The sequence below is a fragment of the Balaenoptera ricei genome, chromosome 15 (genome assembly GCF_028023285.1).
Source record: "Balaenoptera ricei isolate mBalRic1 chromosome 15, mBalRic1.hap2, whole genome shotgun sequence".
Taxonomy (NCBI): Eukaryota; Metazoa; Chordata; class Mammalia; order Artiodactyla; family Balaenopteridae; genus Balaenoptera; species Balaenoptera ricei.
The window spans coordinates 30990212-31278569 of NC_082653.1; the positions used below are offsets into that span (position 1 = coordinate 30990212).

At 41.2% G+C, this 288358-nt stretch overlaps 4 protein-coding genes and 2 pseudogenes across 9 annotated transcripts; 4 read left to right on the top strand and 2 right to left on the bottom strand.

The window, feature by feature from the left end:
- Positions 1-1128: 1128 nt before the first annotated feature.
- AP5S1 (adaptor related protein complex 5 subunit sigma 1) lies at positions 1129-4895 on the top strand. The gene is made up of 3 exons (XM_059897271.1): positions 1129-1212; positions 2282-2470; positions 3767-4895. Exons 2-3 carry the CDS (start codon positions 2298-2300, stop codon positions 4191-4193), a joined length of 600 nt encoding a protein of 199 aa, XP_059753254.1. The 5' UTR covers positions 1129-1212; positions 2282-2297; the 3' UTR covers positions 4194-4895.
- Positions 1152-41591, top strand: MAVS (mitochondrial antiviral signaling protein). 4 transcript variants are annotated; one of them, XM_059897267.1, is made up of 9 exons: positions 1152-1212; positions 29278-29364; positions 29482-29539; positions 33546-33736; positions 34675-34849; positions 36154-36326; positions 37051-37207; positions 39106-39617; positions 40500-41591. In XM_059897267.1, the coding sequence occupies exons 4-9, from the start codon at positions 33620-33622 to the stop codon at positions 40947-40949; spliced, it is 1584 nt and encodes a 527-aa protein (XP_059753250.1). In that variant the 5' UTR covers positions 1152-1212; positions 29278-29364; positions 29482-29539; positions 33546-33619; the 3' UTR covers positions 40950-41591. The 4 variants fall into 4 exon arrangements, with proteins under 4 accessions (XP_059753250.1, XP_059753247.1, XP_059753246.1 ...); XM_059897264.1 differs by having other exon boundaries at positions 33566-33736; XM_059897263.1 differs by having other exon boundaries at positions 29278-29539; positions 33584-33736.
- LOC132348776 (protein transport protein Sec61 subunit alpha-like) lies at positions 20747-22113 on the bottom strand (annotated as a pseudogene).
- An 11412-nt stretch (positions 41592-53003) lies between the features above and the next one.
- PANK2 (pantothenate kinase 2) lies at positions 53004-81279 on the top strand. 3 transcript variants are annotated; one of them, XM_059897270.1, is made up of 8 exons: positions 53302-53376; positions 62937-63043; positions 65821-66173; positions 69336-69589; positions 70660-70836; positions 74076-74199; positions 76962-77087; positions 80817-81279. In XM_059897270.1, the coding sequence occupies exons 2-8, from the start codon at positions 63031-63033 to the stop codon at positions 80865-80867; spliced, it is 1098 nt and encodes a 365-aa protein (XP_059753253.1). In that variant the 5' UTR covers positions 53302-53376; positions 62937-63030; the 3' UTR covers positions 80868-81279. The 3 variants fall into 3 exon arrangements, with proteins under 3 accessions (XP_059753251.1, XP_059753252.1, XP_059753253.1); XM_059897268.1 differs by lacking the exons at positions 62937-63043; positions 76962-77087; positions 80817-81279 and adding an exon at positions 76462-76954 and having other exon boundaries at positions 53004-53376; XM_059897269.1 differs by lacking the exons at positions 62937-63043; positions 76962-77087 and having other exon boundaries at positions 53006-53376.
- A 2520-nt stretch (positions 81280-83799) lies between these two features.
- RNF24 (ring finger protein 24) lies at positions 83800-224077 on the bottom strand. Its single transcript, XM_059897273.1, has 6 exons — positions 223912-224077; positions 130911-131060; positions 111897-111939; positions 102630-102671; positions 90976-91055; positions 83800-90206 (listed from the first exon to the last, which is right to left on the bottom strand). Exons 2-6 carry the CDS (start codon positions 131051-131053, stop codon positions 90068-90070), a joined length of 447 nt encoding a protein of 148 aa, XP_059753256.1. The 5' UTR covers positions 131054-131060; positions 223912-224077; the 3' UTR covers positions 83800-90067.
- LOC132349327 (histone RNA hairpin-binding protein-like) lies at positions 148211-149023 on the top strand (annotated as a pseudogene).
- Positions 224078-288358: the final 64281 nt, after the last annotated feature.

Genomic DNA, 288358 nt, shown 5'->3' on the forward strand with positions numbered 1-288358 from the left:
CACTATCATGGCCTCTCTTGTTGCGGAGCACAGGCTCCAGATGCGCAGGCTCAGTAATTGTGGCTCACGGGCCTAGTTGCTCCGCGGCATGTGGGATCTTCCCAGACCAGGGCTTGAACCCGGGTCCCCTGCATTGGCAGGCAGATTCTCAACCACTGCGCCACCAGGGAAGCCCCTGAGCATCTTTTGAAGGGCTAATAAAGGGGAGGAAAGGGCAGGCCAGGCCGAGGAAACACCCAGTGTGGGGTTTTGGGCACAGAACACATCTGGGGAGGTTGCAGCAGTTCACATGCCAAAAAGTAAAAGGATTATGTGGGGAGGTGGGGGGCCGGGGTGCCCAGGGCAGGCAATGAGGCTCAGACAAGTCTTCCAGGGCCCCAAACACCTCTGGGCCAAGACTCCAACAGGGAAGGACCTGGCAGTGACCCTTTCAGGCTTAAGGTACAAGTCCTTTCCCTACACTTTTGATGGCCTCCCTCAAAGAGGGGACAAGGAAAGAGCTTGTTAGAGGTGGAAGTGTGAAAGGAAAAACTAATCAGCCTACCAAATCCTATGGGGCTTCACTGGGGCCCAGTAAAGTGACTGACCTGCCAGGGATGCATAGCTGGTGACCAGAGTTTTAATCTTTCCACTCCAAACCGAGCCCTAGTCTTAACCCACCGCAGGAACCCACAACCCATAAGCTCTCCCCACGAACTACGTAAATATGCATGTTTCCCCACAAGCCTTCTTTCCCGGAGCTAAAGCCCAGCAACCTGAATTTTAACAGGCGCCCCCGTGATTCCCACGCATATCGTCCAGTTGGAGACCTCTACCCTGCACCTTCAGACCCCGCCTCTCCCGGAAAGGCCACGCACCGGGTCGGGCGCCCCCTCGTGGCCGCCGGGGGAAGTGGCCTGGGGCTCGACTGGTCTAGGGCTTCGAGTGGGAACCCCGCGTACCCAGTCAGTGAGTGACCAGCGTGGGCCGCGCCGTGAACCCGGAGCAAGGGGATTTTGGTCCGACGGTGAAAGTCGCCTGGGCTGGAGGTCCAGGCGTCGGAAGACCACCCACGCCCCGCAGCCGGAGCACAGCTCGGGATATGAGGCCCCGCCCACCCTGAGCGCGTCACTCTCAGGCGCGCGCCTGCTACTGGCGTGCGCAACTGCCGTATCTCCCGTTTAGCCGAGTGAAGGGGCCTGTTCGTAGAAGTCCGTGGGCACGGAAGAAAAGGTGAGTGTCTCGCCTCGAGGACAGCGGCCCGGGGTTGCAGGGCACACTCAGTCCAGGGTGCCCCCTCCTTAGGCTTGGCTAGCTGGGGCAAGCAACTACAGTCCCCCAGAGGCACAGCGCCACAGGGTTGCCCCAAGTAGTGACGTAAGCGTCTTGGCTGCTACCATTTCTCTGTGGGGGGCGGGGGGGGGACGCGGTGGCGAAGGCTGATGACGGCTCTGATTGCGGGTAGAGGGTCGCGGGAGGTCAGTCGAGGTCTCCGAGCTACGGGTTTCAAAGCGCTGTCGCGAACCTTCTTGTTTAACCAGTTTAAACTCACGATCTATTTACCCTTAGCTACAGATATCTGCTTACCGTCTGCCCGCTGCCTTTCAACCCCGGGCTGGTCACTGAGCCAAACACCATTATTATTACTATTTCGTGGTCTTTATTTTGGCGTGATCTCAAGCTTACGGAAAATTTCAAGACTGTTCTTATAAAGAACTCCTGTATACTTAATTTTCCAATTAAGTTAGTTGCAGATATGATGCCCCTTTACCTCTATATTTAGAGGTACTTCAGTGTGTATTTTCTAAAAACAAGAACATTCTCCTACATTCAAAATCTGGTAACATCGATCAAGACTATTATCTAACCTGTAATCCGTATTTAAATGCTTCCAGTTGTCCTAGTAGTGCCCTATGTTGAAACTACCTTTTTCTCTGCCAGGGCTCCTATCTAGTACCGCAGGATGCATTCAGCTGTCTTGTCTCTTTGGCCTCCTTCAGTCTGGAGCAGCTCCCCAGTGTTCCTTGACTCTGATGACTGACATTTTTCAAGATTCCTGGCTGGTTGTTTGTAGATTTGGCTTTGGGGTTGTCTAAGATAGCTGCTAGACTCTTATGGACAGAGTTGGTGCTGACCACATACAGAGGCTGGGCGTGTGTCTTGGGTGACTGAGGAGGACCAGTGACTAGCCACACCAGCCTCCAGACACGCTCCCAGGCCTAGCTAGGCCAGACCCTTTCTGTGGTTGCCTCCCCTCTGGGGTTTTACACTCATCTCACTGAGGTCTCTGGCTTTCCTGTAGCATCCATCCCAGAGCCATGGTCCATGTCTTCCTCATCCACACCTTGCGGGCCACGAAGGCTGAGGAGGGCCTTTGCCGAGTGCTCTACTCCTGCTTCTTTGGTACCGAGAATTCACCCAACGACCCACAGCCACATGGTGCTGAGAGGGACAGGCTCCTCCGAAAGGAGCAGATTTTGGCCGTGGCCAGGTAACACAGTCCAACCCATTGAATACACACCGATTATGATAGGTTTTCTGGGGGGCACAGAGAAACAGGAGGACTAAGAAGCAGAGAGCAAGTTTTAGAGTAGTGCTTTCAAAGTCTTCCACAGTAGTCACAAGTATTATATGAAAAAGGGTTAAAGACATAATAATGCTATTATCATCATCATTATTATAGTTAGCATTTATGGTAATTTTTTTGTAGTTAGCATTTATTGAGCCTGTATGTACTAAGCATTTTATGTTCTGAGCATTTTGTGTATATGAACTCATTTTATCTTTGAAACAGTCTTTTGAGGTAGGTACATTATCCCCACCTTACAGATGAGTAAACTGAGCTACAGAGAGTTAAAGAAATTTAACCTGTCTAAGGTTATGCATCTAGAAAGTGAAAGAGTTGGGATTTGAGTGTAAGCAGTACAGATTAAATATGCTTTGCAGTACAGGACTTTTCAGGGCCCTTAGTGTGCCTTTAAGCTTTATGAATTTCTTAGGAGGAGAGAGAATGTGGTTTATGGGAATCTGTGTCAAGAGCCTCCCAAAAGCCCAGGATCCACAGGGTACAGTTGGGAAACAGTGTTCTAGATGTGATGGCTGACCTTGGACCTTCCCCTCACAGACCCAGTCTGAACCAGCAGGTGCCAGAATCTCCTGGCCCCTCTGTGTTTTGGGTGGGGGGATTAACACTCTGGGGCAACCCTGGGCCAGCCTCTTGTTTATCTCTTTGTTCTGCTGGGCCTCCTCCCCCTTATGTGGCACAGAAAACCAAACGTGTCTTTAAGAGCAGCCCGTACATGGCCCAAATTGGAAGGTGATTCATGAGAGATCAGAGAGTGATTTCAAAAGCCTGGATGTCCAAGTGCAAGGTTTTTCTTTTTTATTTGGAGAGGGCTGCAGGATGGGTTGAGGGTGGAGAGGTTGGACAGCCTGGGTTGGACATAGCTTTTACTCCGCTTCTCATCTCTTGTTGAGATGTTGAGGAGGCCTCTGTGAAGCAGGTAGGGGCAGGATCTTCATCCTCTGGTGCCTTTTCCCAGCCCAGGGAGCTGTGTTCAGAACCTGCCTTCTCTTGGCCACATGGAGTGAAATGGTTCAGAGCCTGGAGGCTGGAGCCTGGATTCCCATCTGGGCTCATCCTTCCTGCTCTGTGGCCCTGGGCAGGTCACTTCACTTAGTCTTTCTGGGGCTTAGTTTCTACATCTAGTTATGGGGATAATGGCAGCTCCCAGCTCCAGGGGTGGTCCTGAGGATGACAGGTCAGTGACCCACCTATTCTCCACAGGCAGGTGGAGTCCATGTGCCAACTGCAGCAGCAGGCGTGCGGCCGGCCTGCTGTGGACCTGCAGCCCCAGTCCTCAGATGACCCAGTGCGCCTGCATGAGTCCCCATGTGGGGCCTTCCGCCTGACGGCAGGGGACCCTTTCCAGGAGCCTCGGACGGTGGTGTGGCTAGGCGTGCTCTCATTAGGCTTCGCCCTGGTGCTGAATGCCCACGAGAACCTGCTGCTGGCAGAGGGCACGCTTCGGCTGCTGGCCCGCCTTCTCCTTGAGCACCTCCGGCTGCTGGTCCCCACTGCCAACCTCCTGCTACGGGCTGACTGCATCGAGGGCATCCTCGCCCGCTTCCTGCCCCATGGTCAGCTGCTATTCCTCAATGACCAGTTTGTCCAGGGTCTGGAGAAAGAATTCAGTGCTGCCTGGACCCGCTGACCCCTCAATGGGATGGAACTCCCTAAGAGGGCAAGGAGGGAGGATGGGGATGGACAGATATACAGCCAGGTAAAATTTGGCATCTGCCTCCTTCCCAGCCTCCTCCCAACTCTGGTGTGCTGCCACACCCAGGACAAATGGATGGGACAAGCTGGCAGAAAAGGGGGCCAGGGAGAGGGTAGAGAGGAGGAATCACAGAGCATCCTATACCTGGAGTGACCTCGTGACTTATTCAGACTGCTGCAGTGGTCCAGCCCCGCTTGTCCTTGACCCCACTTTCTCCCATCCCTGCCAGCCAGCCCCAAACAGTCCACCAGCCACTAGTGCTGGGGCAGTAAGGAACGGCTGCTTGGAACTCAGCCCACTTTCTTCCAAACCCATAGTCATTGCAGTGCAAAAGGAGTCTCTGAGATTTCGAGGGTCAGGGAGCTGGCTTCTGCCTTTGCACCTACTTAGGCACCATCATCAAGGATTTTGTTGGCGAGGGCCTGCTCAGTGTCCAGCCCCACCACAGTTCACAAAGGTGTGAGTTGTTCAGCAGAGAGGCTCCATAGCTCCTTTTGGGCCCAGCCTATGCCTACTGGCAGCCATGAGATAATCATGGGCTTACTTTGTCTGCAGGGAGAGAGGGTGGTGTCAGGTGAGAGAGATCTGATGTTGTCCTTCTCATTTTGAATTAAAAGCACCGAGTGTGTGATTTCACTCTCTGTTTCTGTGAGTTTGATTAATTCACGTCTTTTCCTGTGCCACTCTGAGCTGAGTGTCTGAGCCTTCGTGGTCAAGTATGTCCCCAAGAGACTTCTTGGGAGGTTCTCCACCTCTTGTCCCCCTCATCACTTCTGTCTCCTTAAATGCCTCCTTCGGATTGTAGCACTTGCTTCCTCTACCAAAATGTGGTGTGTTGGTGTGGATCCCTGAGAAGCAGAGCCTGAGACAAGGATTAGGTACAAGCAGTTTATGTTGGAGGTGATCCCAGAAAGCACTGGAAGGGGAGGCAGACCATACAGGTGTGTTATCAAGGGTAGGTAGGGAGCTAAGTGCACTAAGTGCCCCTGGGGGCCAGTGCACAGCAGTCACCTCTGAATGACCTCACCTAAGGGGTGAAGGACGGTGGATGTTTGTTTGGAGCCCCCTTCCATCTGATTGTGAGTTGGTCCCAAGGCAAATTCCCTGGCTCTTTCTGCCCTCACAAAAAGCCCTTGGGCCTGCCTGCACCATGGTCAGGCCCAAAAGGTTATGGATGGGGCACCCAACTGCTGTTCAGGAGTCTTTACTCAGTAGCTCCTAGTGATGGTTTAAAATGATTCAGTTGGATAAAACCTCAGTTATATCTATTTTCACGATCTACTTGTGACCTGTGAGGTATGGCTTTCTTTCATGGGCAGAACGGGCCTCCTCCTAGGTGGTCAGTGTGCAGGTGTGGGCCTTGTCTCATGTTTGCCAAGTATTAGTTGCCCTTCGGCACCCAGGAAGAACCCACCCACACTCACTTAGGAGGCAGCACCTGTGATTGGAGTTTTGCCCTTCCATTTCTGCAGTGAAGGCCATCAGCCATGCCATGCCTTCCATCACCACCGTCTCTCCTAGGACAAGGCCACCTTCTCCATCCTAGGGTGCCACAAATCACCCTCTGACCTTGAAGCACTAAAGGGACCTCAGTCTGTATTTGTGGCAAGCTGTGCCACTGGAAATGTCCCAGAGGCCCCCAATGGGACACCCCTGCCCTATAAAGTCTGCTTTCTTGGCCTGCTCCTCCCCTCACTCCAGGCTGGTGGTCCTTGCCGAGTGACTGTATTCTCACAAGAACAGGCCCCTCTGACTTCGGTTGAAGGGCTCAAGCTTGGCTGGTCTGAAACCTTTCTGAGGTTTGAAAAACCTATTTTTCAAACTGAGCTTGAGGAAGAGGGTGAGACCCTATTCCTCTAGAAGCTGTGGGAAATTGGGGTTAGGTGAGGCTTATGGTGAGGCTTGAGGTGAGGCTACTTCCTCCCATCAAGTAGAGGAAACATACACAGGGAATGGCAGAGAGTGAGATCCTTTCCCGAGGCCACTGAGCCCCTGGTTTCCATGGTTCCAGGTGCCCAGTTAGTACCTGGGTTTCTTTAATCATTCGAGTTTGCCCAGTGCCCTTTCTGTATATTCCCACTTTTGCCCCAGTACCTCTGAGCCGGGTTTCCACCACAACTTCTGACGCTTGCTTCACTTTCATCGAGCCTGCCTTGGCCCTGACACTCTGCTAGGTGCTATGCATGGTATAAGATGACTTGCTAGGATTTTGATTGGGAATGCGTTGAATAGATGAAGATGAAGTTGGGAAGAACTGACATCTTGACAATATTGAGTCTTCTATCCATGAACAGGGAATATCTCGCCACTTATTTAGTTCTTTGATTCTTTCATCAGAGTTTTGTAGTTTTCCTTAAGGAGATCTTGTACACATTTTGTTAGATTTATATCTAAGTATTTCATTTTTGGGGGTGTTAATATAAATAGTAATGTATTTTTTACTAGTCTTGAAGTATAGTTGATTTACAGTGTTGCATTAGTTTCTGGTGTACAGCAAAGTGGTTCATTTATACATATATATACATATTCGTTTCCATTATGGCTTATTACAGGATATTGAGTACAGTTCCCTGTGCTATACAATAGGACCTTGCTGTTTATCTATTTTATATATAGTTGTTTATACCTACTAATCTCAGAGTCCTAATTTATCCCTCCCCCACCCCCCTTCCCCTTGGCAACCACAAGTCTGTTCTCTATGTCTATGAGTCTATTTCTGTTTTGTAAATAAGTTCATTTGTGTCATATTTTAGATGCCACATATAAGTGATATCATATGGTACTTGTCTTTCTCTTTCTGACTTACTTCACTTAGTATGAGACTCTCTAGGCCCGTCCATGTTGCTGCAAATGGCATTATTTCCTTCTTTTTTATGGCTGAGTAGTATTCCATTGTATGTATATATACCACATCTTCTTTATCCATTCATCTGTTGATAGACATTTAGGTTGCGTCCATGTCTTGGCTATTATAAATAGTGCTGCTGGGGACTTCCCTGGTGGCGCAATGGTTAAGAATCCGCCTGCCCATGCAGGGGACATGGGTTCGAGCTCTGGTCCGGGAAGATCCCACATGCCGCGGAGCAAGTAAGCCTGTGCGCCACAACTACTGAGCCTGCGCTCTAGAGCCTGTGAGCCACAATTACTGAAGCCCGCATGCCTAGAGCCTGTGCTCCACAACAAGAGAAGCCACCGCAGTGAGAAGCACGTGCACCGCAACGAAGAGTAGCCCCCGTGCACCGCAACGAAGAGTAGCCACCGCTCGCCGCAACTAGAGAAAGCCCGCATGCAGAAACGAAGACCCAGTGCAGCCAAAAATAAATAAATAAAATAAAGTTAAAAAAAAATAATAAATAAATAGTGCTGCTATGAACGTTGGGGTGCATGTATCTTTTCAGATTACAGTTTTCTCTTTTCCGGATATATGCCCACGAGTGGGATTGCTGTATCATATGGCAACTCTGTTTTTAGTATTTGAGGAACCTCCATACTGTTTTCCATAGTGGCTGCAATGGTAATGTATTTTTAATTTCAAATTCCACGTGTTCATTGTTGATATAGAGGAAAGGGAATGACTTTTGCATATTAACCTTATATCCTACAACTTTGCTATGATCGTTAGTTCCAAGAGTTTTTTTGTTGATTCTTTCAGATTTTCTACATAGACAATCATGTCATCTGCTGACAGATGTGGTTTTATTTCTTCCTTCCCAATTTACTTACCTTTTATTTCTTTTTTCTTTTTTTGGTCTTATTGCATTAATTAGGACTTCAGTACAATTTGAAAAGGAGTGGTGAGATGAGATATCCTTGCTTTGTTCCTGATCTTAGTGGGAAATCTTCTCGTTTCTCACCACGAAGTATGATGTTTCCTGTAGGTTTTTGTAGATGTTCTTTATCAGGTTGAGGAAGTTCCCCTCTATTTCTAGTTTGCTGAGCGTTTTTATCATGAATGGATGTTGGATTTTGTAAAATACTTTTCCTGTATCTATTGGTATGATCATGTGATTATTCTTCCTCAGTCTGTTGATGTGATGCCATTAATTAATTTTCAGATGTTGAGCCAGCCTTGCATACCTGGGATAAATCCCACTTGGTCATGGTGTATAATTCTTTACATATTGTTGGATTCTATTTGCTAATATTTTGTTGAGCACTTTTGCATCTGTGTTCATGAATGATATTGGTCTGCAGTTTCCCTGTATGCCTTTGTCTGGTTTTGGTATTATGGTAATGCTGGCCTCATGGAATGAGAAAGTATTTCCTCTGCTTCTATATCTTCAGGAAAAGATTTTAGCAAATTGGTATATTTTCTTCCCTAAATGTTTGGCAGACTACCAGTGAGCCCATTTGGGCCAGCCTTGAATTTTTATTTATTTATTTTAAAACTTATTTATTTATTTATTTAAATCAATTTTTATTGGTGTATAGTTGCTTTACAATGTTGTGTTAATTTCTACTTGAATTTTTTAAATGGTTATTTTTTAAATTAAATTTCGTTTTCTAAACAGGTAACATGGTTTAGAAATCAAAATGATAAAAATGTTTTTACTGAAAAACTTGGTCCTGCCTCTGTCCTCATCTACCCTGTTTCCCCCTCTGCCCTAATGTATAATAGCCTTCTAGGTTTCCTACATATCTTTCTATCTCTCTTTATACAAATATAAGCAAATACGTACTTTTTTTGGCTGCGTTGGGTCTTTGTTGCTGCACGTGGGCTTTCTCTAGTTGCGGCAAGCAGGGGCTACTCTTCTCTGCAGTGCGCAGGCTTCTCGTTGCGGTGGCTTTTCTTGTTGCGGAGCATGGGCTCTAGGCGCATGGGCTTCAGTAGTTGTGGCACACGGCTCTCAGTAGTTACGGCGCATGGGCTTAGTTGCTCCACGGCATGTGTGATCTTCCCAGATCAGGGTGCAAACGCGTGTCCGCCTGCGTTGGCAGGCGGATTCTTAACCGCTGTGCCACCAGGGAAGTCCCGTACGTCTATTTTTATTCTACTTCCTGCTTGCACTGTTGGCAACAATAGGTTGCCTACTATATATAGGATTCTGCACTTGTTTGTTTGACTTAACAGTGTATCTTGGAGATCTTTTTATAGCAGTACATAGTATTATTATTATTTTTTTATTCTTATTCATTGTGTGGATATATTGTAGTTCATTTAGCAAACTAAAAATTACTGTGAAACAGTTCACATTTATAAAAAAAGTGCTTAGAATTATAAAATGAGCATCTAAGTACTAATTATTCAACTTTAAAAAAAATTTATTTATTTATTTTTGGCTGCATTGGGTCTTCGTTGCTGCACGCAGGTTTTCTCTAGTTGCGGCGAGTGGGGGCTAATCTTCGTTGCAGTGTGCGGGCTTCTCATTGCGGTGGCTTCTCTTGTTGCGGAGCAGGGCTCTAGGCGCACAGGCTTCAGTAGTTGTGGCGTGCAGGCTCAGTAGTTGTGGCTCACAGGCTCTAGAACGCAGGCTCAGTGGTTGCGGAACATGGGCTTAGTTGCTCTGCAGCATGTGGGATCTTCCCAGACCAGGGCTGGAACCTGTGTCCCCTGCATTGGTAGATGGATTCTTAACCACTGCGCCACCAGGGAAGTCCAACTCATTAATTTGTGCTTTTATTTTCATTAAGTCCTTCCTTCTGTTTTTATTTGGTTTATCTATAACTCTTTAAGGGTGCTTATTAATTCTTCTATTTTCAGTCTTTTTTACAAAATTGGTATTAGCGGACTTCCCCTGGCAGTCCAGTGATTAAGATTCAGTGGTTCCACTGCAGGGGGTGCAGGTTTGATCCATGGTTGGGGAACTAGGATCCCACATGCTGTGCAGCGTGGCCAAAAAAAAAAAATAATAAATTGGTATTAGTGTTTAAGTTATGAATTTTCCTCTGACTGCTGCTTTATCTGTATCCTACAGGGGTTTTGACATTTAGTATTTTCACTGTTGATATTTTCTAGAAAATCTAGTTTCATTTCTTTTTCCTCTCTGATTCCCTATTTCTGTACCATTTCCTAAGAACAATATTCCTGAGTTCTTATATGTTCAAAAACATTTTTTTTTGAGCCTTTATACTTGCTCTTTTTGCCTGGGTGCCCCAAAGATTCTTTGTTTTCTAGTGATATTACTAGACTATATCTATAGTATAAACATTGTTTTTTTCAAATGTAGATTGAAATCCTTTTTTATTTTAGAAACATTTTCCTGAATTATATTTTTATTTTTTTTAAATAAATTTATTTATTGATTGATTTATGGCTGTGTTGGGTCTTTGTTGCTGCACACAGGCTTTCTCTTGTTGCGGCAAGCGGGGGCTACTCTTCGTTGCAGTGCGTGGGCTTCTCATTGCGGTGGCTTCTCTTGTTGTGGAGCATGGGCTCTAGGCACGTGGGCTTCAGTAGTTGCGGTGCGCGGGCTTCAGTAGTTGTGGCTCGCGGGCTCCAGAGCACAGGCTCAGTAGTTGTGGTGCACGGGCTTAGTTGCTCCGCGGCATGTGGGATCCTCCCGGACCAGGGCTCGAACCCGTGTCTCCTGCATTGGCAGGCGGACTCCCAACCACTGTGCCACCAGGGAAGCCCTGAATTATATTTTTAAATAGCTCTTGTATTTCATTGTTTTTGTTCCTTTCAAGGATGCCAATTATGCACTACTTGGCTCTTCTTTGCCTGTCATCCATAGCTTTCTTTTTTCCCCCATAATCCTCTGAACGTGGCAGATCCCAGGAAGCAGGAAAAGAAAAAGCACGCCCTGAAGATGAATCTTGTATTTCAGTGAGGTAGGAACTGCATCACAATGGCACCCCTGGACTCAGTTTAGCTTAACCTAGGAGAGAGCCTGCAGGCTATGAAGTTCATGAGGCTCACCCATGTGATTCAGATCTCTGCCTTCTGGGTGGATTGAGGTCTTCCACCCCTGTGGAGCTGGCCCATCCTTCAGTATTCCAATACCAGTTGCTTGAGCCCTCATCCTGCCTGAAGTGGGATACTCGGTACTGCCCCAGCACATCATATGTGTCTCCTGGCCATCACTTGTGCTCATCTTCTGATTTTGCGGCATTGTCCTCCTCACTTGGGTCTCAGTGCATGTGGCTCCTCCCTTCTCTCTGCCCTGATGTGTCTGCTAAGAATACATGCTCTTTTATATTGTGTCTCTTGTTTTCTACATTATACTTAACACCTGGCACATAGCAGGCCCCCAAAGAATCAGGTATCTGGGTATAGCAGACTTTTACTAAAGTTTAGGTGGATAGAGGAGAGTTATCTTATAGAATCACAGAGCAAAAAACTTAAGATTGATTGTTAGACACTTGTGTTCCCTCAGTCTCTTGTCCATTCCCCGCAAGGGGGTCTTCTCACTCCTAGTTCCCCCTGGTCCTTGGCCTCCCATCAACTTCAGGTTGCTCCCTTCTGCTTTATTATTATTATTTCTTTTTTTACTAAAAACTGTTTTTCCTTCTTCTTTTTATTGTGAAATATACATAACATAAAATTGACCATTGTAACCATTTTTTAAATGTATAATTTAGTGGCATTAAGTACACTCACATTATTGTATCTTTTTTTTTTTTTTTTTGGCTGCACCGCGTGCCATGCAGGATCTTAGTTCCCTGACCGGGAATTGAACCTGTGCCCCCTGCAGTGGAAGCATGGGGTCTTAACGACTGGACTGCCAGGGAAGTTCCTGTACTAATTTTTAATAGCTTTCTTCACCCCACCCCCATTATATGTGTTTATTTGTGTGTTTTATAGTTTAATGTTTCTTTTTTCCATCAGATTATAACCTCCAAGAGGGTTTATATTGTCTCTTGTTTTCTACATTATACTTAACACCTGGCACATAGCAGGCCAGGTGAATGAATGAATTCATATTGAATGAATGAATGCATGAATGAATAGGTGGTTTATAGAAGCCCCTTGGGGCCAAGGATTCTGCAACATCACCATGTAACAACTTTTTCTTTCTCCTGGGAAGCAGATAGAAACAATAGACTGTGTTATCTCTCAAGGTAGGTGCTGCCCAGGATCACAAGTCCCTTTCCCAGGTGACAAGCTGCTTGTTGCAGAAAAGGAAACATCATGTAGCATCTGCAAGTTTCCTGCTGCAAGGCCCTCTGTGTTCAGAAGTTATGAGTTATCAGTATAACTCATAGCTTGCTTTCACATTTCTATTAATGAATAAGAATGATCTTTCCCCTCAGTGTTCTGAAAGAGGTTAGAGTTATGATTGGCTGTTACTACAGGCCTATGATTTCTGCCCCTAGGAAAGGTGAGTAAAAAAGTGGTCAGAACTCCTGCTCTTTCTGAAAGTCACCCGGAGGTGGCTTTGTCCACCCTAGTTATACAAACCACACAAGCTTGAGGGCCCAGAAGTCTTTGGACCAGCAGAGATTCCACCTTCAGCTAGAACTGGGAGCAGAGCATTTACTGTCTGGGCATTGTTTGTAATTGATACTTAATCAGAAGCAAAAGGACATTAAAACCCTTTGATAGGTCTCTGGCTCATGTGGCCCTGTAATATCCATGTGATAAAAACAAAGTAAGGGGCTTCCCTGGTGGCGCAGTGGTTAAGAATCCACCTGCCAGTGCAGGGGACACGGGTTCAAGCCCTGGTCCGGGAAGATCCCACATGCCGCGGAGCAACTAAGCCCGTGCACCACAACTACTGAGCCTGCACTCTAGAGCCCACGAGCCACAGCTACTGAAGCCTGTGCATCTAGAGCCCGTGCTCCGCAACAAGAGAAGCCACTGCAATGAGAAGCCCACGCAGTGCAACGAAGAGTAGCCCCCGCTTGCCACAACTAGAGAAAGCCCGCTCTCAGCAACGAAGACCCAACGCAGCCAAAAATAAATGATAATTAAAAAAAAAAATCGTAAAAAAACAAAGTAAGTCATGGGCAAGAGGAGCCTTCTCTGATCTGGAGAGGTCCTAAGGTAGGTTGTTGATAACAAAATGATCAGTAAAAATAACTTTCCTATGTCCATGAATAATGAGTTAGTACATGTAATGAAAGATAAGATCTCATTCAGGATAAAGACAAAAATACAAAATACCTAGGATCCGACATAATTAGAAATACATTGTGTCTATACAAAGATCTATGAACTCTACTGAGATGCTAAAACCAGTCAGTGAAAGATTGATGAGGAACAGGATTTTTATGTAGCCTTTCAGTGAATTAGTTATTAGTTACAAATGGGGAAATAGTAAATCTATGGTGGAGAAACTGGAGGGCACCCCATTTATCAAGTGATCGAAGTGAACATCCCCAGTAATGGGACAAATGGACATCCTGTGCTTCCTGATGTGCAGGAAGGACACAGTGTCACTTCTGAGTGTTAAAAATGTTTAACCTGAATCTGATCAGGAGGATGAGACCAAACAAACCCAAATAGAGGAAAATTCTGACCTGCAGTCTTCAAAAATACCAAGGCAGTGAAAGGCCAAGGAACTGCTTCAGATTAAAGGAGATCAAAGAACCATGACAACTCAAGGCAATGGGTGATCAAAGTTGGATCCTGAAATCAGCAAAAAATTGTTATTGTCTGGGAATTATTGGGACAATGATGGGACCTGGAAGCCACAGACTTTCAAGGGATTCATGGATAGAATTCATGGGATTCTGTAGTTCAGATGGGAGAAAAAATGCATCTTTTTCACTAATTACTATCTGAAATTAAGTTTTAATTGTTCTTTGTTCTACTTTATTATATAAAATGTATGAAATGCTGCTGAGACTTTGTAGTGTATTGTGAAGTACCTGCATGTTTTAAATTGATTGCATTTTCAATAATAGTGTTTTCTCTCCCCTCTGTGTTGGTGCATAAAGGTCTTTCTGTTGGTAGGATTTGTATTTCCCCAACATTACACATATTTAAAGTGTACAATTTGATGAGGTTTGACGTATGTATATACCCATGAAACAATCACCACAATCAAGATAATGAACACATCTATCACCTCTCTCCAAAAGCGTGCCTTTTGTAATTTCCTCCCTTTTAAAATGTTGGCTACAAGCGACAATGCTATTAGCAGGATCTGATACTTGGTCACCAAAAGAAATTATGGGTGTTTTAGTATCATGATAGAATTGATGCAGATACCTCAGATTATCATCTTTGCATGACACTATTTACATATTTATTTACTGAAACATTTGTTTAATACTTTAATGTATTTCAGTATTGGGTTTTGTTTTGTTTTGTTTCTTTGTAACCCTATTTATCTTTAAATGCCTTTAAAAACATTGTTCTGGCCTACGGACTTTACCAGACAGCCCAAGGAGTCACTGGCCTAAACCAAGTTAAGTGCTCATGTTCTAAAGAAACAGAACAGCCCCATGTGTGAGACCCTCATGTTCTGGCCTGTAGGGCTCTTCCACAGGCCAGTCCCCATATGGCCCTTTCAGAAGCAAGCCAACCAATGGATGTGCACAGAACTTCCTTCATGCTTTTTATTGCCTCACTCTTAATGTGAACAAAGTTCACCAGACATCTGGGGAAAGCCTACAACATAAAAGAGAACCTAAATAAACAGCAAGAACTGGTTTCAGAGGAAAACCATGCAGGGAACATAAAAGATTTTTTTTTTTTTTAAGAAGGCTTTCTAATTGCTCTTTTTAGTAATTAGCTTCGGAAAGATATCACATCCATAAAGCAAAACCAGGAAGAACAGATAACAAGAATGAGTTCTCAGTGTTATTCCTTACATTAAAAATTTAGAAGATTTAGAAAATAAAGTTAAGGAACCTAAGAAACAGGATAAAATAAAGGGACAGAAAAGGGAAGGTACAGGGAATCTTGTTGCTTTGCCCAAAAAAAGGATCTGAGTACTTGGGATTTGCTGGCTAGTTCCAGAAGTGGGAGGCATGGTGGGGGCTGTGGACTAGTGTGGTAGATTACCCTGACTTTTCAACCCACCGTTTAATCACACCCTTGCAGGGTGAATTTACCTCACCTTCTGGACGAGGTGGAGTCTATTTCCACTCCCCTTGAATCTGGGCTAGCCTTGTGACTTGCTTTGGTCAATAGAATGTGGCAGAAATGATGTACCATTTGGAGCCTAGGCCTAAAGAGCATTTTGCTCTCTCATGGAAACCTGCCCAGCCATCATGAAAACAAGCCTAGGCAGGCCTGCTGGCGGATGAGAGACCACATGGAGCAGAGATGATCTATCTCAGCTGAGCCCATCCTAGGCCAGTCAGTTCCAACAGAATTGGCAATTGACTTCAAAGTCATGAGTGAGCTCAGATAAGATGAGAACTACCTAGCTAAGCCCAGCCCCAAGTCACCAACCCACAGAATTGTGAGCTAAATAAGTGGTTGCTATTTTAGTCTGTTACATGTTGGGGTAGCTTTTTTACTCAGCAAAAGCCAACTGATACAACTGGCTCCCTCTGCCTCCTTCTAGAGTGTTTTCCTCTGTTGGGCAGAGGCTAGAAAGTAAGAAACTGCATTTCCCAGATTTTTTTTTTTTCGGCCACACTGTGCAGCATGTGGGATCTTAGTTCCCCGACCAGGGATCGAACTTGTGCCCCCTGCATTGGGAATGTGGAGTCTTAACCACTGAATTGCCAGGGAAGTCCCTCCTGGATTCTTTTGCAGCTAGAGTTATGAATATTAAGGTCTGACAATTAGATGCCCCACCAGAGATTGGGGGTGGGGGGCAGAGGCCATCTTCCTGCTGTCACTTATGCTGACAGCAAGGACACAGAGATGCAAGGGTCTAGAGCCAGTCTCAGTAGCCGGACTCAGCATATTCCTGCATCAACCAGATGTTGAGACAGAGCCATGTGGAGCTGAGGGTGGCAGCAGTGGCCTCCTCAGTTCTGACCATGGTTATGGTGATGTGCTGTTTAACTCAGTTACTCCAGTGGCAGCCTTCTAACTCCTGCTCCTCCATTCCCCCTCACCATTTTGCACCAACTAATTCCCTGTATGAAATTCCTTCCTGTGAAAAAACTGACTATGTCAAGTGTTGGTGAAGAAGAGGACTGTACTGCAGAACCTGGATCCATCGATATACTTGCTGGTGGTAGTTTAAAGTGGTGCAACCACCTTGGAGAATTGGTTGGAAGCTTCTAATAAAGCTAAACATACCCTACCCTCTTGTCCAGCAATTTTTAAATACATGCATAACTCCACAAAAAGACTTATATGTGAATGTTCATAGCAGCTTTATTCCTAATAGCCTAAACCCAGAAAAGGCTGAATATTTCACTAAAAGTAGAATAAATAAACAAATTATGATATATTCATATAATGGAATACTGCTCAGCAATGAAAGAGAACAAATTCCTGACACATGGAACAACGTAGGTGAATGTCAAAAATGTTGTGTAAAAGATGCCAGAGAGGGGCTTCCCTGGTGGCGCAGTGGTTGAGAATCTGCCTGCCAATGCAGGGGACACGGGTTCGAGCCCTGGTCTGGGAAGATCCCACATGCCGCGGAGCAACTAGGCCCGTGAGCCACAACTACTGAGCCTGCGCGTCTGGAGCTTGTGCTCCCCAACAAGTGAGGCCGCGACGGTGAGAGGCCTGCGCACCGCGATGAAGAGTGGCCCCCGCTCGCCACAACTAGAGAAAGCCCTCGCACAGAAACGAAGACCCAACACAGCCAAAAAAAAAAAAAAAAAAAGTAAATATATATTAAAAAAAAAAAAAGATGCCAGAGACAAAACAGTATGTATTATATGATTCCATTTATATTAAATTCAAGAACAGGCACAACTAAACTATGGTGATGGAATCAGAATAGTGACTGAGGATGGAGACTGAAAAAGGAGTACAAGGGAGCTTTCTGGGGAGATGGAAATATCCTAGATCTTGATCTAGGAGCTGGTTACACAGGTATTTACTTGGATAAAAAGTAATCAATTTGCACAGTTAAGATGGATGTATTTCACGAAATGTAAATCATGCTTCAAGAAACAAAAACCTTTCGTGCACATAATACCTACAGTGATTTCTGTTTTCTGTACTGAGCTCCAGATCCTGGGGGAGGGGCCCTAGGAAAAGAGACAGCAAGAGGGCCTGAAAGCAAGTCAGGCACCGAGAAGTGTGGCAGGAAGCTGGGGTCTTGGAGGGATGTGGCCAGGGAATGGCCTTCTGCGTTGGGAGAGGTGTGTGAATCTTAGGAGCTCCAATATCTAACTTTGAAGGCATGTCCTACCCATGCACTCATTTCCCTGTTTTTCCCCGAACTGCAAGTAAATGTCTGTTGCCAAGCAACTTATGTCAGTAGTTCTCAGAAAGGAAGGGCAGGATGGCAGCCCCTGAGTGGCAGGTAATGAGTAACACAATGTCTTGAGGTTGGTGAGGCCACACTGACCGTAGGGGGCTGGATAGCCCCAGAGGCGCTGGCTGCAGCAGGGAACTGACCCATGAGCTGACACAGACCAAGTCCCTTCCTTCTCCTGAGACCCCTGAGAGGTAAGGTGGACTCATACCAGACCAGACCCTTTTATGTCCTTCCCATGTGGCTGGGCGAGGCAAGGGTGATTCCAGGAAGCCAGAGGACTCAGAGATCCGGCACTGTAGAAGAGAAAATACTAGAAGAAAAGACACCAGAGTGTTTGTTACCAGTAGTTTTTTCTGGGTGGTGGATTATAAGTATGAGTTTTGGTTTTCTTCCTCAAACATTTCTCTTTTTACCCATACTAACTTTATAAGCATGTATTAATTTTTCATAATAAAGTTGACAGTATGAAAAAATAAAATAGTTTAAAAAATAACAATTTAAAAACTTACTTGAAATGAGGTTGTAAAGGCAGGGATTATATTTTGTTTTTCAGTTTGGAGAGTCCCCTGAAGGAACTTAGATATTTGAACATGTACCTTTTTGGGGGCCCTCTGGCACTATCTTTGGGCCTGACTTTGGTCTCTGGGGGGAAACATGAGCTGGTGGTTGCTGAGTCATAGCATGTGAGCCACAGCCTTCCTTGGAGCACTGGTCTGGAGACATGGGCCACCTGCCTGGGGATGAACTTTGCTGGCGAGGGGGCCTCCTAGGACCTCAATGGAGCAGGGGGCGACCTGTGGTATAGATCACTCTCTGGACTTGCCTTTCCCCTAATAAATGGACAATGATCAATAAATTTTATTCATGAAATAGGGTGGGATGCAATCAACAGTAAAAGATAATATAAATAGCTGGATAGAGTCAAAAGATGATTTTTAAATTTTATTTCACTTAAAAATTTTCATTTTCAAATAATTTCAAACTTACAAAACAGTTGCAAAAATAATACAAATGTTTACATCTTACGTAACAATGTACAAATGTACAATGTACAAATGTACAATGTACAATGTACAAATGTACAATGACCAAAACCAGAAAATTAACCGTAACAGAATATTAACTAATCCAAAGGCCTTAGTAAGAGTTCATCATTTGTCCCACTGATGTCCTTTTTCAGTTTCAGGGTCCAACCCAGAATCCCACATTGCTTTTAGTTGTTATGTTTCTTTATTCTCCTTTAATCTGGAGCAGTTCCTCAGTCTTTCCTTGTCTTTCATGGCCTTCCCATTTTTGGAGAGTTACTCTATAGATCAGTGCTGTCCAATACAACTTAAAAAAAAACTGGCCAATAGAACTTTCTGTGATGATAGAAATACTCTATATCTATGCTGTCCAATATGATAGTCATTAGCCACATGAAAATAGCATTTGAAATGTGGCTAGTGGGGCTGAGGAACTGAATTTCACATTTTATTTAATTTTAATTAAAATAGCTATATGTGGCAAGTGGCTACGGTATTGTATAAGACAGCTGTTGAATGTTCCTTATTTGGGGTTTCCTCAGATTATGAGTTTTAGCAAGAATACCATAGATGTGATGTTGTGCCCTCTTTTGGTTCCCTAAAAAAGGTGGCAGGAAACTACCTAGACCTGGATTTTTATTGTGGCAAAATATACATAATGTAAAATTTACCATTTTAACCAGTTTTAATCGTAAAGTTCTGGGGCATTAAATACATTTACATTGTGCATTCATCACCATCATCCATTCCAGAACTTTTTCCTCTTCCCCAGCTGAAACTCTCTACCCATTAGACACTAACTCTCCATTCTCCATTGCCTCAAGTCCCTGGCAATCACCATTCTACTTTCTACTCTGTGAACTTGACTACTCTAGATCCCTTATGTAAGTGGAGTCATACAGTTGTCCTTTTGTGACTGGCTTATTTCACTTAGTATAATGCTGTCAGAGTTCATCCATGTTATAGCATATGTTAGAATTTTCATCCTTTTTAAGGCTGAATCATATTCCATTGTATGTATATACTATATTTTGTTCTATCCACTCATCCATCAATAGACATTTGGGTTGCTTCTCCCTTGTGGCTATTGTGAATAATGCTGCTATGGACATGGGTGTACTGTTTGAGTCCCTGCTTTCATTTCTTTGGGTGTATATCTAGAAGTGGAATTCCTAGATCATAATGTAATTCTGTTTTTACTTTCTAAAAAATTTTTAAATTAAATTTTATTTTTTTTATTAAATAAAAATTTATTGTCTACTCTTTACACTCATGTTGCTGCTATAAAGTACGACAACATACACAGATTCCTAGCATGAATTACTCATTGCTCACCCCCACTGAACTACAGACATTGCTTGAGAATTAGATCTTTGCTTTAGGGATTTAAAAAAAAAAAAAAATTGGAGCATAGTATCTTGAAAAGTATTCTCAAGTGACGTGTTGGAATTCGAAGGCATAGCCAATACAGTAAAACAGCACCGACTGTGCTGTCCCTGGGAGGAAAGGCGAATGGAAAACAGGCAGAGTAATTATAAGCAGTTGTTTCTGGTGACAGATGTGACTCTGAAAGCTTGATTCTGCCCATCTGGGCTAAGTGGCTACTTTGAGGAGGAACAAATAAAACGGGGGAGGGTGGGAACGTGGATACTATGAGTTAAAAAAGTATAAAAAGTAATTAATTATATCTAAAATATAGATTAGATATAAATGATCCAGAACTCATTAAATAAGCTCAAAAATACTGTAAAGTGGCAATTTGAACTACATTTATTTTTAAACAAGTGGGGGGAATACTAAGTGTCTTGAATGTTGTGTGCAAAACTGATCCACATCACCATCTCACCGTCACAACTGGACATGGCAAGGCGGGTGCATTGGTTTCCAGCATCACAGGCAACACTGCATGTAGGTTTTTTAATGAATAATGTAAACTTCAGTGTTAAGGCAGCTGGTACTAACGCTGCACACAGGCTTAGCTCCGTGCCCATTTCAGGAATGAGACCGTCAGCACTTGAAAACAAACTGAGAGAAGAAAAGGGGAACCAACATTATCTGACAAAAACAATGTGTCAAAATATTTTCCCTTTCACACACACAAAAAGAAAAACACGTTTAGATAAACAAAGCACCCATCCCGCCAACTTCAGCCTGTTCCTTAACAAATATTTCAAAATACTGATCAATAATAGTGACTGCAGTATTTCAAAATACTGATCAATAATAGTGACTAAATTCCAGTGCCCGAGCCGATGGCCCCAAGGAAGTCAGCCAACACCGACAGGGTGCCGATGCACAAGCCCCCAAACGCAGCCACCGTGGGGATGTACCTATTAAGCTCATGAACCATAGAGGTATCCCTGTGGCCCCTCATTACCATTTGCTGTTTTTTAAGCTGTTTAGCTACATCTTTGGCTGAGGAACCAGACACCTCTATCCACATCTTAGAAAAGAATGCACATGATCCCAACATGAAGATGATACAAACAACCACATGGACAGGATCCTCAAATATGGCGCCCATGGACTCAGGAGGAGAAAGGTAGTAACAAAGGCCCCCCACTGGGTAAGAATGAGCAGGTCCTCCCCCACTGACATCAGCCCACTGTCCTAGTAAATTTACTAAAAAGTTGCCACTAAATCCAACTGACAGCATCTGGGAAATAACATACAGGTTGGACACCAGGGCCGACTGCAGGATGATGGGGATGTTGGAGGTGTAGAAGAGCTTGAAGGGGTAGCTGCTGTACTGCCCTTGGTACCGGGCCGACTTAATGGGCAGGTCCACACAAAATCCCTGAAAATATATAACAACAGCAAACACGAAAACTGTAGCAATGAGGTTCATGAGACTGGGTAAATTCTGACGATAGAAAGCCTCCCTTAGAGCTCAAACTTTGTCCTGGTGGCCAGTAAATGAAAGAGAACTATGACTGCACCCTCAAACTCGGTACCTCTGCCAGCGTTAATGGTAGTGGGACTAAAGGCCTTCCAGACAATGGTTTCACAGATGTTGGTGGCAATAAAGAGGGAAATCCCAGACCCCAAGCTGTAACCCTTCTGTAGCAGCTCATCTAACAGCAGCACAATCAAACCAGCAACAAACAACTGAATGATGATAAGGAGACAGATTCCAGCACCCCTTTCAGCAGGATTCCCGTACATGCCCGTCATGACATACACAATGGCTTGCCCAATGGTAATGATCATACCAAATAGTTTCTGGGCTCCATTGAATAGAGCTCTATCTTTGGGTGTATCTCCAACTTCAATGATTTTGGCTCCAGCTAACAACTGCATAATCAAACCAGATGTTACAATTGGGGAGATACCCAATTCCATTAACGTTCCTCTGTGGGATGCAAGAATAACTCTCATCCAGTAGAAAGGATCTGCAGAATCTGATTACATGATTCCAAATAGTGGTATCTGACAACATACTAAGAAGATGAAGAGGGTTATAGCAGTCCATAGTACCTTCTCTCCAAACTTGATTTTCCTTTCAGGTTTCTGAATTTCTGGTAGAACTGCACAGAAAGGTTTGATAACTTCTAAAAATTTGATGCCCATGGTGGCGGCTAGGGCGGCCGGGCTGGGCCCTGCTACCTTGGCGTGGCCTTCGCTCGGATCCCGTGGCTCGGGCCTCAGGGCCCACTCCCGACACGCTCCAGCCTGTCCCGCCTATTTTTACTTTTTTGAGGAACTGCCGTACTGTTTTCCATAGCAGCTGCACCATTTCACATTCCCACCAGAAATGTATAAAGCTTCCAATTTCTCCATATCCTTGCTGACACCTCATTTCGTTTGTTTGTTCTATAATAGCTGGTTGATATTTGCTCTAGACTGAATGTTCTTGTCCACTCCACCTCCCATTGATATATTGAAAACTTATCCCCAATGTGATGGTATTTGGAGGTGGGGTCTTTGGGAGGTGATTAGATCATAAGGGTGAAGCCCTCATGAATAGAATTAGCGGTTTTTTTTTTGAATTTTATTTATTTTTTATACAGCAGGTTTATTAGTCATCCACTTTATACACATCAGTGTATACATGTCAATCCCAATCTCCCAGTTCATCACACCACCCCCTCCCCACCCCCTCCCCACCCCCCACCGCTTTCCCCCCATGGTGTCCATACGTTTGTTCCCTACATCTGTGTCGCAATTTCTGCCCTGCAAACCAGTTCATCTGTACCATTTTTCTAGGTTCCACATATATGCGTTAATATACGATATTTGTTTTTCCCTTTCTGACTTACTTCACTCTGTATGACAGTCTCTAGATCCATCCACATCTCTGCAAATGACCCAATTTCGTTCCTTTTATGGCTGAGTAATATTCCACTGTATATATGTACCACATCTTCTTTATCCAGTCATCTGTCGATGGGCATTTAGGTTGCTTCCATGACCTGGCTATTGTTAATAGTGCTGCAATGAACATTGGGGTGCATGTGTCTTTTTGAATTATGGTTTTCTCTGGGTATATGCCCAGTAGTGGGATTGCTGGATCATATGGTAATTCTATTTTTAGTTTTTTAAGGAACCTCTATACTGTTCTCCATAGTTGCTGTATCAATTTACATTCCCACCAACAGTGCAAGAGGGTTCCCTTTTCTCCACACCCTCTCCAGCATTTGTTGTTTGTAGATTTTCTGATGATGCCCATTCTAACCGGTGTGAGGTGATACCTCATTGTAGTTTTAATTTGCATTTCTCTAATCATTAGTGATGTTGAGCAGCTTTTCATGTGCTTCTTGGCCATCTGTATATCTTCTTTGGAGAAATGTCTATTTAGGTCTTCTGCCCATTTTTGGATTGGGTTGTTTTTTTGTTTGTTTGTTTTTTTGTTTGTTTTTTTAATATTGAGCTGCATGAGGTGTTTATATATTTTGGAGATGAATCCTTTGTCCGTTGATTCGTTTGTGAATATTTTCTCCCATTCTGAGGGTTGTCTTTCCGTCTTGTTTATGGTTTCCTTTGCTGTGCAAAAGCTTTTAAGTTTCATTAGGTCCCATTTGTTTATTTTTGTTTTTATTTCCATTACTCTAGGAGGTGGATCAAAAAAGATCTTGCTGTGATTTATGCCAAAGAGTGTTCTGCGTATGTTTTCCTCTAAGAGTTTTATAGTATCCACTCTTACATTTAGGTTTTTAATCCATTTTGAGTTTATTTTTGTGTATGGTGTTTGGGAGTGTTCTAATTTCATTCTTTTACATGTAGCTGCCCAGTTTTCCCAGCACCACTTATTGAAGAGACTGTCTTTTCTCCATTGTATATCCTTGCCTCCTTTGTCATGGATTAGTTGACCATAGGTGCATGGATTTATCTCTGGGCTTTCTATCTTGTTCCATTGATCTATATTTCTGTTTTTGTGCCAGTACCATATTGTCTTGATTACTGTAGCTTTGTAGCATAGTCTGAAGTCAGGGAGTCTGATTCCTCCAGCTCTGCTTTTTTCCCTCAAGGCTGCTTTGGCTATTCGGGGTCTTTTGTGTCTCTATACAAATTTTAAGATTTTTTGTTCTAGTTCTGTAAAAAATGCCATTGGTAATTTGATAGGGATTGCATTGAATCTGTAGATTGCTTTGGGTAATGTAGTCATTTTCACAATATTGATTCTTCCAGTCCAAGAACATGGTATATCTCTCCATCTGTTGGTATCATCTTTAATTTCTTTCATCAGTGTCTTATAGTTTTCTGCATACAGGTCTTTTGTCTCCCTAGGTAGGTTTATTCCTAGGTATTTTATTCTTTTTGTTGCAATGGTAAATGGGAGTGTTTCCTTAATTTCTCTTTCAGATTTTTCATCATTAGTATATAGGAATGCAAGAGATTTCTGTGCATTAATTTTGTATCCTGCTACTTTACCAAATTCATTGATTAGCTCTAGTAGTTTTCTGGTGGCATCTTTAGGATTCTCTATGTATAGTATCATGTCAGCTGCAAACAGTGACAGTTTTACTTCTTCTTTTCCAATTTGTATTCCTTTTATTTCTTTTTCTTCTCTGATTGCCATGGCTAGGACTTCCAAAACTATGTTGAATAATAGTGGTGAGAGTGGACATCCTTGTCTTGTTCTTGATCTTAGAGGAAATGCTTTCAGTTTTTCGCCATTGAGAATGATGTTTGCTGTGGGTTTGTCATATACGGCCTTTATTATGTTGAGGTAGGTTCCCTGTATGCCCACTTTCTGGAGAGTTTTTATCATAAATGGGTGTTGAATTTTGTCAAAAGCTTTTTCTGCATCTATTGAGATGATCATATGGTTTTTCTCCTTATTTTTGACTGCACTGGGTCTTCATTGCTGCGCATGGACGTTCTTTAGTTGCAGCGAGTGGGGGCCACTCTTCGTTGCAGTGTGCGGGCTTCTCACTGTGGTGGCTTCTCTTGTTGCAGAGCATGGGCTCTAGGCGCGCGGGCTTCAGTAGTTCTGGCATGTGGGCTCAGTAGTTGTGGCTTGCAGGCTTAGTTCCTCCATGGCATGTAGGATCTTCCCGGACCAGGGCTCGAACCCATGTCCCCTGCATTGGCAGGTGGATTCTTTTTTTTAAACATCTTTATTGGAGTATAGTTGCTTTACAATGGTGTGTTAGTTTCTGCTGTATAACAAAGTGAATCAGCTATACATATACATATATCCCCATATCTCCTCCCTCTTGCATCTCCCTCCCACCCTTTCTATCCCACCCCTCTAGGTGGACACAGGGCACCGGGCTGATCTCCCTGTGCTATGTGGCTGCTTCCCACTAGCTATTTTACATTTGGTAGTGTATATGTGTCCATGCCACTGTCTCACTTCGTCCCAGCTTACCCTTCCCCCTCCCTGTGTCCTCAAGTCCATTCTCTATGTCTGCATCTTTATTCCTGTCCTGCCCCTAGGTTCTTCGGAACCTTTTTTTTTTTTTTTTAGCTTCCATATATATGTGCTAATATACGGTATTTTTTTCTCTTTCTGACTTACTGCACTCTGTATGACAGTCTCTAGGTCCATCCACCTCACTATAAATAACTCAATTTCATTTCTTTTTATGGCTGAGTTATATTCCATTGTATATATGTGCCACATCTTCTTTCCCCATTCATCTGTCGATGGACACTTAGGTTGCTTCCATGTCCTGGCTATTGTAAATAGAGCTGCAATGAACATTGTGGTACATGACTCTTTTTGAATTATGGTTTTCTCAGGGTATATGCCCAGTACTGGGATTGTTTGGTCGTATGGTAGTTCTATTTTTAGTTTTTTGAGGATCCTCCATACTGTTCTCCATAGTGGCTGTATCAATTTACATTCCCACCAGCAGTGCAAGAGGGTTCCCTTTTCTCCACACCCTCTCCAGCATTTATTGTTTGTAGATTTTTTGATGATGGCCATTCTGACCAGTGTGAGGTGATACCTCATTGTAATTTTGATTTGCATTTCTCTAATGATTAGTGATGTTGAGCATCCTTTCATGTGTTTGTTGGCAATCTGTGTATCTTCTTTGGAGAAATGTCTATTTAGGTCTTCTGCCCATTTTTGCATTGGGTTTTTTTTTTTTTAAATTATTATTTATTTATTTATTGGCTGTGTTGGGTCTTCGTTGCTGTGCATGGGCCTTCTCTAGTTGCGGTGAGTGGGGGCTACTTTTCCTTGCAGTGTGTGGACTTCCGATTGTCGTGGCTTCTCTTGTTGCAGAGCACGGGCTCTAGGCGCGCGGGCTTCAGTAGTTGTGGCTCGCGGGCTCTAGAGTGCAGGCTCAGTAGTTGTGGTGCATGGGCTTAGTTGCTCTGCGGCATGTGAGATCTTCCCAGGCCAGGGCTCGAACCCGTGTCTCCTACATTGGCAGGCGGATTCTTAACCACTGTGCCACCAGGGAAGCCCTGTTTGTTTTTTTGATATTGAGCTGCATGAGCTGCTTGTATATTTTGGATATTAATCCTTTGTCAGTTGCTTCGTTTGCAAATATTTTCTCCCTTTCTGAGGGTTGTCTTTTCATCTTGTTTATGGTTTCCTTCGCTGTGCAAAAGCTTTTAAGTTTCATTAGGTCCCATTTATTTATTTTTGTTTTTATTTCCATTTCTCTAGGAGGTGGGTCTAAAAGGATCTTTCTGTGAGTTATGTCATGGAGTGTTCTGCCTATGTTTTCCTCTAAGAGTTTTATAGTGTCTGGCCTTACATTTAGGTCTTTAATCCATTTTGAGTTTATTTTTGTGTATGGTGTTAGGGAGTGTTCTAATTTCATTCTTTTACATGTAGCTGTCCAGTTTTCCCAGCACCACTTACTGAAGAGGCTGCCTTTTCTCCATTGTATATTCTTGCCTCCTTTATCAAAGATAAGGTGACCATATGTGCGTGGGTTTGTCTATGTCAGGCGGATTCTTAAGGACTGCGTCACCAGGGAAGTCCCTAGAATTAGTGCTTTTTTAAGAGAGCTCCCTTGCTCCTTCTGCCTTCTGAGGACACAGTGAGAAGACTGAGTCTGTGAACAAGGAACACAGCCCTTACCAGACGCCTAATCTGTTGGCACCTTGATCTTGGACTTCCCAGCCTCCAGAACTGAGAAATAAATGTTTGTTGTGTAAGCCACCCTGCCTGTGGTATTTTTGTTAGATCAGCCCAAATGCAGTAAGTTAGTATCTCATTGTTTTTTTCAGGAAGCTGTATTTTTTAAAGCCCTGCAAGGTCCAGCAAAGACAGAGGGGGACAACTGCATTTGGAAGTCAGTCACCATACTCCCAATGGTCTTCCTGCAAGAATTAGATACGAGGTCACTGAATTTGGGGTGGGTAGCAAGCAGGAGTAAATTCTCAAACTAATCAACATTCACCCTGTCTTGGCTGAGCTGGCTTTATCACAGTTGAGTTCAGGTGTGATGTTAACAACATTTTGTAAATGCTGAATGTTGTGAAATATCCACAGGGTTACTACATAAAGTAATAAAATCTCATCTGAAAGGTGTTCAGGCATCTTTCTACGATTCAGTTTGGGACCACTGATTTTGGAGACAGGTGTGTGCTCAGGCATTTGCAAGTGATCTCAGCCAAACCTGTTAGCCCTCAGTTGTCTGTCTTTTTTTTTTTTACTTTTTAAAATTTAAAAAATTTTTAATTATTTTTTTAAAATTTATTATTTATTTATTTATTTTTGGCTGTGTTGGGTCTTCGTTGCCACGCACTGGCTTTCTCTAGTTGCGGCGAGCGGGGGCTACTCTTCGTTGAGGTGCCCAGGTTTCTCATTGCAGTGGCTTCTCTTGTTGCGGAGCACGGGATCTAGGCGCGTGGGCTTCAGTAGTTGTGGTACGGGGATTCAGTAGTTGTGGCTCGTGGATTCGAGAGTGCAGGCTCAGTAGTTGTGGTACAGGGGCTTAGTTGCTCCGTGGCATGTGGGATCTTTCAGGACCAGGGCTTGAACCCGTGTCCCCTGCATTGGCAGGCGGATTCTTAACCACTGCACCACCAGGGAAGCCCTGTCTTTCTTTTCAAAGTTGCAGTATAAAGTGTAACAACCCTTTTTTTAAAAGAAATTTTTTTGATGTGACCTTTTTTTTTTTTAAGTCTTTATTGAACTTGTCACAACATTGCTTCTGTTCTATGTTTTGGCCTTTTTTTGGCCACGAGGCATGTGGGATCTTAGCTCCCCGACCAGGGATCGAACCCGCACCCCCTGCATTGGAAGGCGAAGTCTTCACCACTGGACCGCCAGGGAAGTCCCTATAAAGTGTAACAATCTTAAGTGTACAGATGATGTATTTTTACATATGTGCAAGCCCAGGTACCCACCACTCACATCAAGATATTGAACATTTCCATCACTCCAGAAGGCTCTCTTGTACCCACTCCTCAACATTCCCCAGAGGTAACCAGTGATATGATTTCTGTTTATGTAGACGAGTTTTGCCTGTTTTTGAACCTTATCATACCTTGTGGCTGGGAACAGACAGCATGTACTTTTTGTGCTGGGCTTGGTTAGCCATGGTGCCCATTCATCCTGGTAAGATTCTTGCATGTTGTATTGATAGTTTTTCACCTTTGTTGTTTTTCACTACTGTGTACACCACAGTTTGTCTCTCCATTCTATTGATGGACATTTGGGTTGTTTCCAGAGTTTGCCTATTGTCAATACAGCCACTATGAACATTATCTATTGTGCATGTTTCCAGGTGGACTCGTAGGTCAACCAGGAGTGGTTGCTGGGTGATAGGGTTGGCATATGTTTAACTTAAGAACTGCCAAACGTTTTTCCAAATCTTTTAATCTCTCTTTAAAATAGGAAAAAATAAACCTCTACCTGGTTATTTTGCGGATACTTAATGGGCCCTAAGGTATTAAGTCTGTACCTGGAACACAGTGGGCACTCAGTAATTGCTGGCCTCTGGCCCAGCAGAGGAAGGGCGAGGCGGTCGGCGAGCACTGCCGTGAGGTACCGCCCAAATGCCCTAAATCATTGAGCGGAGAGGCCTTTCCCACGCAGCACTCAAGGCCCACACCCTGCGAGCCGGGCGAGCCAACCTTGGCGCCCCTGCCCTGCATACAGCTACATGCCCCGATCCTGCCTCCTCAGGTCCAGAATGAGTGTCGCCTGGCTGGGCACTCATACCCTTGTGAACTCTGCGTGACACCGGACATTTATTGAGCACTGACTGTGTGCTTAGGCCCTGGGCGTCCAGGAGCGAACTACATAAAGACCCTCACCCCTCAAATTACTCGGCGGAAGGAGGGGGTAGCCTCGCGTGGGAAGCGTCGGGATCGAGCCCACCACGGTTTCTACTTGGTTTCTAGTCAGACCCTGGGCTTCCCCTGGAAGTTGCTCGAGACGACGAAGGAAAGAAGATCATCTGCTCTTCCGCGCATGCAGTAGGAACCCAGGTCTGTCCCGAGCGCGCGTCCAGAGCCTCGAGGCCCCGCAAACCAAGGCCAAGTGCCCGCCCCCGCTGTCTGCCCAATGGCCGCGCGGCCCTACCCCCAGCCCTTCCCTCCCTGCAGGGGAGGGTTCCCGGCTGTCCGCGACTGGAGGCAGGTCGCCGGGTCGTGGCTACCCAAGGTAAGATCGCCACCTTGGGAGCTCGGTCCTCTGGACTCAGGGCGCACAGATGCCTTTCGGGGAGGTGGTCCGCGGCGCAGGAGCCGAGTGGGACTAGGAGTCCGCTGGGGCGCACGGGGCTTGGGGCGCGCGGGGAGCCGGGAAGAGCAGGTACTAACACACAGGGTGTTCCGGGCAGCGAGAGCTCCGCGCACCGCATCCAGCACCGGGGGCTCGGGAGGTGGGTGGCGCGGGCGCCTGCTCGGGCTGGAGGGGAGGTTGGGCCGGAAGGAGAAGGGCGCTGGCTACTGAGCTCCTCCAGTTGCCCACAGGCCCAGGGTAACTCCCAGGCGAGGCCTAGCCCGGGTGCGCCAATCTCTGGCGGCCGCGCTTTTGGGGGTCGCGGACTGCCGCCCTCCCTTGGATCTTGGCTATTTTCGGTGGTGACACCTGTTCAGAACAGCCTCCCGGTCCTCCGCGGACCTGGGTCTGGCCCAGGAATTCAGGAATAGGAGCTGAGACTGTGAGGCCTCGCCCCTTCCGGGAGGGTGGAGCGCTCTGAACTCAGCTTCTGGTGCAGTCGGGTCAGAATTCTCCTAGACGCGACGGTCAGGAACTCTCCGGCCCACATCTTACCTGAGACCGGAAGGAGGTGCCTGGAAAACACTGGAAAAAACAAAACCGACATTCTCCGTTTGGAGGCTCTCAAAAACATCTGGAAGGACATCTGGAAGGACCTGAGAACCCGGCTGTTGTGGAGGGCAGGGTTAGAACGTCCTCAGACGTGTCCGAAAGATTTCCATATCTCGCAAGAGAAGGGACTAAATAGTGCACCTTCCCAGGCACACTCTCACTTAGCGACCCCCCTCACCCAGGCAGTGGCCTTGGCCCCTCCCGGGGCTTGAAGGCAGGGGGCTGTGTGAGCCTCACTGGCCGCAGGGGTCTCTAAGCCCTGCAAGGTGTATGGTGAGCTGCAATGAGGCAGCAAGTCCTGGGTTCAAATCCTGTTAGGCCACTGGTCAGCTGTGCAACTTGGCATCGCTTGTCCTCTTGGGATTGTGGCAAGAATTAAATGAAAGAAACTTAGGATGTGCCTGCCTATAGTGGACCCTCAATAAATGTGAACAAATATGGGCTTCCTTTCTTTTTGGTTGGACCATTACATACACCCATACTCCCCAAACTCTTTGCCTCAAAGACTGAGGCTGGGATACAGAATGTATCACCTGACTCTCTCTTGGTACTTCCCTGGATCCCATGGGAGGGAAGGAGGGATCTGTTCACCACCACAGAGTTGTTCTTTGCTCATCTTCTGAAGGCTCAGAGGAACCCCGCCCCACCTCTCTGATCCTCTTGATTTCTGTCATTGGTACTCGCCCCACCAGGAATGTAGCACCTGGTGGTTGGTAAAGCAGGTCATGCAGCATGTGGCTATGAGGCTGGTGGGCTGCAGGTAGGCAGGACTACTGCTCCATTTCCCATGTGGCAGGGGACTGGTGGCCTCAACAGCTTCTGGGCACTCTCTACTCTGCAGCACTATCTCTTAGAGGTCCCACCCAAGCTTGACATCCAAGTTTCTACTCCAGCCTGCCCCTCTCTCCTCTGCCCACTTCCCTCCCTGAAAACCACTTTGGACATCCAATAGCATCTCAAGCTTCACTTGTTCAAAATGGAACTCTGGAGTCCTCTCTGCACCACTGCTTCTCCCCCAGACTCTCTGGCTTGCTAAGTGGCACCCTCCATCCACCTAGTGCCTTGATTCTTCTCTCTCCTTCACCTCCCATATCCACAAAATACCAGGAATCCAGCCACCTCTTGTCACCTTCATGGTTACCATCCTGGCCATACCCATCATGTATTCCCTGCTGTGGCCTCCTGACTTGTCTCCCTGCTTCCATCCTGCCCCCTCCCCAGTCCAGGATCCTCACAACCACCACAGAGGTCTTTAACATAAATCAAATAAGTCAAATCAAATAAAATCCTCTCCCTTTCCTGCTCAGAGCCCTCCAGTGGCTCCCTGTTTCACTCCAAATAAAACCCAAAGTCCCTTCTTATAATGCCCTACGTTATTGGCCCTTCTCAACCTCCTTGACTTGAACTCTGCCCCTCCCCCTAGCTTTCTAAACCTGGACAACGCCAATCTACTTTCTATTCTTCAAACATGCCAAGCTTGTTCCACCTTAGGACTTCTTACTTGCTGTGCCCTCTGCCCAAAACACTGATCTTCTTACATTCGAGTTCAGCTCAAATGTCAGTTCAGAAAAGCTTCCCTCCCCATCCCAGTTCAAGCAGCATGCCCTTCTTCAGGGGCTCTGTCTCACCATCTGCTTTATTTTCTCTGTAACCTTTATTACTGTCTGGAATTCTTATTTATGTATATGTTTTCTGATTTGTTATCTGTCCTATTCCAGTGGAATGTAAATTGGATGGTGGCAGAGATCTTGTCTGTCTTATTCCCTGCAGCTCTCTCCCATGAGAAAGGCAAATAAGAAACAAGCAAACAAACAGATCTATAATTGAAAATTGTGTTAAGTGCTACATAAGCAACCTGTGGCAATTGATTGTATTGGGGGTACTTTTAAATTTCAGGCTTATAAGGCTGAACTACTGTATTGTCAAAACAACCTCTCTGAGCCATTTTAGGGGTGAGGACAAGCCTGGAAAAGGCTGATAACTTGCCTGAAGTCACACCCAGAAGTGGAACTCAGCCTCCTACCGAAAAAATATGTATGTAGGGCTTCTCTGGTGGTGCAGTGGTTAAGAATCTGCCTGCCAATGTAGGGGACATGGGTTCGAGCCCTGGTCCGGAAAGATCCCACATGCCGCGCAGCAACTAAGCCCATGCACCACAACTACTGAGCCTGAGCTCTAGAGCCTGTGAGCCACAACTACTGAACCCGCGTGCTACAACTACTGAAGCCCATGCGCCTAGAGCCCGTGATCTGCAACAAGAGGAGCCACCACAATGAGAAGCCTGTGCACCTCAATGAAGAGTAGCCCCCGCTCGCTGCAACTAGAGAAAGCCCGTGTGCAGCAACGAAGACCCACCACAGCCAAAAATAAATAAGATAAATAAATTTTTTTTTTTTAATAAATTTTACGCTTTATTTATTTATTTATGGCTGTGTTGGGTCTTCGTTTCTGTGCGAGGGCTTTCTCCAGTTGCGGCGAGCGGGGGCCCCTCTTCATCGCAGTGCGCGGGCCTCTCACTGTCGCGGCCTCTCTTGTTGCGGAGCACAGGCTCCAGACGCGCAGGCTCAGCAATTGTGGCTCATGGGCCTAGTTGCTCCGCGGCATGTGGGATCTTCCCGGACCAGGGCTCGAACCCATGTCCCCTGCATTGGCAGGCAGACTCTCAACCACTGCGCCACCAGGGAAGCCCAATAAATAAATTTTTAAAAAATTAAAAAAAAATGTGTGTAGCAAGCTTTAATGTAATGGTGGGCCTGCAGTCATGTTCTGGGAAGAACCTGATCCCAGATCCTGAAGACCTCAGTTCTTTGCTCTTCTGCTCACTAGCAAGTCCCCTTAATTCCTTGGTACTTCATTTTCTTCACGGTAAGAATAGGATAGATCCTATTATTATGTTGGGTGCCTTCTCCTCTTCCCCATCCTCTCCCTCCTACCCCTCATCCTCCCTCCCTTTTCTCCTCCTCCTCCTCCCTCTCCTCCCCTTCCCCCTCAGTATACTCCAAAGGAGCAGCACTTCTAGGTGGTGCCCTTTTGCTATCAGAAGCTAGGGGCACATTCAGACCTGGGGATGATGGGGCAGGAGCCAGAGCTCTCCCCAACACTGACCAACCTGCAGGGCAGAAATGGGCCCTAGGTCTTCTAGATCTGATTTTTTTTTTTTTCACCAATTTGTTTTTAGGCAAATTCATTGAGGGCCTCTGAGACTTAGGCAGTAAAATAGGATGATTAAAGAAAAAAGCAAAAATTCCAAAAGAGTTGAAAAAGAAAGAGAGAATTGCCTTTTGTCCAACTCCACTCCCAACTCTGTTGCCATGCGTGGTCTGTTTTCTTCCAGTGTTTTTTCCTCTCTCTCAGTCCATCCACCCTTCATAGGCCAGAGCCCTCTGCCACTTCAGAACCCGGACAGCGATGACGTTTGCTGAGGACAAGACTTATCAGTATATCCGCAACCATCACGGCAATTTTTGCAATATTCATGTTCTGGAGATTCTGCCTTACCTGTCCTGCCTCACAGCAAGTGACCAGGTGAGCCAGGGCGTGACAACCAGGCATGGACTGGGGGCAGGGCTGTGGAATTCAGAGCTTCTCCCAAGCCAGGACCAACTCCTTCCTTCTCTGTTGTCTGTATCTTGCTTCCCATCCTTGACAGTTTTCTAACTTTCAGAATGAAGTGTGGCTCAGGGTGTCCTTTCCAACCTCACTGAGCTCCCTCTTGTGTCATTTTGGTATAGTGCTCCAAAATATGGCACTGAGATTTCTGGGCTTGGGACCCCTCACCCACTTTCATCGGAACCTTCTTTTTCTTTATCTCTTTTGTCCTTGTTCCTGTTTAGTTTCAATTGCAGTCTCCTAGTCATGGGACCCATCCTGGCAGAGAGCTTGTGGCTCAACTTTGAGAGTCTTTGGGAGCCAGACTGTGCTAGCTCCCTCAGCACTTGCTGTGGGCCCCTCGTGAAGTGAGCCCGGCCCCTCCCAGTTTTAGCTGTCCCCACATTGAACCCTGAGGCCTCCCTCTGCTTCCTCCATGCAGATACCGGTGGTGTGTGAGTTTGTGGCTGGTAGGGTTTGGCTCCTCCCTCTTGTATTTTGGTGTTTGTGGGAATACCTTGCCATTTAGTTCTGCAGTAATGTTTTCTGTGGGTTTTTGTTTCTGCTATCTGGTTGCTTGTTTGCATGTGCTAAGCCTCAGTTTCCTCATCAGTAGAGTAAGGGTAATAATAGCATTAAATAAGATAATTCACGCAAAGCCCTGAGCAGAGAGCCTGGGACACACTAAGGCCTATTTCCTGGGCCTTTAAACTTGGGCTCAAACTCTGGCCTTGTCCTGGGCTCTGACTCAGTTTCAGATGGTTGCTTCCATCTTGTAGCTTTCTAGGTACCTCCATCTGCAGCTGTCCCCTCCAGAGTGGGGAGGGGGTCAGGGCTACCAGGCTTGAGCTTGGTGGCGGGGCTGTGTCTTTCAGGACCGACTGCGGGCCTCCTATGAGCGCTGGGGGAACCAGGGCACTCTCTGGGACCTCTTCAACAGCCTTCGGCGGAGGAACGGCTGGGTGCCTTCCTTCATTGGGGCACTGAGGGCCTGTGAACTGTCTAGTCTCGCTGATGAAGTGGACCGAGTCTACCAGAGCAACCTGCTACGTGAGCCTCCCACCTTGGCCCTTCTTCTGGAACTCCTATCTGATTCCCTGGCCTCCACTCTCCCTCTCCTCTCACCCCATACCTACTGTCTTCATCTCTCACCCTCCCTCCCATCACTCCTGGGCAGTGGACAAACCTGAGTGTAGATCCCTGCTTTGCCACTTATTAATCTTTATTAGCCCTTTGGCCAAGCCCCTTCATTCCCTAAGTCTCAGTCTTCTTTGTAAAATGGGGCTAATGGCAACATTTACCTTGTAGGGCTGCAGTGGATACCATGGGATGATGGCATGTTGAGTGCTTAGCTGGGGCTGGGCACCTTCCATGTGCTCAGCAAATGGAGCCTCCTCTAATTTTTGTGGCTGTGACGTTTGCCTTCCACGCTTTTCTCATTTCCTCCTGTCTACTCTCCCTCAGTTCGCCTTTCCTCTCTCAGCTCATCTCTTCTCTCCCCCTCCCTTCACTGTCTCTTCTTTCTTCCTCATGGGCTCCTTCCTTCCTTTCCCCTCATCTCTTCCCCTCCCACTGGTTTCCCCTAGAGCCTCCTTAGCTGCCTCCCACCCCACCAGCTGCCCAGTTATCCCTCAAAGCCCTCTCAATGCTCCCTGCCAGGCCAAGTACTCAGAGGGGGTCTGCTGAGGCCAGGGTCTCAGGGGCTGAGGCAGGAAGAAAATTCACACCAGCCCTATATATATTTCAGACTAGAGACAATTCCTGAGACACTGCTCAGATTTACAGCCTTAAAATATCCCCATGTTTGCCTTTCTTTCTTTTCCTCCCCCTCCCTTCCTCCCTCCCCTCCTTCCTTTCTAACTCATCTCTTCATTTGTGGAGATTACCAGTGATTCCCCCAGATGAAAACAGCTGTGGTAGGGCCAGGCGTGGATGGTGGGGGCAAAGGGGAGGGGCTGAGGAGGAAGCTTTAGGTCAGGGGTCAGTTAGTGGTGAAAGCCACCCACGAGGAGGAGAAGAAAGCCACTGTGTCCCAGAATGCCTGGGGACAGAGAAGTGGTGACTGCTGACACAGTCTGGGTGGTGAGAGGCCTGCGAGGTGCCCCCAACACTCTCCCTTCCCCCACTGCTCCTCCTACCTCTCCTTGTCCTCTCCATCTCCACTCTCCCTCCGATACCTGCCTCCTGCTTTGTGAAGCTGGTCTCCTCTGAGGAGTACTGCCCACGTCAGGATAGAGTTTGATGCTGTGGGGGACTGAGAGCCATGGACCTGGAGTTCTAGGAGCACCCAGGCCTCTCTTGTCACTGAGAGCACCCCAATTCCTCCTTGACATCACAATATCTTTGTCCTTCAGGGAATCCGAACCACTCCCCATCCCCACTGGAGCGGCCATCAGTTTCTGCTGGGGTTCCAGGGCCCTCCACACCTGCTGTGGCCCCCAGCATCCCCTGCAATGGCTACAGAGAGGACGAGCCAAGTTACCCTATGCCTGTCCAGGACACCCAGCCACCAGAGTCCCTGGGAGAGGTGCGTCCTCACGATCTACCTTGAGCCTCCTGCTTTTGTGTTCCTGTCTGCCCACTTCTGCTCACCCAGCCTTCCGGCAGTCCCCCACAAATCATGCCTAATCTCTGCTCAGAACCCCAGGGCTCCCCCAATGTGGATCTTCCCCAGCTCCCAGACTGCCAACCAGGTCTTCACTATGTGGCAGCCCCCACCCCTCTGTCATCAGCCAGCTGTGAGGTCACAATTCTGAGGTCTTTGCAGTGGTCCATGTGAGATGTTGAGCTGGGTCAAGGGATCAGGGGATGACCAGATGAGGGAGAGTGAGGGAGCAGGAGGTGATGGGGTAAGGGGTAGATGGTTGGAGCTGTAATCATTGCCAGTAAAGTTTGGGGGTTAAGATGACTGATTCTATTGGGATAGGATGAGTGGGCAGTGAGGTGTCCAGGAGACACCACTTGGACTTGAAGCCTAAGAAAGGGGTCTGTGCAGTGGCCCCAAAGATGGGGACCTTTCTTTAGGGCCAGACAGATGAATAGGGACCCCCCATGGGATGATTTTCTATGAGGTGGCTTCAAAGTCACCTGCAGATAGAAGTTCTGGCAATGACCAAAGCCGAGGCAAGGGCTTCCTTGGTCCTGTGCTTCATGGCATGGGCTGTGGCCTGTAGGAGCCGTCCCAAGCATAAGCTGCCCTTTGCCAGCTCCTGGGAGAAGCAACTGCCTTATTCATATATTCCTTCGTGCAGAGTTCGAAGAAAGCCCCACAGCCACCCAGCTCTGGGGCTGTCCTCAAGAGGCTGGGTGGCCCCCTGCAGCCCTCGTCTGACATGGTGGCCCTCAGCCCTCTGACCTGCAGTGGACATCAGGAGCAAGACACAGAACTGGGCACTACCCACACAGCAGGTATGCATGGACTCTCGAGTTATAGGGCCTTTCTGACCTCCCAGTGAGGGTAAGGGTTAGAGTTGCCCCTCTGGTTTTCTTGGACAGGAGGCAAAGGTGGTATTCCCCAGGGAAATGAGTTCACCCCAGGGAACAACCCAGTTCCTCAGAGGGCATATTGGTTAGTATTTGCTTGGTAACATACAATCCCAAAATTTAGTAGCTCAAAATACGACTATTTACTTAGCTCATGATTGTGTGGGTCAGCAATTTGGGCTGGCTCAGATGGGCTGAATTCCCTCTTATATACACATCAGTGTACACATAAGCTGTTTACAGCTGTTGGCTGGGGCACCTCAGTTCTCTTCTATGAGTCTCTTACCTTCTAGCAGTCAAGCCCATTTCATATACCTGAGCAGAGTTCTGAGAGAGGGAGAGAGGGCTTCTGGGGCATAGGCTCAAAACTGGCACAGTTTTCCTCCTGCCTCTTTCTGTGGGACAAAGCAAGTTACAAGGCCAGCCCAGCATCAAGGAGTAGAAAGATAGACTCCATCCCTACATGAGAGGACTGACAAGGTCACATTGCAGAGGGCGTGGATACAGGTAGAAGTGAATTAGGGCCATGCCTGCACTATACCAAAGGGACTATGTAGGGATCTGCCAGGACCTGGAGGACAGTGCAAAAGAGTACAGGGCTGGGCCAGCTGTTGTCAGGGAGCACTGCCCTACCCTAAAGGGGTCTCTAGCTCCCAGTGAATCACTAAAACTTTTCAGCCCCCAGAAGAAGTATGTTCTTCATCAGCCAAGGGCCTGGACCCTCACATCAGACATCTCAGGAATATAGTGCTATCTACTCTGATCTCTTGGGCTGGCATCTCTGCACCACTATTTCCCAAACTGTGTTCCACATGACAGTGATGCCCAGCCAGCCCGCAGTGCCCACGGAACAGCCACAAGACACAGGAGCTCAGAGAAGCCACCTTAGTGTTCCATGCTCCTGTCACACCAAACTCTAACCCAAGTATCCTTTTGCACTTTGCATTGTCAGCTTGCTGTGGAACATCTTTTCAAGAAATGCTGCTGTGGACCAGGGAGGCAGAGGGCACTTTGATTTCAGTATGAATATGGACATAGGTCCCATGAGATTCTGTGGTGTTAGCTTTGGGACGGGGGGTGGTGGACATCAGAATCACTCCCGACCTTTGTCAGCTGTAGGGCCAGGCATGTGTGTTCTCAAGAGTTCCATGGTGAATCCTTATGTAGCTGCCTTTATGGACCATCACCACCTACACCCTCCTGCTTCCCCCAGTTCAGACTCTCCTCCCAGGGGTGGCTTTGTCCCTGTACCCCCAAGCCCTTGGGCCTTCTAGAAGATTTGCACACACTGGGGGCTGACAGGGCCTCTGGTGCCACATGACTGGTGTGAGCTCTTCTAAGCAGAGCCATCCTGCTCCTCTTGCCCTGGCCTAGGATTGTTCCTGCTGAGAGGAAAGATGGCAGTGGGAGAAACATCCAGGATTCCACTTGTCTAAGGAGAGGATGGAAGAGGCAGACACAAGAGGAAAGGGGGGTGTCCTAGGCAGGAGAAGAAAAAGCAGAGAGGAAAATTAATAATGATTTTCAAGCTCCTAGACCCTGTTAAAGGGAGGGATCATTTTGCTCTTGTGAGAGAACACGTCAAGGACTGAGGAGGGACAGGACCAAGGATTTATCTGCAACCATTGGGCCTTCAGCCCTGGGAACCAAAGAGACTGTGGAGACTCCTCCATGGGTAGGAGGTTGGGAGGCTTGGATGCAATAGGGATGGTGTGAGCTGGGGCAGAGAGACCCTTCTCCAGCCCTCTGATCCCAAGGCCACTGTGATTTTAGGATAACACTCCCGTGGGTTTGTGTTTCTCATTTTGTTTTGCCACCTGCAGGTGTGGTGTCCAGTTTCACATCATCCTATGGGCCTGTGTCTCCGACTGTCTCCTTCCAGCCCTTGGTCCGTTCTACCCCCAGGGCAAGCCGCTTGCCTGGACCCCCAGTGTCAGCTCCATCTATTGGCACCTCCTCCTCCACTGGCTTGGCATCTGCAGGAGGTGCTGCTGACCAGGCTGAAGATACCATCTGCTCCAGCGGGGCAGGGGTGCCCACCAACTCTTCGACTGCCAGCACAGTGCCCTCCAAGGTGCCCACCAACTCAGCATTTGGCAGCACAGTGTCTTCCAAGTTGTCCACCAGCTTGAAGCCCCCTGGTGCAATGCCCACTAATGTGCTCACCAGTTTAGCACCATCCAAATTGCCCATCAACTCAGTGCGTTCTGGCATGGTGCCACCCAAAGTGCCTACTGGCTTGGTGCCTGACCACAGGAAACATATGTGCACGGTGCCCAGAAAGCTGCCTGCCAACACAGGGCCCACCATCAGGAACAGCAACAGACTCGTGGAGGTGAGTCCTCGCCCCTCCTAGCAGTGATCCAGGCCTCTTCCTTGGACCCTTTCCAGTCTCCATTCTGTCTCCAGCCTAGGCTGGTCCAAGGCTTCTTCTGAGGGCATAGGGACAGCTGAGACCTAGCCTCATCCAGACCTAACACCATGTCCTTTAGAGTAATAATAATCATTAGAGCTCTTAAGTATGAATGCTTCAGGAGGGTCAGGCTTGCTGGGTCACCTCCACTGGTCACATGCATTAACCCATTTAGAGCTCACAGCTCCCTTTTAAGCTCATCAATACTATTTTGCAGGTGAGGAAACATTGAGGGGTAGAGCAGGGTCGCCTGTTTGCCTCGATGCCTTGCTCTTCACTGGGATATCTGGCCTGCCCCACCATGACCAGGGTTTTACAAACTGCAGTCCCAGCCCATCCATCTCTGACCCTAGCAGCCTCCACAGTTGCCTGCTCGGAGCCTGCACGTCTAACCCTACTGCTGCTGTATGTCTGGAAGAACCAAATCCATGGGGCCCCTTGGGTGCATGGCCCAGCCTCTGACCCTGTGGCTGCTTCATGGCCATCAAGCCCAGGCATAATGTCAAAGTAGATGGGGCCACACATGACCAAGTGCTCCCTGGGGTGGGAGTGAGCTCACAGGCAGGCCAGTGAGTAGAGCTTTCAGCCCTGGAGGAGCTCACCACTGATGCTCCTGCAGGGCCTTAGTCCCCTCCTCCCCCACTGTCCTCCTGTACCATCAGTGAGTTGAGTCCCCAAGAGAGGGTTGCCTCACAGCACTATGGGTTGGGAACTGAGGGGTTGGCCTGTTCTGGGAATGGGGCCACCCAACCTGGCTTGTCCCCCACCATCCTCAGTCCCTCCAGTCCCTCCTTTCTTTCCCAGGAGACTCCAGCATCTCCAGGGCCCACAGGTACTGCCACTGGAGGCACCTCGCCATGGCCAGATAGCAGCTCTGACTGCTGGGGATCAGAGCTGGAGCTGAGCAAGCCTGGCAGGCTGATATCCAGAATGGACAGCCAACCATTCTCGGGCTGCTCCGCAGACCTCGCCATCAGCTACAGTAACTCCCTGGGCGTGGGGCCTGACAACGCTCCGGAGGAGAACGAGTACGAGTCGGAGGACACCATTAGGATCCACGGGGGCCCCAGTACCCCCATCCTGGGGGACAGCCCTGGGACACACGCCACCCCAGGATTCCGGGAGGAGGAAGAGTTGGAGGAGTTGCTGGTGGTCAGGACCTTGCCCTGGGCTCCGTGGCTCGGGGTGGCTGTGGCTGGGGTGCTCCTAGCTGCACTCCTGGCCACACTGCACCGGCGGCGTCTACTCCAGTGAAACTCCTGGGCCCTCCCTATCACGCATCTGCTCCCTTTCCCATGGTACATCTGCCTGAGCCACTGAGTTGAGCTGTCCCACCATCCTTGACCCTATCTTGGGGCTGGCAGAGGCTGGGTCAGAGGCAAGGCAGCATTTCCGTCCCAGCTCGTGCCCTTGGTGGCTCCCCCACCATCCTTGGCTTTCTGGGCCCTGGGCTGCCCTGAGTGCTCCAGACCTCGCCCCCCTGGCCATCTGGTTGTTGCCCTTATCCTCTGGAGGAGGTACCCCCGTCTAGGCCTTATCCTTCTTTACCCAAGTGCAAGGATCAGGAGGTGCTGCTGGAGACCGCAGGGGGTCGGAAACATCCCCCATCCTGCCCTGGTCCCTGGCAGCCAATGGGGGGGGGGTAGGGGACCCCATAGAACATCACTCCAGACCCCAGTGGCCCAGCCTCAGGCTATTGCCCCAGGAGCAGTGGAGTGGCCCATCTTCAAGGACTTAGTCCCCTGCCTCTCTGGTTCCCCTCCCCTGCCACACAAGGTTGGGGAGGAGGTCTGGAGATTCCCATGGACCCCTGGGAAGCCTGATCAGGTGCTAGGCCTGAGGACCACCTAAGTGCCCCTCTCCAGCCTTCTCATCCTGGTCTCTGTTCTCTTCAGCTCCGTATGGGAGTTGGAGAGGGAGCACGTGCAGGGCAGAGCTCAGGCCAAGGTTTGGATTTCAGCTCCACCCCTTCTTGGGCTGTGTGGCCTTGGCAGATAATCAGCCTTCTCTGGGCTTGCTTACTCATGTGGACTGTGAGGATCATGGCTCATCCTTCACTGGGTTCTCCTGAGATTGGAGCATACACGTCTTTGTCAAGTGCCTGGTCCAGAGCAGGTGGCCACTAAATGCTTCTCTCACCTCTCCCTGCCCAGCCTGGTAGAGATGAGGGCATGAGAGGCAGAGTGCCCAGTGGGTAAGCGTGCACTCCTGCAGTGTAGGATGGCCTAAGCCTGCATCCCATCTTACTAACTCTGTGCTCTTGGGCAAGCAGTTAACCTCTCTGTGCCTCCGTTTTCTCATCTGTAAAATGGGGATGAATAGTAAAATTTTATGTATAGATATACATGTCCTAGTGTTGTGAGGATTAAATGAATTTATCTATATAAATCTTAGAATGGTTCCTGACATTTCATTTACTAGGGGTGGATACATGTTGTTATTATCTCTATTCAAATGTGGAGGGACTGGAGCACTTGGCCACGCCTTTAGAAGCAGACCCAAACCCTACTGCCTATGCCCCTTTTATATTTGTCCCTTACTTTATTCCATGCATTGGGGAATTGTTGGGGAGTGAGGAGGGAGGCATGTCCACTGGGGCACCTGTGCAGGGTGGGGGCTAGGGTGCCCCCCAGCAGACAGACAGATTGAGGGATATCCTTGTGGGTTCTTTCCCAGCAGCCATTGCTGGACAAGGGCCAGGCACAGGAGCCTCAGGAGCTACCTTCATTTCTGGGCTCTGCAAGGGACAGGAACTAGAGTCCTGGGGAGACATAAGGGGTAGGGCTCACTGTGGCTCACCCCCAAACTGTCAGTCTGCAGGGTCCTGCATCCTGCTCTGGCTGCTACAGCCTTTCTTTACACTGCCCTCGGGGACTTCAGCAACCTAATGACCTCTACTTCTATCTCTGAGCTTCTCTTCAACCCTCTCTCCAAATGCAACCACCTGTACTCTGAAGCCAGGAGTGGTCCCTACCCAAGCTGTCTGCAACCACACCCCATCACCCTTGCTCTTAACCCTCTGTGCTCCTTCCTCCCTCCCAGGTACCCAGGTCAGTGAACAGTTCATGAACACGTACTGGTTTTAATGTGTTACCCTCCCAAGGTAGCTTTGGAAAAAAGCATCTCAAGAAAGCAGTTTGTAGACCCAAAGAATGCTACTTAAATGGTAGAATTTCAAGCACAGTGACCAGCCATGTGGGAGATACCTTTGGGTAAGGTGTGTAGGAAACATTTAGGGACCATCTTGGCACTTTTCAAATTATGCTGCTCAGAAGCCCTGACTTGGCCTGCACTGAACAGCATTCCTATTTTGGCTGTTGTCAATAAAATGCCAACTTCAAGCAGGATTGGGAATTGGCCTGTGGCCAGGCGAGGGCTTGGGGTAGTTGATAAGAGAGATGGGGAAGCACCCTTCACCTCGGGGTAAAGGCTGGGGTGGGGCCAGAGGGCCTAGTGCCATCCTAAGCGCTTAAGGGCAGACTCAGCAGTAGCCAAGGTACCTGCATATAAATCCCTCTCCATCTTTTCTCTCTCCTGTTGAAACATTTCCTTCAAAGCCCAAGAGCTACCACTGCTTCTCTTTCCCTGGGAAACACCTGCCGGTTCTACTTGATGACCCACTGAAGCCAGACTAATACCACACTCTCACCTTGTTTCCCTGGTTGGATGTGCTCAGATTTAATTGACTTGGGGGAATTTCTAGTCAAAGATCAGCAAGATGCCCTTTACTCTTTCAGGCCGTGGATTATTCATAGCTTCTTGTAAGAAACTTTTTTTTTTTTTTTTTATGGAAAGCTTTTAAGCACACACAGAAGTACAGAAACTAGAATAATTACCTCTCCCCTCCACGTGCCCATTACACACCTTCAATAATTATGGACTCATGGACAGTCTTGTTCATCCCTGCCTGATTCCCCCTCTTCTGTACAGGTTCTTTTTGTAAGTCAGAAAGTGAAGAGTTCAGAAAGTCAAGGGAAAGACTTGGGACAGGAGGATTTTGTGGCAAAGGCCCTCTTTTTCCTTCCAAGGCATTCCCCTCTTGGTTTCTTGGCCTCAGTGGGTGACATCCCTCTTGAACCAGTTCAAAGAGTGAGTAGCACTGGTTCCCTGTCTTAGGAGGAGAGAACCAGAGGAGGTTCCTTCACTGACAAGCTCCTTGGAAGTATCTGGCTACTGCTTCTGTCCCAGAGAGGTGATGATTGACGGGTGTGTCCAGTGGCAGTTTGCCCCATTGCACGAGGGGTCTCCTTTAGGCTCTGACAAAGCCCTTCCAGCAGGCAGAATTCCCATTCTTGGCCAGATTCAAACTTCACAGCATGTGTCCTGTTCTTATAGGAGTCTCCTAGAAGTGGAGTCATTCAAGCCTTGAGGTCCCTTGCTTTCTACCAATGCACTATCGTGAAGCTGATGGCCAAGGAACACCTCTGCCCCCACCTTCAGGGAGAGTAGTGTTCAGGGTCCCTGGGCTAGTCTGTGCTGGAAGTGATAACTCTTCATGGATGAAAATCACATGCTCCCCTTTCTGCTCTTTTCCATGTAGCCCAGGGCCATGAAGTTCACACTTGGTGCAGGGCATGGTTACTCAGCATTCCTCATCCCTGCTGCTGCTGCTGTTAATAACAGCAATAATAAAAAGCGCTACCACTTACCCCATACCTTGTTGCATACCAGGTTCTGGGCTAGGTGCCTTACATGTATTAACTTGTTTAATCCTCACAATGACCCTATGAAAGGGGTACAAGTATGACCCAATTTACAGCTGATCTGCAAGACTGGGAGGGATGAAGGACCAGAGGGGACAATGCAAGGGAAGACTCTGGCCCGTGGGCCCCAGAGTTGGATGTTCTCCATGCCCATGACCCACAGCTGATCAGGTGTCTGGAGCCTGGGACCCCATTTAAAGTGAGATTTCACACCATCACATCTCTGCCCAGTGTGCCAAGATCTGCCACCTGCTATAATAGTGGAATGATGTGCAATATATAATTAATATAGTCTCAGGGATGTTGTGACAATATGAATATAATCATCTTGTGTGTGCCCAGGCTCAATGGCCTGAGGCTGCATGAGGTGAGGCAGCTGGAGGTCAGTTTGGTGTAGCAGATATTGTTTGTTAAAGGATTCCCCTGTGCCAGGTCTAAGGTCTAAAATGAGTAAGATACCTGCATACCCTCCAGTGGTCGGGAATGACAAAGTATGGTGGAGACATATAGGCTTTCATGTCATTTTTTTCATGTATTTATACAACAGATACTTATTTTGCTCCTACTGAGAGCAGCGTATGGGGACAGGCCTTGGAGAGACACAATAATAATGCAAAGAGCCCACCTTAAGTGCCCCCTTCTGTCACCCACTGTCTCCAATATAATTGTGAGTGGTCTAAAGGAGTGTCTAAAAGCAAGGGCAGGGGTGGGGGGGAGGAGAGAAAAGTGTTGTTTTGATCAGTCATGTACTATTAACAATTATAACAATGAAATCCAGGAAAACAGTAAAACTTAGAGCCTCTAGGGAACAAGAAAAATATTAAGTATAAATTTACAAAGACACCTATCAGAACAGCTAAAATGAAAGTGTCGGACGAGATCAAATGTTGATGGAAATATAGAGCAACTGAAACTCTCAAACTTTAGGGGTAATGTAAGTTAGTAAAACCCTGTTGGAAAATAGGCAGTATCTACTAAAGCTGAACACATGCATAACCTATGACCCAGCAATTCCACTCCTGGGTATGTACGTCACAGAAACAAGAGCTCATGTCTACCAAGATATGTGCAAGAATATTTCTAACTGCACTGTTCAAAATAGCCCCAAACTGGAATCAACCCAAAGGTCTATCCATAGTAGAATGGATAGAATGTATGTATGTATGTGTATATATATATATATATATATATATATTATAAAAGTTGGGGTAAAGTCATACAGTAGGATACTAGTGCACAACAATGAATACGAATGAAAATATTGCTACACTCAATGTGGATATATCGCACAGACATGATGTTGAGAAAAAGAAGTCAGTACACACACAAAAATGCTGACTGTGTGATTCCATTCATATAAAAATACAGAAATAAGCAAAACTGATCTATGGCATTGAAAGTCGGCATGGTTACCTTTGATTTGGGTGTTGGTTTCATGAGTACGTTCAGTTTGTGTCCAGAATCGCTTTAGAGATATGGAGATAAACCAAGGTCACCCAAATGAGAACAAACATAGGCTGTTCATTCTGAGCTTGTAAGAGCAGCCACTGTCACTTGCATTTGGCCGGGAGGGTATCAAAGGCAGGCAGGGACTGGGAAAACACTGTGGTGAATAAAAGAAAGGGAAGGCTTCAGATGTGCTGTGACTGGAGGTTGTTTGCCTGGGACACTGGAGGCTGGCTAACTAGAAGAGGGGCACCTTATGTGATTGGTTGGGGAACATATTTGACTTTTTCTGGTTGGTCCTGAGATGGAAGAGAGGGAAGAGGTGGTTGGGGATTGGGAAGAAGCTGGCACACATTAACCAAGACCTGATCATTCTGGATGACGGTTGCAGAGGTTGTGGTTTGGTTTTCCAGGCTGGTTACTGCAGAGTTCTATCATCATATATGGTCTGGCCACTGTCCTTTTGTATATTCAGTCTCTCAGAGGGAAGGATATGGGCTCTGAGAGGGGCCTCCACTGCCGGAATGGGATGGGAGTGGGCACATACATGCTTCATCCAGCTCCCTATCCTTCCCTGGGGTCAGTGGTGCTGCCTGTAAGGATAAGGCCAATGGCTAGAGGGCTCTGCTGCAAGTCATGGCTTAGCTACTGCACCCACTAAAGTTTTTTTCTTTAAGGCCTGGCTTAAAGCCCAGCTCCTTTTGGAAGCTTTCTTTGAATAGATCCCTCTCACTTATTAGCCTTCCTAATTTCTCATGGCTTACCTCAAATTCTTCAGAGTAAGTTCTCACCTTCCTGCCTGCATTTTAAAAACTTACACTGGGGGCTTCCCTGGTGGCGTAGTGGTTAAGAATCCACCTGCCAATGCAGGGGACATGGGTTCGAGCCCTAGTCCGGGAAGATCTCACATGCCGGGGAGCAACTAAGCCCATGTGCCACAACTACTGAGCCTGCGCTCTAGAGCCCGCAAGCCACAACTACGGAAGCCCATACGCCACAGCTACTGAAGCCTGTGAGCTGAGCCTGTGCTCCGCAACAAGAGAAGCCACCGCAATGAGAAGCCCACACACTGCAACAAAGAGTAGCCCCCACTCGCCGCAAATAGAGAAAGGCTGCGTGCAGCAACGAAGACTCAACAGCCAAAAATAATAAATAAAAAAAAAAACACACAAAAAACTTACACTGAATATCTTCCTTCTACTTACTCAATGCTGTTTCTATAAAAACAGCAATAAAAGAAAAATACCCCCTCAACCCCACAGCTTTTTATTGAAGTAAAATATACATGCTGAAAAGGGTACTTCAAAGACAGAAGAGACGTGGGGGTACAGGGTGGGCAGCAGCCAGAAAGGTGGAGGTGGGGAGAGAAAATGGGAACGGTGAGAAAGATGAAGAAGGGAAGGAGCCCTGGGTTCTAGTCCTGGGTCCACAGCCAGCTCCTGGAGTCCCTTTCCTTCCTGGACCCATAAACCATGAGGCTGGACCAGGTGATGTCAAATCCTTTCTCCTCCAGAGCTCAGTCCTATCAGCCCTTGAGTGTCCTTGGCACGGACTGGCTGTACCAGCTTCCTCCCCTCCTCTGTCCTCCTTCCCCATCCCCAAGTGCCACTGCCATACTGTCTGAATTGCTGATTTCCTAGCAGTCAGATGCTGTCTCCTATTTGATCAGTTTGCTTGTATTTAACATAAGATGAAAGAAAAATCCTTTCATTATCACATGCAGCTGGAAATCAGCTTCCTGCAGGAGCCCTGTCCAAAGGAATCGGGAAAGAGAGAAACTGTGGTAACTGCTGAAAGAATTGCTTTTTTCGCTACTTGCTATCAGGACGATGTCCTTAGAATTGTGAGCCCATGGACTCACGTTGCCAGTAATTCTATTATTACTTCTAGAACTTAAGATCCTTTAACATTTCTTTTATTCACCCCACAGTTCTGAGGATCTACCCTGGCCAGATATCTGCTTGAAGTGAGGCTCCTGCAGTGAATGTAAATAGAACTTTCAATCTAGGGGGCTTGTTCAGGACCCCTCCCCCTTTTTCCTCCCACCTTCACTTTCAGGAGTCTCTACTCAGAGACAAGCTCCTCAGTTCACCACATGTGGCTGGCTGTCACTTTCTGGCCTGGCTCAGTGGACTCCTTCCTTCCCACCCAGTCCAGGGGGTCAGTCTCCCCTCAGAATTTTCACCTTCCTTATAATCTAGTCTCTTTAAATCATCTTTTAATTACACAGGTAATACACGAATATGTGCTTGCTGTAAAAAGTTAAAATTCCACCAGGAGTTCCCTGGTGGTCTAGTGGTTAGGATCCCGGGCTTTCACAGCCATGGCCTGGGTTCAGTCCCTGGTTAGGGAACTGAGATCCTACAAGCTGCACAGCGAGGCCCCCCCAAAAAAAAAAATATATATATATATATATAAATTTTACAAAAGAAGAAATAAATAAAATACCACAACTAGAGATTATCATACTAAGTGAAGTCAGAAGGAGAAGAACAACTACCATATGATATCACTTATATGTCGAATCTAAAATAAGGCACAAACGAAACTATATATGAAACAGACTCAAGAGAATAGACTTGTGGTTGCCAAGGGGGAGGGCAGGTGGCAGAGGGGTGGACTGGGAGTTTGGGGTTAGTAGATGCAAACTATTACATATAGAATGGATAAACAACAAGGTCGTACTGTATAGCACGGGGAACTATATTCAATATCCTGGGATAAACCATAATGGAAAAGAATATAAAAAAGAATGTATGTATAACTGAGTCACTTTGCTGTACAGCAGAAATTAACACAACATTGTAAATCAAGTATATTTCAATAAAAAAGTGAAATTAAAAAAAAATTCCAAACTATACAGAGTTATATAGTCCAGAGTGTCTCAAACTTCAGTAGAGATACAAATCCTCTTGGGGATCTTGTTAAAAGCAGGTGCTGACTCATTGAGTCTCTGCATTTTTTTTTTTTTTTTTTTTTAATGTATATATGAGTTCTGAGGTGTGTGTGTGTTTGGGTGTACAGTTTTGCTTCCACGGCACATAGAGAGGTGTAAATATCATCCCTACTAACTCAGGGGTATCTTTTTTTTTTTTTTAAACTTTGGGTTATTTATTTATTTATTTATTTATTTATTTATTTATTTATGGCTGTGTTGGGTCTTCGTTTCTGTGCGAGGGCTTTCTCTAGTTGCGGCAAGTGGGGGCCACTCTTCATCGCGGTGCACGGGCCTCTCATTATCGCGGCCTCTCTTGTTGCGGAGCACAGGCTCCAGATGCGCAGGCTCAGCAATTGTGGCTCACGGGCCTAGTTGCTCCGCGGCACGTGGGATCTTCCCAGACCAGGGCTCGAACCCGTGTCCCCTGCATGGGCAGGCAGATTCTCAACCACTGCGCCACCAGGGAAGCCCGAGTCACTGCATTTTTAAGGAGACTTTTTGACTAAAGAGAAAGAGCAACAATTGATAATGTCGTTTAATCCCTTGCAATCCTGTTTCCTTTTTAGGGGGGTTGATAGACATCATTCCTTGCCTCTCTCTATGTACTTCTGTGCCATTTGATAGCCCTGACTTAATCCCATCCTTGGCCTGGGGCTGGGGATGCTCTCTGAGGTCCATTTCATAGCAGTGGGGTGCAGGGCCTTCTCTACAGCTCCCTGTATTGGTCCACAAACTATTGTTGCCAAGCTTAATGGGTCTTTGTTGAATTGAATTTAGTTTATGCAACAATCCAAACAATTTGGTCATTGTTTCAGTTGGTTGAGGACCCTCTGGTTCTGGATTTTTCCCCACCATGTGCAGGATGAGCCACCAAATCACTAATGAAATGGAGAACAGGGCAAAGCCAGAGCCCCACACAGTTCTACTCAAGACCATTGGTCAACTGATTGCATCAGTTGACCTCATCATTAATTGATTACTCAGCATTCTACTTTCCCTGCATTCACTGAACAGTTAAGAGTATATATAACACAGCCCCTATGGAGGTGTATCCATTAACTAATGCTGCATGAGAAATTATTCCAAAACTTAATAGCTTAAAACAACACATTTAGTATCTCAGTTTCTGTGGGTTAAGATTTCAGGTGCAGGTTTGCTGCGTCCTCTGGCTCAGGGTCTCTCACAAGGCTGCAATCAAGGTGTTGGCCAGGGCTGCAGTTTGGGGAGGATTCACTTCCAAGCTCACTCACGTGGTTCTTGCAGGATTTAGTTCCTCATTTTTTAAAAAATTTATTTGGCTTTGTCAGGTTTTAGTTGCGGCACGTGGCATCTTCATTGCTGCGTGTGGGATCTTTAGTGCAGCATGCGGGCTCTTCGTTGTGGCATGTGGGATCTAGTTCCCTGACCAGGGATTGAACGTGGGCCCCCTGCATTGGGAGTGCAGAGTCTTAACCACTGCATAACCAGGGAAGTCCCAGTTCCTCATTGAATTGTTGCTCTGCGGGCTGCACTTCCTTGTTGGCTGTTGGCCAGAGGCTGCCTTCAGTCCCTTGCCACATGGGTTGCTCCATAGGGCGGCACACAACATGGTAGCTTCTTTCATTAGAGAGAGCAAGAAAAAATTTAAATCTCTAAAAATTGAATCAAAATGGAAAAAAAAATGGACTTAATTCTGTATTGAGGTGTTGGCTGAACTACACAGAAAGAAATTATTTCAAATGACTTTAAAGCACAATTTTATTTTTCATCCCTAGTGCAACACATCCTAAGGACAAATAGAACTGCAGAAAAATCTTAAACAGTATTTAATAATCACATCACTGGTAATATTGATATTTTTATTCTGAAACTATTATCTATATATTTAATGATAATGCAAATAAGTAGTGAACGTTGTGAAGCCCTTAGATTTTCAGGTTAAGATAAAAGAAGCTAAGTAAAAACTCTGTAACCTTAAAAATGAATGGAAATTAGTATAAATCCATGATACATTTTTCTCTTTAAAAATTTATTTTCTGGGCTTCCCTGGTGGCGCAATTGTTAAGAATCCGCCTGCCAATGCAGGGGACATGGGTTCGAGCCCCGGTCTGGGAAGATCCCATATGCCGTGGAGCAACTAAGCCCGTGTGCCACAACCACTGAGCCTGCGCTCTAGAGCCCGCGAGCCACAACTCCTGAAGCCCGCGCACCTACAGCCTGTGCTCCGCAACAAGAGAAGCCACCGCACTGAGAAGCCCGCGCACTGCGACAAAGAGTAGACCCCGCTCGCCGCAATTAGAGAAAGCCCGCGTGCAGCAACGAAGACCCAACGCAGCCAAAAATAAATAAGTAAATAAATTTAAAAAAGAAAAAAGACACTATACACAGTAAAGAAAGAAAAGCTACACACGCTTCAAGTGTTGTTTTGATGCTGGGATTCGTCTTGGCAGTCTCAGGTGATGATGATTCTTGATTCTTCAGGATGATCTATTGCAGCTCACAGACCTGGATGGAAGTTTCCTCAGGTCAAGGAGAACTGTTTTTTTTTTGTTGGGGGAGGCAGAAACGTAGGCAATGCTGGGCACTGAGATTTAGAAGAGTAGCTATAGGTTTTCTTGGTTTTTGTAGGATCCCTCTGGGGTGGCTTCCTGCAGGAGACGGAATTTCCAGAGTTAGGAAATAGGGTTTCCAGAGGTAATCCTACAATGAGGGGAGCTATTTTTTTTTAAAAAATTTATTTATTTATTTATATTTATTTTTGGCTGTGTTGGGTCTTCGTTCCTGTGCGCGGGCTTTCTCTAGTTGCGGTGAGAGGGGGCTACTCTTCGTTGCAGTGCACGGGCTTCTCAGTGCGGTGGCTTCTCTTGTTGCGGAGCATGGGCTCTAGGTGTGTGGGCTTCACTAGTTGTGGCTCGCGGGCTCTAGAGCGCAGGCTCAGTAGTTGTGGCGCACAGGCTGAGTTACTCCGAGACATGTGGCATCTTCCCGGACCAGGCATCGAACCTGTGTGCCCTGCATTTGCAGGTGGATTCCTAACCACTGTGCCACGAGGGAAGTCCCAGGGAGCTCGTTCTGAGTGAGCATGGCAATTCTATTCAATAAGCAAGAGAGAAGCTCATATTTCTTGTTCAGCCTGCTACTAGCAGTCATTACAGGAAAAATGAAGAACATAAGGGGCATTACAGTCTCTCAGGGGAGGCACTTATGAAATAATTTGCTAGCAAGATAAACCCACAATCCCGTTCAACTTGACAGAATGAGGGAGTGCCTTGGGGGTACAGAGCCATGGATCATTCCAGGCATGGGCAACCTATGGGAGAAGAGACGCTTGGATGGACCTTTGGTCAGTATCTCAGGGCTGGAGGTGACCATGTTCTCACCCCCAAAAAGAAGGTGATAAAATGATTTAAAAAACAAAAAACCAATCAGACAAAATCCCCAACAACCCAGGCCCCGAGGCGGCCACCAAATCCTATGTCCTCCACTGCACCACACAGAAAGGGGGTCCAGACTCTCCTTTCAAGAGCCAACCCTACTTCCTGGCTCCCACACCCCCCTCCTTCACTACAGGAGGGTGGCAAAGGATTTATAACCCACCTCTTTCTTCCAGTTGCCATGGAGACCAACCCCAGTCCTTTCATTAGTTCTGGTACTGGAAACATTTCTCTAACGCAGGAGGAATGAAGGGGGCTTAGCCTAAACACGCCAGTGGCAGTACTGGGGAAGGGGGTGGCGGTCAAACAGAGCGCGGAGGACTGGTGGCCTTGACGGCAGCAGTGGAATCAGGTCGAGGGACAAAGGCTAAATTCAGCCCCGGTTCAAGCCCTTCTGTTTGCCAACGACTGGCGACCAGACCCTGCGGCACACCGCTGGGCTGAAGAAGGGCGCAAACCGGGAGGCGACGGGACGCAGCAGCAGGGCGGGGCTCGGGGGCGCGAGGCGGCTCCCGGGAGAGTTCTGGGGCCCGGAGCGCCTACCTGTGTACCCCGGTGGAGGGGGCGCGGACCCCTCCACCAACGCGTCCATTGGGCGGCGCCGCCATCACTCTCTGCTCAGCAACACCGCCTTCTCCTCCGCCCAGCCCGGATCCCCACCCTCGCCGTCCTTCGCCCCGCCCCGAGCCTTTCATTGGACGGAGGCGCGGTCGATCCGCCCCGAATGAGACAGCCGATTGGATACGAGGCCTTCGGGCCGCCCCCATCTTGTTTGGATTGGCTTGCTGCGCGTTGGCGCAACGGAAGAGGCGGCCTGCCGAGGATGTTCTTCTGCTCTGGCTGGATTGCCGCGGAGGAGGCGACGAGGGCACCGGCTCTGGGGGGCTGGCTCGGTCGGCAGCGGTTCCTGCTGCGGATGGGAGCGGGCCGGCTCGGCGAGCCCATGGAGCGCCACTGCGGTGTCGCCGCCACCTCCGCCTCGTCGGTCCGGGAGCCGACGCCCGGCGGCCCCGATGGGCGGCGCCGGGAGCCACTGCGGCGCCGGGCGAACAGCGCGTCGGCCCCCGCCGTCGGGGCCTCGGCTTCGGCGGAGGGCGTAAGGCGGGACCGGCCCGGCTCTTACAGCGGCGCTACGTCGGCCTCCCGTCAGCGCGTCGAAAGCCTCAGGAAGAAGCGGCCGCGTAAGTGCCCGGCGGGGCGCCCTCGCGTTTCGCCCTGCCCCCTTCCGGCCCGGTCGCCGTTTTTCCCGCGCGGAGACAGTGCCCCCGCTCGGTGGTCCCAGGTTGGTGCTGGGCTGACACCTGGCTGGAGGCCTCGGGTCCCCCAACGCGGGGGCTGCGGGTTTGGCCCCGTCCGGCCTCGCGCTTCTGCTTCTCGGTTGTCCGAGTGTAGCGTCCGTACCCAGGACCTTTTCTCCCTCCCGGTTCTTAGTTCCTTGTGCATTATTCGGCCGAGAATCGCATTATTTTTTTCCTCGGGAAAGCTTCTTTTGACCCATTTTCACCACCTCCCCTCCCCCCTCAAGTCGTTTGAATCCCCAGTGTCTGTCTTCCGTGGATTTCCAAAGAGCTGCAAGACGTTACATCCTTTTTACCTGGAGATTTTGGGCTCAGGGAAAATGGTTGAGTTGCTGCAAGCCTAAAACTGGATTCCGTGTTCTGTGTACTAAGCTTTGTCTGCTTTTCTTCCCATGAGAATTCGGGTCATGTCTCACCCAGATATCGCCTCTATTTTCTTTCCATCTCTTTGCTGATACTCACGATTCAGTACTGTAGCACTCTGGGCATTAAGCCTTTCTTTTTTGAGGGAAAACGACTTCTCGCCTTGGCGGCTGCACATGCTCTTCCCAGAGAATCGGTTTTTCCGTTTTATTATCAGGTTTCTTTTTCTGCATTGTGATCTAGTCCAGATATTTTCTTCTCTTTACAGGTCTTCAGTTCGGGTCCTCCTTCAAACAGCCATTGCAACTCTTGAAAGTATCCACTGTCTTGATACTCTAATATGAGTTTTACGATATAATAACATTTTACATGTGGCTATATATTTTTCTTCTTGTCGTTGCCAGATTCCTATTTCAGGAAATCAGCTTGTTTTAAATGTAGATTATGAGAGTGAGAAAGTGGCAGGGTGAGTGTGAGGTCATTTTTAAAAAAATTATTATTATTTTTTACTTTATTTTTTTGTACAGGAGATCCTTATTAGTCATCAATTTTATACACATCAGTGTATACATGTCAATCCCAATCGCCCAGTTCATCACACCCCCCCCCCCACCCCCCCGGGTGTGAGGTCTTTATTGGATAGTCTTGTACTTCAGCCCAGCAACCCAGTTGCTTTACTTTTATATGATTTGGATGATTAAATATTAAATGCACCCCTGTTTTGCTGAAAAGTTTGAGAGTTCTTAATTCTTTTGTCTTTTCCTATGTTCTTGAAAGAGAATTGGAAAAGAGATGATCCGCTGTCAACCTATACCGTTTTTAGAGCCTGGTTCCTGTTTTGAGAAGCACCTGATTTTTAAGCGATGCAAAACATTAGTTCCTTCGTGGTTTTGTACTGCCTCATTAGAGATGGAGGTAAATTGCAGAGATTCAGCAAAAAAGAATCACAGCCATGTAGCCAGCTCTTTGTGACCACTGGCCATGAAGATTCTAAGTATTGTAATTTCGGTGTTTGCCACCAGTCAGGCACTCTTAAAAATTGTTTTCATGTACTCTTCTAAGAGCTTTAATAAATTCATTAGTCCTTACAAAAGTCACGAAAAGCCATCTCTCAGATAATGAGAACTAAAGACATAAACAAGATGTTTTTTCTTTCCATTTGTTCTTTCTGTACTGTCCAGGGGTATACCTGTTACATAGAGAAGCAGTGTATTGATTGCTAATCCCTCAAAGAATATACTTTGGTTTTAACTTTGAGAGAATTCAATAAAGATTAAATATTTGTATTTTTTATTAGGAGAGTTGGGTTGGTGCCACCTTACTTTTGTTAGAAAACCTCATTCTGATATCATTACACTACTTATTTTAAGGTAGGAGACTAGTTGTCATTGGAAACTAGAAGGAGCTGTTCAGTTTATCTTAGGAATTGTGGGCCCTGATTATAGTCAAGTTCTGCCACACATGTTCCCTAGAGCAGTGTGATTCCCAAACCTGTCCCACCTCAGACTTAACACATCATAGTCATTAGGGATGAGGCTAGGCATGTGTGTCTAAGAAGTTCTTCAAAAGTTTTAGATTAGCTGGAGTATGTCTCATAGGTCTGAGAGAATTACCAAATAAAGATTGGTTTAAAATGATGGAAACAAAGATGCTAATGATGGTAACGATGATGCTTACGTGTTCATGTTAGACACTGTGCCAAATACTTTATAAACATTTAAGTCTTGCAGTTATCCTCTGAGGTGGGTATTTGTTATCCCCAGCTTCCAGATTAGGCAACAGGCTCAGTGAAATTTTCTTTGTCCAAGGGCGTATAGTGAGTTAGTAATGGAGCTGTGTTTTGATTCTAGGTGTCTGACTTCAGATCCAGTTTCTTGACTTTCCACATCTTGGAAGGTACATGCGATGTAGTCCAGAGTAGTGGTTCTCATGTGGAATCACTCAGAAGCTTAAAAAAAAAAACCCTCTGATCTGCAGAGGGGTCTAAAAACATCTTTTAATTTTTAAAATTTTATTGAGGCATAATTACATACAGTAAAATGTACAGTTTTGGCAAATGTAACAAGAGAACATTACATGCATGTAACATGTAACAAGAGAACATACATTTTAATCTAGGGCCCCAGATGTGCAGGAGGTGTGGGAACTCTGGGATCACAGTGCTTCATGGCAGTGCTGGGGGATGAGCTGGATCTTTGAAGGTGACTCCCGAGCATGTTTTAGCACTCCAGGGAAAGCTTGGGGACATGCTGATTTTGGACTCATGCCAATCATGGAATTTCTTTAACCTCCATTAGTCTAGAAAATAAAGCTTTTGTTTGTAGCTTGATAATACTAATCTAGAAAATAGTTAGCTTTTCCTTGGTATTGGGGGAGCATCAGTGTTGCCAGAATGGAACTGATGCTGGGAGGTTGGTTGCCTTTTATCAGGTGCAGTGTTTCATCTTCAGTTAGGGAATTAGGAAGGGCCGCCCACTGGGAGCCCAGGAAAAAAGTTAGATTTCTATTGCTTTGTAGCCTATTTTTGAGGGACAGAATAGGAGAGGATGCTTTTTAACCTACTGTTTTATCAACTTTAAACCTAAATGAAATAAAAGTAAACACGGCTCCTCTTCTTTGATGAATAACGAATATAAAGCATTAAGCATAACTTAAAAATAATATAATTATGCAGCTTGTAAAATTAAGTATGTTATTTTAGGGGCCCATGTATGAATTGTGCATTTAGATAGTATAATTGTTGAGTGTTGGCATCACTGCCCTCTGTATATCTGAGGAGACCATAAGCAAGGGGGATGTATGTTATTAAAAATATTCTGCTTAAACACATGTTAAAAGGAGAGATAAGGACCAAGATAATAGCCTGTATGTTGTTTGAGAGTGCCTTATCAGGCAGTGATATAGCAGAATAGCTATTTTGTCTGGTTATTTAAAAGAGCAGTGAGGTTCCTTGGGCTTAAATTTATAACCTTGGGAGCACTTTTCAGGTTCATAATTTGGGATATCTTTATCTTCAGGCACTGTTCTTTCTCAGTTAATATTCTTTCTCAATTTTTGTCAGCAAGGTGGACTAGGATATGAAAACCCTTTATAATGGCTTAAAGTTTGCTTTCTGAAAGTGAAAGCTATCTTGCAGTTTTTAGTAGCCTATTAGGTTTTGTATGTTTATATTTCTTTTTTTAAAAAATAAATTTTATTTATTTATTTATGGCTGTGTTGGGTCTTTGTTGCTGTGCATGGGCTTTCTCTAGTTGCGGCGAGCGGGGGCTACTCTTTCGTTGTGGTGCGTGGGGTTCTCATTGTGGTGGCTTCTCTTGTTGCGGAGCACGGGCTCTAGGCGCGTGGGCTTCAGTAGTTGCGGCACGCGGGCTCAGTAGTTGTAGCACCTGGGCTTAGTTGCTCCGCGGCATGTGGGATCTTCCCGGACCAGGGCTCAAACCTGTGTCCCCTGCATTGGCAGGCAGATCCTTAACCATTGCGCCACCAGGGAAGCCCTGTTTATATTTCTTTATTGAGTCTGCTGGTTTTATAGTAGGTAGTATTTTATAAGTATCTGGTCCCTGAGTTAAACTATTTTGGGAATATTTATTGAGGTCCGTCTTTTAAAAGGTAAGATAAATAAATATTTATTTATTTATTTGGCTGCACTGGGTCTTTCTTAGTTGCAGCACGCGGGATCTTTGGTGTCACGTGCGAGCAGGATCTTTTTAGTTGCGGCATGCAGACTTTTTAGTTGTGGCACGCGGGATCTAGTTCCCTGACCAGGGATTGAACCCGGACCCTCTGCACTGGGAGCTCAGAGTCTTAACCACTGGACCACCAGGGAAGTCCCAAGGTCTGTCTTTTAATATGAGGCCAAAGATCGCTGCCTAGACCAGTCTAGGGATTTGGGTTAGCAGTATTTTAACCACATGTGATCTGGTAAAGATATAGTTCATAATGTTGGAAAATTGAGTACACTTTTATAAACCATATATTTCTCATTGGAAAGCATTTCAGTTGTTGAGACCTATTATTGAGACAGTGAGCTATTGATGATTTTACATAAATCTGTGACGGAAAGTTTAAATTCTTCCTAGAAATGTGTCCTAAGTCAAGTGTACATTGTCTAGGTGGAGTACCTTGGAGGAAATATATCAGGAAATATGCTGAAGGCCGAAAACAGACTAAAATATCTGTGAAAATTAATGGAAAGACTCACTAATCAGAAGTGATAACGTAGGCCTTTTATTAGTGAGATATGAGGCATGTGAGGGCATAGCAAAAGTTCCTTGACTTTCCATGACTTTTCCTGCCAGAAACACATAGTGGTTTGTTGTTGTTTTTTTTTAATTTGTTTATTTTTGGCTGCATTGGGTCTCTGTTGCTGTGCGCAGGCTTTCTCTAGTTGCGGCGAGCGGGAGCTACTCTTCGTTGCGGTGCACGGGCTTCTCATTGCGTTGGCTTCTTTTGTTGCTGAGCACGGGCTTCTCATTGCGTTGGCTTCTTTTGTTGCTGAGCACGGGCTTCAGTAGTTGTGGCACGCGCGGGGTAAGAGCACAGGCTCAGTAGTTGTGGTGCACAGGCTTAGTTGCTCCGCGGCATGTGGGATCTTCCCGGACCAGGGCTCGAACCCGTGTCCCCTTTATTGGCGGGTGGATTCTTAACCACTGCGCCACCAGGGAAGTGCCACACATAGTGTTTTGAATAAGAATTGGAAGGCTTATTCTAGTAGTCATCATGTCATAGTATATGGGGCAGTCTCTCAGTTATTGATAGAAATCTAAACCCCCTTTGATAGGCTGAATGTTTAGAAATAACCGAATTGTATGGCCTGAGAGATTATCAGAGAGCATGCATCTAATGGACCTCCCATGTCTTTCATTGTCTCTCAGTTCTTGAATATGTAAATGGTTTGATTAGTAGTATAACGAAAAAATCCAGAAGTTACTAAAGGATATAATAAGGCTATTTACTCTTTCAGCCTTAGGCTCCTTATTTTTCCTTATATATTGTTGGTTCTCTTTATTTATTTAAGGTATGTGAATTTTATTAAACTACTTTTACTTAAAAAAAAATTTAACCCAAGAATATGTGTTTTGTGCTGTTAGGTCTGTATAGATACTGGTTAAAAGATACTTTTAAAAGGATTTAGGAAATCTGAGTTTGAGTCCCACTTCTGCCTTTTCTTGACTGTGACCTTGGGCTCTTTTGCACTTGTTTCTTTTTCTTTCATTCTTATTTTTAAAAAAATATTTATTTATTTATTTGGCTGTGCCAGGTCTTAGTTGCGGCATGCGGGATCTTTTTTTTTTTTTTTTTAGTTGTGGCTTGTGGGATCTTTAGTTGCAGCATGCGAACTCTTATTTGCAGCATGTGAACTCTTAGTTGCAGCATGTGGGATCTAATTCCCTGACCAGGGATCGAACCTGGGCCCCCGGCATTGGGAGTGCAGAGCCTTAGTCCCTGGACCACCAGGGAAGTCCTTGCACTTCAGTTTCTTAATCTGTAAGTGGGGTGATTACTGTGCATGGTTATTGTAAACATTAAATAAACTCGTGCAGTAAAGTGCTTGGCTGTTAATAGATGCTCATTTAAAACATAATAGCCGTAAACTAATGTTTCAACTTTTTAATCTGTGGAAAGGGGAGTAAGGCTTAATTTGTTTTAAGCATTACAGTCTTCCATTGGTCTTAGATATGTCCAAAACTTCAGATTCCAATGCTGTTGATGAGATATATTTGTTGGTAGAGTGCTGTGTCTCTTCTTTGCTCTCCATGAGGTTGGCATCATCTTAAAGTTGATGGTTAAAAGAATGGCGCTGTTAGTAGGAAAAGAGGAATTGAATCTCCTTACTTCAGTCATATCCAGCACTGTTGATTTCATTAGTGAAGAAACTTTTTATTCTTCCAGTCAGGGCCAGACTTCATGACTCATGCCAGGTTGAGTTAGTCCCTCATCACTGGAAATGGAGTTTCTGTTGGTGTTAAAAAAAAAAAAAAAAAAAAAAAAAATCAGGACTCTCTTTCTGACTGAGGTGGAATGGCTGGAGAGTCAGCCACAGTGTTCTCTTTAGAATTGCGTTGACATTGTTAGTTAGATTAATTTGGGGGAGAATTGACACTTTAATAGTATTTAGTTTTCCTTCCTGGAACATGATATATCTTCCCACTATTATGTTTTTCAGTACACCATTTTAATAGCAATCATAGATATTTAGTATTAGATTTATTTATAAATATTTTGTGGTTTTTGTTATGCATGACACTTTTTTCACGTCATTTTCTTGCTGGATTTTGCTTATAACATAGGAAAAGCTATTGGTATTTGTATTTGTATTCTTTTTTGGTGTGTCCAGTTATTAAAAAATTTTTTTTATTTTGTTGGCTTAATTGATTCTCTTAATTTTTATTTTTTGGAATGTATTGAGATAATCATGGTTTTTCTCCTTCAATGTACTAATGTAAGCAAGCCTCCTTAATTGGAATTTTAATGTGAAAACCATCCTTGCATTCCAAAGAATCCCTGTTGGCCATGGTATATTACTTTTATTGCACAACTGGATTCTGTTGTTTAATAATTTAATATTTTTGCGTTTGTTTTGTGAGACACTTCTTTTCTAGTTTTGATATGAAGTTACAATGACTTGGGAATCTTTCTAGATTGTTTTGTGCCCTAGAGGCTCTTAATGGTTTGCCTGGAAACCATTACGGCCTGGTGCTTTTTTGTTGTTGTTTGGGTGGTAGATCTTTGACCTCTTTTTAAAAATTTTCAGTGCTTTTGATCTGTGTTTTTTACCTCATTTTGAACCACTTTTTTATTCTTTTCTAGCTAATCCTCTGTTTAGTGTACATTTTAAATTCACTGTTACAAAGTTGTAAATTGGCTTATTTGTAGTTTCTGGTTGCGGTAGGTTCATCTTCTTTGTTTTGTTTTGTTTTGTTTTTTTTTGGGAAAAGTTATATCTTCTTTCTTTTTCTTAGATACACTTACCAGAAGTTTGTCTGTTTTAATGACTTTTTCAAAGCTTGATTTTACTGATCAGCTTGTTGTGGCTTTGTTCATGATGATGTTTTTTTAATTTCATTTACATCTTGCTTTCATCTTTAATAACTTCCTTCTGCTTATTTTGGGTCTGCTTTATTTTTCTAGCATTTCAAATTGTATGTGACATTCCCTTTTATTCAAGCTTCCTTCTTTTTGAATACATTTGATAAACATTTAAGGCTAGAAGTTACCCCTTGAGTCCCACCTTGGGTAGACATCCTATTCCTTTTGCTATATAGTGTTCTCATTGTCATTCATTCAAAAATAAATTGTGTTTTGATTTCTTCTTCAGTCTCGGAGTTAATAGAAATGAGTTTGAAGATTTCCAGGTGGATAGATTTATTTCCTTGTGTCTGTTGGATTAATTTCTTATTTTGAGGTATTGTGGAAAGTGAATGTGGTATGGTTTTGTTCTTTGGAATTTAAGGTTCTGCTGATTTGTAGATTTGTCAGTTTCTCCTTGTTTTTAATATTTTTTGAAGCATATGTCAGGATCATATCAATTATAGTTTTATATGCACATGACAATTTCTTTTTGTCCTCTTATAATGCTTTTTGTTTGTTTGAATTCTTTTCAGTCTGCTAGTATTGTATTTGCTTTCTGTTAACATTTGCTTAATAGAGTGGAGTAACATTGTCCAGGCATTTGTTTTGCTTACCCAAATTCAACTATATAAATGTGGCAAAGCATGGTGACGGTGACCCTACTCACGGATTTAGTCAGTGAATATATATTGGATTGGCCAAAAAGTTCGTTCGGGTTTTTGTAAGATGTTACAGAAACCTGAATGAACTTTTTGGCCAACCCAGTAGTTGCGAGTGAGCTCAGGGATGGTAGATCACTGTTTGGAGGGGCACCTCTTATAATGTGAGCCCTTGATAAATGCAGTATTGGTCTTGAAACATAAGCTTTGACTTTTACTGTATCATGTTTCCTAAATGTAAGTCAACCGTTCTATCAGTCTCCAGTGAGGTGCTTAAGATTTTGATTTATTCATTTTTGACTGAATGCCATTTTCATCTTAAAGAATCCAACTCCTCTTTATGATGGGACTCTATTGTGGGTGTTTTAGCATTTATTTACCTTCAGTCTACTTGTATTATCTTATTTTAGATGTGTCTTTTTATATAAGCATATAGCTGAATTTTCTCTTCAATCTGGAAGAGAAATTTGACCTGTCTGTGATTACTGATATGTTTGCATTCATTCCTGTCATTTTTTGTTTTGTATTTACTATACTTTTTTTCCTCTTTGTTTTTGAACTGATTTTTTCCCCCTAGTTGTTTGAAGGTCATATGTTCATTTTCTCTTTTTTTGGAGTTGCCTGTAAATTTTTTTTTTTTAAATTTATTTATTTAAATTTATTTTTGGCTGTGCTGGGTCTTCGTAGCTGCACGGGCTTTCTCTAGTGGCAACGAGTGGGGGCTACTCTTCATATGGTGCGCGGCCTTCTCGTTGTGGTGGTTTCTCTGGTTGCACAGCGTGTGCTCTAGGCACGTGGGCTTCAGTAGTTTTGGCACACGGGCTCAGTAGTTGTGGCTCGCGGGCTCTAGAGTGCAGGCTCAGTAGTTGTGGCGCACGGGCTTAGTTGCTCCGTAGCCTGTGGGATCTTCCTGGACCAGGGCTCGAACCCGTGTCCCCTGCATTGGCAGGTGGATTCTTTTTTTTTTTTTTTTTAAATAAATTTATTTATTTATTTATTTTTGGCTGTGTTGGTTCTTCGTTGCTGTGCACGGGCCTTCTCCAGTTGCGGTGAGCGGGGGCTACTCTTCGTTGCGGTGCACGGGCTTCTCATTGTGGTGGCCTCTCTCGTGGAGCACGGGCTCTAGGCGCGCAGGCTTCAGTAGTTGCGGCACACGGGCTCTAAAGCGCAGGCTCAGTAGTTGTGGCACACGGGCTTAGTTGCTCCGCGGCATGTGGGGTCCTCCCGGGCCAGGGATGGAACCCGTGTCCCCTGCATTGGCAGGCAGGTTCTCAACCAGTGTGCCACCAGGGAACCCCAGCCTGTAAATTTTTAACGCATTTAAACCATCACTTCTTTATTCTTGTTTAGAAATAATCAGAATCTATGTCTTCCGTTCCCCAACGAGACAGAGCTGCTGCTTGCTTTGACTTCCCTCTCCTTTCTCTTCCCTCTTCGACTTCCTATGTTGAAATCATGTAAGTATTTTAGTTGCAGATTGCTTATTTTCCTAAAAGTCAGCATGTATTGCTTCCTGTGCTTATCATTGTATATATAGCTCATATCTTCTTGGGTGCTTTAAAAAATTATATTGGAGTGCATCTACTAATTATTTCAGAGAAGGTCTTTGAATAGTAAATGTTGAGCTCTTTCATGTGTAGAAATGTCTTTCTCTTGCACTCCCATTTGAAAGCTGATTTGGCTGGATATGAGTTTCAAATTGTTTTCCTTATAACTTGGCCAGTGCGCTCTTGTCTTCTAGCATCTGTGTTACTGACGAAAAGTCTAAGTTTACTTTTATGTGATTTATGTATCTTCGTAGGAATTCACTTTTTTCCTTTGGGAGTTTTTAGGGATTTCCTGAAATTTCAATAGGATGTGACTATACATCTCCCCTTTCTACACTTATTAATTTTATTTCAAGCCAATGATTTCTGTCTTCCCCTATCTCCCCCAGAAAATTTCTAGAACTCATATAACACAGATGTTGGACTTTCTGGTTCTGTGTTCTATATATCTACCTTTCTTTCATACTCAAGAGGCATTTTGGGAGAGTTTCTTAGTTTTGTTTTCCATTTGTTTTTTCTGTGCCCATTTTGTTATTAAATGTATCTGTGGCGCTTTATTTTGGAAATAAATATTTCTCGTTTTTTTCTATTATAAAAGTGTCTTTATTGGATATAATTTACATACAATAAAATATATCCATATAAAGTGTATGGTTCCATATATTTTGACAGATAAATACACCCATGAAGCTCCCCTCTTGCCCCCAACAATTAAGATTTGGGTTATTACAGAAAGTTTTCTCCTGCCCCTGTATAGTCCTTCCCTCTCTCACTCCCCCAGCCAGTGATCTGCTTTCTATCAGATGCAGAAATGACTAGCTTGCATTTTCTAGAGTTTCATATAATGGACTCATATAGTATGTAGCCTTTTGTGCCAAGCTTTTTTCACTCAGCCTGTTTTTGAGAGTCACCTATGTTAAGTATATTGGTGTGTCCCCCCGCCCTGCGCCCCGCCCCCTGCCCTGCGCCCCGCCCCCTGCCCTGCTCTTTTTGGTTTTGGAAGCTTCTCCCCCAACCCCCAACTAGGAAATTAACATTGATACAGTTCACAGACCTTATTTAGATTTAACCAGTTTTACATAAACTCTTTCGTATATGTGTATTTAGTTCTATATAATTTTGTCACATGTGTAGATTCTTAACAGCCACAACCACAGCTGGCAATCATTTCTTAATTTCTAATTTTTCTTTACGCTGGCTTATTCATTTTTAAAATTTATTTTTTTATTGAAGTATAGTTGATTTACAATAGTTTATTCATTTTTCATGGATGAAATCTCATTTTACCTTGGAGGATATTTATGATTCTTTTAAAGCCTCCTCTTTGTTCCTGCAACTCTTTCTTCAGATGTTAGCTTCTTGGTTTTGTGTTGTTGATTTTTCCCTTTTGGTGATTCTGGTTTGTAAAGTGATCATCTCTGGTTTAAGGATTGCTATTCTCCTGTCAGTGAGTGCAGTGTCTGTTTACCAGTCTGTCAGGATGGATTGTAGGGGAGAGATGGGAAATACGGCCAGATGTGGGGGCTTCCCACTTCTTCTGGGTAACAGCAGCTACGTGGATGCGTACTGATGCTTGGGCTCAAGTGCCTGTGCCCAGTGAAGACTTTGCCTCTTTGGAGGAGGGGGAGGGGAGTGGCTGGCCTGTCCAGTTGTGCCAAGGGTATTTCCCCACCATATCACTATGACTGCACCAGAGCCTGCTTCTGTTTCCCCATGGCAGCTACTCCATCGACAGCTTGGATGGAGCACCCATCTGCTCCCCGCACCTTCATAGCTGCTCCCAATTTTTATAGCATTTCTCTTTTCAGGGTTCTGGACAGTTATTGCCTCTATCAACTTCATTCTGCTGATGGTATCACTTCTGGTTTCTCAGAATTATTTTAGAAAATCAGTAAGTTTATATCTTTAGTCATTTCTAGGATTTAAGGTGGGAGGAGAAGGCATGTATAGCTAATGCAGTTTATCTTGATCCAGTCTCCTTAAGCCATTTTTGGGGATGGATTTTTTTTTATTTTTTGAAGCTCCTCCGCGTGGTATGTGGGATCCTAGTTCCCCGACCAGGGATCAAATCTGCGTCCCCTGCATTGGAAGCGCAGGAGTCTTAACCACTGGACCGCCAGGGAAGTCCTGGGATGGATTTTTTGGGATGGATTTTTGGGGAACGGGTATTAACTTTGAAACACCTGTTCCACTGATGGCCATTGAAACCTGATGGATTGATTGATATCAGGGTTTGAGAGAAATTGACCACTGGAGCTTATATGTTACATAGGGTTGGGAATTTCCTCTAGCCCTAGTTTGAGTACTAAACCAAAGCTCTGAAAAGTCTCAACATTTCTTTAAGGCAAGGGCAAGGATGAAGATTTTCATTCTCAATCTTTTTTTTCAGAGTTGAGGTTAATGAGTAGTCATTTTGCTGTTTTTTAATATTTCTCAGTGCAGTTTGGGCTTGTCTAACTAAGAGGGTTGTGTTGGCTTAACATTGTGGTATTTTTCTTTTTGATCTTTGTAATTTTTTTTTTAAGATTTGTTTCCAGATTAGACAATCACATTTCTTCTCCCAAAAACCTTTTTGTGTATATAGTTCTTGGAAACCTCAAGGTATGAAATAAATTGTTAATCTAATAAGTGTAAATTTAGTTTTCAGAAAAAAAGCTGTTCTGACTTTTTTTTCCTTCCCCATTTAGTTTTTCCTTGGTTTGGCTTGGATATTGGTGGGACCCTGGTCAAGCTGGTTTATTTTGAACCCAAAGACATCACTGCTGAAGAAGAAGAGGAAGAAGTGGAAAGTCTTAAAAGCATTCGAAAGTACCTGACCTCCAATGTGGCTTATGGGTCCACGGGTATTCGGGACGTGCACCTGGAGCTGAAGGATCTGACTCTGTGTGGACGCAAAGGCAATCTGCACTTTATACGCTTTCCCACTCATGACATGCCTGCTTTTATTCAAATGGGCAGAGATAAAAACTTCTCAAGTCTCCACACTGTCTTTTGTGCCACTGGAGGTGGAGCGTACAAATTTGAGCAGGATTTTCTCACAGTATGCATTTTTTAGCTTATATACAATTTATGGTAATCTGATTGTTAAAAATAATACCAATAGCAAGTGGTGGAATCATTTCCATCTCTAATGGAACTTGAATTTTCTTGAGTCAAGTTAAGATTAAATATCAATTAGTGATAGGAGTTGCCATCTAGAGACTGTTGTATAGTTTACTTTTTGCCCAATTCAGATGAGTTGATGAGAATCAGAAGCACTAACAGCATAGCATTTTGTTGTTCTTTTACTATGAAAAAATAGTAAAGCTGTAATAAGCACAGGAAGGAACTACCAGTGAGGAACAATATCATTGTCTTAAACAATGTGATTGAAAAATAATTTAAAAAATTAATGTCATTTCATGTTATAAAATTGTTTCCAATCTTATCTACCACATAATTTTTCTTATTCCCCTCATTTGTTTCTTGGCAATTTTACTATTTAGAAATATGAGGAACTCTGGTCCAAAGCAGTGTTTTCCAGGCCTCAGGGTTAGTCAGAGATGGTTGACAGCAGAGTCTGCTCTCCCCAAATGCCTTTTAATGTGTCCTGAGCTGCACACTTGTTAACAGGAGTCTGGATAGTAGGGGGAGTGCCAGTGGGCCCTTGATTTTGTTTTCATTCAGTGAACACTGTGTGTAAGGCCTTGAGGCTAGGTCATTTGAGGGTGGATGTGGGGGTAGATGGGAGAATTGATAGGCGAATTGGCCAAGGCTCTGACCTTCAGAGTGCAGTGTAGATTTAAAATATCTTCAGTGACCATGTTTTTAATGCCACCAATAAGAATGTTACTACAGAGATTCTGCCTTTGCCTATGTTGTTTTTCATTTTCTCCCCCCGAACCTTGCGTGTCATTGTATGGTTTGTGACTTTGTTTTCTTTCTTTGTCCTCTATCTCCTTTCTCCCATAACTGACCATAACCATAATACAGAATTGACATGAATTTTAAAACTGGTTTTGCATTGTTTGCTTGAATTTTCCTTGGTTGTTGGTTTTCAGTGGTTTCTTTTCTACCTGTGAGTAAACGGGAAGGTAGCAGGAGGAGAGGAGGTCCCCCTCCTTTGCGGTCACAGTGGACTCTGGATTATAACTGATAGGTAGAGGAGAAAACCTCTCGATTCTGGGACCCTGTAGAGATGCCTTTGGAACATGTTTGAATACCATTTGGGCTGTTACCAGAGGTTGTGTGCTGTGTGCTAATCCAAGGAGAGGTGCAGAGTAGATTTTAGACTTTAGGGATTGGCTTTTAGGCTGTTGGGGTTTCTCATCTGTATGCACCAGCGCTGTCCTTGAAAACTGGGGGAAAATGAAATGCCTAACAAATCCCGTTTGTGCATCGGGAGTAACTATTATCTAATAAACCACAGTGAAAGTATTTTTAAAAATGGAGTTTACCCTGTTTCTTTTTTAATGTGAATCAGATTTCCTCACATTGTATTGAGTTTGCTTGTGGGTGCAACACATACATTATGAGTAACTTGAGTTAGTGAAGTAACTTACGTATTTGGTCATCTGACTCTGTCAATTAGGCTGGGATTCATTAGGAATAATAGCACAGCAGGGCAGTTCAGGTTAACATGAATTATGGGAAAGATAAAAGGAGGTATTGGTTTGACATACAATGGCAGAAAACTACATTTATTCCAGTAGGCTACCAGTGTAAAACGATTTTGCTTTGAAATGAAAATGCTGACACTTGAGATTCAAGTGTCAGGAAATCAGAATTGAATTCATCGTGGCAGGGAGGGCATGAGCAGATAAAATAAGGACAGTGATGAACATTTTCAAGGGCTTGGGTTTCATCAGAGGAGTAATTTAATATTCGTAATTAGGGATTACTTAAGGATTAAGATGAAGTTACCTATTAACTTCCATATCCTTTGGATCAAAGTAAATTGAGTATAATGTAATCAAATGAGAGTTGAATTAAAGGGGGAGGACTTGCAGGGCTAAACTTGGTTTTAAACAGAAATAGGTGCTTTAGGCCGTTGAGGCATCTTTGTATTTGTCACATATATTGAGTAGGTAGATAATGCTGGTAGCATTCAAATGGGGTAGAAGTTCATGGAGTAAAAAGTGAAAGTTGCTTTATATCATCTCTGCAAAGTTACCACAGTTAAAAGTTTATGTATCTTTTTAGGTTTTCTGTGTATGACTGTGTATGACACATACACGTGCATATAAATATGGTTTTAAAATAAGGCAAATTGGATCATATTGTATAAAATATTTCTCAGCTTGTTTTTTTTTTTTTTTTTTTTTGACTAAAAACATGTCTTGGAGTTCTTCCCACTTCAATTCTTAATTGAATAAAGATCCTCTTCATTCTTGGGACTTCCCTGGCGGTCCAGTGGTGAAGACTGCACTTCCACTGTAGGGGGCCCGGGTTCAATCCCTGGTCGGGGAAGTAACATCCTGCATGCTTTGCAGCGTGGCCAAAAAAAAAAATGTATATATATTGATATATATGTATGTTTGTATAAAGATCCTCTTCATTCTTAATTGCTATACAGTGTTTCATAATATGAATAATAATTTAATCATCCCTTTATTAATTATTTAAATGAAATTAAGTTGATAACAATGTTTTAAATTTTGATTCTGCTAAACTCCCCCCATCCCTTGAGGCTGTAATCAGTTTAAATAGTGAAGTATTTTACTTTCTAATTGGATACTTTCAGTCCTTTGGCTGCAGATTATTAATAATAAAGTGTGGCCTACTTTGATACTGCTCTGTAGCCTTGAAGATGGTCTTTGGAAGGTAGATGTTGGATTCCTTGTGGCTCCTGCCATGTGTTTCCAGGTCCTTGCATCATTTAGACTTCTTAGAGTCTGCTTTTTGATGGGGCTGTGCCCTCAGCTGTGCTCCTGCCTCATGGTTCCCGTAAGCAGACATCTTGTTTTCTGCTTGGGTTTTGGCACATTTCTCCAGCTGCTGCGGTGGTTTGAGTGTGTTGGGTCTGTGAGCGCAGAATTCTGTCTTGTCATTCCATCCCTATATTTGTTGTCTGCAGATCTGTTTTGTAAAGCAGGCATAAATAGTACACATCCATGAGCACTTTTATGGTTTGTCTTATGTAGAGGGGAATGCCTTATTAAACGGAGTTTTTATTTCTGCTTGGCTTGTTAAAAAATCTGAATACATTTTTATTTCATTACAGATAGGTGATCTTCAGCTTTGCAAACTTGATGAACTAGATTGCTTAATAAAAGGAATTTTATACATTGACTCAGTTGGATTCAATGGACGGTCACAGTGCTATTACTTTGAAAACCCTGCTGATTCTGAAAAATGTCAGAAGTTACCATTTGATTTGAGAAATCCATACCCTCTGCTCCTGGTGAACATTGGCTCTGGGGTTAGCATCTTAGCAGTATATTCCAAAGATAATTATAAGCGGGTCACAGGTACCAGGTAGGTCTTTTATATAAAGGTCATTATTTATTCTTGATATCATAATGGGTTAAAACTGAGTTTTCAGGTACTGCATGTAAGAACATCTTCAAGAACCTGTTAAAATTATGTGAAAGATATGTTTCTCTGGGATTATGCAAGCAAATATTGTTTCTCTTTGGAAATTCTGATTTCATGGTCTACTTTTCTTTAATCTCTATTGCTGAAGATTTCATTACCATAGTTTCATAAAATATCTCATCAGCAGACTCATTGAGCCCAAGGTCCCTGCCCTCAGATAGTGTTATGGTGTGCATGTACCATAAAATAACCAAAGCTACTAGGTAGCATTTATAAGGAGAAGGCAAGTCAAGATCCCAGCTTTGAACTAGTTTAGATTTTACATGTATCCACACATACACATGGCCAGGGGATGTCGTGAGATCTAGAAGTTGAGGTACTGAGCAATAGAAAAATGTTTGGGGGAGGGTAGTCTGAAAAGGGAGGATTAGGTGGCAGATGAGAATGAATACCTTTTGGTTTAAGGATCAGCGATCACTTGAGGAAAAACAGGAGCTGGGGATTGGGAGAAACAGGTTTTTGAACAGGTGTCAGTTAAAGAATGAGAGGAGTAATTTTGGGAGAGAAAACACATTCATGGAGGAGTTCTAGTCGGGTAAGGGGGGCTGATGACCCAGGGTGACAAGATGCTTGGATGAGGATGACTTGGGGCTTGCACTTGGAGAGAGAAAGGGAAGAGGTGCCACCATGGCCCTGGTGGGCTGATCTGCACCTGAGGCTCCTAGTACTCAGCAGGTGACCAGACTGCATTGGGGACATGGGTAAAGAGGCGGGCCCTGTGTTTTGCTGCTTTGTTTGCTTGGCTTATGTGAATATGGTATCTTCAAGGTGTCCATTAGACACTTTATTTTTATCTTTTCACAGACTTGTTTCCTACTTAGTGGCATCTGCATGATTGGGATGGGGCAGGAGTGGGTTGATAACATGAATATGGTTTTGGATTCATAAGTATTACCTTCCTATTCTTATTTTGAAAAATGTTATAATACTATGTTTGTTTTTAATCACAGTCTTGGAGGAGGAACGTTTTTTGGTCTTTGCTGTCTTCTTACTGGCTGTACCACATTTGAAGAAGCTCTTGAAATGGCATCACGTGGAGATAGCACCAAAGTGGATAAACTAGTACGAGACATTTATGGAGGGGACTATGAGAGGTTTGGACTGCCAGGCTGGGCTGTGGCTTCAAGGTAAGGGAAAGGGGCGTGTGTGCTCTGAGAAATACAAGATATACAGTGGAATATTATCAGCCATAAAGAAGAACAAAATAATGCCATTTGCAGCAACATGGATGGATGGACCTAGAGATTCTTAGTGAAGTAAGTCAGACAGAGGAGGACAAATACCATATGATATCACTTTATATATGGAATCTAAAAAAAGGCTACAAGTGAACTTATCTACAAAACCAAAATAGAGTTACAGATGTAGAAAATAAACTTATGGTTACGGGGGGGTAAGGGGTGGGGGAGGAAAAATTGGAAGATTGGGATTGACACATACACACTACTATATATAAAACAGATGACTAATAAGGACCTACTGTATAGCACAGGGAACTCTATTCAATACTCTGTAATGGCCTATATGGGAAAATAATCTAAAAAAGAGTGGCTATATTTATTTATATAACAGATTCACTTTGCTGTACACCTGAAACTAACACAGCATTGTAAATCAGCTATACCCCAATTAAAAAAAAATACAGGAATAAAATATTAAGTATTGGGTATATCTTTTACCCTTTAAATAGCTTTACATACTATGAAGTCACCTGTTTAAAGTGTGCAATTTAGTAGTTTCTAGTATATTTATAGAATTTTGCAACCATCTTCATAATACAATTTCGGAACATTTTCATCATTCCAGAAAGAAACCTTGTATCTGTTAGCTGTCACTCTTCATTCCCCCACACATAGTCCCTAGTAAACACTAGTCTATTTTCTGTCTCTCTCTGGCATCATACAATATGTGATTTTTGTGACTGGGTTCTTTCACTCAGCGTAATATTTTCAAGGTTCATCCATGTAGTAGCATGAATCAGTACTTTGTTCCTTTTTACTGCAGAATAATATTCTTTGTATGGATATAGAATGTTGTATTTATCCATTTATCAGTTGATTATCTTGTGGGTTGCTTCAACTCTTTGGTTTATTATGAATAATGGGGCTATAAACATTCATGTACAAGTCTTTGTGTGGACATATGTTTTTAATTCTCTTGTGTATATACCTAGGAGTGGAATTGCTGGGTCATATGGTAACTCAGTGTTTAATCTTTTGAGGAACTGTCAAACTGTTGTCCAAAGTGGCTGTACCATTTTACAGTTTCACCAGCAGTATATAAGAGTTTAAATTTCTCTACATCCTTGCCAATACTTGTTATTGTCTGTCTTTTGGGTTTTAATTGCCTTAATAGGTGTAAGGGGATCTCTCATTTTGATTTGCACTTCCCTGATGACTGATGATTTTGAACATCTTTTAATGTACTTATTGGCTCTTTATTTTCTTTGGAGAAATGTCTGTTCAAGTCTTTGCTCATTTTTTAGTTGGATTCTTTGTCTTTTCATTATTGTATTGTAAGAATTCTTATATGTTTTGGATACAGGTCCTTTATCAAGTATATAATTTGCAAATATTTTCTCCCAGTCTGTTGGTTGTCTTTTCACTTCCTTGATGGTGGCCTTTGCAGCATAGAAGTTTTAAATTTTGATGAACTCATTCTTATCTGTCTTCTCTTTCATCACTTGTGCTTTTGATATCATGTATAAGAAATCATTGCCTAACCTAAGATCATGAAGACTGACTTATGTATTTTTTTCTAAGCATTTTATAGTTTTAGCTCTTACATTTAGGTCTATGATCCATTTTGAGTTCATTTTTGTGTGTGGTGTGAGGTAGAGGTTCAGATTCATTCTTTTGCATGTGGCTATATAGGATATATAGTTGTCCCAGCACCATTTGTTGGATAGACTATTATTTTCCCATTGAATTCTCTCGGCCCCTTTGTTGAAAATCACTTGACCATAAATGTATGGGTTTATTTTTGGACTCTCATTTCTATTGCATTGATCTATATTTCTATGCTTATGCCAGTACCACACTGCTTTGATTACTGTAGCTTTGTAGTACTAAGTTTTGAGACTGAGAAGAGTGAATCCTTCAACTTAATCTTCTTTTTCAAGATTGTTTTGGCTAACCTGGGTCCCTTGACATTCCATGTGAATTTTAGGATCAGCTTGTTGATAATCTGCACCAAAAGGCAACTGGGATTTTGACAGGGATTGTGTTGAGTCTGTTAGGTCACTTTGGAAAGTATTGCCATCCTAACACTATCAGGTCTTCTGACCCAAGAAGATAGAATGTCTTTCCATTTAGATCATTGCTGTTATTTACCAATGTTTTGTAGCTTTCAGTATACAAGTGTTATTCTCTTGGTAAATATATTCCTAAGCATTTTATTCTCTTTGATGCTATTATAAATGGAATTGTTTTCTTAATTTCATTTTTGGATTGTTTAGAAATACAGTTGCTTTTTTGTGTATTGGGGCACATGGTTTTTAATAATAGAAAAGGCACTCATATACATGTTTCTTTACTAATTTTAGGTACTTTGTAAATGCTGTAGATTCCATTTTCTATGTTTGTAGCATCTGCTCAATGATAATCACTTCCTTTTCTGATTGGTTGGGTTTGTGATCAGGTCATAGTTATTTATATATCAATTCTGCTGGTCAGGTACTTTGAAATACCTGATCTTCTAGGGAAATCTGAAACTCTTAAATAGTTTACTCAGGGACTCAGATGTCAGATAAAGCAGTTTACCAGATGTGAATGTGACCATTCAGCTGAGTGGAACAGCTGTGCAGTTGGGGGCGAATTGCTAATTGAGGCATCTTCCTGAAACTTAGCCTGGTTGCAGAAGGAGCATGGTGCCTTCAATGGATCTGAATGTGCAGATACGTGGCGTCAAAGCTAGATTTCGGTCGAAACCACAGGGAAAGCCATTTGCTCATTCAGAATGCTTGAGGTGTGGGAATTCCCTGGCAGTCCAGTGGTTAGGAGTCCGAGCTTCCACTGCAGGGGCCATGGGTTTGATCCCTGGCCAGGGAACTAAGATCCCACAAGCCATGCAGCATGACCAAAAAATAAAATAAAATAAAACTTCATTAAAAAAAATATTTGAGGAAAAAACTAAAAACTAAACTAAAATAAAATTCTGTGTCCTATTATTTAAAAAAAAAAAGAATGCTTGAGTTCTTGAAGTTGCATTTCTATTTGAGCAGATGCTCTGTTATTTTGTAATAAAATGTTTGAATATTTGAACAATGGTGCCCTGAAAGTAACTTTTGTCTTAGTAAAGTAACATTAAGTTCTGTTGAGCTGTGTTGCCTTTGGTTTAGCAGTGAGATTTTTTTTTTCCATCATAGCTTTGGAAACATGATGAGCAAGGAGAAGCGAGAAGCTGTGAGTAAAGAGGACCTTGCCAGAGCGACTTTGATCACCATCACCAACAACATTGGCTCAATAGCAAGAATGTGTGCCCTTAATGAAGTAAGGGGACATGGATTTTTTTAGTTGCTCTGAGGAAAATACAGAACTTAATGTGTGGGCCCCGCCTTGTATACGTCTGTTTTCTCTGAACAGTGCCTAAATGTATTCGTAAGTGGTGGAGTTTGTTTCATTGGCAAAGTTAAAACGTTTCACATGTAGATTAATCTTTTTTTTTTTTAAACACTTTTATTATTTATTTATTTATTTATTTATTTATTTATTGGCTGTGTTGGGTCTTCGTTTCTGTGCGAGGGCTTTCTCTAGTTGTGGCAAGCGGGGGCCACTCTCTTCATCGCGGTGCGCGGGTCTCTCACTATCGCGGCCTCTCTTGTTGCGGAGCACAGGCTCCAGTCGCGCAGGCTCAGTAGTTGTGGCTCACGGGCCTAGTTGCTCCGCGGCATGTGGGATCCTCCCAGACCAGGGCTCGAACCCGTGTGCCCTGCATTGGCAGGCAGATTCTCAACCACTGCGCCACCAGGGAAGCCCTAGATTAATCTTTTTTTTTTTTTTTTTTTTTAGAAATTCACGTTCTTTTATTTATTTATTTATTTATTTATTTATGACTGTGTTGAGTCTTCGTTTCTGTGCGAGGGCTTTCTCTAGTTGCGGCAAGTGGGGACCACTCTTCATCGCGGTGCGCGGGCCTCTCACCATCGCGGCCTCTCTTGTCGCGGAGCACAGGCTCCAGACGCGCAGGCTCAGCAATTGTGGCTCACGGGCCCAGTTGCTCCGTGGCATGTGGGATCTTCCCAGACCAGGGCTCAAACCCGTGTCCCCTGCATTGGCAGGCAGATTCTCAACCACTGCGCCACCAGGGAAGCCCTAGATTAATCTTAATAGATTTTTTTTTCCTTACTCAAGATAAACACTACTACTATCTAGAAGTAGAGGAAAAAGTATAGGAAGGTAGGGAAGGTAGCCAGTATTGCAGATGATGGGGACTGTTGGGTGGTGGTGATGGATGGCGATGCTGAATCTAGACCCCACGCCCACTGTTGAGCTCTAGAGTCCCTGGGAATGAATCCAGAGGAAGGCACTGAAGCTGGGAGAAGACTGAGTGGGCCGAGGCATGCCCACCCTGCTCCCCCTCCACTGCAGCAGAGCTGTCTTTGTGCTTTCAGCTTCTTTACAGTGCTGCCTTGTAGCATTCAGGTCAAGCAGCATTGTACAGGGCTATGAAAGAACTAAGAATGGCCTTCCCTTGGGGATCCAGTTGGTGCAGCTTTATAGCTTATCCCTATTTATACACTTTTGTTTAAAATTATTCTTTTAAATAGATAATATAAGCATGTGACTTAAAAAGGAAACCTCAACAGGTACAAAAGGATTGTCTCATTTTTAGTTAAAAATACTGTATCAGCATGAAGAAGTTAAAAATTCTTTATTTGAATATTTTAACACTTCTATTTTCTTTGTTGCATGTTCCTTTAAGTCCTGTGCTTATGTATTTTAAGATATTTTAGTCGGTGTACATACCATTCTACGTTTTTTACTTAAATATTATAAATTGCATGGTTGTATATTTAATTTCTTTTTATGTCATAAGTCATTCACATAGAACTGGGCATTTGGTTGCTTGCCGATGGTAGCTCTGCAGTAAAGCATTTTTAAGCGTGAAGCTGTTCCTTGGATGGATTTATTCTTGATAAGAGACTTATTCAGGAGTGAGATTTCTCATCTAAAGAATATTTATGAATTGTGATAGGTATTGCCAAGATGCTTTTGCACAAGGGCTGCACCAATTTAGATCATTTTTAGCAATGAATGAATGGATTGGTTTTACCACAACTTAACTAATATTGGGGGTAGAATTTCAGTTAGTTGTTTGTTTTGCTAACTTTTTTTTTATGGTGCCAATTTAAAATACAGTTTTATTTAAGACATTGCATTTTCCACTTACAATACAGTGCTTATAAAGTGCAATGTTATTTCCTTTCCCTGTGTACATATTCACTGTTCAAGTATCAAGAACGCCCAGTTGTTTACTATAGCAGCTCAGCTTTAAAACTGCCTTGGAATTTGCTACACATTTGGGTCCTTCAGTGTTTTTTGTGAAACAATGCTAAATCTATACTAGGTTGGCTTAATCAGCCTCTTCAGTGGTGGGCTCGGAGGAGGCACCACCAGATGGGGGAGCTCGGCCCCTAGGCATTCCTCCTGGTATGTATGCCTCCTGCGCTCTCTGGTACAGCTTGGTAATGATGGAGTTGCAGATTTTTTCCAGCTCCTTCTGCTGATGTTCGAATTCTTCCTTCTCCGCAGGATGTAAGATCTTGGGTCCCTCAGACATCCAAGGAAGGAAGCTGCCAACATCTGGAGTTCTTTGCTAACTTTTAATGGATCTAAAATTTTACTTTTTTTGCTTACTTAGTGAGGTTGAATTTCTTTGTCTGTGATATTTCTTGTATAATTTGCCTATTTGTGTTACTTTTCTTCTTAGAATTGGGTCTTAATTTTTTTTACTTATCTGTATAAAACTTTTTATTTAATTGTAGTTATTGTTTATCAAATTTAATTCAAATGCTTTTCCTAATCTGTATTCTCCTGTGACATTTTCTGGCATACTTTGAAGTAGGTTTAGAGTTGTCTGGGGATCAAATTTAAGTAGCCCTGGATCAACTGGATTAAATGTAAATACTTTTTTTTGATCAGCAGTCAACTTGCTGCTAAAAACTATGTACATGGTACTCTCTTTGGGGTAGCTTTTATGAGAGAACAGAAATTAAGATGAAAACTAATTGCCTTTTTTTTGATGTGCTCAGAACATTAACCAGGTGGTATTTGTTGGAAATTTCTTGAGAATTAATACAATCGCCATGCGGCTTTTGGCATATGCTTTGGATTATTGGTCCAAGGGACAGTTGAAAGCACTTTTTTCAGAACACGAGGTAAGCAGACTTACTTCCTGTGACACGTTACCTTCATAAAGGGCATGCAGTTCATGCTGCGCTGGAATTTGAAGCAGTACTTATTTGTTTCTGTACTTGTATAATATGGGTTAACTTTGGTCATGTTCAAAAGCTGTTTCTTACCTGATTTAATGTAAGGTAGATATTTGGTTAATTTAATTTTGAGCTTCAGCAGTTTTAAAGAAGAAAGTCTTGATGAACAGCCAGCTATATTACTGATGCCATATTCTTTTCTGAACCGTCCTTTATATTTTCCCCATTGCAATTTGCACTTACTTTGTAAATGCACTTACTCTGAGTTCTTTTTTCATTTTTTGATGTCAGTTTTTATGTATTGATATAGTTCATGTGCCAGTTTGCCAGTTATTTAAGATGTATGTTCTAAAAACAACTAGATCAGTAAAAAGCATTCCAGGATTAGAGCCACACTATCATAAGAACTTAACACATAGACAGGCTATGTGGAAAAGAATAACTGAATTGCTCAACCTGATAATCCGATTTTGGAAAGTGCCTTTCTGTTTTTCAGTTTGAGGAACAGAACCAGAGCTATGGAAGGGACTTTCTCTTTCCTCCCCTTGGTTGTGGGGCAGTTGGAGGCTTTCAAGTGTTAAAGTGGATTGTAGATAGTGTTATCATGAACATTTTTCAGAATTGTATTTGCATATTTACTTTAACAGTGTTTCTATGAATTGACAGAAATCAAAGTAGGATTTGAAGTAATATGAAGAGATTGTTTTTTCTTTTAAGGTTGCTTTAAGTTTTTCCTTTTAAGTTGCTTAAGTTCATAGTTAAAACCCAAAGTGCATAATTCCCCATATTAAAAAGCTTAAAGTTTAAGTTATCTAACTTTCTTTTTACCTCTAATCTTATTACATTAGTAAATCGGTACTGAATTATCAGTTTCTTATACCTTTTATATGCATCTTGCTTTTTGTGATCTTTGACCTGTTTTATTTTGCTTAATATTAGAATAAAAAGAAACCCTGTTTAATGTTGTATCTTAGTATAACTTGCCTCCTGCTGAGTTTCTACCTCTTTTGAACCTTTTTCAAGGCAGAATGTGGAGGTTTCTTAGGTTAACTTTTTTTTTTTTAACTTACGTCTTCATATCATAATAATTACGACATGAACCCTTTATGAAGTTTTGTTTTTCCCATTTTGACTTCCTCTCTGGTTAGCCTGTTGGCTCTGTTTGTCTCTGTGTTTTCCATTTACATTCATGCCTCTGGCTCTAATGTCGATCTCCGTACTTGTGGAACTTTGATTATTTTAGGTTCTCTGAGTCATGAAATATTCTCCTGTCTGCACACTGAAGTCAGTGTGTCTACTGTTGTGAAAGCTTTGTATAGATTCTTCTCAAGCCTTTCTCTTTCATTGTTTACTGTTCTCATCTTACACTTCTTGGCTTGTAACAACCTCTGTCTTTTACTAGATAGTAGGTTTTGGGTCTTCAGTAGAACTCACTATAATGGTTAACTTTATCCCTTCTTCTTTTGTTGTAAAATAAAACACAGATACAGAAAACCACTTTATGTGTAGAGCTATCTGTTACAAAGTGAACACCCTTGGGACTTCCCTGGCAGTCTAGCGGTTAAAGCTCTGTGCTTCCACTGCAGGGGGCGCAGGTTCCATCCCTGGTCAGGGAACTAAGTTCCTGCGTGCCGTGGCCAAAAAATTAAAAAAAAAAAAAAAAAAAAGAATAAAGTGAACACCCTTGAATTCTATCCTCTGGCTGTGATTGTGGGTTTCTGAGTGTGGCTGAGTCTTGCTCAGTTGTGTCCCTTCTACAGTTTCTGACTTTCTCTCATAATACATTCATGTGGCTGCTTATTTATTTATTTTTTATTATTTTTAATATTTATTTATTAATTTGGCTGTGTCAGGTCTTAGTTGCGGCAAACGGGATCTTCGTTGTGGCATGCGGTATCTCTCTTTTTGGCATGCGGGCTGTTTGTTGCAGTGCGCAGGCTTCTCTAGTTGAGTTGTGCGGGCGAGTGCATGGGCTCTGTAGTTGTGGCGCACGGGCTTAGTTGCCCTGCGGCATGTGGGATCTTAGTTCCCTGACCAAGGATTGAACCCGTGTCCCCTGTATCGGAAGGCAGATGCTTAACCACTGGACCACTGGGGAAGTCCCTGTGGCTGCTTACTTTTAAAGCCGAAAAAGAGTGAAAGGGCAGGCCTCTGTTGTGTGGCCACATGTTCTTTGGAGAAGCTTTTCTTGGAAAATAGACTAAACCTTAGTTATTTATATTTCAGAGACTTCTCATATTTTTTTTTTAAAATAAATTTATTTATTTATGGCTGCGTTGGGTCTTCGTTGCTGTGCGCGGGCTTTCCCTAGTTGCGGTGAGCAGGGTCTACGCTTCGTTACAGTGTGCGGACTTCTTATTTTGCTGGCTTCTCTTGTTGCGGAGCACGGACTCTAGAGTGCAGGCTCAGTAGTTGTGGCGCACGGGCTTAGTTGCTCCGTGGCATGTGGGATCTTCCGGACCAGGGCTCGAACCCGTGTCCCCTGCATTGGCAGGCGGATTCTTAACCACTGCACCACCAGGGAAGTCCCTCATACATTCTTCTAATCCATAGCAGGTCTTCCAGGATCTTCCCATATTCCTTTTTCAGTCACTTCTCTCTTTCTTACAGTACTTTACTGTCTGATTGCATCCTTTGGAGACCTTGATGGATTCTGTATCATTGTACGATTATTCTCTGATTCCTGCTGATTTCTGCCAGTATGGGTTTTGCCTCATTTTCTTTTATATTTAATCCTGGTTTAGGTTTCGTGTTTGGGTTGTCATGTCTTGGTTGTGTTTGGCCTTGATTGCTTACTTCAGGAGATGGTCCTGTAATGTCTTCCTTCAGCTGCTGCTTCTCTGTCTCATGCCTCTGCCTTCCCCTCAGTTGCTTCTGTTCTTCAGATGTTGCTTCTCTGTCCTCACCCTTCTCTACACGTTGCCTGAAGGTTCTGTTGTCCACTTCTCTGCTGCTCACCTCTGCCAGTACTGCCCTGACTGCTGCCCCACTCCAAATCCAGACATCTGGTGACTTTCTGGGTGTGGCTGCTTGGCTGCCACGGGCACCTCAGCTTTGCACATCCTGTATGGAACCCCCTTCCTTGCTCTCCACATCTCTTGCTCCTGTGTCCTTGTTCACTCAGGGGTGGTGTGACCGGATGTGTGGGAGGGACATCAACATCTCTGCCACCCTCATCCCCTTCTTCAGGCGAGTCGTGAACCCATCCCACCCCCTTCTTTCCACCCTCAGCCCAGGCAGCCCTCTCCCTCTGTGACCTGTCCCCGCTTCTCCTTCATTGCACTTCATGTCTCATCTTCCCTTCATCCCAGAGTTGTCTGGAAATGCTCCAGGCCCCTGTTGCTTCTCACCGCCTCATTCCGCAGGAGACGGCCCAGGTACTGTCCTTTACCAGGGGTAACTGGGCCGCTCTGGGCCTCATAACTTGTGGATCGCCAATTGTGGGCTCTGGTCTGATGTGCCAGAGTGTCCTCCCCCCCTGCCTAGGAGCTCTGCAGAGCTTCTCTGCTCCCAGGCTGGCCTTGGGCTCAGCAAAATGGGAGTCAGGAAATGGGTGTCAGGAATTAAGGACTGTGTTGGCTTTAATGCTTGTAATCATATTTATGGTAATTTAAATAAGTCAAAGGAGAATTGCTCTTATTTTTCTTTCTTTTTCTTTCTTTTTTTTTTTTCCAGGGTTATTTTGGAGCTGTCGGAGCACTCCTTGAGCTATTGAAGATCCCCTGATTACCTGGGGAGGGGTTCCTGGAACCTTCCACAATGGGATCTGTGGACTTGTTTTTTTAAGAGACTTACTCAGTTTTATGATTGTGTACTACCTGAATCAAAGCGATAAAGGACAAATGTATTTTTCTAAGTCATCAAGATAAATCTTAATAACCAGTAAGGAAATATATATATTAAAAAAAAAAAAAGTGGACCATGTCCATGTCGGTGAGAATTCTCTGTATTTAAGTTGCTCTTCAGTATATCTTTGTTCAACGTGCTGTGTAGTTTTGAAATTCAGCATCACTCTGTGGAGCCACTTCAGGAGAGGAGAGCTGTTCTGTGTTCAGTGGGCTGTGGTTTTGTGTCCTGTTGAACTAGCTAAATGTAAGGCAAGCTGTTGATACTATGTATTATAATCTAATCACAATTTTGTCAGTGTGGCCTTGGAGATTATCTTCTGTGCATTAACTCTGGTGTGCATTTAGCTTGTGTGAACGTATTGAAAAACATGTTTCAAGGTTCTACAGACTTATTGGGCAGGTTAATTCTGTGCCTGTAACTTTAACAGTTAAGCAACTTTTGGAAGGGCAGTTCCAGCTTGTTTACACTTTAGATCCTGGGAAGGTCTGTTTGGAGGGAAAGGACTTCTCCCCTGGGCAGAATTTCCTTGGATAGTGGAGGGATAATTGATGTGATGGAAGTGAGTAAGCTAGTAGAAAAAGCACATCTGGAAGACTAAAAGCAGACAAAGAGGGCTGCCAGTATCGACAGCTTTTCAAGGAGTGGGGGGATTCTGGTTATTTCAGGCTAGTAGAAAGGGAGGAATTGAGGTGTCCATTGATTAGCTCATGGAGAGCAGGGCGGGGCTCTCCCACCTTCTGCTCCCTGCCTTGTGCTTGCTGGAAACTGCCTGGGAGGCTGGCTCAGTTGGATCTAGTGGAGAGGCTGCGTGTGGGAGGCTGAAAAGGCTGCTTGAGGAGAGACAGGTTTCTAGATGGAGTCTTGGTAGAGGTTGGCTGCTTCCTCTGGGCCGAGGAATGGAGCCAGCGTGAGCCCGTTCGCTGCCCATGGAGACCCAGGTTGACCTCTGAGGCCTTGTGGGGTCCCACCTGCTCTCCCCGCAGTTACTGTGCTCACGAGGCTGTGCCATTGCTTTTTGTGGGTCGTGTCATGCAGCCCTTGTCATCTCCACAACTTAACAGAGGAGGAAACCTGCCCAAAGTCACACAACTAGAATCCGGCAGAGCCCCCTTTCCTCTTGTGCCTTGAAGTCGCCTTCCACCTCCATGGATTCACCACTTCCTGCTCTTGAGAAACTGCCTCTGTGACTTCTCTTTGTGCTTTGTGCTCAGCCCATCCTTTTACTCCAGTGAATCTCGTTGCTAAATTTAATGGACATTTCATGTTCTCATCTTCCTCAGTTCTAACACTACAGACCCCTCTTGCTTTTCCTTCTATCTCCTAGGCCACTTTGTCTCTGCCAATTTATTCTCCACTGAAGATAATTAGATATTGCTAGCCCTCAGGCTCAATCCTTGATCTCCTTAAGCAGTCATCAGCACTCACCTTGACTCTGATTTCTAAGGTAGCAGGTCTGGCCCAGCCCTTGCCTCTGAGCTCCAGTCCCAAGGCATTGACTGCCTTCTCTTCCCTCTTTCCCCTTCCCCTTTCCCCCTTCCCTTCTCTTCTGTATCTCCAAGGCCATCTTTACACAGAAATGTCTCCATCCTCTCCTCTGAACCTCCGCCAGCATCCTCTCCCAGTTTCCTGCCATTTCACTACCTCCAGTTTGTGAGATGCATGTAAACTCAGTCTTTCGTCACCACAGCTACCACCCTGGTCTAAGCCACTGCCCTGTCTCATCTCAGCAGTTATCCCTTCCAGTCAGCCCTCCAAATACTAGCCTGAGGGTCCCATCCCACACTCCCCTACTAGAGGCAGTGGGGGTGGTCGTGGCTGTGATCATGGTCCAGGTGTGAAAGGAAGGTGGTCAAACCAAGATGGGAGCAGTGGATGGTCAGGTAGAGAGAGATGCTTTAGAGGGTTGAGTTTAGAGATGTGGAGATTGGAAGTGGGGGAAGGAGGTTCTGTGAGGGCACCTAGGCTTGGTGGGGAGACTTGGTTTTGGGCTGCCTGATTTTTGATGCCAAATAGGTAGCTGGATATTTAGGTCAGAGACCTGAGAATGATGTGCATGTAGGTGGGTAAAATGTAGGTGGGAATTTAGTGAATCCCAGGGTAGAGTGAGAATAACAAGAGATGTGCAGAGAAGGAAAAGGCTGCGAAGAACACTGAAGAGTGGTCAGAGGGGACTAGCGCAGGGGGCCTGTTGCTCAGGAGACTTGAGGGGAGAGGAGTTCTCCAGGCACCTGCATTAGGAAGAGGTTTCAGAGGTGGCACAGATTTGGTTGCAGGGTCATGCATGGCCTTGAGGGGGAGCAGTTTCCCTGAAGCTATGGGGCCAAAACTGAGCAGCAGAGGTCCTAGTGAGGGTTGATGAGTAGAAGCAGTAGCTGCCACAGGATGGCTTTGGACCAGGAGATGTTTTTTTCTCCTCCCAACAGAATAGTTGGTATTTCCAGACCTGGGATATAGCTAGAGGGTGAGGTGTGGGCCAATTCCACCACTGCAGCCCTCCTGAGCACTGGTGTCCACATTTGGGAGACTGCTTGACTGTGTCCAGCCACACCTGTGGTGCTGAGGCCAGGGTGGCAGGGGGTCCTTGGCCTCTCTGCCTTCTCCCTTGCTGTGGCCTGGTGCTCCACTCATCACCCGTGACTGGCACCCCACTGGCACCCCACACCATGGGAAGAGATAAGCCAGGCTCCTCTGTCACAATCACCTGTTGCTGGTGACCAGTTCTGTTTGTTCAGAACCACTCTTCAGCTCTTGCTACATGGGCTTAAGTGGGATGTGGGTGACCAAGGGTGCGTACATGCTCAGCACAAAGTATTTTTAAAATCTGCTTTTTATTTACATTTAAGTCAATTACATGCATGTCTTATTTTTTAAACAAGAGTAATTAGCAAAATGCATTAAAATTTTAAAATAGCAATTAAATATACAAAAATATATAGCTTACAAAAAACTGCGAATGTTTAAAAATATTCTGCTGCATAATTCTTAGTGTACAAACATGTCTATGAAACCTGAGGCTCAGCATTTCATAAACCTTTTTTTGAGGGAGTTATATGATATCTAGTGAATAAACCCCAATGGGCTTAAAACTATAGGACTAATATCCACTCTTCCTGGCAAAGATCTGTCAAGAGACCCAGAGATGACAGTTCAGGAACACTCTTGGAAGACTGAGCTGTCACCAGGAAGGACTTCCTAACACTAGCCCCATCTGCCTCTCCTGCTCTAGCAGGGGGTGCCTGGGAGGGAAGGGGTGGATGGAGGGATGGTGTGCACCTGGCCCGAGACACAGGTCTGCCAGGCTTGTACTGGCCCAGGGAGCTGAGAGGGGCTTCATGGAAGAATAGACAAGTCCCTTGACACTGGTGGGGCCCACAATGTAGGTACACGTCCCTGGAGCAGGGAGGCCCCGACACTATAGCCACAGAAGTGAGCACTGGGTCGGTAAGCCAAGTTTGCTGATGCTTGGTCTAAAAGTGGAATAAAACTCTGCATCTTGCAACAACAATTTAGGCTCTGAAGCTGAACTGGAATAATAACATTTACTGAACAAGCCCCTTTGTTTTCCTCATGTTCCCAGTCAATGGAAGCACATTCCATGGCACGTGGGAGCCTTCGTTAATCTACTAAACGAACATGACCCAGCATTTTCCAGTTATCAACTGTAAATTCTGCCAGAATTTAGACACTTTCATCTCCTTTACTCAAATTCCTAAATGCTAATGATGAAAGACAAGAGGTTCATCAAATGACAGAAGAGTGGAGTTTCACATACGATTCCTTTCCAAGTTTCAGGTCAGGGGCCCAAGTTGCACTTTTAATCTAGGGAATCCCTGGGCTGCTGTTCTGTGTGGCAGGATACCAGGGAGGTGGGTGAGGAATGAGAGGCACAAGTCCATGCCCCTCCCCCCAAGGCTGCCTGGAGGAAGCAGCTTTAACCTGGATCTCCTGCAGGGGCAAGAATGAACTTAAATTTTTTTTTTTTTTTTAAAGAAAATGTTGGTGGGATAATTTCTGTTGTTGAATGGAAAAAATGTTGGGCGAGGAGAAATTCTATGGGAACATTTTCTTTTTAGTGTGTTCATAAAGAGTGGGAAGGGAAAGGGAGTAGGTTCATGAACTTGAACATGAACGTTCAGCCATATCTGCTGTTAATGCTGAGGCAGCTGACCACCTATTTGCTTAGCAACATCTGAGACATCTGCCCCACAAAACAGAAGGATGCCTCAGCCTTCAGTTACTGCTGCTTCTCAAACTCCTGCCTCAAAAAGATGGGCTTGCCTAAGAAACCATGACAGTTGTAGCCAGACGTCACTGCTGGGCTCTTGGTCCTCACTTGAAACTGGATTGGGGGGTTGGGGCACGGCTGCAGCCTGTCCAGGCTCCTGCAAAAGCTGCTGGACTGTGCTGTTGCTCTTGGCTATGGAGCCTGCTCTTGAGTGTCCTGCAACAGACTCAGAAAGATAGGCTGGAAACTGGTGGTGCTGTCTTGTTATTTGGGCATCAGTGGTTAGGGTCAGGGAGGGATTGTAGTTTGATTGGGATAGCAAACTAGAATTTCATCATGCTGCACTCAGTGGAAAATATGCCTTATTCAAAAGGAATGTGATTATAGAAACATCCCCCAATTCTGGGCTCACCTTTTTACAGATATTCTGACTTATGGGATGGTTCTTCCCACATGACTAGGAATGTTCCTTGAATATACTTGTCTGGTATTACACAAGTAAAAAAGAAAAAAAAATTATACACATACACACAGTTGATTCTTGAACAATATAGGTTTGAAGTGAGGTCTACTTACATGTGGATTTTTTTCAATAAATACATTCTACACAATCCAAAGTTGGTTGAATCCTTGGATGCCGAACCGCGGATATGGAGGGCTGACTGTAAAGTTATGCACAGGCTGTACAGGGGGTCAGCGCCCCTAACCTGTGTTGTTCAAGGGTCAGCTGTGTGTGTGTGTGTGTGTGTGTGTATATACACACACACACACATACACCCCACGCACATGTACATGTGTGTGTACTTGTACATGTATAAATAATCTCTGGAAGAATCCACAAGGAACTAATAGTGGGTGCTCAAGGGGTGAGAAACTTGGCTTGCTTGGAGGTCAGGGATGCAAGGAAGACTTAACTGTTTATGATTTGTGAACCACTTGAAGGGATTACCTATTCAAAAAATTAAGGAATATTCAGCACTGAGCAACCATGTTGGGAAGCACCGTGGGCAAAGGTAAATGGAAGTGACTAAGGAAGATCAAAAGGGGAAAGGGAAGGGAGCCAGGTGAACTGGGACCCAGGGGAGAGCCTCTACATCTCAGGAGGCTCTCTGCTGAGGTGGTTTCTACCGGGACAACAGAGGAGCCCCATGTGGCCAGCATGATGATGTCACCTAGTAGCACCAGCCCCCATGACACTAGGCCTGCCTGCTGGGCTCCAGACATGGTGGCCAATTCCCCACAAGAGCTGGTGGGGACACCCTTATTACAATCCCTGGGTGGGCGGATAAGGAAACAGGCCTTGGGAGGCTAACTTGCAGGAAGGCACGTGGCTAGTGAGTGGCAAGGGGGTGATTCAAATCAAGCTGAGCACCTTTTCTCCTCAGAGCTCTGGAGATGCCTCCCCGTGTGCATTTCATAATTCCCAGAAAACCTCTCAGAAAAACAGTTACTACAGTCGTTCAGGGTAGCTTAGCAGAATGGGACCAGGCCATGAAGATGATAGGCTTTGGAATGGGTAATGTGGAAAGGAACAGGGCGTGAGGTCATTCGTTTGATGGATTTGAGGGGCTAGGCACTGGGGAAAGGATCTTTGTCAAGAACAGGGTATTTGGCAATGGTGTGAGGTCCCCTGTATCCCTCAGCCCAGACTTCCCCATGGGCCACCTGCTCTCATCTGGCCATTACTGTCTTGTCCTGTTCCTTGGCTAGGGCCTTAACTACTAGGGATAGGCCTAACCAAATCACTGTGGCAAAGAAAAGCAGCAGATGACAACTAGCATGTTAGGCCTGCTCAACCAGGAATCAAGTCAGGCTGGTTTTGTTCCCTGTTCCTAAAGCCAGCTGAATTCAGCTGTACCCCTAGTAACAACTTGATAATGATTCACCCACCCATAGAGTCCAGTTGAGGCTGAGTTTTGCTCCACTAACCCATAGCACGCAACACCCAATCTCTGAGTTGCTTAAGACACATTAAGATGAAGTTAAAAAATCACGTTACCTGCCAGTGGCCCAAAAGCAGACCAGAGTCCTCACGTGTCTACAGATTAACAAAAGGTCAACAACTCATGGAGATAGATTTGGACAGGGCAGCCTCACTGGTCTCACTGTGAGGTGTGAGCTTGATCAAAGAGTATTAAGGGATCCTTAACTTGTTCTTTAAAAATAATTTTTTTTGAATGGAGATTTGACCTTGTCCTTCACATAAAACTGTGATTTTAATCAGAATTAAAGGAAGACATAAACCCTGGCCGTCCTCAGTTACAGCAGTGCAGCACAGGGACGTTCTGGAGGAGGACCCAGATGTGGGGAGCAAACACATTCACATTGTGTTGCTAAGAGTAATAACTACTGCAGGTGACACTGGCCATGCTGCAATAGAAGGACACCAAGCCAAGAAAGGGAAGATGAGTACAAGCAGAGTGAACACTCTTAACCACTCCAGTGTCAAGCCCCACCTTAGTAGAAGAGCTGGGTTTTTAAAAGCCCTGCACATTCACAAGTGTTGAGGTCATGGTGTAAAGCAGACCCATGATGGTGCCTAGTGGGGAGCGCACAGCACTCTCAAGCTTTCCTCTAATGGATGGATGGGCTTTGAATGTCTGGTCCAACTGGCCTTTAGCTGTGGCACTGTGAGATGAATTAATTTGCTTCCCTACAAATACAGGGACTTCGTGAGGCTGTCTCCTTGGTACTGATGCACTGAAAGGCTACAATCCTACAAAAGCTGCGAGATGAAATTATTTGCAGTATAGAACACAAGAATACCTCCTTTGAAGGGAAAAGTTCTATTTCCTATTGGAACCCCATAACTAAGAGGTGACATTCGTCCCAAAGCCATTATGTGAAAATGGTGAGTGTTGGCTATTAATGAGGCTAGTCCAAAGTAAGCCTATTTCTAACATTGGTCATTGAAAACATTTCACTATAAACTGGGTGCTTTGCAGCATTCAACTCTATTGTGCTACAAAATAGAGAATGCAGAAACAGAGGGTGAAAGTAGGAGTGTACAAATACTTCTTTTCATGGGTGCCAGACAGACTAAGGCTTTCATATAAAAATATTCCACACTTCCCTTGCCCTGTTTAAAGAAGCAGTCCAGTTAGCATACCACGAATAGGTCACATGTAGGGTACAGCCAATTCTGACCAACTGGATTTGTAATTTCCCAAACTGGATTCTGCCCAGCACTTTTCTAGGCTAATGGGAATTTTCCTCCTCATCTGATCCCCAGCCACCTGAGCCAAGGACAGGTTCCCTCGCCCATTCTAAGACGGTAGAGGCTGGATTCCAAGAAAATTCCTGGAGACATGCCATGAACAGAGTAGCAAAGTTTCCTCCACTCTCTCCATATCATGCAGGCTGTATTTCCAATGAGAAACTGCCCCCACTCACACTTGTGGGATGGAGCAGAGAGGCAAAGCTGTTGATGAGGAGTCCCACCCCTATGATGGAGGGAGGTGGAGAGCAGGGCTGTGAAAGAGAACTTTCTATCGGACCCAGTGCTGCTTCACATAGCTAACATAAAATAGTCATGAATCCTGCTGGACTCTGAGTCATTTCTAGAAAAGTTGGGCAGAAAGAGCCAAAGAGCAGCATGCATTTCTCCGCTATAAAGACACTTTCAATTAGTTATCCAAGTCCAAATACTGAAGCATGCACCAATGGTGAATAGCCTTGCAGGAGCTTCCTGAAACTATTCACAATTTCTAGCGTTTCCCTGGCTTCAGAATTACATAGGGATCTTATTTGGGATACTCTAAATTGTTAAGTCAACGATGGGCATTTTCTTTTGAGTAGAAAGAGAGATAGGGCAAGAGAGGGAAGAGAGAGAGAAGGATGGGGAGAAGCAAGGGGGTTAGCATCCTCCTGTCAGCTCAGCAGGGCCAGGAGGACTGGCCGTTATCAGTAAGATGCTCCTCTTTGGAGCCATGTGAGGGGCTTACAGCAGCTTCCTACTGAGGGAGTGGGCCAAGACCCGCAGGTACGCTGGAACCACACCGCATATGTGGGAATGTGGGCAGCACCCTGAGGCCCCCAGGTCATACAGTGACAGCATGGGCTCAGAGGCCCACTCCCTGCTGGGGCTCCTGATGGCGGCTTGGCTGTGCCTCACTGGTGAGTAGGAGGGGAAATAAGAGGAAATGGCTTTTGACCAGACCTTTCCAAGCATATCTAATGTTTTTAGCTTAGATGATTTGATAAGCAAGTGTTGTGAACTTGAGGCAGGACCAGTGGTGACGGGTACTGCTGCTTTTTTGTAACCAAAGCCCTTGGGTTCCAAGATGGCCTTATCAAAGGGACATAACGTGAAAAACCTTGTTGGCACTGCCTCTGGCACTGCAGCCGGTTGTGCTTGGGCTGAGGTAACCACTGTTTTCACTTGGCTCAGGGGCTGCCAGGAGGGTTTGCTGCTGCAAAGGCATGCATGGTCTGCATAGAAGCTCATGTGTCCACAGGGTCGGGGTTGGGGTGGCTTTAAAGACCTGCCCTCAGTTCCCTTCTCTAACACTTGTGTTTATCATCCCTTCTGCTTGATATTCACCTTGACATGGAGATAAGTGTCTGGAGAGAGAGTGCAATGGAGTTAGCAAGAGACCCTCATGAGGTTTCTTGAACCAAACCCGCAGGCTCATCTACTCCTCTTCTCTTGGCATGGGGTAGTGCAGAATACTTTGGTTGTCACAAGACCCAGAAGTCTCGGTTCCCAGCCTAGTTGGCCCAAGAGTTCTTCATTAGACAAAGGAAGCGGCAGCTGGTGCCCCAGGTAGAGCAGCCAACACAGAGACTGCTTGTGTTCCTCCTGGCTCCACGCAGACATTGGCTCCTGCAACAGTTTGATCCTTGTGATGAGCTATACAATGTTCTCTGCCCCGGGGAGGGGGCCCTGTGGGGGTCCACGGTCCTGCTTACTATGCAACTGGGCCAGCTGCAGAACTGGCATGTTGCACAGTGGACATACTTTGCGAACCTCCAGCCACTTAATAAGGCACCTGCAGAACGAGACACCACAAGAAGGAAGATGTCAGTCCCATGCTCGTGGCACACCTTGCCCACATGCCTCACATGTTGAACATATCTGTTGCTCAGAGGTGGGGCCTGGAGTGAACAGCTAGGTCCAGAAGAGTTCTACCACTGGGTGGAGAATGCATTTCACCCTCTGGAGGAACCAGAGACTCCAGTTTTCCAAGAAGCTACAGTCAGTATGCTATACCCTCAGTCATACATGACTTCTTAAAGAATGAAGTACATTGAAGAGGGTGGTGGGAAGGAGGAGAAATGAAGTTTTCTAATAGAAATACAAAACACATAAAATTGCAAGAGAAGGGGGAATATTAAATATGTCTGTAGGAAGTGGGAGGAGATGGTCCCACACTACTATTTACATTCAGACGTATTTATTTTGATTTAAAATAACTATGGTTTTGATTAAAATAAGTTTTTAGGAAAGGAAACTCTCATTGGAAAGTTCCAGTAAAACAGCTCTTTATAGCCTGGGCTCCAAGGAGATGTGGGCTTGTCTGGCACTCTGCCTTAAGTCCTGCCTTGGTATTCACGTTCCACCACCCTGATCCCTCCTAATGTCACACACACATAGACACACACACACAAAAAACAGCCTGTAGGGCGCTTCCAGCTTTCTGCATCATAAACCAGTCATGAAGCCATCAAACTTGTCTGGCACTGCCCCAAGCCTACAAGTGAGTTGGTCAATGTGCCTCAAACTCAGGTCCTCTTAAATAATTCCACACCAATACTCACTTTCTGTGGAAGGCATGCTTACATGGACAAATCCCCAACTCATCTCGAGGCTTGAAGTCTTCTAGGCACACTGCACAGAGCTGAAAGACAGATTCACAGATGAGGCAAAGTATCTGCTAAGGACTCTCCCAGGCCAATAAAGTGCAGGCCCCCAAGGCCCAGCCATTTGAAGGTACTTCCAATGCCCCACAACTCTATAAGTGAAAGAAACAGGCTCGAATGGGCAAGGTCTTCTGAAGAAGAATCTCCTGCTCTTCCTGTCACGTGTCTTCAAGATGGAGGGCAGATGGGAGAAGACAGAAAGCAAGAGGCAGGTTCCTTTACTTCAGTCCGTCGGAAGAGTCTGACTTAGGTTTATTCTCACCACACAGACTGCGCATAATGTACTTTTCTGTGCTGTGCCAAGGGGCGGACTTTCTGCAGGGAATGCTCTGCCTGCTCAGCAGCAGGGCCCCTGAAGGGACTGCTCGCACCTGGGGCAGGCCCTGGGGCTCTCCTTTCTCCAGTTTTCATAACGTGGAAACTATAAACCATGGCACAGCCTGCAGTAGTATGCTTCTTGCAGTTCCTGGGGCCCCTTACTTTGGCACTGTCCTTCTGTCAGTGTCTGTCTTTGTCTTACAAAATGTTGTTATTCAAGAGTCACTGAATTTAACCTTATGAAAATGTGCAGATGGGGCAGGATTGCTCTGACAGGTGGCTAGGCTCCACTGCTTGGAAAGAAGCCTTCTTCAAAGCCAGATGCTGGGTTCCAACCACTACTTCTTGGGCACTTACCAGTGCCCAGGGACACCAAGTATCATCCCATTTACTCACTTTACAAATGGGGAAACAGAAACTCAGAGCAGTAACCATGTTGCCTGAGGCCATGCTGTTGGTGAGTGGCCAGGTCTGGCTAGGGACCCAGGTCTGTTACACTTTAGTCTGCCCAAAGCTTGAACTCCTCCCTGCTTGCTTCCCTGTCCATCTCCAGGGTTCCTGGTTCAACCATCACCATTTCTTGTCCAGACTGCTGACCTGCCTCCCTGTCACCTGTTTCTTAACCTATAACATGTAACCCAGTATTCTTAGGTTATGTGACAGGACACGTGGCTCTTGGTGTCCTGTGGCCAGTGCTGTGGCTGTAGGTCTTCCAACACCCTTCTCCAGAGAGCTCTCAGGGCCGTGTGTATATAGCAGACAAGATCGTCACAGGAGGAGGAGAATGGATAACTGTCTTATCAGATTCGGCATTACTGCTGAGACAGCAGGAGAGCAGGGAGGAAGGCAGGACAGATGGCTGGCCTTGGCTCGGACACCCAAGCTGTGTGACTTCTGCCATCATGATGCCTCTCAAGCTCTGTTGCTTCATCTGTAGAGTGAGGATACTACATACCCCCAACCCCCTGCCTGGGAGTGTCATCAGCTCAGGTTGGGGGCAGGCCTGAGGAGGCAGTAAGGCAGTCTACCAATACCAGTTTTTATTCACATTTAAATTTAGTGATGGGAGTACTATTTTCAAGCCTATTTTTGTTTTCTGGAGGAAGGTTAAGAACAAGCTGTGGGTAAAGATGAGAAACTAGCAGTTCCAGCCTTGGGATAATCCTTTTTGGGCTTCTGCTTCCCATCTGTAAAGGGGGAATGATGTTCCCACCTCCTACACTGTGTGAAAAGGTCCTCTGGCCTTAACCCAGCTTCCCTCCCAGCATAGCCTTCTGAAACAGGGTGAGGACTGCTGGCTCTGCCCTGTAGAGATTCAGCGCTGATCCTACCAAAGGGCAAGACGTTGCTTTGATTATTTTTCCAGAATCCAAAATTAGATTTGTAGCCTTTTCAAATGGAGTTTACTATTAATGGCTATTATGTTCTTCTTAAAAAATTCTAAAACCATAGTCACCTGAAAAAAAAAAACAAGATAAGTTCTGACATGTTAAGCACTAAAGTTGACCAAAAGCCAAGGGCAATCATGAAGAGAAAAGCCTGAGATCTGACTTCTTAGAAGTTCCCTCAAGGCTCAAACTAATTTTACAAATTTACAGATCATATTTTGCAAGTGAGCTTTACTTTCCAGTGTTTCAACAAGATTGTTTCTCTCATTCCTTTTTAAAAATGGAGATATATAATTCACACATCATAATATTCACCCCTGTAAAGTATACAATTCAGCAGTTTTTCATATATTCACAGAGTTGTGCAACCATCGTACTATCTAATTCCAGAACATTTTTATCACCTGCCTCCAAAAGCCTATGTCCATAAGCAGTCACCCCCCATTCCACCTTCTCCCCTGGCAACCACTAATCAACTTCCTGTCTTGATGGATTTGTTTATTCTGGTCATTTCAAAATGGAATGGAATCATGTAATGGTATCATACAACATGTGGTCTTTTGTGTCTGTCTCCTTTCACTTAGAAAGATACCTTCAAAGTTCATTCATGCTGTAGCATGAATCAATACTTCATTCATTTTTGTGGCAAAATAGTATTCCGTTATATGAATATACCACATTTATTTATCCATTCATCTGTTGATGGCCACTTGGGTTGTTTATACCTTTTGGCTATTGTGAATAATCTTGCTCTAAACATTGGTGCACAAGTATCTGTTAAGAGTTTTCATTTCTCTTGGGTATATATCTAGGAGTAGAATTTCTGGGTCATATGGTAGCTCTATGTTTAACTTTCTGAGGAACTGCTAAACCGTTTTCCAAAGTGGCCAAACCATTTCACATTCTCACCAGCAGTGTATGAGGGCTCCAATTTCTCCATATCTTCAGGTTATTATTATTGTCTGTCTCTTTGATTATATCCATCCTAGATGGTATGAAGTGACATCTCATTGGGGGTTTGATTTGCATTTCCCTAATGACTAACAATGTGCTTACTGGCCATTTGTATACCTTCTTTGGAGAAACGTCTTTTCAAATTCTTTGCCCGTTTTTTAGTTGGGTAATTTTTCTTTTTATTATTGAGTTGTGAGACTTCTCTATATATACTAGACACAAATCCCTTATCAGATAGCCAACTGATTTTGACAAAGGTGCAAAAGCAGTTCAATGGCAGAAGGACAGCCTTTGCAACAAATGGTGTTGGAGCAATGGGACATCCATAGGCACCAAGCAACCAAAAAAAATTGGTAAACTGGATTTCATCAAATTTAAAAACTTCTGCTCTGCAAAAGATCCTGTTAGGATAAAAAGACTGGGACAAAGTATTTGCAGATCTTTTTATTTTGTAGGCTTTTTATTAATGAGTTGTAAGAGTTCTCTGTGTATTCTGGATACCAAACTCTTATCAGATATAAGATTTGCAAATATTTTCTCCCTGTGGTTTGTCTCTTTACTTTCTTTTTTTTTTTTTCAATGTCTTTTTTAAAAAAATATTTTATTTATTTGGCTGCATCGGGTCTTAGTTGTGGCACGCGGGATCTTTCATTGTGGTGCGCGGGCTTCTCTCTCTAGTTGCGGCATGCGGGCTCCAGAGCGCACAGGTTCAGTAGTTGCAGCGTGTAGGCTCTCTAGTTGTGGCGTGTGGGCTTAGTTGCCCCGTGACATGTGGGATCTTAGTTTCCCCACCAGGGATCGAACCCACGTCCCCTGCATTGGAAGGCAGATTCTTAACCACTGGACCACCAGGGAAATCCCTGTCTCTTTACTTTCTTGATAATGTCCTTTGAAGCACAAAAGTTTTAAGTTCTGATGAAGTTCGATTTATCTAGTTTTTTCTTTGGCTGCTTGTGCTTTTAGGTGTTGTATATAGGAAATCATTGTCTAATCCAAAGCCACGAAGATATATATTTATGTTTACTTCTAAGAGTTTTGTTATTTTAGTTGTTACATTTAGGTCTTTGATTCATTTTTGAGTTCCTTTGTGTATGATGTGAAGCAGGGCCCCAATTTCATTCTTTTTTGTGTGGTTATCTAGTTATCCCAGCACCATTTGTTGAATAGACTACTCTTTTCCTATTGGATGTCTTGGCACCCTTGTTGAAAATCAATTGACCATAAATGTATGGGTTTATTTCTGAACTCTCATTTCTATTCCATTGATCTGTATGTCTGTCCATCCCCCAGTATCACACTGTCTTAAATACTGTAGCTTTGCAGTAAGTTCTGATATTGGGAGGTGTGAATCCTCCGATCCTCTCCTTTTTTAAGACTGTGTTTGGCCATTCAGGGTCTCCTGCATTTCCATGTGAATTTTAAATTCTGCTTGTTAATTTCTACAAAAAAAAGAAAGGGCAGCTGTGATTTTGACAGGAGTTGTGTTGATTTTGTAAATATTTGGGGGAAATACTGCTATATTAACAATAGTAAGTCTTCCAAACCGTGAACAAAGGCTGTCTTTCCATTCATTTAGGTCTTCTATAATATCTTTCAATGATGTTTTATAATTTTTCAGTGTACAAGTCTGAGCTTCTTTTGTTAAATTTATGCCTAGGAATCTTGTTCTTTTTGATGCTATTGTAATTGGAATTGCTTTCTTAATTTCATTTTCAGATTGTTCATTGCCACTGCCTAGAAATACAGCTGATTTTATTTATTTATTTATTTACTTTATTTATTTATTTTATTTCTGGCTGCATCGGGTCTCAGTTGCGGCACACGGGACCTTCGTTGAGGCATGTGGGATCTTTCGTTGCAGCGCGCGGGCTTCTCTCTAGCTGTGGCCTGCGGGTTTTCTCTTCTCTAGCTGTGGCACGCAGGCTCCAGGGCGCGTGGGCTCTGTAGTTTGCCGCATGCAGGCTTTCTAGTTGAGGTGTGTGAGCTCAGTAGTTGTGGCCTGGGGCTTAGTTACCCCGCGGCACGTGGGATCTTAGTTCCCTGACCAGGGATTGAACCCGCGTCCCCTGCATTGGAAGGCAAATTCTTTACCACTGGACCACCAGGGAAGTCCCTACAGCTGATTTTTGTATATTGATCTTTATCCTGGAAATTTATTGAACTCATTTATCTCGTGATTTTTGGTGGATTCTTTAGGGGTTTCTGTGTTTACAAAATCATATCTACAAATATAGCTTTACTTCTTTCTTTCCAACAGCTGATTTTTGTATATTGATCTTTATCCTGGAAATTTATTGACCTCATTTATCTCGTGATTTTTGGTGGATTCTTTAGGGGTTTCTGTGTTTACAAAATCATGTCTACAAATATAGCTTTACTTCTTTCTTTCCAATCTGGATACCTTTGATTACTTTTTCTTGCCTAACTGCTCTGCCTAGACCCCTCCAGTACAATGTTGAATAAAAGTGATAAGAGTAGGCATCCTTGTCTTGTTTCCCCTTAGGAGGAAAAGCTTTCAGCCTTTCATTAAGTATGATGTTAGTTGTGGGTTTTTCATAGAAATCTTTATCAAGTTGCAGAAGTTCCCTTCTGCTCCTAGTTTATATTGAGTATTATCATAAAAGAATGTTGAATTTTGTCAAATGCTTTTTCTGCATCTATTGAGGTGGTCATGTGTTCTCCCTACCCCTTTATTCTGTCAATAGGGGGTATTACATTGACTCATTTTCCCTTGTTGAACCAACCTTGTATTCCTGGGATAAATTCCATTTAGTTATGATATATAATCCTTTTTATATGCTGCTGAATTTGGTTTGTTAGTATTTTGTTGAGGATTTTTACAACTATATTCATAAGGAATATTGGTTTGGAGTTTTCTTTTTTTATGATGTCATTGACCGGTCTTGATATTAGGGCAATACTGGCCTCACAGAATGAGGATAGGAAACATTCCCGTCACTCTTCATTTTTTGAAATCAAAGAATAGATCCTATCAGCCCTGTCAGAAACAGGGCTAGGACATACATTTACTGATTGGTCAGTCTATAGATACTTGAGTTTATTTGTTTTACATATTATTGATGGCATCTGCAGAGAACAAAAGGAAGCCGGTTCACGGCATTTCAAAGTAATTTTTTGCAGCTTGAGGAACAGCAGAAGCTTCAAGTTTGTGGGTGCAGTAGGGGCATCATAATGTGAAGGCTCCAGACTCAGAAAGATAGGGTCACCTTCTTTCTCCACACTCAGAAGCTAGAGGACATGCCCATTTTCCTCAACTTTCTTAAACCTCAATTTTTACAAAAGCAAAATAAGGAATAATACTTACCTCACCTAAATTTTTTTAAGTGTCAGTTCCCTTGCTCCTAAGATAAATTATATGAAGAAACAGACATCTTGGTAATTTTGCCACCTTGTATACATGATTCCATTTTCTTTACACTGAGATAATACCCATAAATAAAACAAATTTCAAGGGAAAAATGGCTTTTAGTGACCATAGCATATATACTGGAAAGAAGCCTAATTTTCTAGTATTCACAGAGTGCATGATCCCTAAAATGACCAAGAAGGAAGGATTTGACAATTTTCAAGGGGTTGACACAGTCTATAAATTTACCTAAAAATGCAAGCTAGGGAGTGGAGAGTCATGTGGGGAAGACAATGTCACACAATGAAAATGACCCACAGCTCAGGGAATTTAGCCAAAATGATTTTCTTTTAAATATACAATCATTCTTTGCTGGTGGTAGTGAACACTAATATACCTTTCCTTGAATAGTTACGAGGATAATCATATCTTTTGCAAAGGCAGCATTCCCAGTTCAGACGTGTCATTTAAGGTTGGAATCTTTAAAAGCTATGAAAGCACTCTAATCATGGCTGTGCTGCTCAGGAAAGATCTGACTTTCTTATTCCAAACTGAAGTGCAGTGGGCCGTCCGTTCCATGGCCCTCATGTGTTCGTGTGCTCAGCCCTTTACTGTCCTTGCCTCACTGGCTTATGACTTTCTTTCCTGTGGGACCAGTGCTCCTTGAGGGCAGGGAGGGACTATACTTTGCCCACTCAATCTCTAGGGTCCTGTATACTGTCAGCTCCCTATACATGCTTTGGGGTTTTTTTTAAAACTATTTTTGTAAAACAATTTTTACAATTTAAACTGAGGGACGAAACTCAGTTGGGCTCTAAGTATTTATATTATAATTTAAAAATTAATTTGAGTAATGTGATTTATAAGAAGAATGATCAGTAATCCTAGAAAGACTGAGAGGGTTTACGTCTCCTCCTACATAAGAAAGGGATGTGGCAAAACTTGTACCACCAGACCCCCTCCTCACTGGACCAAAGGGAAGGGAATGAGCTTGTGGAGAGGTGAGGAGAAGGAAAAGATGTTCCTAACTTCATTTTACACAGGGGGGCAACTCCAATGGGGTTACCTTCCTACAGTCTCTTCTTGTGGAAAGTAGGGTAGAGCAGGGCCATAGCATGTCTGCCACATGACTCCTCACCCACTCTCTGCCTGATCCAGGAAAACTGACCTAAAGATGACTTTTCCTGTCCTTGTGTAGCTAGGATCCCACCTGCTGCTGAGATGCAGGAGGGAGCAGGTTCTCCTTTCCTTTCTGTATGTATAGGCAATATCACCCTGACAGAAGAGGGGATGGACCCAAACATGTTCAAATTTAGAAGCTATATGGATGGCTGTATCACTGTACTGTACTGTAGACGTGGGCTCAGGGTTCTGATTGGCCCACATGGCCACAGCAGGTGGATGAGGCCTTCTCTGGGAGAGTGGCAGGATAGAAAGAATACAGTACAGAAAAAATATTTGAAGAAATAATGGCTGAAAACTTCCCAAGCTTGGCGAAAGACAAACCTACATATTCGTGAAGCTGAGTAAACCCCAAACAGGAAAAATCCAAAGAAATACATGCTGAGACATATCATAATCAAATTGCTGAAAACTAAAGACACAGAAAAAAATCTTGAAAGCAGCCAGAGAAAAATGACACATTATGGATAGGAGATCGATGATTCAAATGACTATGAATTTCTCATCAGAAACCATGGAGGTCAGAAGGAAGTGGCACAACATTTTAAAAGTGCTGAAGGAAAAGAAATAACCCAGGAATAAAGGTGAAATAAAGACATTCTCAGATGAAGGCAAACTAATAGAATTCATAGCCAGCAGATCTGCTCTAAAAGAATTGCTAAAGGAGGTTCATCATATAGATGGAAAATGACATAAGAAGGAAACTTGGAACATTGGGAATTAAGAGCAAAGAAACGGTAAATATCCGGATAAATATAACAAACTATTCGTCCCCTCCTGAATTCTTTAAAATATATCTGATGGTTAAAAGTAAAAAGTGTAACATTGTCTGATGCCATTTTTAATGTATAAAGGTGTAATATGACACTTACTGTATAAAGGAGTAAAAGTAAAGGGATCTATATGGTGATAAGGTTTCTACATTACAAATGAAGTGCTAAAAAATTGATTCGAGGTATTTATTTTGTAATCCCTAAGTAACCACTAGAAAATTATACAAAAAGATAAAATCACAATAGATAAAATACTAAAAATGTTCAAATAACACAAAAGAAGGTAGGAGGAAACAGAGGAATAAGAAAGAGGGGAAAAGCGGAAGATAAATAGTAAAAGAGTAGACCTAATTTCAAACACATCAATAATTGCATTGAACATAAATGGTCTAAACACATCAATTAAAAGACAGGTTGGCAGGGTGGATTAAAAAACATGACCTAACTATATGCTGTCTATAAAAACACTCACTTCAAATATAAAGACATAATGTGTTTACGGATTAGAAAACTCAACATGGTAAAGATATCAATTTTCCCCTGATTTATATATTTAATGCAATACTAATCAAGATCCCAGCAGGATTTTTGTTGTTGTTGTTTATGTGTGTACAGATAGACAAGCTGCTGTTAAAATTTACATGGAAGAGCAAAGGAACCAGACTAGCTAAAACAGTTTTGGAAAAGAAGAATAAAGTTGGAGGAATCATATTGCCTGATTTTAAGACTTGCTATAAAAATACAGTAATCAAGACTGTGGTATTGGTGAAGGGACACAGGCACAGAAATCAATGGAACAGAATAGAGAATCCAGAAATAGACTCACAAAAAATGGCCATTTGATTTTTGATAAAGGTGCAAAAGAAATTTAGTGGAGAAAGCAACCATTCACCATAACCAGAGCTGGGGACACTGGTGAACAAATCAAAGACTAAATGCAAATGACAAGCAGATCACAGACTAATGTCAAGGCTCTCAGGCTTCTCTTAAAAAAAAAAACCAGATCTGGCAGTAGTTGGCAATAGCCTATATTCCTCTATGGTAACAATTAGCTAGAGCTGAGTGCTGACAACTTCTTTAACACAGGACCTTGCATGCCCCAGTGTGTCACAGCTTCCATGGCACCTTTCTGTTTCTCTTGATACCAAGACTCCATTAGATGTAATTTATTTATTTATTTTTGTTTTGTTTTTTTTTAACATTTGGCCGCACCACGCGGCATGTGGGATCATCCACAGACTCAAACGAACACAGACCGTGTAATACTGTAGTATTCACTATTGAAAAAAATCTGCGTATAAGTGGACCCGTGCAGTTCAAACCCATGTTGTTCAAGGGTCAACTGTACTTTTTAGATTTTTTTTGCCACATGGCTTGTGGGATCTTAGTTCCCTGATCAGGGATTGAACCCGGGCCCTCGGCAGTGACAGCATGGAGTCCTAACCACTGGACCTCCAGGGAATTCCTCAACTGTATTTTTAAAATAATATATTAACTTACTTTCCTTCTTTAAAATTAAGAACATTATATATAAAATTAACATCCCTTTTGACCAACTTCCCCTAATCTTTTCCCTCTTCTCTCCTCCTCTGTGTGATCATTATGCATCCTTTTCAAACACTATGCAGTATGCATATAAATCCATGAAAAATGTGTTTATCTTAGTTTACATACATGATATAAACATTTATATCATTTTGCAACTTGCTTTTTCAAGATCCCGTTAGAGATCTATCTAGGTTGACGTGTTTATAGATGGAGCGTGTTCCTTAATTTTGCCTGCCGTAAAGTACCTCACTGTATGAATCACTGTATCAGGTTTCCTTCTTTTTCTCCCTCCCTCCCTCTCTTGATGGATAATCTTCCAGTGTATCATGTTTTATTTATTTGTTACACTACTGGTGGACATTTAGCTTGTCTCCGATTTTCCACTATTATAATTATTCACTAATAACATTATTCATATTGAAATTCCATGTGCTTACACAGGAACAAGCTATATATCACTGTATAATTAGGCTACAGGAATGCACACACACAAGGAAGTTTGACAAAATAGTTTCAACACAAAGAAGTGCATCCAAAAAGGACCAAACTGTGAAAAGTACATGACTGGCCTGTGGAAACAAGTTGTAGAGCAAGGTTAGGTTTTCTTAGGTACAGCAGAACTGGAATTAGTGGGTGCGGTTGGGATACTAACTCTGATATGTAATGATGCAACACAATTCACTTATTCAGGGTAAAGATTCTAAACGAATGGGTCAGACGAATAAGGAAGACTTCTATTCCTGACAAACATGGTTATTCAGTATTGTTAATGTATGTCAGAATTTGATCTTTTCATTTATGGTCATCAAAAAGACTCCAAACAGAAGAGGATCACTTTCTATTACTGTTTTGGGAAAAAATTTTAAATCAAACAGTATTTGATGCTTGAGTTTAATCCAAGGTTAGTTCTGAAATGCTGTACCATATCAACTCTTTGATAAAAAATATGCAGAAAGAGCAAAGGAGGGACTTCCCTGGTGGCACAGTGGTTAAGACTCTGAGCTCCCAATGCAGGGGGCTTGGGTTTGATCCCTGGTCAGGGAACTAGAGCTCACATGCATGCCGCAACTAAGGAGCCTGCCTGCCGCAACTAAGACCCAGTGCAACCAAATAAATAAATAAATAAATATTTTTAAAAAAGAGCAAAGGAGCAGTAGATGATTTCAAAGTGTTCAACAATAATATAAATCATTATTTTTTTATTATTATTCAAATAATTTCACAAATTAACTCTCTTTGAATAGACTGGTAATGTAGCTTCACCACAGTTATGCTATATAAAACATAGATATTACAATGTGTAGCTTTTCAAGTCCTTGCTTTAAACACCAATTAAAAAACTCAGAAAGGGTGGAAGAGAAAGGGCCCTAAAATTAAAAATAAAAACTCTGAACATCTGAAATCAGTGGCAAGACAAGGAATAAAATAAACAAGAATTACTACAGACTATGTGTCTTAAGGTGCATAGCAGGATACCCACACACTTCTGTATTTAGCTTAGAAAGCATAACAATATAGTGAACACCCCAACCACGCAACCTCATCACTAGACAAGTCCAAGAGTTCATATCTCTCCCTATATGTTCTTCCCTATTCCATCCCTCTGTCTCACCTCCCCAAACCCCCACCTTCATGAAGTAATCACTGCCTTGTTTGTGCCATTGGTAAGAAAGGACTTCTGGGAACATTTTCAAGAGTGAAATTAGTGCAAATTCATCTTGAGTAGAAAAACTTGTTTATATCTATCTCCTACTAGTATAGCATGGACAGCAAGCAGCATCCCTGCTGCTATGAAATCTTACACTGGCACCATCCCTATTAAAAATGAGTTATTTTACACTTTTATAAGTCTTCACAAAATTGATTTTTATGTGACCTGACCATCAAATATTCTATTAAGCTGATCAAAATAAGCCCAATTTTTTTCAGCTTCTGAAAATAAAGATGTTTAAGCATACCACAGCATACCACTTCTGTTAGAATATACTCAAGAACAGATTAAAATACTTATAGGTAACTTACCTCATGTAAATTCAGTTCTTTTACTTTTTCTTTTAATATAACCTGTAAGACAAAAAAAGTATGCTTTTATGCCCATTTAAATCTGTAATTTAAAAGATTTCTCATAATTCTTACAAATATTTTTCTTTTCTGTATATAGCTCATTTCACCTCATATTCAGTATTAGAGAGAATCTCTTACAGTTTGAGATAGAACATTTTAGCAACATTCTTTTAACTTGAGCAATGGTGCAGTATTCTCCTGAAAAGCAATTTTAAAATCTCTTTGAGAATAGATTAAATTTCGGGAGAAGAAATTAACACATGCCTATCTGAAGTATGTGCTAATATGGGGGGAAAGTAAATGAGACTGCTTGCCTCATGATTTGGTAAAACACAGTATTGACTCATGGGACAAACTGGTAATTTATAAAAGACTGAAAAGTAAGGTCAATCTTAATTTTGGAAGCTTTGCTTATTATTATACATCACTATTCTCAGAAAACTTTAGCTCTATCCAGAATTATGTAAATGGGTTAAAAACTCATCCAGGTGCTGTCCCTAACCTGACTTTGTGGTGACTGGATATCAGTTAAAAAGAATGCAAAATGACAAGAGGGCAGATGACTATTTAAAAAGAACATCTCTAAACAAATAGGACCTAATCAAGCTTAAAATCTTCTGCACAGCAAAGGAAACCATAAACAAAATGAAAAGACAACTTAAGGGCTGGGAGAAAATATTTGCAAATGATGCCATTGACAAGGGCTTAATTTCCAAATATACAAACAACTCATACACTCAATAACAAAAAACAAACAACCCAATTGAAATATGGGCAGCAGACCTAAATAGACAGTTCTCCAAAGAAGACATACAGATGGCCAACAGGCATATGAAAAGATGCTCAACATCACTAATTATCAGAGAAATGAAAATCAAAACTACAATGAGGTATCACCTCCCACCAGTCAGAATGGTCATCATTAAAAAGTCTACAGATAACAAATGCTGGCGAGGGTGTGGAGAAAAGGGAACCCTCCTACGCTGTTGGTGGGAATGTAAGTTGGTGCAGCCACTATGGAAAACAGTGTGGAGGTTCCTCAAAAAACAATTTGAGACAAAAAGATTCATTCCTTTAGAAAACTAAGGCTGGAGAGAAGATGGCAGAAGAGTAAGACGCGGAGATCACCTTCCTCCCCACAGATACATCAGAAATACATCTACACGTGGAACTGCTCCTATAGAACACCCACTGAACACTGGCAGAAGACCTCAGACCTCCCAAAAGGCAAGAAACTCCCCACGTACCTGGGTAGGGCAAAAGAAAAAACAAAAAACAGAGACAAAAGAATAGGGATGGGACCTGCGCCAGTGGGAGGGAGCTGTGAAGGAGGAAAGGTTTCCACACACTAGGAAGCCCCTTCGCGGGCAGAGACTGCGGGTGGCGGAGGGGGGAAGCTTCGGAGCCACGGAGGAGAGCACAGCAACAGGGGCGTGGAGGACAAAGCGGAGAGATTCCCGCACGGAGGATCGGTGCCGACCAGCACTCACCAGCCCGAGAGGCTTGTCTGCTCACCCACCGGGACGGGCGGGGGCTGGGAGCTGAGGCTCCGGCTTCGGTCGTCTGGATCGCAGGGAGAGGACTGGGGTTGGCTGTGTGAACACAGCCTGAAGGGGTTAGTGCACCACAGCTAGCCAGGAGGGAGTGCGGGAAAAGGTCTGGAGCTGCCTAAGAGGCAAGAGACTTTTTCTTCCCTCTTTGTTTCCTGGTGCAAGAGGAGAGGGGATTAAGAGCGCTGCTTAAAGGAGCTCCAGAGACGGGCACGAGCCGCGGCTATCAGCGCGGACCCCAGAGACGGGCATGAGATGCTAAGGCTGTTGCTGCCGCCACCAAAAAGCCTGGGTATGAGCACAGGTCACTATCCACATCGCCCCTTCCGGGAGCCTGTGCAGCCCGCCACTGCCAGGGTGCAGTGATCCAGGGACAACTTCCCCAGGAGAACGCACGGGCGCGCCTCAGGCTGCTGCAACGTCACGCCGGCCTCTGCCGCTGCAGGCTCGCCCCGCATCCGTACGCCTCCCTCCTCCCGGCCTGAGTTAGCCAGAGCCCCCGAATCAGCTGCTCCTTTAACCCCGTCCAGTCTGAGCGAAGAACAGACGCCCTCAGGCGACCTACACGCAGAGGTGGGTCCAAATCCAAAGCTGAACCCCGGGAGCTGTGCGAACAAAGAAGAGAAAGGGAAATTTCTCCCAGCAGCCTCAGAAGCAGCGGATTAAAGCTCCGCAATCAACTTGATGTACGCTGCATCTGTGGAATACCTGAATAGACAACGAATCATCCCAAATAGAGGAGGTGGACTTTGGGAGCAAGATATATTATTTTTTCCCCTTTTCCTCTTTTTGTGAGGGTGTATGTGTATGCTTCTGTGTGAGATTTTGTCTGTATAGCTTTGCTTTCACCATTTGTCCTAGGGCTCTGTCCATCCGTTTTTTTTTTTTTTTACTTAAAAAAATTTTTTTTTCTTAATAATTATTTTTTATTTTAATAACTTTATTTTATTTTATCTTACTTTATTTTATTTTATTTTATCCTCTTTCTTTCTATTTTATCTCCCTTTTATTCTGAGCCGTGTGGATGAAAGACTCTTGGTGCTCCAGCCAGGCATCAGGGCTGTGCCTCTGAGGTGGGAGAGCCAACTTCAGGACACTGGTCCACAAGACACCTCCCAGCTCCACGTAATACCAAACGGCGAAAATCTCCCAGAGATCTCCATCTCAACACCAAGACCCAGCTTCACTCAATGACCAGCAAGCTACAGTGCTGGACACCCTATGCCAAACAACTAGCAAGACAGGAACACAGCCCCATCCATTAGCAGAGAGGCTGCCTAAAATCATAATTAGGCCACAGACACCCCAAAACACACCACCAGACGTGGACCTGCCCACCAGAAAGACAAGATCCAGCCTCATCCACCAGAACATAGGCACTAGTCTCCTCCACCAGGAAGCCTACACAATCCACTGAAACAACCTTAGCCACTGGGGACAGACACCAAAAACAACGGGAACTACGAACCTGCAGCCTGCGAAAAGAAGACCCCAAACACAGTAAGATAAGCAAAATGAGAAGACAGAAAAACACACAGCAGATGAAGGAGCAGGGTCAAAACCCACCAGACCTAACAAATGAAGAGGAAATAGGCAGTCTACCTGAAAAAGAATTCAGAATAATGATAGTAAAGATGATCCAAAATCTTGGAAATAGAATAGACAAAATGCAAGAAACATTTAACAAGGACCTAGAAGAACTAAAGAGTAAACAAGCAATGATGAACAACACAATAAATGAAATTAAAAATACTCTAGAAGGGATCAATAGCAGAATAACTGAGGCAGAAGAACGGATAAGTGACCTGGAAGATAAAATAGTGGAAATAACTACTGCAGAACAGAATAAAGAAAAAAGAATGAAAAGAACTGAGGACAGTCTCAGAGACCCCTGGGAAACATTAAACACACCAACATTCGAATTATAGGGGTCCCAGAAGAAGAAGAGAAAAAGAAAGGGACTGAGAAAATATTTGAGGAGATTATAGTTGAAAACTTCCCTAATATGGGAAAGGAAATAGTTAATCAAGTCCAGGAAGCACAGAGAGTCCCATACAGGATAAATCCAAGGAGAAACACGCCAAGACACATACTAATCAAACTATCAAAAATTAAATATAAAGAAAACATATTGAAAGCAGCAAGGGAAAAACAACAAATAACACAAAAGGGAATCCCCATAAGGTTAACAGCTGATCTTTCAGCAGAAACTCTGCAAGCCAGAAGCGAGTGGCAGGACATATTTAAAGTGATGAAGGAGAAAAACCTCCAACCAAGATTACTCTACACAGCAAGGATCTCATTCAGATTTGATGGAGAAATTAAAACCTTTACAGACAAGCAAAAGCTGAGAGAGTTCAGCACCACCAAACCAGCTGTACAACAAATGCTACAGGAACTTCTCTAGGCAATAAACACAAGAGAAGAAAAACACCTACAATAACAAACCCAAAACATTTAAGAAAATGGGAATAGGAACATACATATTGATAATTACCTAAAATGTAAATGGATTAAATGCTCCCACCAAAAGACACAGACTGCCTGAATGGATACAAAAACAAGACCCGTATATATGCTGTCTACAAGAGACCCACTTCAGACCTAGGGACACATACAGACTGAAAGTGAGGGGATGGAAAAAGATATTCCATGCAAATGGATATCAAAAGAAAGCTGGAGTAGCAGTTCTCATATCAGACAAAATAGACTTTAAAATAAGGACTATTACAAGAGACAAAGAAGGACACTACATAATGATCAAGGGATTGATCCAAGAAGAAGCTATAACAATTGTAAATATTTATGCACCCAACATAGGAGCACCTCAATACATAAGGCAAATACTAACAGCCATAAAAGGGGAAATTGACAGTCACACAATCATAGTAGGGGACTTTAACACCCCACTTTCACCAATGGACAGATCATCCAAAATGAAAATAAATAAGGAAACACAAGCTTTAAATGATACATTAAACAAGATGGACTTAATTGATATTTATAGGACATTCCACCCCAAGACCACAGAATACACATTTTTCTCAAGTGCTAATGGAACATTCTCCAGGATAGATCATATCTTGGGTCACAAATCAAGCCTTGGTAAATTTAAGAAAATTGAAATCGTATCAAGTATCTTTTCTGACCACAATGCTATGAGACTAGATATCAATTACAGGAAAAGATCTGTAAAAAATACAAACACATGGAGGCTAAACAATACACTACTTAATAACGAAGTGATCACTGAAGAAATCAAAGGGGAAATCAAAAAACCTAGAAACAAATGACAATGGAGACACGACGACCCAAAACCTATGGGATGCAGCAAAAGCAGTTCTAAAAGGGAAGTTTATAGCAATACAATCCTACGTTATGAAACAGGAAACATCTCAAATAAAGAACGTAACCTTGCACCTAAAGCAATTAGAGAAAGAAGAACAAAAAAACACCAAAGTTAGCAGAAGGAAAGAAATCATAAAGATCAGATCAGAAATAAATGAAAAAGAAATGAAGGAAACGATAGCAAAGATCAATAAAACTAAAAGCTGGTTCTTTGAGAAGATAAACAAAATTGATAAACCATTAGCCAGACTCATCAAGAAAAAGAGGGAGAGGACAAATCAATAAAACTAGAAATGAAAAAGGAGAAGTTACAACAGACACCGCAGAAATACAAAGCATCCTAATTGACTACTACAAGCAACTCTATGCCAATAAAATGGACAACCTGGAAGAAATGGACAAATTCTTAGAAATGCACAACCTGCCGAGACTGAACCAGGAAGAAATAGAAAATATGAACAGACCAATCACAAGCACTGAAATTGAAACTGTGATTAAAAATCTTCCAACAAACAAAAGCCCAGGACCAAATGGCTTCACAGGCGAATTCTATCAAACATTTAGAGAAGAGCTAACACCTATCCTTCTCAAACTCTTCCAAAATATTGCAGAGGGAGGAACACTCTCCACCTCATTCTATGAGGCCACCATCACCCTGATACCAAAACCAGACAAAGATGTCACAAAGAAAGAAAACTACAAGCCAATATCACTGATGAACATAGATGCAAAAATCCTCAACAAAATACTAGCAAACAGAATCCAACAGCACATTAAAAGGATCATACACCATGATCAAGTGGGGTTTATTCCAGGAATGCAAGAATTCTTCAATATACGCAAATCAATCAACGTGATACACCATATTAACAAATTGAAGGAGAAAAACCATATGATCATCTCAATAGATGCAGAGAAAGCTTTCGACAAAATTCAACACCCATTTATGATAAAAGCCCTGCAGAAAGTAGGCATAGAAGGAACTTTCCTCAACATAATGAAGGCCATATATGACAAACCCACAGCCAGCATCGTCCTCAACGGTGAAAAACTGAAACCATTTCCACTAAGATCAGGAACAATACAAGGATGTCCACTCTCACCACTATTATTCAACATAGTTTGGGAAGTTTTAGCCACAGCAATCAGAGAAGAAAAAGAAATAAAAGGAATCCAAATCGGAAAAGAAGAAGTAAAACTGTCACTGTTTGCAGATGACATGATACTAGACATAGAGAATCCTAAAGATGCTACCAGAAAACTACTAGAGCTAATCAATGAATTTGGTAAAGTAGCAGGATACAAAATTAATGCACAGAAATCTCTTGCATTCCTATACACTAATGATGAAAACTCTGAAAGTGAAATTAAGAAAACACTCCCATTTACCATTGCAGCAAAAAGAATAAAATATCTAGGAATAAACCTACCTAAGGAGACAAAAGACCTGTATGCAGAAAATTATAAGACACTGATGAAAGAAATTAAAGATGATACAAGTAGATGGAGAGATATACCGTGTTCTTGGATTGGAAGAATCAACCTTGTGAAAATGACTCTACTACCCAAAGCAACTAGAGATTCAATGCAATCCCTATCAGACTACCACTGGCATTCTTCACAGAACTAGAACAAAAAATTTCACAATTTGTATGGAAACACAAAAGACCCCAAATAGCCAAAGCAATCTTGAGAACGAAAAATGGAGCTGGAGGAATCAGGCTCCCTGACTTCAGACTATACTACAAAGCTACAGTAATCAAGACAGTATGGTACTGGCACAAAAACAGAAATATAGATCAATGGAACAGGATAGAAAGCCCAGAGATAAACCCATGCACATATGGTCACCTTATCTTTGATAAAGGAGGCAAGCATATTCAGTGGAGAAAAGACAGCCTCTTCAATAAGTGGTGCTGGGAAAACTGGACAGCTATATGTAAAAGAATGAAATTAGAACACTCCCTAACACCATACACAAAAATAAACTCAAAATGGATTAAAGACCTAAATGTAAGGCCAGACACTATCAAACTCTTAGAGGAAAACATAGGCAGAACACTCTATGACATAAATCACAGCAAGATCCTTTTTGACCCAGCTCCTAGAGAAATGGAAATAAAAACAAAAATAAATAAATGGGACCTAATGAAACTTAAAAGCTTTTGCACAGCAAAGGAAACCATAAACAAGACGAAAAGACAACCCTCAGAATGGGAGAAAATATTTGCAAATGAAGCAACTGACAAAGGATTAATCTCCAAGATTTACAAGCAGCTCATGCAGCTCAATATCAAATAAACAAACAACCCAATCCAAAAATGGGCAGAAGACCTAAATAGACATTTCTCCAAAGAAGATATACAGATTGTCAACAAACACATGAAAGAATCCTCAACATCACTAATCATTAGCGAAATGCAAATCAAAACTACAATGAGATATCATCTCACACCGGTCAGAATGGCCATCATCAAAAAATCTAGAAACAATAAATGCTGGAGAGGGTGTGGAGAAAAGGGAACACTCTCGCACTGTTGGTGGGAATGTAAATTGATACAGCCACTATGGAGAACAGTATGGAGGATCCTCAAAAAACTAAAAATAGAACTACCATACGACCAAAGAATCCCAGTACTGGGCATATACCCTGAGAAAACCATAATTCAAAAAGAGTCATGTACCACAATGTTCATTGCAGCTCTATTTACAATAGCCAGGACATGGAAGCAACCTAAGTGTCCATCGACAGATGAATGGATAAAGAAGGTGTGGCACATATATACAATGGAATATTACTCAGCTATAAAAAGAAACGAAATTGAGTTATTTGTAGTGAGGTGGATGGAGTTAGAGTGTGTCATACAGAGTGAAGTAAGTCAGAAAGAAAAACAAATACAGTATGCTAACACATATATATGGAATCTAAGGGAAAAAAAAAAAGGTCATGAAGAACCTAGTGGTAAGACGGGAATAAAGACACAGACCTACTAGAGAATGGACTTGAGGATATGGGGAGGGGGAAGGGTAAGCTGTGACAAAGTGAGAGAGTGGCATGGACATATATACACTACCAAACGTAAAATAGATAGCTAGTGGGAAGCAGCCGCATAGCACAGGGAGATCAGCTCGGTGCTTTGTGATCACCTAGAGGGGTGGGATAGGGAGGGTGGGAGGGAGGGAGATGCAAGAGGGAAGAGATATGGGAACATATGTGTATGTATAACTGATTCACTTTGTTATAAAGCAGAAACTAACACACCATTGTAAAGCAATTATACTCCAATAAAGATGTTAAAAAAAAAAAAAGAAAACTAAGACATTCATATCTGTATATGAATCCCACACGAGACCCATGTGTGGTTACCTATGGACATCAGTGTGGACATCTAAGGAACTCGCCAATGAGCTCAGATTTCAAAGAGACATGGACAAAAAGGTATGTAATCCTAAAATGACGACATGGTCTGTAACATCAGTGTTAGCAAGATTAAAGACCCAAATAAACTGAAGCTTGTCCCCCCCACCTCTCCCCCCCTCCCAAATTGCTATGGAGGACAAAAATAATTTCACGCTTGGGGTCAAAAGAAAATTAAGGAACACCTAGGCCCACTGTTTGGTGTCAGTGGTAAAACATTAATGGATGACACATGGAAGAAAAAACAAATTTTACTGGCCTTCAAGAAAAGCGAAATTTATTACCTTAAAGAACATATCAGCAAAGGGATAGTACAAAGGGCTAGGAGTTAATAGCAATGACTGAAGTATCTGGACTTCCAGTGGTGTGACGTGAACTAACATTTAAAGTACAAAGGGGAGGAGATGAGATCAGTATAATACAGCTGGTTACCTCTGAGGAACTAGTATGTCTTCTAATGAAGAAGGTAAAAATTTCATTTAATGGAATCTCTGAACTCCATTAGGATAATAGTAACTTTAAGGATTTTAAGCTACAGCATTTCCCTTTACCAAAATGTTGGCCAAAGTTCCCTGTTAAGTTATATTATTTTATCATTTGAACTTTCTATAACTTCAAGTAATACTTAAGAGAAGCCACCACAATAAGCTCAGGCACTGCAACGAGGAGTAGCCCCCACTCGCCGCAACTAGAGAAAGCCCGCGTACAGCAACGAAGACCCAACACAGACAAAAAAAAAAAAAAAAAAAAAGAGCACTTAAAGTGAAGTATTTTGTAGGGCAAATTGGCAAGCAAAATGCTAAAATGAACACAAGTAAATCTAGTCCCAGTTTAAAATATGAGTGGAAACCTGAGGTCGCATTTTTTTGGTGAAAAACATGATCAAAGCCAATCTTAAGTAAATCTCACCTGTTTGTAGGCATAAAATTCTTTGTGTGCTTGATGTCTCAGCCTGAAAGACAGAAATGAGAAATGCAATACTGAGATTTCCGTATAAGAATTTGACAAAAATTTTAAAACTGCATTTTTTTGGTATTAATTTATATCATTTATGGTTTAAAATCCAGAATCTTTATTCTAGAATACACTCAAATGACACATCTGTTACCATGTTATGAGAAAGTGACCAGTGAACCATAGAATGTTATCCAAATATATAAGTTCAAGTGAAATCTCATTAAAACAAAATCTCAAATATTTTAATGAAGGCTCATTTTTTTATATTGACAATAGTCCACTTATTTCAATAATATTTAATATATCACACTTTTCTTAATTAAAAAATTGAAGTATCAATATAATATACATCTAATAATGTGCAAAAGCCTCAAGAATACAGATAAGTATTAAAAAAAATTATACACACCACTGTAACTATCACCCAGATCAATACATAGAACATTTACATTTCCAGCATCCCTGAAATGACTCTTCCCAATCAATATTCATCCCTAAAACTATCCTAATTTTTATCATTGTAGATTATGCTTGTTTTTGAACTTCACATAAATGGATCATTTGGTATATACTCTCCTGTGTTGGCTTCTTTCAGTCAACAATTACTTGTGAAATTCATCCATGTTGTTGCAGTGATTATATTTTTGACTGACATATAGTGTTCCATTTTACAAATGAATATAAAACTATTTATCCATTCCACTGTTGACAAATATTTAGGTTACTTCTAGTTTGGGGCAATTATGAATCAAGCTGCTATACAAATTCTTCTACATGTCTTTTAGTGGACATATAGACTCATTTCTGTTGAGTGTGTATCTAGGAGTAGAATTGCTGGTCCAAAGTGCTTGTACAAATTTTACTCCTATGGGTAGTGCATGAAAGTTCTAGTTGTTCCACATCTTTGCCACAGCTTGGTAGGGTCAGTTTAAAAATTTTTAGCCAATCTGGGGGGTGTTCAGTGGTATCTCATTTTGGTTTTAATTTTGCATTTCGCAAATGATGTTTAGGACCCTTTCATATGCTTATTGCCTGTTTGGATATTTTCTTTTACGAAATGCCTGTTCAAGTCTTTTGTCCATTTAAGAAAATGAGTTGACTATATTTTTCTTATTGATTTGTAGGAGCTCTTTAAATATTTTAGATGCAAGTCCTCTGTTGGGTACTGCAATACTCTATGGCTTGCCTTTTCATTCTCTTAATGTTATCTTTTGATGAACAAAAGCTTTTAATTTAAATTAAGTCCAGTTTATCAACTCTTCCCAATAATGTCAGTTCTTTTTGTGTCCAGTTAAAGAAATCTTTGCCGACCCCCAGATAATGAAGATAATCTCTTGTGTGTATCATGAAAATAATTTGTTATTTTACCTATCACATTTAGGTCTATGATCCATCTGAAATTAGTCTTTATGTATGATGTGAGGTAGAGGTCAATGTTCTTTTTATCCACATGCAGATTTTCGTTTGACTCCTTTATTGAAGAGACACTTCTTTCCCCACTGTGTTGCAATGGCACATCTGCTGTAAGTGAGACCAATATGTGGTTCTGTTTCTAGAGTTTCTGTTTTATCCCACTGGTTTATCTGCCCATCCTTGTATACTGGGTTGAATCGTGTCCCCTCAAAATTAATGTCAAACTGCTACGTCAGAATGTAACCTTGTTTGGAAATAGCATCTTTGCAGACTATTTATTAGTTAAAATGAGGTCACATTAGGATTAGGGTAGACCATAAATCCAATATGACTGTTGTCCTTAGAAGAAGAGGAGAGGATATACAGAGACACAGGGAAGAAGGCCAGGTGAAGACAGAGGCAGAGACTGAAGTGATGCAGCTACAAGCCAAAAAATATCAAGGATTGCTGACAACCTCTAAGAAGAGGCAAGGAAGGATCCTCCCCTAGATAGCCTTCAGAGGCAGCATGGCCCTGCCAACACCTTAATTTCGAACTTCTAGCTTCCAGAACTGTGAGAGATTAATAAATTTCTGTTGTTTTAAGCCATCCAGCTTGTGGTACTTTGTTACAGCAACCCCGGGAAACTAATGCATTTTGTGTCAATACCATGCCAGTTTAAAAAAAACACAAAAAACCTTTTATTTTGAAATAATCTTAATAGGAAAGTTGCAAAAAATATCAGAGTTCATATATACTTCTCTCCCCAGTTTTCCAGCATTCACATCTTACATAACCATAGAACAATGATCAAAAGCAGGAAATTAACACTAATGTTTTGATATTAATACTCGTATAGTATTCACCAAACAGACTTTATTTGCATTTCACCAGTTTTTTCACTAATGTTCTTTTCCTATCTTGTGATCCAATCCAGGACCCCAGCTTGCATCTAGTTGTGTCTCCTTAGTTTCTTCAAATCTGTGACAGTTTCTTAGTTCTTCCTTGTTTTTCAGTATTTTGACATATCAACCATGATCACTTGGTTATGGCAATGTCTACTGGGTCTCTCCACTGTAAAGTTACTATTTTCTCCTTTGCAACTGGTCAGTATCTTGGGGGAGAGACATTGAAACTATGAAAATATCCTATTTTTTTCTCAAGCTTTTGCCCACTGATTTTAGCATCCATCTTGCTTGCAACAATTCTGCAGTGTTTGCCTGGTGGTGGTTTTGTAGTTCCCTAATTCCTTGTACACTAACTGGGATTCTTCAGTAAGGAAGAGATGCCCCTTCTCCTTCATTTATTTATATCAGCATGGACTCATGGATATTTGTGTTAGTCTATGGGTTATAATTTAATATGATCATTATTTATTTTGTTGCTCAAATTGATTTAGGCTTTTAGGCCCTCCTTCAGGTTGGTTCTTATGTCCTTTCAACGTGCCCTCATCCTTTCTCATGCATTTCCTAGCTCACTGGCACCAAAAGATGTTACAAGCTCATCTTGTATTTTCCATGCTCCACTTGTGGAATTAACCACTTCTTTCAAAGAGCCTTGGTTCCTTCTATTGGAGAATAATATTTAGAAACCAAGATCTGGGTGCTAGGTGAATAGTACTCTGTTTTAAGTACTGGAGTTTTGTAAAAAGTCTTGGGGTCTGGTAGTATAGGTTCTTAAGCTTTGTTCTTAACTACTTTGGCTATTCGTGGTCCTTTGCATTTCCATATAAATTTCATGAGCTTATCAATTTCCACAAAAAAATCTGTTGGCACTTTGACTGAGACTGTGTTTAATTTATAGATCAATTGGGGGAAGAACTGACATCTTTGCAAGATTGAGTTTCCAACCTATGAATATAGCATACTCTATTTATTAGATCTTCTTTCTCTGTACACATTTCTATGTAGAACACTTATATATCCTTCATTAAATTTATTCCTAGGTATTTGGTAATTTTTGATCTACTATAAATGGTATTTAAAATTTTTTTATGTTCTAATTCTTTGTTACTACTACATAGAAAAAAATTCAATTTTTGAATATTGATCCTGTATCTAGTGACTTGCTAAGTTCACTTATTAATTCTAAACAGCTTATCTGCAGAATCTTTTGGATTTTTAAAATACACAATTATTTTGTCTGCAAATAATAACAGTTTAAACTCTGCCTATTAAATCTTCACATATTTCACTCTTTATTCTTTATTTCACTTCTTTTTTTTTTTTTTCCTGCACTGGCTAGGACGTCCAGTACCAATATTAAATGAAAGTGATGGCAGTGAATGTCCTTATTAATATGTTACTACTAAATACGATGTTTTCTCTAGATTTTTTGTAGATAACCCTTGATTCAAATAAAGTTCACTTGTATCCTAGTTTTAGACTTAAAAAAATCATGAATAGGTATTAATTTTTGTCAAGTGCTTTTTTTCCCATCACATTTTTTCCTTTTTACTGTTAATGTGGTATACTGTATTGATTGATTTTCAAATGTTAAAACAATCTTCATTTCTGGAATAAAACTCCACTTGGTTGTGATGTACCACCCTTTTGTACATCCTTGAATTTTATTTACTAATATTTTGTTCATGAGAAAGATTAGTCTATAATTTCCATTCTTGTAATGTCGTTGTCAGGCTTTGGAATCAAAATTATCTGGCCTCATCGAAGTATCTCTTCTATTCTCTGGAAAAGTCATGTAAGAGTGGTATTTTTTCCTTAAATGTTTGGAGAAATTCACTGGTGAAGTTACCTGACTTGCAGTTTCTTTGTGGAAATGCTTTTATTATTACATATATAATTATTAATATTTTATATTTCTTCTTGACTCAGTTAAAAATGTTATTATTCTTTTACTTGTATTCACATAACATACAATTAACCATCTTAAAGTGTATAATTCAGTGGCACTTAGTGCAGTCACAATGGTGTGCAAACACTAGTTCACTCGTGTCAAAACTTTTTCATCAAAAAGAATCTGGTACTCATTAAGTAGTTGGTCCCCATTCCCCCCTTCCCTGGTAATCTCTAATCTGCTTTCTGTCTCTATGGATTTGCCTATTATGGATACATTACATAAAATAAATCATACAATATGTGACCCTTTTGTGTCTGGTTTTTCATTTAGCATAATGTTTTCGAGGCTCTGCCTATTTGTAGCATGTATCAGTACTTCACTCCTTTTTAATGGCTGAATAATATTTCACTATATGTATATGCCACAATTTGATTATCCATTTATCTATTAATGAGCATTTGGGTTGTTTATACTTTCTGGCTATTATGAATAATGACATAAACATTCTGTACAAATTTCCTTGTGGACATATCTCTTCATTTGTCTTGGGTATATACCTAGGAGTGAAATTTCTGGGTCATATGGTAATTCTATGTTTAACTTTCAAGGAACTAATGAACTCTTTCCCACAGTTCCTGCACCATTTTACATTCCCACCAGCAATGTATGAGGGTTTCTATTTCTCCACATCCTTGTCAACACATAATTTTCCATATTTTTGACTACAGCATCCTAGTAGTTGTGACATTTATTGTGGTTTTAATGTGCATTTCCTTAATGACCAATGCTGTTGAACATCTTTTCATGTGCTCGTTGGCCGTCTGTATATCTTCCTTGGAGAAATGGCTACTTAAGCCCTTTACCTATTTTTAAATTCAGTTGTCTTTTCTTTTCTTTTAATATTTATTTATTTATTTAATTATTTATGGCTGCATTGGGTCTTCGTTGCTGTGCATGGGCTTTCTCTAGTTGCAGCGAGTGAGGGCTACTCTTCGTTGTGGTGCGCGGGCTTCTCATTGCGGTGGCTTCTCTTGTTGCAGAGCATAGGCTCTAGGCATGCAGGCTTCAGTAGTTGTGGCATGAGGGCTCAGTAGTTGTGACTCGCAGGCTCTACAGTGCAGGCTCAGTAGTTGTGGCGCACAGGCTTAGTTGCTCCGCGGCATGTGGGATCTTCCTGGACCAGGGCTCAAACCCATGTGCCCTGCATCAGCAGGCAGATTCTTAACCACTGCACCACCAGGGAAGTCCCAATATTTATTTATTTATTTATTTTATTTTTGGCTGCGTTGGGTCTTAGTTGCAGCATGCAGGATCCTCTGCTGCGGCATGCAGGCTTCTCTCTAGTTGTGGCGTGTGGGCTCAGTTGTTGTGGAGCTTGGGTTCCAGAGTGTGTGGGCTCTGTAGTTGTGGTGTGTGGGGTCCAGAACATGTGGGCTCTGTAGTTGTGGCACGTGGGCTCTCTAGTTGTAGCCCATGTGCTCAGTAGTAGCAGCGCGTGGGCTTAGTTGCCCTATGGCATGTGGGATCTTAGTTCCCTGACCAGGGGTCGAACCCACGTCCCCTGCATTGGAAGGTGGAATCTTAACCACTGGACCATGAGGGAAGTCCCAAATTCAGTTGTCTTTTTGCTGTTGAGTTGTAAGAGTTTTTAAAAATATATATCCTGGATATTAAACCCTTATCAGATATATGATTTGTAAATATTTCTCTCCCATTCTGTAGGCTGTTTTTTTCACTTTCTTGATAATGCTCTTTGATGCACAAATGTTTTTAATTTTTATAAGTCCAATTTATCTATTTTTTTCTTTTGTTGTTTGTGCTTTTGGTGTCAAATCTAAGACTCCCTTGTCAATTTGAGGTCATGAAGATTTACTTGTTTTCTCCCAAGAGTTTTATAGTTTTAGCTCATGTTTAGGTCGCTGACCTTTTTTTTTTTTTAATTTTTAAAAAATTTATTTTTGGCTGCGTTGGGTTTTCATTGCTGTGTGTGGGCTTTTCTCTAGTTGTGGTGAGCAGGGGCTACTCTTCGTTGCAGTGCACGGGTCTCTCGTTGTGGTGGCTTCTCTTGTTGTGGGCACAGGCTCTAGGCACACAGGCTTCAGTAGCTGTGGCACCCGGGCTCAGCAGTGGTGCATGGGCTCTAGAGTGCAGGGTCAGTAGTTGTGGCATGTGGGCTTAGTTGCTCTGTGGCATGTGGGGTCTTCCTGGACCAGGGCTCGAACCCGTGTCCCCTGCATTGGCAGGCGGATTCTTAACCACTGCCACCAGGGAAGTCCCACTGATCTATTTTTTGAGTTAATTTTTACATAGGAAATGAGGCAGGGGTTCAATTTTATTCTTTTGCATGTATTATTCAGTTGATCCACCATTTGTTGAAGAGACTATTCTTTTGCCACTGAATGGACCTGGCACCCTTGTGAAAAATCAATTGGCCATACTATACTACCCAAAGTAAGCTACAGATTTAATGTGATCCCTATCAAACTACCCATGACATTTTTTTTTTTACAGAAATAGAACAGGTAATCCTAAAATTTATATGGAACCATAAAAGAGCCAGAATTGCAAAGCAATCCTGAGTAAAAAGAATAAAACTGGAGGCATAACCCTCCCAGACTTCAGATAATACTACAAATCTACAGTAATCAAAACAGCATGGTACTCTCATGACAACAGACATACAAATCAGTGGAACAGAATAGAGAGCCCAGAAATAAACCCATACACCTATGGACAATTAACGTTCCTCAAAGGAGGCAAGACTATACAACGGGGAAAAGACAGTATCTTCACCAAGTGGTGTTGGGAAAGTTGGACAGCCGCATGTAAATCAATGAGGTTTAGAACACACCCTCACACCATACACAAAAATAAACTCAAAATGGCTTGAAGACTTAAATATAAGACAAGATACCATAAAACTCCTAGAAGAGGACATAGGCAAAACATTCTCTGACATAAATCATATCAATGTTTTCTTAGGTGAGTCTCCCAAGGCAATAGAAATAAAAGCAAAAATAAACAAATGGGACCTAATCAAGCTTATAAGCTTTTACACAGTAAAGGAAACCATGAACAAACTGAAAAGACAACCTACAGACTGGGAGAAAATATTTGCAAATGATGTGACCAAAAAGGGCTTAATTTCCAAAATTTACAAACAGCTCATACAACTCAGTAACAAAAAACCAAACAACCCAACTGAAAAACGGGCAGAAGACCTAAACAGACATTTCTCCAAAGAGGACATACAGATGGCCAATAGGCACATGAAAAGATGCTCATCATCGCTAATTATTAGAGAAATGCAAATCAAAACTATGATGAGGTACCACCTTACAATGGTCAGAATGGCCGTCTTCATAAAGTCTGCAAACAATAAATGCTGGAGAGGGTGTGGAGAAAAGGGAACCCTCCTACACTGTTGGTGGCAATGTAAATTGGTGCAGCCACTATGGAGAACAGTATGGAGGTTCCTCAAAAAACTAAAAATAGAGCTACCATATGATCCAGCAATCCCACTTCTGGGCATACACCCAGACTAAACGATAATTCGAAAAGATACATGCATCCCTATGTTCATAGCAGAACTATTTACAATAGCCAAGACATGGAAACAACCTCAATGTCCATCGACAGGTGAACGGATAAAGATGTGGTACATATATACAATGGAATATTACTCAGCTATAAAAAAGAATGAAATAATGCCATTTGCAGCAACATGAATGGACCTAGAGATTATCATACTAAGTGACGTAAGTCAGAAAGAGAAAGACAAATACCATATATCACTTACATGTGGAATCCAAAATACAACACAAATGAACTTATCTACGAAACAGAAAAAGACTCATAGAGAGAAGAGATGTTGCCAAGGGGGTGGGGTGGGGGAGGGAAGTATTGGGAGTTTGGGATTAGCAGATGCCAACTATTATATACAGTATGGATAAACAACAAGGTCCTACTGTATAGCACAGGGAACTATATTCAATATCCTGTGATAAACCATAATGGAAAAGAATATATACATGTATAACTGAGTCACTTTGCTGTACAGCAAAAATTAACACAACACTGTAAATCAACTATACTTCAATAAAATTAAAAAAAAACCTATATGGAGAGCCACAAAAGCCAAAAAAAAAAAAAAAAATCAATTCACCATAGATGTTTGGGTTTATTTCTGGACTCTCTATTTTATTGATTTATATGTCCATTCTTTTTTTAAATAAATTTATTTATTTATTTATTTATTTATTTTTAGCTGTGTTGGGTCTTCGTTTCTGTGCGAGGGCTTTCTCCAGTTGTGGCAAGCGGGGGCCATTCTTCATCGCGGTGCGTGGGCCTCTCACTGTCGCAGCCTCTCTTGTTGCAGAGCACAGGCTCCAGACGCGCAGGCTCAGTAATTGTGGCTCACAGGCCTAGTTGCTCCGCGGCATGTGGGATCTTCCCAGACCCGGGCTCGAACCCGTGTCCCTTGCATTGGCAGGCAGATTCTCAACCACTGCGCCACCAGGGAAGCCCTATATGTCCATTCTTATGCCATTACCACATATTTTGATTACTGTATCTTAAAGGAAGTTTTGAAATTGGGAAGTGCAAGTCTTCCTGCCTTTTTTTCTTTTTCAGTGTTGTTTTGGCTATTTGGGGCTCCCTGCAGTTCTAAATGAATTGAGGATCAGTTTTTCCAATTCTGTATCAAAGGTTATTAGAATTTTGATAGGCTTTGCATTGAATCTGTAGAGTGCTTTGAGGAATACTGCCATCTTAATATATTAAGGCTTCCAATCCATGAAATCTTTCTATTTATTTAGGTCTTCTTTAATTTATTTCAGCAATATTTTGTAGTTTTCAGTGTACAAGTCTTTCACCTCCTTGGTTAAATTTACTCCTAGGAATTTCATTCTTTTGGATGCTATTGTAAATGTTTCATTTATTTCCTTTTCAGATTGTTCCTTGTTGGTGTACAGAAATACAACTGATTTTTTTGTGCTGATTCTGTATTCTCAAAGTTTGCTTAACTTGTTTAGTAGTTCTAGATTTTTGTGTGTGTGTGTATTCTATGGGATTGTCTATATATAGAATCATGTCATCTTCAAAAAGAGATAGTTTTACTTCTTTCTTCCTAATTGGATGCCCTCTATTTCTTTTTCTTGTGTAAATGCTCTGGCTAGAACTTCTAGTACAATGTTGTATGGTAATGGTGAAAGTGGGCATCTTTTTTAAATCAATATCAATGCTTTTATTTTTTTCACTGTTTCTGTTGAGAAATCAGATTCTTTTTTTTTTTTTTTTAGTATACAATGAGTGTATCCACCATTATAGTAACATACAGAATAGTTTCACTGCCCTACACATTCTTTGTGCTCTACCTGTTCATCCCTCCCTCTCCCGTAGATCCTGGCAACCGCTGACCTTTTAACTTTCTCCATAGTTTTGCCTTTTCCGGAATGTCATATAGTGAGAGTCACATAGCACGTAGCCTTTTCAAATTGGCTTCTTTTCACTTCGAAATATGCATTTAAGATTCCTCCATGTCTTTTCATGGCTTGATAGCGCATTTACTTTCAGTGCTGAATAATATTCTGTTATCTGGATGGACCACAATTCATTTATTCATTTACTCAGTGAAGGATATCTCGGATGATACCAAGTTTTGGCATTTATGAGCAAAGCTTCTTTCTAAAACATCTGTGTGTTGGTTTTTGTGTGGACGTAAGTTTTCAAATACTTCAGATATTTAAAGAAATACACTTCTGTGTGTGTGTGTGTGTGTGTGTGTAATATTTTATCTTAGTCATGGGTTGTCAGCCATTTTACAAAAAGCCAACCCCCCCCCCCAAACAAACCCCATTTTTTGTGGTTTGCTGTACTTCTTGAATCCTTAACTTGTGAGGGAAATTTTCATCTACTGCTTCTTCCCTATTCTCTCTCAACATTTCTTTTCTGGACTCAATTTAAATGTGGTTTAGGCCTTTTTACTTTGTCCCAAATGTTTGTTACATTTTCTACCCCTTCCTCTTTCCAACTGTTATCCTGCTTATTTTCTACTGACTATTTGCCACATTACTAACATTTTCTTTGTTATTAAAGAGTATTGAGCAGAGTTCCCTGTGCTATACAGTAGGTCCTTGTTGGCTATCTATTTTAAACATAGCAGTGTGTACGTGTCAATCCCATACTCCCATGCTATCCCTCCCCGCCATCCTTCCTCCCTGCTAACCGTAAATTTGTTCTCTAAGTCAGGGGTCCCCAACCCCCAGCATGTTAGGAACCGGGCTGCACAGCAGGAGGTGAGAGGCAGGCGAGTGAGTAAAGCTTCATCTGCCACTCCGCATTGCTTGCATTACTGCCTGAACCATCCCCCGCCCCCCCTCCCCCCACCGTCTGGGGAAAAATTGTCTTCCTCAAAACTGGTCCCTGGTGCCAAAAAGATTGGGGACCGCTGCTCTAAGTCTGTGAATATGTTTCTCTTTTGTTCATTTCATCTTTTTGTTAGATTCTTCATACAAGTGATATATGATATTTGTCTTTCTCTGACTTACTTCACTTAGTATGATAATCTCCAGGTTCATCTATGTTGCTGCAAATGGCATTATTTTATTCTTTTTAATGGCTGAGTAATATTCCATTGTATATATGTACCACATCTTATTCATTCATCTGTTGATGGACATTTAGGTTGCTTCCATGTCGTGACTATTGTAAACAGTGCTGCAATGAACATTGGGGTGCATATATCCTTTTGAACCATGTTTTTCTCTGGATATATGCCCAGGAGTGGGATTGCTGGATCTTATGGTGGCTCTATTTTTAGTTTCTTAAGGAACCTCCATACTATTCTGCACAATGGCTGTACGAATTTACATTCCCACCAACAGTATAGGAGGGTTGCCTTTTCTCCACACCCTCTCCAGCATTTATTGTTTATAGACTTTTTGATGATGGCCATTCTGACTGGTGTGAGGTGATATCTCATTGTAGCTTTGATTTGCATTTCTCTAATAATTAGTGATGTTGAGCATCTTTTCATGTGCCTCTTGGCCGTCTGTATGTTTTCTTTGGAGAAATGTCTTCTGCCCAGAAAATGGGCATCCTTGTCTTGTTCCTGATCTTAGGGGGAAAGCTTTCAGTTTTTCACCATTGAGTATGATGTTAGTTGTGGGTTTTTCATAAATGCTATTTCTTATGTCAGTTTTTAAAAAAATTTTATTTTAATTTTTTTGGCTGCATTGGGTCTTCATTGCTGTGCACGGGCTTTCTCTAGTTGCTGTGAGCAGGGGCTACTCTTCATTGTAGTATGTGGGCTTCTCATTGTGGTGGCTTCTCTTGTTGTGGAGCATGGGCTCTAGGTGTGCAGGCTTCAGTAGTTGTGGTACGCAGGCTCAGTAGTTGCGGCGCACGGGCTTAGTTGCTCCATGGCATGTGGGATCTTCCCGGACCAAGGCTCGAACCTGTGTCTCCTGCATTGGCAGGCAGATTCTTAACTACTGCACCACCAGGGAAGTCCCTTTATGTCAGTTTTAGTGCACTCTATTTTTTCTAGGAAAGTGTCTAATTCAACTAAAATTTCAAATTTACTGGCATAAAGTTGTTTATAATACCCTTTGCTATCTTTTTAATGCTTGTAGGATTTGTAGTAATGTCCCCTTTTTAATTTCTGATATTAGTAAATTTATGTTTTCTCTTCTCTTCTTCTGGATCTCTTTCTAGAGATTCATCAATTTTGTTAATCTTTCCAAAGAATCAGCTTTTTTGATTTTAATAATTTTATTATACATTTGTTTTCTCGTTCATTGATTTCTGTGCTTAGTTTTTTTAGGAAGATTTTCTTCCTTCTACTTTCTTTTCGGTTTAATTGGGTTTTTTTTTTTTTTTTTTAGTTCCATGAAAGGAAAATTTGTATCATTGGCTTTCAGTCTTTCTTGTCTAATATATGATTTTTAAAACTATAAATTTCTCTTAATTAGGTCAAATTTATTAAACATGTAATTCAAATCATCCTTACTGTTTTTTTTTTTTTTTTGGTCTTCCTGTTTTGCTGAGAGAAGTGTACACTACATTTTCATGTAAAGGAATAAAATTAACTCCATTACAGTTCATTAAAATGAGGCTGGATTTGTAAATTTACTTTGCTTATTTGACTTTTACTTGGACCTGCATATTTTCCCAAAGCATCATTACTTCCAGCCACAGCAGGGGTCAATTTGTGTTTACTTTTTTTTCAATCCATGGCTCAAAAATTCATCCCTTCTAGAAAGTCCTACTTAAATTAATTTCATCCCTTTGATTACTCCGTTACTCTAAGTTCAACTAATTACCTAATATTTTAGATTGCACTATTTTATTTTGCATTTGCCATGCATTTAAGAGAAATATCTTTTTGCTATTCCTTCCAGGAAACATACTAGTAATATAGATTGTGACTTATTTGATGAAAGGAGGTAAGAATGGGGAATATTTCCTTTTTCTTAAGTAGCTTGTTATCCATTATTAAAAGAAAAGTAAAGTAGGTACTGTCTTTGTTTAAAAATTCCAGGCTCAAAAAAAGTTTTAATATTGTAAATCAACTATACTTCAATAGAAAAGTTTTAGAATGTCCTCAATATGCAAATCTGTCCTTTGAGTGTGATTATGAAATTCTGAAATGGTTATTTTGAAATGAAGCCTGATAAATATAATTTATTTTTATTTTTTAAGTGGTTAAGAGCAAGTGCTTGGGTCAGACACAACTAGGTTTGAGTCTCAGCTCTAACCAACTTTTATCTGTGTGACTATAGGAAAATTATTTAACTTCTGTAAAATAAAGATAATAAAGTTACCTAGTTTAACTGCAGTACACAGCACAGGGTCTGGCACATAGTAAGTACTTAATAACTTGCTCAGTTAGACCTCCCACATTGCTCTTTGATTCTACTTATTCATGCTGAGTATGCTAAGCTTCCAGGCAGTAGTCATTTCAAACCCTTGCCACGCTCTTCAAGCTTTATCCTACCACCTCCTTCCCCATCATTTTCAACTACTTTTCAGAGAAAGAGGTTTTCAGATATGCAGCTCCCTTGCTCCCAGCCCCACATACCTACATATGTACTGTTCTTCCCAGTTATCTTCATCTCTGTCTTAAGAAGGTATTCTCCTGTTTAAAACCAATATTGCTGTAACTTTTAGGTATGCCTCTCCTCACTTCCATGATTCATTCTTTCTCACAAATCCTCTACAACTAGCTCATTCTCCTTAATATTATATTTATAAATATCCCTAAATCTCTATCTTAAAAAAACCCCAAACAACAAAATACTTCCTTAGGGATTTCCTGGGTGGTGCAGTGGTTAAGAATCCGCCTGCCAATGCAGGGGGACACGGGTCGATCCCTGGTCTGGGAAGATCCCACATCCCACGGAGCAACTGAGCCCGTGTGCCACAACTCCTGAGCCTGTGCTCTAGAGCCCGTGTGCCGCAACTACTGAACCCACGTGCCACAACTACTGAAGCCCGCGTGCACTAGGGCCTGCATGCCACAACTACTGAGCCCGTGCTGCAACTACTGAAGCCCATGTGCCTAGAGGCCATGCTGTGCAACAAGAGAAGCCACTGCAATGAGCAGTCCCCACACCACAATGAAGAGTAGCCCCCACTCGCTGCAACTAGAGAAAGCCCGTGCGCAGCAACGAAGACCCAGTGCAGCCAAAAACAAAACAAAACAAAACTTTAATTTACAGGAAACTGCACTCCCTACCCCTAATCTTTTCTTAGCCAATATTCTTCAAAGAGGAGGTTATATTCCTTGTATCCATTTTCACCTGCTCCTCAGGCTTTGTCCCATTATAACCCACCTTTCATCACCTGTGTACGTATTCTACTGAACCTTTTCTAACTAAGATTATGAATGCAAAGTTAATTGTCAAGTGTAATGGGAACTCTTCAGTTCTTCTCACTGGACCTCCCTGAGAACGGCTGACACAACTGACTCAATCCATTGAAGCCCTACTTGTGGGGCACCTCTCTTATGATTTTCCTCCTGTCTCCTGCTATCCCGTCCTAATCTCTCTTATGGGCTACTCTTAAATGTCAATGTTTATCTAGGATTCTGTCCTGGACCCATTTTATTTCACTATATACATTATCTTTATGGGACACTCCTGGCTTCAGCTTCCACCTATTATTATATCATCTCCTTTTTCCAGACCAGACTTCTCATAAGCTTTAGACCTATATATCAAATTGTGTACTAAACAGCTTAACTGTTACATAGGGAACTCAGTCCTCCCATGTCTGAAACAGAATCTATCATCTTTCCACCCCAAACTTACCCATCCACTTTCTTTCTCTGTTAAGGGACTGCTATCTACCCAGCTGCCTAAATCAGAAGTCCAGGAAAGATTCTAAGCTCATCTTTTCCTTGTCTTTTATGTCCAGTCACCAAATTCTATTCATTTTCACCTCTCAAATATTTCTCACAACCATCCATAGCACCCTTTCTATCTTTTCTGTCATTATCTTGACCTTATAATTTCTAGTAGGTAACTCAAAAATTTCCCTCTATTTTTAATTTTTAATTACATATGTTTCAAAGTTATATATAGTTTTACAGGTTAGTAACAACAACAACAACAATAAAAATCAGCAATCCTGCTCTCTTCCCCAGAGATAACCATTTTTTTCCCTTTAGCTCACTATTTTGATATTTACTTCCAAGTTTCTAAATATGTTTCTTGTGTTGCTACTTCTTGATTTTTCAGTTTTATGCATATCTATTAACTTCCTATTAGGGACACCATTCTTTCATTTACCTAACCACATTTATTGAGTGCCGATATTGTGCCAGGCACTGTTCTGGGTGTTTGGGATACAGCACACAGAACAGACAAATATTTATCTGGGGACAGAGATGAATAACAAACATAAATTAGAATATTATATGGTTCGTTATAAAATAGCAAAGACATCCTTCTTTTGTGCCCCAGTAGTGATCTATCCATAGCCCTATCACAGGCAGAAAATTCTATACTACAATGTTGTGTAAGATTGTGGTTGGTGCTGGGTGTCTCATTTAGACTTAAGTTGTGTTCCTCCTATGGTTCTGATGAGTTTGGTTGTGACTGGAGGGCTCTTTCTACTTGAGAACATAGTAGCTCCCTGGGAAGGTGTTGGAGAACTTAAGTTATATCTAAAAATGGGCTTGGGTAATATTAGAGGAGTTGAATCCATGAATCTCCAGATTAACTGTAAATGACTTGTGAAATCCAAACTTAACACCTGAAGGGTTAAAAGCAACAGAGATCATCAGAAAGGGAAAACGTCTTACATTGTGATTAAAATTTCAAAATGGTACCAATTACTTGTAAATGAAATTTAGAAATGTTTGAATGTGACTCGTTTCTCTGATTAAACAAGGTAATTTTATTTTAGTGTAGAAGATTCCCACTTATTTGCTTTGTTAGCTTAATAATAAAAAAGATACAAAAATGATAAAATGTACTACAATGATAATGCATGAAAACAACTGCTATAGTTTTTTTCTTTATTTCTTTACTTATTTGCTTGATTATTAAAAGGAAAACAATGAGATAAAATGGTGTTTCACAACTTACTTCTCAAAAAATTTACCCAGAATCACAATTGGTATACTAGTGTTTTTCTTAAAACAAAAAAGTTAAAGGCTTAATTAATTCTTTGACAAAGTAATAAAAAATATACTATAAGCTACATATTTTAGATTATTTTATATGCTAACCCTTCCTTTTAAAAAAATATTTTATTATATTTTTGTCTTCTTTTTAAAAATAATTTGGTTTCAGATATTAAATTCACAAATTTCTGAGTTAAACCACTATTTGGAGAGGAATTACCAAAAAATTTGGTAGGTCTGAAAAAAAGAAATAGATTTTAATGCTATGAGGTCCTGTTTGTGCCATGGCTAATTCCCTAATTTAAAAAAAATGCTGAATATTTACATAACATTTATCAAACTATTATTATTTTTTAAAATCAAACTATTATTAAAAAATGTTAGCAAAAGGAAATTTCTGGAAATAAACAGATTTTTAAAATGTTTTTCCTGAATGCTATAATTATATTAGCTAAGTATTTAATTTATCTCTCTGAACAAGACCTAAAAATCATAAGCAGACAGCATATAAGGGGCAATTACAGTTTTGAGAACTTCAGAAAAGATTCATCTATTAAAAAAAAAAAAAAGATTCACTTTCTATGAAGAATGTAAATTCACTTGTCAGAAAATCAGAAACTACACACTAAATTCATTTGAATTTGACCATCAGTAAGTGAGTGTCCCCAAAACACTAGTGGCAACAAAAAATTATTGCTGAAAGATATTTGATGAAGGTATTTATCTTAACATAATCATATACTGTGCAAACACTAAAAACTGTTAGATGTATAGCTGTTTAATAAAATTCAATTCTCTTTTATTCCATAAAGCTCTTTGAATACGGTGTAAAAATTTTTACAGTCTCAGCTTTGGCTTTGAAAATTAGGCCCTATTTGGAAATAAAAACAAAAATAAACAAATGGGACCTAATCAAACTCAAAAGCTTTTGCACGGCAAAGGAAGCCATAAACAAAATGAAAAGACAACCCATAGAATGGGAGAAAATATTTGCAAATGATGCAACTGACAAAGGATTAATCTCCAAAATTTACAAATAGCTTATGCAGCTCAATATCAAAAAAACAAACAACCCAATCAAAAAATGGGCAGAAGACCTAAACAGACGTTTCTCCAAAGAAGACATACAGGTGGCCAAGAGGCACATGAAAAAATGCTCAACGTTGCAAATTATTAGAGAAATGCAAATCAAAACTACAATGAGACCTCACACCAGTCAGAATGGCCATCATCAAAAAGGCTACAAACAATAAATGCTGAAGAGGGTGTAGAGAAAACGCAACCCTCCTACACTGTTGGTGGGAATGTAAATTGATGCAGCCATTATGGAGAACAGTATGGAGGTTCCTTAAGAAACTAAAAATAGAGCTACCATATGATCCAGCAATCCCACTCCTGGGCATATATCCAGAGAAAAATATGGTTCGAGAGGATACATGCACCCCAATGTTCATTGCAGCACTGTTTACAATAGTCAAGACATGGAAGCAACCTAAATGTCCATCAACAGATGAATGAGTAAATAAGATGTGGTATGTATATACAATGGAATATTACTCAGCCATTAAAAAGAATAAAATAATGTCATTTGCAGCAACATGGATGGACTTGGAGATTATCATCTAAATAAGTCAGAGAAAGACAAATATCATATGATATCGCTTATATGCAGAATCTAAAAAAAAAATGATACAAACTTATTTACAAAACAGAAAGACTCACAGACTTAGAGAACAAACTTATGGTTACTGGGGGGAAGGATGGGGGAGAGGGACAGACCGGGAGTTTGGGATTGACATGTACACACTGCTATATTTAAAACAGATAACCAAGAAGGACCTACTGTATAGCAGCAGTCCCCAACCTATTTGGCACCAGGGACTGGTTTTGTGGAAGACAGTTTTCCACGGACTGGGGTGGGGAGGGAGATGGTTTTGGGATGATTCAAGCGCATTGATTTATTATGGTTTCTGTGCAGTCAAACCTCTCTGCTAATGAAAATCTGTATTTGCAGCCGCCCCCCAGCACTCGCATCACCGCCTCAGCTCCACCTCAGATCATCAGGCACTAGATTTTCATAAGGAGCACGCAACCTAGATCCCTCGCATGCACAGTTCACAGTAGGGTTTGTGCTCCTATGAGAAACTGCTCATCTGACAGGAGGTGGAGCTCAGGCGGTAATGCGAGTGATGGGGAGTGGCTGTAAATACAGATGAAGCTTCACTGGCTCACCCGCTGCTCACCTCCTGCGGTGCGGCCCGGTTCCTAACAGGCCACGGACCAATACTGGGGGCTGGGGACCCCTGCTGTATAGCACTGGGAACTCTGCTCAATAAACCTAAATGGGAAAAGAGTTTGAAAAAGGATACATGTATATGTATAATTGAATCACTTTGCTGTACACCTGAAACTAACATAACATTGTTAATTAACTCTACTCCAATATAAAATAAAAAATTTTAAAAAGTATTAAAATGAAAAAAAAGAAGAAAATTAGGCCCTGTTTAAAAACTTAGAAAGAGAAAAATGCTTGCTTAAACAATTATGAGTCAGTCAACCATGAAAGTTTACCGGCCAAATCCATTACTCCTTCTAGTGGGTATTTTATCCTTTATCACTTGTCTGTGCATGTGCTACAGAGCTTGTCGAATAGTGTTTTATGCAGATAATCAATCACCTGTACACCTGACCAATTCAACAACAAATGGGAGCTTCAGATATTCTTGAGAAACCACAAAAATCTGTTTAAAGCCTTGTATCTTGTTTGGACATTGTTTTCTGATCCCTAATGACTTTAGCTAACACCCTCCTGAAAAGCAATCTTGAAATTTCTGTGAAAGTAGATTAAATCCTGGGGACAATAACATAAGTGTCTCTGGGCTAGGTGCTAATATGTTAGAAAAACAAATGTGGACAATTTTCTCCTCTAGTGTAAAATACCTCCTCAGCAGATAAGACTGAAGACTGAATAAAGGTGTTTTACTGATTAGTAACTCACAGAAGGTTAAAATGTTAAGCCACCTTAATTTTAGAAAATTTGCTAATTATCATATGTATAAAACATTTTAACCTAAGGGCAGAAAGTTGATTTATTATTGATTGCTTAACATATATTGAAGCAACACAGAATGAAAATTGATTACCTAATCAAGTAGCAACAGAAGAGTAAACTAAGGATGAAGACAAATATAGCAGTGCCAAAAACCACAATATATATGTTGAGTGGCAGATTCTGGAATCCAATATTAGGCATCCTGAAGTTGTAATGTGGGAAATCCGAGCTCATGGATGAACTGTGGGGAAAGAAAAGAATGGGAAAAAATTAGGTTATAAAGGCTAAAAACCAAGATAGCATTATCTTTGTACATGTACAGAGGCAAATTTTTCCTTAAGGCTTGAAACAAATATGATAGACATAGGGTTAATATCCTTGCCATTAATTCATTAATCATGCCACAAATATTTATTGAGTACTTATTATGTACCTGGAACTACTCCAGAAGCTTGAGATCCTACCTAAAAAGCTTTACAAAAAGGTATTCACAGAGAGGTACTGGCATGATTTCACTGAAATAATGCCAATAATCAATAAACATCAATATATGAAAATGTTCAACGTCAAAGAAGTAAAAAGGAAAAAAAAAGTTAAGATTTTAAAAACTCTTTAACCTTTAAAGTAATAATATTTATAATGGTAAAATATTGGAAATAACTTAGATGTCTCACAAGGAGATAACGATTAAATAATTACAGAGTCATATGTTACAATATTATTTGGTCATGAAAACCTGTTTTCAATAAATTTTAAATTTTAATAAAGATATATAGGAAAATTAAGCAGGATATAAATTGTATATAAAATTGATCCCGATTTTGTAAAGGGTTGAAAAAAAGGTGGATTATATATGTAAATATATGTGTACATATAGGGGTGTGTGTGTGTGTGTGTGTGTGTGTGTGTGTGTGTGTGTATATGTGTGTGTAGCAGGAAAAAGCCTGAAAGCCAACATATCAAAATGTTAATAATGACTTGTGGTTTACTAGCCATTTTGATTTTCTTCTTCTTCTTCTTGTTTTTTTTTTTTTTTAAAAAACACTTTATTAAATCAGACTCGGGCGAATTCCCTGGTGGTCCAGTGGTTAAGACTCTGTGCTTCCATTGCCGGGGGCAGGGGTTCAATCCCTAGTCAGGGAACTGAGATCTTGCAAGCTGCGTGGTGCGGCCAAAAAAAAAAAAAAAAAAAATCAGGCCTTATTCTAAGCATTTTACCGGCTTTATTTTATTTAATTCTTACATAAAATTTCTATAGGTACCATAACATCTCCCCCATCTTATAGATAAGGAAACCAAAACTTAAGAGTTTTGGTCACATAGCCATGACTGACCAAGTATGTATGGGAGTCAAGGCCTCTCCAACTCCAAAGCCAGTGACCTCAGCCCATATGCTCTAGTCTTTATAATAAAAAAACAGCAAATATTGTTTAAACACTAAAAAGGGGACTATTTTTGTCGATTAGATTGCTACTACCTACTGATCACTACACAGTTAAAATTCCATGAATGGAGGTTGCCCCCTTCTTTAGGTGATGAGCTATAGTGATAAAGTGGATCATCATACCGTCATGCTTGAACTTTCCTTGTCGTTTTGATTCATTACAAAATAAAGAGCAACTGCCAGTCTTGATTATCAAGACCACATAATGGTAACTGGATTACAACTATGACTACTGCCAAAATCAAAACAAAACTAAACAAAACTCCTCCAAACAAAATGCTTCTACTTTTATTTATACAAGGTACATTACAAATGTGTTTGCAGATCTTTCATGTCCTTGTTGGAAGAGTATATTTATATTATAGACAACATTGAGATACTGACTGGTTGTATCTGAAGCCTCAGTGTTATTATTACTTTAATTTCCAACTTCTAATAACTTATACCAGGAACTGTAAAGACCTACTTCATCCTATGGAAACTCCTAAGAAATTCCAAACATAAATAATGGATAATATTTAGTTTTGAACATTCAACCCTTTTCTGCAAGTGCTTTTATTCAAATATATAATTTCCTTTTTCTTACACTCAGATCTTCTTGGAAGAGAAGGAAGGAGTTAAGCAGTACTTTACTAAATATATCTAGCACATATATTGTACAGCTATAAGAAAATTACAGCTGCCAAAACTTAACTCTTCCATACTGCTGACAGGGCTTCACTTAATGACTCTTCCTACAGTCAAGACTTAGATGACTATCCTTCAGTCCTTTAGAAATACCCCTCACCGGACAAATTTGTCTTGGTAAAGTAACTCTCACCTTAGGAAATAAGAGATTAAATGTACATCCTGGGAGGGCTAATAGAGAAGAAATAGGCAAACAGAAACTTTTATGGTGGAAAAAGGGACTGGTTTGCAGTCAGCAACTTTCTGTGTTGTTCCCAGGATGTCACTAGCTAGATGTCAATACTTGGTCCATCTGTCCCATTATCAATGGGACAATGCTTATCCTATCAACTTCAAGGGATTCTTGGAAGGATAAAATGAGATGATAGATACTGAAGTGTCTGAAAACTCTAAGAGTTAGGGCAAAATACTAAGGCTATAATGTGTGTGTGTGTGTGTGTGTGTGTGTGTGTGTGTGCATTTTGGCGAGGGGTCAGGGAGAGGGATGACATTAAAAAAAGTAGTAGATAACATAAAAGATGCCCTAGCAAAGATCAAGTCTCTCTAGAGGATTCTACAAAACCAAATGCTCCTTCCTCAGGGAGCTCCTCTGCACACACTGCCAAGCTTTGTGTCAAGTGACCTGCCAACCTGGCCACCAGAGGCAGGAAACCTATCTTGGCCAAAGGCAACTATCAATATAGGCCAGCTGGGAGTGAGCCAGTGGTGTGAGAATGCTACGCTGTAGGGGTCCTTGTACTGGGTGGCACCACCAACAAACTCTGGGGGAATTCTGAACAGAGACACAGGCATGGAGTATTAGAGGTAGCACTGTCATCAGAAGGAAGAGACATCTGCCTCAGTGTTCCTGGGGTCTGGCTGCTGACAACTTTCCTGTGAGTCCACCCTTCTTGTTAGGGCCTTACAACCAATTACCAGAAGAATGGGAGTTGGCAGGGGATATGCTGATGCAGAACACATTTTAGGAATTTCCCCCCTGTCTTTTGGTAAATGGAATTGCTTAGCTACAACTGATATGTTGTCCCAACAGTCTAAGTAGATGGTGTATTATTCCAAGATATTAATCCTGGTCTAGTGATATATTAATTTTATAATATTTTCATTATAATATCTTTTCAGCATGAGTATGAATAATCTTTTAAAGTGAGACAATCTTTAAAAAGAAACCTACCATTCAACATCATCATAATAAGAATTCTTTGCTATTTAGGTATTACAAATGTAAAAGTTATTTAGTAATTGCTCTTTGTGGGAATGAAGAGAAGAAATAGAACATACAGTGCACTGTTGGATCTTACTTGGCATTTCTGACTTCATTCACGTGAAAACCATTTTCCTCTTTATGTAATTCCATAGGTCCTGAAATCTCTAATCTCAGCCTAAATTTCAAACTAATCAGTTTATTTTTTTATTTTTTTAACATCTTTATTGGAGTATAATTGCTTTACAATGGTGTGTTAGTTTCTGCTTTATAACAAAGTGAATCAGTTATACATATACATATGTTCCCATATCTCTTCCCTCTTGCGTCTCCCTCCCTCCCACCCTCCCTATCCCTTCCCTCTAGGTGGTCACAAAGCACCGAGCTGATCTCCCTGTGCTATGCGGCTCCTTCCCATTAGCTATCTATTTTACATTTGATAGTGTATATATGTCCATGCCACTCTCTCACCCTGTCACATCTTACCCCTCCCCCTCCTCATATCCTCAAGTCCATTCTCTAGTAGGTCTGTGTCTTTATTCCCGTCTTACCACTAGGTTCTTCATGACCTTTTTTTTTTTCCCTTAGATTCCATATATATGTGTTAGCATACTGTATTTGTTTTTCTCTTTCTGACTTACTTCGCTCTGTTTGACAGACTCTAACTCCATCCACCTCACTACAAATACCTCCATTTCGTTTCTTTTTATGGCTGAGTAATATTCCATTGTATATAGGTGCCACATCTTCTTTATCCATTCATCCGATGATGGACACTTAGGTTGCTTCCATGTCCTGGCTATTGTAAATAGAGCTGCAATGAACATTTTGGTACATGACTCTTTTTGAATTACGGTTTTCTCAGGGTATATGCCCAGTAGTGGGATTGCTGGGTCGTATGGTAGTTCTATTTTTATTTTTTAAGGAACCTCCATACTGTTCTCCATAGTGGCTGTATCAATTTACATTCCCACCAACAGTGCAAGAGGGTTCCCTTTTCTCCACACCCTCTCCAGCATTTATTGTTTCTAGATTTTTTGATGATGGCCATTCTGACCGGTGTGAGATGATATCTCATTGTAGTTTTGATTTGCATCTCTCTAATGATTAATGATGTTGAGCATTCTTTCATGTGTCTGTTGGCAATCTGTATATCTTCTTTGGAGAAATGTCTCCTTAGGTCTTCTGCCGATTTTTGGATTGGGTTGTTTGTTTTTTTGTTATTGAGCTGCATGAGCTGCTTGTAAATCTTGGAGATTAATCCTTTGTCAGTTGCTTCATTTGTAAATATTTTCTCCCATTCTGAGGGTTGTCTTTTGGTCTTGTTTATGGTTTCCTTTGCTGTGCAAAAGCTTTTAAGTTTCATTAGGTCCCATTTGTTTATTTGTGTTTTTATTTCCATTTCTCTAGGAGTTGGGTCAAAAAGGATCTTGCTGTGATTTATGTCATAGGGTGTTCTGCCTATGTTTTCCTCTAAGAGTTTGATAGTGTCTGGCCTTACATTTAGGTCTTTAATCCATTTTGAGCTTATGTTTGTGTATGGTGTTAGGGAGTGTTCTAATTTCATACTTTTACATGTACCTGCCCAGTTTTCCCAGCACCACTTACTGAAGAGGCTGTCTTTTCTCCACTGTATATGCTTGCCTCCTTTATCAAAGATAAGGTGACCATATGTGCATGGGTTTATCTCTGGGCTTTCTATCCTGTTCCATTGATCTATTTTTCTGTTTTTGTGCCAGTACCAAACTGTCTTGATTACTGTAGCTTTGTAATATAGACTGAAGTCAGGGAGCCTGATTCCTCCAGCTCCATTTTTCGTTCTCAAGATTGCTTTGGCTATTCGGGGTCTTTTGTGTTTCCATACAAATTGTGAAATTTTTTGTTCTAGTTCTGTGAAAAATGCCAGTGGTCGTTTGATAGGGATTGCATTGAATCTGTAGATTGCTTTGGGTAGTAGAGTCATTTTCACAATGTTGATTCTTCCAATCCAAGAACACGGTATATCTCTCCATCTACTTGTATCATCTTTAATTTCTTTCATCAGTGTCTTATAATTTTCTGCATACAGGTCTTTTGTCTCCTTAGGTAGGTTTATTCCTAGATATTTTCTTTTTGTTGCAATGGTAAACGGGAGTGATTTCTTAATTTCACTTTCAGATTTTTCATCATTAGTGTATAGGAATGCAAGAGATTTCGGTGCATTAATTTTGTATCCTGCTACTTTACCAAATTCATTGATTAGCTCTAGGAGTTTTCTGGTGGCATCTTTAGGATTCTCTATGTATAGTATCATGTCATCTGCAAACAGTGACAGCTTTACTTCTTCTTTTCCGATTTGGATTCCTTTTATTTCTTTTTCTTCTCTGATTGCTGTGGCTAACACTTCCCAAACTATGTTGAATAATAGTGGTGAGAGTGGGCAACCTTGTCTTGTTCCTGATCTTAGTGGAAATGGTTTCAGTTTTTCACCATTGACGACAATGTTGGCTGTGGGTTTGTCATATATGGCCTTTATTATGTTGAGGAAAGTTCCCTGTATGCCTACTTTCTGCAGGGCTTTTATCATAAATGGGTGTTGATTTTGTCAAAAGCTTTCTCTGCATCTATTGAGATGATCATATGGTTTTTCTCCTTCAATTTGTTAATATGATGTATCACGTTGATTGATTTGCGTATATTGAAGAATCCTTGCATTCCTGGAATAAACCCCACTTGATCCTTTTAATGTGCTGTTGGATTCTGTTTGCTAGTATTTTGTTGAGGATTTTTGCATCTATGTTCATCAGTGATATTGGCCTGTAGTTTTATTTCTTTGTGACATCTTTGTCTGGTTTTGGTATCAGGGTGATGGTGGCCTCGTAGAATGAGTTTGGGAGTGTTCCTCCCTCTGCAATATTTTGGAAGAGTTTGAGAAGGATAGGTGTTAGCTCTTCTCTAAATGTTTGATAGAATTCGCCTGTGAAGCCATCTGCTCCTGGGCTTTTGTTTGTTGGAAGATTTTTAATCATAATCAGTTTATTTTTTTAAAAAAGAAAGAAAAAGACAAATATCTGAGTTTTTTTTTTTTTTTTTTTTTTATCAGCAATGGGATTTTTCACCAAGATACAAAAGGGATAGAGATTTGGCCCCACAGAGGACCAGAGCTTCACACAATACACCACAGTTAGATAGGCTGCAGCAGTGTTTCTTTTTTTTTAAAAATAAATTTATTTATTTTAATTTATTTGTTTATTTTTTTGGCTGCATTGGGCCTTCGTTGCTGCGTGCGGGCTTTCTCTAGTTCTTGCGAGCAAGGGCTACTCTTCGTTGTGGTGCGTGGGCTTCTCTTTGCAGTGGCTTCTCTTGTTGCACAGCACAGGCTTTAGGCACGCGGGCTTCAGTAGTTGTGGCACGCAGGCTCAGTAGTTGTGGCTCACGGGCTCTAGAATGCAGGCTCAGTAGTTGTGGCACACAGGCTTAGTTGCTCTGTGGCATGTGGGATCTTCCCAGACCAGGGATCGAACCTGTGTCCCCTGCATTGGCAGGTGGATCCTTAACCATGCAGCAGTGTTTCTTTCTTTTTTTTTTTTTTTTAATTTATTTTATTTTTATTTATTTATGGCTGTGTTGGGTCTTCGTTTCTGTGCGAGGGCTTTCTCTAGTTGTGGCAAGCGGGGGCCACTCTTCATCGCGGTGCGCAGGCCTCTCATTATCGTGGCCTCTCTTGTTGCGGAGCACAGGCTCCAGACGCGCAGGCTCAGTAGTTGTGGCTCACGGGCCCAGTTGCTCCGCGGCATGTGGGATCTTCCCAGACCAGGGCTCGAACCCGTGTCCCCTGCATTGGCAGGCAGATTCTCAACCACTGCACCACCAGGGAAGCCCGCAGCAGTGTTTCTTGAAGTGTGTTTGGTGGCCTCATTCTTCTTAGACCAGTTCCTGCTCCCTGGACAATACATCAGCATCTTCACAGTAGTTAGTATTCTACTTTTGCTTCAAAAATGCTCAGAAAAAGAGACACCAGTAATTAGACTGCTGTGTTTTATAATTTGTGGTTCACAAACCATTAAAAACCATATATTTCTTATAAATACAAGACATCCAAGAAAAACTTTCTAAGAAAAAATTATCTTACACTTTGTTAATCTTTTTTAAAAAACTGAGACATAAATTTACATTAAAAATGCACCCATGTGTATAGGTCAAAGAGTTTGGACAAATGAATATACCCTTGTTACCACCATCCTAATCAAGATACAGAACATTTCTTTATCCCCAGAGAATTCCCTGTACCCGTTTGCAGTTAATCACCACTCCTAACCACAGATCTGATTTCCATCATTACAGATTTATCTTCCTTATTCTAGAATTTCATATTCAAATGGAATCACACAGTATGTACTCTTTTGTGTTTAGCTTTTAGTCTCTCAGTAGGTGAGAGACTCTTAACAAACAGCTATATAAATTCACGTTATATTCCTAGCTTGTCCTAGTTATTCTATTATCTACAACTGGTGTCTCCTAAAGATCATTAACTTCATCTTTGAATATATCAATTTTATGGTTAATTTTTGGATACTTCTTTCTACACAAAATTCCTGATTATCCTATTTAGGTGTTGTTATTGTTTTCATGGAAGAACATTTCACCATGTCCTGGGTGTTCCTTTCCATTTTTAAGTCTTTCTTCAGTGGAACACTTTCTACCTATTATATTTTTAAAGCCTTCAGCAGAGGAAACGTGTAGCTTGATTCACTCACCATATTTTGCCCCAGTCAAAATCTAAGGGAAAGCAGGAACTCCAAGGTGCTCAAGGCTGGAGTGGTGGGACTCCCCTGGTGGCTCAGTGGTTAAGAATCCGTCTGCCAATGCAGGGGACACAGGTTCGAGCCCTGGTTTGGGAAGATCCCACATGCTGCAGAGCAACTAAGCCCATGCACCACAACTACTGAGCCTGCGTTCTAGAGCCCGCGAGCCACAACTACTGAGCCCATGCACCAAAACTACTGAAGCCTGCACACCTAGAGCCCATGCTCTGCCACAAGAGAAGCCACCGCAATGAGAAGCCTGTGCACCGCAACGAAGAGCAGCCCCTACTTGCTACAAAACTAGAGAAAGCCTGCGTGCAGCAACGAAGACTCAACACAGCCAAAAATAAACAAATTTGTATATATATAAAACAAAGACTGGAGTGGTGAAGCCTCTTTTATGGTGAGGCATCTGCTGATATGTGCCAGTCTTCTTGGGGCAAGGAAACACAAGTCCAAGCTTGCAGCCTAGCCCAGGTGGGTTCCTACATTAAGCCAGGAGGGAAGATAAAGCAAGTGGATACACACAGCCTCTTTCATTCACACCATTGTTCTTTTTTTATTTTCACCTTTTACTTTCATATAATCATGGAAAAAACCCTCTGTGTCTACTGTCCTATACATCTGTTCATAGGAAACATGTATAACTAACATACGCATAACATGATCAATACCTGGAACCTGTTTAAACATTCTCATTCATTTATCCGGCTTTTTATTTCATTCTCTATTAAAATTTTTTTCTTTTCCTCAAGTATATTTTGTGAATTCTCAACTTATCCCCCATTTTTGTATTTTTAGCATTATTTCCCTCTTTCTTAGAGCTTTATGCTTTATTTTGTTACTTCATCCAACTTCTCTGGAATACTTTTCAGATCTCTTAAAACGTGACTTCTGCTCTTACATTATCTACGTGATGCTGCCTGCAAATGCTCACAGCATGTACATTACTGTCTCTTTTTTCATCTGCAGTCCTCTATGTTCCTCTTTTAAGTTGATGTATTTACTCTAGGAGGGAGGCAGTCCATACAGAACACACCAAGAAGAGGCCTGACAGGGCAAATTCATCTCCCTTCCTGGTTAGCATCATCTACTGGAAGAGGTTGTTGGCCACATTACATCACACACACCACTGTGCACTTCAGTCTAATTCAACAATGCACTGGGTGCCAGGTCTGTAGTAAAGAAAGAAACAAGAAAAATGTGTTCAGAGAAGGGGAGAAGTCTCACATGACATGCTCACTTCAGAATTCTGCCTAGGTTTGGAATTTTCCCAGAAAAAAGGAGAAAATTCTTTTTTTTCCTTTTCCACTTCTATCTTCTGTATAAGTATATATATATATATATATATATATATATATAAATATAAATATATACATATATATACTTTTTCATATTCTTTTCCATTATGGTTTATTATAGGATATTAAATATAGTTCCCTGTGTTATACAGTAGGACCTTCTTGTTTATCTATTTTATATATAGTAGTTTTTATCTGCTTGTTCCAAACTCCTAATTTATCCCTCCCTCACCCCCTTTCTCCTTGGGTAACCATACGTTTGTTTTCTGTGCCTGTGAGTCTGTTGTTTTGTAAATAAATTCATTTGTATCATATTTTAGATTCCACATATAAGTAACATCATATGGGATTTGTCTTTCTCTTTCTGGCTTACTTCACTTAGTATGATAATCTCTAGGTCCATCCACATTGCTGAAAATGGCATTATTTCACTCCTTTTTTATGGCTGAGTAGTATTCCACTGTATATATGTACCACATCTTCTTTATCCATTCCTCTGTCGATGGACATTTAGGTTGGTTCCATGTCTTGGCTATTGTAAATAGTGCTGCAATGAACACTGGGGTGCATGTATCTTTTTGAATTAGAGTTTTCTCCAGACATATGCTCAGGAGTGGGATTGCTGGATCATACAGTAGTTCTATTTTTAGTTTTTTGAGGACCCTCCATACTGTTTCTCATAGTGCCTGCACCAATTTACATTCTGGCCAACAGTGTAGGAGGGTCCTCTTTTCTCCACAACCTCTCCAGCGTTTGTTATTTGTAGACTTTTTATTTTTTAAAAAATATTTATTTATTTATTTTTGGCTGCATCGGGTCTTAGTTGCAGCACATGGGCTCTTTTGTTGTGGCACGTGGGCTCTTCACTGTGGCGCATGAGCTTCTCTCTAGTTGGGCCGTGCGAGCTCTACAGCGCGTGGGCTCTGTAGTTGTGGCATGCGGGCTTAGTTGCCCTGCGGCATGTGAGATCTTAGCTCCCCAACCAGGGATCAAACCCACGTCCCTTGCATTGGAAGGTGGATTCTTAACCACTGGACCACCAGGGAAGTCTCTGTAGACTTTTTAATGATGGCTAGTCTGACCGCTGAGAGGAGATACCTCACTGTACTTTTGATTTGTATTTCTCTAATAATCAGTGATGCTGAACATTTTTTCATGTGCTTGTGGGCCATCTGTATATCTTCTTTGGAGAAATGTCTGTTTAGGTCTTCTGCCCATTTTTTGATTGGGTTGTTTGTGTTTCTGATATTGAGTTGCATGAACTGTTTGTATATTTTGGAACTTAAGCCCTTGTTGGTTGCATAGTTTGTAAGTATTTTCTCCCATTCCGTTAGGTTGTCTTCATTTTGTTTATGGTTTTCTTTGCTGTGCAAAAGCTTATAAGTTTGATTAGGTCCCATTTGTTTATTTTTGCTTTTATTTCTATTGTCTTGGGAGTCTGATCTAAGAAAACATGCAAGGCCTTTCTTCAAGGTTCACCTATAATAAAAATAGGCTGCTGTGGCCTGCCCTATGTTAGATCCAGGAACTTAACAACCGTTTCAAAATTATGTGTATATAGAGGGATGCACTCTGGGTTTCTAAAAGCAAACTTGGGAAACACACAGTTAGAACTGGGCACATTAATGGGAATTCCCTGGTGGTTTAGTGTTTAGGACTCAGCTCTTTCACTGCCGTGGGCCCAGGTTCAATCCCTGGTCGGGGAACTAAGATCCCACAAGCTGCACAGTGAGGCCAAAAAAAAGAGAACTGGGCACATTAACAAATTTGGGAACTTTCTAATGTCCAACTTATTTTTAAAAGTTTTACCCTTAGTTCTATTAAAAAAGAAAAAAAGATTTATCAAATCAAAACCTTTCCTTATGAGAGACCTTCAAGATGGCGGAGGAGTAAGACGTGGAGATCACCTTCCTTTCCACAAATACATCAGAAATACATCTACATGTGGAACAACTCCTACAGAACACCTACTGAATGCTGGCAGAAGAGCTGACTTCCCAAAAGGCAAGAAACTCCCCACATACCTGGGTAGGGCAAAGGAAAAAAGAAAAAACAGAGACAAAAGAATAGGGACAGGACCTGCACCCCTGGGAGGGAGCTGTGAAGGAGGAAAAGTTTCCACACACTAGAAAGCTCCTTCACTGGCGGAGACGGGGTGGCGGGGGGAGGCTTCGGAGCCATGGAGGAGAGCGCAGCAATAGCGGTGCAGAGGGCAAAGTGGAGAGATTCCCGCACAGAGGATTGGTGCCGACCAGCACTCACCAGCCTGAGAGGCTTGTCTGCTCACCTGCTGGGATGGGTGGGGGCCGGGAGCTGAGGCTCGGGCTTCGGAGGTCAGATCCCAGAGAGAGGACTGGAGTTGGCTGCGTGAACACAGCCTGAAGGGGGCTAGTGCACCACAGCTAGCCGGGAGGGAGTCCAGGAAAAAGTCTGGAACTGCCTAAGAGGCAAGAGACCATTCCTTTGGGGTGCACGAGGAGAGGGGATTCAGAGCACCGCCTAAACGAGCTCCAGAGACGGGCGCAAGCTGCGGCTATCAGAGCGGACACCAGAGACGGGCATGAAACGCTAAGGCTGCTGCTGCAGCCACCAAGAAGCCTGTGTGCAAGCACAGGTCACTATCCACACCTCCCCTCCCGGGAGCTTGTGCAGCCCGCCACTGCCAGGGTTCCGTGATCCAGGGACAACTTCCCCAGGAGAACACACAGCACGGCTCAGGCTGTCGCAACGTCATGCCAGCCTCTGCCGCCGCAGGCTCACCCTGCATACCATACCCCTCCCATCCCCTGGCCTGAGTGAGCCAGCGCCCCCTAATCAGCTGCTACTTTAACCCCGTCCTGTAGGCGACCTACATGCAGAGGCAGGGCCAAATCCAAAGCTGAACCCCAGGAGCTGTGCGAACAAAGAAGAGAAAGGGAAATCTCTCCCAGCAGCCTCAGGAGCAGCGGATTATATTTCCACAATCAACGTGATGTACCCTGCATCTCTGGAATACCTGAATAGACAATGAATCATCCCAAAATTGAGGCAATGGATTTTGGGAGCAACTGTAGACTTGGGGTTTGCTTTCTGCATCTAATCTCTTTCTGGATTTATATTTATCTTAGTTTAGTATTTAGCCTTTATTATCACTGGTAGATTTGTTTATTGATTTGGTTGCTCTCTTCCTTTTTTTAATATATACAGATATATATATATATTTTTTCCTTTTTCTCTTTTTGTGAGTTTGTATGTGTATTCTTCTTTGTGTGATCTTGTCTGTATAGCTTTGCTTTTACCATTTGTCCTAGGGTTCTGTCTGTCTGTTTTTATTCTGTAGAGTTTTTAGCACTTGTTGTCATTGGTAGATTTGTTTTTCGGTTTGGTTGCTCTCTTCTTTCTTATTACTTTTTAATTTTTTAAAATTATTTTTTAATTTTAATAATGCTATTTTATTTTATTATTACCTTTCCCTCCATCCTTCCTTCCTTCTTCCTTCCTCCCTCCCTTCCTTCCTTTCTTTCTTCCTTTCTTTGTCTCCATTTCTTCTGAGCTGTGTGGCTGACAGGGTCTTCGTGCTCCAGCCAGGTGTCAGGCTTGTGCCTCTGAGTTGGGAGAACCAAGTTCAGGACATTGGTCCAACAGAGACCTCCTGGCTCCATGTAATATCAAATGGCAAAAGCTCTCCCAGAGATCTCCATCTCAACGCTAAGACCCAGCTCCACTCAATGACCAGCAAGCTACAGTGCTGGACACCCTATGCCGAACAACTAGCAAGACAGGAACACAACCCCACCCATTAGCAGAGAGGCTGCCTAAAATCATAATAAGGTCACAAACACCCCAGGACACACCACCGGACGTGGACCTGCCCACCAGAAAGACAAGATCCAGCCTCAACCACCAGAACACAGGCACCAGTCTCCTCCACCAGAAAGCCTACACAACCCACTGAAACAACCTTAGTCACTGGGGGCAGACACCAAAAACAACGGGAACTAAGAACATGCAGGCTGCGAAAAGGAGACCCCAAACACAGTAAGGTAAGAAAAATGAGAAGACAGAGAAACACACAGCAGTGGAAGGAGCAAGGTAAAAACCCACCAGACCAAACAAATGAAAAGGAAATAGGCAGTCTACCTGAAAAAGAATTCAGAGTAATGATAGTAAAGATGATCCAAAATCTTGGAAACAGAATGGAGAAAATACAAGAAATGATTAACAAGGACCTAGAAGAACTAAAGAGCAAACAATGATGAACAACACAATAAATGAAATTAAAAATTCTCTAGAAGGAATCAATAGCAGAATAACTGAGGCAGAAGAATGGATAAGTGACCTGGAAGATAAAATAGTGAAAATAACTACTGCAGAGCAGAATAAAGAAAAAAGAATGAAAAGAATTGAGGAGTCTCAGAGACCTCTGGGACAACATTAAACACACCAACATTCGAATTATAGGGGTCCCAGAAGAAGAAGAGAAAAAGAAAGGGACTGAGAAAATATTTGAAGAGATTATAGTTGAAAACATCCCTAATATGGTAAAGGAAATAGTCAATCAAGTCCAGGAAGTGCAGAGAGTCCCATACAGGATAAATCCAAAGAGAAACACGCCAAGACACATATTAATCAAACTATCAAAAATTAAATACAAAGAAAAAATATTAAAAGCAGCAAGAGAAAAGCAACAAATAACATACAAGGGAATCCCCAAAAGGTTAACAGCTGATCTTGCAGCACAAACTCTGCAAGCCAGAAGGGGGTGGCAGGACATATTTAAAGTGATGAAAGGGAAAAACCTCCAACCAAGATTACTCTACACAGCAAGGATCTCATTCAGATTCGACAGAGAAATTAAAACCTTTACAGACAAGCAAAAGCTAAGAGAATTCAGCACCATCAAGCCAGCTTTAAAACAAATGCTAAAGGAACTTCTTTAGGCAGGAAACTCAAGAGAAGGAAAAGACCTACAATAACAAACCCAAAACAATTAAAATGGTATTAGGAACATACATATCGATAACTACCTTAAATGTAAATGGATTAAACGCTCCAACCAAAAGACACAGACTGGCTGAATGGATACAAAAACAAGACCTGTATATATGCTGTCTACAAGAGACCCACTTCAGACCTAAAGACACATACAGACTGAAAGTGAGGGGATGGAAAAAGATATTCAATGCAAAAGGAAATCAAAAGAAAGCTGGAGTAGCAATACTCATATCAGATAAAATAGATATTAAAATAAAGAATGTTGCAAGAGAGAAGGAAGGACAGTACATAATGATCAAGGGATCAATCCAAGAAGAAGATACAACAATTATAAAAATACTAGCAAACAGAATCCAACAGCACATTAAAAGGATCATACACCATGATCAAGTGGGATTTATCCCAGGAATGCAAGGATTCTTCAATATATGCAAATCAATCAATGTGATAAACCATATTAACAAATTGAATAAAAACCATATGATCATCTCAACAGATGCAGAAAAAGCTTTTGACAAAATTTAACACCCATTTATGGTAAAAATCCTCCAGAAAGTGGGCATAGAGGGAACATACCTGAACATAATAAAGGCCATATATGACAAACCCACAGCCAACATCGTTCTCAATGGTGAAAAACTGAAACCATTTCCTCTAAGATCAGGAACAAGACAGGGTTGTCCACTCTCACCACTATTATTCAACATAGTTTTGGAAGTTTTAGCCACAGAAATCAGAGAAGAAAAACAAACAAAAGGAATCCAAATTGGAAAAGAAGAAGTAAAGCTGTCACTGTTTGCAGATGACATGATACTAGACATAGAGAATCCTAAAGATACTAACAGAAAACTACAAGAGCTAATCAATGAATTTGGTAAAGTAGCAGGATACAAAATTAATGCACAGAAATCTCTTGCATTCCTATACACTAATGATGAAAAATCTGAAAGAGAAATTAAGGAAACACTGCCATTTACCACTGCAACAAAAAGAATAAAATACCTAGCTTTTGTCTACCTAAGGAGACAAAAGACCTGTATGCAGAAAACTATAAGACACTGATGAAAGAAATTAAAGATGATACAGATTGAGAGATATACCATGTTCTTGGACTGGAAGAATCAACATTGTGAAAATGACTATACTACCCAAAGCAATCTACAGATTCAAGGCAATCCCTATCCAACTAATCGCCAATGGCATTTTTCACAGAACTAGAACAAAAAATTTCAGTTTGTATGAAAACACAAAAGACCCTGAATAGCCAAAGCCATCTTGAGAAAGAAAAACGGAGCTGGAGGAATCAGGCTCCCAGACCTCAGACTATACTACAAAGCTACAGTAATCAAGACAGTATGGTACTGGCACAAAAACAGAAATATAGATCAATGGAACAGGATAGAATGGCCAGAGATAAACCCACGCACATATGGTCACCTTATTTTTGATAAAGGAGGCAAGAATATACAATGGAGAAAAGACAGCTTCTTCAATAAGTGGTGCTGTGAAAACTGGACAGCTATATGTAAAAGAATGAAATTAGAAAACTCCCTAACACCATACAGAAAAATAAACTCAAAATGGATTAAAGACCTAAATGTAAGGCCAGACACTATCAAACTCTTAGAGGAGAACATAGGCAGAACAGTCTATGACATAAATCACAGCAAGATCCTTTCTGACCCACTTCCTAGAGAAATGGAAATAAAAACAAAAATAAACAAATGGGACCTAATGAAACTTAAAAGCTTTTGCACAGCAAAGGAAAACCTAAACAAGGCGAAAAGACAACCCTCAGAATGGGAGAAAATATTTGCAAATGAAGCAACTGACAAAGGATTAATCTCCAAAATTTCAAAGCAGCTCATGTAGCTCAATATCAAAAAAAAAAAAAAAACCCAATCCAAAAATGGGCAGAAGACCTAAATAGACTTTTCTCCAAAGAAGATATACAGATTGCCAACAAACACATGAAAGGATGCTCAGCATCACTAATCATTAGAGAAATGCAAATCAAAACTACAATGAGGTATCACCTCATACTAGTGAGAATGGCCATCATCAAAAAATCTACAAACAATAAATGCTGGAGAGGGTGTTGATTAAAGGGAACCCTCTTGCACTGTTGGTGGGAATGTAAATTGACACAGCCACTATGGAGAACAGCATGGAGGTTCCTTAGAAAACTAAAAATAGAACTACCATACGACCCAGCAATCCCACTACTGGCATATACCCTGAAAACCATAATTGAAAAGGAGTCACGTACCACAATGTTCATTGCAACTCTATGTACAATAGCCAGGACATGGAAGCAACCTAAGTGCCCATTGACAGATGAATGGATAAAGAAAATGTGGCACATATATACAATGGAATATTACTCAGCCATAAAAAGAAACGAAATTGAGTTATTTATAGTGAGGTGGATGGACCTAGAGTCTGTCATACAGAGTGAAGTAAGTCAGAAAGAGAAAAACAAACACCGTATGCTAACACATATATATGCAATCTAAAAAAAAAAAAAAAGGTTCTGAAGAACCTAGGGGCAGGACAGGAATAAAGACGCAGACGTAGAGAATGGACTTGAGGACACGGGGAGGGGGATGGGTAAGCTTGGGGAAGTGAGAGAGTGGCATGGACATATATACACTACCAAATGTAAAACAGATAGCTAGTGGGAAGCAACCGCATAGCACGGGGAGATCAACTCGGTGTTTGTGACCACCTAGAGGGGTGGGATAGGGAGGGTGGGAGGGAGACGCAAGAAGGAGGAGATATGGGCATGTATGTATATGTATAGCTGATTCACTTTGTTATAAAGCAGACACTAACACAGCATTGTGAAACAATTATACTCCAACAAAGATAAAAGAAAAAAAAACACACAAAAAAATAATGGAGTCCGTCAGTGTCACGCGGAGAGGAAGTCTCTGCTGCCGCCACCGCCACCGCCACCGCCGGACCCCAGGCCCCCACGACCCCGCCTGCCGCGTCGCCATGGCCTGCCAGCCGCGAAGTCCCCCGGGTGCGGGAGCTGCCACGACAGCGACAACAGCCTGCCGCCAGCCGCGAGATGGACGCAAGTTAATGGCCGAGGGGAGGCGCCGGAAGTCCGAGGATGCTGAGGGCCCCGCGAGGCCGCTTGGCGACCGCAGACCCGATAGCTTTACCACTCCCGAAGGCCCTAAGCCCCGTTCTAGATGTTCAGACTGGGCAAGTGCAGTCGAAGAAGATGAAATGAGGACTAGAGTTAACAACGAAATTGCAAGATATAAAAGGGAACTCCTCATAAATGACTCTGGAAGAGAGAGAAAATCATCATCAGGAAGTTCGGATTCGAAGGAGTCTATGTCAACATTGCCAGCTGACTTGGAGACCGATGAAAGTGTCCTGATGAGGAGACAGAAGCAGATCAACTATGGGAAGAACACCATCGCCTACAATCGCTATATTAAAGAAGTCCCAAGGCACCTTTGACAGCCTGGCATTCATCCCAAAACCTCCAACAAATTCAAGTATAGTCCACGATCGTGGGACCAGCAGATCAAACTCTGGAAGGTGGCTCTGCATTTTTGGGATCCTCCAGTGGAAGAAGGATGTGATTTGCAAGAAAAACATCCTGTTGACCTCGGGGAGATGGAGATGGAATCCGCGGAGAGCAGCTCTGAGTCCCAGACGAGCTCTCAGGATAACTTCGACATGTACTGTGGCACATCCACGAAAGTTAGAAACGTGGACTGTCCGGCAGAGGACGAGTTTGACTTGAAAGCCTGTTTAACTGAACCCTTGAAACTGACTTCAGTTTCATGACTTCTCAGCCATGAGCTAACTGGCGCCACCTGGAGGCCACTGGGAGCAGCGCTGCCTCCCCAGGTGGGAGGTGGCCCGCCAAGCATGCATCCTGCGTTTGTAACTGGAGGTTTCTGTTAATAGTGTACAGCCTCATGGTGAATTGTTGTTCTTGCCTTATTTTCTTAAGAAACGTTAATTTTATGTATAGGGAGTGTATTCTGCGTGTTTTAAACTGTAAATGGAACTAAATCCGAGGAAAACTGAACTCGAAGCAATCTTGCAACAATCTTAATTGCTTAATCTCCTGCACCCTTGAAGTCAACCTGACAAGTGTACCGTAACTGGATTTCCACAAGTATTTTAGACATTAAATTACTATTTGTCAGATGGCTGGTTTGGGCTTAAGCATATGTTCACTGTGCTTTCTTTACTGGTATCTGACCGAGTGTTCTCATAATCAGATACCTTTAATATCTTTATGGAAAGGGTTAGGGTTTGGGCCGTTTGTCAATATGTCAAGATTGGTTTTTTTTCCTCATACAGAGCACTGAATAGTAAGATATTAAATTGAGCTGGTAAATTAATGGGGTTTATGTAAGTTATACAGTCTTAATTTGGTATTTGTAAATAGCACTAAGTAGGCCTTCTACCTATACTGTTGCCAAGAGTTAAGAAAGCAGAAGGATTTAGAAAGAACATTTTTTTTTAACAATCAGTTAATTTACCATGTAAAATTGCTGTGAATGATAATGTGTACAGATTTTCTGTTCAAATATTCAATTGTAAACTTCTTAAGACTGTTGTGTTTCTATTGCTTTTGTATGGAATGACATTGCAAAAATAAAAAGGACCTTCTTTAACTAAATGTTGCCAAAAAAAAAAATAATAAAAAAATTTTAAAAATAGAAAAACCCTTTAATGCAGGTTAGCCAATCCAAAAAAAAAAACCTTTCCTTATTATCAAAGGTTGTAATTAAAATTTTAATTACGATTTTATTGTGTTTTTCATCTCAACTATATAACAGAAACTCTGAGATGACAGAATCTGTGATGTTTTGATCATTATGGCATTCCCAGCATCTAGGATGTGCTGAGAATACATTTATTAAATGAAAGATTAAGTAATAACATAAACTTACCAAGTATGTACACGATCAAATGAAAACTTCTCTCAAAAAACACATTTCAAACAAATATCGTATATTAACACATATATGTGGAATCTAGAAAAATGGTATGGATGAACCTGTTTGCAGGGCAGAAAGAGACACAGAAGAAGAGTACAAACGTATGGACACCAAGGGGGGAAAGCAGGGGTGGTGGTGGTGGTGGGATGAATTGGGAGATTGGGATTGACATATATACACTAATATGTATAAAATAGATAACTAATAAGAACCTGCTGTATAAAAAATAAATAAATAAAATTCAAAAAAACCCCCCCAAAACCACATTTCAGTGCCTTATAATATTGTCCCAAATGCCGTGTTCTTGAGGCTCTGCAGAAGCCTTCTTGCAATAATCTAGAAGTTTCAGTTTCCGGTATCTTCCCATTCCCTTTTTTGTTCCTATTAGCTTTTTTGAGATATAATTTATGTACCTATAATTCATTTTCAGTGTACCTTATTTGAAGTGTAATTCAATGATTTTTAGTAAATTTGAGTTGTGCAATCATCACCATAATCCACTTCCAGATCATTTTTATCATCCCCAAAAGGAAACTGTACTCATTAGGTGTCATTCCCTATTCCAACCCCCAGCCCAAGGCAACTATTAATCCACTTCGTCTCTAAAGATTTGCCTTTTCTGGACATTTTATGTAAATGGAATCACAATATATGGTATTTTGTGTCTGGCTTCTTTCATTTAGCATAATGTCTTCAGTATTCATTCACATTATAGCCTATATTAGTACTTTGTTTCCTTTTATTGACAAATAGTATTCCATTTTACGGATAAACTGTATTTTCTTTATTCACTTACCAGTTGACTGGACACTTGGATTGTTTCCATTTTTTGGCTATTATAAATAATAAAGTTATATAATAATGCTCAGCTGCTATGAACATTCATGTGAAACATTTTGTGTGGACATATTTTTTCACTTCTCTTGGGTATATAACTAGGAGTGAAGTTGCTGGGTCATATGGTAACTTAATGTTTAACCTTTTGAGGAACTGCCAGACTGTTTTCTAAAGTGGCTGCACAATTTTACTATCTCAGAGGCAGTGTATGAGGGTTTGAATTTCTCCACATCCTCCCCAAACTTGTTATCTTTTTGATTTCAGCCATCCTAGTCAATGTGAAGTGGTACCTCACTGTAGTTTTTAATTTGCATTTCATTAATGATTAGTGATACTGAGCATCTTTTCATGTGCATACTGGCCATTTGCATATGATTTTCAGAAATATCCGAATCCTTTGCCCAATTTTATTTAATTAAAAAAATATTTTATTTATTTATTTAGTCATTTTTGGCTGCGTCGGGTCTTAGTTGTGGCATGCAGGATCTTTTATTGTGGCACGCGGGCTCTTCTATTCTGGTGCGTGGGCTCAAAAGCGCGTGGGTTCTGTAGTTTGAGGCACCGCAGGTTTTCTAGTTGAGGTGCGCGGGCTTAGCTGCCCCGTGGCATGTGGGATCTTAGTTCCCCGACCAGGGAATCGAACCCGTATCCCCGGCATTGGAAGGTGGATTCTTTACCACTGGACCACCAGGGAATTCCCTGCCCAATTTTACTTTTCTTATTTTTTTTGAATTTTTGAATTTTATTTTATTTATATGTTTATACAGCAGGTTCTTATTAGTTATCTATTTTATATATATTAGTGTATATATGTCAATCCCAATCTCCCAATTCATCCAACCACCACCATCCCCCCCAGCCACTTTCCCCCTTTGGTGTCCCTACGTTTGTTCTCTACATCTGTGTCTCTATTTCTGCCCTGCAAACCGGTTCATCTGTACCATTTTTCTAGGTTCCACATATACGTGTTAATATACGATATTTGTTTTTCTCTTTCTGACTTACTTCACTCTGTATGACAGTCTTTAGATCCATCCACGTCTCTACAAATGACCCAATTTCGTTCCTTTTTATGGCTGAGTAATATTCCATTGTACATATGTACCACATCTTCTTTATCCATTCGTCTGTCGATGGGCATTTAGGTTGCTTCCATGACCTGGCTATTGTAAATAGTGCTGCAATAAACATTGGGTGCATGTATCTTTTTGAATTATGGTTTTCTCCAGGTATATGCCCAGTAGTGGGATTGCTTGGTCATATGGTAATTCTATTTTTAGTTCTTTAAGGAACCTCCATACTGTTCTCCATAGTGGCTGTATCAATTTACATTCCCACCAACAGGGCAAGAGGGTTCCCTTTCATCCACACCCTCTCCAGCATTTGTTGTTTGTAGATTTTCTGATGATGCCCATTCTAACTGGTGTGAGGTGATACCTCATTGTAGTTTTGATTTGCATTTCTCTAATAATTAGTGATGTTGAGCCGCTTTTCATGTGCTTCTTGGCCATCTGTATGTCTTCTTTGGAGAAATGTCTATTTAGGTCTTCTGCCCATTTTTGGATTGGGTTGTTTGTGTTTTTAATATTGAGCTGCATGAGCTGTTTATATATTTTGGAGATTAATCCTTTGTCCATTGATTCGTTTGCAAATATTTTCTCCCATTCTGAGGGCTATCTTTTTGTCTTGTTTGTAGTTTCCTTTGCTTGGCAAAGTTTAAGTTTAAGTTTCATTATGTCCCATTTGTTTTTTGTTTTTATTTCCATTACTCTAGGAGGTGGATCAAAAAAGATCTTGCTGTGATTTATGTCAAAGAGTGTTCTTTCTATGCTTTCCTCTAAGAGTTTTATAGTGTCTGGCCTTACATTTAGGTCTTTAAATGTAAAAAATGTAAAAAATAAACTCCATTTTGAGTTTATTTTTGTGTATGGTGTTAGGGAGTGTTCTAATTTCATTCTTTTACATGTAGCTGTCCACTTTTTCCAGCACCACTTATTGAAGAGACCGTTTTTAATCCATTGTATGTCCTTGCCTCCTTTGTCATAGATTAGTTGACCACAGGTGCTTTCTATTCTGTTCCATTGATCTATATTTCTGTTTTTGTGCCAGTACCATATTGTCTTGATTACTGTAGCTTTGTAGTATAGTCTGAAGTCAGGGAGTCTGATTCCTCCAGCTCCGTTTTTCTCCCTCAAGACTGCTTTGGCTATTTGGGGTCTTTTGTGCCTCCATACAAATTTTAAGATTTTTTTTTGTTCTAGTTCTGTAAAAAATGCCACTGGTAATTTGATAGGGAATGCATTGAATCTGTAGATTGCTTTGGGTAGTACAGCCATTTTCACAATATTGATTCTTCCAATCCAAGAACATGGTATATCTCTCCATCTGTTTGGTTCATCTTTGATCTCTTTCATCAATGTCCTATAGTTTTCTGAGTACAGGTCTTTTACCTCCTAGGTATTCTATTCTTTTTTGGTGCAGTGGTGAATGGGATTGTTTCCTTAATTTCTCTTTCTGATCTTTCATTGTTAGTGTATAGGAATGCAAGAGATTTCTGTGCATTAATTCTGTATCCTGAAACTTTACCAAATTCATTGATTAGCTCTAGTAGTTTTCTGGTGGCATCTTTAGGATTCTCTATGTGTAGTATCATGTCATCTTCAAACAGTGACAGTTTTACTTCTTCTTTTCCAATTTGTATTCCTTTTATTTCTTTTTCTTCTCTGATTGCCGTGGCTAGGACTTCCAAAACTATGCCAAATAATAGTGGCGAGAGTGGACATCCTTGTCTTGTTCCTGATCTTAGAGGAAACACTTTCAGTTTTTCACCATTGAGAATGATGTTTGCTGTGGGTTTGTCGTATATGGCCTTTATTATGTTGAGGTAGGTTCCCTCTATGCCCACTTTCTGGAGAGTTTTTATCATAAATGGGTGTTGAATTTTGTCAAAAGCTTTTTCTGCATCTATTGAGATGATCACATGGTTTTTATTCTTCATTTTGTTAATATGGTGTATCACATTGATTGATTTGCATATATTGAAGAATCCTTGCATCCCTGGGATAAATCCCACTTGATCATGGTGTATGATCCTTTTAATGTGTTGTTGGATTCTGTTTGCTAGTATTTTGTTGAGGATTTTTGCATCTATGTTCATCAGTGATATTGGCCTGTAGTTTTCTTTCTTTGTGACATCTTTGTCTGGTTTTGGTATCAGGGTGATGGTGGCCTCATAGAATGAGTTTGGGAGTATTCCTTCCTCTGCAATTTTTTGGAAGAGTTTGAGAAAGATGGGTGTTAGCTCTTCTCTAAATGTTTGATAGAATTCACCTATGAAGCCATCTGGTCCTGGACTTTTGTTTGTTGGACATTTTTAATCACAGTTTCAATTTCATTACTTGTAATTGGTCTGTTCATATTTTCTATTTCTTCCTGGTTCAGTCTTGGAAGGTTATACCTTTCTATGAATTTGTCAATTTCTTCCAGGTTGTCCATTTTATTGGCATAGAGTTGCTTGTAGTAGTCTCTTATGATGCTTTGTATTTCTGTGGTGTCCGTTGTAACGTCTCCTTTTTCATTTCTAATTGTATTGATATGAGTTCTCTTTCTTGATGAGTCTGGCTAAAGGTTTATCAATCTTGTTTATCTTCTCAAAGAACCAGCTTTTAGTTTTATTGATCTTATTGTTTTCTTTGTTTCTATTTCATTTATTTCTGCTCTGATCTTTATGATTTCTTTCCTTCTACTAACTTTGGATTTTGTTTGTTCTTCTTTTTCTAGTTCCTTTCAGTGTAAGGTTAGATTGTTTATTTGAGATTTTTCTTGTTTCTTGAGGTAGGATTGTATTGCTGTAAACTTCCCTCTTAGAACTGCTTCTGCTGCATCCCATAGGTTTTCGATCGTCGTGTTTTCATTGTCATTTGTCTCTAGGTATTTTTTGATTTCCTCTTTGATTTCTTCAGTGATCTTTTGGTTATTTAGTAACGTATTGTTTAGCCTCCATGTGTTTGTGTTTTTTATGTTTTTTTCCCTGTTGATTTCTAATCTCATAGCATTGTGGTCAGAAAAGATGCTTGATATGATTTCAATTTTCTTAAAATTTACCGAGGCTTGATTTGTGACCCAAAATATGATCAATCCTGGAGGATGTTCCATGTGCACTTGAGAAGAAAGTGTAATCTGTTGTTTTTGGATGGAATGTCCTATAAATGTCAATTAAATCTATCTGGTGTATTGTGTCATTTAAAGCTTGTGTTTCCTTATTAATTTTCTGTCTGGATGATCTGCCCATTGGTGTAAGTGAGGTGTTAAAGTCCCCCACTATTATTGTGTTACTGTCAATTTCCTCTTTTATAGCTGTTAGCATTTGCCTTATGTATTGAGGTGTTCCTATGTTGGGTGCATGAATATTTACAATTGTTATATCTTCTTCTTGGATTGATCCCTTGATGATTATGTAGTGTCCTTCTTTGTCTCTTGTAATAGTCTTTATTTTAAAGTCTATTTTGTCTGATATGAGAATTGCTACTCCAGCTTTCTTTTGATTTCCATTTGCATCGAATATCTTTTTCCATCCCCTCACTTTCAGTCTGTATGTGTCCCTAGGTCTCAAGTGGGTCTCTTGCAGACAGCATATATACCGGTCTTGCTTTTGTATCCATTCAGTCAGTCTATGTCTTTTGGTTGGAGTATTTAATCCATTTCACTTAAGGTAGTTATCAATATGTATGTTCCTATTACCATTTTCTTAATTGTTATGGGTTTGTTTTTGTAGGTCCTTTTCTTCTCTTGTTTTTCCCACTTAGAGAAGTTCCTTTAGCATTTGTTGTAGAGCTGGATTGGTGGTGCTGAATTCTCTTAGCTTTTGCTTGTCTGTAAAGCTTTTGATTTCTCCATCGAATCTGAATGACATCCTTGCCAGGTACAGTAATCTTGGTTGTAGGTTCTTCCCTTCCATCACTTTAAATATATTGTGCCACTCCCTTCTGGCTTGTAGAGTTTCCGCTGAGAAATCAGCTGTTAACCTTGTGGGAGTTCCCTTGTATGTTATATGTCATTTTTCCCTTGTTGCTTTCAATAATTTCTCTGTCTTTAATTTTTGTCAATTTGATTACTATGTGTCTCGGCATGCTTCTCCTTTGGTTTATCCTGCCTGGAACTCTCTGCGCTTCCTGGACTTGGGTGGCTATTTCCTCTCCCATGTTAGGGAAGTTTTTGACTATAATCTATTCAAATATCTTCTTGGGTCCTTTCTCTCACTCTTCCCCTTTCTGGGACACCTATAATGAGAATGTTGTTGCATTTAATGTTGTCCCAGAGGTCTCTTAGGCTGTCTTCATTTCTTTTCATTCTTTTTTCTTTATTCTGTTCCGTGGCAGTGAATTCCACCATTTTGTCTTCCAGGTCACTTATCCGTTCTTCTGCCTCAGGTATTCTGTTACTGATTCCTTCTAGTGTATTTTTCATTTCAGTTATTGTGTTGTTCATCTCTGTTTGTTCTTTAATTCTTCTAGGTCTTTGTTAAACATTTCTTGCATCCTCTCAATCTTTGCCTCCATTCTTTTTCCGAGGTCCTGGATCATCTTCACTATCATTATTCTGAATTCTTTTTCTGGAAGGTTGCCTATCTCCACTTCATTTAGTTGTTTTTCTGGGGTTTTATCTTGTTCCTTCATCTGGTACAAAGTCCTCTGCCTTTTCATTTTGTCTATCTTTCTGTGAATGTGGTTTTCCTTCCACAGACTGTAGAATTGTAGTTCTTGCTTCTGCTGTCTGCCCTCTGGTGGATGAGGCCATCTAAGAGGCTTGTGCAAGCTTCCTGATAGGAGGGACTGGTGGTGGGTAGAGCTGGGTGTTGCTCTGGTGGGCAGAGCTCAGTAAAACTTTAATCTGCTTGTCTGCTGATGGATGGGTCTGGGTTCCCTCCCAGTTGGTTGTTTGGCCTGAGGCGACCCAGCACTGGAGGCTACCCGTGTCTTTCGTGGGGTTAATGGCAGACTCTGGGAGGGCTCATGACAAGGAATACCTCCCAGAACTTCTGCTGCCAAGGTCCTTGTCCCCACAGTGAGCCACAGCTACCCCCTGCCTCTGCAGGAGACCTTCCAACACTAGCAGGTAGGTGTGGTTCGGTCTCCTATGGGGTCACTGCTCCTTCCCCTGGGTCCTGATGTGCACACTACTTTATGTGTGCCCTCCAAGAGTGGAGTCTCTGTTTCCCCCAGTCCTGTCAAAGTCCTACAATCAAATCCCAGTAGCCTTCAAAGTCTGATTCTCTAGGAATTCCTCCTCCCCTTGCTGGATCCCTAGGTTGGGAAGCCTGAGGTGGGGCTCAAAACCTTCACTCCAGTGGGTGGACTTCTGTGGTATAAGTGTACTCCAGTTTGTGAGTCACCTACCCAGCAGTAATGGGATTTGATTTTATTGTGACTGCACCGCTCCTACTGTCTCATTGCGGCTTCTCCTTTGTCTTTGGATGTGGGGTATCTTTTTTGGTGAGTTCCAATGTCTTCCTGTCAATGATTGTTCAGCAGTTAGTTGTGATTCCAGTGCTCTCGCAAGAGTGAGCACATGTCCTTCTACTCCGCCATCCTGACCCTCCCTGCCCAATTTTAAACTGGGTTATTTGTTTTGTTTTCTTTTTCCTTTTTTTAAAAAAAAAATAATATTTATTTATTTTTGGCTGTGTTGAATTTTTGTTGCTGCGCATGGGCCTTCTCTAGTTGTGGTGAGTGCTAGTTACTCTTCGTTGCAGTGCACAGGGTTCTCATTGTGGTGCACGGGCTTCTCATTGCAGTGGTTTCTCTTGTTGCAGAGGATGGGCTCTAGGCATGTGGGTGTCAGTAGTTTTGGCACGCAGGGTCAGCAGCTGTGGCTCATGGGCTTAGGGGTTCCATGGCATGTGGGATCTTCCCAGACCAGGGATTGAACCCATGTCCCCTGCATTGGCAGGTGGATTCTTTTTTTTTTTTTTTTTTTTAAAGTTTTTTCCTTTGTGATGAGAACTCTTTTTTTTTTAAAATTTTTATTTATTTATTTATTTATTTATTTATGGCTGTGTTGGGTCTTTGTTTCTGTGCGAGGGCTTTCTCTAGTTGTGGCAAGTGGGGGCCACTCTTCATCGCGGTGCGCGGGCCTCTCACTATCGCAGGCTTTCCTGTTGCGGAGCACAGGCTGCAGACGCGCAGGCTCAGTAATTGTGGCTCACATGCCCAGCCACTCCGCGGCATGTGGGATCTTCCCAGACCAGGGCTCGAACCCGTGTCCCCTGCATTGGCAGGCAGATTCTCAACGACTGCGCCACCAGGGAAGCCCTGGCAGGTGGATTCTTAACCACTGCACCACCAGGGAAGTCCCTATTTGTTTTCTTTTTTTTTCTTTAAGGATTTTAAAGAATAAATTTATTTATTTTATTTATTTTTGGCTGCACTGAGTCTTCATAGCTGCGCAGTCTTTCTCTAGTTGTGGCGAGCAGGGGCTACTCTTTGTTGTGGTGCATGGTTTTCTCATTGCAGTGGCTTCTCTTGTTGCAGAGCATGTGCTCTAGGCAGGCGGGCTTCAGTATTTGTGGCATGCAGTCTCAGTAGTTGTGGCTCACGGGTTCTAGAGCGCAGGCTCAGTAGTTGTGGCGCATGGGCTTAGTTGCTCTGTGGCATGTGGGATCTTCCCGGACCAGGGCTCAAACCCGTGTCCCCTGCATTGGCAGGTGGATTCTTAACCGCTGTGCCACCAGGGAAGCCCTCCCTGTTTGTTTTCTTATTATTAAGTATTAAACGTTCTTTATATATTCTGCATACATGTGCTTTATTAGATGTGTAATTTGCAAATCTCTTCTCCCAGTTTTAGGCTTGTCTTTTCACTTTACTGGTATCTTTTGAAGCATAAAAGTTTTTAATTTTGATGAAGTTCATCTTATCAATTTTGTCTTTATTGCTTGTACTTTTGGTGCTGTATCTAAGAAATGTTTGTCTAACTCAAGGTCATAAAGATTTACTTGTATGTTTTCTTTTAAGAGCTTTATAGTTTTAGCTATGTAATCTTTAGCTCTATGATCTATTTTGAGTTAATTTATGTATATCGAGCAAGACAAAGGTTCATCTCTCCACCCTGATTAGTATTATCTACTGGAAGAGGTTGTCAGTCACTTTACATTAAGCACACCATTGTGAACTTTAGTCTGATTCAACAAGGCAGGACTTCCCTGGTGGTGCAGTGGTTAAGAATCCTCCTGCCAGCACAGGGGACACGGGTTCAAGCCCTGGTCCAGGAAGATCCCACATGCTGCAGAGCAACTAAGTCCGTGTGCCACAACTACTGAGCCTGCGCTCTAGAGCCCGTGAGCCACAACTATTGAAGCCCACACGCCTACAGCCCGTGCCCCACAACAAGAGAAGCCACCGCAATGAGAAGCCTGCGGACCGCAACGAAGAGCAGTCCCCACTCACTGCAACTAGTGAAAGCCCATGTGCAGCAATGAAGACCCAACGCAGCCAAAAATAAAATAAAATAAATTAAAAAAAAGAAATATAAATGCTTCTAAATACGAAAAATAAGTGAGACTTTAGTTGACAACTTCTAAAAACAAAAAACAAAAAACTAATTCAAGAAGGCACTGTGTGCCAGGTCTGTAGTAAAGAAAGGAATAAGAAAAATGTGTTCAGAGAAGGGGAGAAGTTCATCATTTTGCATAGCTTAATAGAAAATCAAATGACCACAAATGTAAGAATTTATTTCTGGACTCTGGATTCTGTTTCACTGAGCTATATGTCTATCTTTTTTTTTTTTAAATTTGGTTGCACAGGGTCTTAGTTGTGGCAGGCAGGCTCCTTAGTTGTGGCAGGTGGGCTCCTTAGCTGTGGCATACAAACTCTTAGTTGCGGCATGCATGTGGGATCTAGTTCCCTGACCAGGGACGAAGCTGGGCCCCCTGCATTGGGAGCTCAGAGTCCCAACCACTGTGCCACCAGGGAAGTCCCTCATTGAGCTATATGTCTATCTTTATGCCAGTATCACACTGTCTTGATTATGATAACTTTATAGTAAGTTTTAAAATCAAGAAGTGTTAAGTCCTCCAACTTTGTTCTTTTTCATATTGTTTTGGCTTTTTTGGGTCTTTGTCATTTCTTATAAATCTTAGGATCAGCTTGCTAATTTCTGCAAAAGATCCAACTGGGATTTCTGAAGGAGATTGCTTTGAATCTATAGATAAATTTGGGAAGAACTGCCACGTTAATAATGTTATCATCAAATCCATGAATATGGAATTTCCATTTATTTAGATAATCTTTAAGATTTACAGCAATGTTTTGTAGTTTTCAGTGTACACGTCTTGAACGTTTTTGTTAAATGTATTCCAAAGTTTTTATTCTCTTTAATGCTATTGTGAATGAAATTATTTTCTAAATTTGTTTTGGATTGTCCATTGCTAATATATAGAAATAAAATTGATTTTTTGGTATAATGATCCTGTATCCTGTGACCTTGCTGAATTCATTTATTAGTTCTAGTTTGTGTGTATGTGTGTGTGTGAATTCCTTGGCATTCTCTACATGCAGAATCATTTCACCTGTAAAGAAAGACAGCTTTACATCTTCCTTTCTAATCTGAATGCGTTTTATTTTTCTTTCCTGACTATATTGGTTAGAACCTCCAGTGCAATGTTGAAAAGAGGTGGTGAATGCAGATATCCTTGCCTTGTTCCCAATCTTAGAGAGAAAGTGTCTAGGCTTTCACCATTAATTATGATGTTAGCTATAAGTTTTTATACAGTAGTTTCATGTAGAAGATTCTTCTTAGTTTGTTGAGAGTTTTTAATCATAACAGTGAGTCTATTATGTTAATTGGTTTTCTGATGTTAAACTAACCTTGTATAGGTATAAACCTCACTTGGTCAGAATCATTTTTATATGTTCCTAGGATCAGTTTATTAATATTTTGCAGACGATTTAAAAAAAAAAATCTATTTATTTATTTATTTATTTATGGCTGCGTTGGGTCTTCGTTACGGTGCATGGGCTTCTCATTGTGGTGGCTTCTCTTATTGCAGAGCATGGGCTCTAGGCATGCACTCTTCAGTAGTTGTGCTCAGTAGTTGTAGCTTGCGGGCTCTAGAGCACAGGCTCAGTAGTTGTGGTGCACAGGCTTAATTGCTCCACGGCATGTGGGATCTTCCCGGAATAGGGCTCAAACCTGTGTCCCCTGCACTGACAGGCAGACTCTTAACCACTGCACCACCAGCATAGTTCCTGCAGATGATTTTTGAAGCTATAGCCATAAGGGATATTGGTCTGTTGGCATGAAGTTGTTCATAGCTCAGGGGTTAGTAAAGTATGACCCATAGCCTATTTTCACATGGCCCCCAAACTAGGAATGGTTTTTAATTTTAAAAGGTGTGTTAAAAAGCAAACAAACAAGACTATATGACAGAAACTATATGTGGCCCTCAAAGCCTAAAATATTTACTATCTGGCCCTTTATAGAAAAAAAAAAATTGCCCACTCCTGGTCTAGCTAAAGGCTTCTCAATTTTGTTGTTCTTTTCAAAGAACCACCTTTTGATTTCATTGATTTTCTTTCCTCTACGGTTTTTCTGTTTTGTATTTCACTGATTCCTACTCTAATTTTTATTATATCCAGGCTCTACTTGCTTTGGGTTTAGTTTGCTCTTCTTTTTCTAGTTTCTTATAGTGGAAGCTTAGGTTATTGATTTGAATTATTTACTCTTGTCTAATACAGGTATTTACAGCTATAAATGTCCCTCTAGTTTCTGCTTTAACTATGTTCCATTAATTTTTTATAATCATCAATGATCTAATTTTTTGAGCAATGATTTAATGAAAGTAATTTATTAAAGAACAAATTTATGAAAAGTCTAGTAGCAAATGATTATTACAAAAGTGATATCTTTGATTATAAATTTCAAAATTTTGGTGTACCACAACTTCTTAAGAGCATATACCCTGCATATGCTGAAAAATTTTGAGGTGAAATTTACATAACATAAAATTAACCATTTTAAAGTGAGCAAATTCAGTGACATTTACTGCCTTCACAATGTTGTGAAACCACCAACTTTACCTAAGTCCAAAACATTTCATTACTCTAAGTTCAATAAAATCCTGTACCCATGAAGCAGTTACTCCCTAAATCTTCCCTCTCCACAGCCCTGGTAACTGCCAAACTACTTTCTATTACTATGGATTTATCTATTCTGTATATCTCATATACACGGAATCATACAATATAGGACACTTTGTATCTGGGTTTTTTCACTTAGCATAATGTTTTTGAGGATCACATCCATGTTGTAGTGCATATCAGTACTTTTTTATGGCTGAATATATTCCATTATCTGTATATAACACAATTTAAAAATATTAATTTTAATTACTATTTTATATTGGAATATAGTTGATTTACAATGTTGTGTTATTTGCAGGTGTACAGCAAAGTGATTCAGTCATATATATACACATATCTATTCTTTTTCAGATTCTTTTCCCATATAGGTTATTACAGAATATTGAGTAGAGTTCCCTGTGCTATACAGTAGATCCTGTTGATTATCTATTTTATATATAGTAGTGTGTATATGTTAATCCCAAACTCCTAATTTATCCCTCCCCCTCATTTTTCCCCTTTGCTAACCATAAGTTTGTTTTTGAAACCTGTGAGTCTGTTTTGTAAATGAGTTCATTTGTATCATTTTTTTTTAGATTCCATATATGAGTGATGTCATAGGATATTTGTCTGTCTCTGTCTGACTTACTTCCCTTAGTATGATAATTTCTAAGTCCATCCATGTTGCTGCAAATGGCATTTTTCATTCTTTTTTACGGCTGAGTAATATTCCATTGTATATATGTACCACATCTTCTTTATCCATTCCTCTGTTGATGGACATGTAGGTTGCTTCCATGTCTTGGCTATTGTAAAAGGTGTTGCAATGAACATTGGGGTGCATGTATCTATTCGAATTATGTTTTTCTCCAGGTATATGCCCAGGAGTGGGACTACTGGATGATATGTTAGCTCTATTTTTAGTTTTTTAAGGAACCTCCATACTGTTCTCCATAGTGGTTGTACGAATTTACATTGCCACCAACAGTGTAGGAGGGTTCTCTTTTCTCCACACCCTCTCCAGCATTTATCGTTTTCAGATTTTTTGATGATGGCCATTCTGACTGGTGTGAGGTGATACCTCACCGTAGTTTTGACTTGCATTTCTCTAATAATTAGTGATGTTGAGTATTTTTTCATGTGCTTTTTGGCCATCTGTATGTTTTCTTTGGAGAAATGTCTATTTAGATCTGTCCATTTTTTGATTGGGTTGTTTTTTTGATATTGAGCTGCATGAGCTGTTTGTATATTTTGGAGATTAATCCCTTGTTGGTCACTTTGCAAATATTTTCTCCCATTCTGAGGGTTGTCTTTTCGTCTTGTTCATGGTTTCCTTTGCTGTGCAAAAGCTTTTAAGTATCATTAGGTCCCATTTGTTTATTTTTGTTTTTACTTTCATTACTCTAGGAGGTGGATCCAAAAATATATTGCCGCTATTTATGTCAAAGAGTGTTCTGCCTATGTTTTCCTCTAAGAGTTTTATAGTGTCTGGCCTTACATTTAGGTCTTTAATCCAGTTTGAGTTTATTTTTGTGCATGGTGTTAGGGAGTGTTCTAATTTCACTCTTTTACATATAGCTGTCCAGTTTTCCCAGCACCACTTATTGAAGAGACTGTCTTTTTTCCATTGTATGTTCTTGCCTTCTTTGTTGTAGATTAATTGACCATAGATGCGTGGGTTTATTTCTGGACTTTTATCCTGTTCCATTGATCTATATTTCTGTTTTTTGTGCTAGAACCATACTGTTTTGATGACTGTAGCTTTGTAGTATAGTCTGAAGTCAGGGAGCCTGATTACTCCAGCTCCGTTTTTCTTTCTCAGGATTGCTTTGGCTATTCAGGGTCTTTTGTGTTTACGTATAAATTAAAAAATTTTTTGTTCTAATTCTGTGAAAAATGCCATTGGTAAAGAAAATATTTTCAAGAGGCCAAAAAGATATTCAATAAAGAACAAATAAGTGACTTACTTCTTTTTTAAAAAATTTTATTTTTGGCTGCAGTGGGTCTTCATTGCTGCGTGTGGGCTTTCTCTAGGTGTGGCAAGCAGGGGCTGCTCTTCGTTGCGGGGCGCAGGCTTCTCATTGCGGTGGCTTCTCTTGTTGCAGAGCATGGGCTCTAGGTACGTGGGCTTCAGTAGTTGTGGCACACAGGCTTAGTAGTTGTGGCTTGAGGGCTCTAGAGTGCAGGCTCAGTAGTTGTGGCGCATGGGCTTAGGTGTTCTGTGGCATGTGGGATCTTCCTGGACCAGGGATCAAACCCATGTCCCCTGCATCGGCAGGTGGATTCTTAACCACTGCGCCACCAGGGAAGTCCCTAAGTAACTTACTTCTAACTTGCCAAAAACTTTCTTTTTTTAATGAACTAGTTAGAGAAAAAAAATTATAAGCAACATGATTAAGCTGTGAGGAGCTGCTTGGACCTTAAGACTTTTAGTTCTGACTTGTATGACACTGGAAGACTTGCTAGAACAGAGCTTTTGGTGTAAAGAAAAGTGAGGTGATCAAGAAAAGTGAGTTATCACACCATAGTCAACATCCCCTGTTGTTGTTGCATTTAATTATTTCAAAAAGTAGAAGACAACTGCATAAAACAAGAATTATTAAAACGTATCACTGTGCTTGTAGCATATAATGATGTAATCTAAATGAAAATAATATCACAAAAATAAGGGGAGAGAATGGAGCTATATCAGATCAAGGAAATAATACCAGACGGTAACTTGACTCCACAGGGAGAATAGAGTACTGGTAACAATAAATACGTGGGTGAATATAAAAGATTCTATAAATATATTTTCTCCTTTCTTAATTATCTTTTAAAGATATAAAATTGTATAACGCAATAATTGTGATGCTGTATCATTGGGCTTATAAGATATATGACACATAATATATATGAAAATAGTATCACAAAAGAGTGGGGAAGGAATGGAACTATGCCGGAGCAAAACTCTTTCTGTATTTTACTGGAGTTAAATTAATATTACTCTGAAGTATACTGTGATAAGATACATATTGTAATCCCTAGAATAATCACTAAGAAAAAAAAATATGTAGTTTAAAAATCAACAAAGCTCTCCTGGGCATTTATCCCAGAGGAACGAAAACTTAACATTCACACAAAAACCTGTACCCAAATGTGCATAGTAGCTTTTTGGTAACAGCCCAGAACTGGAAACAACGTACTTCAGCAGATGAATAGATAAATAAACTGGTACACACATAACCTTGAATACTACTCAGCAGTAAAAAGGAACAAACTATTGATATATGCAGCATCCAGGATGAATCTCCAGAGAATTATGCTGAGTAAAAAAAGCTAACTCCAAAAAGTTATATACTTCATGATTCCATTTATATATCATTTTTGAAATGACAACAGTTTAGACATGGAGGACAGACTGGTCATCACCAGAGGTTAGGTAATGTGCAGCTATAAGAGGGTAACACTAGGGGTCCTCGTGGTATTGGAACTCTTCAGTATCTTGTCTGCGGTGGTAGATAAACACACATGCACACATACACAAATGAGTGAAACTGGGGAAATCTGAGGAAGATTGGTCATATCAACATCCATCCCTTGTCTGTGATATGTTATAGTAACATAAATATAGCTAACATATAGTTTTGATTTTGTATGGTAAAATGTTAGTTACTATTGTGGAAAAGTTGGCAAAGTATACAAGTGATTTCTGTATTATTTCTAACAAATGCCTATGAATCTACAATTATCTCAATAAAATATCAGTTAAGAAAAAATGTTTCAAAATTCAAAAAAGGAATTAAAATGGAAAATATCCATTTAATACAAAAAAGTCAGAAAAAGGACACGAAACACACAGGAAACAAATGGCAAATAGCACATAAATCAAGCATAGTAATAATAACATTGAATGTGAATAGACTGCTCCAATTAAAGGCAGACATTGGCTGAATGGACTTAAAAAACCCAAAAAACAAAAAACAAGCTTTGTGGGTTTGTTTTGTAATCAAGAAACACACTATATTCAAAGACATAGGATGATGTGAAAGATACATCTTGCAAAGAATATGCATAAGAGACCTACAGTGGGACTTCCCTGGTGGCACAGTGGCTATGAATCCGCCTGCCAATGCAGGGGACACGGGTTCGGGTCCTGTTCTGGGAAGATCACACATGCCGTGGAGCAACTAAGCCCATGTGCCACAACTACTGAGCCTGCGCTCTAGAGCCCATGAGCCACAACTACTGAGTCTGTGTGCCACAACTACTGAAGCCTGCGTGCCTAGAGCCTGTGCTCTGTAACAAGAGAAGCCACCGCAGTGAGAAGTCTGTGCACCCCAATGAAGAGTAGCCCCTGCTCGTTGCAACTAGAGAAAGCCCATGCTCAGCAACAAAGTCCCAATACAGCCAAAAATAAATAAATAAATTTATATTAAAAAAAAAAAAAGAGAGAGCTAGAGTGGCTATGCCAGTATCAGACAAAATATACTTTAAGACAAAAAAATTTTTACTAGAGACAAAGTAAGATGTTTTACAATAAAACGGTCAATTCATCAGGAAGATATGTCAACCTAACAGCTGATCCCCAAAATACATAAGGCAAAACTGACAAAATTAAAGGGGAAAATAGATAATTCAACAATAATAGCTGAAAACTTCAATATCTCACTCATAATAATGGGTAGAACAATTACACCAAAAATCACCAACGATAACGTAAGAGTTAAATAACACTATCGACCAATGTGACCTGACACTTAAAGAACATTCTACCTAATCAGCAGAATACACATTCTTCTTAAGCACAGTTGGAACAGTCATAGACCTTATGGTAGGCCAGAGGTTGGTAAAAAAGTTTCTTAAAGGACCACATAATAAATATTTTAGCCTTGTTGCCTATACAGTCTCTGTCACAGCTACTCAACTCTGCTATTTTAACTCAAAAGCAGCCACAGACAACACTTTAATGAATGGGTATGACTGTGTCCCACTAAACTCTTATTTACAAAATCAAGCAGGCCGTGCATAGTTTGGCAACCCCTGTGCTAGGTCATAAAACAAGTTTCAATAAATTTAAAAGGATTGAAACTCAACAAAGTATGTCCTCTGACCATGATGGAATTAAATTAGAAGTCATCAAAAGGAGGAAATTTGGGATACCCACAAATATTCGGCAAGTAAACATTGCATTTGTAAGCAGCCTATATGTTGAAGGAGAAAACAAAAGGAAAATTAGAAAACATTTTGAGCTGGATGAAAATAAAAATACAACAAACCAAAATAATGGGATGACTGACTGCCCAAAGCAATCTGCAGGTTCAGCACAATCACTATCAAAATTCCAAGCATAATTTTGCAGAAATGGAAAAGCAGTCCTCAAATTCTTAGGGAATTGCAAGCGGCCCTGAATAGCCAAAACAATTCTGAAAAAGTAGAACAGAGTTGGAAGACTTACACTCTTCCCAATTTCAAAACTTACTACAAAGCTACAGTAGTTAAAACTCTGTGGTATTCACATAAGACAGACATATAGATCAATGGAATAGACTTGAGAATCCAGAAGTAAACCCCAAACATCTAGGACCAGTTGATTTTTGACAAGAACATGAAGACCATTCAATGGGGAAAAAATAGTCTAACAAATGGTACTGGAACAACTGGATATTCACATACAAACGAATAAAGTTGGACCCCCTTCCTCATATCCTGTACAAAAGTTAACTCAAAATCGACTAATGACCTAAACAGAAAAGCTAAAACTAGAAAACTCTTAAAAGAAAACTTAGAGGTAAATATCCATGACCTTGGATTTGGCAATGGATTCTTAGATTTGACATCAAAAGCATGAGCCACAAAAGAAAAAAAGCAAAAAAAAGATAAATTAGACTTCATCAGAATTTAACATTTTTGTGCACGAAAGGACATTAACAAGAAAGTGAAAATACAAACTACAAAATGGGAGAAAATGTTTGTAAATCATATATCTTATAAGGGTTTAGTATCCAGATTACATAAAGAACTTTTGCAACTTAACAACAAGAAGACAGCCCAGTTTAAAAATGGGCAAAGGTCTTAAATAGCTGTTTCTCCAAACAAGATATACAAATGAAATAAGCACATAAAAGGATGCTCCACATCGTTAGTCATTAGAGAAATGCAAACCAAAACCATAATGAAATACCACTTCACACCCACAAGGATGGGTATTTTGAAAACAGCACAGAAAATTACAAGCATTAGTGAAGATATGAAGAAATCTGAACCCTCGTGCATTGCTGGTAGGAATGTAAAATGGTATAGCCTCTGTGGAAAACATTTTGGTGGTTCCTCAAGAAGTTAAACATAGAATTATCATATGGCCCAGCAGTTCCACTCCTAGGAATATACCCAAAAGAACTGAAAACAGGTACTCAAGCAAATCTTTGTACATGAATGTTCTTAATGGCACTATTCACAATAACCAAAATATGGAAAGAACCCAAATGTCCATCAGTGGATGAATGGATAAAGAAATTGTGGTACACCATGACAGTTTTCACAGAATTAGAACAAATGATCCAAAAATTTATATGGAACCATAAAAGACCCAGAATTGCCTGAGAAAAAAGAATAAAGCAGGAAGCATAACCCTCCCAGACTTCAGACAACAGTACAAAGCTACAGTAATCAAAACAGCATGGTATTGGCACAAAAACAGACATATGGATCAAAGGAACAGAATAGAGAGCCCAGAAATAAACCCACACACCTATGGTCAATTAATCTTTGACAAAGGAGACAAGAATATACAATGGGAAAAAGACAATCTCTTCAGCAAGTGGTGGTGGGAAAGTTGGACAGCTGCATGTAAATCAATGAAGTTAGAACACACCCTCACGCCATACACAAAAGTAAACTCAAAATGGCCTAAAGACTTAAATATAAGACATGACACCATAAAACTCCTAGAAGAGAACATAGGCAAAACATTCTCTGACATAAACTGTATCAATGTTTTCTTAGGTCAGTCTCCCAAGGCAATAGAAATAAAAGCAAAAATAAACAAATGGGGGGACTTCCCTGGTGGTGCAGTGGTTAAGACTCCACGCTCCCAGTGCAGGCAGCCTGGGTTCGATCCTTGGTCAGGGAGCTAGATCCCACATGCATGCTGCAACTAAGAGTTTGCATGCCACAACTAAGGAGCCCACCTGCCACAACTAAGACCTGGCACAACCAAATAAATAAATAAATATTAAACAAACAAAAACAAATGGGACCTAATCAAACTTACAAGCTTTTGCACAGCAAAGGAAACCATGAACAAAATGTAAAGACAACCTATGGACTGGGAGAAAATATTTGCAAATAATGAGACTGACAAGGGCTTAATTTCCAAAATATACAAAGAGCTCATGCAACTCAACAACAACAAAATACCAAACAACCCAATTGAAAAATGGGCAGAAGGCCTAAACAGACATTTATCCAAAGAAGACACACAGATGGCCAACAGGCACATGAAAAGATGCTCATCACTGCTAATTATTAGAGAAATGAAAATCAAAACTACAATGAGATATCACCTCACACCAGTCAGAATGGCCATCATTAAAAAGGTTACAAATAACAAATACTAGAGGGCATGTGGAGAAATGGAAACCCTCCTACACTGCTGGTGGGAATGTAAGTTGGTGCAGCCACTATGGAAAACAGTACAGAGATTCCTCAAAAAACTAAAAATAGAGTTGCCATATGATCCAGCAATCTCACTCCTGAGCATACATCCTGACAAAACTCTAATTTGAAAACATACATGCACCTCTATGTTTATAGCAGTACTATTTACAGTAGCCAGGACATGGAAACAACCTGAATGTCCATCGATAGATGAATGGATAAAAAAGATGTGGTATATGTATATGTGTATATATATATACACACACACATATATATGTATACACACACACACACACACATATATACACAATAGAATACTACTCAGCCGTAAAAAAGAATGAAATAATGCCATTTGCTGCAACATGGATGGACCTAGAGACTACCATACTAAGTGAAGTAAGTCAGAAAAAGACAAATACCATATGATATGACTTATATGTGGAATCTAAAATATGGCGCAAATGATCTTATCTACGAAACAGAAACAGACTTACAGACTTAGAGAACAGACTTGTTGCCAAGGGGGATGGGGGTTGGGGGAGGGATGGAGTGAGAGTTTGGGGTTAGCATATGCAAACTAGTATATATAGAATGGATAAACAACAAGGTCCTACTGTATAGCACAGGGAACTATATTCAATATCCTGTGATAAACCATAATGGAAAAGATTATGAAAAAGAATATATATATGTATAACTGAATCACTTTGCTGTACAGCAGAAATGAACACAACATTGTAAATCAACTATACTTCAATTTTAAAAAATTGTGGTAATCAAGGAAAATAAAGAGAGATCACAGCAAAGGAAACCATCAACAAAACACAAAGACAACCTACTGAATGGGAAAAATATTTGCAAATGATATGACCAATAAAATATTAATATCCAAAATATATAAACAGCTCATACAACTCAACATCAAAAAAACAAACAATCTTTTTAAAAAATAAGCAGAAGATCTGAATAGACATTTTTTCAAAGAAGACATATAGATGGCCAACAGGCACATGAAAAGATGCTCAACACTGTTAATCATCAGAAAAATGCAAATTAAAACCACAATGAGGTATCACCACACACCTGTCAGAATGGCTATCATCAAAAAGAACACAAATAACAAATGTTGGCGAGGATGTGGAAAAAAAGGAACCCTTGTACACTGTTGGTGGGAATGCAAACTGGTGCAGCCACTATGGAAAAGAGTATGGAGGTGTCTCCAAAAGCTAAAAATAGAACTACCATGTGACCCAGAAATTTCACTCCTGGGTCTTTATCAACAAAAACACGAATTTGAAAAGATTCATGCACCCCAGTGTTCATATCAGCATTATATACAATTGCCAAGATATGGAAGTAACCTAACTGTCCATCAACAGATGAATGGATAAAGACGTGTTTCCATCAACGATGAATAGATAAAGATGTGGGGGGTGTGTGTGTGTATACAGACACACATACATAAAATGGAATACTACTCAGCCATAAAAAAGAAGGAAATATTGCCATTTGCAGCAACACGGATGGACTTGGTGGCTATTATGCTGAATGAAATGTCAGACAGAAAAGACGAATACTGTATGACACCACTTACATGTGGAATCTAAAAAATAAAATTAGTGAATACAACAAAACAGAAACAGACTTGAGATGTAGAGAACAAATGAGAGGTTACCAGTGGGGAGAGGGAAGGAGGGAGGGGTAAGATAGCAGTAGGGGATTAAGAGGTACAAACTACTATGTATAAGATAAATAAGCTACAAGGATATATAGTTAATAACTGTAAATGGAATATAACCTTTAAAATTTGTGAATCATTATGTTGTACACCTGAAATGTATATACTTTACAACAACTATACTTAACTTAAAAAATCGTGGTATATACACGCCTCTGAGGCTGGCGATCTGTGAAGCTCCCACCTTCCCTTAGAGTTCTCTGCAGCTGCCCTGCCCTGCGCCCTCCAGAGACTGGGATGGGACCATGATGCGGACACACTGGCTCACACTCATGCTGGTGGCGGTCACCTGGATCCACACTGAGTTTAGGACTGAGGACAAGATGGTGGAGTTAAAGGACTTGAGCTCACCTCCTCTCACAAAAACACCAAAATCACAACCAACTGTTGAACAGCCATCAACAAAAAACACTGGAACCTACCGAAAAAGATATTTTGCACCCAAAGACAAAGAAGAAGCCACAACGAGACGGTAGGAGGGGCGCTTTCACGATATAATCAAATCTCACACCTGCCATGTGGGTGACCCACAAACTGGAAAATAATTATATCATAAAGGTTCTCACACAAGAATGAGAGTTCAGAGCCCCACGTCAGGCTCCCCAGCCTGGCGGTCTATCATTAGGAGGAGGAACCCTCAGAGCATTTGGCTTTGAAGGCCAGTGAGGCTTGAGTGGAGGAGCTCTACAGGACTGGGGGAACAGAGACTACAGTCTTGGAGGACACACACGGTTTCATGTGCACTGGGACCTAGGGCAAAGCAGTGACTCCATAGGAGTCTCGGCCTGACCTACCTGCAGGTCTTGGAGGGTCTCCTGGGGAGGCAGGCATTGGCTGTGGCTCACTGTGGGACAAGGACACTTGTGGTGGAGGCCCCAGGGAATATTCATCTGTGTGAGCTCTCCTGGAGGTTACCATTTTGGCACCGAGACCTGGCCCCACCCAACAGCCTGAAGGCTCCAGTGCTGGGACGCCTCAGGCCAAACAACCAACAGAGTGGGAACACAGCCCCAGCCAGCAACAAACAGGCTGCCTAACGTCATCTTGAGCCCACGGCTGCCTCTAAACGCACCCCTTGCCACGGCCCTACCCACCAAAAGGACAAGACCCAGCTTCACCCACCAGTGGGCAGACATCAGTTCCATCCACCAGGAAACCTACACAAGCCCCTGGACAAACCTCACCCACCAGGGGGCAGACACCAGAAGCAAGAGGAACTACAAACCTGCAGCCTGAGAAATGGAGAGCACAAACACAGAAAGTTAGACAAAATGAAATGGCAGAGAAATACGTTCCAGATGAAAGAACAAGCTGAAACCCCAGAATAACGACTAAGTGAAGTGGAGACAGGCAATCTACCTGAAAAAGAATTCAGAGTAATGATAGTAAAGATGATCCAAAATCTGAGAAATTGAATGGAGGCATGAATGGAGAAAAAACAAGAAATGTTAACAAGAACCTATAAGAACTAAAGAACAAACAAACAGTGAGGAACAACACAATAACTGAAATGAAAAATACACTAGAAGGAATCAATAGCAGAATAAATGAGGCAGAAAAACGAATAAGTGAGCTGGAAGACAGACTGGTGGAAATCACTGCCACAGAACAGTAAAATGAAAAAAGAATGAAAAGAAATGAGGACAGTCTAAGGGACCTCTGGGACAACATTAAACACACCAACATTCGCATTATAGGGGTCCCAGGAGGAAAAGAGAGAGCGAAAGGGCCTGAGAAAATATTTGAAGAGATAATGGCCGAAAACTTCCCTAACATGGGAAAGGAGACACTCACTCAAGTCCAGGAAGCACAGAGAGTCCCATACATGATAAACCCAAAGAGAAGCATGCCAAGACACATATTAATCAAATTGACAAAAATAAAAGACAAAGTGAAAATATTAAAAACAACAAGGAAAAAGCAACAAATAACATACAAAGGAATCCCCATAAGGTTATCAGCTGATTTTCCAGCAGAAACTCTTGCAGGCCAGAAGGCAATGGCACCATATATTTAAAATGATGAAAGGGGAAAACTTACAACCAAGAATACTCTACCCAGCAAGGCTCTCATTCAGATTTGACAGAGAAATTAAAAGCTTTATAGACAAGCAAAAACTCACCACCAAACCAGCTTTACAACAAATGCTAAAGGAAATTCTCTAGGTGGAAAAGAAAAGGCCACAACTAGAAATAAGAACACTATGAATGGGAAAGCTCATTGGTAAAGGCAAACATACAGTAAAGGTAGGAAATCATCCACACACAAATATAATATCAAAACCAGCAACTGTGGGAAGAGGAGAGGACAAATGCATGATACTGGAAGTGCATTTGAGATTAAGAGACCAGCTACTTAAAACAATCTTGTGTATATACAGACTGCTATATCAAAACCTTATGGTAACCGCAAACCAAAAGTCTTCAATAGATACACACACAAAAAAGAAAAAGCAATCCAAACACAACACTAAAGCTATTCATCAAATCACAAGAGAAGAGAACAAAAGAGGAAGGGAAGAAAAAGACCTACAAAAACAAATCCAAAACAATCAACAAAATGGCAATAAGAACACAAGTATTGATAATTACCTTAAAGGCAAATGGTTTAAATGCTCCAACCAGAAGACACAGACTGGCTGAATGGATACAAAAACAAGACCCATATATATGCTGTCTACAAGAGTCCCACTTCAGATCTAGGGACACATACAGACTGAAAGTGAGGGAATGGAAAAATGTATTCCATGCAAATGGAAATCAAAAGAAAGTGCGAGTAGCAACACTCATCAGACAAAATAGACTTTAAAGTAAAGACTTAAAAGAGACAAAGAAGGACACTACATAATGATCAAGGGATCAATCCAAGAAGAAGATATAACAATTGTAAATATATATGCACCCAACATAGGAGCACCTCAATATATAAGGCAAATGCTAACAGCCATGAAAGGAGAAATCAACAGTAACACAATAGTAGTGGAGGAATTTAACACCCCACTTACATCAATGGACAGATCATCCAGACAGAAAAGCAATATGGAAACACAGGCCTTAAATTATACATTATAGCAGATGAACTTAATTGACATTTATAGAACATTCTGTCCGAAAGCAGCAGAATACACATTCCTCTCAAGTGCACATGGAACATTCTCCAGGATAGGTCACATGCTGAGCCACAAAGCAAGCCCCAGTAAATTTAAGAAAACTGAAATAACATCAAGCATCTTTTCCGACTACAATACTATGAGATTAGAAATCAACTACAAGAAAAAACCTGTAAAAGACACAAACACGTGGAGGCTAAACAATATGTTATGAAACAGCCAATGGATCACTGAAGAAATCAAAGAGTAAATCAAAAAACACCTAGAGACAAATGAAAATGAAAACACGATGATCCAAAACCTATGGGACACAGCAAAAGCAGTTTTAAGAGGGAAGTTTATAGCAATACAGTCTTACCTCAGGAAACAAGAAAAATCTCAAATAAACACCCTAACTTTACACCTAAAGCAACTAGAGAAAGAAGAACAAACAAAACTCAAAGTTAGTAGGAGGGAAGAAATCATAAAGATCAGAGCAGAAATAAATGAAAGAGAGACAAAGAAAACAGTAGCAAAGATCAATGAAACTCAAAGCTGGTTCTTTGAAAAGAGACACAAAATTGATAATCCAGACTCCCCAAGAAAAAAAGGGACAGGGCTCAAATCAATAAAATTAGAAATGAAAAAGGAGAATTTACAACTGACATCACAGAAATACAAAAGATCTTAAGAGACTACTACAAACAACTATATGCCAATAAAATGGACAACCTAGAAGAAATGGACAAATTCTTAGAAAGGCCTAATCTTTCAAGACTGAAGTTGGAAGAAATAGAAAATACGAATAGACCAGTCACAAGTACTGAAATTGAAACTGTGATTTAAAAAGTTCCAACAAACAAAAGTCCAGGACCAGATGGCTTCACATGTGAATTCTATGAAAAATTTAGAGAAAAGTTAACACCTATCCTTCTGAAACTACTCCAAAAAATTGCAGTGGAAGGAACACTCCCAAACTCATTCTATGAGGTCACCATCACCCTGATATCAAAACCAGACAAAGATACCACAAAAAATTACAGGCCAATATCACTGATGAACATAGATGCAAAAATTCTCAACGAAATACTAGCAAACCAAATCCAACAACACATTAAAAGGATAATACATTATGATCAAGTGGGATTTATCCCAGGGATGCAAGGGTTTTTCAATATTTGCAAATCAATCAGTGTGATACACCACATTAAATTGCAGAATAAAAACCATATCATCATCTCAATAGATGTAGAAAAAGCTTTTGACAAAATTCAACACTGATTTATGATAAAACCTCTCCAGAAAGTGGGCATAGAGGGAACCTACCTCAACAAAATAAAGGCCATATATGACAAACCCACAACTAACATCATACTCAACAGTGAAAAGCTGAAAGCATTTCCTCTATGCTCAGGAAAAGACAAGGATGCCCACTCTCACCACTTTTGTTCAACATTGTTTTAGAAGTCCTAGCCACAACCTTCAGAGAAGAAAAAGATATAAAAGGAATCAAAATTGGAAAGGAAGAAGTAAAACTGTCACTATTTGTAGATGACATGATTCAATACATAGAAAATCCTAAAGATGCTGCCAGAAAACTACTAAAGCTCATCAATGAATTCGGTAAAGTTGCAGGATACAAAATTAATACACAGAAATCTCTCCTGTTTCTATACACTAACAATGAAAGATCAGAAATAGAATTTAAGGAAACAATCCCATTTACCATTGCATCAAAAAGAATAAAATATTTAGGAATAAACCTACCTAAGGAGGCAAAAGACCTGTACTCCAAAAACTGTAAGATGCTGATGAAAGAAACTGAAGATGACACAAACAGATGGAAAGATATACCATGTTCTTGGATGGGAAGAATCAATATTGTCAAAATGACTATACTACCCAAGGCAATCTACAGATCCAATGCATTCCCTATCAAATTACCAATGGCATTTTTTGGGGATCTAGAATGAAAAATCTTAAAAATCTTCTAACTGTAGGTAGGATTTAAATTTGAAGAAATCCATTTGAAAGACTATTTGGATTGCAATAAAAATGCTAAATGGGTATGCCCACTTAGAACTCAGTTGAGTCAGCAACTTAATTTATGACTCTATATTAAAGAAATGTGGACAAAGATGTATAGATATAGATATTTATTTGCAACACAATGAAATTAAGAAAGAACCAATGTTCAATATGCAAGAGGTTAAATTATGGTACATCCTAACTGTGAAATGCATCTGTTAAAAAGAGGTGGGTCTATATATTCTGATATAGACAGAGCTCCAAGAGCTATTAAGTGAAAAAAAAAAGAAAAGAAAGCTGAGGAACAATAGATAAGACATAATTCCAGATATGTTATATATTAAAAATGTTATACACTTATGTATGTTTGCATTTGCATATATGTAATAATAGCTATCATTGAGTTGCATTGTTCTAAACATGCTAATAAAGTACCTCAGTTAATTCTAATAAAAAAAATAGAAGACATCAGAGGTCACTGCCTATACCTCCATCAAAAGACACGCTGGTTGCAGAAAGATAGACATACATTTCCTATTTCTCTGTCTAAATACAACTAAAAACTTTGGGCATTATATATAAAACAATGAGAAGTTGATGAGAATACTCTGAAAGATGTTGAGAAAAAGGGACACTAGCTCAGAACCTCAAAACCTAAGGAACAACATGGTAGCGGGTTCTGAGATTTCTTTTTGTCTCATATATCCCAGACTTGGAGCTGAAGAAGTTGGCAAACCAGAAATGAGAACAGGTGAAGACAAAAATAGCCCCAATAAACCTGTTCTATCTGGGCACTGGACCACAAAAAGGGTATCCTAGGAAGGCAGAAAACTTTCAGATAGTAACTGCTCTACTCCAAACATCCCAGAACTATGGCCCACCCCTACACATGCTAGCAAAGGCTAAATGGACAGCCTAGATCTCCACCCTTGCCCTAAGCCTGGGGTAGTGTCAGAAAAGGCCAAGTAGGAAGCCGGAAATTCTATCCTGCCAGGTGGTAATGAAGACCCACCTCTGCAATATCAGTGGAGACCACATGTGGAAGTTGCCTGGACTTCCACCTCTATCCAGCAGTAAAAAGTGACTGAACCCTTCCCCTCTGAGGTGGTGACAGAGGAGGTATAGTGCAGAATCAGGAGTTTACCACTACCCTGCAGCAATAAGCATTCCTACCCCTCCCAGTCAAGGAGGTATCAGTGAAAGCCCAGTGGAGAGCTGGAACTCCCAACCCTGCCCACCAATAACAAGGAGCTCCCCCACTCCCCTATGTCAACAAAGGCTGAAGGGAGAACCTGGACTTCTAGCCTCACCTGGCAGTAATGAAGTGGTGTTGTATCTTTTTCATTGCCAGAGCAGTGTCAGAGGAAGCCAGGTAACACAGAAAGTTTAAGTAAAATCCAGAAACTTATACATAATATACAAAATGTCCAGGTTTCAACTGAAAATCACTCATCATACCAAGAACTAAAAAGATCACAGACTGAATGAAAAAAAAAAAATCAACAACTGCCATAACTGAGATGACAGAAATGTTAGAATTTCTAACAAAGATTTTAAGGCAGCTATCATAATGATATTACAACAAGCAGTTACGAACATGCTTGAAACAAATGAAAACATGGAAAAATCTCAGCAAAGAAAATGAAAACACTAATTTGAAAAGATATATGCACCCCAAATGTTCACAGCAGCATTATTTACAGTAGCCAAGATATGAATGCAACCTAAGTGTCCCTCAGCACACGAATGGATAAAGAAAATGTGGCATACACACACACACACACACACACACACACACACAATGGAATATTTCTCAGCCATTAAAAAAGAAGGACATTCTGCCATTTGCAGTATCATGGATGGACCTAGAGGGAATTATGCTTAGTGAAATAAGTCAGAAAAAGACAAATACTGTATGTTATCACTTATATGTGGAATCTAAAAAATAAAACAAATGAATGTATAGAACAAAACAGAAACAGGCTCACAGATATAGAGAACAAACTAGTGGTTACCAGTGGGGAGGGGAAAGGAGGGAGGAGCAAGATAGGGGTATGGAATTAAGAGACACAAACTACTATGTATAAAATAAATAAGCAACATACAGCACTGGGAAATATAGTCAGTATTTTGTAATACCTTTAAATGGAGTATAATCTATAAAGATATTGAATCACTATGTTGTACACCTGAAACTACTATTGTAAATCAACTACACTTCAATGACAAGAAAAGAAAACACTGGAAAAAAAAAAAAAAAGAAAGTCTCAGCAAAGAAGACCAGAGAAGAACAAAACAAAAATTTTAGAACTGAAAAATACCACAACTGAAATAGAAAATTCAGTGGATGGGCTCAGCAAGAGAATGAAAGGGAAAGAAGGAAGTGTCAGTGACCTAAAAGAATAATAGAAACTACTCAATCTGAACAACAGAGAGAAAATAGATTGAAGGAAAAATGAACAGAGCCTCAGGGACATGTGGGACTATAATAAAAATTTAACATTCATGTCACTGAATTCCCAGGAGAGGAGAAAGAGGGCAGGGCTGAAAAAGTACTCAAAGAAATGCTAAAAACTTCCAGAATTTTGCAAAAGACAGAAATGTATAAATTCAAGAAGATGAGCAAACAGAATAACCGCCCCCCCTGCCAAATCTACACCAAGACACATCCAGTCAAACTTATTAAAACTAAAGGAAAAAAAAGAAACACCTTGAAAGCAACCAGAGACAAATATGTATTATCTTTAGTGGAAAAACAGTTTGAAAGAGAGTAGATTTCTCATCAGAAATGATAGAGGCCAGAAGGAGGTGACACAACATTTTTCAAGTGCTGAAAGAAAAGAAGTGTCAACCCAGAATCCTATATCTGATGAAAATATCCTTCAGGAATAAAATAGGAAATCAGGACCTGCTTACATGAAGGAAAACAAAGAGAATATGTTGCCAGCAGACCTACTCTGAAAGAATGACTATGGGCAATCACTATGTGTTCTACAACTGTTAAATAAATTTAATTTGGCATTAAGAAACTCACAAAAAAGAAAGCTCCAGGCCCAGCTAATTTTACCAGAGAATTCTACCAAATGTTTAAAGAAGAATTAACACCAATTCTTGACAATGGCTTCCTGAAAATAGAATGGAACATTTCTCAACTCATTTTTAAAAAAATAAACTTATTTATTTATTTTTGGCTGCGCTGGGTCTTTGTTGCTGCACACGGGCTTTCTCTAGTTGCAGCGAGCAGGGCTACTCTTCGTTGTGGTGTGCATGCTTCTCATTGCGTTGGCTTCTCTTGTTGCAGAGCACAGGCTCTAGGAGTGTGGGCTTCAGCAGTTGTGGCACGAGGGCTCAGTAGTTGTGGAGCACAGGCTTAGTTGCTCCGCAGCATGTGGGATCTTCCCAGACTAGGGCTCAAACCCATGTCCCCTGCATTGGCAGGTGGATTCTTAACCCCTGTGTCACCAGGGAAGCCCTCAACTCGTTTTTTGAAGCTAGTGTTAACCCTGATAGCCAAACTAGATAAGGTCAGTGTCTCATGAATACAGACACAAAAATTCTTAACAAAATATTAACTAGTAGAATTCAGCAATATATAAGAAGTTTTACACCATGACCAACTAGGGTTTATTCTAGGGATGCAAAGTTAGTTTAATATTTAAAAAAATATATAATCCACCATATTAAATGGCTAAAGAAGGAAAAAAAATCACATGATCATATCAACTGATGAAAAAAACGAGTGTCTGACAAGATTCAATACTCATTCATTATAAGAACTCCCAGAAATATAGGAATAGAAGGGAACTTCCTGACTTTATAAAAAGCATCTACAAATAACAAACAAAAAAATCAAACAACAACAACAAATACGTGTGCTAAAATGTAGCAAGCCACACGGACTTCCCTGGTAGTGCAGTGGTTAAGCATCCGCCTGCCAATGCAGGGGACATGGGTTCAATCCCTGGTCTGGGAAGATCCCACATGCTGTGGAGCAACTAAGCCTGTGTACCACAACTACTGAGCCTGCACACTAGAGCCCGTGAGCCACAACTACTGAGCCCGTGTGCCACAACTACTGAGCCCGTGTGCCACAACTACTGAAGCCTGCGCACCTAGAGCCTGTGCTCTGCAACAAGAGAAGCCACTGCAATGAGAAGTCCACACACCGCAACGAAGAATAGCCCCCGCTTGCCATAACTAGAGAAAGCCCACACGCAGCAACGAAGACCCAATGCAGCCAAAAATAAATAAAATTTAAAAAAAAATGTAGTGAGCCACAAATGGGATGAAGGAGAAAAATGAAGCAAAGAAAAACTCTTATCATTTCAACAAAATCTAGAAAGGAAATAAAAAGGGGGAGTAGTCATAAGAGAGCAAATGAAAGAAATATAAAATGGCAGTAACAAGATCTAAAGTTAATTATCAGAAAAAATGTCTCCCTATTAAAAGAGACTCTAAGACTACATAAATACAATTATCAGCTATAAGCTGTTTGTAAGAAAACATGTAAAATGATTCTAAGAAATTTTTAAATGAAGGTGGCAACACAAAAACGAAGAAAAATATAGCTGGCAAATATTATCAGAAAAAGTAGGAATGCCAATTTTAAAAAGAGTAGAAATGAAGGCAAAAAAAGTTATATAGGACAATGATTTTTTTTTTAATGTTATCTATTTATTTATTTATTTTTGGTTGTGTTGGATCTTCATTGCTGCACACAGGCTTTCTCTAGTTGCGGTGCGTGGGCTTCTCATTGTGGTGGCTTCTCTTGTTGTGGAGCACGGGCTCTAGGCACATGGGCTTCAGTAGTTGTGGCACGTGGGCTCAGTAGTTGTGGCTTGTGGGCTCTAGAGCACAGGCTCAGTAGTTGTGGCGCATGGGCTTAGCTGCTCCACAGCATGTGGGATCTTCCTGGGCCAGGGCTCGAACCCGTGTCCCCTGCATTGGCAGGTGGATTCTTAACCACTGCACCACCAGGGAAGTCCCGACAATGATGTTTTATAGTGATTAAAAAATTAGATACATACATAAAACCAAATAAAGTGTAACAGACACAAAACTTAATAAAGCATCAAAATACAGAAACACAGTTTATTAGAAACACAGAATTTGGTAAAAACATAATCATTGTGGGAGCCTAATATACCTCTCTTAGACTTTAATGGGTCACAAAAAGAAAAAAAAAAAAAGAGAGACAGACAGAATACAAACAATACCATTACCAGATAATAAACATATATTTAGAACTTTGTGTCTTTTAAAGTGAATCTGGAACATCTACATTTAGATAAACCGATTTTTTATAATGTCATAAGGAACATTCAGAAGAGTAGAAATAGGCCACATTCTGTGACTACGACACAATAAAATTAACTCAACAGTAAGAAAGATAAAGAAAACTAACTACTAGGAAATTCAAAAGATAATCTGAAATGACTTGAGTCCAAGAGGTAGGGAGAACAAATTATAGACTATTTAGAAATTGATCACATTGGGGGAAAAATTCTTGTGCTGAGAAAAAAATACATAATCTTCAATACATGTATTATCTATCTAAAATGGATTATGAAAATAAATGAACAAAAATTCACTGTAGAAGCCAGAAAAAGGACAAATCAAACAAAATAAACCAGAAGAAGGGATTAATAAAGGTCAAACAAAAATATATGAATGAAAACAAACCAAAAAACCCAGAGGGGAATTGAAATCAACCAACAAACCAACAAAATATTAAGAATGAGGGGCTTCCCTGGTGGCGTAGTGGTTGAGAGTCCACCTGCCAATGCAGGGGATGTGGGTTCGAGCCCTGGTCTGGGAAGATCTCACATGCCGCGGAGCAGCTAGGCCCGTGTGCCACAGCTGCTGAGCCTGAGCTCTGGAGTCTGCGAGCCACAACTACTGAGCCCATATTCTACAACTACCGAAGGTTGTGCGCCTAGAGCCTGTGCTCCGCCACCACAATGAAAAGCCCGCACACTGCAATGAAGAGTAGCCTCCACTCGCCACAACTAGAGAAAGCCTGCGCACAGCAGCGAAGACCCAGTGCAGCCCAAAAATAAATTAAATAAATAAATTTATAAAAAAACATTAAGAATGAGAAAGAGCTAAAAACTATTGACATGCTGAGATTAAAAAAACATCTATAAGAGAATTCACTTAAATCTAGATTAAATGTACGATTTTATAGAAATATAAATAACCAAAACGGGCTCAAGAAGAAATTCGGAAAATATAGAACTCTGTCTTCACAAAAAGGCCCCAGATCCTGATGGCAATCGAAGTGGAACTCCATCTAAATTTGTACAGATTAATTCCTCTGCTATATAAATTGATCCAGAGTATAGAAAAGAACAAACAGAAAGATGGAAAGTATTCCAACCCATTTAAAGACTTAAGCATAATCTTGAAACCAAAACCAAAACTACACAGTGGAATTCAAAAACTTGAGGCCTATGGGCTGAATCTGACCTGTGAAGATGTTTTGTTTGGCCTATACAAAGTTCTAAATGTTGAGATAGTTTAAACTGGGGAGATTTAGCATAAAATTTGCAATTTTCCAGCTTTACATGGAAAAAGATCAGAAGATCTGATAACTCTGGGCTTTATTCTTGCATGGCAACAATTGCTTAGTGCTGAGTGGCCTTGGGGGGCCTCCAAGCTGCCATGTTGTTGCACAATTGGGAGGAGATCTTACAGACTAGTGTTGAGTGCAACCCTGGGCCTAGGTCAGCATGCTTTCATTTGTCACTATGTTCACCATCGCTTATCACTTCCTAAGTCTGAACCAAATGTTGGTGGTCACTTATTGTGCTTATGCTGTTATTTTTCTCAACGAATATAAATATTTCTACCTCTATCAAAAAACCAAAATAAAAGAAACTGAGGACTGCACAATTTTGTTTTCTACCCAGTGTACTCAAATGATTCAATTTCCTGCCTGATGCTGTTGCCTTGTCGGCACTGAGTTTGTGCCCCTGCTTTATGGTTTCTAATCTTTGATTTCCCTGCATCAGATTGCAGAAATACTCATATTCCTTTCTAATATGTAGATGTTTTGCATCTCAAATTTAAATGTTTAAGCCATCTTGAATCTATGGCATGGAAGAAGGATCTAAAACTGTTTTTCCAAATGGTTAGTCATTTGTTCCAATAGCATTTATAAAATTCTTTCTCCACTGTTTTAAAATTATACTTTTTTCACAGTCACTTTTTATACATGCCTGGGTCTGTTTCTGGATTTTGTAGTCTGTTCTTTTTTTTCTATCCATGATGTCCTGAATCAGTACTCAATGTTTTGTTTTAATATAACTTTAGCATACCAACAATTCATACACGATAGGAAAATTTACTTCCATCATTACTCTTTCTTTTTAATACTTACAAGCCTATTCTTACACAATCTTTTTCAGATAAATAATTTTAAAAATATCCTGTTGGGAAGCTGATTGAAAGTATATTAAATTTATAGCTTACTTTAGGGAGAATGGGTCTTTATATACAGGCACACGATATGTTTTTCATGTATTCTAGTCTTACTTTATGGCTCTCAGTAGATTCACATAGCTTCAGTCATACAGGTTTTATACTTTTCTTTAGTTTATTCCCAGTTTTATTGTATGTATTTTTGTTATTGTTATGATCGGGATTTTTTTTTCCATTATATTTTCTGAGCTGGTTATTCCTGGCATGGAGAAAAGCTACTGCTTTTTGTATATTTATTTTGGAGCCTAACCTGGAAAAACTTTTAGGGCAGGTGCAACTAACTGCCTGCATAAAAATAAATCTTAATAAAGCACCCACAGAACATTCAGCTCTGAGCAGTGAGTACTCCATGAAAAACTAGCTGCAAAAAATACACCAAGTCAACTGAACACAGTGACTTTCTATAGTGACTTTTTACTTATATATCACTTAAAATAATTATAAAAGATACATATCACCAAATATAACTTTTGTTTTGAACTAGCTGATCTAGAGATCATCTTTCTGGCAACAAAATAGCAAACTGGCAATTTGTCTCTCAAGACCTTGCCCAAACAGGACAGTGCCAAAACACTGTGCTTTAGAAGATGTAATCGTTTTATTTTCTAATATAACCAAAGGTGGTCTTGTGAACAAACTGTAAGTTTGAGAAAACCAGGACACGTCCCTGTTTTATTCAGTTAGAGTATAGAAACTAATTGCAGAAGAGATCTTTCTCTCAGACCTATGACTGAGTTTCAGTTAATGAGTTACAGTGTGGCCTCACTGGACTGGCCAGTACCTGGCCCTACTGCAATAACCTGAGCCTGAGAGAATTAGATGGCAGGTTCTATGCCTGTATTAACAGTCAGGGGTTGATATGGAGCCTCTGCAGCTCAGCCTATAGCTGACTGGTCTGCACCATATCAGTGGCCACTAAAACTGCAAACACATCTATTATTAGTTGGATTTGGTATATTTCACTACTAAAGAATAAAAGCATTTGCTTGAATATGCATAAATTTTCCCTGGAAAGATATTGAAATTGATAACATGAGCTGTTTTTGGTGAAGGGACAAGGAACCTAGAGAGGACAGAGTCTTTTCATATATATATATATATATATATATATATATATATATATATATATGCACACACACATACACACACACATATATGTGTATATATATCCTTTTATATCTTTTAAATTTAAAGTAAAAATAAAATCTGTGATATATTTGACCAATATTTATCTACAGCTGCATATGAAAGCTAACAAAGACAATGGTAGTAAAGGATTTACAGAGAGAAAGTGTTAGTACAAGTCCATCTATATAGAAACATAGATTATATATGTATAGAATTAAGCATACAATTAACGCATGTATGTGGAACCTAGAAAAATGGTACAGATGAACCGGGTTGCAGGGCAGAAGTTGAGACACAGATGTAGAGAACAAACGTATGGACACCAAGGGGGGAAAACTGCGGTGGGGTGGGGATGGTGGTGTGCTGAATTGGGCGATTGGGATTGACATGTATACAGTGATGTGTATAAAATTGATGACTGATTAAAAAAAAAAAAAGAATTAAGCATACATTTCCTGCCATTTCCAGTGTGTGCCAGTTAATGTCAAACACTTAGGTGCCCCGGAAAGCACCCCTACACCAGGAAGAATACTTCAACTGTAGCAGAGAAACACTTTTAAAAACCACTTATGTTTATTCTAACTCTAAATTCACCAAAGTTATACACTTTTAAATTCTGTTTTCCTCACATGACTCCCCTGGTCAACATTCAAGTTTACCTGAAAATTCTATTTCTCATGGCAAATCTATAAATCGGCAGTTTTGTGAGCTTTCGTTAGCAAGATTTTCCTAGGCCTCAGTTATCCCTGAGTAAAGGTAAGGTTGCATTTCTGTATGTGTGGAGGCCCAGATCCTGGAATGCGCCAACTCAGGTGGAGTTTCTGTACTGAGATGTTTTGCTCCTGAATACCTAAGCTACCACTCCTGCATCACTACCTCACTTCCTTCAAAGTGCTCCGGTCTCTACCACTTACATTTCAGAAGTTTCCTCTGCATTCCCAGTCTTTTATAACTTTCTCTGGTACTTGTCTGTTGAAAATTCTTCTCAGGTATCAGGGTTCAAAAATCTTTTTTATCTTCAAAAGGCAGACAGCTAGGCAAGATAATTGCCTGGTATTTTGTAAATATTTCCCTACTATATCTTCTACTATTTGAGTTGCAAAGTCTGAGGTCATTCTTATCTTTTATTCTCCAGAGAATAGTTCTTCCTTTCCAGTTGAAAGGGAGGAGATATGGGGATATATGTATATGTATAGCTGATTCCCTTTGTTATAAAGCAGAAACTAACACACCATTGTAAAGCAATTATACTCCAATAAAGATGTTGATAAATAAATAAATAAATAAATGAATAAATAAATAAATAAATAAATAAACTGGTAGGTAGGTATATGGGTATACTGTCTTTAAGTGCCAAATCTGGAAAATAAGTACGTCATAAAATCTCAATCTGTAGGCAAAGGTCTATTTTTCTCTTCAATAACTTCTTCAATTATTCTTTTACTGAGGCTTCCTCCTATTTGCAATCCACTCCCATCCTCCCAATTATTTAGAGGAGATTTGCATAAGAAAAAACTAAGTTTACAGGATTTGTTATAACCTATTTGTCTATTCCATTTGTATTTTAATCTGGATCTTTCCATCCCAGTTAGCTTCAATTTTACTGACTGCTCTATTATTTTGATGCCATTTTTTTCCCTTAAGGGATGTTGTAAATTTCTTTATAGTTTTTATCACAGTGCTTTAGGTTTTTGTTTTGTTTTTAAATTCTAACCAATTTCTTTTAATAGTCTTTGTGTTTTTTATTCTTTTCAGCCTTATTATTGACAATTCCATTCCTTTGGCAATTTTTTTTTTCTTCTGTTTCTTCTATTACCATTGCTTTCTCTGGGTCTGTACACAGCTTTTCTCTTTTTTTGGTATTGCCAAAGTTCTAAAACCAAGCCTGAGGTGCTATCTTTGTTTATCATAACTGAAGTTTGTCTTCTTAAACATTTTTAATTTCAGATGTCTGTTATTTTGGTGGGTCTATTTTTACTCTGCCATAGTTAGCTCCATAAAGACTTTCCCTCCATTTCTGTGTAATTATAAAGTCTTTATTTTCAATTTGAATCATTCCATAAGATCTTTATGAGACTTCACTTTGATGATGGGTAAAGGGTTCAGACCTGATGTCTTGTATTCCCTGTGGACTTCTATCCCAGGCACAACCATACATGCACTGTAATCTCACAAATAATCTGCTTATTAGCCTTTAACTATTGACTTCTATTTAATTCACAGTCTTGTGATTAAGAATTTTTTTTTAAATTTATTTTTGGCTGTGTTGGGTCTTTGTTGCTGCGCACAGGCTTTCTTTAAGTTGCGGTGAGTGGGGGCTACTCTTCATTGCGGTGCGTGGGCTTCTCATTGTGGGGGCTTCTCTTGTTGTGGCGCACAGGCTCTTAGGTGTGCGGGCTTCAGAAGTTGTGGCTCGTGGGCTTTGAAGTGAAGGCTCAGTAGTTGTGGCGCACGGGCTTAGTTGCTCCGCGGCATGTGGGATCTTCCTGGACCAGGGATCGAACTGTGTTCCCTGCATTGGCAGGCGGATTCTTAACCCCTGTGCCACCAGGGAGGTCCCTAAGAATTGAACTCTTAAGAGTATGGGTTATAGGAAAAAGAGCACAGGGTAATGCTGAAATAGGGGGAGGATGAAATGAAAGACAAGTTGTAAGGGAGAAAAATACTCTTAGGTTGAACTTCACATCATAATTACACCAAGGTAGTGAAAAGAAATAAGAAGCAATGAGCAGTTCTCATCCTCAATATGAAATAAACCCTAGGTGTAATACCTGTTTAACTTTAGTAAAAAGCTGATTCTTCCCCCCCAACAAAACAACAAATCAAAATGCAATAGGAGGGAATTCCCTGGCAGTCCAGTGGTTAGGACTCTGTACTTCCACTGCAGGGGGCATGGATTTGATCCCTGGTCGGGGAACCAAGATCCCGCATGTCACGCGGTGCAGCCAAAAAAAAAAAAAAAAAAAAAAAGGAATAGGAAAGCAATGCCTACATTACTCAAACCGTACTCTAATTACATGTGAATGTTTAATTTTCAACATCTCTCAAGTTTGATGAATGGGCCAGTGAGTAGAATCGGATCTTATTCTCCATTAATGGCTTATCATCTCCTGGTTCTTGTACAGGTGGGCATAATAGACACTTGCAGAGCACAAAACAAATATAATTCGTAAAAATTTGATTAAGTGCTTCTAGGTGCTGGAGTAAACAGTATTTACTGTTGATGTAATGTTAATCTATTTATTTATTGGGATTAATATAAAGATGGATCATGAAAAGAAAAATCCTTAATATGAAATATTTTGAAAAAATTTTTGATTGGGTAATAGATATGTTATTTGAGAAATGTTTATATCCTTTCTGTTCCTTCAAGAAAACCAACCTATGTTGTTTAAGAATCAGTATTGATGTTGGTATAGCTTCTTATCACGTGACATGGGTTATTGTTTTTGTTTTGGTATGTTGTTCATGGTCATGAACTCTTATATTATATTTTGAATATCCAAAAAAAAAAAAAAAAAAGAAAACCAACCTGATTGGAAAGAAGGAATTAAAATTATTATTTACAGATGATAGTAAAATAAAGACCATTAAAAGAACAAAAAAAGGATACTAATAAATATACACAATATATATTAAGAATATATGAAAGATACAAAAGAAGATGTGAATAACTGAAAAGATGTATCTGTTTCTTGGTTGTGGAAATGCAATATTACAAAGATGTCAATTTTCCTTAAATCTATAAATTTAATGCAGACACAGTAAAAAAATACTGACAATTTGGCTCTTTCTAGAGAGAGGAGGGTGGTTAGAGAAGCTAATTCTAGTTCAACAGGAAAAATGAAAATGAGAGACTAGCCAGAAATATTCCAAAAAAGAAAAACCTGTGTTATTACCACATGAATTGACAGGTTAACAGGACAGAATACAGATACAGTAGTTCGTCATAGCTGCTGTTTGCCAATATCTTCAGCTTTCCATCTAGGCACATGTATGACTACACTTCCTGGCCCTCTTATAGTGGGTGAGGCCATGTAATGAATACTCGTCGATGAGTTGTAAAGGGAATCAATATTTGTTACTTTCAGGCTAAACAATATTTATTGATGGTGTGAGACTCTCCAGAGCCCTCTTTTCCTTAGCCATGACAACTGGCAATGTTCAAGATGGTGGCAGCCTAATGTTAGCCTAAGTTTTTGAGTAAGGAGATGTGGCGTAGAGCCCCTAGCTGACCAAAAGGAAAGACATTTCTTGTTGTTACAAGCCACTAAGATTTTGAGGTTGTTTGTGACTAAGGCATAACTTAGCCTATCCTGGCGGATATAAGAAAGTTGAAGAGCAGCCCACATTCAAGCAGAAATCTAATATGTCATAAAGTTGATATTACCCATTAGTGAGAGTAAGCACTCTCACATTATCAGTGAAACTGTCAATCAGTAAAATTGTCAGCCTCCATGAGAACAACTTAGCAAAATTATACAGGGACTTACCCAGTGACCCAGCAATTCCACATTTAGTAATTTATCTTTCAAATGTGCTTACATGTGTACTCAAAGTGTTCTTGGAGAAACAGCAGTGAACAGTCTTGAAGCAAGATCTTAGCACCCTGCCCAGAAATTGAACCTGAGTAGCCTGGATGAAAAACCAGAAATCCTAGCCACTAGTCCACCAGGCGCTAGAGGTTAGAAGCAAAGTTGCCTTGGTTCTTGCCTCGTTTGAAAGCAAGCATGTTTCAAGGAGGCAAAAACTGTAAAAACAGGTACAAAGTTTATTATTAGAAGCACAGCACAACATGTGGGAGAGCACACAGAGAAGCAGTTCACTTATTTAAGGCAGAAGCAAAACAGGAATACACACCCAGAGAGAAAGGGTTTGGGCATCCTTCCTAATGAGGAGGAATGCAGTAAAAAGGTGTTTAAATCATTTATATAGGGGCAGTTCTTCTGGATCTTTGTTTTCCTCTGGCCAATTATCTCACTTCTTTTCCACATCCGACCTGCCCTAGGACCCTTCCCTATATGCATGCGCATCTTTTTGTCAAGATGAATTCCAGCACAAAGGCTAAATGGAGTATGGCCACACATATTATGGGATGATGCCCCCTCCCTTTTTGACCCCTGAGGAGCCTTCTTGTGCGTGTGTAGTCGGGGGCGTTTCCTTGACCTCAGGAGTGATAGATGTGGTCCTCTTATCTCTTTATTCCAGCAGATCTCAACTCCTGGCATTAATTTTGTCCTTGGAGTGTCTAGGGAAAAGAAAGTTCCAATTTACTCTGCTTGACAAACTCCAGCTGCTCAGCCCAGAGGCCCATCTACTGCCTACCTTAAATGACACACATGTACCAAGGTCTTCTTTCCAGCCTTGCTTGTAATAGCAACAGGTTGAAAGCAATCTAAATATGCAACTGGTTAAGTTATAGTATATAACCATAATTTAATTTTGCAATTGTTAAAAAAAATGCTCTGGATCTATGGATGTGCCGATTTGGCACAGTTTCCATTATAATATTGTTAAGTAAATAAAACAAAAACAAGGTACAGAACAGTATATGTGGCATATTACTATTAATGTAAAAAGAATGAAGAGAGAAGCTAGTTTTGTATATGCCTAAGAAGTCTCTGGAAGGGAACATAAAAAACTGGTACCAGTGATTGTCTCTGACAGGGCTGGGAGAAGACTGACTTTTCACTGAATATTTGTTTATGATACCTTTTGTATTTTATAGCACGTACACATATTACATATTACTTATTAAGGAGAATAAAATAAAAATCTAACTGTAAATGGGAATAGAAAAAAGGTTCCCTGTGTTGTTTGTGAAGATTTGTAAGGCTTTTTCAAACTTCATTCTTTTCAGAAGACTTGGTTGAAAACCCTGGCCTTTTCTGGATAGATTTGGTGAGGAAAATTTTCCTCAAAGATTATTAGATATTTCATAAATATCCTGTAGCTATCTGTCTTAAATCAACATTTGCTTAGATAAGGTAATTATTGAATGATAATTTAAATTCCTCCTTTACAATTACGTATATATAAATTGTTTCTTCTCTGAGTTGTCTAATGTCTCTAGAACAATGTTAAAAATAATATTAAGAATGGACATTCCTGTCTTATTCATAATCTAATGAGATTGCTATTTTATCCGTAAATAGGATGTGTATAGCTTGAGACACACATACATATACACAAACACACTTACCATGTTAAGAAGTTTCCATCTATTTCTAATAAACTACTTTTTACTGAATTGGAAAATGCATCCTTTGAGGATAACAGAGATTTCACTCATTCATTTTATCAACTCAGTAACAATTAGTCTTTTTAATATTTCTCTCTACTCAAAAAAGCACTTGAGGAGACGTCCCTGGTGGCGCAGTGGATAAGACTCTGCACTCCCAATGCAAGGGGCAAGGGTTCGATCCCTGGTTGGGGAACTAGATCCCACATGCATGCTGCAAGTAAGAGTTCGCATGCCACAACTAAGGAGCCCGCATGCCGCAACTAAGGAGCTGGCGAGCCACAACTAAGGAGCCTGCCTGCCACAACTAAGGAGCCCAGTGCCACAACTAAGGAGCAGGCAAGCCAAAACTAAGGAGCCCTGGAGCCGCACCTAAGGAGCCCGCCTGCCGCAACTAAGACCTAGTGCAACCAAATTAAAAAAAAAAAAAAAAGCACTTGAGGACTACGATGAACATCTCTTACTTCACTAGAAGATCTTCTAGGGACTTCCCTGGTGGCGCAGTGGTTAAGAATCCACCTGCCAATGCAGGGGACACAGGTTCGATCCCTGGTCTGGGAAGGTCCCACATGCCATGGAGCAACTAAGCCCATGCACCACAGCTACTGAGCCTGTGCTCTACAGCCCACGCACCACAACTACTGAGCCCGTGTGCCAAAACTACTGAAGCCCACGTGCCTAGAGCCCATGGTCTGCAACAAGACAAGCCACTGCAATGAGAAGCCTGTGCACCACATCGAAGAGTAGCCCCCACTTGCCGCAACTAGAGAAAGCCCGTGCACAGCAACAGAGACCAAACGCAGCCAAAAATAAATAAATTAATTAATTAAAAAAAAAAAGGATCTTCTATTTCTTTGACTTCTTTTGGTCTTGGCTTTAGATTGGGATTTGTGAAAAAGAACTTCATTGATCTCTGTGAGGCTGCTTTATTGAAGCGAGTAAATCAACAGACAGTAGACACAGCAGGGAGAATACTTAGGATCTGGTTGAAGCCACACAGCAGCTCTTCAGCAAACACTGAATCAGAGCATTTAACCATCTGAAATATGGACTTAGAATCAACTTTACATCTCTCAGGTGTAAAATAAAAAAACAAAATTTCATCACAGACAGTTGGCAGCACTACTTAAATATGAGCTCCTTGTTTTCAATTCATTATAGAATAGTTTACTTTTGGAAGCAAACTACAAGGTTAGAGGTCTCATATAGTTGATAGATTAGAGATTGTATCTTTCTAGGGTCTCTCTTGAAAATAACTCCATAGATTCCATTGATGGTTTTTGCTTTAAATTTCAGGAAAGTAACAACCTGGGGGCTTTCATATTTGAAATGCTCTTCCTAAGGTCATGACTTCCAAAGCAAAAGGGTTAGACACTGGCTTAAATAAGTAAAAAAAAATGTGCATGTAAAATCTCTATATTAAATAGACTATAATGTTCAGTTTACTACTTTGTGTTTCTTAGTCATATTGATTCAAGTTCAAACTGATTGTTAATAATCAAATATTCAAAATAGCATAAGCACAATTATAAATATATCACCTATGGATTTTGATTGCACTCAGTGCAGCAGTTGTAACAATTAATCTAGGAAAAAATCACCTCAGGAGACCCAGCTGAACATATAATCCCCCAAACTGGGGAATCTTTTTTTCTTCAAACAATTCTTTAAAGGGACTTCCCCAGTGGTCCAGTGGTTAAGACTCCGCCTTCCAACGAGGGGGGCGCGGGTTTGATCCCTGGTCGGGGAACTAAGATCCTTCATGACTTGTGGTATGGCCAAAAATTTTAAAAAATTAAAAAACCAATTTTTTTAGGATATTAATCAAAATAAACATTTTGCATAATGTTTTAGAGAGTCTATGACTAGCATTCACATACATAAACATCATTTAATCCTTATAATCACTGTGGGGTCGGTATTATACTCCTCAGAAGAAACTGAGACACAGAAAGGTCAAGTTGGTTGCCCAAACTGAAACTACTAGTGAGTGGTAGAAGAGGGACTGAAACCCATGTCTGAATCCAAATCCTTTACTCTTCCCATGAGAGCCTGCTGCTGCCTTCCATGGACCTTACTAAATTTGCACTGGACAGTGTTTGAATGAATGCACAAGTGAAACAATTTCTGTGACTGCTTCCTATGGGCAATGAGTATGCTGATACATCCAGCGTTATCTTCGTTGCTTTAGAGAGAGAGGCCCAAGAAAGGCCAATACTGTACTATAATTCCCAAAGAATTTTGAACAGTGAAAAAAATATATGTATATATGTTTTAAAAAACTTTTAATTTTGAAATAATTTTAGATTTACAGAAAAGTGCACAATTTCCCACATACACTTCGCCTAACTTCCCCTAACGTTAAAATCCTTTTTTTAAAAAAATTTTATTTATTTATTTTGGCTGCGCCGGGTCTTACTTGCTGCACGTGGACTCCTTAGTTGCGGCATGCATGCCGTATCTTCTAGTTCCCCGACCAGGGATTGAACCCCGGGCCCCCTGCTGGGAGCGCGGTGCCTTACCCACTGGACCATCAGGGAAGCCCCCCCCCCCCTTTTCTTGACCCTAGGAAGAGAATTTCAAATATGAAAGCCCCAAGGTTGTTGCTGCATGCAGGATCTTAGCTCCCCAACCAGGGACAGAACCTGCACCCCCTGCAGTGGAAGCGAGGAGTCTTAACCACTGGACTGCCAGGTAAGTGCCCCCAGTGTTAAAATCTTACACAACCATAGTACAATAACAGGAAATCAACACTGGTACAATACTATTAACTAAATTTCACACTTTCTTTTCTAGGATCCAATCCAAGATCCCACATCACATTTAGTTATGTCTCTTTAGTCTTCTCCAATCTGTGACAAAAACCCATGATTTTTAAATTAAAATTAATCAAGGTTTATTTGATTCTGAAAATGTCATGGCATTTCTGGAAACAGTACTGAATACTGAAAACCTGCCTTGGGAACTGCTGTGTCTATGTGAAAACCAAGAAAACATCCTGAAATAAAGAGCTACAGTGGCCCTACAGACGGAAAAAAGAGTCACTCTTTAAATAAAAGGAAGAGTTGGCTGTAATAGTCTGACTAGGTCAGTTATATTTAACATACCTGTCCACAGAAAAGAAGTCAACAATCAGTTATAACTCCCTGGAAAAGCACAGGGTACCAGATAGAAATCAATACAACTCTGTTTAATGGAGCAGTCATGAAAGATTAATTTGTTTTTAAATTAAAGGACATGAATTTGTTCCGTCTATAGATAAGGGAGCTTAATAACTAAATTCAAGTATACTAAAGGTTATTAGAAGGCATTAAATTTCCCCTACATATGGACCCCTTTTTCTAAACTGTAGCATAAAAGTTGCTGAGTTGTGGGTGACTCTAATTCAAACCCTTAACCCTTTGGAAGATGCACAGTCTCTATATGCTATTAAAGTTATTCTGGGAGAAGTGGCAAGAAGGTCCTCTATAAACCTGGATAGGTTACCTCCTATTCCTGAGGGTTCTGGGTTGAGCACTTTAATCCCAAGACTTTACTGGTGAATTCTCAATTACCAGAAAAGGTAATAGTTTTTCAGAATTCCTACAGGAGCTCAGAATCCCTGAAGAGGAAAGATTAGAAGATATAAACTGTATGTACTAAAACTGAAACAAGGAAGTTTAGTAAATCACAAGCACTTCTAGAGTGGTAAAACAAGAACAAGCTAACAAATAAAAAATTGAAGATTCTGTTAGTGTACAGCCTTAAAAACAAAAGAATATAATGTCTTTGTGGTTTAAAAATTCATCAGCCAGGAAATGAGGGTAAGTCAGAGGGTTCCACAGCAGTAAGTGGGCTCCACTGAAGATGCCATAGCAGAGGCATTAACTGCAGACTTGAGATTAGCCACACCCACCACTAAGACTGTAGGCAAGTTTAAATTTCCTCATGTGTAAAATGAGGATAGTTAAAACAACTGTCTCTGGGGGATGTGCGTAGCATATGGTGAGTGCTCATCATCACTAAGGTCTCTTGGTTCTTTGGTGCAATGTTAGCATTGGGGTTACTGTCTAAATTTTCCTGAGTCAGGGATAATTTGGGCCTGGGACACATTTCCCTGGGCCACTCTGGTTCAGATCCAAATCTTTGACACTTGGTCACAAGTGTATATTGATTGATTGATTGATTGGCTGTTTTGGGCTCTTTGTTGCAGCACGTGGGCTTCTCCCTACTTGTGGTGCACGGGCTTAGTTGTCCTGCAGCATGTGGGATCTTAGTTCCCCGACTAGGGATCAAAGCAAGTGGACTCCTTTCTTTCTTTCTTTTTTTTTTTTTTTAGTAGATCTTTATTGGAGTATAACTGCTTCACAATACTGTGTTAGCTTCTGCTATACAACAAAGTGAATCAGCCATATGCATACATATATCCCCATATACCCTCCCACTTGAGCCTCCCTCCCTATCCCACCTTTCTAGGTCATCACAAAGCATAGAGTTGATCTCCCTGTGCTATGTTGCTGCTTCTCACCAGCCAACTATTTTACATTCGGTAGTGTATATATGTCGATGTTACTCTCACTTTGCCCCAGCTTCCCCCTCCCACCCCATGCCCTCAAGTCCATTTTCTATGTCTACCTCTTTATTCCTGCCCTGCAACTAGGTTCATCAGTACCATTTTTTGTTTTTTTTTAGATTCCATATATATGTGTTAGCATACGGTATTTGTTTTTCTCTTTCTGACTTATTTCACTCTGTATGACAGACTCTAGGTCCATCCACCTCACTACAAATAACTCAATTTCATTTCTTTTTATGGCTGAGTAATATTCCATTGTATATTTGTGCCACATCTTCTCTATCAATTCATCTGTCGATGGACATTTAGGGTGGTTCCAAGTCCTGTCTATTGTAAATAGTGCTGCAATGAACACTGTGGTACATGTGTCTTTCTGAATTATGGTTTCCTCAGGGTATATGCCCAGTAGTGGGATTGCTGGGTCATATGGTAGTTCTATTTTTAGTTTTTTAAGGAACCTCCATACTGTTCTCCATAGTGGTTGTATCAATTTACATTACCACAAACAGTGCAGGAGGGTTCCCTTTTCAACACACCTTTTCCAGCATTTATTGTTTCTAGATTTTTTGATAATGGCCATTCTGACCGGTGTGAGGTGATACCTCATTGTAGTTTTGATTTGCATTTCTCTAATAATTAGTGATGTTGAGCATCTTTTCGTGTGCCTCTTGGCCATCTGTATGTCTTCTTTGGTGAAATGTCTGTTTAAGTCTTCTGCCCATTTTTTAATTAAATTTTTTGATTTTTTTGATATTGAGCTCCATGAGCTGTTTGTATATTTTGGAGATTAATTCTTTGTCTGTTGTTTCATTTCAAATATTTTCTCCCATTCTGAGGGTTGTCTTTTCGTCTTGTTTATGGTTTCCTTTGCTGTGAAAAAGCTTTTAAGTTTCATTAGGTCCCATTTGTTTATTTTTGTTTTTATTTACGTTACTCTAGGAGGTGGGTCAAAAAAGATCTTGCTGTGATTTATGTCAGAGAGTGTTCTGCCTATGTTTTCCTCTAAGAGTTTTATAGTGTTTGGTCTTATATATAGGTTTTTAATCCATTTGGAGTTTTTGTGTATGGTGCTAGGTAGTGTTCTAATTTCATTCTTTTACATGTAGCTGTCCAGTTTTCCCGGCACCACTTATTGACGAAGCTGTCTTTTCTCCATTGTATGTTCTTGCCTCCTTTGTCATAAATTAAGTGACCATATGTGCATGGGTTTCTCTTTCTATCCTGTACCATTGATCTATATTTCTGTTTTTGTGCCAGTACCATACTGTCTTGATTACTGTAGCTTTGTAGTATAGTTTGAAGTCGGGAGCCTGATTCCTCCAACTCTGTTTTTCTTTCTCAAGATTGCTTTGGCTCTTCAGGGTCTTTTGTGTTTCCATACAAATTGTAAAATTTTTTGTTCTAATTCTGTGAAGAATGTGATCGGTAGTTTGATAGGGATTGCACTGAATCTGTAGATTGCTTTGGGAAGTACAGTCATTTTCACAGTATTGATTCTTGCAATCCAAGAACATGGTATATTTCTCCATCAATCTTTCATTTCTTTCATCAGTGTTTGTTGTTTGTTTTTTAAAATTTATTTATTTTATTTTATTTTTGGCTGCATTGGGTCTTTGTTGCTGTGCGCAGGCTTTTGTCTGATTGTGGCGAGTGGGGGCTACTCTTCATTGTGGTGTGCAGGCTTCTCATAGTGGTGGCTTCTCCTGTTGGGAGCACAGGCTCTAGGCACACGGGCTTCAGTAGTTGTGGCACACGGGCTCAGTAGTTGTGGCTCACGGGCTTAGCTGCTCCACGGCATGTGGGATCTTCCTGGACCAGGGCTCGAACCCGTGTCTCCTTCATTGGCAGGCGGATTCTTAACCACTGCGCCACCAGGGAAGCCCTCATCAGTGTTTCATAGTTTTCTGAGTACAAGTCTTTTGCCTCCTTAGGCAGGTTTATTCCTAGGTATTTTATTCTTTTTGTTGTGACGGTAAATGGGATTGTTTCCTTAACTTCTCTTTCAGATTTTTCATTGTTAGTGTATAGGAATGACAGAGATTTCTGTGCATTAATTTTGTATCCTGCAACCTTACCAAATTCATTGATTAGTTCTAGTAGTTTTTTGGTGGCATCTTTAGGATTTTCTATGTATAGTATCATGTCATCTGCAAACAGTGACAGTTTTACTTCTTCTTTTCCAATTTGTATTCCTTTTATTTCTTTTTCTTCTCTAATTGCCATGGCTAGGAATTCCAAAACTATGTTGAATAAGAGTGGTGAGAGTGGACATCCTTGTCTTGTTCCTGATCTTAGTGGAAATGCCTTCAGTTTTTCACCATTGAGTATGATGCTTGCTGTGGGTTTGTCATACATGGCCTTTATTATGTTGAGGTAGGTTCCCTCTATGCCCATTTTCTGGAGAAGTTTTATCATAAATGGGTGTTGAATTTTGTCAAAAGCTTTTTCTGCATCTATTGAGATGATCATATGGTTCTTATTCCTAAATTTGTTAATATGGTGTATAACATTGATTGATTTGGTTTACTGAAGAATCCTTGCATCCCTGGGATAAATCCCACTTGATCATGGTGTATGATCCTTTTAATATGTTGTTGGATTCTGTTTGCAAGTATTTTGTCAGGATTTTTGCATCTATGCTCATCAGTGTTATTGGTCTATAATTTTCTTTTTTTGTGATATCCTTTTCTGGTTTTGGTATCAGGGTGGCTTCGTAGAATGAATTTGGGAGTGTTCCTCCCTCTGCAAGTTTTTGCAAGTTTGAGAAGGATCGGTGTGAAGCCATCTGGTCTGGGACTTTTGTTTGTTGGAAGATTTTAAATTAAAGTTTCAATTTCATTACTTGTGATAGGTCTCTTTATATTTTCTAATTCTTCCTGGTTCAGTCTTGGATAACTGTACCTTTCCAAGAATTTGTCCATTTTTTCATGGTTGTCCATTTTATTGGCATATAGTTGTTTGTGGTAGTCTCTTATAATCCTTTGTATTTCTGTGGTGTCAGTTGTGATTTCTCCTTTTTCATTTCTAATTTTATTGATTTGCATCCTCTCCCTTTTTTTCTTGATAAGTCTGGCTAAGGGTTTATCAATTTTGTTTATCTTCTCAAAGAACCAGCTTTTAGTTTCACTGATCTTTGCTATTGTTTTCTTTGTTTCTATTTCATTTATTTCTGCTCTGATCTTTATGATTTCTTTCCTTCTACTGACTTTGGGTTTTCTTTGTTCTTCTTTCTTTAGTCGCTTTAGGTGTAGGGTTAGATTGTTTATTTGAGATTTTTCTTGTTTCTTGAGAGACTGAATTGCTATAAACTTCCAGCCAAGAACTGCTTTTGCTGTGTCCCATAGGTTTTGGGTCATTGTATTTTCGTTGTCATTTCTTTCTATGTATTTTTAAATTTCTTCTTTGATTTCTTCAGTGATCTCTTGGCTATTTAGTAGTGCACTGTTTAGGCTCCATGTATTTGTGGTTTTTACAGTTTCTTCCCTGTAATTGATTTCCAATCTCAAAGCGCTGTGGTCAGAAAAGATGTTTGATATGATTTCAATATTCTTAAATTTTCCGAGGCTTGATTTGTGACCCAAAATGTGACCTATCCTGGAGATGTTCTGTGTGCCCTTGAGAAGAAAGTGTATTCTGCCACTTTCGGGTGGAATGTTCTATAAATATCAATTAAATCTATCTGGTCTATTGTGTCATTTAAAGCTTGTGTTTCCTTATTTATTTTCTGTTTAGATGATGCGTCCATTGGTGTATGTGGGGTGTTAAAGTCCCTTACTATTATTGTGTTACTGTCAACTTCTCCTTTCATGGTTGTTAGCATTTGCCTTATGTACTGAGGTGCTCCTATGTTGGGTGCATAAATATATTATATCTTCTTCTTGGATTGATCCCTTGATCATTATGTAGTGTCCTTCCTTATCTCTTGTAACAGTTTTTATTTTAAAGTCTATTTTACCTGATACAAGTATTGTTACTCCAGCTTTCTTTTGATTTCCATTTGCATGGAATATCTTTTTCATCCGTTTACTTTCAGTCTGTACCTGTCCCTAGGTCTGAAGTGGGTCTGTTGTAGACAGCATATATATGGGTTTTGTTTTTGTATCCATTCAGCCAGTCTGTGTCTTTTGGTTGGGGCATTTAATCCATTTACATTCAAGGTTATTATCTATATGTATGTTCCTCTTACCATTTTCTTAATTGTTTTGGGTTTGTTTTTGTAGGTCTTTTTCTTCTCTTGTGTTTCCCACTTAGAGAAGTTTCTTTAGCATTTGTTGTAAAGCTGGTTTGGTGGTGCTGAATTCTCTTAGCTTTTGCTTTTGCTTGTCTGCAAGTGGACTCCTTTCTGAAGTGACCCAGACAGAGAATTTGGGGAAACAAGAGTTAGTTTAGGTACATTTCTTCAATAACAATTTCCAGATTGCTAATCTGTATAATTCAAAAGCTTATCCATTTTTGGATCTTAATTTTGTAGGAGGAAAATTCTATAGCCTTAAAACAGCATCTAAGATGCTTATGACTAACTCAGCAAACCCCAAATAGTTATGAATACAGCAAAGTGTGCAGGCTACCAGGTAGTTTGACACTTGTGATAATTATTTTAAGTTTCTAGATATTATAGTCCTAAGCACGGCCTGAAAGTCTCTCCCCTTTGCCTACTGGGATCATTTTGCTCTTTTAAGAAAGATATGGGAAGATGTCATCCTTAAGATGATTTCAGGCAGACAATGGAACAGATAAGACAATGGCACAGGCAAAATACATTATTTTAATATTCTAGGAGGTGAGTCTGGTTCTCCTGATTTTGTATTTTCCAAAATTCTAAAAAAATCTAAATCATTCCAGAACAGTGAATAATTCTCCTCTAAATAGGTTTCTAAACATCAGGACTTGCTATACCATTAGCCCTGAAAGCTCCTATATAAAAACATTTTATAAGACCACTACTAATCTTCATCATGCAAAGCACTATTATCTTAATTTCATAGATGGATATATTAAAGACAGTACAAATTTGTGATTCTTTTTTTCCCACTTCAAGATCAGGAATGAGATGGGTGGTTCAGGTCAGATGAAGCCTTACAAGGTTTATGTTCCCAGTAAGGTCAGTGTACATCTAGGGTTGTGTCTATTCTCTGGTTGATCAATTTCCCCAGGAGTTACTGGGCTCAGTGGGAAAAATTTACACTAACTAAACCTAGAAGAGGCCAGCTCATAAATCATAACATCAACTGATGAATTCAAACCAGGAAATATGTCTAGCAGTTCTCTCTTGGAAGATCTTATGCATTAAACCAATTACAGAAAAGAGAATGATGTATTCTTTTTAAATTTTTAAAATTTATTTTTACTTAATTAGTTTTTGGCTGCGTTGGGTCTTCGCTGCTGCACACGGGGGGTACTCTTCGTTGCTGTGCACGGACTTCTCATTGCGGTGGCTTCTCTTCTTGTTGGAGCAGGGGCTCTCGGTGCATGGGCTTCAGTACTTGTGGCACACAGGCTCAGTAGTTGTGGCTTGCGGGCTCTAGAGCGCAGGCTCAGTAGTTGTGGCGCACAGGCTTAGTTGCTCTGTGGCACGTGGGATCTTCCCGGATCAGGGATTGAACCCATGTCCCCTGCATTGGAAGGCAGATTCTTAACCACCAAGCTACCAGGGAAGTCCCGAGAATAACATATTCTTGAGATGTTTCTACTACACTGTCAGCTCTTCTCTTCTAAAAGGACAGTTCCATTTAGAGAACCAATATCGGCAACTAAAAACACAGAAGCTTCCTTCTTTAGTGGAAGAGATATAATGGCAAACAAACACTCCTTGGTTTTCCTTTTTGTTTATCCAGATAGCAGAGACACCCTCCCCCCAATATCTCTTTTCCCTGTCTTCCACTCTAATCAGAAGTTTTAGCTGGGCACATGGCTCCACTTTCCAGCTTTCCTTGCAGCTATGCATGGCCACATGTTTCATGGATTCACACATGATGATTCACAAAGAAGTGTCTGGGAATCATGATTAACAGAGCACTGAAGGTGCCTTCCACCTTCTGCTTCATCCCTTTCTCCACCCTGTAATGTGGATGCCATGATCTTGCTCAATAAGAATATGGTTTACACTCAAGAGGAGAACAGAGTACTAAGAAGGAAAGGGTATAATTGGTAAAATGTCATGAAGTTCCCTTCATGATGCCATGAAGTTCCCTATCAGATCAGTGCCAACTCTTACATGAGTGAGAAATAAATTTTAATCTTGTTTTAAACCAGTTGTTGTTTTGTGTTTTTTGTTACTCACAGTTGAGCCCATCTATCTAATATAGAAATGTTCTGGATGAGTACTATTTTAAATTATTTTGTATTAATAGACATTTGCAATATCAGACTATGGATCTTAATTCCAGTTCAGAAAAATATGATTTTTGTTAAGACATGTCATTAGCCTTCTGTCATGGCACCACATTAGATAACTAAGTAGAACACAGGAAATTCCACAGTACAATGCAACCTTCTTGATAGGAAGTAGTCTGGAACCATCAATAATACATTTACATATACATCTTCACAGAACCATAGAGTTAAAGACCATCATCCCTAATTAAGTGTTGTAGTCCAAATGACCCACTTTGCAGAGGAAGAACCTGAGGCACAAAGAGGATGGGTTTTTCAAAGTCAAAAGGCTGGCTTTTTCTTTTTTAACTGCAGCCACAAACTTGTGGGGAATATGCTCTGTGGATTGTACTTCTATGTATCTTATTTCTAACAACTCACTTATACTAAAATATAATCATTGGTTATCCCCAAATAAAACACTTAGCTCATCAAGCTCACATAAAAATTAAAAATGTAGCATGTAACAACAGACAATTACATGTAACATGTAACCATAGGCATTATAGAATAATAACTGAGTTATGCAGAACTCTCAGCAGAAAAATTAGTTACAAGAGGAAAATAGCAATTAAAAATAACAGTGGTGCAATGGTTTTAGTTACAATAGTCCCATTGTAATGTGTAACTCTAGTTCCCCAGAGTTACACATCATTATTATTTGTACTGAGGGATGTACCAATAATCATGACATTATTAATGTACATAAATACAGCAAAAAAAGAGTGCTGGCACATGAATCTTTTCCACATTTTATATTGAAACACCATTCTTTGGTTTGCAGCCACAGTAACTGTTTATAGGACTTTTCTAATCATTTGTAACTGACAACCAGTCATGGGACACCAATCAACTTTATTTTTAAAAAGTCACTTTATCTCTTCTTCCTACAGGATAAGTTGGTGTGCTTCTAAGAATCTTAATGTAACAAAAAGGGAACGTGGATAGATCTTGAAAAGACCATGCTAGGTAAAAGAAGCCAGTCAAAAAGGACCACATATTGTATGATTCCATTTACATGAAAGCCCAGAATAGGCAAATCTATAGCAACAGAAAGAGTATGTTAGTGATTTCTTAAGGGCGGGAATGGTGTATGTGGGGGGATGGTGGCAGCATTAGGGAATGATGGTTATGGGAGCAGGGTTTCTTTTTGGGATAATGATAATGAAAATGGTCTAAAATTGATTATGATAATGGATGCACAACTTTGTGAATATGCCAAAAGCCACTGCATTGTAAAATTTAAATGAGTGAACTATATGGGATATAAATTATGTCTCAATAAAGCTGTTTAAAAAGGGGGGTGGGCAGTCCTAACCACAGCAATCAGAGAAGAAAAAGAATCCAAATTGGAAAGGAAGAAGTAAAACTGTCACTGTTTGCAGATGACATGATACTATTCATAGAAAACCCTAAAGACACCACCAGAAAACTACTAGAGCTCATCAACGAATTTGGTAAAGTTGCAGGATACAAAATTAGTACACAGAAATCTATTGCATTTCTATACACTAACAAAGAACTATCAGAAAGAGAAATTAAGAAAACAATACCATATACCATTGCATCAAAAAGAATAAAATACCTAGGAATAAATGTAACTAAGGGGGTAAAAGACCTGTAGTTAAAAAACTGTAAGACACTGATGAAAGAAATTGAAGACGACACAAACAAATGGAAAGATATACCGTGTTCATGGATTGAAAGAATTAATATGGTTAAAATGACCATACTGTCAAAGGCAATCTACAGATTCAATGCAATCCCTATGAAAATATCAATGGTATTTTTCACAGAATTAGAACAAATAATTATAAAATTTGTGTGGAAACACAAAAGACCCCGAATAGCCAAAGCAATCTTGAGAAAGAAGAGCAGAGCTGGAGGTATTGTGCTCCCTGACTTCAGAATACAGCACAAAGCTACAGTAATCAAAACGGTACAGTACTGGCACAAAAACAGACACACAGATCAATGGAACAGAATAGAGAGCCCAAAAATATACCCATGCACTTACAGTCAATTAATCTATGACAAAGAAGGCAAGAACATATAACAGAGAAAATACAGTCTATTCAAAAAGTGGTGCTGGAAAAACTGAACAGCTACATGTAAAAGAATGAAATGCGAACATTTTCTCACACCATATACAAAAATAAAATCAAAACTGATTAAAGACCTAAATATAACACTGTAAACCATAAAACTCCTAGAAGAAAACATAGGTAGAACACTCTTTGACATAAATTGTAGCAATATTTTTTTGGATCTGTCTCCTAAGGCAAAGGAAACAAAAGCAAAAATAAACAAGTGGGACCTAATTAAACTTAAAAACTTTTGCACAGCAAAGAAAACCAATGACAAAACAAAAAGACAACTTACTGAAAGGGAGAAAATATTTGCAAATGATATGACCAATAAGGGGTTAATATCCAAAATATAAAAATAGCTCGTGCAACTCAACATCAGAAAAACAATCCGATTAAAAAATGGGCAGAAGAAAAGTGAACCCTCTTGCACTGTTGGTAGGAATGTAAACTGATACAGCCACTATGGAGAACAGTATGGAGGTTCCTTAAAAAGCTAAAAAATAGAATTACCATATGACCCAGCAATCCCACTACTGGGCATATACCCAGAGAAAACCATAATTCAAAAAGACACATGCACCCCAATGTTCATTGCAGCACTATTTACAATAGCCAGGTCATGGAAGCAACCTAAATGCCCATCAACAGACGAATGGATAAAGAAGATGTGGTACATATGTACAATGGAATATTACTCAGCCATAAAAAGGAATGAAATTGGGTCATTTTGTAGAGATGTGGATGGATCTAGAGACTGTTATACAGAGTGAAGTAAGTCAGAAAGAGAAAAACAAATATTGTATATTAACGTATATATGTGGAATCTAGAAAAATGGTACAGATGAACCAGTTTGCAAGGCAGAAACAGAGACACAGATGTAGAAAACAAATGTATGGATACCAAGGGGGGAAAGCGGGGGTGGTGGTGGTGGTGGTGGGATGACTCGGGAGATTGGGATTGACATATATACACTAATATGTATAAAACAGATAACTAATAAGAACCTGCTGTATAAAAAAATAAAATAAAATTCAAATAAAAAAATAAAAAGTGGGCAAAAGACCTGAATAGACATTTTTCCAAAGAAGACACACAGATGGCCACTGGGCACATGAAGAGGTGCTCAACACTGCTAATCATCAGAGAAATGTAAATCAAAACCACAATGAGATATCACCTCACACCTGTCAGAATGGCTATCATCGAAAAGATTGCAAATAACAATGTTGGCGAGGATGTGGAGAAAAGGGAACCTTTGTACACTCATGGTGGGAATGCAAATTGGTGCAGCCACTATGGAAAACAGTATGGAGGTTTCTCCAAAAATGAAAAAGAGAACTACCATAGGATCCAGCAGTTCCACTCCTGGGTATTTATCCAAAAAAACCCCAAAACGCTAATTCGAAAAGATACATGCACTCCAACATTCACAGCAGCATTATTTACAAGAGCTAATATATGGAAGCAACCTAAAGTGTCCATCAACAGATGAACAGATAAAGAAGATGTGGTATATATATGCAATGGAATATTACTCAGCCGTAAAAAAGAATAAAATCTTGCTATTTCCAACAACAGGGATGGACTTCGAGGGCACTATGCTAAGTGAAATAAATCAGACAAAGACAAATACTGTATGTTATCAGTTATATGTGGAATCTAAAAAAATACAACAAACTAGTGAACATAACAAAACAGAAACAGACGCACAGATACAGAGAACTAGTGGTTATCAGTGGGGAGAGGGAAGCAGGGAGGAGCAAGATAGAGGCAGGGGATTAAGAAGTACAAACTACTATGTATAAAATAAATAAGGTACAAGGGTATAATGTACAGCACAGGGAGTATAGCCAATATTTTATAATAACTTTATCATTAAAAAATTTTATTTATTTATTTATTTATGGCTGCACTGGGTCTTCATTGCTGTGCGTGGGCTTTCTCTAGTTGCGGCAAGTGGGGGCTACTCTTCATTGCAGTGCATGGGCTTCTCATTGCAGTGGCTTATCTTGTTGCAGAGCATGGGCTCTAGGCGCGCAGGCTTCAGTAGTTGTGGCTCGTGGGCTCTAGAGCACAGGCTCAGTAGTTGTGGTGCACGGGCTTAGTTGCTCCACGGCATGTGGGATCTTCCTGGTCCAGGAATCGAACCCGTTTCCCCTGCATTGGCAGGTGGATTCTTAACCACTGCGCCACCAGGGAAGTCCTTATAATAACTTTAAATGGTATATAATCTATAAAATTTTTGAATATGTTGTACATCTGAAAGTAATATAATACTGTAAATCAACTATAGCTCAATTAAAAAAAAAACTTACTTCTTAAAAAAAAAGGGAGGGGGGAAGAAAACTGACTTAAGATAACCATCAGAAATGACATATCCAGAATCTCCTAAAAATTTAAGAAAGTATGTAGTACAGTTCAGTAGTAACAATTTTTTATATCATCTGACCACTACCAGAATGGAACCTCTAACCAGCCACAGCTCGGCAGCCAGGTTAAAATGGCGGCATAACTGGTCTCGTATTTATAAACAGGAGAGAACTGAGATGTAGCAAAGATTGTTCTTGTGTTCACTCTTTCCACTGTCCCACCCCTTGCCTAACAACAACAATCATTAGGAGAGCGCTTTATTAAAGGAGATAAACTACACTCACAATAACTCTGAAGTTATTAAATTATAAATTCAATAACTCTGAAGCATTCCATTATAATTACCGCTTTTCAGGCTAAGAGAGGTAGTGGTTCACCAAAGCCACACAGTTAACAAACAGTAGGGCCAGAACTTACTCAAATCCCACATGCTTTCCACTACATCACCTTACTTCTTGTTTGCTTGTATGAAAATAAACTTGTAACTTACTGTGCAAAAACACATGTTTAGGTTTTCAAGAGTTAGAAGTTAGTCTGAATAAAATGTAAATGCATCCTCTGCTCCAATGATTTCATTGCATTTGTGGTTTAGTTAGCTTAGCCTGAAGAAAGTCCTGAAGTTTCTCATGAGGAGTTAATTTTCTTCAGCTTTACAGAAACTTTTAAGTCAGATAATACATAAAATGTCAGAAAAAGAATATTAAAATTACAACCTCAGATCTAATAAATCCAGATGTGAAGTACCCCTTAACTTCATTAAATGTAGTGGAGTTAGTCAACAAGAGTGTCTTCCCACCAGACGTGTGATTTCTATAAATTCAGATTAATCAATACCTGGTACTTAAAAGATACTCAGTAAATATTTATTGACATGAATAAAGGTAAGATGGTAAATCCAAGCAGCATACTGGATGAAATAACTGCAATATTCCTAAATAGACAAAAACCACCCTTGTTTCTGGCATAAGATAAGAAAGGAGAATATACAAGCTTTGTGGCCTCTGAACAGCAGAGCTTCTAATCAAGGACCTACTGTATAGCACAGGGAACTGTACTCAACATTCTGTAATAATCTATATAGGAAAAGAATCTGAAAAAGAATGGATATATGTATATATATAACTGAATCACTTTCTGTATACCCGAAACTAACACAATCAACTATACTCCAATATAAAATAAAAATTAAATAAAAAAAATAAAGAGCAGAGCTTCAACCCCACTAATCCTTGGGCTCTTTCTAGCCCATACAACACTTAAAAACAGGGGAACCTGGGCTTCCCTGGTGGCGCAGTGGTTGAGAATCTGCCTGCTAATGCAGGGGACACGGGTTCGAGCCCTGGTCTGGGAGAATCCCACATGTCGCGGAGCGACTGGGCCCGTGAGCCACAATTGCTGAGCCTGCGCGTCTGGAGCCTGTGCTCCGCAACAAGAGAGGCCGCGATAGTGAGAGGCCCGCGCACCGTGATGAAGAGTGGCCCCCACTTGCCGCAACTAGAGAAAGCCCTCGCACAGAAACGAAGACCCAACACAGCCATAAATAAATAAATAAATAAATAAACAAACCCAAAGTTTAAAAAACAAAACAAAACAAAAAAAACCAGGGGAACCGGACAAAGGCTTCACGGTATGGCACAAGCCCAGGGGCTTCTGGCTGCATTAAATGAGGGCAAGAAGTCAACACAGTTGAAACACATACTCCCAGAGGGTTCTTTGAAAAAAAGAAGTATGTACTTCTTTTTTTTTTTTTGTAGTTAAAAAAAAATTTATCGGAGTGTAGTTGATTTACAATGTTGTGTTAGTTTCAGGTGTACAGCAAAGTGATTCAGTTATACATATATTCATTCTTTTTTAGTTTTTTTTCTCATAAAGGTTATCACAGAATATTGAGTTCCCTGTGCTATACAGTAGGTCCTTGTTAGTTATCTATCATATATAGTAGTGCATGTATATTAATCCCAAAGTCCTGATTTATCCCTCCCCACCCCACCCACCTTTTCCCCTTTGGTAACCATAAATTTGTTTTCGATACTGGTAAGTCTGTTTCTGTTTTTAAATAAGTTTGTGTCATTTAAAAAAAAATTAGATTCCACATATAAGTGATATCATATGATATTTGTCTTTCTATGTCTGACTTACTTCACTTAGTATGATAATCTCTAGGTCCATCCATGTTGCTGCAAATGGCATTATTTCATTCTTTTTTTAATGGTTGAGTAATATTCCATTGAATATATGTACTACATCTTCTTTATCCATTCCTCTGTCGATGGACATTTAGGTTGCTTCCATGTCTTGGCTATTGTATTTGGTGCTGCAATGAACACTGGGGTGCATGTATCTTTTCAAATTATGGTTTTCTCCAGATATATGCCCAGGAATGGGATTGCTGGATCATACGGTAGTTCTGTTTTTAGCTTTTTAAGGAACCTCTGTACTGTTATCCATAGTGGTTGTACCAATTTATATCGCTACGAACAGTGGAGGAGGGTTGTCTTTTCGCCACACCCTCTCCAGCATTTGTTTGTAGACTTTTTGATGATGGCCATTCTGACTGGTGTGAGGTGATACCTCATTGTAGTCTTGATTTGCATTTCTCTGATAATTAGTGGTGTTGAGCATCTTTTCATGTGCTTTTTGGCTTTTGTATGTCTTCTTTGGAGAAATGTCTGTTTAGCTCTTCTGCCCATTTTTTGATTGGGTTGTTTGTTTATTTGATATAGAGCTGCATGAGCAGTTTGTATGTTCTGGAGATTAATCCCTTGTTGATCACTTTGTTTGCAAATATTTTCTCCCATTCTGTGAACTGTCTTTTCATTTTGTTTATGGTTTCCTTTGCTGTGCAAAAGCTTTAAGTTTAATTAGGTCCCGTTTGTTTATTTTTGTTTTTACTTTCATTACTCTAGGAGGTGGGTCAAAGAAGACATTGCTGCCATTTATGTCAAAGAGTGTTCTGCCTATGTTTTTCTCTAAGAGTTTTATAGTGTCCAGCCTTACACATAGGTCTTTAATCCATTTTGAGTTTATTTTCGTGTATGGTGTTAGGGAATGTTCTAATTTCATTCTTTTACATGTAGCTGTACAGTTTTCCCAGCATCACTTATTGAAGAGATTGTCTTTTCTCCATTGTATATTCTTGCCTTCTTTGTTGTAGATTAAGTGACCATAGGCGCATGGGTTTATTTCTGGGCTCTCTATCCTGTTCCATTGATCTGTATTTCTGTCCTTGCATCAGTACCATAGTGTTTTGATGACTGTAGCTTTGTAGTATAGTCTGAAGTCAGGGAGTGTGATTCCTCCAGCTACGTTTTTCTTTCTCAGGATTGCTTTGGCTGTTCAAGGTCTTTTGTGTTTCCATACAAATTAAAAGATTTTTTGTTCTAGTTCTGTGAAAAATGCCATTGGTAATTTGACAAGAATTGCAGTGAATCTGTAGATTGCCTTGGGTAGTAGAGTCATTTTGACAATATTGATTCTTCCAATCAAAGAACATGGTATATCTTTCCATCTGTTTGTGTCATCTTCGGCTTCTTTCATCATCATCTTATAGTTTTAAGAGTACAGGTCTTTTGTCTCCTTAGGTAGGTTTATTCCTAGGTGTTTTATCCTCTTTGATGTGATGGGAAGTGGGATTGTTTCCTTAATTTCTCTTTCTGATCTTTTGTTGTTAGTGTATAGGAATACAAGAGATTTCTGTGTATTAATATTGTATCCTGCAACTTCACCGAATTCATTGATGAGCTCTAGTAGTTTTCTGGTAGCATCCTATAGGATTTTCTATGTATAGTATCATGTCATCTGCAAACAGTGGCAGTTTTACTCCTTCCTTTCCAATTTGGATTCTTTTTATTCTCTGATGACTGTGGCTAGGACTTCCAAAACTATGTTGAATAAAAGTGGTGACAGTGGGGACTTCCCTGGTGGTCCAGTGGTTAATAATCTGCCTTCCAATGCAGGGGACACGGGTTTGATCCCTGGCCGGGGAACTACTACTCCCTGCCCACATGCCACGGGGCAACTAAGTCCACGTGCTGCAACTACTGAGCCCCTGCGCCACAACTAGAGAGCCCGCGTGCCACAACTACTGAGCTGGTGCACTCTGGATCCGCACACCACAACTAGAGAAAAGCCCACATGCTGCAACGAAAGATCCCGCATGCAGCAACTAAGACCCAACAGAGCCAAAAATAAATAAATAAATAAACAAACAAACAAACAAATAAATAAAGTGGTGGCAGTGGGCATCCTTGTCTTGTTCCTGATCCTAGAGGGAATGCCTTCAGCTTTTCACTGTTGAGAATGATGTTAGCCATGGGTTTGTCATATATGGCCTTTATTATGCTGAGGTAGGTTCCCTCTATGCCCACTTTCTGGAGAGTTTTTATCATAACTGGGTGTGGAAGAAGTACGTACTTCTTATCTTCTTTATCTGAATAGTGAAATGAACCCTACTACTCAGCACCTAGCATAATGACTTGCATAGAGTTGGTGTTCCACAAGCATCTGTTTTAATTCAATAGGTAGGAAAACGTAATTTTCAGCACTAAAACCATTTTAGAGTCCTGATAAGGAATAATCAGCTCAACTGACTAAAAAGTATATTGATCTTATCTATGGTCTTTTGAGGCATCCCTTTATAAAGGCATTCTTTATCTTTCAGAAAAGACCCACAGTATTATTATTTAAAAATTAACAGCATAATCATAGCAAGATTTTGCCTATGGAGAAATCATAATAGCACATACGTTTAATGGTCTTCTCAAATACAATTAGAGGCTCTCTAGAGATGGTCACTAAGCTAAGAACACTGACCTGTTTAACTTTCGTTTGATATCAAGGTTACTCTCCCCAGAATACACACATTCAGGAGATAAATAAAAACAACAGGCTTAAGGTAAAATGGAGCAGGAAAAATAAGTAGGGCTTTATATTCGCATTAGTTGATTCAGTAATTTTACTGAATAAGAATGTGAAGACATGAGGTTAACCAAGAGGTATTATGAGAAATGGTGATCAAAGGGTTTTTTCCCATAAAGTACAATTTAAAGTAAAAGAATGATATTCAGTGAAGAATTCTCCCTGCCTTTTAAGATATTTAATAATTAATTCTATAATACATAACCTTGATTTCTTTAGTCTACCCACAATTTCACAAAAATACTGACAATATGTTAGGGATATACATATGTGAAAAGCCCAGTCTAAGAAGAGTGAATGGACTAGACATTCAGGGGCTGGGTCATACTGACTCTGGAAATCTCCCAATTTTTAAAAATTAATTAATTAATTAAAAACTGAAGTATAGTTGGTGTACAATATCGTATAAGTTACAGGTATACAATATAGTGATTCATAATTTTTATTTTATTTTATTTTTTTAAATTTTTTAAAATTATTTACTTTATTTATTTAATTTTTGGCTGCATTGGGTCTTCGTTGCGGTGCACGGGCTTCTCATTGCGGTGGCTTCTCTTGTTGCAGATCACAGGCTCTAGGTGCACAGGCTTTAGTAGTTGTGGCTCGTGGGTTCTAGAGAGGAGGCTCAGTAGTTGTGGAGCACGGGCTTAGTTGCTCTGCGGGCATGTGGGATCTTCCCAGGCCAGGGCTCGAACCCATATCCCCTGCATTGGCAGGCGGATTCTTAACCACTGCACCACCAGGGAAGCCCAATTTTTATTTTTTTAATTTTAAAAGATATTTATTTGGCTGCATTGAGTTTTTTATTTTAAATTAATTAATTAATTTATTATTTTTGGCTGTGTTGGGTCTTCGTTTCTGTGTGAGGGCTTTCTCTATTTGCGGTGAGCAGGGGCCACTCTTCATCGCGGTGCGCGGGCCTCTCACTGTCGCGGCCTCTCGTTGCAGAGCACAAGCTCCAGACGCGCAGGCTCAGTAGTTGTGGCTCACGGGCCTAGTTGCTCCGCGGCGTGTGGGATCTTCCCAGACCAGGGCTCGAACCCGTGTCCCCTGCATTGGCAGGCAGATTCTCAACCACTGCACCACCAGGGAAGCCCTGCATTGAGCCTTGGTTGCAGCATGCGAGATCTTCATTGCAGCATGCAGGATCTTTCCCGCACTGTGGTGCGTGGGTTTCTCTCTAGTTATGGCACATGGGCTCCAGAGCACGTGGGCTCAGTAGTTGCGGTGTGCAGGCTCTCTAGTTTTGGCTCATAGGATCCAGAGTGCGCGGGCTCAGTAACTGTGGCGTGTGGGCTCTCTAGTTGTGGTGTATGAGCTCCAGAGTGCGCGGGCTCAGTAGCTGCAGCATACAGGCTCTCTAGCTGTGGCACGTGGGCTCCAGAGCGCATGGGCTTAGTTGCCCTGTGGCATGGGGGATCCTAGTTCCCTGACCAGGGATCGAACTCACGTCTCCTGAACTGGAAGGTGGATTCTTAATCACTGGACCACCAGGGAAGTCCTGATTCATAATTTTTAAAGGTTATATTCCATTTATAGTTATTACAAAAAATTGGCTATATTCCCTTCCAATTTTAAAATTCTAATCTAGTTAGTACTCTTTCCTCTCCACTGCTTGATTCTAATTTATAAAAGACTTTCATTTACCTCTACCTTTAACTTTCAGAGCAATTAGAGTGTACATTCTCAAGTGTAAAAGGAAAACAATCATTCACATTTTACTACAGTATTCAATTTCATTGTAACACTCACTAAAACAAAAGATTAACACAATTCCTTTTATTCTGATTCAAACTCATTATCTTTTATCAAGAGCATAACAGTGTAAGATTACTTGGCAGTCTCTCATACAAAATGTATTTCAGAGTAACCCCAAACAGTCTTAGTTGATGAGATAAAGGTCTTCTTTACAGAACTCCTGCTAATAAATGTGGAAGAGAGGACAGAATTAGAAAATCACCATTTTGCCACAAAGAACGCTGACATGATCATCAATGGGGTCTTTTAGCATCACTAGAAGTAGGGTAGCCAGACATAGCAGGCCTCTGGATGTGATGCAATATTAAGCATCTCCTAAGCATTCTCGCCAAAAAACTTAAATCTGTTTTAATCAAGCCTCTAGAGCTAACTTCCATTTCTAGGAAATACAGGGAACAGAGCAACAAACTGACACTGCGATTTAAGTGAACAAATCCCAAATGTGAGAAGTTCCACAGGACAACTGACCTGGTTCCTGTAACTAGTCCATGACACACAAAAAAAAGTGGAGAGAGAGGGAGGGAGGAGGAACTACCCTAGATCAAAATAGGCATGAGAGACAAAATGACCAAATGTGAGCTGTGGACTTTGAATCCTGGTGTGAACAAGCCATCTCTGAAAAAGATATCCTTGAGACAACTGGGCAAAAGTGAATAGGGTCTAGTTATTAGATGATACCAAGGAGTAAGTGTTAATTTTATTAGGTATGAGAATAGCATTTTGGTTCTGTATGAGAATAGCATTTTGGTTCTGTAAGACAACACCCTTATTTTTAAAAGATGCATATAGAAGTATGTCAGGAAACATGTGCAAAAATGTCTCAGATTTGCTTTAAAATACCTCAGCAAAGAAGGTAAAAGAAAAAAGGAAAAATGAAACAAATATGGCAAAATCTTGATAACAGTAGAATCTGAGTGATGGGCATATGCGCGTATGTTGTACTAATTCTCTACTTTTGAGTGTATTTACAATTTCCTATAATAAAAAAAAATTAAAAAGAAGAATCTCACTAGCAGAGAAGCCTGAAAAACAGTACAGGTAAATCTATTAAGTAATATTAATCTTGGGTAGAAAATAAATGGATCAATGAAAAAAATTTACGTGGCAGTTGCTTATTTAGAAATCGAATGAGTTATATGGCAAACATAAATTTTCCCTTTTTATATGGTTAGTGCTATCGACTGTACTATATGACACATGTCCTCCCCAAATTCACATACTGAAACCAAATCCCCAATGTGATGGTCTCTAGAAGTGATTAAGTGATGAGGGTGTCACTCCCATGAATGGCATTAGTACCCCTATACAAGTGGCCCCAATAAAAAGGACCCCAGGTAGCTTCCTCACCCCTTCCACCACGGGAGGACATAGCAAAAAGACAGTGAAAAGTACCGGCTATGCACCAGCAAGTCGGCCCTCCCCAGACACTGAACCTGCTGCCACCCTGATCTTAGATTTCCCAGCCTCCAGAACTATGAGAAATTTCTGTTTGTAAGATACCCAGGCTATGGTATTTTGTTATAGCAGCCAGAACAGATTAAGACAGTCAGACAGCTATGAAATATAAAGTTTTATTCCTGAGGTAGCTTATACTACTGAAAACCCATGGCAAAGAACAAGCAGTTTTACAGGATACATTAAAAAAAACTTTTAGGAATGCAACTGTCTGTTTCCTCTCCTCAGAACTGTGTAATGCTTTTATATAATTCTGGAGTTCTAAATAGATGGTGGTAGTGAACTGAAATAGAGAAAACTGAAACACAGAAAACAGAATTCACAGCTGCATTTTGAACTGAGTGCTGTGAGCTTTGGATTATCCAGGTGGACCCTAAACCCAATGACAGTGTCTTTATAAGAGAGAGAAAGAAGAGAAGACCATGTGAACATGGAAGCAGAGATTGGAGTTATACAGCCAAAAGCCAAGGAATGTGTGGAGCCACCCAAAGCTGGAAGGAGCAAGGAAGGATTGTCTCCTAGTTTTTGGAGGGAGTGCAGCAGCTCTGCTGACACTCTGATTTCAGACTTCTGGCCTCCAGAACTGTGAGAGAATAAATTTCTACTGTTTCAGGCCATCAATTATGTGGTAATTTGTTACAGCAATGCTAGAAAACTACACAGCCCCTTTGCCCATTCTAACAAGTCATTTTTATTTACCTCGCTTTTATTTACTGCAGTAGTTCAGCAATGGTTAATTACTTCAAGAATATCAGAAGAAATAAAAAATATATATGCTCCCCAAATCTCTCCTTATTTTCTAGCCATTTTCTGCAAAGGTCTCAATTTCCTTTATCAGTAGTGTTCCAGGGAACTCCCTGGCAGTCCAGTGGACTCGGCGCTTTCACTGCCGTGGCCCAGGTTCAAGCCCTGGTCGGGGAACTAAGATTCCATAAGCTGCTTAGTGCGGCCTAAAAAAAAAAGTCTTCCAAAAGTGCCATTGCAGGATAGCATCTGAATAGTAAAGAGCTTGTGAAAGTTGACAGTATCAACTGAGACACTTGGTGGGTTGGAGAATGAAGGCCTGGGTTCTAAACCTGGCTCCTGACCTTGTGAACCTGAACAGGTTACTTCTTTGACCATTTGTTTTATCATCCATAAATAACCCTTTGAGGGTTGCTGTAAGGAGTAAATAAGCAGTGCATTTAAAGATACTGACATAAAAGGATTTTACTATAGGTTAGCTAATGTGAAAGATGATTTTCTGGGTACAATATTCTCCCTGGCTATTGATACACTGTTCTATGATACAAAAAAAATCTTTCTCACTACCACAAAATTTCCTCTGGACTGTTACAGGGACAATCAATAAGTTTAAGTAAAAATTTTTATTTAATTATAGCAAGGCATGAGATTTCCAACATATCTCTGAAGAAGTTTTCCAATTTCTTTCGCACTAAAGGAAAAGAATGAAAGCCAACACCTTTGATTTACCTTCCCACCAATTTTCCATAAACTATATTAGCTCATACTTCAGTGTTTCATTATTTGCCAAACTCTTTCTTTTAGTCCAAGATGAAGAGCCTATTTGGATATTTCAAGTTTATACCACTGAGCAAAATTTTTCATGCTCAGAATTGGGAGAGAACAATAAAGAGACACAGGTAATTTATAATTTTTTGGTTTGCCTAGATGAAGTTAACAGACAGGTATTGCAGCACCATTCAATCTCCAAATAAAAAAATATTTTAAGATAACATAAAGCATACTGATAGACTGTTGGTGAAGTTATTAACACTGTCATCAAATGAACTGAATGCTCATATTATACTTGCAGTGCCATATTTGTACTTCTTTTGTTCTCAGTTAAACGTTATGACATTAAGTTTGCTAAAGAACTGTAACTGATACAAACACCCGTCTACTTAGGAAAACATAAGTAACAGACAAAATGAGACACAGATTTTAAGACAACACACATAATTAACGTTCTACAGAAGCCTGTGGTTTATAGGACCAAGCTTTATGACAAGATGAAAATTTGTATTAATCCAAATGACTAAAACTTTAGAAGAAGAAAATGAAAAGAAGAGGGAAACCTCACTTCAAGAAGAGTCAATAAATGAAAACAAGAACAACTGAAAGCAGGTAAACTGGAAGTTACTTATAATATAAAAACATTCACTATAGTTACTATAGTAGTAAGCAACCCTAATACACCTAACAGCATTGAATCCATAAAAATTCAAGTTGCATTACACTTTTTCAGAGCAAAATCACAACTTAACATGAGGTTCACTTGTAATGCTATCTAAAAAGTAGCTTCCTTTCCTTGCCATTCAGGCTTGTTCCAACTCAAGCACCATGGAGGTGCAGAGCAACTGTCTGGTGTCATACTGTCCTTACGTCGGGTGCAGGGCCCAGGCTGGCTTTCCCAGGCATGGCCAACCAAAAGTAAGGCCACTGGTCAGTTGTTCCTAGGCCAGCTGGCATGGAAGAAAGTGTCTGATTCCCACCTCCACAGCAGACAAGGCTCAGCCAGCTGGCTTTCAACGGACTGCACTAGTTGGAGTGCTCACAATTCTTTTCAAACCATCTGGCATTCTTTTTGAATCCTAAATTTACCCAACACTACACTCTGATGTCTGAAATGCTCAGATAATTGGAGGAGTCTCCACTGCCTACCCAGATAAGAAAAGAAAGGGGCAGAGTAACTGCTAAGTCAATTACTTTAAGAAACAATTTCTAAAATTAAAAATCGAGACAGATAATAAGGGGTATAGATAATTTAACACGCAGAAAACTTTTAAGTATCCCTTAAGGCTGGCTGGACACAACTCTCCCTACTTTGAACTTCTACAGAGCCTGTCTTTATCCCTCAATGTGGCCCTTGGAGTGGATTTTGTATTGCTACATATATTTATCTTCCCAGCTAGCTAGTAAGTGAAAAGAACAGTATCTTATGGCCACTTTAAAAAAATCTTTTGATGACATACTGGGTGTTTTAAAAGTTCCATTTCCAGAAATAAGAAAACTTAATGAGGAATAACATGAATTAACATGCAGAAGGAGCCTTACCTCTGGGCAAGCCAAATAAACAAAGAACAGAACTTGGCTTGAAATAAAAATATTTTATCAAGTGACCAAAATGATTTCTCAAATGACCAAACTGCTGGGAAGTGCTATAGGGTGCTCATCTGTCAACTGCAGATCATCTATCATGTGGGGTAATCTGGGGAACAGAGAGACAAGGAATCAGAAAAAGCCCACAAAACTAAAAACAGGAGAGTCACATTCATAGCCAATATACTCTAGGAGATATAAGTACTTCAAACAAAAATATTACAGTGACCAAGTCAGATCAAATATTAGAAACCAGAGAAGGGTATACAAACAATAACTATAATTATTTTTCATTGCATTAACTGCCATGCCAAGTACCGAGTTTAGCATTTTACATGTTATCTAATTTGGCACACACAACCAACATATGAGGTGGGTACTATTCTTATTTCCACCTGGCAGATGAGGAAACAGAGAGGTTAGGAAACCTGCCCAAGGTCACATGGCAAAAAGTGAAAGAGCTAGAATTCAACTCCAATCAGTCTGACTACAAAATCCAGGTGCAAGACTGCCAATGTTAAATTATACTTGTGAAAGAATGAAATGTAAAGTAACACAGGTAAAATTCAATCATTAATACAGTCTTCATAATTTTTCAATTTTCAAGTGTAGCAAAAAGTAGAGAATAATTTAAAAAATAAATGAAAATTGATTTTCTTGTTGGAAATTTTTAAAAAGAGCTATTCTACCAGGTTAAAAATGTCAGTTATGCCTTTTTTGCCCATAAATTGAGTAGGTACTTGTGTCAATTGTTGTCCTAGGAACATAGTGGTAAACAGGATAGATGAGTTCCCTGCCTTCCTGGAGCCGACTTTCCAGTGGGGGCCGTAGGCAAGAGACAAAAATATTCAGTCAACAACAGAATTTCAGACAGTGATACATAGTACAGAAGAGATAGGGAGGAAATGTAGACTACTCTTTTGAAACATTTAACCATGAAGGTAAACAGAAGGGGATGGATATAAGGTCAGGGGAAAGTTGTTTTGTTGTAATTTTTTGTTCTGTTTTTAAAGATGGGCAATATCAGAGCATGTATGTATGCTGACATGGGTGGTGCCCTGGAAAGTTGTTGAGGATGTGAGAGAGGGCACAAATGCAGAAGTCAAGTTCTTGACTAGCTATGAGGCGGAATATGGTGGGGAGGCAAGTTAGCCTCTGACAGCAAGAAAACAGGGATCCTAAGCAAGGTGGATTTATAGATTTGGTGAAGGGAGGATGAGGGGTATCTGTCTGATAACTTCTAAACCCTCAGTGAAGTATGCAGCCTGCTTACCGGAATGGGGAGGGGTCGGCTGCTCATGAGTTTAAAGACTGGGGAGACATTAAATAATTATAGGCAAAAGATCTTATTAAGAATCTGGTAGTTTTTTGGGGCAGTGATGAGAGTCTACTACAGATTTTTGGTCATGAATCTGAAGTTCTCTAGTAATATTCAACCACTTATGTGCACCTATGGGAAAGCTAGATGAGGAATAAAGCAGCTGTAAATAGAAAAAAATTCACGGGTAAAAAAATATTTAAAAATGTGTATCCATGAGATAAACACTACGTCACTGACAATGTCCAAACAAGCCATGGTCTATGTAACTCCATTTGCCTCCATCTTCTTATCACAGAAATTCTTGCCAATAATGTATTTGTCTTTAGTCATGACATATTTAATCATGAAGCTTATAGATTGTTTCTTTTTGGTCATAAATGGTTCTGTCACTTCCTAAAGTAGATTTTTTAAAAATGCAACTGATGGTTGTGTAGATTCCAGAGGTGATTACATTTCAATGCTGGAAGAAACTTTCTCTGGTGTTAACTGATATTTCCAGTTAAAAGTAAACTGATGATTCCATTTAAAAGTAAAAAACAAAAATTAAAACACCCCCTCAAGGTGGTTGCTTTTGATCATCCAACTGTACTCCTAAACCATGATGTTGGCTCAAGACCCAAAACATCCTGGGGAGCATTTATGCCTGCACAGGTTCAAGGAGAGGAAACAAAGACCACACCTCTTGATGGAGGCATGTCAACACCATAAAGAATAGCATATTGGGTGAGATGGTGTGTATGTCTATGTGTACATATATATAGGTATTTGGGGAAAATACTATCTGCCCTTACGAGCAAAAGAAAAGATGTCTCGAGGAACACCATGAAATGTCAGAACACCAGGGATAAACAGAAGATCCTAAAGTCTTCCAGAGTGGGAGGAAAAAGGGAAATGGGGATTAGAATGGCACTGCACTTCTCAATAGTAACACTAGAAGCCTTCAAAAGAGGGACAATAATTTTCGATCTACAATTCAATATCCAGCGAAACCACCATTCAAGTGTGATGGTAAAATGAGGACATTTTCACATATGCAACTTATGAATTCAGGAATGAATTTCAGAGTTTGTAGATGCCCTTTCTCAGGAAGCTACTAAAGAATAAGGAAGACACAGGATCCAGGAAATCAAGGATCCAACATAGGAGGAAAGCAAAGAGAATTCACAAGGTGATAAAAAGGCAAGTCCTATATAACAGCTAGGAAAAAGAAATGAAACAGATTACCTGAAAATATTGAAAGATGATAGGTTCTGTCATAGAATTTGAGGATAACTTTGTGACTGGTAAAAAGAAAACTAGGCAAATGAAAAACAAACAAACAAAAGTGGCAGTTGTTTAACTCAGGAGAAACAAGAGTTGTACAAGAAAGAAAACGTAATACGTATCCTACATGGCTCATCTGTGAATTATAGGTACATTGTCACAGTCATATAAATACTGAATACTGACTTGACTGGAAACTGTAAAGTATAGGTATGAGTGGGGGATGGAAGGATGGTTGTGTGGGACAACTAAGTCCTCAGCTTCCAAAATAAAACTCCATAGGTAATATCCAAAGGTGGAAAATCAAGGAATAGCAGTTTAAACATTAAAAATGAAATAAAGGTAAATACCAGAAAGAACTGCTAAGAGTTCAAAGTGATTGAACCATATGAAACCACTGATTTTTGACTACTTCCCTATCTAAAAAATGGCAATTTCATACAGTTTAAACTGCTAATACATTATAATGACATTACTTTATTACTGATTTTAGAATAAACTGCCATTTGAAACAGAAAACATTATTATTATTATTATTTTTTGGCCGCGCTGCATGCAGGATCTTAGTTCTCCAACCAGGGATCGAAACTGTGCCCCCTGCAGTGCAAGTGCGGAGTCCTAACCATTGGACCATCAAGGGAATTCCCGGAAAACAATTACTGATAGAAAATGCTGGGAGGATAATGTATCCCAGTTTAGGTAACAAAGTGTCATCATATATACTATTACCATCACTAACATAACAATATTAATATTTCTAATGAATATAAAGATTATATTTATTACTAAAACAGCATTTAAAATAATGTAACCTATTTTGACAATATAGATATTACTTTGGAATTTTTCTTCAATCATCATACTACAAAAATGCTAAACTATGGGTTGGTAAAAATTTTGATTAACAGAATGCTGAATAACAAGGCCAAGATGTTTTTAGTTTCCTTTGTTGATACAAACAATAGCTAAGTCACTCTTGAAAAATTAAAGTTCCACAATACTGTGGCACTATGCAAGCCTATTTCAGTGATAATTCCGGTTACACTACTCTGTTTATCTACGACTTCCCCTTATGATTTGTTTTAAGGGGATTTCTTAAAAAAAAAAAAAAAAAACAAAACCAAAAACTTATGCTGGCAGTTCATAAATTATTGGGGTTGCTTCAATATTAGTGACACTACTTAATGTAGCTAATGAAGCCCTCATTTTTAAGTTAGCTTATTTTGAGTTAAATTCATTTACATTAAAATTTTACTTAAATCTTACATCATAAAACCAAAACTTCTCCAAATTGAAAAATCAACTTTTATTGATTTAAACTTTTACAAAAAAAGAATTTGATCATGTTAACATAAGGTAAGATTTTTACCAAGAATAATGGATCCCGTTCCAACCAAATGGAAAATTTCCCCTTCAAATTAAAAGCAAATGTTTTTAACAGACGGAATATACATAAACAGATGCTATGGAAGACTGCTTAGTTTAGCTTTCATTTTGCACTGAAAACTACCAGGAATTAAAATATATGTGATTAAAAAATAATCTTAAAGAGAACCTTAAAACTGAATCAATTCAACTATTCATATCCTCTAATAAGCTCCTCTTAATTTTTTTTACCGTTGCTATTTTGAATCAAAAGATCATAAGAAAAATATATTTTGGAAGTATGTTTCTTATAGTAACAGAGTTTAGCTAATTTCCTGTCAGTCTGCAAAATTGTAAGTGTAAAAAAGAAACAGAAAATGCAACCGTCTTCTAAAACTTATAAAATCTGGTTTAAAAGAGAAAAAGGTCCAAGTGAAACAGCAAGGAATAGCTGGTGCTATTACAGTTGCTTCTTTTTAATTGGTCCACATCAACTGTGACTCCTCACAACTTCACCAAGACAACAAAGTCAGGCAGTCAGTCCCACAGAGCCAAAGTCTGTGGGAACCTGCAGAGCTTCCTCCTCTCTCTGGGGATGACGACGATAAAAGGTGATCTGTTTTCCAGCAGTCCTGTAAGCGGAGCCATTGAGCTGGGCTGCACAACCAGACAACAGAACACAGGGAAAATTCAGATCAAAGCAAGGGCGCATGCCAGGGTAATATGCTATAAAGCCCTTTGCCAAAGCATTAAGGGGAAAAAAAGCAAGGAGGTGGAGAGAACCTGCTGGACCACCTTCTTATTACACAGGGAGGCAGGAGGAAACAAAATCTGCCTGTACTGAGGAGCTGAGAAAACAGTGTCCTAGAGATACCGGAGTATTTCTGTATATGTGTATATCAATATACAGACATATTACCAATTAACTAAAAAGCAGTGTTCTATATGTACTAGAGTATTCTCATGTACATACATAAGAGTATATGACCATTAACTAAACCCCCAAAACCAAGTTTTCTGGATATACAGATATATTGAGGATATAGACATATATTTTCAATTAACAAAACCCACTGGTTTTACAGAAAGAAACAAAGAAACGCTGTTTGAAAGAATGTCAGAGGCAGAACTGGGTGAAGATCTGATGAAGTAATATATCCCTTTTCCTCATACCCCTTTAAATGACCTCCGATTCTCTCATTTCAGAGGGGACACACACACCATCAGGTCTCCGGAAACAAAAGAGGCTCCTTAATTCTCCGGCCTGTGGAAGCACACACGCCCCCCACTCACAGATATGAGGCCAGCTCCTGACTTTCATTAACGAGTAAACCGAGGCGATAGGTCTCACCCCCGACCATAGCTTACACACAGTGACAAACGGGCACAGGACAGACGCCACAAAGAAAAGGGAGGAGCAGACGGGGACCAGGAAAACACTGCCACGCCGCGCCCCCCAAGGCGCATTCCCATCGCCAACAGGGAGGCAGACGTCCTCGCCATCCTCGTCCTTGCCTCCCTGCTCATCCCAGCAGCCTCCCACGCCCGGGGGCCCGACGCCCGGCACAGGTTAGCGGAGCGCTCGGGGCTCCGCGAACATTCCTTCTGTGACCTCCCGGTGACAGCCCCGCGCCTCCCTTTGTGCGGGACTCACCCTCTGGCTCGGGGCGGACCCTCCTGCGCACCCCTCCCGGCCTGGCCGCTGTCCCATCCCTCCCAGCTCCCGGCCGAGGCGCCGAGAGTGTGAGTGGGGGAGGCTGGCGCGGGCCCCACGGTGTCCTCAGCACCCCAAGCCCGAACCTGCCCCGTCCGTTAAGCCCCAAATCCGGGGCGACGGGCCTCTCTTGCTCACTTACTCTGTAGTGCCGGCAGCGGCGGCGGCGACCGTGGTGGGACCGTCAGCTCCGGGCGGTGAGCGGCGGGCGTCAGTCGGCAGCGAGCGGGGCTGAGGTGGCAGCGGCAGACTGCCCGCGGCGCCCCGGCGAGGGGCGGGCCCGGAGGGGGAGGGGCGGGCGCCGGGCCTCTCATTCATGCAGCGGGGGCGGGGTGAGGGACCCGGATGCCCGGGCAGTCCCGCCCACCTCCCTGAGGTCGCCCTGGCTTCGGAGTCTGTAGTGCGCAGGCGCGGCTCTCCGTGGTCCGACACCGCCCCACCAGCTGGGGATGTCTCAGGCTAGAGCGGTGGCCTTCTCCCTCTTGTGTTTAGTATTTTTGCATGTCCTATAAACATTTTTTTTAAATATTTATTTATTTATTTGGCTGCACCGGGTCTTAGTTGCAGCATGCGGGATCTTTCAGTTGCGGCATGTGGGGGTCTTTAGCTGAGGCATGCGAATTCTTAGTTGTGGCACGTGGGATCTAGTTCCCTGACCAGGGATCGAAACCAGGCTTCCCTGCCCCGCATTGGGAGCACGGGAGTCTTAGCCACTGGACCACCAGGGAAATCCCTATAAGCAATTTTTTAAGTGAAAGCTTGGAAAGCCACCTCCTTCCTAGCATCCAGCCCGCCAGCATCCTGGGGACACAGGAGTGGCCATTAGTCTGATGGGTAAGATACACACCGCCCCCTTCCTCCATCTGTGTCATGTGCAGCAGGTCCTCTCAGACCTCTGAGACCCAGAATCTGCCCAGATAGTGGAGAGGAGTGTGTGCAAGAAAGAGTGCATTACTTTGTTTATTTGCGTTGACCTAGTCTCTTCAGCCCCCAGCTCCCATTCCACAGAGCAGGCAAGAAATTGACCTTTGTTTTGGGGGGTTTAGCCCTTCCTGTAATACCAAGGCCTAGGGTCTAGCTAATGCAGCTCCAAGATCAGGGGAGACCCCTTGTCTTTGGCAGGCTGTGTATTTTGCAGAGACATCCTCCTGTTTCCAAACCCTTGGCCCTGCCACTCCTGGGCCATAGAAATCTTTGGTGCTACTGGGAGTCTGCAACAGACCTCACAGTCATCTCCTCTGAGGCTCCTCAGCTGAGTGTGTGGGCACTGCAGCTCAGGGAAATTACAGAAATGATTGCCCACTTTCTCTCAGTCCTATGTCCCCCTTTGGGGTTCTCCTTCCTTCTCCTATCCTCCAGCCCCCCTCAACATAAACCATAAACAGCTCAGGTGCTTAACTTTGGGAAGCAAAGGTCATTGTGGAAAGTGCCTGCAGGCAAGTTCCTTCTGCTTTGGCAAACCATAAATGTCCAAGGTAAGGGGAGAGGTAAAGACAAACATCCGAGAACATCTCGAGAAGTAACCCAATGGTCACTGTCCCCCAAGGCAAAAGATGGGTGGAGGCATGTGCTGGGTAGAGTGTGGCGAAAGAAAGGGTTCCTGTCAACATCTATCCCCCCACCGCTGACTCCAAGAACTTTGGGTTTCTTTTCCCTTCTCTCCCTTCCTTCCTAGCTCAGTTGGAGCAGGTACCAGGAGGGCCTTCTGAACTCGTTTGCTGATACCTCTTGCTCTGTCTAAATCAGGCCTCCTCATCTCTCTCCAGGTCTACTGCTGAAGTCTCAATCCCTTCTCATGAAAGTCAATTCTCATAATATGCAGATCTGCCCACGTTATTGTCTTTTTCTCTTTTCCTGCCCCAGTGGCTCTTCAGCCCTTATTTTCCAGCCATTTCCAGAGCAGCACCAGGGTGTTTCACCTTCAGTGCCTGTGTTCCTGCTGTTGCCTTGATTAGGGAAGCAACATTTATCTAGCAACACTCAAAAGTCACTTTTTAATGAAGTCTTCCTTCCTGCCCCCACCTTGTTGACAGACTTTCTTTTGGAATCCCCACCTGTGCCCTGTACCTATTTCTCTCTCAGCACCAGCCACACTTAGGGTTCCTACTCATTTGCATATTTTCTTCCCCAACCAGAATGTGAGCCCTTCCACAACAGGAACAGTGTCTTCTGGAGACCTAGCAGGTGACTGGCACACAATGGGTATGCAGTGGTTATTGGAGGTGGTGATGTTTCCTGGTGGATCAGGGAGGCTCTACATGGGACAAAAAAGCTGAACCCCCTTTCATTTCTCCTGCCTTCCCTCCTTCCTTCCCCTGCCCATGTTAGCTAGGAATTTGCTAATCCAAACAGGCTGTAGAGTAAAGGGTGGAGTGGCTCCAGCTTCTTGTCCTTTGTCCTTATGAAAATCAGGAGGGAGAGATACAGAAAGAGAAAGTTTAAGGATGTAAAGAGAAGGGGCCATGTTCAGTTGCTATTTTCAGGGAGACCCATCATATTAAAATTCTGTTGAGGCATCAGCTAGCCTAACTGCCGTTTGGGGTCTGGGAGAAAGTCTCCCCTTGGGACTGGACACGTGGAACCTGGACTCAGTTTCCACAATTCATAAGGCAGGATCCTGCCCTTCTGTCTCTAGCAGTGAATTGTTCCTTGTTCCCTTTGGGGAAGAAATCAGTTTTTGGTCTCCTGGTGTCTTCAGCTGGAGATTCACTGACTGATATGCGATCCTATCTGCCTAGTGGCGCAGAAGTTTCTATTGATGTTTCCCCCTCACACCTCCCAACCACCCCCGTACTACTCTAGACAAAATGCATATGGTGGGGTATGGGTGCACTAAGGGGGGTCTGGGCAGTTTAGGTGGGTACCCCCAAACATCAGGCATCCAGAACTTGAAGTAGTGGCTTTCTCAGCTAACATGTTCCCTTGTTCCACATGAGAGGGCAGTGGGCACAGGGGTGGAGCTTCAGAGGATATCCCTCTTTCTATCTCTCCTCTCCCTAGTCCTCTCACATCTTCTTCCTACATTATATTTCCTTTAAAACATTTTCCTTGTCCCCAGTCCATTTCTCAGAAAACTCTGCCCCTACCCACACGGTCAGAAGTCCTTCAAGACTCCTCTACCTTCTGGAAAAGAAATGACATCTAATTTTAAGTTAAATGTTTGTGCCTAATTTTGGAACAACAGCTTTATGGATGGTAGCTATAGTGGAATCAGGGGCTGATTTTAGTCATCTTGGATCTGGTGTTAAATACAAGTTTGTTAAATGACTGCCTGACTGATAAAGGCAAAAATCAGTCTTTCACATAGAAGCTAGAAATCCAAGGTTGCCCACAGCCTGACCCCTCTGCCTGTCCTTCCCACCTGGTGGGGCCTATCCATCTGTTGAGTGGTGGGCATTATCCCAGAAAAACATCCTTCATATTGACAAATTACTTGGCTGCTTAATTATCTAGAGCTCTGAATGGGAGTCCCACCATTTCTGTGAGAGCCTGAGGTGTGCTCTTCTGTTCCCTCAACCCCTCTGTCCGAGAATTTCAAAGAGTCTCCTGCTGGGACTCCTCCTGCTAGGTCTCTCCCAATGATCCTCATCTCCTCACAGACCATGTGAACCTCCAAGTGGGGTGTGATCCTGCCCATAGAGGGATGGAATTGCTTGTCAGTGCAGGATATGTGTGCATGATTGTGACACAGTGTGAATAGGGGAGGAAGTGTAGGTTCCTATGTGCATGGTAGTTTGGGTCAGGCTGTGTGTCCACTCTTGGAGGTGGGAGCCAGGGATTATTTCTTCAGCCACCAACAATCTGTGTTACCTTTCTGGCACATGCAGGCCCAAATACCCAAACAGAACTCAGAGCTTCTAAAAATATAAATGTGCAAAAATTGGGAGTGGACAAGGAGGCACAGTAAGAAGACCCTGAGCTTACCTCCTTCTACAGGTGCACCAAAATTACAACTATTTACAGAGCAACCACTGATGAGAAAAACTGGAAGGCTAGCGAAAAGATCTTATACAACTGAAGTCATGAAGAAGAAACCACAACAAGACAGGTAGGAGGGATGGAGATGTGGCATAGTCAAGACACATACCCCTGGGTGGGTAACCCACAAATGGGAGAATAATTATGATTGCAGAGGTTCTCCCCAAGGAGCAAGGGGTCTGAACCCCACATCAGGAGTCCCAGCCCAGGGGTCCTGCACCACGAAGACTAGCCCCCAGAATGTTTGGCTTGGAAGGCCAGAGGGCTTTGGGAAACAGATTCTCTACTCTTAAAGAGCACACACAAAATCTCACATGGTCAGGGACCCAGGGCAGAGGCAGTAATTTGAAAGGATACTAGGTCAACCCACCTGCTGATCTTGGAGAGCCTCCTGGAGAGGCAGGAGACAACTGAAACTCACCCTGGGGACACAGACTCTAGAGGCAGCCATTTTGGGGAGCTTGTTCTACCATGAGGATGCTGGTGCTGGCAAGTGCCATTTTGGAGTCCTCTGTCTAGCTTATTAGCACATGGGCACAGCCTTACCCACCAGCCTGTTTGCACATGTACTGGGAAACCTCAGGCTAAGCAGCTAGGCAGGCAGGGTCACAGCCCCACCCACCAGCAGGCCTGCTGCCTTAAGACTGTCTGAGCCCACAGCTGCCCCAGAAGGCCCAGGATCTGGCCCTGCCCACCAGTTCACCAGCACTAGCCACAGACTTCTGGGGCTCCACTGCTAGCCATTGGGACCCAGCCCTGCCCACCAGTAGGTCAACTCTGGGACACCCACAGCCCTGTAGCCAGAGACCTGGGGACTTGACTCTGCCCATCAGCAGGCTGACATCACCACCAGGACCCCCCAGGGCCCCAGGCACACCAACGAACAGGCTGACACCAGCTCCAAGACACCTTGGAACCCTCAGCCACACTGACCAGTGGGCCAACACCAACTGTGGGACACCCCAGACCCCACAACCAGCTGTGTCAGGATTGGGCACTGCCGACCAGCAGGCCAACATTAGATCCAGGACCCTCAGGCCCACAGCCGCCCTCCCTGGGACCCAGTTTCACTCGCTGGTGGATCAGCACTAGCCCTGGGAACCCTTGGGGCTGCATGGACAGTCGCCTTGTGACCCAGCCCCACCCACCAGCAGGCAGCAGCCTCTGCACAACGTAGGGCCTGGCAACCAACCAGACCATGCACCAGCCACACCTACCAGACTACCCATAGTAGTTAGCCTACCACAACAGAAGGGCCCACACACAGCCCACAGAGAGACAACACTAGAGCATATAGCTCTGCTGACTAGAGGAGTGTGCTGTTGGGATGCATAGGACGTCTCCTGCAAAAGGCCACTTCTCTAAGGTTGGGAAATGTTTCCAAATACATGGAGATAAGAATAGCAAATTAGGCAAAATTATGAGGCAGAACTAAATTCCAAATGAAGGAACAAGATAAAATCCCAGAAGAAGAACTAAGTGACGTGGAGATAAGCAATCTACTGGATAAAGAGCTCAAGGTAATGATTGTAAAGATGTTCAAAGAACTCGGGAGAAGAGTGGATGAACAGAGTGAGAGAATTTTTTTTAGTTTATTTTTTATTGAAGTATATTTGAATTACAGTGTTGTGTTAATTACTGCTATACAGCAAAGAGACTCAGTTATATATATATATATATATATATATATATATATATATATATATATATATTCTTCTTCATATTCTTTTCCATTATGGTTTATCACAGGATATTGAATATAGTTCCCTGTGCTACACAGTAGGACCTTCTTGTTTATCCATTCTATGTATACCAGTTTGCATCTGCTAATCCCAAACTCCCACTCCTACTCTCTCCAAACCCCTTCCTCCTTGGCAACCACCAGTCTATTCTCTATGTCCCTGATTTTGTTTCTGTTTCATAGATAGGTACATTTGTGTCCTATTTTATTTTTTTATTATTATTTAAAAAATAAATTTAGTTATTTATTTATTTTTGGCTGCGTTGGGTCTTTGTTGTTGCGTGTGGGCTTTCTCCAGTTGCAGTGAGTGAGGGCTACTCTTCGTTGCAGTGCGTGGGCTTCTCATTGCAGTGGCTTCTCTTGTTGTGGAGCGTGGGCTCTAGGCATGCGGGCTTCAGTAGTTGTGGCTTGCAGGCTCTAGAGCACAGGCTCCGTAGTTGTGGCCCATGGGCTTAGTTGCTCCACAGCATGTGGCATCTTTCTGGACCAGGGCTCAAACCCGTGTTCCCTGCATTGGCAGGTGGTTTCTTAACCACTGCACCACCAGGGAAGTCCCTGTGTCATATTTTAGATTCCACATATAAGTGATATCATATGGTATTTGTCTTTGTCTTTCTGACTTCCTTCACTTTGTATGATAATATCTTGTTTCATCCATGTTGCTGCAAATGGCATTATTTCATTCTTTTTTTATGGCTGAGTAGTATTCCATTGTATATATGTACCACATCTTCTTTATCTATTCATCTGTTGATGGACATTTAGGTTGTTTCCATGTCTTGGCTATTGTGAATAGTGCTGTGGTGAACATAGGGGTTCATGTATCTTTTTGAGTTATAGTTTTGTCTGGATATATGCCCAGGAGTGGGATTGCTGGATCATATGGTAATTCTATTTTTAGTTTTCTAAGGAACCTCCATACTGTTTTCAACAGTGGCTGCACCAACTTACATTCCCACCAACAGTGTAGGAGGGTTCCCTTTGAGAGAGAGAATTTTTAAGCAAATAGTTTGAAAATATAAAGATGAACCATATAGAGCTAAAGAATACAATAACTGAAATTAAAAATACTCTAGAAGGAAGCAACAGTAAATTAGATGATACAGAGGAATGGATCAGTGAACTGAAAGACACAGTAGTGGAAATCACTCAAGCTGAACAGAGAAAAGAAAAAACAATAAGAAATGAGGACAGTTTAAGAAACCTCTGGGACAACATCAAACATACTAATATTCACTTTATAGGGGTCCCAGAAGGAGAAGAGACATAAAAAGGGGCAGAGAACATATTTGAAGACATAATAGTTGTAAACTTCCCTAACCCAGTAAAGAAAATAAACATCCAGGACGAGGAAGTACAGAGACTCCCAAACAGGATCAACCCAAAGAGGACCATACTAAGGCATATTTTAATTAAAATGGAAAAAATTAAAGATGAAGAAAATATTAAAAGCAGCAAAGGAAAAGCAACTAGTTACATATAAGGAAACGCCCATAAGCCTATCAGCTGACTTTTCAGCAGAAACTCTGCAGGCCAGAAGGGAGTGGCACTATATATTTAAAGTGATGAAAGGAAAAAACCTACAACCAAGAATACTCTACTAGACAAGGCTTTCATTCAGATTTTATGGAGAGATCAAAATTTTTACAGGCAAGCAAAATCTAAAAGAGTTCAGCATCATTAAACTGGCTTTACAAGAAATGTTAAAGGGACTTCTCTAAGTGAACAAGAAAAGGCTACAACTAGAAATATAAAAATTATGAGAGAAAAATTGGTAAAACTTTGGTAAAGGGAAATATACAGTAAAGGTGGTAGATCAACCATTTATAAAGCTAGTAAAAAGGTTAAAAGACAAAAGGAGTAAAATCATCTATAGCTACAATAAGTAGTTAAGGGACACACAGAACAAAAAGATGTAAAATATGATGCCAAAAACAGTAAATGGAGGGGGGGAGCATAAAAATACAAGGTTGTTAAAGTGCATTTGACTTAAGAGATCAGCAACTTAAAATAGTCATGTATATGTATAGATTGTTATATATAAACCTCATGGTAACCACAAACCAAAAATCTATAATAGATACACACACATAAAAGAGAAAGGAATCCAAACATAACACTAAAAATAGTCATCAAATCACAAGGGAAGAGAGCAAAAAAAGAAGAAAGGAACAAAAAAGAACTACAAAAACAACCTGAAAATAATTAACAAAATGGCAGTAAGTATATACCAAATATAATTAATTTAAATGTAAATGGACTAAATGTCCAATCAAAAGACATAGAGTGGCTGAATGGATACAAAAATAAGACCCATATATATGCTGCCTACAAGAGACTCACTTCAGATCTAAAGACAGAGATTGAAAGTCAGGGGATGAAAAAAGGTGTTCCATGCAAACAGAAACAAAAAGAAAGTTGGGGTAGCAATACTTACATCGGACAAAATAGGCTTTCAAACAAAGACTGTAAAAAGAGACAAAGAAGGGCATTACATAATGATAAAGGGATCAATCCCAGGAGAAGATATAACAACTGTAAATATATTGACATATGCACCCACCATGGGACCATTTAAATATGTAAAGCAAATATTAACAGACATAAAGGGAGAAACTGTCAGTAAGAATAATAGTAGGGAACATATACACGCCTAGTTAAAGGACAGATCATGAGACAGAAAGTCAATGAGGTAACACTGACCTTAAATGACACATTAGAGCTGATCAACTTAATAGATGTTATAGAATATTCCATCAAAAATCAGCAGAATACACATTCTTTTCAAGTGCACAAGGAACATTCTACAGGGTAGATCACATGCTAGGCCACAAAACAAGTCAGTAAATTTAAGAACATTGAAATCATATCAAACATCCTTTCTGACCACAGTACTTTGAGACTAGGAATCAACTACTAGGAAAAAACTGCAAAATCCACAAACACTTGGAGGCTAAACAATATGCTACTAAACAACAAATGGGTCACTAAGGAAATCAAAGAAGAAACAAAAAAATACCTGGAGACAAATGAAAAATGAACACACAATGATCCATAACCTATGGATGCAGCAAAAGCAGTTCTAAGAGGGATATTTACAGCAATACAACCTCTACCTTAGGAAACAAGAAAAATCTCAAATAAACAACCCAACCATACATCTAAAGGAACTAGAAAAAGAAAAACAAACATAACCCAAAGTTAGTAAAAGGAAAGAAATCATAAAGATCAGAGCAGAAATAAGTGAAATAGAAACTAAAAAACGGTAGAGAAGATCAATGAAAATAGGAGCTGGTTCTTTCAAAAGATAAAATTCATAAGCCTTTAGCCAGACTCATTAAGAAAAAAGAGAGAGAGAGCCCAAATCAATAAAATCAGAAATAAAAAAGGAGAAGTCACAACCAACACCACAGAATTATGAAGGATCATAAGAGATTACATGAACAACTCTACCACAATAAAATGGACAATCTAGAAGAAATGGACACATTTCTAGACATGTACAATCTCCAAAGACTGAACCAGGAAGAAATAGAAGATATGAACGGACCAATTACTAGTATTGAAATTGAATCAGAAAAAAAAAAAAAAAAAACTCCCAGAAAACAATAGTTCAGGACTAGATGGCTTCACAGGTGAATTCTATCAATTTAGAGAAGAGTCAACACCTATCTTACTCAAACTATTCCAAAAAATTGCAGAAGAAATGCTTTTGAACTCATTCTATGAGGCCAGCATCACCCTGATACCAAAACCAGGCAAAGATATAACACAAACAAAAAGAAAATTACAGACCAACATCACTGATGTATATAGATGCCAAAATCTTCAACAAAATATTAGCAAACCAAACCCAACAATACATGAAAAAGATCATACACCATGAACAAGTGAGATTTATCCCAGGGATGCAAGGATGGTTCAATATCTGCAAATCAATCAGTGTAATACAACACATTAAAAAAAATGAAGACTAAAAATCATATGATCATCTCAGACACAAAGATGCACAAAAAGCTTTTGACAAAATTCAACATGCATTTATGATAAAAATTTTCAACAAAGTGGGTATAGAGGGAACATACCTTAATATAATAAAAGCTGTATATGACAAGCCCACAGCTAACATCATACTCAGTGGTAAAAAGCTGAAAGCATTTCCTTTAAGATCAGAAGCAAGACATGGATGCCCACTCTCACCATTTTGTTCAACATAGTATTGGAAGCCGGGGTCACAGCAATCAGAAAGAAAAAGAAATAAAGTAATTCAAATTGAAAAGGAAGAAGTTAAACTGTCGCTGTTGACAGATGACATGATAGTATACATAGAAAATCCTAAAGACACCACCAAAAAGACTATTTGAAGTCATCAGTGTATTTGGCAAAGTCGCAGGATACAAAATTAATACATAGAAATCTGTTGCATTTCTATACAGTCACAACAAACTCTCAGAAAGAGAAATTAAGAAAACAATCCCATTTGCAATTGCATAGAAGAGAATAAAATACTTAGGAATAACTCCAACTAAGGAGGTAAAGACCTGTACTTGGGAAACTATAAGACACCGATAACAGAAATTGAAGACAACACAAACAAATGGAAAGATACACCATGCTCATGGATTGGAAGAATCAACACTGTCAAAATGATGATAGTACCCAAGGCAATGTACATATTCAATACAATCCCAATCAAAATACCAATGATATTTTTCACAGAATTCGAACAAATAATTCTAAAATTTGTATGGAAACACAAAAGATCCCTAAATAGCAAAACAATCTGGAGAAAGAACAAAGCTGGAGGTATCACACTCATGATTTCACACTATACTAAAAAGCTACAGTAATCAAAACAGTATGGTACTCACCACAGAAATACAAAGGATCATAAGAGATTACTATGAGTCAATAAAATGGACATCCTAAGAAATGGACAAATTCTCAAACAGGTACAATTTCCCAAGACTGAACCAGGAAGAAATAGAAAATATGAACAGACCAATTGCAAGCACTGAAATTGAATCAGTAATTTAAAAACTCCCAACAAGCAATAGTCCAGGACCAGATGACTTCACAGGTGAATTCTACCAACCATTTAGAGTTAACACCTATCCTTCTGAAATCTATTCCAAAAAATTGCAGAGGAAGGAACACTTCCAAATTCATTCTATGAGGCCAGCATCACCCTCATAACAAAATCAGACAAAGATATCACACAAAAAAGAAAATTACAGGCCAATATCACTGCTGTACATAGATGCAAAAATCCTCACCAAAGTACTAGCATACCGAATCCAACAGTGTATCAAAAGGATCACACACCATAATCAAGTGGGATTTATCCCAGTGTTGCAAGGACTTTTCAATATCCACAAATCAATCAGTGTGATAAACCACATTAAAAATTGAAGAAAAAATATAAGATGATCATCTCAGTAGATGCAGAAAAAGCTTTTGATAAAATTCAACATCCATTTATGATAAAAACTCTCAAAAAAGTGGGTATAGAGGGAATCTACCTCAACATAATAAAGGCCATATATGACAAGCTCACAGCTAACATTATACTCAATAGTGAAAAGCTGAAAGCATTTCCTCTAAGATCAGGAACAAGACAAGGATGCCCACTGTGGCAACTTTTATTCTGCATAGTTTTGGAAGTCCTAGCGACAACAATCAGAGAAAAAGAAATAAAAGGAATCCAAATTGGAAAAGAAGAAGTAAAACTGTCACTATTTGCAGATGACATGATACTATACATGGAAAATCCTAAGGACACCACCAGAAAACTACTAGAGCTCATCAATGAATTTGGTAAATTTGCAGGAAACAAAATTAATATAAAGAAATCTGTTGCATTTCTATACACAACAATGAAATATCAGAAAGAGCAATTAAGGAAACAATCCCATTTACCACTGCATAAAAAAGAATAAAATACCTAGGAATAAACCTGCCTAAGGAGGCAAAAGACTTGTACTCAGAAAACTATGAGACACTGATGAAAGAAATTGAAGATGACACAAACAGATGGAAATATAGAATGTTTTCTTGGATTGGAAGAATCAATATTGTTAAAATGACCATACTACCCAAAGCAATCTACAGATTCAATGCAATCCCTATCAAATTACCAGTGGCACTTTTTAACAGACCTGGAGCAAAAAATATTTAATTTGTTGGGAAACACATAAAACCCCAAATAGCCAAAGCAATCTTGAGAAAGAGGAACACAGCTTGAGGAATCAGGCTCCCTGACTTCAGACTATAGTACAAAGCTACAGTAATCAAAACAATATGGTACTGGCACAAAAACAGACACATAGATCAGTGGAACAGGATAGAAAACCCACAAATAACCCCACACCCTTATGGTCAATTAAGCTATGACAAAGAAGGCAAGAATATACAATGGAGAAAAGACAGTCTCTTCAATAAGTGGTGCTGGGAAAACTGGACAGCTATATGTAAAAGAATGAAATTTAGAACATTCTCTAACATCATTTACAAAAATAAATTCAAAGTGGATTAAAGACCTAAATATAAGACCAGATATCCTAGAGAAAAACATAGGCAGAACACTCTTTGACATAAATCACAGCAATATTTTTTTAGATCTGTCCCAGAGTAATGGAAACAAAAATAAAAATAAACAAATGGGACCTAATTAAACCGAAAAGGTTTTTCAAGGCAAAGGAAACATAAACAAAATGAAAAGACAACCTACTGAATGGGAGAAAATATTTGCAAATGATGCGACTGACAAGGGATTAATTTCCAAAATATACAAACAGCTCATACAGCTCAATATAAAACAACAACAACAACAACCCAATCAAAAAATGGGCAGCAAACCCAATAGACATTTCTCCAAAGAAGCCATACAGATGGTCAAGAGGCACATGAAAAGATGCTCAACATCGCTAATTGTTAGAGAAATGCAAATCAAAACTACAATGAGGTATTACCTCACACCAGTCAGAATGGCCATCATTAAAAGCGACAAATAATAAATGGTGGAGAGGGTGTGGAGAAAAGAGAACTCTCCTACACTGCTGGTGGGAATGTACATTGGTGCAGCCACTAGGGAGAACAGTATGGAAGTTTCTTAAAAAACTAAAAATAGAGTAGTTCCCATATGATCCATCAATCCCACTCCTGGGCATATATCCAGAAAAGATGAAAACCTAATTCAAAAAGATACATGCACCCCAACGTTCATAGTGGCACTATTTACAATCTCTAAGACATAGAAGCAACCTAAAAGTCCATTGACAAATGAATAGATAAAGAAGATGTGGTATATATATATATATATATATATATATATATATATATATATATACACACACACAATGGAATATTACCATAAAAAGAATGAAATAATGTCATTTGAAGCAACATCAATGGAGCTGGAGATTATCATATTAAGTGAAATGGAACCTAGGAAAATGACACAAATGAACTTTTTTACAAACAGAAATAGACTCACAGACATAGAAAACAAACTTATGGTTATCAAAGGGGAAAGGCTGGGGAGGGATAAATTTGGAATTTGGGATCAACAGATACAGAGTACTATATATAAAATAAACAACAAGGACCTACTGTATAGCACAGATAACTATATTCAGTATCTTGTAATAACCTGTTATGGAAAAGAATCTGAAAATAATATAACTGAATCATTTTGCTGTACACCTGAAACATTGTAAATCAACTATAGTTCAACAACAACAAAGTAGCAGTATGGTTACTTTGGCACAAAAAACAGACATGCAGGTCAATGGAACAGAATAGAGAGCCCAGAAGTGAACCCACACTTATATGGGCGATAAGTCTACAACAAAGGAGGCAAGAATACACAGTAGGGAAAAGAAAGCCTCTTCAATCAATGGTGTAAAAATTGTGAAAATCGGACAGCTACATGCAAATCAAACTGGAATACTCTATCACACAATGCACAAAAATAAATTCAAAATTGATTAAAGAGTTAAATGTCAGACCTGAAACCATAAACCTTCTAGACGAAAACATAGGCAGTAAGCTATTTGACATTGGTTTAGTAATATTTTTTAGGATGTCTCCTCAGGCAAGGGAAACAAAAGCAAAAATCAGCAAATGAGAGTACATCAAACTAAAAAGCTACTGCACAGCAAAGGAAACTATCAACAAAATGAAAAGGCTGCCTACTGAATTGGAGAAGATATTTGCAAATCATATATCTGATAAGGGGTTAATGTCCAAAATACGCGAAGAACTCATACAACTCAACATCAAAAAAATGAACAACCAGTTAAAAAATAGGTATAAGACCTGAAATATTTTCCCAAAGAATACATACAAATAGCCAACAAGCACATGAAAAGATGATCAACATCAGTAACCATTGGGTAAATGCAAATCAAAACCACAGTGAGATATCACCTCATACCTGTCAGAATGGCTATTACCAAAAAGACAACAAATAACAAATGTTGGCAAGGATGTGGAGAAAAGGGAACACTTGTATACTGTTGGTGGGAATGTAAGTTGGTGTAGCCGCTATGGAAAACAGTACAGAGTTTCCTCAAAATATTAAAAATAGATCTGCCATATGATCTAGCAATTTCACTCCTGGGTATTTATCTGAAGAAAATAAAAACACTAATTAGAAAAAATATATGCACCCCTATGATCATTGCAGCATTATTTACAATAGTCAAGATATGGAAGCAACCTAAGTGTCCATAGATAGATGAATGTATAAAAAGATGTGGTTGTATATGTAATATGAATATTACTCAGCCATAAAAAAGAATGAAGTCTAGCCATTGTGACAATGTGGTTGGACCTAGAGAGTATTATGCTACGTGATATAAGTTAGACAGAGAAAGAATTACTGTATCATTTCTTAAAAAACAAAACAAAGGAACAAACATAAAACAACAGAAACAGAGTTATAGATACAGAGAACAAGCAGCTGTTTTCCAGAGGGGAGGTGGGTGAGGGAAGGAAAGAAGGTAAGGGAGATTAAGAGGTACAAACTTCCAGTTCCAAAATAAATGAGTCACAGTATGAAATGTACAGTGTGGGGAATATAGTCAATAACTATGTAATGTTTTTGTATAGTGACTTATCGTGACTAGACTTATTGTGGTGATCATTTTGAAATGTATATAAATATCGAATGACTATTTTCTGTAATAGGAACTAACATTATGGGTCAATTATACTTCAAAAACAAGCAAACAAACAAACTTATAGAAAAAGAGATCAGATTTGTGGTTACTAGAGGTGGGGTTGGAGGGAGGGTGAATTGGATGAAGGGAGCCAAAAAGCACAAACTTCCAGTTATAAGATAGAGAAGTACTAAGAATGTAATGTACAACATGATAAATATAATTAACTCTGTTGTGTGTTATTAGTGAAAGTTGTTAAGTACATCCTAAGAGTTATCACAAGGGAGAAAAATTTTAAATTTCTTTAGTTTTGTATCTGTATTAGATGGATGTTCACTAAACTTACTGTGGTAATCATTTCATGGTGTATATAAGTCAATCATGCTGTACACCTTAAACTTGTAGAGTGCGGCAATCATGCTGTACACCTTAAACTTGTAGAGTGCGGTATGTCCATTATATCTCGATGAAACAAAATAAAAATATAAATGTGCTCAGGATCTCCTGTGGGAGCTTCCTAGCTGAGGTCAGCCACAGACAGAGAAAATGGAGGCACTTTTTCCCAGGGGTGATGTGGCCTGCTCAGACTTGTTGTTGTGTTGAAGGATGCCTGTCAGTATGGATTCTCCCAAGAGCAGACCCTGCGATAGGGCTGGGATGCAGGTAATTGACTTGGGAGGTGATCCCAGGAAATAGAAGTGAAGAAATGGGGAAAGCAAGCTATGGAAGGGGGAGTAGTCAATACCAATTACTGCCATGAACAACTGGGGCTCCATCCTGCTGGGAACCCACTGAGAAACTTTGTGGAACAGCCTCAACACTGTCCTCCTAAATGATGAGGAAACTGGAGTAAATTACCCACTGACTTCCATCCCCACCTCTGCTTATAGATCACCATAAGGAAATCAAGTTATGTCTGCACAGAAGGTGAGCTGCCTAGCTCATCTCCTGCCTCTATCATGACCACCACCATTAAAACAGCACCATCACCACAATTTCTGCCCCTCCTGAGTTCTCCCACCCAACTGTGTCACTACCTTTTCTCTTTGCTGTGTTTTTAGGTCTGAGCTTGAAAGAGAAAGTGAAGCGGGAAGATACCTGCCTACAACCCATTCTAGGAAAAAGGAACTGTAGTGGTGTGCTTCATCCATTTTCAATGTATCCAGTCCACCCAAATAACTCTTAACCACTCTCACCTCATCCCAAAGCAAGGGACTGGAAAGAGGGAGAAGGCAAAAAAGCAGGCAGGCTTTCTGGAATGACTTCTGTCATCACAGAGTCATAGAAGCAGAGCTAGAAGGGATGAGCTCTGGCATTAGAAAGATGACAGTATATTTTGCTTCTCCCACTACTGCAACGCCTCCTCTAGGCAACCTTCCCTGGTTTATCTTGAATTTCTGCCCTTCTGACCTACATGATCATAATTGGGGCTCAGCCTTTCACGCCCTCAGAGGCAGACTAAGGCTATGACTGGGAGAAGAAGCTTGAACTCTGTAGAGGGGAGTATCCTCCATGGGGAGATACAGCTTCTATTGCAGGCCCCTGGCTCCCTTACCTGGAGCTCTCACTCACCTGTCTGTCACCCACAGGAGCTCACAAGGAGAGGAATGTTAGGAGGTAATAACTTCCTAATGTCACCAGGGTTGTTTGTTTGTTTTTTTTTCCAGGTTAAGATGCTGAATTGAACCCACACATCTAATTTTGCTCCCTCCTGAAACCCACTACAACTTATGTAAAAGGATTGTTTTTTAAAAAGATAGAAATGAGGACAGAGAGAACAGAAGATACAGGAGCATAAAAGAATTTTGGAAGATGGACAACAGATGAATGAGTGCTAATTGACTTAGCAGTCCCAAGAAAACTGACATCCAGCGAAAGCTAAGAACAGGCCTGCTTTCATGGCAAAATCCTTAAAAAAAAAAAAAAAAAGGAATTGGCAGTTTTAGATACCTCTGGAACTGCATAAGCCAAAAATCAGGAGAACTAGGTGAAAGGTAACTAAGAAGCAGTTAAAGTCCTAGTTCTTCTCTCACCCTCCATGCTCAGGGCTCCTCTCCCACCAGGCGGAGGGCTGGAGATTTAGTCTCTTGAGAGGGTAAAACAGAGGGTCTCTGGACTGGAGGCACCAAGCACAGCTGAGGACAAAGGTTTCATGTGTAGAACAGTGGCATAAAGTGAACATTTACTCACTGCAGGCTGAGATCCTCAGCTTTCTTTTCTATTTACTTCCAAATCACTAGCAGCTATTCTCCACCCCTCTTCTTTGGAACTCTGACTAGTCAAAAAAGAAAGAACTAAGGATACTGGCTTTCGTGTTTCCAATAAATGACCACCTATGTCTCCCAGCAGTAAATTCTGAGTTGACAAGCCTGACTCCTGCACTGAGGGCTCCCAATAAGCTTTTCAGGCCTTTACTCTTAAGAGCAGATGGCCAAATTTCATATCTTAGGTTCTTAGAAACAGAGGCTGAGATGAGGATTCAGGTGCACATGATTTATTGAGGGTGGGCTCTCTGGAGAAGCCTCCTCCTCCTCTCATTTCCCACCTCTTCTCCCTCAGAAGCAGCAGGGGAAGAAGCTGAGCAAGGATGTGGTCTCAGCTGGAGTCTAGCCTCAATCAGATCCCACAGAGAGCTCTGAAATGTGAATTGCACCACAGAGTTGATCTCTCCTTGAAGCAAGAGGGCTGTTTTGTACCCACATATGAATCGGTCACTGGCTGCAGGCTGCCAGAAAAGAGACCATAACCTCCCAGGAAAGGCAGCTTCTGGCTGAGGACATTCTCTAGCGAAGGGGACTGCTCTGATCCATTAACAACCAACATTCACAGCCGCCGGGGGTATGGGCAGGACACTAATAACATCCACTGCAGAATACCATATATCTGAGGAAATGGCTAACACGGAAAATAGGGAACAAATAATAAAACAAATCAAAACAAACAAACTAACAATCAAGATAAACAGAAAAAAGCCACTTGGAAGAAACCAAGACTTACTTTCAAGAATAACAGAGGATATTACAGCCATGAAACAAGAATAAGGTGATATTTTAAAAGACAAGAAACAAAAATATGCTTTTAAAACAAACAGAAAAATGATAGCAGAAATGAAAAACTCAATAGATTGTTTGGGAAGTAAAGTCTGGGTTGTCTCCCAGAAAAATAAAACCAAAATGCAAAACAATGAAAAATAGGAAAGAAAAGAGGAATGTAGGAGGAAGAGTCTAGAAGGTTTAACATCTGAATAACAGGCATTCCAGAAGGAGAGGGGGGAAATTATTAATGAAATAATTCAAGAAAAATTTCTGAAACTGAAAAGAACACAAATTTCCAGTTTGAAAGGGCCCACCATATACCTAGTTCAGTAGGAAAAAATAGTCCCACCAAGGCAGATACTTGTGAAATTTCAGAACCCTGGGGACAAAGAGCAGATTCCACAATCTTGAATAGAGAAAAAAAGAGTCATATACGAAGTCTCAAGAATAGAATGGCTTCAGACCACTCTTCACTGGAACTGTTCCAACACCACTGGAAGGTAGAATACTAGAGTAATAGCTTCAAGATTCTAAAAGAAAATGGTTTCCAATGTAGAATTTTATAACCAGGCAAACTATATCGATCAAGAAGCAAGTAGAATAACACAATTTCAGATATGCACAATCTCATGCTTCCTTTTCTAGTAAATAACTGAAGGATGTGTTCTACCAAACCAAGGTAGTAAACCAAAGAGGATACAGGAAGCAAGGGATCCAACACAGTGGGGAGGTTTGGGAATCCCCATGAGGTTGATATTGGGTGAACCAAGAGGATTGGAGGAGAGAGACTCAAGACATGGATATGTTAAGGACTGTCATCACCAAGATGACACTGCCATTGTGCAATCTTTATAATCAGTTTTCCTTAGAGGCACAGACCTTTGAGGTAAATTGGCTAAATGACACAGACCCCACTTATTGATGGAAAGAGAACTATACTAATACTGTTGCGGCTTGGCATTCAGTCCTGGCTTTGTCTTGAAGTTTTTGTGGGAGGGTCTCCTTCCCTCCCTGGACCTCAGGATCCTCCTCTGTAAGTGTCAAGGATAGACTATGTGAATTCCATGTGTCTTTAAGGCTATCTGTGCCTCTGTGAAATTTATTCTTCATAGTATACAGTTCTATGGGTTTTGAAAAATGCATAGTCATGTAACCACCTCCACAATTATGCTGCAGAATAGTTCCATCACACTAAAAAATGTTCTCATGCTACCCTTCTGTAGTCAACCTGCTCCTTTTAATCCCTTGAAACCACTGATCTATTCTCTCTCCTTACAGTTCTACCTTTTCTAGAATGTCATATAAATGGAATCATACAGTATGAAGCCTTTTGAGTCTGGCTTCTTTTATTTAACACAATGTATTTGGTTTGACATACTGACCAGCACTTACCACTGATCTTGTTTTTAGTTCTTCCCCAAAGCAGACTCTGAAACAAGAATTCAAATGCAAGAAGTGTGGGAAGTGATCCCAGAAAGTACCAGTTGGTGAATGAAGAACTGATATAGGGAAGGGGAGGAAGCCAATACAGGGTGTGTTTTTTCAAGTGAGATATCACTGTGGGCAACAAATTCTAACCTCTTGGGACTTTGGGATCCAGTGCAGAACACACACTACAGAGATGTCTGGTCCAAGGGGTGAAGAAGCTGGGATATTTATCCACCAACTCCCTGTTCATCATTGATTGAGGGTTGCTAGAAGCCTTAATTCTCCAGCACTTCTGGCTTGCCTGGTACATGGACCAAACATGTTCCTTCGGAGAGAAAAAAAAAAAAGCCCTAAGGCAGAATATAGGCAGTTACAGGTGTTCATAGTAAGCAGCATTTGGTGTGTAGAGGTGAGTGCCAAGGGGATGTATGGGGTGCCGACAGCATCAACTACACCCTGCCACCTCCAATGAAAGAGTGAAGCTCTCATATACCACAAAACAACTTCAGAGAAGGAGCCTTGGGGGATTCTGAAGTGGGAACCTGAGAAGACAGTCAGGACAATGAACCTAGGGTCCCATTGGAAGAATTCTAAGGATGGGGACCTTTTGCCTTGAGAGTAGAAGAGGGCCTCTGAGAGGTAGGACTATACTACCTGAGGACTGATGGACACCACCCCAAAATAGGGCTATGTTCCCACTGCTAAATCTCACCCAGGCCACCTACCCTCTCCTCCATTAGAGTCAATCCCCTGATGTGAACATTAGGGACTTTTCTCTAGACAGTTGATAAAACTGGCTTTTATTATTTACTTAGAACCCTTAGCTCTTTTCTTCTAGCAAATTATTGGTGTAATGGATGTGCATCTCGGCAGAAAAATGCAGATGTGCAAGAATATCTTTCAATTTCCACAACCTAAATCGAACTCAATTTCTACTGCAATCTTCGTTTTGTGTTGGTGTCACCTTAATCTCAGTCAGTTGTTGCCCAAGTTTCCAGGATGCTTTCAGAAATCCAAAGTGTTGGCAGGTGGCTTCTGGTCTGTATCATCACTGTCCACGTCAGCATCATACAAGATATGCTCTTTCAACCTTGTCTTTGCTGGTCAGTTCACACAAGCCCTTGCTGGCCTAACACTCATCGTTGACTGAATGATTCCCAGCGGGCTAGGTGTCTCTCAGCCAACTCCTGTGCCCCTATTGATTCACAGGATATTCTAATGTTCTGTGATGGGCCAAAGGGACTTGGTGGATTCTCCAGACTTTCTGGGCTATTAAAAAATGTACACAACTCATTCTATTACTTCCATACTTTGCTGGCTCTTGGGAGTCCTCACAGGGCTGTCTCAACCTGCCATGTACAAACAGCCAACTCTACTGGCAGGTCTTACTGCCGTCCTGAGCTCTACCCAGGGTTCTCTCTGCACTTGGATTTCCCACACTGATCTGGGTTTCACTGAGGAAAGAAAATATATAGAGTCCCTTTTTTCAGACACTCACCATCACGTAATTCTCCTCACTACCAGTGTGGGGATTTATTCTGGTGTAGGTATGTATGAGTGAGAGCTTGCTCTCAAGTCAAATGCATTCTCTCAAACATGTTATATTGTCTACACATGTATTCCTCTAGGTTTCTTTCCAGTGGACTTTTAATTTTGAGATAATTGTAGGTTCACGTGAATCTGTAAGTAATAATACAGAAAAATCTTTGTATCCTTCACCCGTTTTCCCCCAATGGTTACATATTGCATAACTATTGACATTAATATGATATACCAATATTACTCAGTTTTCTGTTTATAAGCGTTTGTGTGTGTATGTATTTAGTTTTATGCAATTTATCACAGATGTAGATTCTTATAATCACTGCCATACTTGAGATTACAAAACTATGTGATCACAAAGCTCCCTTATGCTGTCCTTTTATAGCCACACCTACATTCTTTCCACCTCACTCCCCCCAAGCTGTCCCTAACTCTCAGCAACTACTAACAGATTCTCCATATGTGTACTTTTGTCATTTCAAGTATGTTATATAATGAAATCATACAATATGTAACCTTTGAGGTTTATTTACACAGCATATTCCCTGGAGATTCATCCAAGTTGTGTGTATCAATAGTTCGTTCCCTTTTATTACTGAGTACTATTCCATGGCATGGATGTTCCACAGTTTATTTAACCATATGCACATTGAAGGACATTCAAATTGTTTCCAGTTTTGACTATTATGAGTAGTCAAAACAATACAATAGTGATGAACATTTGTTTACAGTTTTTTGTGTGAATATAATTTCTCTGGGATAAATGCCCAGGTGTGCAATTGCTGAGTCATATGGAAGTTGCCAAATTGTTTTCCAGAGGAGCTGTACCATTTTGCATTCCCACCAGTAATGTATGAGTGATTCAGATTCTCTGTATTCTTGTTAGCATTTGGTGTTGTCACAACTTTTAATTTTAGCCATTCTGGTAGGTGTGTAGTGATATCTCATTGTAGTTTTACTTTGCATTTTCCTAATGGCTAATGATATTGAATTTTTTTTCATTTACTTATTTGCCATCTGTATATCTTCTTTGGTGAAATGTTTGGTCAGATCTTTTGTTCATTTTCGAATTGGATTTTGTGGGGTTTTCTTTGTTTTTGTTTTGTTTTTACTGTTGCGTTTTGAGAGTTCTTTATATATTCTAGATAGTAGTCTTTTTTGTTGGATATGTGATTTGAAAGTATTTTCTCCCAGTCTGTGGCTTTTCTTTTCATCCTCTTAAAGTGTCTGTCAAAAAGTTTTTAATTTTGATGAAGTCCAATTTATCAAAAATTTTCTTTTATGGATTGTGCTTTTGATGTCAAATTTAAGAACTCTTTACCCAGCCTTAGATCCTGAGATTTTCTCCTAAGTTTTTTCCTAAAAATTTTATTTTACGTTTAAGTCCATGACTCATGACTCATTTTGAGTTAATTTTTGTATAAGACGTGATATTTAGATTGAAGGTTTTGTTTTGTTTTGTTTTTTGCCTTTGGATGTCCAATTGTTCTAGCACCATTTGTAGAGAAGGCTATCCTCCTTCTGTTGAATTGCTTTTGCACCTTTGTAAGAAATCAGTTGGGTATATTTGTGTGTGATCTGTTTCTGGGTTTTCTATTCTGTTCCATTGATCTATGTGTCTATCCTTTTGTCATATTTTGTATGTATGATTTCAATCATTTTAAATTAGTTGAGGTTTGTTTTATGGCCCAGGATATGGTTTATCTTGGTGAATATTCTATGAATTCTTGAAAAGAATGTATGTGCTGCTATTACTGGTTGCAGTATTTTTTATATGCCAATTATTTCCTTTTGGTTGATGGTGTTGTTGATTTTTTCTACATCCTTATTCATTCTCTAATGATTTAATCATCTGCTGAGAATGGGGTTGAAGTCTCCACTTATAATTGTGGGTTTGCCTTTTTCTCCTGTCAACTCTATCAGCTTTTGCTTCATATATTTTGAGACTCTTTTTTGCATGCACACATTTAGGATCCTTGTGTTTTCCTGGTGGATAGGTCTTTTTTTCTTCTCTTTTCTTTTTTTTTTTTTTTGATCCTTTTATTCTTATGTAATGTTGCTCTTTGTCTCTAGCAGGAAAATTATTATCCCCATTTGCAGATGAGGAAACTGAAGTGTGAAAGAATTTAAAACTAGGTCTAAAAATGAAGGAAATAGAAAATCACCACTAGGCCAACCCTACAGTAGTAACAGTTGCAGGCAAGATCCATTGATGGTTGCTAAAGTTAGTGGATGAAAATTTGATGAGAAACAAAATCCAAAAGTATCTCCTCAGCATATTTATTAATTATAAAGGAAAAATATAAAAGTGGAGAATTCTGGCTGACACCACTTTAACCAAGGGATCAAGGTTATTAAGATCAGTAGTAATAACAATATTGACGTTACATACCCCCTGACGTGAAGGGTACACTATTGCTTCTCACCTCATTCTAATCATGATAAAACACCAGGTAAACCCAAATTGAGAGACAGTATACAGAGTCCCACAGAGATGCCTGGATTAGAACCCAGAGCCCATACTCTTTACACTCTAGTCAGGAGAGGTTTGGAAGCCAAGGATATGGGAGTGTCTCCTTTCTGAGTGGCATGTACTCACTTCACTGCTGACTGGACATACACTCACCTCACTGCTCGGGACTCACTACTTCAGTGTGCTCTGTGGCTAGAATCCACATCTCTTTGCCTGAGAGCTTTCTCCAAAGCATGAAGGTAGTTCTGTTTGTGCTGGCCAGAGACCAGAACACCCTCCCACCATTCCTACGTGGCCCTCAATCAATGACTGAGAGGAGTAGGTGCATAAACATCCCAATTCCCTTTTCCATCTGGCAGGGGTTGGGGGGGAGGGGTAACACTGCAGCATGTTCTACATTGGCTCCCAGAGTTCCTCTGTGGGATTGAGCCCTAATTGCCCACTGGTAGCTTATTGATAATGCACCTTTATTGGCTGCCTTCCCTACCCTATCTCATTTCCCCACTCCCCTGTTAATGTTTCCTGGCATCACCTCTCAATTAAACTACTTGAACCTAATTCCTTGTTTGAGAGTCTGCTTCTGGGAGAACCTCATCTAAGGCAATGGCTGAAGGGCACCAATATCCTTCAGTCACAGAGAGATTGCAACTAGCAAAGACATTATGCATGGGCAGTACCAAATAAGGCTGCCAGGAACAGCTATTCAGGTGGTGTACTATACAATTACTGGAGTTGTACAAATTTATGCTTATATTAGTTTCACATTGCTGCTGTAACAAAGTAGCCTAAAACAACACAAATTTGTTATCTTGCAGTTCTGGAGGTCAGAAGTTCAAAATGTGTTTCACTGCACTAAAATCAAGGTATTGGCAGCTCTGTGATCATTTTAGAGGCACTGTCTAGGAGAGGATCTATTTCCTTGACTTTTTCAACCTCTTGAGGCTTCCTGTATTCCTTGATTTGTGGCCCCTTTCTCCATCTTCAAAGTCAGCAGTGTAATACCTTAATATTTCTTTCTCTTTCTCTCCTCTGTTTCCACCATTACATCTCCTTCTCTGACTCTCCTGCCTCCCTCCTTGCTTTGTAAGGACCCTTGTGATTACATTGGACTCACCTGGATAATCCAGAATAATCTCCTTATCTCAAGTTCCTTAATTTAATTACATCACAAAGACCTTTATGCCATATAAGGTAACATATTCCCAGGTTCAGATTAGGACGTAGATTTCTTGGGGGGCCGTTATTCTGCCTATCACAGCATATATGGTTAAGGGTCCAGAATAAAGAGGGTGTGAGAGAGTGCACAGTGCAGAGAAAGCACAGTGCAGAGAAAGCACTGTGAGGGAGGGGAAGTTGGCAAAAAGGGTTATGATATAAAATGGAGAAATACATAGAGGAAGACATATTTCTGTTGTTTTATATGTATATACATATAATATATATTTATACAATTTATATGTAATATATATACAACAAATTATCAGTATATAAATAAATAAATAATATGTATATATATTATATATACACAGAGAAAGAGGAGAGAGAGAGAGAGAGAGAGAGAGAGAGAGAGAGTGTGTGTGTGTGTGTGTGTGTGCGCCTTAGGGGACTGAGGTGGAGGAAGTGAGCTGAGTGAAATAGTGATAGGGTCTGGAAGGAACAAGAGGAACTGTAAGAAGGAAATAGGTAGGGTGGGTCTACTTCTGAGGAACTAGCCCTGTCTGAGGTAAGGCTGCAGAGAGGTGAAGTCAGTGGATTTTACAGAGAGAAGTTTTTTGTTTTTTTTAAATTTGGGTATAGTTGCCTTATGATGTTGTGTTAGTTTTTGCTGTACAGCGAAGTGAATCAGCTATATGTATACATATATCCCTTCTTTTTTGGATTTCCTTCGCATTTAGTTCACCACAGAACACTGAAGATTTCCCTGTGCTATACAGTCTATTCTCATTCATTATCTGTTTTATACATAGTAGTGTATATGTGTCAATCCCAATCTCCCAATTCATCCCACCCCACCTTTCCTGCCTTGGTCTCCATACGTTTGTTCTCTACATCTGTGTCTCTATTTCTGCTTTGCATATAGGTTCATCTGTACCATTTTCCTGGATTCCACATCTAAGCGTTAATGTATGATATTTGTTTTTCTCTTTCTGACTTACTTCACTCTGTAAGATAGTTTCTAGGTCCATCCACGTCTCTGCAAATGGCACAATTTATTTCCTTTTATGGCTGAGTAATATTCCATTGTATATATGTACCACATCTTCTTTATCCATTCCTCTGTTGATGGACATTTAGGTTGCTTCCATGTCCTGGCTATTGTAAATAGTGCTGCAGTGAACAATGGGGTGCTGTATCTTATGGAATTATGGTTTTCTCCAGATATATGCCCAGGAATGGGATTGCTGGGTCATATGGTAGTTCTATTTTTAGTTTTTTAAGGAACCTCCATACTGTTCTCCATAGTGGCTATATCAATTTAAATTCCCATTATATTCCCATTATCAACATTATAAGAGAGTTCCCTTTTCTCTACACCCTCTCTAGCATTTATTGTTTGTAGATTTTTTGATGATGGCCATTCTGACCAGTGTGAGGTAATACCTCATTGCAGTTTTGATTTGCATTTCTCTAATAACTAACGATGTTGAGCATCTTTACATGTGCTTTTTGGCCATCTGCATGTCTTCTTTGGAGAAATGTCTATTTAGGTCTTCTGCCCATTTTTAATTGGGTTGTTTATTTTTTTCATATTGAGCTGCATGAGCTGTTTGTATATTTTGGAGATTAATCCCTTGTCAGTTGCTCGTTTACAAATATTTTCTTCCATTCTGAGGGTTGTCTTTTTGTCTTGTTATGGTTTCCCTTGCTGTGTAAAAGCTTTTAAGTTTAATTAGGTCCCATTTGTTTATTTTTGTTTTTATTTTCATTACTCTAGGAGGTGGATCAAAAAAGATCTTGCTGGGCTTCCCTGGTGGTGCAGTTGTTAAGAATCCGCCTGCCATTGCAGGGGATACGGGTTCGAGCCCTGGTCCAGGAAGATCCCACATGCTGCGGAGCAGCTAAGCCCTTGCACCACTACTACTGAGCCCGTGTGCCACAACTACTGAAGCTCACGCGCCTAGAACCTGTGCTCCGCAACAAGAGAAGCCACCGCAGTGAGAAGCCTGCGCACCACAATGAAGAGGAGCCCCCACTCACCTCAACTTGAGAAAGCCCGTGCGCAGCAACAAAGACCCAACACAGCCAAAATAAATAAATAAATAAATAAAATAAATTAAAAAAAAAAGATTTGCTGTGATTTATGTCAAAGAGTGTTCCACCTATATTTTGCTCTAAGAGTTTTATAGTGTCCCATCTTACATTTAGGTCTTTAATTCAGTTTGAGTTTATTATTGTGTATGGTGTTAGGGAATGTTCTAATTTCATTCTTTCACATGCAGCTGTCCAGTTTTCCCAGCACCACTTATTGAAGAGACTGTCTCTTCTTGCCTCCTTTGTCGTAGATTAGGTGACCATAGGTGCTTGGATTTTCTATCTCTGGGCTTTCTATCCTGTTCCATTGATCTATATTTCTGTTTTTGTGCCAGTACCATACTGTCTTGATTACTGGAGCTTTGTACTATAGTCTGAAGTCAGGGAGCCTGATTCCTCAAGCTCCGTTTTTCTTCCTCAGGATTGCTTTGGCTATTCGAGGTCTTCTGTGTTTCCAAACAAACTTTTTGTTCCAGTTCTGTAAAAAAATGCCACTGGTAATTTGATAGGGATTGCATTGAGTCTGTAGATTGCTTTGGGTAGTATCGTCATTTTAACAATACTGATTCTTCCAATCCAAGAAGACATTATATATTTCTATCTGTTTGTGTCATCTTCAATTTCTTTCATCAGTTTATTATAGTTTTCTGAGTACAAGTTTTTGCCTCCTTTGGTAGGTTTATTCCTAGATATTTTATTCTTTTTGTTGCAATGGTAAATGGGATTGTTTCCTTAATTTCTCTTTCTGATCTTTCATTGTTTCTTTGCATTAATTTTGTTTGCTGCAAATTTACCAAATTCATTGATTAACATGAGTAGTTTTCTGATGGCATCTTTAAGATTTTCTATGTATAGTATCATGTCATCTGCAAACAGTGACAGTTTTACTTCTTCTTTTCCAATTTGGATTCCCTTTTATTTATTTTTCTTCTCTGATTGCTGTGGCTAGGACATCCAAAACTATGTTGAATAATAGTGGCGAGAATGGACATCCTTGTATTGTTCCTGATCTTAGAGAAAATGCTTTCAGTTTTTCACCATTGAGAATGATGTTTGCTGTAGGTTTGTCATATATAACCTTTATTATATTGAGGTAGGTTCCCTCTATGCCCACTTTCTGGAGATTTTTTATTATAAATGGGTGCTGAATTTTGATAAAAGCTTTTTCTGCATCTATTGAGATGATCATATAGTTTTTATTCTTCAATTTGTTAATATGGTTTATCACATTGATTGATTTGCATATATTGAAGAATCCTTGCATCCCTGGGATAAATCCCACTTGATCATGGTGTATGATCCTTTTAATGTGTTGTTGGATTCTGTTTGCTAGCATTTTGTTGAGAATTTTTGCATCTATTTTCATCAGTGATATTGGTCTGTAATTTTCTTTTTTGTGTGATATCTTTGTCTGGTTTTGGTATCAGGGTGATAGTGGCCTCATAGAATGAGATTGGGAGTGTTCCTTCCTCTGTAATTTTTTGGAAGAGTTTGAGAAAGATGGGTGTTAGCTCTTCTCTACATGTTTGATAGAATTCTCCTGTGAAGCCATCTGGTCCTGGACTTTTGTTTGTTGGAAGATTTTAAATTACAGTTTCAATTTCATTACTTGTGATTGGTAAGTTTATATTTTCTATTTCTTCCTGGTTCAGTCTTGGAAGGTTGTACTTTTCTAAGAATTTGTCCATTTCATTGGCATATAGTTGCTTGCAGTAGTCTCTTATGATCTTTTGTATTTCTGTGGTGTCAGTTATTTCTCCTTTTTCATTTCTAGTTTTATTGATTTGAGCCCTCTCCCTTTTTTTCTTTATGAGTCTGGCTAAAGGTTTATCAATTTTGTTTATCTTCTCAAAGAACCAGCTTTTAGTTTCATTGATCTTTGCTATTGTTTTCTTCATCTCTATTTCATTTATTTCTGCTCTGATTTTTATAATTTCTTTCCTTCTACTAACTTTGGGTTTTGTTTGTTCTTCTTTCTCTAGTTGCTTTAGGTATAAAGTTAGGTTGTTTATTTGTGATTTTTGTTGTTTCTTGAGGTAGGATTATATTGCTGTAAACTTCCCTCTTAGAACTGCTTTTGCAGTTCCCATAGGTTTTGGGTTGTTGTGTTTTTGTTGTCATTTGTTTCTATGTATTTTTTGATTTCCTCAGTGATCTCTTCATTATTTAGTAGCATATTGTTTAGCCTCCATGTGTTTGTGTTTTTTTTTGTTGTTGTTGTTACAGTTTTTGTCCTGTAATTGATTTCTAATATAATAGCATTGTGGTCGGAAAAGATGCTTGATATGATTTCAGTTTTCTTAAATTTACCAAGGATTGATTTGTGACCCACGATTTGATCTATCCTGGAGAATGTTCCATGTGCACTTAAGAAGAAAGTGTATTCTGCTGCTTTAGGATGGAATGTCTTATAAATATCAATTAAGATTATCTGGTCTATTGTACATTTAAAGCTTGTGTTTCCTTATTAATTTTCTCTGTGGATGATCTGTCCATTGGTGTAAGTGGAGAGTTAAAGTCCCCCACTATTATTGTGTTACTGTCGATTTCCCCTTTTATGGCTATTAGCATTTGCCTTATGTATTGAGGTGCTCCTGTGTTGGGTGTATCAATATTTATTATTGTTATATCTTCTTCTTGGATTGATCCCTTGATCATTATGCAGTGTCCTTCCTTGTCTCTTGTAACAGTCTTTATTTTAAAGTCTATTTTGTCTGATACGAGTATTGTTACTCCAGCTTTCTTTTGATTTCTATTTGTATAGAATGTCTTTTTTCATCCCCTCACTTTCAGTCTGTATGTGTCCCTAGGTCTGAAGTGGGTCTCTTGTAGATAGCATGTATATGGGTCTTGTTTTTGTATCCATTGAGCCGGTCTGTGTCTCTTGGTTAGAGCATACAGTCTATCAACATTTAAGGTAATTATTGATCTGTATGTTCCTCTTACCATTTTCTTAATTGTTTTGGGTTTGTTTTTGTGGGTCTTTTGCTCGTCCTGTGTTTCCCACCAAAAGAAGTTCCTTTAGCATTTGTTGTAAAGCTGGATTGGTGGTGCTGAATTCTGTTAGCTTTTGCTTGTCTGTAAAGCTTTTGATTTCCTTGTTGAATCTGAATGAGATCCTTACTGGGTAGAGTAATCTTGGTTGTAGGTTTTCCCCTTTCATCACTTTAAATATATTCTGCCACTCCATTCTGGCCTGCAGAGTTTCTGCTGAAAAATCAGCTGATAACCTTATGGGGATTCCCTTGTATGTTATTTGTTGCTTTTCCCTTGTTGCTTTTAATATTTTTTTCTTTGAATTCAATTTTTGTTAGTTTGATTAATATGTGTCTTGTCATGTTTCTCCTTGGGTTTATCCTGTATGGGACTCTCTGTTCTTCCCGGACTTGGGTGGCTATTTCCTTTTCCATGTTAAGGAAGCTTTTGACTATAATCTCTTCAAATATTTTCTCAGACCTTTTCTCTTTCTCTTTCTCTTCTTCTTCTGGGACCCCTATAATTCAAATGTTGGTGTATTTAATGTTGTTCCAGAGGTCTCTGAGACTGTCCTCATTTCTTTTCATTCTTTTTTCTTTATTCTGCTCCTTGGCAGTTATTTCCACCATTCTGTCTTCCAGCTCACTTGTTCGTTCTTCTGCCTCAGTTATTCTACTATTGATTCCTTCTAGTGTATTTTTCATTTCAGTTACTGTGTATCACTCTTTGTTTGTTCTTTAGTTCTTCTAGAGTCCTTGTTAAACATACCTTGTATTTTCTCCATCCATGCCTCCATTCTATTTCCAAGATTTTGGATCATCTTTACTATCATTATCCTGAATTCTTTTTCAGGAAGATTGCCTATTTCCTCTTCATTTATTTGGTCTGGTAGGTTTTTGCCTTGCTCCTTCTTCTGTAACATATTTTTTTGTCATCCCATTTTTTGTTGATGTGTGGGGCTTTGTTCCTGTCTTGCTGGTTGTTTGGTATGAGGCATCCAGCACTGGAGTTTGCAGGCAGTTGGGTGGAGCCAGGTCTTTGTGCCTAGATGAGGACCTCCAGGAGAGTTCACACTGATTAATATTCCCTGGGGCCTGAAGTTCTCTGTTAGTGCAGAGGCTTGGACTTGGCTCTCTCACCACGGGGGCTCAGGCCTGATCCCTGGCTTGGAAACCAAGGCCCCACAAGCTGTGCAGCATGGCAAAAACAAAAAAATAAAAGACAAAGCCCAAGACAAATAACAAAAACAAATCCAAGCAAACAAAAAACAAACCAACAAGCAAATGACAACAACAAAAACCACAAGGAAAGCAAAAAAACCAGGAGACACCCAAACAAACAAGACAGCCCAGAAACCAAAACCAAAAATAAAAACAAAACTAACCTAAACAGAAAACAAAAATAAAACAAAATCAAAAAACAAACTAAAAGAAAAGCTAAGAGAACAAAAGTCAAGCACACAAAAATGACAAAAACGAAAACAAAAGAAATAAAAAAGAAGATAAAAACAAAATGAAACAAAATAAAAAAACACAAGAAAACAAAACAACACGAAAATAGCAAAAGAATGAACCAACAGAAAACAAAACAAACAAAAACTAAAAAAAGACAACAAACAAAAAAGAGCAGACAATAACAAAGAATAAAAAATAAAAATTAGAAAAATAAAAAGTATATTAGAGAAAATAAAAATAAAAATGAAACAATAAAACAAAACACAACAGTACAAAAAATTTTTAAAAATAAAAATTAAATATTAAAAACAAAAATTCTCTGGTGCCTCTGCTATCTGTGTCCTTGCCCCCACGGTGAGCTACATGCAACCCCTGCCTCCCCAGGAGCCCTCTAAGACCACTAGGTAGGTCTCTGGACCTGCTGCACCAGCCCCACCTCTGTGTGTGTTCCTTTCACCAGTGTCTGCTCCTGAAGCTGGCCCAGAGCACAGGCTTCCATGGGCATGCCCCGCAAGGGCCAGTGCAGCTGGAGGAGACATTGGAGGGGGGGTGGTGCCCCGCCCACCTGGACCCACATGATCAGAGGAGGCCCTGTCAGGGGCAGCCTGTGGAGGCTTTGGGGGGGGGCATGCTCAGGTCCACCAGGACCTGCATAGCCAGAGGAGGCTTTGGCAGAGGTGGGGCTCAGGCCTGGGACCCACACAGCCCTTGTAGAGACAGAAGTTTTAAAGGCCATCAAGAAGGTGCACAAGAGGTAAAAATAGAGGAAGGGCGTGTGGTTTGTGGCTCCAGGCAGATCAGATGATGGGTGGAGCCTTCCCCATGTGTCCAGAGTTGCAGAGAGAGAGGAAGAGGCAGGGCTCTGAGACCAGGGAGGGGAAAAAGAAAGAGAAACTAGGTTTGTTATGGGAAATAGGGCTGCAGTTTCATATTTGGAAGTGTCTGTGTGTGATGAGTAAGTGTAGGGTTTAGTAACAGGTTGAGGAAGAATTATACATTTATAACTGCTATAAAACATTTGTTCCCTATTAAAAATCTTCTGTGCAGCACTGGAGACAGAAACTGTGAGCAAATGGACTGTGAGTGAAACTGTGAGTGAATGGACTCAGGGAATTAGCTACAAAAGAAAGAGAAAGACAAGTGTATGTATGAGGGAGTGGATGAGTGGATGACAGAAGCAGAAAAGGCTTTTCTTGGCAGGAGATGATATGGAGTTTTCAGTATCCTTGGTACCTGCAAGTGGAGCATTGCCCAGCTTCCACCCTCCAGCCCATCTGGCCTGGGGAGCAGCTTTAAGCAGATGTTCCTCACTCTCCTCCTCCTTGGAGTCCTTTCCTCTTTTCTTCCTCCTTTTCCTCTTCCCATGTCTTCCTTTACCCTGGAGCTTGAGAGAACCAAGGCTGGAGGAGACAGTGATAGTGACTTCCTTCTCTTGCTTCCATCTTTTCTTTCTATCTTTGACCCAATTCAAAAAACAAAGATGAATAGAGGCCTACTGGGCCTGGAATCATGCAGGGCTTACAAGATGTGAGACTCCCATCACCAAGGGCAATTCTCCAGCAAAGGGACATCTGGGAGCCATTAGCAGCCAACACACACAGGAGCTGGGCCAGGGTGTACCCATCAGTAAAGGGGATCTGTGTGAGGCACCAACAGCATCCACAGAAAATAGGATGTGAAGTAGCAGATAATCTTACACTTGGCTCGAAGGAATGCACATTGGTATAAGACTTTGGAGAGCAATTTGATAATATCTTATAGAGTGGAAGACACATGTGCCCTATGACCCAGTACTCCCACTTCCAGTCATATACCCTAGACTTTGGAGAGCAATTTGATAATATCTTATAGAGTGGAATACACATGTGCCCTATGACCTAGTACTCCCACTTCCAGTCATATACCCACAAACAGTCATATAACGTTTGCATGTGGGAGAGTCTTGCAGAGAGAGGGAAAGTAGAGTGCTTCAGACTGAGTCTCAAGGAGCACTGCCATTTAGGCAATAGGAAGAAGATAGAAAACTCAATTATAGACTGGAGGAGGCAGGGATTTTGTGGTCTTGCTCATTGCAATGTCCTCAGCAACATGCCTGGCACATGAGGAACACTCCTGGGATGCACAGGAAGGGAAGGAAGAAGCGGTGAAGGAGACAGAGGTCAGAGAGAATAAAAAAAATGAGGACCCCTCACCCTGAAAGCCAGAGGAAGAGATTGTTAAAGGGGGGTGGACAGTGAGAAATAAAATATTGTCACCATATCAGAAAACAAAGAATGTCGCAGTCATCAGTGATTGCAGCCACCCTCAACGGTGAGCCCTGAGGGAGTTCAGGATGGAAACAAGGAATGCCAACCATCTAGCAGCCATCAGACTGTAGCCAGCACCGAAGGTGCAGGCTGAGGAAACTCAGGATGAGAAAACACAGGATACTGGCCCCAGATAGCTGAAGTCATATCAAAGGAATGACTTTAATGAGCCCAGACTCTTGCATCTTCCCACACATAGAAAAGTGCTAAATTCCCTAACTTGAGATATCTAGTTTTCTTTTATTAACAGTAGCCAGAGCTGTGTCATTAACCATCCTTTGGGCCCTCTGATGGAAAAGTAGAATCAAGTCTCAAATAATGCCTTTTAAATTATATCCTCTAGTATTATAGATGGAAAACAGTACTGTATCATACCTCTGTGAATGTATTAATAAAATACCTTATACCTGCTTTATGATACATAGTAGTGACTGTGCTTTACCATAGCTGTTTTAAATGACATTATTTTAGAATGTTTTCTTTCCAGATGATGATTAAGAAGCTAATAAAAAAATGGTGCCAGGTACCACAACAGTAACAGAACTTTGCTGTTTTCTGGAGTTCTGTTTTTTAATTTTTTTTTTTAATGGAGTGTACTAGATGTCTCTATAATTTTGTTTAGATGACTGCAGAAACTGGAAACAGCTACTGCTGCATAACATACTGCTATTGGTCTTTTTATATGAATAAATAAATCTATATATCTATATATAATTTGAATTTTTGGAAACTTTAGCTGTGCTGTCAATTTTGGAAAAATATCCCAGTTGTACCATGTTGGGTTGGCATTGTACAGAAATTAACAGCCATATTGGTCTAGAAATGTTAAACATAATTTTTTCCTTTTGTACAAGGGTAACGTACAATATTATGTAAGGTCTTATCCACCTGGGTTTGACTACAGAAAGTAATAAAGCATTCTCAAAAACAAACAAACAAACAAAAAATGAAACAGTAACCTTTTGTTCTGACTACATGGTGTTGTTGCAAAAACTCCTATATACCTTGGCTTCCCCCCCACCCCCACATCCTTCCTCTTTGGAACAGTTTTCTCAGAATTTATCTGACAGGCTGTCTCCCAGCCTTGAAGTCCTAAGAATGTCCCCTGAATAAAACATAACTCTCAACTTTTATGTCATGAATTTTTTTTAGTCGATAGTTATGGAGACCACAAAGGGCTGAGAGCAGACTTCTCTCCTTTGCCTGAACTCAACGAGGATCCAGAGCCTTGGTACCAGCAGAGGTCTCTTATGCCCACCTGCCTCCTCAGAGAGTCCAGACGAATTGGTGAGTCTTTCCTGGTTCTCGGATCTCCCAATTTTTGATTGATGATCCTGAGTTTTATATGGCAGTGTCTAACAGGTACCTGGCTCACCAGCTGAAAGATATTGGGGAGTGATTCCCCCCTAATTGAAAGATATTTGGGGAGCCTGGTTGAAAAACACTGGGAGAAAATGCCCCTTAATTGAAAGATATTAGGGGAGCCCAGTTGAAACACACTGGGGCTCAGTTTAGACACTGAGTTGTTTATCTTCAGCTGAAGGACTGGGAAGACTTTGCTCACTTAAACGACTGAGTAATTAAGGGGAAGACTGGCCTGTCATTTTTCCTTGAATTGGCTACACTAGCGATATTATTTTGACAAACTTACCTTTGAATGGGGGAATAAAAGCTTTCAAAACAGAAGAAAAAGGAACGACATATTGTCAGCCCCCAACTAATACCCCAGCCAGGTTTATGTACGTAAAAAATTTACAAGTACTTAATTGGAATTAAAGCAAATCTCGTCCTAAAAATGAGGGGGCTCTTTTACTGTATACACAGTTAAGTTTAAAAAGCCAGCTTGATAAGAATATCTTTTTAGAATTCTGACTTTAAACAAAGGCCTTCTAGGGAGAACTTGCATTTCTCTTCCTGTGTCTTTGAGAAGTGAATGTTCTACCTGATCTTCTTAGGGCGTTGTGTGTGTGTGTGTGTGTGTGTGTGTGTGTGTGTATGTGTTTTGAAAACTTGATCTCTGCCATACTATTTTTGGGAGTAAACCTTCTGGATCTTTTATTTAGGTGACATCCTCCCCTATTCTCTTATGGGAAATCTGCTTGTGTCTTAATGGTTTAATATATATCTCATTAAAAGCCAAATAATGGATCCTTTAAATTGGAGAAACGTCTAAATAGGTAAATTTTTAGAGAGCTCTCATTATAAACAGCTGTTTTATTGGTACCTATATTAAAAAATCAAAGGCAGAAAAAAGAAATATGTCTAATGGTTAACCTAAGAACGTCTTTACTTTAAAACAAGTAAGAAAAACCGGTTTGGGAAGATTTATTTGTGGTCTTTGCTTCCCCTCAATGGGTTTTACAGATGCTAATAAAAACATTAGAATAATGTTAACAGGAAAAAAAAAACTGTAAGGAATGTCTAGATACTTGTTGGAACAAGGTTGAAATTTTAAAAAGGACTTATCTCAAATGAATAAAGAAATCTTCAGATGGATATTTAAAACGGGATAAATAAAATGGACACGTATGCGATTAAAACACAAGGTTTTTTTTTTTTTTGATGTGGACCATTTCTAAAGTCTTTATTGAATTTGTTACAATATTGCTTCTGTTTTACGTTTGGTTTTTCGGCCGTGTGGCTTGTGGGATCTTAACTCCCCGACCAGGGATCGAACCTGCATCCCCTGCATTGGAAGGTGAAGTCTTAACCACTGGACCACCAGGGAAGTTCCCAAACACAAGGTTTTGATATTACACTACCTAAGATTAAATGGGCCAAAAAAGACCCCCTACTAGTCTCCAACAATAAAGCCAAACAAGTCCGCTCTGTTTACCCCAGTTTTAAAAAGATATATTTAAGGGGCTGGAAAAAATTTTTTTACACTGAGATACCTGATGAGCAATTACTTGGGGCAACAGTTAGGCCACAGGTCTGAGTTCCTTGGCTCAAACCCCCTCTGGGGCTCCCAGAGCATTTTATAGAAAAATAGATAAAATAGGGAATAAAAGTAAGAAAACTTCTTGAACTCCTCCTGTAAGATCAGAACTTGTTGATTGGATCCTAATGAAAGCTAAAGGTATAAAAGTTGATAGGATTGGGATAAAGTATCTAAAGATATATATATCTATATATCTATATATATATCTATATATATCTATATATAGATATATATAGATATATATATATAGGCTTTATATAAGATGGCTATCTCTCTTTTGTTTAATTATGTTGTGGGATAGACACATTTCACTGCGGAATGCTTCCCCTGCATGGTATTATGACAAGGCACATAGATCTGCCCCTCAGGAAGTATCAACTAAACATACTAAAGGAAACCAGTAGGGTTACCTGATCCATACAGATAAGTAAAAACTGGGAACTAACATTCAGGGTTTAATAAAAATAAAATTAGTGATTTTGCTCTGGGTTTAACTTGTAAACTCAGAAAGAAGTTCTTTGTTGAATGTCCTATACAAGATTTTGAAGGCGTGATAAATTAAACTCTAAAGTTCTAGAACATAGAACTTGTAAATTTCAGTCTAGTTAGAAATCTTCTCACTGATACATAGTTGGGCAAATCAATCTTTTAACATCGTCTAGGTGACAGACCTTTGGGGAACTTAAAGTAACTGTCTTTCTCCTGCAAATCTCTACAAACCAGAAATGTAAATACAGGCCACAGGGACCTGAGGCTGAACCTAATTAGCTTAATGAGGAAGAACCTGAAACCAAGGGAAAAAAAAATGACAAAGTGGCAGTTTTAAAATTCAAACTGCTGGGAATGCTCCCTCAGCCAAGCTTTACAAATAGTAAACCCTTAGTCTTCAGAGCAAGCAACTTTAATGTATTACAACTGTTTTTTGCAAAATAGTAAGTTTATATTGCAATACCTGATTCATAACTAAGTTTTTTTCTAAAGGGAAACCATGAGATCTCTAGTTTTGCCTGTTTATATGTCTGTGTACACATTATACATATGAAATATCTCTACCTCTGGAAAGTATTACCAAAATTGAATTTATAAAGAGCTCAACTTAATTTGAAAGTAGGTGGTTACAAATTAAAAAGAAACCAGCCAAAATGACTTTCAGGTTCATGTGAACTAGGAAATATTCAATATTAAGTTGATACCTGGTATTAAAGTTTTGTTGATCTAATTAATATATACATGCCTTTAGAGTCATCAACATTAAGTATAATACTTTATTGTATCTAGGTTTAATAGAAGTCAAATAAGACCTTATTATATCTGTTGCAAAGAAAATAATTTGATATGTTGAAACTTTAAGGTAAATGTAAATGAGATAAGAGCTTTTGGGTAAACTCTTTAAGAATAATTATATTTTAGAAATGTTTACTTAAAGTGATCTCTCCAGAAATTTGGTAACAAAGTTCTAGAGTTGTGCTAATTTAAGTGATGGAAATTTATTGAATATGTCGGTCATCCCCAAATAAAATAAGATACTGAGACAGCAATTACTGAACAGAGAAACTAAAGTATTTAGGACTATTAATAAATATGTTTGGTGTCACCCTGAGATGTTTTTAGAAATTGTCACTGGTTATTTATGTTCACCAATCTTCAGAATGCTAATGTAAAAGACAGTTCATAATTACTTATTTCATAGCTTTCACTAGAAATTAAGGTTTTTAAGAGTTGAGGATTCTAATTTAAACATGTAATTAAAGCTAATAGAAATAATAACAAAGCATTTCAGTATGCAGTAGGAAATTAGAATGTGTGTTTTCAGTAAAGAAGGTATGGGGAATGAAATTACATTTTATTGAGGGAAAAGAAAGAATGTCTTAGAGCTGGTTGTTTCCGATGGAAAAATAAGGGGCAAACTGATACGGATATAGAAAGTGATGAAAAGCTGTGGAAAGGAACTCTGAGGAAAAAAAGTTTCATGCATGGTCAGGATTAACTAAATTTAGATTGAAGTTAATTAAGTGAATGGATTTTGTTGTTAAGTAATCTAGTACAAGACTGGAATTTGATTTCTCTCTCTGTTAAGAGAATGAGGTTTCTTAGAGTGCTCCTTTTTTTTTTTTTCACACACACACACTGTATTTTATTTTTACAAGAGATAAATAGACTGACACCAAGCATTGTAAATGGATGACCACAACAAAATAGAGTGCTCCTTTTTGATAACAGATTGTGTGTGTTTCTTTGCCCTTAAGTGATCTGTATTTGTTTTTTTGAAATCTTTTCGTGACTTTGGTTAAATAAATAAGTATTCTTTCACAGTGACCTATAATCCTGTCATGTTTTAAAACTTTTTTTGATATTTTTGAGCCCTCATGAAGGGCTGGCAGGCAAAGGCCCCAGGAAAAGGTAGACTCATTTCCTTATAAATCATGTGGTTATGAGGGTGGTCGTTTCACATGTGGCCTTTTTGCAAAATCAGTTTAGCAGTTAGTTAGTACATTAGAGGGCTCATAAACTCTCCAGCTGCACTGACTCACAGCATGAGACATCTGTGAGGTGAGCTAGAAGGGTGGAGCTCTGAGGAGGAACCTGCCTGGTGGCCTGCCTATGTGGCGTCAGGTGGGAATGCAGCTTGGGGCCTAATTGTCACAAAAACCCGGACTTTAGAATCAGTCTGAGTTGAAATCTTGGTCCCAACACTTGCCAGCTGTGTAACCTTAGACAAGTAAGTAATCCTCCCTGAGCCTTTGTTTCCAGGTGAGGGCAACGGTGGTGGTTTCAAGGTGGAGGATTGGCCTGGGGAAATGCAGCTGGTTGCTCTGACAGATCCTTGAGGAGGGAAGTACCTGGGTGTGCCCACCAGTTTCTGGACTCTAATCCTCAAATTTTCTCAGAAATTTAGAGATTGGCATTTTGGCAAACTGTTGGGCAGTGTCTACTAAATTCACTGTATTAGTTTCCTAGGACTGCCATAACAAGGTACCACAAATTAGGGGACTTAAAGTAACCAAAATTTATTCTCTCATAGTTCTGGAAGCTACAAGTCCGAAATCAAGGTGCCAACAGGGCCACACTCTCTCCAAGGCTCTAGGGTGAGTCCTCCTGTGGGGGTCACCATTGCCCCCTTGCCTAAGGTGTGAACTTTTCTGTGGAGGCCAGGGGCAGGGCACACTAATTCATTTGTCAGTCCTGATAACATACAGAAGGGTTGGGAGCCCTCGTTGCAGGAAGAAAGGAGGGAGCATTATGGAGCCTAAGCTAATTGGGGAGGATATTTGGGGATCCTCACATCTCCTCTTGTCCCCTTGAGATGGCCCAGGGGCCTCAGCATCCTGGTGAGATCACCAGGTGTGGGTGGGAGCAGTGGACTCTGGCAAGTGCTGCCTCTTTTTGATCTGCCTCTCCCTGTTCCAGGGACTCACCCCTCCACCCATGTCCCTCTCACATTAGGCTAGAGGTATGGGGTATGGAGAAGCTGGAGGCAGGACTGGTGGGGACTGGTAGGAAAGACCTGAGGAGCAAGGTATCTGCCTGAAGGGGCTGCTTGGGGAGCTGACTCGGTGGATGCCAGGCAGGCTGGGAGTGCGGGGTTCTGTCTTGACTCCAAAAAATTCAGCCTCAGAATATGTGGGAATTTGGAGTGTCTGAACTTCTTACAAACGTGGTTGGGTGGTGCATAGGGCCATGCCCTTGGAACAATGTCTTTGAACCCTGGGCTGCCCATCTGCTCTCCTTTCTATCTGCATTTGTCCGGTTTCTAGAAATAGAGAGGATAGGATCTATATCTATATCCATATATGTTTATATATCTATAGCTATATCTAGTTAGCCCTCCATATCCACAGGTTTTGCATCCAAGGATTCAACCAATTGATCCTGGGTTGGTTGAATCTGCAGATGTGAAACCTACAGATATGGAGGGCTGACTGTATTCATTGTATTATACAATTTTATATAAGGGACTTAAGCATCCATGGGTTTTTGTATTCACGGGGGATCCTGGAACCAATCCCCTGTGGATACCGAGGGACGACTCTTTCTCTCTCTCTCTCATGTGTGTGTATATCTTAATATATAATATACAAATATAAATATATATGTATATTATATATATTGGCTCCCATGGTTATGGAGGCTGGTAAGTCCAAAATCTGCAGAATGGGCCACCAGGCTGGAGACCCAAAGAAGAGATGATGTTGCAGTTCAGGTCCAAAGACCATGTGCTGGCATAATTTCCTCTTGTTCAGGGAAGGTAAGGTTTCTTCTCTATTCAACTAATTGAATGAGGCCCATTCACATTATGGAAGGCAATCCACTTTACTCAAATCCACTGCTTTACTCAAAGCCCACTGATCTGAATGTTAATCTCAAAAGTACCCTCACAGAAATGTTCAGAATAATGCTTGTCCAAATATCTGGACACCCCACAGGCCAGCCAAACTGACAACATAAAATTAACCTCCTTACTAAAATGACTTCACCAAGCAATAGGAATTGTAGCTCCCAGCCACTGAGGACTTACCTTGTGTTGGCAACCTTGTGCTTACTTCCTTACACACCCATGTGATAAGTGTTATGCTTGTTTCACAGAGGAGTCAACTGAATCTTACTCAGTGTGAGCCAATGTTGGAACCCCAGCTGGATCTCTTTTCCCATCCAGTGACCCCTCCCCCACCTGTTGCCAGTACAGTGGCTAAAAGCTTGCATCTGAGACCTTCTCTGGGTGATTGCCTGTGGCTGATGTCCTTGTCCAGAACCTCCTGAGAAGTTTTGTCCCCCTCTCCCATCCCCACCCGCTATCCTCCAGGGGTGGACAATGACTGATTGACACAAGAGTATAAGAGACCGTCCTGCTTACCTCAAGGGGGGATAGCTCTGGCCCATTCACCATGCCCCCCAGAGCTCCACATGGGATCAGGCTGAGGTTAGACTCCAGCTGAGACCCCATTCTTTGCTGAGCATTTTCCCCTGTCCTGTCCTACTTCCCTTCCTCCCTTTCTCTTGAGATGATTTCCTCAGTAAATCATGTGCTCAGGAATCTCTATCTCAGCCTCTGATTGTAGGGAATGGGGTTTAAATTCCTGTTAGTGAGGAATTCAAAGCCAAGTCTAGCTAGCTTCAGCATTGGCCCACTGAACCCCTGCATTGTCCATAGCTGGGATGGTAAGCTGGCAGGCATGTATGCATCCTTGGGGGGCTGGGGTATTAGCCGAGGAGAAGAGAAGAGTCCTAGCTTTTAGGAAGGTCTTGGTGGCTTTGTCACTCCCTTGCTTGCTTGCTCGCCCCTAGCTGGTGTCTCATCTCCATAAAACACAGCACCAGCAACAAGTTGCCCAGTTATGTACCTTCACAGGGGCAAGTTGAAGGTTACACTTGACAGAGACTGTGGGTCTGGAGTCCCATCCTCAGGTCTTCTAAGAGCTGAGTCTCAGCTTTCAGGCAGCAACAGCAATGGACTCAAAATCCTGAGCTGCTTCTTGGGAGAGAGTATGAGCCAACCCAGGCAGGCAGGCCTCCTGGTCAGCAGGCTCCAGGCCTAGGCTGTGGTCTGAGGCCTCCATTTATAGCCCCCCTGCCTGTGGGAATGCTGAGTCACGACCCTGGGAAGGCTTCTGATGGATTTTTCCATAACTTGGAGGTTTGGAACTGTTCCAGTCACCACTGCTCCAGTTAGAATTTTGCTTCTGACTTTACCAGGTGGCCTCTAGCCTCTCCAAGAGACAGCTGCTTAAGGATAACGAATAGGTGAGATGAGAGAGTCTGGACCTGAGAGGGTGGAGCCAAAGCCTGGCAGAGGAATTGCTGGGGATGGCTGTGGAGTGGAGGATGGGCTCCTTGCTGGCCCCTAAAGAGCCTTCTACTCCATCTGGCTGGAGAAGACAAGAAAGGATGGGGCACCTGTTGGCAGAAGGCTTCTCCTAACAAAAAGAGGAGTGTTAGGCTGTTCTCTTTGGTTAAAGACCTTTACTACTGTCTTCTATGTGAAAGGATATAGTGTGGAAACTATGGTGTCGGGTAGACCTGATTAAAAACCTCTGTTCTATCATTATAGATTTTGTGATGCTGGGAAAGTCACTCAATATTTCAGAGCCTCAGTTTTCTCATCCAGAAAATGGGTGGCCATGCTTAGTGCACAGGGTTATTGTCTGGCATGGGGCAAGTCAGATGAAGGAAATAGCTCAGTAAGAGACAGAGATAGACTTGGTGGACTAGGAATGCTAAAGAAAAATTCAGCCAGCTTCACCAATTTGCTTCTAGAGCCACGGCAGTGGGCATAAGGCCCCTGCTTACCCATTCAAATGCTCAAGGCAGACATCATTAATTATAGCTGTACACCTTAATCCTGGATAGAGCCTCCAGGTAGCTTCTGTTAATTGATTGGAGGTGGCATTTGAGATGGAACCTACGTGTCATGCCTGGTCTCAGGACAAGATGGCCTTGACAGCCATCATGGAGGAGTCCTTGAATATATGAAGAGGAATTTAAAGGAAAGAAAAATTGCCTTCTTCTAACTTGAATGCCTGGGGATGGAGATGGTTTGTAATTGAGCAGCCTACAGGTTCTACCATTTTCAAGCAGCTTGAGCTACTGAGCAGAGGTCAGGCTTGGTGTAGACCTTCCAGATAACCAGCTTGGCAAGGCTGGCCTCACCAAAGATGTACTCTTAGACTGCCTCCCCACAGGAGCAGACGCTGAAACAAGGATTCAAGTTCAAGTAGCTTAACTGAGAAGTGATTCCAAGGCCTCTGGTAGGAGATTCAGGAAATGAGACAGGGAAGAGAAGGAAGCCAATGCGAGGTGCATTTTAAAGTAGGTTATTACTGTGGGTGACTGGAGCTTAATCCTACTGAGGAAGCCTGGGAGATAGTGCAGAGCACAAATCTGAGTTATGACATCTGAGGAGCGAGGGAGCAGGGGTATGTATACACCAACTGCCATCAGTCATTAGTTGAGGGCTACTGGGGTAGGATGTTAACTCCCTGTTTACAGATGGACAAGATGTCATCAAGTGGCCAGAGAAAACTCTCAGGCAAAAAAATTACAGGTACTGGCAGCTGGAAGTGGTAAATGCCAAAAGCAGTATCTACTATTCATGTGGACTGAAAATCCCAAGGAGCTCAAGTGAGTCTATTCATTGAAAATCAGGGCTGCCTAATCTTTCCTAGTATGGTGTTCTCTTTAAAATTCCAGCTACCTCACCCTGCCCCAACCTGCCCCACCCCTAGGGGCATAGGATACGTAGTCCCTGTTCTGGACTGAATGACCAGAACCCTGATGATTAAAATAGTAAACATTTATTTCATACTTACTATAGACTAGGTGCTTTGGTAATTGCTTTATAATCATGATCTAATTTAATTTTCATAATAACCCTGTGAAACAAGTACTATTATTATCTCTGAAGTTCAGAGAGGTTAAGTAGCTTGCCCAAATTCACACAAACAGTGTTATGGACTGAATGTTTCCGTCCCTTCAAAATTTATATGTTGAAATCCTAATCCCCTATGCAAAGGTATTAGAAGGTAGGGCCTTTGGAAGGTAATTAGGTCATGATGGTGAAGCCCTCATAAATGGGATTGGTTCCCTTATAAGAAGAGACAAAAGAGAAATTGCTTCCTCTGTCTGTTCTCCATTATGTGATAATACAAAAAGAAGATGGCCTTCTGTATACCAGCAAGTGGGCCCTTACAAGATACCAAATCTGCCAGCATCTTGATCTTGGACTTCCCAGCCTCCAGAACTGTGAGAAATAAATAATTGTTGTTTAAGTCATTCTGTCTATGGAGGGTTGGTGCTCAGGAGAATCTGGCAAGGGAGGAAAGGAGGTAATAGGTGCTAAAATTGTCCCCTGTTTCTCATCCTCTGCTGGTGGGTCCCTGTCACCAGAAAGGGCATGTCTAGCCTTGCACTCTTTTCCCCCATTTGGCCTTCCTGCCCCACCTTCCCTTCTGGTCCCCACTCAGAATCAGAGGTGAGGACTGACCTCCAGGGTTCCCAGCAAATTGTCTTCATGTTTCTTTCTGGTCTAGATCAAGTGAGGGAGGAGCTTTTATGGAGAAAAGGGCTAGAGGCTAAGCAGCCAGTGAATGCTTGAGGGATTTGCTTGAAGACCTGGGGTTTAGCAGATTCTGTGCTAGGATCACCATTGCCCTATGTAGCAGTGTGATTGCAAAAATTGCCCCAATTCTCCACCCCTCCCTAAATCTACATGCTTTATCATGTGATCTCATAGCCTCCTCCTACTAAGAGGTGGAGTCTCTTCCCACACCCCTTGATTCTGGTCTGGACTTGTGACTTGCTCTGGCCAGAAGAAGGTAGTGGAAGTGACGTCGAGCCCTTTCTGAGCCTAGGCCTCAAAGGGCATTGTCTGTTTTTGCTTGCTGTCTTGAATACACCATGACCATGATGACCATGTGAACAAGCTCAGACTAGTCTACTGGAGGACAAGAGACCACATGGAGCAGAGACAAGCTTCCTAGCTGAGGCCATCTTACACTAGCCACTAGCTTCACCCAGACATGTCTCAGAGTCCAGCCAAGATCAGCAAAGGCACCTATTCAACCCATAGCTGACTGTAGACCCGAGTGATCCCAGACAATGCAAGAGCTGCCCAGCTGACCCAGGACTCACGAACAATAATAAATACTTATTATTGTAAACCACTGAGTTTTGGAGGGATTTGTTACACCGCAGTAACTAACTGATACACCCAAATCTCAGGGGTCAATCCTCCTTCCTTTGCCCCAGATTAACACTCAGTCTGACCTAACACACAATAGCAGCCTCTAGCCTGACCAAGGCTTCCACAGAGCCTCCCTTATGGCCAGCTCTTGATTTGGCTTCGTCCATATCAGTGGGACTCCCCTGGCACTCTCCCATATTTTTACTATATTCTTCTTTGACGCTAATCTGTGTGTGTGCACTTGCGCATGTGTGTGGTGTGTGTGTGTGCACCTGTGAACTCTAAGGTACATTTCACATCTTGGGTTCAGTCTCCTCCTTTTGCTGAGGACTCCCCGAGGCCCAGGCTGTGCTTTGTCCCCAAGAGACTTTCCTTAGACAGGGACCTGGCCCCTCATTCCTGGAAAGTAGCTCCTGCCTAATGCTCAGCCTAGGTTGTGAGGATGCAGCTTTGTGGATTCAGGTCAACCTCATAAACTTTTCTGCCCTACCCTCCAGGGCAGCAAGTCCAGCAAGGCTGGTGCACTGCAACCCCCCACCTACAGAGCTAAAACTAGAATTCCTGGCTGGGCTGGCTTGCTCGGCAGCTGCCCTCAGCAGCTTTCCCTGCCCTTCCAGGGGCTTTCTCTGCCCTACGGCTTTCCCTTGTGAACTGGGCTGGTCCTGGGACAAGCTACCTCTGGCTAGCTGATCACCCTCTGGTGGGACTTGATGAACCAGCGTGACTTAGGACACCACCAGATCTAACATTCAGTCCTGGGCTCTTTCCACACAGCATTTACCTGTCAGGGGGCATCTGGTCTCAAACCACAGATACAGCTTTTAATGGCCTAAGCAGAAGAGGAATTTATTAGAAGATTAGAGGTAACTTATGGGATTGATCAGGAGGACTGACCATGGGAAGAATGTGGCTGGGCGTTGCTGCTGCTGGCACCACTGTCTCTGACTATGGCTGTGTTCTCAACTGTCTCAGCTTTCTGTGGCCTTATCCCAGACTCAGAGCTCTGGGAAATATCACTGAGAGGCTGAGATTGGATCTGGGTTGCACCCTTGTCACCAGAAAAGGCAAGTCCACAATATTGAATTTCTCCAAATGTAAGGAGGGGGGTTCAGATATTGGGCAGCCAAAAGAAGGGTGATAAGCACCCATACCACTCCATCCTCTTAGGGTCTGTTATAAGGAACTTGGTGCTCCAAATAGAGCCCAACTCCAACACTTTCTTTTCATTGTGCCACTAAAAAAATTGAAGTTTATTTTATACATAGGAAAATGCATATATCTTAAGGATTCAGCTCAATGAATTAAAAAAACCTGTTTATATACTTGTGTAACCACCACTCAGATCAAAACAGAGAACATTTCCCTCACTCCAGAAGGGTCCTTTGTGCCTCCCTGGTCAATCTTATCTTCCTCTCCAGAGGAAATAACCATTCTGATTTTAGTTTATTTTGCCTATTCTTGAACTTCATATAAAAAGAACCGTACAGTTTGTACTCTTTGTTTTGTTTTTGTTTTTGGCCTTGCCCTGCGGCACGTGGGGTCTTAGTTCCCCTATCAGGGATCAAACCCATGCCCCCTGCATTGGGAGCGTGGAGTCTTAACCACTGGACCGCCAGGGAAGTCCAAGTTTGTACTCTTTTGTGTAAGGTTTCTTTTGCTCAGCGTAATGCACTGTAGATTTATCCATGTTGCTGCATGTATTAGTAGTTGGTTCCTTTTTCTTGCTGAATAGTATTCCATTGTATGAGTAGGCCATAATTTGCTTATCCATTCTGTTGTTGATAGACATTTGGATTGTCTCTAGTTTTTGGTTCTTATGAATTAAACTGTGCACATTCATGTACAAGTCTTTCTGTGGTCAAGCATTATTTTCCCCCAGAGTTTTGATTTGCTGTCCTGCTTCACTGAGAAACTTCCCCACCAAATTAATGGGGAAGTTTCCCTCAGCTAGAAAGACAGATGAGTTTTTTCTCCCATGTAGTCACTATTCATATCCAAGATGGAACTTCTCATCCATGCCCCTAAATCTGCTCCTTCTGGAGTCTTCGCCATCTCATTGTGTTGCTGCAGCCAGAAACCTGACTGCTCTCTTTGCTCATATCTTTCAACCCAGCCATCAGCAACCCCATCATGTGTGCCATCAAAACACCTGACCACTTATTTCCTCCATGGCTACCAGCTGTTCTGGACTACCATCACCTGTTACCTGGAACACTGCCTTCACTCTAGTTTCTCTCTCCCACCCTCACCTCCCATCCTTGGGTGATTCTTACCACAGCAGCCAGAACAATCCTTCAGAGACTAAGTGAGAACATGTTCTGCCTTCGCCTGAAACCCTCCCATGGCTCCCACCCCACTCTAAGCAAAACCCACAGTTATTACAATGTAGATGTTGCAATAACAAAGCCCTCATGATCTCCCCATGCTGCTTCTCTCCCATCATCCCCCTCCTTTTCTCCTCTTCAGTCACACTGTGCTTATTCCTTTAATATGTCAAGGATGTTCCTGCCTGTGGACTTTTCATTGACTGTTCTCCCTGAACAGAGAGCTCTTCCCCTAGATTTCCACATGGTTCCCTCCCTTACTTTCCTTCAGACCTTTTAACTTTACCAGCTCTATTTTTCTCTACAGCTCTTACCACATCTGTTACAGTCTATTTACTGGTTTACGTGTTTGTTGTCTGTCTGTCTTCCCCATCAGCATGTCAGTTCCATAAGGGCAGGGACTTTGTCAGCTTGTACTTGTGTCCCTGGTGCATGAGCACCATCAGCCATGTCCTAGGCACCAATTAAGAGACACAGAGTGGCCTAGAGCACACATGAAAAGGGAGAATCAAGATAGGTGTCTTCCACCTTGAGCTCACTATTTGGGTGTTGGATACTTTAAGAAAGTGCTAAGAACATCCTTTGGGCTTTCTCTGCCCCCTCAGAGATTTAGCTCACTTTGGTCCAAGCCCCCGCAGTCTCACAGCCTATGTGAGGAGTCCAGTGCAGGCTCAGAGATTGGAAGAGGCTTTTGGAAGTGGTAAGATGGAACCAGGCCTGTGAGGGTAGGTGGAGTTGGGTAGGCAAAGGACAGCAAGACATCATGGGCTGGTGTGGGGTAGTGCTGCTTAGGTGAGATATGAGGGGTTAGCACCTTGGACAGAGTCTCTGAAAGTCTGCTCCCCAGGAAGGCCATCGCCATCACCACTCCTTGTGCTGACCCAGCAGGGTTTGGGGGGAGAGATCTGAACACTTTCCACCCATGGTAGTTATACCAATATCCATCATCAATCCCAGACTGGACTGTGGTTATTTTTAGGTTGTTTTTTCTTTAACGCTGAAGTATATCCGTGGAAGGGAACTTATTCTTCAATAAAAAAAACCGACAATATCTCTGGACAGACAAGAATGAAGCAGCCCTACCTAAGCCAATATCTGGGGAGACAAGAGTGAAGCTGACTTGCCTAAGCAAAGAAAGGTCTGACCTCTGCCAGGATATTCCAAGAGGCAGCAGAACCCCTGCATTGGAAACGCAGAGTCAACTACTGGACTGCCAGGGAAGTCCCCACCTCCAAAATCAGATTTTTAAAGGCTTTTACATACAGGACATATGGAAACAGTTTTGTGTGCTGTCCTTTATTAAATGCAAGTAGGGTCATGCTGTACACACTTTGTTGAAACTTGATTTTTTCTCCTTAATGATGTGTTTTGGACGTTCTTCCATGTCACCCTTTTGCTCTTGTCTTCTTTTCTCCACCTTATTCTTTTTACTGATGCTTAGTATTTAATATTACACATATTCGTGTTTTGGTTTAGTTAGTTATTGTCCTCTCAATGGGATTTCAGGGTTTTTTTTTTTTTTTTTCCAATTTTTCAGTGTTTTAGCCAATCTTGCTGTGAATACCCTTGTTTATGATTCCTGGGTACATAGCTAGATGCATAAGTGCTGGGTCAGAGGGGATGCACATTTTGAAGTTTAATAGATGTAATTTAGTCCCCTAACCCCCCATGTCTGGGGTATGGGTGGGGCACCCAGGCCAGAACTTAGGCTTTAACTTCCCTCTCCCTCACTTCAGTCACCCAATCCATCATCAAGCCATGTTAATTTTACCTCCTGAGTATTGCTAGCATTGTCTCTTTTCCTCCAACCTTGTTGCCACTGCCTTTGTTCCGATATTCATCATCTCTTGCTCTTGCCTGAGTTAATGCAATAGATCCTCACTCCCACTCCCCATCCCTAGTCTTGGTCATTCTATCTCCAACATAACCCACGTTATTCTGTAGTCAGAACTATCTTTCTTGATCCCCAATCCAATCATGCCCTCCTCTGACTTTACTCTTCAATGGCTTCCCATTACTCTTAGGATAATTTCTAAGCCCTGTGTTTTGGTCTACTTTCATCATGCCAGCTATGCCAACCTCTCCAGCACTGTTGAAACCACACTCCTTCTCGGATGGGACTCAAACCCAGCCAAAACTCAGATTGGGACTTGAACCCACAGGCTGGGACTTGAACCCAGCCAAAATTCAGATTAGGACTTGAACCCATGATCCCTGATTTAGGAGAGGACTTGAACCCATTATCTTTTAATTGAAACCACTCACCTGGTGTCAGGACTTACTGAAGCTCATGTTCTTCTGTCTCATTGCAGAAAGAATTCAGCGTGAGGCAAAGTGACAGGCAAAGAGTGAATTTATTAGCTTAGGACGCTAGTGAGAGATACAAGTGGGCTAGCAGGGGAGTGCAGCCCTGAGAACAAAGAGGGTTACATTTTTGTAATCAAAGAAAAAGTGGGGAGAGGAGGAGACCACATTCTTCCTCATTCTTGGGTGGACATCAAAGCTTACATCATTAGTTCCTCCTTTGACCGTATATGGTCTAACCAGGACTGTCATGGCACTATTTAAATCATATGTATATTAGCAGAAGTGTGGTGACATAGACTAAAATATGGTAATTCATTTCAAGTTTCCATATAATGTCCTCTTTCACCTAGTTTCTTTCCTCTTTCTCCTATGTTTCTGTCTTGGCTACATGCAGAAATGCTACTCTTCAGGACTATTAACTCCCTGACTTCATGCAACAAGATTCAGACCCCATATTTATTGTCTTGTGTTTTAACTATCAAGACTTGTGGCTTGAGTGTGCCTGGTACTTGAATGCACCTGGTCTTCCTTCAAGGTACTGTAGGTTGTTGCTAGGTTACTGGCTTCTTTTCTTGAGTGGTCATTAGGTTACAACAGTCTTCCAAACTCCCTTAAAATTCCCTTTCTGTCTTTAATCCCCTAGTTGGATTCCTCAACTAACTATTTAATTATCTTATTCTATCCCTACCATCATTCCTCCCTGGCATCTCACCTCACACCCAGGATTCCAGTGATGTTGATAGTTAAGACCCCTAATATGTCAGACTGTTTTACACCCTATGCCTTACTCAGTTTTCTCTGACTGCACTGCCTGTTCCACTTCCCTGTTCTCTTTTCTCCTCCTGTTCACCTGGTGAACACCCAGCTATCTTTTGGGGCTCATCTACCAGTCACCAATTCTGGGAAGCCTTTTCTTTCCCCTAAAGGAGGACAGACCACTTTCCTTTTAGCTCCTACTGATGTTGTTCAGGCTTTTGGTTTAGTCCTGTCACCGTTTAGTATCCAATTTATTTACCTCCCCATCTCCCCTCTAGACTCGGAGCTTCTTGAGGAGACTGAATAAACAATGATGACAGGCTGTCTACCTAGGGTAACATACATGAAAAAAGTGCACATATCCTAAGTGTGCAGCTTCCTGAAATTTTACAAATGGAAACCACTCATGTTACTAGCACTCAGTACTGGAATTAGGAATTAGAGAGGGAGACAGCCAAAGGGACTTATCTGTAATGTTTTCAATTCTTCACATGGAGAATGTGTTCTAATATAACCTGGATAATTAAAAATTAAATACAATTTTTTTACACATCCTCACACCCTTCCTGTTGGGACCTTCAGAGCTGTGTTAGGAGAGACATCAATCAATCAATCAAGCCACATTGAATGTGTATTTACTACTTCATCAGACAGATCAGGTTTGGCCACTTATAAGCTGTGTGATCTTGAACAAGTGACTTAACTTCTCTGACCCTTTGTTCTCTGTTGTCTTAACCTGGGTCCCCCTAAGTAGAACCTGAGACAAAGGCTTGGGAGCAGATAGTTTCCTTGGGGATGTGAACCTAGGTAGCAGGAAGGAGAGGGAAGAGGAGTGCAACAGGGAAGGTGGAAGAGCCAATACAAGATGTGTCACCAGGTTGGTCAATGCTATGAGTGTCTTGATGCCACCATGACATTTTGAGGAGCCTTCTGAAATGTGTCTCAGAACTCTCTGCTGAGGAACAAAAGGGAGAGGCATTTATCTATTGGCTCTTACCTCCCATTGGTCAAGGGAAACCCCACTGACTCATACTTCCCCACATTTCTGTACTGATCATGCATGAGAGCCAGGCAGGCTCCCTTGAGGTCTCATTCGGCTGTACTGGAGAATACTCAGGTTAGGTTGAAGACTTCCTGAAACAGGTCAGCTCAGCACTGACTGGAGGAAGAGGTTTGGCCAAAAGGTTTTTGAGGTGGTACACAAAGAGTGTTCGACACACTCATCTTTACAATGAGAAGGGAATGCTGCAAGGATTGGGTTGAATTCCACACCTAGATAATAAAGGACCTGGGTTGGGGACCTGAGAAGTGCAAGGGCTATGGCAGGCCTGCCCCTCTTACTCCAGAGTGTGGGGCTAAGGGAGGGCCAAGGCCCAGGGCAAGCCTGAAATGTTGCTGAGCAAAGAGAGGCTCTGCCATGTTGCTTCATCGGGGCTAGGCAGAGAGGCCCAAGCAAGACAGTGGGGAAGGCAGTGGGTTCTAGGAGACAAAGAGGAATCCCCTGGTGGGATCCCCTGGGCCAGGAGTGAAGGGAAGTGTGTCCTAATAGGTGCCTGAGGCCTTGCTCCTATGAGGGGAAGGAAACTGATGAAGCCACAATATGGAGCAGAAAAGGTACACTGGAAATCCAGACCGCAGTCCTTAGCCTGGTGTCAGGCCCCTATAGGTCCTACGTGATAAGAGTGGGTTGTCTTCTTTTACAACATTATACATGGTGATAATCCACCATATATCTAGCTTTGATCCCTCTCAGGGATATAAATCAATTTGAAAGCAACCCCTGCCTTTTATGTATATTACAGGCTAGACCAGGGGTTCTTAATTTAGGGTCCTTGGATAAAATTTAGGGGATCCATGAAACATAGCTAGAAAAAAATTACATCTATATTTTGCTCTAAATTAAATCAAAAGTTTCCTTTATTTATGGGTGTAGGCAACAAATTACACAGTTGAGTCTTTGTTCCCAAGAGAAGCCACAAATATTTTCATGTCACAGTACAGTTATAAATATTTTGAAAGATCATTTATACTTCAACATTACAGTAGTTATTAGACACTGTTCCCCCCACCACTAGATCTTGTTGTATAATATATCAAGGATGAAGCACGTATTATATATTTTAAAATATTTTGATAAAAGTATTTCAATATAATTGGCTTCCTTTGTAATCTGATGTATTTTATTTTATACATTTCATCAGACAAAATGTTCAAGAGTCCCTGTACTAGACCATGAAAGGCCAATATTCACCTGTATGCTGGGAGCCCTCTTGGCAGCACCAATGGCAGACATAACTAATCAATCACAGCAATCTTTCCAGCAGATGCCTCTGCAGTCATCTTCTACTGACTGATCCGTGCAGACATATGAGGCCAAGTTTATCTGTTCTTCCTGGCCTGTAATGAACTATATGAGCCAATGAGGAATAAAGTAAGGCAAGATAAAGATATGATTAAGTGCTTCTTTGGCAAGCACAGCAAATTAGAGCAAAGTTTGAGACTAAAAGTGCAAAAGGCATTAGAACGACAAGAAACACTATCATGGAAGACTCCATAGTGAGGTATTGAAGGAAGGACATAATTTTTGAGAGATGGAGAAAGGAGGACGAAATGGTATTCAGGGTGTATGTGGAGGGGTAAGGGTGAGAGGTTCAAGGATGGAAAGAGCAAGAAATATCAGGGGACACTGTGGAGACCAGGCTTTGGAGAAATTGTGGTAAATGAAACTGAGGTATCAACTTCATTAGGAAGGCTTTGAATACCTGGATGAGGAGTTTGGTCTGGGAAGTTCCTGAGAGTCAGTGAGCAGGTGACAAATGGTATAACAGTTTGCTTTCACTGTGTAAGCCAGAATTTAGTGGCTTAACACCACAATGTTTCTCACTAATCTATCCATCGGCTAGGTGGTTCTTCTGCTCTGGGCTGGCTTAGCTGATTATGGTGGTTCCCTCATGCATATTAGGTCAGCTAATGAGTTGGCTAGGGTCTGCTTGATTCAGGATGGCCTCATCATATGGTTGGCATTTGGCTAGCTATTGGCTGGGCCAATGGGGTTCCTGGGCCACATGGTTTCTCATCCATCAGAAGGCTAGCCTGGGTTTGTTCACGTGGTGGCTGGACAGATTTCCAGGGGAAGTGGAAATGCACATGGCCTCTTGAAGCCTACTCAGAATTGGCACTTTGTCACTTCTACCGTGTTCTATTGACCAAAGCAATTCACAAGGCCAGCCTAGATTCAAGGAGTGGGGAAATAGATTCTGCCTCTTGATGGGAGGAGATACAAAGTCACATTGCAAAGGATGTGGATACAGGAAGAGAATAATTGTGGCCATGTTTGCAATTAATTTATCACAGAGGGTTTGAGGGTGGTTGGTAGAACATGAAACAGTAAGAGAAGAGCCCCAAGGGCAGGGAGGCTGGCTGGAAAGCAATCACAGTAGTGACTGGGAAGAGAAGGATAGGATGTTTGCCCAGACTCTAAGATGGGGTAGACCTGGATGGGGGACAATAGAGGAAATGGGGAGGAAAGAAGTCTCTGAATTTGGGGCCTGACTGGGCCAGGCAAGGGAGAAAACCATTCACCGAGCTAGGATGTCAGCAGGTGGCTGCTGGTGAAAGACCTGTCTGATTTGGAGCCCTACTCTGGAAGGGCCTTGGAGGTTTTGGGAGATGCCAGCTTAGGTGTGCATTGGGTCCTGCTATCTATAGGCTGGGAGATCTTGTTAAGCCCTTTAACATTTCCTGACCTTGGTGTTCCCCTCTATAGAGTAGGAAGAAGAATTCTAACCTTGTAGGGCTGTTAGATGATAAATTGAGAGGCACAGTATGTGGAAGCATTTTGTAAACTCTTTTGGATGAACACTTATTACTGGTTTTTTGGCTTGGTTTTTTTTTTAATTTAAGAGATGTTAGCCGCCTAGGGATGGTGGCTAGGAGGGACCTAGGGATGGTGGCTAGGAGGGACCTAGTGGAAACCCACCTCAGAGATGGGACTCACTCGAACCCAGTCGCACCTCAGATGGAACTTGAACCCTCAGTCTTCCAACTGAAACTGCACAACTTGTCTCAGGGCTTAATGAAGCTCAGGTTCTTTATGTCTCGGCAAAGAAGGAATTCAGTGAGAGGCAAAGGTAAGAAGTAGATAGATTTATTAATACCCTTTGTAAAGAGGTTGCAAGAAAATGGGGAGTGAGAGGATGGTCATATCCCAGATCTCGAGCAAGTTCCTGGGACGGGTTGCCAAGTGAGAGTCCTTGGCTTCTCACAGGAAAGAATTCAAGAGTGAGCCATAGCAAAGTGAAAGCAAAGAAACACATTCCATAGGTAGAGCATGGTCTGTCTCAAAAGGTGAGAGCGGCCCTGGGAGATACACACTCTAAAGAGTATGAGCCCTCTCAGAAGGTGAGAGTGGCCCAGAAATATGGGATGGATAGTTTTTATGGGCTGGGTAATATCATAGGCAAAGAGTGGGAGGATTATTCCAACTATTTTGGGGAAGGGACAGGAATTTCCAGGATCTGGGCCAGTGCACACTTTTTACCCTTTTATGGCCTTGGAACTGTCATGGTGCTGGTAGGTGTGTCATTTAGCATGATAATATATTACAATGAGCGCATAATGAGCCTCAAGATCTCCTGGAGGTGGAATCTTCCACCATTTTGGGCCTACTTGGTTCTAACCAGTTTTTATCATATTCTCAATGGCTCTGTCATTCTTTTAAAGGTTGTTGCCTGCTCCTTTCCCTCCTGTCTCACTAGGAGGGAGCATGAAGGGGGAAGAGGAAGACTCAGGGTTTGAGGGAAAGAGCTGCTATTAGGGGGTGGGAGAAAAAGAAGGACCCAGAGGGAGAGAGCATGGCCTGTCCAGAGTCCCTACAACTTGGGGTTGGGGAAGCCTCAGGATAGCCACATTGTGGGGCATTCACTCATGGCTGTCCTGTGCTTGCTCAGATGTTGGCCTCAGAGAGTTGGGAGTCAAAGTGGGGAGAGTGTGGTGGGAGAAGTTAGTCTCCATGCTTAATCTTCCAAAGGCAAACTCCTGGGTGGTCTGGACCGAGGTCAGTATGGCTCCCCCCTTTTCTCTCCCCCCTTATGCCTGCTGCTCTGAAAAGTCCAGCGGCATCACTGCTTCCAGATATGACCTCCAGATGTGGCCTGGAGCAGTTCCAGGCAGATTAAGGATGCAGAGGCAGTAGCACCTCAGATGGGACTCGAACCTATGGAGCCTACCCAATGCTCTCCATCCCCTGCCTTCCTTCCACCTGGTCAGGGTACCAGGTACCTAGAGGCACCAGTGGATGGATAAATAAACACCAATTATGAATAAACCTGAGCCAGACAGATGCATCTTTATTCATGTTGGAAAGAGCTTATAACTGGGGGAGTGGAAAACTCTCAAATGTTTCCCTTCTGAGCACTCCCTGTGGCTCTTGGAGGAGGAAGTGAGTTGTTTCTTTGGCTGGGGAGCCGCCAGGGCACTGGGCTCAGGGCCAGCCAGGGCCTGGAAGGAGCTGCTGAAATCTTCCCTCTTAATGGGGACAGCCTGGGCCCTGCTGTCTCACCAGGATGGAGCCCCAGTTAGGGGGAAAATGCAGCTCTTTCATTAGTAGCAGACCATGCTACCAAGCCAGGTGGTGCTGCTAGAAGTGAGTTCTCTGGTTGCCTGGACAAGTGGGTATCAGAGTGTACCATGTGCTTGAATTCCCTAAAGCTCTTATTCAAATGCAGATTCTGATTCAGTCCTTGTGGGGTGAGACCTGGGATTCTGCATTTCTGACTAGCTCTCAGGTGATTCTGAAGCTGCTGGAGTGTAGACTATATTTTGAGTAACAAGGGTCTAGACTGGACATCTAAAACATGTCTAAACTTTTTGACACTTCTTTTTTTCTGTAGGTTTTCCTGATTTTTCTTTTTTTTTTTTTTGGTTTTGTTTTTTTAAGTTCACAAAGTACTAAAGAGTAGACAGTGAAAAATCTCCTACTTCTGTCCGCAGCAACCAGGTTTATTCATAACTGATATTTATTTATCCATCCACTGGTGCCTCTAGGTACCTGGTACCCTGACCAGGTGGAAGGAAGGCAGGGAATGCAGAGCATTGGGTAGGCTCCATTAGAGAAGGAGGGAGGAAGAAAAGCCAGGAGGTTGGCTACTGCCTCTGCATCCTTAATTTGCCTGGAACTGCTCCAGGCCACACCTGGAGGTCACATCTGGATCCCTTCCCATGGCCAACCAGTGTTGTTGGTTTTTGCGTATGTCCTTCCAGAGATATTTTATGAATATTCAAGCAAGTATATATATTTTCTTCTCTCTACTTGCCCTGTTTTGGATATTACCTGATATATACTGTTTTGGTCTACGGCCATAGCACCCTGAACACGCCCGATCTTGTCTGATATATACTGTTTTGCATTTTGCTTTTTTTACTTAACAACATACCTTGGACATCACTCTAGTTTCTCCTTTCTTCTTTTAAAGTCACACAATTTCATTATATGCCATAGCTGACTGGGCAAATCCCTTTTGACCGACACTTGATTATGTCCAATCTTTTGCCCTTGCTGCTAGTGGTGCAATGAAAACCTTAGTATCCTATTACTTCTCCCGGGTGTGAGTCTATCTGGAAGATAAAGATCTGCAAGTGGAAATGTAGGGTCAAAGGATACATGCATTTGTAATTTTGATGAATATTGTCAAACTGACCTCCCCAGAGGAGCTGTGCTAACAATGTGAGAGAGGGCCTATTTCTCTTATTCTCTCAATGCCACATGTTAACAAACTTTCTGATATTTGCCAATTTGGTGTATAAAAAATAACCGTTCTTTTTGTTTGTTTGTTTTTGGCAGCTCCACGAGGCTTGCAGGAACTCACAGCAGTGAAAGCGCCGAGTTCTAACCACTGGACCACAAGGGAAGTCCCGATAACTGCTCTTTTTGAAGCTCTCTCCTCCTTTAGTTTCCATGGTTCTCTTCAACTATATTTGTCATAGAATCATTGCATTCATCTTCTATGGGCCAGGTACCTTATCAGGTGCTGGAAATCCAAAGGAAAACAACATATGAATAATCCCTATGCTTTCCTCTAGTAGGAAAGACAATTAATTAGTCAATAATTCCTGATAAGCATGAGGAGTGCTATGATAAGGGGGTGACTTCTTAAGACAGTGCTACTCAAACTTTAATGTGCTCATGCATCAACCTGAGGATCTTGTTGATATACAGATTCTGACTCAGCAGGTCTGGGGCAGGGTCTGAGATGGTGCAGTTCTAACAAGCTCCCAGGTGAAGCTGAGACTGCTGGTCCCAGGACCATATTTTGAGTAGCAAGGGCCTACAAAGCATTTTCTGTAAAAGAACCAGACAGTAAATATTTTCCGCTTTGTGGGACACACGGTCTGTCTTGCAGCTATTCAACTCTGCCTTTGAAAGCAGCCGTAGACAATATGTAAAGGAATGGACATGGCTGTGTTCCGATAAAAATTTATTTCCAAAATAGACAGTGAGCTGGATTTGGCCAGCAGGCCGTGGTTTGCTGATCCCCATTCTAGAACACCGCAGGCATCCAATAGTTGCTTGTTGAAGCAATGAGTGAAGGGTGTTATTTGAGTAGTATCAGGCGCCTGAGCCCCTGGGACCAGTGGTGCCTGGAGGAATGCTGTATTGGTTAGAGTCCTACCAGGAAAACTAATACCAGGCTTTAAACCGAGGTAATTAAATGCAAGGAATTGGCTACACAGTTAATGGAAGAGCTGAGAAGTCTACCAGGGGCAACTCAGAGATTAGCAACAGCAGGAAGCTGCTACCACCTTGGAGAAGAGGAGAAAGGGGGAGATGGTATTATTGAGGTTCAGGTCAGCCAGTGGGAGCTGGAGCCGTGGAGAAGACCCAGCCATGGTTGGAGACCCTGGGAAGAAATACCGTTGGAATCTTCCTTCTTCTTGCCTTCCTATCTTCTCTCCATTGGCCAAACCCAGCTGTGATCCAATCTATACAGGAGGCTGTAGGGGCCAACCCCTCTCATATGGAATAGAGCAGGAGAAGTCAAGCATGGTCCGAGGCCAATAAGTCAAGGTCCAGTGAAAGGGACACTTAGAATGAGACTTGAACTGCAGGTAGTTGACCAGACAAACAGGAGAGGAAGTGTGGATGTTTCAGGCACAGAAAGCAGGCATAGGGCGTGTAGGGGTGAGTGTGTGGAATGAGACCACTCCTTTAAGTGGGATGAGATTTATGCTTTAGAACAGAGGTTGGAAATATCTTTGTCACATAGTTTTTTTCTTTTTGTTTAAAAAACATGTAAAAATGTAGAAACCATTTTTAGCTCACAGGTTGTGCAAAAACAGGCCACAGGCAGCCTTTGGCCCATAGTAGTTTGATGGCCTGTTTCAGAAAGATCCACTTTAGAAGGATGGATTGGGGAGGACATGAAGCTGAGAGAGGAGACAGAGAGGCCAGAAAGGAAGCTGCTGAAGATGCTGGGCAGGAGATGGTGGGAGCCCAAATGGGGATCATGGTGGTGGAGAGAAGGGATGAGTTAGAGATGTAAAATGGACAGAATGTAGAGTAGCTGGTCTGAACAGAGGGGCTGGGCCGGGTCTGGAGAAATTTTCAAACTGACACATAGAATATTCTCCTGATTGTCTTGGAACCCCCCCCACCCCTCTTGCTTTAGGGAGTGAGAAGAAATCCTGTCATGCTGGCAGTGTACTTCCCTGTGCACCCCCACCCCACCCCACCCCACCTACTCTCTTTAGGTAGAACAGTGGAAGAGCAGGTTGTGCTGCCTCTTAGTAAGCCAGGAGTTGGCTGCCCAGCTGTTGGTGACTCATTGGTGGCTCATTTCAGAATATGGGTACTAAGCATCCCCTGTCTTCAGTTTCAGGCCTTGGCTGCCATTCCTGAATGACAGGGGGCATCCCACTAACATTCTGTGACACCTCCCTGTGACATTTGGGTCCAGAGTAGAGATGAGAGCTGGGAAGTCCCTTACCCAGTCCTAGGTCAGACACCTGCCGGTAGCCTCTGCCATCATCTTGATCACAGGATGATTGTAGTACAGACAGGGCTGAGATGTTGTCTTAGTTAGGGCTCCCCCAAAAGAAGAGATAAGAATTTGAGTGCAAGCAGTTCATTGCACTGGGAGGGAGTAGGGAAGTGAGACAGGGGAGGAAAGCAGCCCATACAGAATGTGTTGTGGAGCCAGTTACAACTGTGGGCAACTGGAACTTAAACCTGTTGGGGAGCTCTGGCTTTCAGGGTAGAATACATGCCACAGATTATCCTGTCTGAAGGGCGAGGGAACAAGGGTATTTATCCACCAATTCCTGCGAGTCACAGATGGAGGGCTTCTCCAAGGGATGTTAATTCCCTGGCACTTGTAGCCTGCTACCTGGCTTTCTGCAGCTCGGGAATGAAAGCTCTCCAGTGCAGACTTGCAGTTGGGAGGCATCTGGAGCTTCTTGAGGTGGTAAGATCCCAAAGAAGTGAGCAGGGTACCTATCAAACCTGCTATAGATGGCTATCCTCTCCACTCAACACATGGGGAAACTCAGAAGCAAAGTGACACCCCCAAATCATACAACAGGTTTGTGACAAATGGGAGCCTGGAACTCAGAGCTTGTGGGTCCAGTGTCTTCCACTAGTTTTTAAGCCAGTCCCTGTTGTCATGGGACTTCTGGGCAGGAGAGGCCTTGCCTCGGTGTCTCATAGGTTGACTTGTTCCACCTGCCCACCTGCTGCATTCACTCCTCTGAATACTCCCCACTTCCCAAGTCTACCCAGAGCCCAGAGCCATGTCTGGAGGAAGGAGGAGCCTGCAGGACATGCACATACGGCAATACTTGGCTTCCTTACCAAGGGCCTATATGTGGCTTGCAAAGCCTGGGAAGGGGTAAGCAGGAGACAGACTGGGGTCAGGAGTTGGGAGGTAGTCCACTGGTCAAGCTGTGGGGGCAGGGTGTGCTGAGGAGAGGCAGACACAGGACAGGACAGAGTCAGTGTGGAGGGCACTCAAGGGGACTGCAAAGTGGACTGGGCAGGTTTGAGCCCGGTGTTCCTTGTCCTGGTCACTTGGGACCTGGGACACTTTGCATAACTGGGAGCAGATGTCTCAGGCTTCAGCACTGAAGGCTGCATGGTTCAGAATAAAGCATAATCCAGTCATTCAGTTGTTCATTCCCTTGAGGATCACTTACAGGGCCCTGTATATCCTAGCTATGGTGCCAGTCACCTTGGGGGACTTTTGAAGGAATCAGGCTATTGGCTACTTTCAGAACCTGTTGCATCCTGCAGGGGGAGTAGGACAGTTTTCTTCCACCTGAACTCTCCATTCTACCTTGAGTCCTGAGTTAGATGGTAAAAGACAGCACAGCCTTCAGAGAGCCCATAGTCTGAGCAGGGGGACATACTCCAAAATCCAGGTGTCACTCCCTGCTCAGGGAGGCTTAGAAAATAGTTTTGTTCCTGAAGTCTTTGAGACCCAATTAGGGGTGGGGGGTGACTGGAAGCTCCACCTGACTGGCCCAGCAGAACCCCCATGAAATCTATCCCATTCCTAAACCCAGACTGTGATAGATAATCAGCACAGATGGCTGTAACATTTCCCTCCCTTTGCAATGTGGCTTTGCAGCTTCTCCCATAAGGAATCTATTCCTCATCCCTTGAATCTGGGCTGGTGCATTAGTCAGAGTTCTGTAGAGAAAAAGAACCAACAGGAGATTGATCTCTCTCTCTTTCTCTCTCTCATTCCCTCTCTCTCCATATCTATCTATCTATCTATCTATCTATCTATCTATCTATCATCTATCATCTATCCATCTATAGAGAGAGAGATTGAGGAGAGATTTTAAGTAATTGGCTCACACTCTTGTGGAGACTTGGTGAGTCCAAAAATCTGCTGGGTAGGCTGCAAGCTGGAAACTCAGGGAAGAGTTGCATTTGAGGCCCAAGGCACTCTGCTGGCAGAATTCCTTCTTGCTTGTGGAGTAGGGCATGGGGGAGAAGTAAGGAAGAGTAGGGGGGTAGGGCAAGGGGTTAGCTTTCAACTGATTGGATAAGGCCCACCCTCACTGTAGAGAGCAATCTGCTTCTCTCAAGGCCCACTGACTTAAATGTTAATCTCATCCAAAAAAATACCTTCACAGAAACATCCAGAATAATGTTTGACCAACTATCTGGACACAGTGACCCAGCCAATTTGACACAAAAATTAACCATCATAGCTGGTCTGTCACTTGCTTTGGGCCATAGAATGTGGTAAAAGTGATGGTGTGTTAAGTCCTGAGCCTAGGCCTCAAGAGGTTTTGCTCAATTCCACTCACTCTCTTGGAATTCTGCCCAGCTGCCAGGGAACAATCTCGGGCTGGCCGCTGGAGGATAAGAGACCAAGTAGAAGAGAGATGATTCATGCCAGCTGATGCCAGGTCCCACCCAACCTAGCAGCTGACTGCATACGTACGTGGGAGCCGAGCCAAGAGCAAATTGCCCAGCAGAGCCCAGCCCAAAGTGCTGACCCACAGAACTGTGAGCTAAATAGTTATGTTTTAGGCCACGAAGTTTTGGAGTGGTTTGCTACACAGGAAAATCTAACTGATACACAGTCCAACTTCTGCAGTGTCCCCGTACCCCTCCACCCCAGGTATTCTATCAGCTTGTCACCTGGGCTGATGGAGAAGACACAGACAGACAGAGGGCCTATTTCAGGTTTTGTAAGGCCCTGTGGGTGTCTGTATCATTGATGGCATGTGTGTAGATACTCTTCCACCCTGATATTTAAATGTATCTCTGCCCAAGCACATTCTAGCCTGTCAGGCTCCCACAATAATGTGTCAGAGCAGAAGGAGATGCTGAGAGTCGAGGGATGAGGCCAAGGGCTGGGTCCTGGAGACCACCTCTGTGGACCTGGGGGTGTTTCAGGGATTCATTGTAGGATGGAGCACAGGAAAAGAACTTGGGAGGCAGCAAACTTTGGTCAAGTTCTGCTTCAGTTGTTCATCAAGTCTGTGTCCTGGGGCAAGTTGCCTCACTATTCAGAGTCTCAGTTTCTCCAAGAGCAGAGTTAGGTTTCGTGGAGCCTGGAGCAGTTACAAGTTGGGAACCCTCTTTAAGCAGAAGAATATAAAACTATGATTACAAAATTGCAGGACTTTGGAAGGGGCTCAGGCAAGTGAGCTTAAGCTTCATTAGCTTTGTGGTGAATTGCTTCTGGCTTCCTCACTGGCGGAATAGGAAAGTTAATAATAGCGATTGAAAAGGATTATTTTGAAGGTCAAATGAGTACACCATGCACAGTGGGCATCCTAGTGGGTGGAATCTAGCAGGAAGCCAGCGTTGCAAGAAATGATTCAAAGGTGGAAAAGGTTCATGTAGTGGCTGGTTGGTGGGCTTCTGGGGGAGAGATGGAGCAGCATGAGGAAGAAGAGTAGAGGGAGAAGGATGGTGTGGTATCTATACTCTCGCGAGGCCCATGGGCTGCCCGTCAGGTGTACAGAAAGGGTCTACAGGCAGATGCAGGAGCTGATTTCATGAGGGTCTTTGTGAGGTTCTGGGGCCTAAGTACGGTTGGGACAGGGTTCTGAACCCAAAGTTGGGAGAAGCATGTGTTTTTTCCTAGAGTAAGAGGCTGATTTACTGAGGGCATGCTCTCAGAGAAGAATAAAAGAGAGGGAGGGAAGCAGGACAGGGCAGGGGAAGATGCTCAACAAGGAGAGAGTCTTAGCTGGAGTCTAGCCTCACCCTGATCCCATAGGGAACTCTGGGGGTGTGAATGGACAGAGAGTTGTCCCACTCTGAGGGAAGCAGGGCAGGCTTTTACCCCCTGTGCCAATCAGTTGTTGGGAGGAGGGTAGGGAGTATAACCCCCCAGGGTCAAACATCAGTCAAGGGCAATTCTCAGGAGAAGGGAACAGCCTTTGCAGCAGTTGCTGGACACTTACACTGGCCTGCGAAAGGGGATCTGGGAAGGGCACCAATAGAATCTATCTCAAGGGTCCTCTCCAAAGTTCTGCAGGATACTCAGACCTACCATGGTATGGGGTTGGCAATCTGGGGAGTGAAGGGGATGAAGAGATGGAACTTAGGAGAAACCAGTTATGATCTTTAGAGCACTATGACAGAGGCAGTGGACAGGTGCTGCCCCCACGTGGCTTCTAAGGACTTGGCTTTTTAGTGCTAGGCTCATGTGGGATAGTCTGTGGAATTTCAGAAGTAACTGGGGCAAGTTGAGGGGCCCTGGAGCACCCGTGGTCTGCAGGTGAGGGTAAAAGTCCATGAAATGTGTGTTTTTCCTATTAATACAGTCTCATTTGTGTGCCTGGGCTGGTGAGGCCTGGAGGAACTCTGGTCACATATGGAAAAGAGCTTTGTCAACTCTAAAGTACTGGATGATTCCCAAGGCCATGAACATGATCAGTTGGGAGGTAGTTCCCTGCCCTGTGGAAAGACCAGAGATTCACCCCAACCCTGGCAATGGTCCACTGGTTAGTTCATAAAGAAGGGGAGATAGGCAGGAGGGTATAACAGCTTGGTGCAACTGGGGTCATACACCTTCCTGTGTCCTATAATCAAAGGCAAGGTTATTTATCTTTGGTGAGGTGGGTCTTAGGAAAAAGGAACTAGAACTGGCATATGGTGTAGGTAGGAGGTAAAATGGGACAACCACTTTGGAAAACAGTTTGGTAGCTTCTTATGAAGTTAACATACACTTTTTATATGACCTAGCAATTCTGCTGCTAGATATTTACCAAAGAGAAGTGAAAACATACTGTATTAATTATCTACTCCTGTGTACTAAATTATGCCAAAACTTAGCAGCTTAAAAGAACAATAAACATTTATCATCTTCCAGTTTCTATGGATCAGAAATCCAGGAACAGCTTTGTTGGCTGGTTCTGGATGGAGGTCTTTCATCAAGTTGCAGTCAATATTGTGGCTGGCCAATAGGAATGCTTGATGGAACTGGAAGATTTGTTCCCAAGATGACTCACTCACACACTTGGCAAGTTAGTGCTGAATGTCAGTGAGAGGCTTCAGTTCTTTTCCACATGGACCTCCTGTAGGGCTGCTTGAGTGTTCTTATCACATGGCAGCTAGCTTCCCTGAGAACAAGTGATCCAAAAGAGCAAGGCAGAAGCTGCAATGTCTTTTATGACCTAGCCTTGGAAGACACACTGACACTTCTGTAATAGCCTACTGACTACTTGGCCAGCTCTATCCAATGTTGGAGAGATGACACAAGGTCTTGA

Bases quoted from the DNA above. Each gene is read 5' to 3' on its own strand.
- MAVS (XM_059897263.1), top strand. From the start codon at position 29,441: ATGGCCGCGCGGCCCTACCCCCAGCCCTTCCCTCCCTGCAGGGGAGGG. The intron at 34,850-36,153 runs GTGAGCCTCCCA...TTTGTCCTTCAG, and splicing joins CTACCAGAGCAACCTGCTAC to GGAATCCGAACCACTCCCCA. The intron at 37,208-39,105 runs GTATGCATGGAC...TGCCACCTGCAG, and splicing joins GGGCACTACCCACACAGCAG to GTGTGGTGTCCAGTTTCACA.
- PANK2 (XM_059897268.1), top strand. From the start codon at position 53,019: ATGTTCTTCTGCTCTGGCTGGATTGCCGCGGAGGAGGCGACGAGGGCA. The intron at 66,174-69,335 runs GTATGCATTTTT...ATTTCATTACAG, and splicing joins TTGAGCAGGATTTTCTCACA to ATAGGTGATCTTCAGCTTTG. The intron at 74,200-76,461 runs GTAAGGGGACAT...CCTTCTCCGCAG, and splicing joins GAATGTGTGCCCTTAATGAA to GATGTAAGATCTTGGGTCCC.
- AP5S1 (XM_059897271.1), top strand. From the start codon at position 2,298: ATGGTCCATGTCTTCCTCATCCACACCTTGCGGGCCACGAAGGCTGAG. The intron at 2,471-3,766 runs GTAACACAGTCC...TATTCTCCACAG, and splicing joins CAGATTTTGGCCGTGGCCAG to GCAGGTGGAGTCCATGTGCC.
- RNF24 (XM_059897273.1), bottom strand. From the start codon at position 131,053: ATGAGCTCGGATTTCCCACATTACAACTTCAGGATGCCTAATATTGGA. The intron at 111,940-130,910 runs GTAATCAATTTT...TCTGTCTTTCAG, and splicing joins TTCTGTTGCTACTTGATTAG to GCTGAGACATCAAGCACACA. The intron at 90,207-90,975 runs GTGAGTATTGGT...CTCGTTCTGCAG, and splicing joins AAGCATGCCTTCCACAGAAA to GTGCCTTATTAAGTGGCTGG.